Source organism: Rhinolophus sinicus, chromosome 13, assembly GCF_057876585.1.
Source record: "Rhinolophus sinicus isolate RSI-liver-muscle chromosome 13, RSI-T2T, whole genome shotgun sequence".
NCBI classification, from domain to species: Eukaryota; Metazoa; Chordata; class Mammalia; order Chiroptera; family Rhinolophidae; genus Rhinolophus; species Rhinolophus sinicus.
This window is the reverse complement of record NC_142513.1, coordinates 62,524,871-62,778,056: the sequence shown is the minus strand read 5'-3', so window position 1 is coordinate 62,778,056 and position 253,186 is coordinate 62,524,871. Positions and strand designations below refer to the sequence as shown.

The 253,186-nt window shown below is 55.0% G+C and overlaps 10 protein-coding genes, 1 long non-coding RNA gene and 1 other non-coding gene across 27 annotated transcripts; 7 read left to right on the top strand and 5 right to left on the bottom strand.

Annotated features, from left to right (window-relative positions):
• Window positions 1-20,758: 20,758 nt before the first annotated feature.
• Window positions 20,759-26,212, bottom strand: CRABP1 (cellular retinoic acid binding protein 1). Its single transcript, XM_019751199.3, has 4 exons — window positions 26,048-26,212; window positions 25,431-25,609; window positions 23,448-23,561; window positions 20,759-21,027 (listed from the first exon to the last, which is right to left on the bottom strand). Exons 1-4 carry the CDS (start codon window positions 26,115-26,117, stop codon window positions 20,977-20,979), a joined length of 414 nt encoding a protein of 137 aa, XP_019606758.1. The 5' UTR covers window positions 26,118-26,212; the 3' UTR covers window positions 20,759-20,976.
• A 10,786-nt stretch (window positions 26,213-36,998) lies between these two features.
• SKIC8 (SKI8 subunit of superkiller complex) lies at window positions 36,999-69,621 on the top strand. Of its 6 annotated transcripts, none has more exons than XM_019751204.3 (11): window positions 36,999-37,077; window positions 39,785-39,835; window positions 40,498-40,525; window positions 42,248-42,353; window positions 42,684-42,856; window positions 45,831-45,979; window positions 46,197-46,290; window positions 46,988-47,081; window positions 48,341-48,433; window positions 48,879-48,957; window positions 69,326-69,621. In XM_019751204.3, exons 2-11 carry the CDS (start codon window positions 39,824-39,826, stop codon window positions 69,503-69,505), a joined length of 1,008 nt encoding a protein of 335 aa, XP_019606763.3. In that variant the 5' UTR covers window positions 36,999-37,077; window positions 39,785-39,823; the 3' UTR covers window positions 69,506-69,621. The 6 variants fall into 6 exon arrangements, with proteins under 6 accessions (XP_019606763.3, XP_074173556.1, XP_074173558.1 ...); XM_074317455.2 differs by lacking the exon at window positions 69,326-69,621 and adding an exon at window positions 51,408-51,673; XM_074317457.2 differs by lacking the exon at window positions 69,326-69,621 and adding an exon at window positions 51,180-51,978 and having other exon boundaries at window positions 37,000-37,077.
• DNAJA4 (DnaJ heat shock protein family (Hsp40) member A4) lies at window positions 51,900-61,853 on the bottom strand. Its single transcript, XM_019751202.3, has 7 exons — window positions 61,264-61,853; window positions 57,633-57,813; window positions 56,039-56,143; window positions 55,072-55,299; window positions 54,719-54,949; window positions 53,806-53,906; window positions 51,900-53,715 (listed from the first exon to the last, which is right to left on the bottom strand). Exons 1-7 carry the CDS (start codon window positions 61,393-61,395, stop codon window positions 53,500-53,502), a joined length of 1,194 nt encoding a protein of 397 aa, XP_019606761.2. The 5' UTR covers window positions 61,396-61,853; the 3' UTR covers window positions 51,900-53,499.
• A 523-nt stretch (window positions 69,622-70,144) lies between the features above and the next one.
• On the top strand, window positions 70,145-103,602 carry ACSBG1 (acyl-CoA synthetase bubblegum family member 1). 5 transcript variants are annotated; one of them, XM_074317451.2, is made up of 16 exons: window positions 70,145-70,284; window positions 71,134-71,277; window positions 80,982-81,080; window positions 81,941-82,041; window positions 90,740-90,963; window positions 91,306-91,394; window positions 91,618-91,738; window positions 95,744-95,824; window positions 95,915-96,064; window positions 96,371-96,547; window positions 97,244-97,425; window positions 98,240-98,470; window positions 99,066-99,283; window positions 100,604-100,743; window positions 101,130-101,376; window positions 102,983-103,602. In XM_074317451.2, exons 2-16 carry the CDS (start codon window positions 71,147-71,149, stop codon window positions 103,066-103,068), a joined length of 2,277 nt encoding a protein of 758 aa, XP_074173552.1. In that variant the 5' UTR covers window positions 70,145-70,284; window positions 71,134-71,146; the 3' UTR covers window positions 103,069-103,602. The 5 variants fall into 5 exon arrangements, with proteins under 5 accessions (XP_074173552.1, XP_074173553.1, XP_019606760.2 ...); XM_074317452.2 differs by having other exon boundaries at window positions 70,182-70,310; XM_074317453.2 differs by lacking the exons at window positions 70,145-70,284; window positions 71,134-71,277 and adding an exon at window positions 77,886-78,054.
• A 266-nt stretch (window positions 103,603-103,868) lies between these two features.
• On the bottom strand, window positions 103,869-116,230 carry IDH3A (isocitrate dehydrogenase (NAD(+)) 3 catalytic subunit alpha). 2 transcript variants are annotated; one of them, XM_019751203.3, is made up of 11 exons: window positions 116,060-116,230; window positions 113,616-113,678; window positions 111,657-111,740; window positions 110,043-110,157; window positions 108,929-109,116; window positions 108,514-108,647; window positions 107,809-107,911; window positions 107,652-107,716; window positions 106,667-106,751; window positions 106,100-106,252; window positions 103,869-105,276 (listed from the first exon to the last, which is right to left on the bottom strand). In XM_019751203.3, exons 1-11 carry the CDS (start codon window positions 116,084-116,086, stop codon window positions 105,193-105,195), a joined length of 1,101 nt encoding a protein of 366 aa, XP_019606762.1. In that variant the 5' UTR covers window positions 116,087-116,230; the 3' UTR covers window positions 103,869-105,192. The 2 variants fall into 2 exon arrangements, with proteins under 2 accessions (XP_019606762.1, XP_074173555.1); XM_074317454.2 differs by having other exon boundaries at window positions 113,640-113,678; window positions 116,060-116,154.
• Window positions 116,231-118,485: 2,255 nt separating this feature from the next.
• On the top strand, window positions 118,486-130,053 carry CIB2 (calcium and integrin binding family member 2). 2 transcript variants are annotated; one of them, XM_019751249.3, is made up of 6 exons: window positions 118,486-118,641; window positions 121,375-121,409; window positions 125,187-125,298; window positions 126,476-126,623; window positions 128,850-129,045; window positions 129,447-130,053. In XM_019751249.3, the coding sequence occupies exons 1-6, from the start codon at window positions 118,591-118,593 to the stop codon at window positions 129,466-129,468; spliced, it is 564 nt and encodes a 187-aa protein (XP_019606808.1). In that variant the 5' UTR covers window positions 118,486-118,590; the 3' UTR covers window positions 129,469-130,053. The 2 variants fall into 2 exon arrangements, with proteins under 2 accessions (XP_019606808.1, XP_074173559.1); XM_074317458.2 differs by lacking the exon at window positions 118,486-118,641 and adding an exon at window positions 120,370-120,452 and having other exon boundaries at window positions 129,447-129,604.
• A 652-nt stretch (window positions 130,054-130,705) lies between these two features.
• Window positions 130,706-136,545, bottom strand: SH2D7 (SH2 domain containing 7). Its single transcript, XM_088789452.1, has 8 exons — window positions 136,184-136,545; window positions 134,867-134,956; window positions 133,955-134,120; window positions 133,494-133,706; window positions 132,244-132,950; window positions 132,016-132,076; window positions 130,998-131,035; window positions 130,706-130,874 (listed from the first exon to the last, which is right to left on the bottom strand). Exons 1-8 carry the CDS (start codon window positions 136,432-136,434, stop codon window positions 130,706-130,708), a joined length of 1,695 nt encoding a protein of 564 aa, XP_088645578.1. The 5' UTR covers window positions 136,435-136,545.
• Window positions 136,546-141,657: 5,112 nt separating this feature from the next.
• TBC1D2B (TBC1 domain family member 2B) lies at window positions 141,658-190,813 on the top strand. Of its 3 annotated transcripts, XM_074317274.2 has the most exons (14): window positions 141,658-142,017; window positions 157,937-158,090; window positions 167,046-167,211; window positions 169,642-169,802; window positions 171,698-171,930; window positions 172,595-172,996; window positions 173,562-173,672; window positions 175,153-175,346; window positions 178,075-178,569; window positions 180,742-180,859; window positions 183,160-183,345; window positions 184,348-184,469; window positions 187,821-187,981; window positions 190,735-190,813. In XM_074317274.2, the coding sequence occupies exons 1-14, from the start codon at window positions 141,706-141,708 to the stop codon at window positions 190,800-190,802; spliced, it is 2,883 nt and encodes a 960-aa protein (XP_074173375.2). In that variant the 5' UTR covers window positions 141,658-141,705; the 3' UTR covers window positions 190,803-190,813. The 3 variants fall into 3 exon arrangements, with proteins under 3 accessions (XP_074173375.2, XP_074173374.2, XP_019606794.3); XM_074317273.2 differs by having other exon boundaries at window positions 187,821-190,798; XM_019751235.3 differs by lacking the exon at window positions 141,658-142,017 and adding an exon at window positions 148,455-148,688 and having other exon boundaries at window positions 187,821-190,798.
• Window positions 190,814-193,043: 2,230 nt separating this feature from the next.
• On the bottom strand, window positions 193,044-220,655 carry ADAMTS7 (ADAM metallopeptidase with thrombospondin type 1 motif 7). Its single transcript, XM_019751242.3, has 24 exons — window positions 220,329-220,655; window positions 215,152-215,507; window positions 214,266-214,431; window positions 213,042-213,238; window positions 211,555-211,638; window positions 211,164-211,288; window positions 210,477-210,626; window positions 209,144-209,287; window positions 205,198-205,342; window positions 204,619-204,711; window positions 204,124-204,269; window positions 202,723-202,892; window positions 202,347-202,480; window positions 201,453-201,573; window positions 200,614-200,858; window positions 200,224-200,365; window positions 199,529-199,655; window positions 198,956-199,169; window positions 197,299-198,657; window positions 196,495-196,647; window positions 195,995-196,168; window positions 195,766-195,912; window positions 194,961-195,123; window positions 193,044-193,398 (listed from the first exon to the last, which is right to left on the bottom strand). The coding sequence occupies exons 1-24, from the start codon at window positions 220,429-220,431 to the stop codon at window positions 193,241-193,243; spliced, it is 5,016 nt and encodes a 1,671-aa protein (XP_019606801.3). The 5' UTR covers window positions 220,432-220,655; the 3' UTR covers window positions 193,044-193,240.
• LOC109457951 (uncharacterized) lies at window positions 215,504-220,322 on the top strand. The gene is made up of 3 exons (XR_016018298.1): window positions 215,504-216,400; window positions 218,105-218,272; window positions 218,378-220,322. It is a non-coding gene; the product is annotated as an uncharacterized LOC109457951 (long non-coding RNA).
• Window positions 220,656-225,740: 5,085 nt separating the features above from the next.
• On the top strand, window positions 225,741-225,813 carry TRNAK-CUU (transfer RNA lysine (anticodon CUU)). The gene has a single exon. It is a non-coding gene; the product is annotated as a tRNA-Lys (tRNA).
• A 3,236-nt stretch (window positions 225,814-229,049) lies between these two features.
• Window positions 229,050-250,847, top strand: MORF4L1 (mortality factor 4 like 1). 3 transcript variants are annotated; one of them, XM_019751232.3, is made up of 13 exons: window positions 229,092-229,260; window positions 234,368-234,414; window positions 236,023-236,090; window positions 238,493-238,609; window positions 239,680-239,766; window positions 240,573-240,653; window positions 244,168-244,193; window positions 244,676-244,764; window positions 246,263-246,364; window positions 247,500-247,588; window positions 248,086-248,258; window positions 248,535-248,619; window positions 250,097-250,847. In XM_019751232.3, the coding sequence occupies exons 1-13, from the start codon at window positions 229,221-229,223 to the stop codon at window positions 250,179-250,181; spliced, it is 1,089 nt and encodes a 362-aa protein (XP_019606791.1). In that variant the 5' UTR covers window positions 229,092-229,220; the 3' UTR covers window positions 250,182-250,847. The 3 variants fall into 3 exon arrangements, with proteins under 3 accessions (XP_019606792.1, XP_019606791.1, XP_074173477.1); XM_019751233.3 differs by lacking the exon at window positions 238,493-238,609 and having other exon boundaries at window positions 229,050-229,260; XM_074317376.2 differs by lacking the exons at window positions 229,092-229,260; window positions 238,493-238,609 and adding an exon at window positions 229,658-229,891.
• Window positions 250,848-253,186: the final 2,339 nt, after the last annotated feature.

Here is a 253,186-nt window from a genome sequence, read left to right as displayed (position 1 = left end):
TCGCTGGGACGGTGACAGCTGGGCAAAGACCTGATGGAGGTGAGGAGCCAGCCAAGTGGGCATCTGGGACACAGCTGTCTGCACAGAGGAACAGCAAGTGCAAAGGCCCTGGGGTGGATGCGAGCTTGGCGTGTTCAGGGCCCAGGAAGGGGCCCGTGTGCCTGAAATGGAGAGGCAAAGCAGTGGGTCTGCCCAGAAACCGGCTCTTAGGATGTATACGGCTGCCCTCTTTCTGCAAGGGCAAGTCCCATCGTGTAATCAGAAACAGCTTGAGGGAGCTGGCTCGCAGGAAGCACTGCGGAGGCCGGCACAGCGGCTGGCAGGGCGCCGGGGGCCTGGGGGCAATGGTTGGCCACACCGACTGGCTGTGCTGAGAACACCCTTCCTGACACACCGGCGGCAGGACTTTCGGGCGGCTCCCTCTGGGGTGTGTGGGGTCCAGTAGAGGGCTGCCCCCCACTGCAGCAGCTGGCCCCCAGCACCACTACCGCTGTTCCCACGGCCTGACACTGGCCCTGCTGTGACCTCAGTAAGGTGATGACACAGTGTGGGGGGAAAATGTCTGACACTAATTGGGCCGTTTCCCGTCGCCCACACTTCCTTCAGGCACTTGACCCTTCTTCCCCCATTTCACCAGGCAGAGCGTTCCTCCCTTGCTACTTGGTGAGGGAGATGACACAGCAGAGCCCAGGGGACAAGAGTCACAAATGCCAAGGCCCTGACATACTGAAGGGATGAGTGAGGGTGGGGCTCCAGCTCCCCGAAGGGGCAGACGGACCTGGAGACTGGATGCTGGGGCCGCTGGAAGGCATCTGCGCTCTGCCCTCCAGTGTGCAGGGGGCAGAGAGGCAGCGGTGGGTGTCCAGGCCCCGGGTCTGACAGCTTCCCCACGCGTCTGGGTCCAGCTGGATGCTGGCACTGCCCTGTGGCCCTGTGTGCTCAAGGGGCCTGGATATGACCCGGTGTCCTGGAAACCAGAGCAGCCAGGCCACTGGTAATGGGGGAGGGAGGCTGAGTGGCGTCAAGCCCCATTTAAGAGGTGTAAGTACGAGCCCCCCACAGCATTTGTGCTAAAGCACCTCCCGTGCGTGGGCTCACTCACAGCTCACCACACACGTAAGGCAGCACTGCTGCTGTCCCCACCTTCCGGACGAGGAAACGGAGGCTGTAAGGGTTAACTAGCTTACCTACGGGCCCAAGGCCGGTGAAGGCCTGGCTGGCTGGGACGTGCCCGGGCAGCCTGACTCCACACCTGTTCTCTTAACGGCCAACCGAGACCAGGCAGCCCTGGTGGGTGATGCCCGTGAGGGCCCTCGAGGGTCAGACTGAATGCCCTCCCTCCCGCCCCGTTTCCTCCATGAGCCTCCCAGAGCTTAGGCACAATCCCCATAGAACAGGGAGGGGACCCCAAAGGGACCGAGATTAAATTTCGACTACCTGCTAGAACGGGGCTCATCAGTGACATTTAGTCAGTTACAGTTTAGTGAAGAGTCTGCACTGAGATTGGTTCCTGTCACAACCACCACCCCCTACTACTGAAGGGTCAGGAAAGTAGCCACCACACCCAAAGTGAGAGCAAAGACACACCACTAGTGGGCGCTGGCACTCCTCTTCCCCTTCCATCCAGGGCTCCCAGGGGCGTGAGGGTGGGGCTGTGAGTCCGGTGGGCCAGGGCTCCTGGGGCCGGGTGGGGCTGGAGGCCCCAACCACCGAAGCTGGCCTGCAGCTCCACACTCATCTGGAAAGAATGGAGGCAGCAAAGCACTCTGGTCACTAATGCAAACCACTCGTGTAGTCAGAGGAAACGCGTGGGAGGCACGTGGACATTCCAGCTTCCCTTGCAAGCGGCCAGTGGTCAGTGTGGAGAGGGCAGGGCATTCTGCAGAAAAGGGACATTTCCAGTCAGGCTGGACTCATTCTCCCATAATCATCCGGGGACCTGTCTGGGAAGCGAGTCCGAGCCCTTCTTGCTTCCCTGCACATGGGCGATGTGTGTGTGTGTGAGAGGTCAGAGCCTTCAGAAATTCCAACTGGATGAGTGTGGCATCATCTTAACTTCTTACAGGGCATGGCAGTGAGATGCAGCAAGAGAGTTGACGCACAAAGAATATTGACAGGAAACATACACAGTTTTCCTGCTTCAGTAGAGCGTAAGCTCCTTGAAACAGAGGTGCTTATAACTGGTTGGAGCTCCACGCCCAACACAGGGCCCAAGAGGCAGAAGCACAGTTTTACCTCAGCTCCCTTCCCCCCTTCCTTCCCTGTGTCCCGATTCATAGCCGTTCAGCTATGAGTCCTTTGTCCTCCCTGTGGACTGCCGAGCACGCTCCCGCCCCAGGACCTTTGCACATGCTGGTCGCTGAGCCTAGAGTGTTCTTCCCTCCCTTATTTGCCTACTTCACCTCTACGACTTCTGAGCGCCCAGCTCAATCAGCACCTCCTCAGAGAAGTCTGCCTGCATCAGTACCCCAAACACAGACCCTCGTTACACTCTGTAGCTCCCCTCGTCACATCTCTCATTTGACTTTTTCATGTGATTCTGATTAGTATCTGTCTCCGTCTTCACACAGTCAACTCCATGAAGCTGCCTGGGTTCAGCTTCAGGCCAGCCCCTCATGCTTAGCTGGGGGCAACCATCTACCAGACAGAGAGGTGGCCCAGCCCTCTGAGGCCGAGCAGCTCTCCAGCTCTGCTGGGCCATGAACTCTGAGGGAAACGGGTTTCCGGGGCCCCGGGCCCTGCGCCTCCCGGGGCGACTGCTCCAGCAAGCTCAGTGTGCACCAACTGCCCTTTGGGGAACCGCCCCAGTCTTGGCTCACAAGCTTGCTGGGAATGCCACAGCTTTGGGTGCACATGAAAGGCATTCTTGGAAAGCGTCCCCATCCTTCTGCTGGGGAGCCGTGCGCTGTGAACTGGGACGGCACTGGCCCGCCAGGATCAGGCTGAGGAGGCTGTGGGTCCCCCAGCATGACTGCTCCAATGTGTGCGGGATCCACTCGGCTCTTTGGCAAGCTCCTTCTGTCCACCTCGTCATGGAAAGAAGACAGACGCTCAGAGAAGTGGACGCAGCAGACAAAGGGCCTCAGGTTCCCCACACCTTCCCCTGGAAACCTGCCTCTGCATTCTAGGCCCCTAACAAATAAAGAGAGTGAGGGGAGGGGACAGTGGGGTCCGGGCTGTAAACACCCCACCCCACCCGGCCTGAATCACTGGGCCACGGAACCTGCCCTTCCCAGCAACCACGGCCACACTCATTGCTGACCAAGCTGCACCCACGGTGGCAGGCCCAGCCCCGAGGAAGAGAAAGATGCAGAGTGGCCTCAGGACTTCACTGCACAGAACTCTGCATCGCGCTTACGCTTTGGCGCCCAAGGAGCCACTCCAGGGGGCAGGGAACAGTAACACCAGACGGGGTGACCGTTCCAACACCTTCAGTTCCATTCTCTGTCTGTGCTGCCCAGATGGTGGCCCCCACAACACTTGGCTGTGAGCACCTGAAACACGGCTGGTGCAGTAAGGAACTGAATTCTTTATTGCAATTCATTTTAAGTTGAACAAGCCCGTGTGGCTGTGGCTGTCACAGCGGACAGTGCGGCTCTAGAGCTCTGCCGCCTGCTCGCTGTGTGGTCTGGCAGCCTGTGTCAGCTTCACCTCAGAGCTCGTTAGAATGAAGCCCCACCCAGACCCACCGAGCCGCATTTTAACGAGATCCCAGGTGGTTCCTGCGCACGTGAACATTTGAGCAGCAGTTCTCTGGAGCACAGCCAAGAACAAAGGAGGACGTAAGAAAAAGGAAAAAGGCCAGCGGACAGGGAGAACAGCTATCGCAAGTCTGCATTTTCGCAGGGAATTTGCTCAGCAGCTTTGGGGTGCGTTGGTGCTCACTGTCAGGAGACAGTTCTAACAGCTCTGGCTGCAGGATCTGATTTTCCAGCCACAGCACACAGAAGCAGCTGGAGGCGTGCTTAGAGCCTCTCTGCCACCTCTGACGCCACCCGTTTAATCAGCACAAAGTGCCACGTGAACACGAACGTCAAGATCCCCAGTGCCACTTGGAGGGGGAGGCCGAGCACGTCGCCCAGACTGGATTGTGCAAGCCAGGGCAGCACTCCAGCGCCCCGCTGCTGAGGACACGGCAGCGGCTGGCATCAGGAAACACGTTCTGTGCCGATGAAATGTAACGTTCGAGCTAAATAATAAAGTATTTTATTTATGGACAAATTTTACACCTCCCTGTAGGGAGGTAGGTCAGTGTGAGTCCTTCCCACTTCTCCACGGCTTCCCCTGACATCTCAGGGGAAACATGGGGAGCGGGGCCAGGGAGGGCTGGGGAGAGGGCGGCTTCCATTCCTAGGCCTGTGGTAATAATGCAGCTGGATGACAATTCTGCTGCATTTGTGGGCTGAGGACACTGGAGGAAGGGGTTCAATAGCATCAACTTTCTGGCATCTGCCAAGTCTGTTAGCGGGGGGCTTGACGGGAGGGCTGCGTTTGGGCGTGGTTTTGAACTCTAAGGAGACCACCATGACTGCCTATGCTAGGAAGGGTGCCCAGCACTTACAGACCGTGACCTTCACTGATAAGCTGGCTCTTTCATTTCAGCAAACACTGATTGAGCTCCTTCTATGTGCCAGGCACTGTTCTAGGTGCTGGGGGGGTTCAAAAGTATGAAATAAATCAGAAACCTTGTCCTCAAGGGGCTCGCATTCCAGTGGGGCATAAACATGGACACAAGTAAAGGAGACATGAGGAGTTGAGTGGCGTGGTCACGGTCAAGGAGGGCTTCCTGGAGGAAGTAACATTTACATTGAGTCCTTAAAGATAGTGAGAAGGACAGAGGCCCTGAAGGTCTGGGGGAAGGGTATTCCAAGGGTGGGGGGGTCATGTGGACCCATGGTAAGGGGGTAAGGGGGTTTATTCTAAGCAAAGTAGGAAACCACTGGAAGGCTTGTGCCTCAGGCAGATGCTGTACTGTCACAGCTCACTCTGGGGGCCTATGGAGAAGGGCTGTGTCCTTTGGAGGAAGGGCGGAAGCAGGGAGACCAGGGAAGAGGCTGTCGTGCTCCAGGTGACAGGATGGAGGCGTGGGGAGGGTGGGGGAGGCACAGCGGAGTTGGACTCGGGGTACATCCTGGTAAGTGAGCAGGTTGGCTGAGCAGTGTGTCCTACATGAGGGGCCAGCCCCGCAGGGACCTGGCCCTGGCCCCCTGGCTGCGGCAGGTGGGGTTGAGAACAGGCAGCACTCTGACCCCAGGGAAAGAGGCCTCCTCTCCCCAAGTCCCTTCTGCACCCTGCTGCAGACTCTTCCAAGTCCCTGGCCTGCTGTTCTCAAAACCAGGGTGAACTTCAAGGGGGTGAACTTGAAGGACTTCCGTTTGGGTGCAGAAAAGATAGAGTCCAAATGAGAGCCAGGTCATACCCAGAGCTAACCCCAAAACTGTGACATTCAAAACACTCATCCTGGGGCATAGGGGTTCTTCCCTGCACACCCTGTTCTCCCTTCCAGTCCTTTCTCCACAGGCTAAACATGCCCCCTCTGTCCCCACACCAGCAATGCCGGGGGCTATCCACTGATAAGGCCCAGAGCCCTGAATCTGGCATTCAAGCTGCTCTGTGATCCCATCCCTGACTACCTGTCCTGCCTCATCTCTCTCACTGATCTAAACAAGCTCTTCACGTCAAGCATCAAACTAGACTGCTCACCATTCGTCTACACATCCCGCTGCTTTCCTGCCTCTGAGCCTGTGCCCATGTTACGCTGTTCCCTCTGCCCGGAATGCCTTTCATTCCCACCTTCTCTTACCCAGCCTTCAAAGCCCGGCTTCCTTCTACTTCCCTGTTACATCCCAGGCACTTTGTATAGACCTTCTTAAGGCCCTGACCTTGCTGCCTCGAGTATGGGCATCTGGGTGTGTGCCCTTTGTCTGGACAGTGTATGTGTGTGGGCAGCAACTGTGTCCTCCACACCCTCAGGGGCCACGCACACAGCAAGTGTTCAATGAATGCATATTGGACTAATAAAGGTAGGAATGGACTCCTAAAATCAATGGGAAGTTGTCCTGGTCCAGGGGCACTTGCCCTAAGGCAGAGATGTTACCCAAAACTTGAAAATAAGGCAAAAGGATTACTGTGCCCGTTACAAGTCCCCCAGAGCATTTCCTGAGGGTTGCCCAAGGGTGACGTCCTGACACCAGGGACGTCACTTTGGTTGACTTATTTACCACAAATTAGGGCCTAGACTTTGTAAAAATTGTTAACTGTAGAAAATTGGTACGTTGCAAATGATTTCTAGACATTCAAGAAAAGATCACACCACAGGTTCTGGATGGACTGTCCCACAGAACATCTGTGGGGACAGAGCCCCGAAGAGCAGTTTCCAGGCTCTCGGCCTCACATGGAGGGGTGCTGGCTCGGGTGGTAGATGGCCGTCAGCTGTAACCATTGAGCCATTGGCCACTAATATAACTGCTGCGGCTACGTAGGAGAGTCGAGGAGAGGAGAGGAGCAGAGTCGAGGAGAGTGGAGGACAGTCGTTGGTCGGTTGGCAGAAAAGCGGACAGCAGGTCGCACGTCCGGTGAACCCAGCCTCCAGTGAGACCATAGTGGTATGACTTCCCTACCTATGGCTCTGTGGGTGTTCCTTTTGGGCCTGGCCACATCCTGCGTTCTTATGTGGGGAGCGGGAGCAGAGACCCCGCATGACTCCCCACACGACAACATCACTGAGTTTCATACCTTGTTTAGCAATCTCACCCCGGCATTCTTTCCTCCCCTCACTACGTATCATTCAGCGCCCCGTACTCTCTCTTGAACCAGCTTTGCTAAACGAATCTTTGCCACGCGCTCACTATACGTTTGTATGAGAGCTCTGTGTTTTAAGCTTTTGAAACTTGTACCTTGATGCATTAGAATCAACTGTGGGGCCATGAAACCTTACAGGTACCCTGGCTCTACCTCTGCCATTCTGATTCACAAAGTCTTGGGGGGAAGCCCTGCTGCCCAGGGGTTTGTTTTTCTTAATATTCCAAGGGAATTCTAATTACCATTCCGCATGGAGGACCTCTCTGCTCAAGGGAGACAACCTTTCTGTTAAAGGCCTTAGCTGCAAGCCTGGCACATGGGAAGTGCTCCCTAAAGCCAGCCATTACTCCTATTAGCCTTGCAACTTCAGACACGGGAGCGGAGATTTGGCCAAGGGGTTCCTGAAATCAAACCAACTCCACACGGAGCCTCTTAGGTCACGAGGGGTTGCCGTGTACCAGACCCATCACTGCTGCCACAAATGACCACAAACCTAATGGCTTAAAACAACACAAATCTATTCTCTTACCATTCTGGCGTTCAGAAGTCCGAAATGAGTCCCACCAGCCTAAAATCAAGGTGTTAAGCAGGGTTGGTTCCTTCTGCAAGCACAGAGGAGAATCCTTTCCTAGCCTTGTGGGGACACAGACCCAGAGAGCAGTTTCCAGGCTCTCGGCAACACGTGGAAAGGTGCTGGCTCAGTTATTAGATGGCTGTGACTGGGTGGCCACCAGCTGTTACCGGTTAGCCATTAGCCACTGATATAACTGCCGTGGCTACACTACAAGGTTGGTTGGTTAGCAAGCGTGGATGGCAGATTGCAGATCGTGCAGCTCCTACTTCCTGTGTCTCACCCGGTGCCAGCGAGACCGGTGCAGGAAGACCCCCTGTTGAGGTACTGGAGGATGTTTGCTTTTGTGTCTCGACCAGCCGCCATTGAGAATATAGTGGTGACTCCCCTACCTATGGCTCCGTGGGTGTTCCTTTTGGGCCTCACCATATCCTGCGTTCTTATGTGGGGAGCGGGAGCTGAGACCCTGCATGATAGGCCTCTTCCAGCTTCCGGTGCTGCCAGCACCCCTTGGCTCAGGGCCTTGTAAACTAAAATTAACTTCAGACTGCCATGAAGAATAAAAAGCACGCATTTCAGCAAAAGGAGCTGCACCCCAGAAGACAGACTCTGGTGGCAACTGAAACTGGGTTCCGCCAACACAAAGAGGAGGCCGCCTTTCGTGGCGAAAAGTTCCCACCTAGGTTCCCAGGAAGGTCTACTTCACATAAACGAGGTGCCCAAACGACACGGTTCTGACCAGCCAAAGCGAGCAGTGTTGGTTGGCAGGCATCCCGGTTCTGGTCGGTTGTTACGGGGCAGCTCTGATTGGACCTGGCAGTTCTCAGGAGGAAAGAAGCGCGCAGGAACTCCCTTAGGGCCTGCAACTCGGTCCCTGTAAACCAGAGGACAGAGCGCTGGAAGTGAGGCACCGCGGAAAGGCGAGAGTTCAGTCAGAGGTTCTTCCCGGTACCCGGCGTATTCGCGATGAGCTCCTCTCACCAGATGACCGCTAGACTCTAATTATTTACAAAATTTGGGACCTCGGTTGACCGCGGGGAGTCCAGCTCAGCAGGTAAATTCCTTCTTGGGGTTCACGTCAAACGAATCTCTCTTCTCAGGGTGTCACAGCCTCATCAGCCAATTGCCGGCTTCTGTGATCCCATGGTCTCCTGCCACCCACTCTGATCTCCTGCCTCCGTTCCATAGAGACCTTGTGGTGACACGGGGCCCGTTTGGATAATCCAGGAGAATTTTCCTATCTCAGGCTCCTTAACGTAATCGCATCTTCAAACTCCCTTTTGCCGTGTGAGGTAAGATTCACAGGTTCCGAGTTTGAGGATATTTGGGGGGACGTCATTCAGCCTCCCGCAGTCACCATTCCCTCAGCCTCTGGGATCCAAGGCGCCCGCCTCGATGACCGGTGGCTGCTCTTAACCCCAACCTCCATATCCCTTGTGTCCTCAGTGTTGGGCACCAGAGAGAGCAAGGGGGTGTTTTACAAACCTCCAGAACGAGGACTTTTATACTGAAAATAGTAATATATTTGGGATTCAAGGAGTCAGGAGGGAGACTCGAAGGCAGCTCTGGATGACCCCGCCCCTATGGTCCTCGAGCAAGCGTGACATCTCCCTGCCACACAGCCAGGTCACAGCCAGCTCCCTTGAGCAGAGGATAGCCTGCTTTCTGGGCTGCGTCTGCATTTACTGTGGATTAAGCTGTTACAAAGGAGGAAAGACACCCTACATACTGTTTTTTAAAGGTTATCTTTATAGATAACAACAGAAACAAGATTGTTGAGATACTTCTCCATTAAATAATTACAGTCTAAGAGCTCTGCAAAAGCCCATTAGAGAACAGGCAGCAGGTTCAAGTCCCTCCTTCCACCGGATGTGACCTGGGTTTGCAAGGACAGGCAGGGATGGTACAACACAAAACGTCATGCCCCCCACAGCCCGGTGCCCGGGTGAATGGCGTGTAGCGTAGGAGCTGGATATCTGGCAAGCAGACTCCCTTGAACAGGGAACGGCGTGCACATCTGTGCACAGCAGCCCTTGTCTCCCAACAGCATCCGTGCCCTTCCCTCTACATGTGACCTTATTTCACAAGAGCTCAGAGCATTACACACCCTCAGAGCATTCCCCCACATGCTCCCTCTCAGTCCTACAATCCCCCTGTGAAGCTGGCCACATGGTATTACTGCCTCGTTTTAGGGCGGAGAAAACTGAAGCTAAAAGACATGAATGATTTGCCAGCGTCCTCTAACTAGTAGGACATAGAACTGCCCTTTTCCTGACACCACTCAGTGTGAGGTGGCCCTGGGGCAGGGAATGGGGCATGCATCTTAGTGGGGAAGCTCACCTGCTGTCATCTGGTCACCCGCTGGGAGAGACTCCTCGTTAGAAAGCTACTCACTCCCCACCCATGCCCTCCTCAGGAGTCTCACTTTCTTCTCTTTATCTGAGGCACCTCTAAGGCACTCAGCAAATGCCAGCCCCTCCCCACCGTATAATTCCATCAGCTGCCACAGTAAGGGCACATAAATCACAATTACTTATTCAGGGGAGTGAGGGAGTTAATATGCCCTCAGTGGATTTTGCCCTTAATTTAACAGGCCAGTGTGTTTGCTGTGAGTCTACACCGAGGGCTGTCCCACAGGACGGGAGCGTCAGGGTCAGAAGCAGGTGAAGCTCCAGCCCTGCCACCAGGAGGGACAGGCAGCCCATTGGAGGGCTTGACAGACATTAGGTGCCTTGTTTGGGGGTAACTGGAGACCTGCTCTGACAGAGGCGTGGGCTCCCTGCGCTGCTCAGCGAGCCTTGGGCTCAGCTTTCTCTGCTCCCACGAAAGGCAGAGGTCAGAGAGCCCCTGCCATCCTACCACCCTTTGTTTCAAAACCATCTGCCCTCCTGCCTGCAGCACAGGCCACCTGGAGACTTACGGCGGGAACACTCCCTCAAGGAAGGGATCCACTAGGGCAGGGTCTTGCTCGTAGAATTCAGGGGCCTGTGGGCATAGACAGGTGACAGCAAAAAGGACATCTTTATTTTCCCTAACCGGTAAATGAAAGTCGGCATTTTCTTCCATTGTGAGTGTGCAGGTACCGACCCCAGAGATGGGAGCAGCACTGGGGTCCTGCCCCAGCAGAAACCCCCCATCTCGTCCTGTCGCATCAGTGGCTGCAGGTATCTGGAGATGGGTTACGCTCCTGCTCGCTGCTTCAAAACGAGGGGAGTTGTTAGACACACTCCAGATCTTAATTGATGGGCCAGTAAAGAAACATCACTACAGCAGAGTTCAAACAATATTTTGGTAATCCTATTTCAGTATAATTGATTTCACTTGTAATCCAATGCGTTTTACTGTAGTAATTATTCTGAGAAAGGGGTCTGTGGCACCAAGAAAGTAAAAAGATGAAGATCTCATGCATCCAAAGTACCCTTCAGAGTAAGCAGAGCCCACAGGTCACCTCATGGTGGTGGGGGTGGGGGTGGGGGGGTGTTAAAATACAGACTCCAGGTTCTGTCACAGGCTGGGGTGTCTAAGAAGCCATGTCTGAGATGGAGTTTCAAGTTCAGAGAGTTTATTAGGAAATGCCTTTGGGATCCATACCTGTGGAAGGGAGAGGCTAGAAGTAGGATTGAACAGAGGAAGAAGACGTGGTCGCCGTCGCGCCTCAGTGGACTCTGTGCAGTTCTAAAGCTGGAATGACCCTCAGAGTTGTCCTGGGCTGGGGTAAGGGGCCTGGCCTTTGTATCCCCACATTGACCAGTTATGAGATGCATTAACCCTGGGGAAGGGATGTGATTGTGGGCAAGGCTGCTCTCTCCAGCCAAAGCATTTCCAAAAGAAGGCTGACAGCTGAGAGCCCCCTGCCAGCGGCACTCCCAGCCTGAGGGGGAGCTGGGTGGTGGCTCCGAGTCCACTGCGGACTCCACCCAGGCCGCTGCAGCTGTGTCCCTGGATGGAGTCCAGGATCTGTCATTTTTAAGACTCTCCCAATGATTCTGATGCTCTGCCAGATTTGGAGGCCGTTGGTCCTGTGCAAAAAGAGCTGGAGTGGGTTCTGAGACCATGGCGTGCACGGGGCTTGTTCAAGGCTATCAGCCAGCCAGCGGCAAGCCCGGAGGCAGCGGCCCTGGCCTTGTCCGTGGCACCTCTCTGTTTATTAATGTCACTCGGCAAATATTTATTGAGAGTCTTCTACCACGTCAGGCACTGGGGATGCCCTAGTGAGCAAAAGCGACCCAGCCCCTGCACTGGGGACAGTGACAGTCCCGGTTCCTGCAAGCCTCTCCACGTGCTGCCCAGCTTCTGTGCAGGGCAAGGTGGCGACATCCGTCACCATCGTGAATGTACTGACTCGGCACTGACCCTGCAGATAAACCTGCACACGGGCGAGGTGACCTGTGGACGAGGCTGTTCACCAAGAACTTACTTCTCGTGGCACAAATCTGGGAAAGGCCACAGTGGGCACTGATTGGATAGAGTGTAGCACATACAAAGTGTTCCCGTGTTGCCGCGAAAAAGCGAAAGGCAGCCTATAGATGGTGACATGAAAGAAGCCCACACCCTACAAGGCCTAGCAGTAAACAGACAAAAAGGAAGAAGACACAGCGCCACGTAGAACGTCACAGTTCACTGGAAAAGGGAAAATACGTAAGTGAATCCACTCAAGTTTTTAGCTAAGCAAGTGCTTTAAAAGAGGGAACCGGGCCATCCAGTTAGAACAACAGAGGCCACGGGAGATTTTTCAGACAGAATTTAACTCAGGAAATTGGTTGGATGAATGATGCAGGAGCTGAGCTGCCAAGCGGGGGGTGAAGCAGCACAGAAACCAACGAGGCAAGGAGGCCACCGGACATGTAAACCAGGACAAAACCATAGGCTGCTATGGGCGCTGAAGGGTTGGAGTCCCACGGGACCTGGAACCCTGGCAGACCTGTCCCCCGTCCACGGAGGAGGCGAAGATGCTGCTGGAGGGGCCACCGAGACAGGAGGGGAAGTGAGGGCCTTTCCCGCCCGCCCTTTACCTCCCGCGCGATGCCTCCACTCACCTGAGCCAGCTGACCCAGGACCTTAGGAAACAGTAGCCTGTGAGGGTCAGCGTCCTGGGCACAGAAGGGCATGGGGAGGGCAAGGACCAGGTCGCAGTGAGAGTGTTGGTGAAGCGCAGAGAAACCCCTGGGGCACATGAGGAGTCCTAACAGTCCCTCTTCCAGGAGTTGGGGGCGGGGAGGGAGACCTCGTCTGTGTCAGGCACCCCTTGGTACATTTGCATTGTGTACCATGAGCATATACTGCCCGTTTGACACAAGACGCTTGCCTGACATTCCTATTTAGTACAGCAGAAAGGGCAAAGCTGTTACATTTTTTCATTGCAAAACATCTTCCTGGAAAAAAATGCCAGCACAATGTCTCCCCCCAAGTCTCCATAATTACAGCCCCAGAGACAGCGCAGCATTTTCCCTGTGCATGTCTTTCACAAGTGTGCTCTTGAAACCCCTCCGTTCACTGCCCCCCCCTGCATGGAGGCGGATGGAGGAGCGAGTGGAAGGCGAGGATGTGTTCCTCTCGGCAGCAGCTGGCCTGCTGGATGGGCTCACACCACATCTGCAGCCACTTAGGAACTGCCGGGGACGGAAGGCCTCAGCTTGCAGCCCGAGCCGCCTGCTCCCTCTGGGGCTGTTCCCCCCCCCCCCCGCCCTCCCTCAGGAAGCAGCGCCTGCTGGTGGCACCCCCGATGCCCACGGAGAAGGAGGACCGTGAGTCCCTGGACCGACACCGTCTGTGTTCAGCATTTGTCCAGGGCCACCCCTGCTCCTTTGAACTCTGAGGAGGGAACCAAAGCACAGGAGGCTTTAAGTGACTTGCCCAAGGTCACACTGCAAGCAAGCAGCAAAGGTGGGATTCGACCCAGGGCTGGTGGGGCGTGAGCCAAGCCCTCACTGTGCAAACGGGAACACAGGCCACCAAGCGGACACAGGTGTGGGCCCAGGGCTCTGCCCCTCCGTGTTGCCTCCTTGTCCCTCAGGGGAGCCCAGGTCATGGCAGCAATTCCTTCCTGAAACTCGCAGGCTCAGATTTCTTGGCTGTGTGATGGGATCACGAACACGCATCAGAAGGTTGTGATGCCGATTAAATTTGTGAACGACTGAAGCTTCTGGCGCAGAACAGGTCTGCAGTCAGCCCCGCTTCCTCCTCGCTCGGTGTCCTCCTCCCAAGACCTCACAGCTGACAGAATGCTGAGCTCTCTACAGAAGCCTCGGGCCACGCCAGACCGTCCACCGGCCAGTCTGGCCTGGGGCCTGGGGCCTGGGCTCTGCCCTTAGGTCTTGCTGCCCGAAACCCAGGCCCAGATTTGTTTGGTGCGTTTCCCTCCCTCACTCAAGGCGGCGAGTGCAAGTTGGGATGACTTTCCCTTTTGTTAACGTTCCCGTGCCTGCTTTCCCAACCCAGTTCTGGACAATTTTCCTAAGAGGAGAAATGGAGCCGCCCGTTCTGCTTTAGCCCCCCCACCTCCAGGCAGGGCCATCGTGGTCGCTGGCAGATGAACTGCGCGCTGTTCTGCGGCTCTGCTCAGCTTTCCCTACCTGCCTGCACCCAGGTCAGGTTGACCAGTAAGCAACCAGGTCTGTTACCCAGCGGGGCGGTTGGGCCTCTGCTGCTAGGACGCATGTCCCAGTCCTGGCTCCTGGCCGCAGCGCTCACCTGTCTGGATGGCGGAGGCCTCTTCACCCTCGTGGCGGCCTCGGCCCCTCGCCAGTCTCCGTGGTTGGTACAGACGGAAGGAGCCTGAGGTTGTCATTCACCTCAGTGGCTTCATTTCGCGCCATCCTTGCTGTAGGCCTCACTGTGAGCTCAGCTGTCTTTTCAGCTCCCATAGCACCAGGTGGCTGCTTGCCAGGGTGGACGTGTCCTTGCCTGAAATAGCCATTCTCATCCTCTCTGTTTTATCTGCAAACATCTGCTCAGTACAGCTCCTGGGCCTGGAAATACGGGGAGGAAGGAGACAGCTCCTGATCCCCTGTCCCGTCAGGGCAGAAGAGACAGGCACATAATGGGACAGTTACAGCCCTGTGTGTCCAGGGTCCTGCTGGGCGATGCATGAAGAACTCTGGACAAAAACTAACAAGGGAAGGAGCACTGGAGCTTGCCCAGGAGTCAGGACCGTGCTCCAGCGTCTCTTGCTCCAGAACAGAGCACCCCAAACCTCAGTGGCATCAGACAACACTTGTAGCAGATTCGATGGGTCAGGAATTTGGACAGGGCTCTGCTCTCTGATGGCTGGGGCGTCAGCCGGGTGACTCATGGCTGGGGGTGGGGGGTTGAAGACTCGGGTGTGTGGGCCAGGCGGGCTGAAGATTGGGCTCAGCTGGGACCGGCGACCACGCTGCCTCCGTGTGGCTCTCCAGCGTGCGGGTCTCAATGTCGATGGACTTTTTACGTGGTGTCTCCGGGGTTCCAGAGTTGGGGTACCAAGTGAACAAGGCGGAGGCTGCCTGACCTTTTATGAGTCAGCCTCAGAAGAAACTCAGCAGACGAGATTTCCAGCGTACCCCACTGGCCAAACCAGTCGTAAGACCAAGCACGTGCGAGGGATGGTCATGGAGTCCACCTCTTGATTGGAGGAGAGGCAAAAACAGGCAGCCATACTTTAAACTGCCACAGAAGGTTTGCCAGAAGAGGTACCCCTTGAGCTCAATTGTGAAGGCAGATGGTCCAAGTGGGGAGGCCCTCCCGGCTGAGGGGCCAGCATGTGCAAAAGGCCAGGGCACAAGAGCAGATTGAGTTACATGAAGTAAGTCCCATCAGATCCCCTAGGAGCACCCCAAAGACATCCTTCGTACCAGCTCACCAGGCGGCCGTCCTCTGCTGGCCCCCCCAGACTGCCCTGCTGTGCCCGGAGCTCAGATACCAGCCCCTCCACGGAGGGTCACTCTGCTCAGGCCCCACCTGGCTCCTGGGGCATTAGTGAGCTCACTCGGGAGAGGTGGGAACAGGGTCCAGCCACTCCCCATGCCCGTGTTCTTTCTCTCCAGCTTTTGATTTAGAAACCCCTGTGGCCCGGCCAAAACTTTCTCAGTTTGGTTTTTCAGAAATGGCTCTGTGTCCGTTGGCTTGACTCCCAGCAATTCTTTCCGTGATGGTTAATTCTTTTGATTGTAGGCATTAAAAACTCAGACTACATTAAACACAAAAGGAAATTACTGGTTCTGGTAACTGGAATGGTCTAGGAGCACGTTCTGGAGTTTAAACAATATCAGAGTTTTATCTCTTTTTCTCAATTTCTCAGCTGTGCATTTTTGTGTTGGCTTCATTTTCAAGCAGAGTCTTCCCAAAAGTAACACCCGATGGCTTGAAAGTGCTAGGCTTACCTGATTCTAGAGCCAGCAAACCAGCCAAAAGAGGACACCTCTCCCATGCTGGCTGCAATCCCACAGAGGGTTCTGACTGGCCCAGCTTGGATCACGTGCCCTTCCCAGACCCAATCACCAGGGCTATGACTGAAACTGACCATGTAGGGAGGGGTTAAGGGTTCGCCCCACAGTAACCACAGAGAATCACTTCATTTTAAGGAATAGGAGTTCTGCACCCAGAAGGTGAAAGGAAAATATGAAGACAGACAAAAGTTAGCTTCCACAGTCCCAGGGCCACTAGAACAGTTGCACAGTTTGTGCACTGAACAAAGGGAGCATGGGGTACCTTCTGTGTTTGCCCGGGGTGGGGGGGGTTCCTTTTTGCGATTCACACTGGTTGGCCACGCTGGGCCTGGCGGAGTCTGCCACACTCTCCTCTCCCCAGCGCCTCAGTGCTACCTGGAAACTCCCTCTTCGTGCGCATGCCCTCGTTCAGGTGCCTACTCCTCCGTGAACTAGCTGAGATGCTCCACAGAGTTACGGTTCTGCCTCAGTCAGTCGTACAGTCCGGCGTGGTTCCTTGTCTGTCTCCTCACCTGGCCTAAGACAGGCTCCCCAAGGGAAGGGTTGTGTCCAAGCTCCCCTCCCTGGCTGGGCTGGGGAAAGGTGCACAGGTAGGCTCCGTCTGGTGGGAGGGAGGGGACAGAAGGGTCTTTTTGCTGCACAGCCTGTCTCCTTGCTGTGGCTGCAGAAGACGCGTACAGAGGGACTTGAGCAATGAGAGGTTGTTGGCCAGATCGGTGCGGTGCATCTCTATCTCCCTTCACCCAGTCTCTGGAGACACTGCCCAAAGGCGGGGCCTTGAGTGGCGCCCCCACAGGGCCACCTCTCCAGGCCTCAGGGAGAGAGAAGGTGCTGGGCTCCACCTGGGCCTCGCCGAGGACTCCAGCTCTTAGCTCCTGATGAAAACCAGACCCAGGAGCTTGGAGCCTTGTGTGAAACTGGATACCTATCAACGCAGGCAAAGGAAATGTACTGTGAGAGGGAGGCAGGCTGGCCAGCAGCCCTCCGCGCTGGGTGGGGCAGTGAGCTTGGGCTTTCCTTCTGAATGGCCCCCAGGAGCCCTTGGTATGTGGGGTGATGACAGCCCTGAGAAATGAGCCCCGAAGAGCCGCCCCCTTCTCTGTCACTTTCTTCCCGCTTTCCTCCCCTTTGTTTGCTTCTTTTCTTCAGATATAAGACTTGCATTCAATCCCTTTACCAACTTCCATTCATTTGGGGTAAGGTTCTTTAACCTCCCTGAGGCTCGGCTTTGTTATCTGTGAAGTGGGGGTGACAGCAGTACCTTCTTGGTTGGCTTATTGTAGGGTTCACAGTGATGTGTGTGAAAAGCACTTAGCACAGGACCTGGAGCACAGTAAGCCCTTATTAAATGTCATTATTATGCTTCCTCCCTCCTTGCTTTTCCATGAAAAGCTATTTGACACCATTAAACCATAAACACAATCCTTGATGATCAGAATGAAGGAAACATCTTATGTCCGTAATGGCTGAGGCAGCAGGAAAAGCTGTGGCTCTGGGGTCGGCCAGCCAGCATCGTAATCCCAGCTCTGTCATTTACAAACTCCAAGGTCTGAACGTCAGTGTCCCCATCTGTAAAATGGGGACATTGATAATACCTGCCCTGCCTGCCAGTGCCCAGGACTGCTGTGCGTCTCACAGGGGACATGCATGAAGGGGCACGAAGCTGCCCAGAGCCATGCACCTTGGTGACCAGGATTCATGCTTCCGATGCTGGGCCTTCCTTCTGGCTGCCTATGTTTCTCTTATTTGATCCTTTTCTTCTCTTCCAAAGTCAGAACTCAAACTTCGTGGGGTCATAGACTTGGAGCTGGGAGAGACCTTTGTAACCATTGGTTCAAAATTAAAATTTCCTGGGCTCCGAAGCAAACCTAGGTCATCAGAATCTCTTACTTGTTAAATGAAATTTTGTTCTAAATCACAAAAGTAATACATGCTCATTCTAAATGGATTCCAATACCGAAATAATGAGAGGAAAAACAGCCAGTTCTCAGAGGTAACGGCTATCAACAGCTTGGTGCGTGTCCTCTAGGGTTTGTTTTTCCTGGACAAAACTAACCATATAGTTTTTATTTTTCCCCATTAAACAAGATCATCACTCATTCAAAAAAAATTAATATAGTTTGGACATCTTTCCGTGTCAATATATGTGCCGTCACCTCTGTGACAGCTGCAGAGAATTCCAGGAGGTGCCTGACTGCGGTGACTTAACCATTTCCTGTGGACATGTTGGGTTTTCCCCAGCCATTCATACGCCCAGCCTCTGGCCACATCTGGCCACCTCTGCTCTGCACAGGTGGGCAGGGAAGGCTCAGGGAGGGGACGCAGCGGGGCACGGCCACAGAGCGAGGTAGTGGCAAAGCCGGGGTCACTCCTCTGGTCTCCTGGCGTGCCCTTTGCATCAAACAATACCACCACATTTATTTTACTGTCTTTAGAGAACTGAATGTTTTTCTGAACCTATTCCTGAGAGCAGGGAAGAGGAAAAAAAAAAGTTTTTTATTTTGTGTGTTTCTGAGAATTGGATTTTTCCCCCACAAACTTTCTCAGAGTTTTCACTTTTCATTATGCTCTTTGTAAGAATTCATGACTCAATATGTTTTTCCTAAACATTGTTTCTGAAGCCAACGTTTTTTTATGCTAGAATCCTGAAATCCCACTTGCCCTGAGTATGACTATTCTGAGAGACCTTGGTCAAATTCCACTTTAGAGACCCCAAAACCCTCCCCTTCACTCACTATAATTGATGAGTTTCCTCCCTTGTGGAAACCAATGGAATTATAAAATTGTGACTGTCGTCTATTTTTTTATTAAGTAAATTTCTCCAAGTTCTGTAGGAAACTTTCCCAGAAAGATAAATTACCCACTTGTAACATATAACGTGGAATGCTTACAGAATCCTTGTGAGGCTTGGCTCTTTGCCCAAGAATTATGCTTAATATCCCTCCCAAAGAATGAAACACTAAGCCCGCCTCCCATGAGGTAAGAGGTTTGATTGGAAGTGACCGTTGCCCATCATGTGACATCCTCTTTAAAGCAGTTGCCCTGAGAGCTTGGTGCTGAGCTGCAGACAATTCTCCCCGTTACTGCCTCTACCTCCATCCCCAGCCACAAAAGGGGCTGGTTAGAAACTGCTCAGATTTCTAAGTGACAAGGAAGAGATGTCATTCTCAGACAGCTGACCAGAGTGTTGGTAACTTTTGAATGTTATTTAGCATTGCTTTGGGCAAAAGAGAGGGAACAAAGGGCTACAGTGCAACTCTTGTCTGTGAGCTGCCTCTTGGGTGCTAACACGCTGGCTTCTATCTTCGCATCAAAACTAGACCCCTCTCCTGGCCCCAGATTGTAAATACCATGCCTCCGAAAAGGACTGGGCTCCTTGGAGAAATGTCTGGCCTCTGTCTGGAGCCGCAAATGTACAACATGAGCCTGGCGCATCATGTGCCAAATGGCAAGGAAGCTCTCAAAGACGACGAGGGCCCTCAGAAGACACAAGGGCCGCTCTGAAGAGGCCCCCAGCGGCCAAAGACGGGCGCCTTCTAACATCCACAGGGTAGTAACTGCAGTATGCTGAAGCACCTCAAATATGGTTCCATCCACACATTCGTAGTGACGTTCAAAGAAGAAAAAAGCGGAAAATAAACAAAAGCCCACAAAAATGCATTGTTCCTTTGTGAAGGGTGCCAGGAGAACCAGTTCATTACTCTAAAAACTCATAAATACAGGGCAAGAATCGAAGATGTATTCTGCCTTCCGTATATACACTATACCTCACGCTGACCACCTGGTGGATGAGGGGAGGTAGCTCCGAAGTCCCCCATGATTCAAGTGGGGCTCTGGGCTGCGGAGGTGTGAGAAGTCAGGTAAACGTGTCCTCCCTCCTTTCAGGTGCTGGTGCCTGGGCCTGAGGTGTCTGCTCCATCAGTGAGGACACAGTGTCACCTCCTGGCCCCATCCGTGCCCAACACTGCTGGTCAGCCGACTCCGGCTTTGCCAAGAACCCATGGGCCTGGGGTGACCAGGACAGATTCCCAAGAAGCAGGTAGGCAACCTGAATGGGGCAGGGGCAGTGGTGGGGGCCGCGGGGAAGCTGAGGGTAGTTCTGTTTAAAAGGGGGACCCTACCAGGCCAGTTGTTGCGCTGTGGGAATGTAGGCCCAGGGTTGCCAGATTCCCCAAGTTTCCTGTTAAACCCAGATTTTTCATGTGAAATCTGTTTTTCAAGAGTAAAAGTTGGCAACTGCAGGCTGTCCACTTGCATGTTTAGACCCGTTCGCCGCCTGGCTGTGTCCTGGAAAGGTGGCTCTTGTGGGCAGCACCCCTCTCCCGCCCCCACTCTCGTGCCGTCTAGATTCCACCTGGGTTTGGCCAATGGGCAGAATCGGTAGATCAGAGACTGAAAGGTGGCAGGTCAGCATCCTTCACCCCTAGTTCAAAGCCAAGCCGGAGAGCCCCCCACCCACCCACATACGCATCCACGGGGCCGTGTTTCAGTGGTGGCTGTGTGTCTGTGCTGCCACAGCTCCCACGGGGAGGACCCTCTCCCAGGCTGCAGCCTGTGGGCTGGTGACCCTGTCTTCAGGCCTGGGGGCTGACGGCTCTGCGGGCTAGTCCGAGTGCCTCCCACCCTTTCTTGCCTCTCGTCCTCCGTCCAGTCCATGGAAATGGTCCCTTCATTCTGAGCGCTCCCCAGCTGCGCCTGTGAACGTGCCCTCCCTTTCCTACTGGGAACCAATACGCCAACTAATTCAATTGAAAAGCCACACACTACGGTTCAGACACACGTGGACCTGCAGCCTCGGCCCAGATGGAGAGAGGCCTGCTGGCCGGCCCCGCTGGAGCGCCGAGCCTGGCACCTGGCAGTAGGCAGAGGCTGGACGCATGGCCCAGGCCAGCACAGTGCCCGGGACAGGACGGCAGGCACACAGAGACCCAGAGTGGAAGCAAGAGGCAAAGGGAGACGCCTGAGACGTCCAGCCAGTTTAATGACGAGTGAAAGCGAGCAGGTGCCAAGGCCTGCAGCGCCGGCCTGGGGCGGGGGAGGCACTACAGCACGGGCGGGGCTGGGGAAAGAAGTGGGATCACCTAATGTCGGCACGAGGGCGGGTCCACTGGCAGCCTGGACCTGTGACATTCCTGGGGGGACATGCATCGCACCCCCAGAGCAGGAGCAAGCCGGCTGCCTTCACTCCCGAACATAAATTCTTGTGCAGACCACGTCATCGGCGCCGAATGTCTGCAGAAAAGAAGGAAAACCAATCAGGGCAGATGCCTGTACAAATGTTTAAAGCATATCGCTAATAAGGCCACTTACTGGCCTGTTAAAAACGCTTTGAAACAGACATTCAATTTCCTGTGCCATGTGCTCATGCTAAGTGCTAAGGGTTTCCTTTCTTTTTTCCTCCCTTAAGCTCCATATTGGCACCCAGGGTATAGAATTATGTTATATGCAGTTTTCCTTCTGGAACCTGTGAATGCTGACATAAGAAATGCGAGTTTCCTGGCTTTGCTTTTGAAATTAAACTGAAAGGGAGAATGTCGTATTGGCCATTTGTGAAGCGGTTTTTGTTTCTTTTCAAATGACTTCAAGAGAGCAAGGGGTTGGGCAGCTGGAGTCCTGGGTTCCAGCACTGACCAGCCAGATGGAATCGTTTCAGAGGGGTGCAGAGGCTTTTCAGGGAGCAGCTGTCCAGCCTGGAGACCGTCTGAGATGCTGGAGAAGTAACACTCAGGTTACCCATAAGCTAGAAAACCAGTCTCAGCTACAAAGCCGCAGTAGGTGAGCGGGGGCTCGGCTCCTCTCCTGACAGTTTGTGGCTGGGGTGGGGGCCGGGAGGGCCCGGGTAGAATTGAACAGGATGAGCCCAAAGGCTCTTTGCAGCTGAGATCTGTGGCTTGTTGTTTATTTGCTGTGGGGAGGACATGAACCACTCCACAGATGGAGGAAGACGGATTTGTTCTGGCCCGTGAAATGGTGTTGCCCGTAAGTAAGCTGTCTCCACTCAGCAGTTCTCCACAGCCCTGCTCCCCGTGCTCTCAGGGAAAGCAAGATGCATGCTGAAAAGCAAACCCAAAAAGCAAGCAGTCCTGTCTGTGGGCCTGCCGTGGGTGTTCGTGTGCAGGCGGACACTTCCCCGCAGAGGGTCCCTGTCTTTCAGCTTCTCAGAAGGTAAGGGCCCTGGGCTGAGCTTGGAGTTGCCTGGCTCTTCTGATCCTTGCCGCGTCCCTCACGGGCTCATGGGATGCTGTCAGAGAATGTGAGCTAGGACGCCGTCCCAGGGAACACGAAGTCATTCGTGCTTACCCCTGCTGCCCTTCTAAGGAGGCACAGTGGCTGCCCCACACTGCAGAGCTAGATAAAGTCACACATTCTCACAGAGCAAACGCAGCCATGCTCAAGAACTCTAAAACCGCCTCTCTTTGCTAGCTGTGGTACCAGCGAACCATGTATGCATTTTGCCCCTAAATGTCCATGCCGCAGCCTCAACTTGCTCCCCAACCCCGTCAGGTATTCCCTCCTCGGAAACAACACTCTGCAGGTCACCAGCAAAGCCGGTCCTTTCTGTCCGAGAGGAGAAGCACGTGAGGACACTGCAGGGGAGGAGCAGGGGCAGCCTCGGCTACAGGAACAGGCAGCTCAGCTTAGGGTCTCCTCGCAGCACACGCGTGTTATTTCCGGACTGAGAGGGACCTCAGGGGGCAGACATCAGCCCAGCCCCTCATCTTACAGCTGGGGAAGGGACGGGCCATGCCAGGTCACACACGAGTCCTGCCTGGTACACCCACTGTCTCCTGTCCCAGCATTTCAAGGTGACATTGCAGGGATGGGTCAGGCTGGCAGTCCACGAGGGGAGATGATACAACACGCCTGACGACACAAAGGGTATTGTTTCCTGGTTACCCAGGACAGCTTTCCCCGCTTCTAGTTGGGGGAGAAGGGGGCTGCAGGGAAAGCATGGTCGGTTCTGAACACAGAGGGAGGGTGACATGGGGTGTCCTGCCCTCCCCATCTTCCTTTGCTCCCACACCTACAATAAAGGGAGGAGGTGTGTGATAAACTACAGGGGTTTCCAACTTGGCCTCTCCAGGTAAATGTGTGGCCAGGGCTGTTCAGAATGTTTTAATCTGAATATTTTTAAGGTAGAGCCCACTTTCCCCGTTCTAAAGGCCACACCTCCATGTTGCGTCACACTCAGACACTTCCCAAATTAGCACAACTCGCCCGGCTCCCAAAGGCCAATGGAGTTTCTAAGTGCAGAGGTAGAAATGCTCTCTAAGGCTCCCAGTGCTGATGTGCTAGAATTGCTGAAATCTTTCCCAGGCAGCAAAATGAACCCTGGGACCTCACGGAGCACAAGCATCCCAAGCCGGGGAGGGGAGGCTGGCTGAGAACAAGTCAGCAAGTCAGTGCAGGGACAATGGGTTGGTCTGGATGGTGGCAGCTGTGCAGCCTGCCTCTCACCCCTCCTCTGCCCTTGGAGCCACTGCTGTCTCCTGCCCACCAACGAGCAGCGATGTCCTCTGACCTAAGCTGTCATTGTGGGTTTTCTGCTCACATTTTAACCCAGGGCAGTGTCCCTCTCCAAATGGGCGAGGGAGGACATTTGTGTGGCCCACTGCGAGCGTCATCTAGGGAACTGGGTCCAGGGCCCTCACCAGGATGAGCTCGTCGTTGGCCAGCTCCCGGGTCCAGTAGGTTTTGGGGCCGTCCCCCTCGAGGAGAGTTTGTGTGCAGTGGATCTTGTTCTCGTTCTCCCAAGTGGGTAAACTCTGTGGGCAGGAAAACCATGGATTACGACCTTGGCAGCGGGGGCAGACACAACAGCCCCGAGGGAACAATGTATGCACCCTGTCGGCGCGCCCAGAGCCTCTCCGCTGCACCCTATGGCGTCCAAATTCAGAGAGCTGGTCACGGATTACATGGGCATCAATACACCTGTATTACACACGCCTGCACACACACTCAGCGAAGTGCCACAGCCTCTCGGCGCAGACCGTGCAGCTGCAGGAATAAAGCTGAGAGCGCGAAGACTCCTGCACGGCACAGTGGACCACCCATCACGCAACTGGGTTTTCGTGGCAAGAAGCTTCACATCAGAGCTACAAGATTTTACAGCGGCTAAAAGTAACCACGTCCTCGCCAGACCAGGAGCTCTGCTCCGTGCATGGATTTGGGGATAACACCTTCCCTTCTGTTTGCACTGATCAGCCCGCTCTGATAAAGCTGGGTGTCTGGTTCTGAGAGTAAAAAGTGCCACTTTCCAGGTTACATCCCTCTAGAAAAAGTTTTTAAAAACCAAACCATCCAATCTGAAGGGTCTTCATGCTGTTGGAGGTGGGAGGCAAAGGAGGGACTCCCGGCAGCATTCCCAGTGTCCACACCACGCAGAGCTGCAGGGGTGGGGTGGGGCTGGGGACCCAGGAGGATGTGTGCCTGCTCACTTAGCTCACGGGTGGAGCATCAGGCAGGGCGGGGACGAACCCCACTCTCTGGGCTGTCCTGCGAGCCTTGGATGTTTGATCAGAATTGCCGCCCGGCAGCAGCCACCATTGGACGTCCCCAGACTGAGCTCTGCCCGTTGCCAGGCTTCCCCCTGGGCCTCCCAGCCCTGCCTTCTAACGCTGCTGCTGTCTGCTCCTGCTTTAACTATGTGTTGTGACGGGCTCGATCCTGCCAGCTCCAAGCATGGCCATCACTTTCAGGCTGTGCCAACTCTGGGGCCCAAATACTGCCATGAGGGCCAGCGTGCTCCTGGGGGCTGCGTCACTGTGTCTTGTCCCAAACCCTATGCTCAGAGATCCCACTCTGTGCATCACACAGCCCCCACTGGGGAAAGGTGAAAACAGTTTCTCACTCTGGAATGTTGCTAGTTTTTGATTTTTTAAACATTGGCAAAAGCGAGAGACATTTTGTCACTTTTTAAATAATCGGTAGCAGCAGCGATTGTTCTTCCATCTGTCCTCAAAATACATGAGTAACCAGCCCTGCATTCCACTCCAGAGAGAGCAACCAAATGCTAACGTGCCCATCTGAAAAAGGAGTGCACAGCTCCCTGCTCAGTCCCCGCCTTCACCCTGGGCTGAGATACGGAGAAATACAAAACTCTTGCCCTTGAGGACTCAGAGAGAGCACCTCGTCCATTTCGCGGCCGGAATCTGCCTTGCTTTTTGAAAAGATCCCGCTTTGCCTGTAAGGAACCCGGCTGAAGGCCGGCGGGAGGGCGGGAGAGGTGCAGGGGCCCTCTAGACTGCTGAAACTGGACCCACAGCGTCCCCAGGAGCCCAGGGACCAGGGGCGGGACACCACAGCCGCCGATCTACCTGCGACAGGAAACGTGGCGGCTCTGCCACCTCCTGCGCCCGCGCCGCCCGCGCCCGGGTCACCGCAAAGCGCTGCAGAAGCCCCGCCAGGAACGCGGCGCGGCAGTTAGCAACTGGGGAGGCGGCTTAGGCAGGGGGTTGGGGGGTAAGAGGCAGGACTTTCTCCCGAGCCCAGGGCACCCAGCTGCACAAATCTCTGCAAACCGCCGGTGCACACACCCTGCCAGGAAAGCGCGCCACAGGCTGCACGGGGGGGAGACGGGTGCGCGTGGCTGCGCGGTTCGGGGCGGGGCGCTCGCTGCCCGGCTTTGGGCTCACCCTGCACTTGCGTCCGTCCACCGTCTCCTCCTCAAAGCCTTCTCCGACCTTGAAGTTGATCTCGGTGGTGCGCACAGTGGTGGATGTCTTGATGTAGAACTGGTCCCCGTCCTGGCGGATCTCCACGTGCGGCTTGGACGCAGCCGCCACGGCCACCTTCCGCAGCATGGCGTTCACACCTGCCGGGAAGCACGCGCGCGCCCCGCTCTGGTCCCAGGGCTGGGGGCACCTCCCACGCCTTCTGACCTCAGGTGGGGGCCTAAAAACCGAGCCGCTCCTCCCCCTGCCCTCGCCCCGATTTTCCAGATAAGAAACTCAGAAAGGGTGCGTGGCTTTCTCCGAGAAACCCAGAGAATTCGTGGCAGGGGCCGGTCTCAAACGGAGTCCTCAAATTTAAAGTCCCTGACCCTCCCCGGACCCCAGGAATCTCTCCTCGCGATGACCCAGCACGAGATAAAGGCGGAGCCGTCGGGGAAAGCGCCCAGCGTCCAGCCAACGTGCGCCGGACTCGGACTCGCGGGTCGCGCGCGGGCTCCACTCCCGCTCCTAGGTGGGGTGCGCCTCGGAATGCGCCGCGCTCGGTCCCCAAAGCCCACCCCCCACGGCCCGGGGCTTACCCAGGGCCTTCAGGAGCTCGTCGAAGTTCTCGCTGCTGCGCATCTTCCAGGTACCGGCGAAGTTGGGCATGCTGGCGGCGGCGGTTGCGGGGACGGCGGCGGGAAGGCGGCGGGCGCACTCGGAGCTGCACAGCGAGACTGCGCTCTGTGCCCAGCGCGCGCCCCGAGTCACCGAGAAAGCGCCCCCCACGCGGCGCGCTCCAGCCCCGCCCCCGGCCCCGCCTCCCTGGCCCCTGCCCGGCGGGAGCCCAGCCCCTGTCCCCCTACTGCGCGCTCGCCATCCGGGTCTCCAGGGTGCAGACCAGGCACCCGCTCTCCTCCAGTGGGGGGTGGCGGTGCTTCTGCCACCCCCAGGCCACCCTTCTTAAAGTGGATGGTGGGAGAGGGTTAGCGGAAACAAGATTGGCCCTGAGGGGTAATTGTGGAAGCTGGGCGGTGGGGATTTGGAGAAGCTTTATACCATTCTCTGCACTTCTGTGATGTTTGAGAATATCCAAAATATAAAGTAAGAATGGGTAGTGGGGCCACCAGGCAATGGGAGCCGCGCGCTCTCACTCCCAGCGGGCCCTTTCTGCTCCCAGTGGGGCATCCCACCCTACCTCTCACGCCTGCGCAGAACCAATGGGAGCGAGAAGTGGGAAAGCCCCATCCCCCCAACACCCTCCTGGCCGCCTCTGCAGGAACCCAGCATCGCGAGACTGTGGGTCCCCCTCGTTTGCAGGGCAGAGGAAGGAACAGCTTGTGCCAAGACAGAGCTGTGTGTTAGCGTGGCTGGAGTGCATCCTCTGAAGAGGGTGAGGCAGGAGGTGACAGGAGGTGACCGGAAGTCACCCGCTAAGCGCACAGGGGTGTGAAGGCATCTAGAAGGGTTTTAAGCAGAGGTGAGCCCTCGTCCTATGGCATTTTAGGATCCCTAGGTCCTGTGGTAAAGTTGGCACTGCTTCAGCGTGGAGAGTGGTGGGTAGGAGGGGCAAACAATGCCAGGGGCACAGGGAGGGGTCGTTGCCCTGCGTTGGCAATCCTGGTGCTCTTGGCAGTGGAGGCGGGAAGGGGACAGGTTAGAGAACCGTAGTCCCCCAACGCTTGAACCAGGCATCATGGCAACCTGGGCAAGTGTTCTCTAAATTCAGACTCCCAGGCCCTAGCCCTGGAGATTTCCAGTCAGTAAGTCAGGGGTAGGGCCCAGGAAGGTGTTTTGCAAGCTTTCCAGATGACTGTCCTTGTGCAGCCAGGTTGGCCCTACAATATTCCATGATGGGCTGTAGCGCCAGGGAAGGGGGACGTGGGAGCCAGAGGCCAGTTGGACTCCGGGTGTCTAGCTTCGTAGGTGTGGAGTAAACGGAGGGGCTTGAGGCCTGCACGTCCTGCGAGGTTGAAGGAAGCGTGTAGGTGGGGTGGAGGGGGGAGGCCGGCAGGAAGGTGGGCATGCTCAGAGATCAGGGCCCTGGAGCTCAGGGTAAGGAGGAAGCTGGTGTGCATTGAATCTTAGAGGGGGGTTGGGGGGCAGCTTTCCCGAACTTGTGAGTCTGTGTCTGGTGTATCCTGCAGGACCCACTGTGCTCATTTCCACTGAAAGGCGGTGGGAGCCGTGGACAACTTCTAAGGAAAACAGTGATTTGGTCAGATTGCACTTTAAACAGACCCCGCTGGTGGCCTGGGTAGAGGGTGCATTGAAGGACATGAGAGCTGCACTTAGTAGAGTCAGTAGGGCAGGTGCCCGATTGGACGTTGGCGCTGAAGGAGAAAGATATACTGTGCTGGGTTTCTAGCTTAGAGGTGGCCGGGAAGGTGAGACCTCCAGTCCATAGGTGCTGGGCGGTTTCCTGGGAGGGACGCCGGATCCCGTAGGTTTGAGCTTCACAGGGACATACATACGTAGCCATTCAGAGTGTGAAATTCAGTGGGACGAGGAGCGAGCAATCTAGGAGGCTCTAGGATGAGGGGAGTCAGTTTGCCCTCGTCTGGGGCTCCGGGGAGTAGAGAGAGCACCTGGAATGGGATGGAAATGTGGGTGTATGGACCACATTTGAATCGGGGGCACCTCAGGCTTCAGAGTGGAGCTCCGCTGGGGCAGCGGGGGGCCTAGTGACGGGCTTAGAGTTCCAAATGGAATTGTGGTGACATGTGGTCAGGGAGGTTGGCAGTGCCCTGCCTGGGTGGCCAAGAAGGGGAGTCACAGCCTGCTCCTTGGGCTGGCGCTGGCAGGCAGGCAGGCAAAGGTGGCCTCTTGGCTGGACGCAGCTGCACAGTGTCACTCAGTTCTCCGTCTATGGTTCTAGCACATTCCCAGGGTGCCCTGTGTGTGTGTTACCCTCCCACACATGTGCTTACGGTCAAGGTTCCCTTTAGGTTTGGGCTAGAACATAAGATCCATGAGTAGATTCACTCACTTGCTCAAGGTTTTTGGAGTGAATTCCCTGGGCCAGGCATGGGGTTCAGCGGTGAAGGGACGCGGCCCCGAAACTCACAGGCTGTACCAGCTCGTTTGGGACTCTGCGCAAGTGCTATTGAGGGGAGGCGCTTCGGGAGCCCAGGGGAGGGCCCTTAACTTTTGGGGTGTCTGAACTTCCCCCAGAAGGTGATGTCAAGCTTACGCAGGGCTCTGGATGGAGACTGGGACCTCAACAGGCAAAGAGGGAGGACCTTCTGGGCAGGAAACAAGCGCAGAGGACTGTAGCCGAGCAGGCCCCGGGCCCCTCACAGCTCCAGGACGGGCACCTTTGCAAGGAGCTCCCTGTAGAAGGGGCTCCCCTCAGCCTCAGGTACCTCCCCTGAGGACCGGGTGCTGGAGCGCAGGCCAGAGCGGCTGGCATCCGCTGACTGCAGTTGTCTATGGGGATGGGCAATTTCTGGTTACCCCCCACTCCCATGCGGATTTCTCAGAGGTGGGAGCTGGGTCTGGGCCCTCTCTCCAAGACCCCTTTGTTCTCTGGCTGGCAGCTCCCGCCTTGCGTTGCAGACCCCATGCTGCCAGCCCCTCCCAGGCCACTGACCTGCTTCCCCTCCGTCCCCCTGTCGGGGGCATTTCTGCTGAGGTTTGCTGCTTCTGCCTGGAGGCGCGCCAGGGCCTCAGCCTCCCAGGGCCTGCTGGCCTGGCCCCATGCCCTTAGGCAGGCCGAATTCATGTGGGAAGAATGGAGGTCAGAGTTCAGTCCCCAAAGCCGGGGGCTCTGAAGAGGGTCCCAGTGGGGGTCTTTAGGACACAGTAGTGGGGGCTGGGGCCACTGTGCTGGGGCCCTCTGGGAGTCAGCAGCACACGACAAAGAAGAGCTGGCGGCCTAGGCAAGATGGGGCATGGGGCCACTGGCCCTACGGGAGGGCTTCTAGGTTAATGCGACGGAAGGCGCGCTGCACTGGGAGTCAGAGGGCCGGCCACGCAGGGCCCTGTATCGGGCGCCCCTCAGTGTCAGGTCCCCTCGAGGCAGTCCCATGGTAGGGCGCATGCAAGTAGCTAACGTTACTGAACTTGTACTATGCCAGGCCGGCCGTAGTAAGTGCCTCACAAGTGTTCACTGGTCGGTCCGTCCGTCTATCCATCCATCCTTTACCACTGCCCTGGGAGTGGCCCTCATGACAGGTGAGGACACAGCCCAGGCTCAGTCAGCTTGGGGTGAACCCAAGTGGGGACCCCAGATCTTGGCTCTTACCCTCTCTGCTGGGGACCTAGAGTCCCAGAGAGTGGCCCCAGGTCACACTGCAGAGCAGGGTGGAGCCCTCATCCCCTGCCTGTCAGCCCCAGGGGTCCTGGGGTCTCTGACCACCTGGGTGCTAAGAGGACAACTCTGCTGAAAACCAGCACCAGAGAAAGGGGTGTGGCAGGTCCTTGTCTGTGGATGGGGCCAGTCCTGGGTTACCAGCTGCCCGGGGGTTTCCAGGACGTGGGACTCTGGTGAAATGGAAATGTCCTGGGCACACGGGACGATGGGCTCGCTGTTTCCAGGGTAGTGTGTTTGGATACGCGTGCTCCGCGATGGTGCTTTGTGTGTACGTGTCCTCCGTCTTCTCGTAGGAGACTGTGGCCTCGGTGTGCATGTCTGAGCCTCACTGCACCCGTCTGTGCCCGTCTCCATCTCTGCACGCGCGCATCCACACGCTCAGGGCTCGTTTCCAGTGTCTGAACCTCCCTGCCCGTGGCCTATGTCAGGCAGGTGTTGTCTGCGTGGCCCTGGCCAGTCACGTGTGGCCCTGCGGTGGGCTGGTTGCCAGGCTGGCCCTGCTGGCTCAGCTGACCTCTCCTCTCACACCACCGCCCACTCGTGCACGTTCTCAGTCCCGCGCCTCCACCCCCAGGCCTCCAAGCGGGAACCCTCACTGGCCGGCGGTCCTGCAGTCAGTGCCACCTCCAGACCGCGCTGTGACCGCGCTCCCTCGGCGCTCCAGGTGCCGGCGCACGTGTCCTCCCCTTCCCAGCTCTTCCCTCTCGTCAACCTCCATCCTGTGTGAGTTCTTTCTGTCTCTCCCCCACACCCCACGCCTCTGCACCCCCACTTGCCACCAACCCCTGTTCTCAAAGCCTCACCTCAACATCCCCTGCTCTGTGAATCCTTCCCGGTCTCCCAGGCGGAGTCGAGCATCTCGTCCTCGGTCCCCACAGCCCTGGGTGGGTTTCACCATAGACAGTAGGAGCGGAGGACAGAGAGGAAACTCACGATTCATCATGCCGCTGCCCCCACCCCCCATCAGGCACTAGGCTAGGCCCGGTGCACTGTCATTTAATTCTCACAACCATCCTGTGAGGTAGGTGTCCTCCTGGCTGCCTCTCAGATTGGGGCACTGCAGCTCAGAGAGGCTGAGGCGCTGGCTCAGGGCCACACAGCTAGGAGGTAGTGCTGCTTCCTTCCACCAGGCCGCCTGGTTGCTACTTTTGTGATGGCTGGTGTGTACGTCCGCCTGCACCCCCGGCCTGTGGGCCTTCTGCAGGCCGAGAGCACCTCCAGTTTGTCTCCATATCCCCAGCACTCGGCCCGGGCCCGGGCACCTAGCGGACGCTTCACAATGGTATCCTGAATGACGCCTGCTCTTGAAAATGACAACCTTAGCTTTCATTAGTCTGATTTATACAAGTGCTGGGATCCTCTGGGTGCAAGGCTGGGGAACGGGCGGCTGTAATTTATCAGAAAACAGGCAACTGCTCCAGCTGCCTTTTCAGTGCGAAAGGAGAAAGGTAAATTGATGGCCGACAGCCCTGCTCCGGGAAGCGCGTCTTGCCCACAGTGCAGAGCGCGTGATGGGGGCCCTCCAACCGACTGGCCCCCACGTGGGCCCATCCACCTGCTGCCTGGAGCTGGCCACGGGGGTCAGCTGCCTCTCATCGATCGCCTGCTCAGGATGCCACATGGTGCCTTTGAAAGTCCATAAAGAAAGAGACAGCACTGTGCCTGATCAATCACCTCTCGCCGCCCTGCGTGGCGCGTGCGCGTGCAGCACAATGCCCGCCGGTCACGGCACTCACCACCACTGCGGGATTAATGGGCTTCAGACGAGCATGCCACCTCCTCGCCCTCTTCCCCAGCAGCCCGGCTCCCTGCGGCCCCTCTAATCCAGGTTGACGGATGTGGGGCGTGGGCTGTATCGGAGTCCCTGGGCTCCTTCTGGGCAGTGAGCAGGACAGCTGCTCAGCCTCCCACATGTCCAGGGGAAGCCCCTGCAGTCTCCCCAGCAGTGAGGCAGCTGGGTGAGCCTTGTGAGCCCCACCTGAGGGGGCCCGGTCTCAGGCCTCCACCGGCAGGGTGGTCAGACCACATGCCCGGCTCAGCAGCCTTAGAGCGCCAGGGCTGGGGTGCTGTCTTGCTTCGCCCCCACTGGCAAGCTCAGTGCCAGTCCCTCCTGGGCTGTGAGTCATGAGGGTTTGTGGCCCTTGGTGGTTATTGCATTAATGCTGATAACCTGAAAATTAATCATCCTAATAAGACTTGCCCCGCATTCCGGCAGCACTGCACTTCCTGCTGTGCTGCAATCACCCCCCTCTTCACGGCTCCTGGAGGCCCTGCAGGACGTGAATATTAAATTAACGTCCCTCTCCTGCTCACTGGAGTGTTTGTAAATATGATTCATGGGCGTATTGTTACCTCAGCTGAGCACTCCAGGCCCCCTCCGCCTGCCAGCATCTCTTGGGCACAGCCAGCCGCCTGGCAGCTGACCCCCTCCGAGTCCCCAGAGCCGTCTGCACCCCAGTGACCCTACAGGACTCCACATCATCTTGGGGGCCACTGAGACTGGACAGCCCCACTTCCCTTCCACAGAGCCAGGGTGGAAATCAGAGGCCACACTTTACATCGTGTTTGGACTGCAGTTGGTTAATGGGCCTTTGAGGAGGGCCCCCCAGGGGCAGGGGCCTGACTCAGGCCAGTGGTTCTGGGGAGCAGGGAATGACCTCCTCGAAGGCATGACTCCACCCCAGCCCCCACCTAGTCAGTTGGTGTGTCCCGCTGTCCCCATGGTGGAGAGAAGCAAAAATGGGACCCCAGGAGGTTCTGTGGGGAAGCGCCTGGCTGTGTGAGGTGAGAGAGGCACTAAGTATGGGGTTCCCGCCTTCACCCAAACTGGAGGTTCTTCTGGGCCTCACACCTAAGTGAAGGAGGCCTTTACCTGCCTCCCGCCCTCCTTGAAAAGCCAGCATTACTGATTCTGCCTTTGGCTTGTTCCTGACCAAGCTGATGCCTCTGGCCTGGTTGCCTCAGAGATGGGGAGACTGCATCTTACGAGGGGAGGTGGGGTGTTCCCTGTCACTGTCATTTTGGGGGGCACAAATGACGGATAGCAGTGGGAGGCCAGACCCAGCGGTCATTAGAGCCATCTGCCCCCAGCCCACAAGGGGGATGTGACTCGCTAACTCATTAACCACGACCTATCCATCCCCCGACAGCTGACATGGCTGTCCTGGGGGCATCACCCTCCGTGTGGGGGTGGGGGCAGGGTTGTCAGGTGGGAGAGGGAAATTTTGTCATTGTTTCAGCCACTTCCAAACCGCAGGGCTGTGGGGCGGGGGGCGGACTTGGGCAGATGTGGTGCCGTGGCTGCATGGCCGTCCTGCCATGAGGCTTGGGCCAGCCACACCCCCTCTCATGGACCCGCAGTGTCCTCTGCTACACAGCTCGGACACCAGGCCCTCCTCCAGCAGGTGTGAAGTGAGGTAGGACGGGATGGGGACGCCACACTGCCTGCCGCCCTCTGTGGCGACGCAGGGTTGTTAACCTAGCACGGCCACCGCCCTGCTGTCCACACGCCGGCCTCACGCCACACCAGCCTGACCAGCGGGTCACGTGCTGGGCCGCTGGGCCTTGCGTGTGATCAGGAAGGGCCTTTGGAAACCCCATCCAGCCGTGGCCTCTCTGGACAGAAACGGGAGAGGTGGTGTCGGAGCTGTTTTCTGTCCCCAGTAGCTTGTGGCCCACCACTCGGTGGGCTCCGCCTGCTCCTGTGTACGTGTGGCTTTGGGCGTCGAGCTGTGTCCAGAGTTCACTCGGCCTGGACCCCGCCCCCCCCGTAGCCCTGCAGCCCTCAGCCTGCTCCCCGGAGGCCCCCGGTATTGGTGCTTAGCCACGTCTGTGCTAAATGCAGCAGGGTATCAGTGGGGGTGTCTTCACATCAGCTCTTCCAACCCGGCTCCTGATTCCTAAGGGGACCTCTAGCAAGTCCTTGGCTTTCTCAGGCCTCGGTTTCCCCAACTTGTCTGACTGTCAGCCTGGACTTAACGCAAGGCAAATGGAATCCCAGCTCCATAAGACCAAGTGCCAGCTTTCGTGGGGGAGGTCCCAGCACAGCACAGGCCGACTCCCACCTGACTCAGTTCTCTGGGCCTCCTCTCCCTGGCCTCGTGCAGCTCTCTCTGGTTCAGCCATGTGATCTGGTTCTGTCCACTTTCTACCCATCACTCAGCCCAGGTCTGTCCCAGGCCCCGGCTGTGCGCTGGGCAGCAGAGCCCTAGCGGCCATCCTCATTCATCTTCCTCACCAGCCCAGAGACAAAGGGCCTAATGTGTGTGCAGATGGGCCTGCCCCTCCATCATCCCTCACCGCTAGTGCCGATAATGGGCCTCCAACGAGTCCCCCGGGCCACCTGCTGACCAGGGGGTGGCCGGGCAATGACACATGCAAACACGGACCTGATGACAAAGCCAGCCTCTGGGGGAGGGGGACGAGCACAGGCATGAGCGCAGCCCCGCGGCGAATCCCATCACTCATTTTTGACGTGGATACATTATGCCTCAAAGACCACTTGCCCCTGGACACTGAGCTGCCAAATTAACTGACAGGGGATCTGCTGAGGCAGCAGCTACTGAGCAGGACCCCCACCCCCAGAGGCCTGGCCCAAGGAGCCTTCATTTTCTGTGAGGACAGGATTATCCCCTGCCAGGCCAGAGCTCAGTGCCCTCTGGGCTGGCAACTTGGCCACTGCCACGCACTGTGTGCACGTGTGTGTTTGGGCAAACTGGGTCCCAGGGACAGCACGATAGGCTCCAAATGACAGCAGGTCGGTGGTGTCGCTGAGGCTGGACCCAGGGCTCCCGAGCCCCTCACCTTTCCTTCTGAACAAGCGTGCTGTGTAGGGCTCTGAGGCACAGCTGGGCCTCCCCAGCCTCTGGACGGCAGAGCCCCTGCCTGCAGCCTGTCCTCGCACAGGCCTGGACCTTCCCTGAAGCCTGGGGCCTGCTCTCTTCCCTTGGTGAAGACCGGGAAGGCAAGTCCCTTTTGAAAGCAGATACAAAGTAAATGGGGGTGGGGGTGGGAGAAAGGGTGGAGGGAGTGCCAGCATCTCTGAAGTCATAGGTGGCCACTCCCCAAAAGCCCAAGCTACTAGGCAGTCGGGGGCATCAGGGACCTCAGCTCACACCTGCTCTGCCCCAGAGGGCACCCCTTCTAGCAGCCTCTGGAGTGGTCACTTCAGTGTGTGCACACCCCATGCACTCAGGAGTGACGTCCCCACTGATGTGTCAGAATCCCTAGGGGCGTCTGGAGTGGGTGCGTATCCCTTGCTATAGCACTGCTCAGCGACATCATGTCAGGAGCTGCATTTACACCACAGCCATCGGCACGTGCGGGGGACTGGGCTTAGCTGATACACATTTACCAGCACAGCCCTGGGGCCCTGCGCCTTTGAGACTCTTCGTCCAGGTAGGCCCTTCCTCCTTCCTCACACCCTCACCTCCCAGCCTCTCCTACCTCCTTCTCTGCAGACGGTGGCCCTGGCTCGCGGCTCCCCACCGAGTTCCTGCCACAGCCTCCTCCTGGCAGGCCCACCACCCTGGGCTCCTTAGCTCACCTGCCTACACTCGACGTCTTCGGCAGCCTGGCTTTGCTGCTTCCTATGTCAGCAGGTCAGTGCCAGTGAGGCTGGAAAGTCATGGCGGACCCAGCTATCGCAGCCGTCAGTGCACTGTTCCTGCCCTTCCCGCTGCACCTGGCCTGTTCCTTCAGCTGCACTTTGGCTCCCCTGGGCGCGTGACTCAGTCCCCGGATGTGGGGTGGCTCCTGCCCATTTTTGAGGGGTTATGGCTGTGGTGTTTTGGCTCCATTTTCTGGATGAGGAAATAGAGGCCTGAGAGGCCCTTGCTTGTGGTCCTGTAATGACTGAGCCGCAGGTAGTGCCTCTGGGACTGGAGGAGCTGAGGAGGGCAGCTAACCAGCTTTTCCATCCCGGTCAGCTGAGGACCGACCAAGCGGCCAAAAGCAGGCAGACACTGCCACCCTCTGGCCATCAGCGGTAAAGCCCCGGGCTAGTGGATCCGCTGCTCACGCTGTCCAGGGAGCCCAGCTGCAGGTTGGAAGCCACTCCCAGGAGCTTCTCTGGCTCAGCTTCCCAGGACCCGCTGGAGGAGCAGCGCAGGCACCCTGTGTGTTTGGATTGGGACCCAGACTCCTGCCCCTGGCTCCATAACAGTTCTGCCCTGACTCTCAGCCACCCGTTTCCTTCCTGTGACCAGTTCTCCACCTTCCCCGGTCCTAACACTGTGAAACTGGCAATGAAAAAAGAAAGAACCATCTCCTAATAGGGCCTGAGTTCCATCCTTAGTCTGCAATCTGCTGGCTGAGTGACTGTGGAGAAGTCACTGCCTCCCTCAGCGTCGGATTCCTTTTGTGTAAAATCTATTTTTTGTAATATATATATATATATATATATATATATATATATATATATGTATTAGCACAGTTGTCATGTACTAACACATGGTTTGTAAGTAACATGCACATGTGGGAGCACATGGTGAAAATTTTTAATGATTTGCGTATGTGTGGACACTGCTTTTGGGGGGATCCCATAACTTCTTTTTCACAAATGCAGATGTGAAACCAGTTTTTTAATAAAACATGACGTACCTTTACTATGTGTGATATACTCTTTCACCTATTTTTTCTTATTCTATTCTATTTATTGGGGGGGGAGACGGATTTTTATTTAGAACTGTACTGGCTGACAAAAAATGAGCTAAAACCCGAAACGATTTGCTGCCACTGGACATTAATACCAGCAGATTTGGAAGCAAGCGAAGAGAAGGGTGAACGTCTCAGTGTTCTGACAGCAGACAAAATTAACAGGCGTGGAAGTGACCAGTGCGCTTTTAGAATAATCTGGAGGTGGAGTATTTACAGTTGAATCGGTGCGTCACACCACCAGGCTGTGACTTGCAGTTTGAAAAACAAAGCTCTCTATTTCACTGAACACTTTTTTAACCAACAGAACCTTAGAATTCGTCAGGTTTAGGCGAATGACAGAGCAAAACATGGGAAACCGGACCCTGCACGCCCTCACCTGCAGCGGACAGACCCGGAACCCGCGCTTCCGGGGGCAGGTTTCCCACGGCCCCGCCCCACGGGGCAGGGCGACACGGGGCGTGGCCTCCCTCCTGCCCCGCCCACCCGCCTCGTCGGCTGCGCTCGGAGCGCTGTCGGCAGGGGGCGCTGCGTCGTGCGCCGGCGCCCTGAGGAGGGGGCGGGACGCCGCGCCCACTCGTGAGCTCATCACTGCGCGTCGCAGGCGCACCGAGCTGACGTCAGGCGTACGCCCGCAACGTGCGACGGGGCAGGGACGCGGTGAGTGGGTTTCCTTGGTCCGTGGGGATGGTGGTCGGGCCGCGGATAGCCCGGGCGGGAGTGCGGACGGTCGGGGGTGGGTCCGAGGCTGCCCGCAAGCCGGCCTGTTCAGGGGTGCCCGAGGCGCGTGACTCCGTTTACCCTGCGCCTCTCGGGGTGCGGGCCGCCCCTGGCATCCCGAGAACGCTCTGTGTAGCTCGCGGTGAGGGCTGGTGTGTCCGTGCGGGGAGGTCTCTGTGCCCGTAGATGGAAGGGCTGTGCTAACCGAGCTTTCCCGGAGGTGGGCCGGCTGCCGGCTTAGGCACGGAGCCTCCCATCACCGGCGGGTTCTGTCCACTTCGGGCACCGTGTGGTACTGAGCTGCCTGAGCGCTTTACTAGAGGTGCGTGCAGTGTTGTTTGGAAACTGCGGCGCGAGCACTGGGTTCTGCCTGGGAGATTGGCGGCAAGTCCCCTAGACAACAAAAGAGGTCTTCGGGGTCCTCTCAGCTCTGAAATTACTCGTTGTGAGACTGGTGTGACAGTGATGTAGCTCGGGAGCCCGTACCACGGCTCGTGCCCGCCTTCTCCTGCCGCACGAGCCTTGGGGAGCTTCCTGTCCCTAACCTCCGTGTCTCACTGTCCTTCTCAGGAAGGGGAGGTGCTGGTTAAGAATAGTACTAAATGGGTGTGAGGGCTCAGGGAGCTAATCCATGTGTAGTGCCCGAAACGGGGCCCGAAACGTGCCCTCCTTGATGGAAGCAGCGTTTGTGTTGAGGCTGGCGTCTTACACGTTGGCTTCCTGCAAGCTTGCCTACTCGTTTTTCTTTCTGTTGCTCCCTGTGAGGCTGAGGTTGGAGGGGCAGAGGGCTAGTGCCCGAGCACAGGCTGAGTGCCGTTTGCTGCAGCAAAACCGGCTTGAGCGCCTTCCTGTCGTCCTACCCTGGCCACGACCACGTCTTGGATCGCAAAGAATTGAACACTTGCCCGAGATCTCCACAGGCCAGGGTTACCTAGAAACGCTTTGGTTTTTGTTATCCTTGGAAGCCCTTTACAGTAGCCTTTTGGGGGTGGCAAATTTAAAGCAAATAACCGGAACCTGGATGCCTTAGCTGTCTGGTCTCTTTTGTAGATAAAATTGAGGGGACCATGAACATGGGTGAGAAGAAAAATTGCATCCTTATGTTCTCTAATCTCTAACTGAAATTGAGCATTTCCTGCAATGATAAATATAGGTGACAAACCACAGTGTTAACAGTGTGACTTTGTCACCAGCAGAAATCAAAGGTATTTTCATATCTTAGGATATTGTGTAAGCTCATCACCACTTTGAAATTATGGTAGTTACTAGACTTGCTGCTAAATATCGTTACGTAACGTGTTAAAAAAATCACAATGTTACACACGAATTTATATTTTGTATTTTGATACAATTATATTTCACTGTACAGTCCTCATTATTTTCAGATTCTGTATTTGCAAATTTGCCTACACGCTAAAATTTATTTGTAACCCCAAAATCAGTACTTGCAGTGCGTTGTAGTTTTTTGAGGACATGTGCAAGGTGGTGAAAAATTTGAGTCACCTGACTCACACGTGACAGTTGAACAAGGAGACGCTCTTCCTTCTTGTTTCATACTGTAAGTAAGTGTCCTTTTTCAGTCTATTTAGTGCTGTGATTTTTGCATTTTTGCGCTTTTGTTGGTGGATTCACTGTTTAAAATACCCCCGTAAGCACAGTGCTAAAATGCCGTGTTCCTAAGTGCAGGGAGGCTGTGATGTGTCTTACAGAGAAAGTACAGGTGTTAGGCAGGCTTCGTTTAGGCGTATAGGGGGCTGTTGGCCATGCGTTCAGTCTTCGTGAATTGTCAGTGTATAGTAAGATGTCTTTAAACAGAAGCACACATAAGGCAAAGATGTATTGATCAGTTGACAAAAATGTTGTTACCAGAAGCTTACAGGACCCTAACCCAGCATTTCCCCGGGAGCAATGGATCTGTGTTCATGGATCCATTGAATATATGGATGGAATATAACTGCCTCGAATAACAAAATCAACTGCTGGGTGTTTTTTTCTAATCCTATGTATTTTATTTTTATGTATTTAAAAATATGCTGAGAAGGGATTTATAGGCTTTACAAGGCTGCTGGAGGGGTCAGTGAACACATAAAATATGCATATTAAGAACCCTTACTGTAGCCTGAGAAATTAAATCTGTTCTGAAAGTAAGTTTGTGTTTAGCTGAGCTGAGTTCTTAAAGCCTCTGATGCCTTTTGACAGACACGTGTCTCCCCTCAGGTCTTGCCCTCATTTACATGCCTGTGGGCTCTTGTGGGCATTTTTGGCTAAGACCCCTGCATGGACTAAGAACTTTGCTTCCCCTGTATTTGCGTATTGAGTTTTGAATAAATAAAATTAGAAGGGCCTGGGGCTTTATCTCTCTGAAGAGCAGCAAGAGACAGAGACTAGTCCCTCTCTGTGGTCAGGGTTACAGAGAAGAAAACAGGGGATGGGGTGTGTGTTAGTTAAGTCCCTGGGTGACGAGGGAGAAAGAAGACCATACCACCTGGTAGGGCTCAGGAAGGGGACTCCTGGGACTGTCCCATAGAAAAGTGTCAGGGCAACTCTAGCAAAAGGTTGCCTTATTTTCTTGGTCAAGGGGAACCTCCTATAGCCCCCTCTGTCGTGATGACACCCCCTTACTGAAAACCTGGTGTTGTTTCCACAGAGCTGTCTGGCCTTCCGCCCTCCATCCTTGGCTAAGGAAATGACCAACCAGGTAAGGCGTATGGCGAGGAGAGGAACATCAGTTGGTCTGATTGGTAGGTTTGAGTCCGGTATGTTGTCTGGGTATATAGTCAAGAAACCAGCCTCCACTTCCTGCTCTGCTCCTGAAGAGCTGCGTGACCCTGGGCACCTGTCGCCAGAGGGTTAGGTGGCACTAGTGAAGTGCGCAGCGTAAGAGGATTTTGTTCTCTAAGTTTCACCACAGTTTATCGAGGGATTGAGGAAGCTTAAAAGAAAATGTGTACAGCAGAACAAGGAAGAAACAAAGATCCACAAAGGAGAAACATGTTTATAGTAAGATAGGAGACGAAGTTAACAGGTGATTATGTAGGCTGTGCGGTTTTATACAACTGCAGAAATTAAGCTGCAAAGAGCTGGTGATCAGAGCAGGAAAAACATAATGTATTTATTAGTCTGGCAGCGGGGAGTCATGGGTGCGAAGAGACTCCAGTTTCCTTAAGAACTAACTTGTGTCTGATATGAGTGCACAGGAGCTTGCAGGAGGTCAGGGCGACACAGGAAGTAGCTGACACTACAGCGGGCGCTGTGTTACTGGGGCGGGGTGGTGAGTTGGGTGCCGGGGTGTCTTAGGGAGGGCATGTGATACGTCTGAAATGTGACCATTGGTTTAATGTGGCGTCTGTTTTTTTCTAGTACAGTATTCTCTTCAAACAAGAGCAAGGTAAGCAGCCTGCCTGTTCAAGCAAATGTACCTGTGAAAAACTGTGTTGTCCCTGGTTTCTTTAAGACTTTTGTCATGCTGACCAGACATGCAATTCCCAAGTATACTCACTTTGCAGAAAAATTGGCAGAGGGTTGTGGAGACAAATACACTTACAAACAAATAACAACAACAAAACTGAACAAGTCACTGCCAAGAAAAGGCAGGAGTCAGATAAGGAGAAGCCCAGGCCGAGGAGAGCTTCCCGCCTGAGGAAGATGTAACGGCTTCCCAGCTGCCGGGTTAGAGAAGGAGAGGCTTTGAGCTGCAGAACTCTGTTCGTGCCTGCTCCCCTGGGGAGGTGAGCGGCAGCCTGGCCCTGACCTCACGACGCCTTGGCGTCCTTACTCGGCTCTTCCACTTCACGGACTCCCACGGAGGATCTCTGACCCTAACGACAGTGAGGATGTAACTGAGGGGAATTTCTGTCGAGGCTTCGAGTGTGTGGGGAGGCTGGGCAACCGTGTGGCAGCGGGAGTGGGGGCAGGAGGCAGGGCATCGTCCAGGCTGGGAATGTAGCTGCCTCGTAATACTGGGCGTGGGGCCTGAAAAGCACGTGTGTGTGGACTGTCCACACGCGTCTCCTTTCCTCACCACAGCCTGGGCGAGTTAGGATAAGCTGGAGGAACTTGCGGAGTGCCTAATAAAAGCTCTTCCCTCGGCGTGGGTAACGTCAGGTAGTCTGACATTGAGGCTAAAGCTTCATCCCAAGTTAGCTCAAGTGGGGAACTCGGGCCTGACCAGGCATCCAGTCACCTACCTTGCATGGAGCGGATGCCATCCGGGCAAGGCAGCCGGCTGGGGTTGGGTGGGCGTTACAGGTGGGGCCATGATGCTGTGTGAGACTCACAGTCGTCTAAGGCCAGGGCCTTACGTACACGTCTTAGAGAGGTGTTCCTGGAGAATTGCAGCCAGGCGTGAAGAAGGCGTCCATACACACTTGTCACATTTATACACCTGCACCAGGTGTGTGGACCGGGCAGTGTGGCCCACCGGCTGTGCAGCTTGCACACACAGAGTTCAAGGTGGGCTTAGTCAATAGAGAGACTGCGTTTGAGGCCTAGTCTGCCCCTTCATAGCTTTGGCTTTGGGTGAGCTGCTCGGATTCTCTAAACCTGATCCCCTGTCTACAATGAGGGTGATATTAACAGTGCCTGCTTTCTAGGGTTGTGGAGGTTAATTGAGCTAATAACTTACAAAAGGGTGATGTAGGAACTGACCTCTTAATCATACCAGACATTTGTGGTAAAAGGCATTACTTTCAGACCTATACTGTTTATAGTTGAACTGCCTACTGGTTTCCAGAGACCCTTAAGAGATCGCTATTACCAAGGTTAGGGCTATTTTTTGGGTGGTGGGCCGTGAGCAGAGGGCTCCCAGTCGAGTGGTGGCAGCCGTTCCAGCTGGATACGTGCTGGCTGGCGTGCCCAGGTGGGAGGGACACTGGCTACTCTGGGACTGCCTCCCCCTCTGGGCATGTGGCCTCTGCAGAGCCTCCAGTTCATAGGTGGCTCCAAGTTGTGATGCAGGCTCTCTGGGAAAGCATTTTGCAAAACAGTGACGCGGACATTGGTGGTTTGCTCAGAATTGTTGGAACAGTATTTCAGCTCCATTTTATTTAGTACATACAATTTAGAAGTTGCAGGAAGACTTTTTAAATGAAGGAAGGGCTTTCCATTCTAGCCCACGATGATGCCATTTGGTCAGTTGCCTGGGGGACAAACAAGAAGGAAAACTCCGAGACAGTGGTCACGGGATCCCTGGATGACCTGGTGAAGGTGTGGAAATGGTGAGTGCCCTCTCCCCTGACGTACAGCCTGGGAAATTGGGGATTATGGGTTTGCTTCTGGGCTCCCAAGTTGCAGATGGGGACATATTAACTATTTTCTAGGCAAGAACAGTATAACGGTGTGGTGGTGTGAAAAGGCAGCGTGTTTCCTCCCTTCTTTTCCTGTTAATTCAGTGTCGGAGCCCTCTGGTTGGAAAAAAGTGCCATGGTTATAACGTGGCCGTCACTGCTGTCTTGTGGCTCTTCCTCCCTCCGCTGGTAACTGGTCACAGGGGACGCGAGTTTCAGGCCAAGTATGTGAGGAAGTGTGTTTCTCTGTCCCCACCGCAGGTGCGACGAGAGGCTGGACCTACAGTGGAGTCTGGAGGGCCACCAGCTGGGCGTGGTGTCCGTGGACATCAGCCACAGCCTGCCCATCGCGGCGTCCAGCTCCCTGGACGCTCACATCCGTCTGTGGGACCTGGAGAACGGCAAACAGATCAAGTCTATAGATGCAGGCCCTGGTAAGTTCACTTCTGGGGGCGATGACAGGCTCACAATGGCTCTTCAGAGCCTGCAGGGAGGGGCTGTCACAGCTCAGAGTGTTTGGGATTTGCGAGTGGTAACGTGAGTGAACTGCAGGTACGTGACACCTTCAGCGGGTCCGGGCAACACTCTAATCACACACCAACATCAGCAACTAAACCTGAGCCGTTGTACTGAGAGAGGTAAATACAGGCTCTAAATAGCCTTACATCGGGCCAGCTCATGTTTTCCTGCCGAATGAATTTTGGTACTAAAGTCACTAGAAAACGGGCAGCTCTCAGAGCCTTTGGGTTTCAGAATTGCCGGTTTGGGATGTGGCCCTGTGTTTGGCTGGTCCGAGGTTCTCTTTGCCACGTTCTGAGTTGATACGTCCACTGCCCCGCAGAAGTACAGGATGTGAGACACCATGTCCTCATAGATCTGTAGCGTGGCACTTTCTACTAGTTGTGGTTAAAATGCCTGATTTACAATGTATGAAAGATAAGAAACGTCTAAGGAAACACTCACTGAGTTTCTTAGTTCCGTGGGGCAGCGGAGTCGACCAGTCCCGATAAATATCTGGAGTCATGGGGATCAGTGGTTTCCGTGGCACGAGCCACATGGCATTGCAGGCTTCCTGTGGCCCTGCGTTTACTTGTAAATGACTGCAGAGCCCTCGCGAGCGGAGCCTGTGCTGCCAGGATGAGTGGTGACCGCCAGAGAGTGTTGGGCAGCCTGGCACGGGCCGGCACATTCCTTTGTAGGTCGGTCGGTAACGGAAGAGCTGCCCTTAACATCGTGTCCTGGATCGCAGCCCTGGGGGTTCGCATCTCTCCACTTCTGCTCAGGAGTCACTCGGGCTGTCGTTATGTCGGTCAGAAGGGTGGCCCACAGTGTGTGAGGATCCTGAGTGCCTCCCTCAGAAGCAATGCCCCGTGTCTGATTCTCACTGCTGTGTCCTTACCCCGCTGATATCGTTCATGGACCACTCGGTCCCCAAACCAGCCTGGAGTGTTAACACTCTGCTCCGTAGTGATGGCAGCAAGCAGGGCTGCTGACAAGTAAAGAGCAGGTGAAACTGCTGTGAAAGCTACGTCTAATGATGGAGCGAAACGGATACCTACGTTTGGCTTGTCTTGGAACTATGCATGGAGGATGTGAGCCACCGCAGAAGAAAGAAAGGAAGAGACAATCTCAGGCCCTGGAGGAGACCCTGAGCCTGGCGGGAGGAGCCTGCGTGGCAGCTGGGCCAGGCGCGTGCTCTCCCGCCAAGTCATGATGCAGAAGAAAGGGGGTTCTCGGGGCCTTAGCGCCGCGTGGGACAGGGTGGCCAACAGCAAAGAACAGCTGCTCTCTCAGCCACGAGCTGGAACTTGGGCTTTAAAATCAATGTGTGTGATGTAAGCATTAAAATCGAAGACCTTACATGCAAGGCTTAATGGAGGAATAAAAACTCCATTTCGAGCATAAGGACACTTGATAGGAGAAGTTCTGTCCTGTAAAACAGTAGGGGAACGTAAAAATAACTTAGAGCTGTCATTGTATTAAACTTCAAGGGATAAAAGTCAGGTTTCCTACTAACCATGATTCCTGTAAACAGCTCATTATAACAGGCATGAGAAAGCATAATCCTGTTAGAATAAATGCCGTTGTCATTTAGGAATAAAGGTGGGTGTTCAGAAGCAGCTGTTTGAGCGATTGGTTGCAAAAGCCTTTTCAGATCTTTTCGGTTTAGTGAGCACTTTTGAAGTGAATTACCTTTTTAAAAGAAACATTTCATAAGGAAAAGGATAGAGCTAGATGATTTATTATTACTTTGAATGTGTGTGTTAAAATTTGCAAGAGATTTTTACTTTAAAACTCACCTTGGAGCAGGAGCCCCTTTGTGCCAGGAGACCACATTCTCTGCTCTCCCGAGGGCTGAGAATGCATGGCCTCCGAGCCCTGCCCCGGGAGTGAGGAGAGGGCCTTGGGGCGGAGCCTTTCTCTCCTTTCCCTTCCACCTGAGCAGGTGCAGGAGGGCCCGGACTGAGGGCCTGTCCCGTGTGAGAGTGGGCACGGACGGGCAGTGGGCAGCTAGGTTATCCCTGGGCCTCACGCTCCCAAAGCTCTCTGGGATTGCCTCTGAACAGCTGCCGTGTAGCCCAGAAAAGAAATGCTAAGATGCCGGCAGTGGTCCATCACTCCAGTTCAGTTGTAGAACACTCTGTACCCCAAAAGTCCCCTCATGCCCGTTTATAGTCCATCCGTGCTCCCACCCTCAGCCTCAGGCAGCCGCTGACCTACTTTTGTCTCTGCGTTTGCCTTTCTGAGCTTTCTGTGAATGGAATGGTGTTGCCTCGCACACGTTCGCTGTTTGCTGAGCATGCCGCGTTTGGCTCCTCCGTGTCACAGCCCGGGCCCGGGCGCGGCTCCTTCAGGGCTGGGCAGTACTCCCGTGAGCACTGCCGTGTTTTGTCTGTCCAGTCACCAGTTGATGGACTCTGCGTGCTTCCTGTTTGGGGCTCTGGCGAGTAAAGCTGCCTGAACATTTGTGGACAGATCTTTGCATGGACCTGTTTCCATTTCTCTTGGGTAGATACCTGGGAGTAGAATTGCCAGGTGTTACAGTAAGTTTGTTTTCGTTTAAGAAACTGTCAAACTGTTTTGCAAAGTGGCTATAACATTTTATGTTCCCACCAGTGTTTGTTTTGTTTTGTTTTAAACTTTTACTTGTTTTCAGTGTATTTTTCCAGGACCCATCAGCTCCAAGTCAAGTAGTTGTTTCAGTTTAGTTGTGGAGGGCGCAGCTCACAGTGGCCCAAGCGGGGATCGAACCGGCAACCTTGTTGTTAAGAGCACCGTGCTCTAACCAACTGAGCTAATCAGCCAGCCCCCCACCAGTGTTTCAGTGGCACAAGCCACTGAAAGTGTTTTAAATTAAGGTCACATCGTTTCTTCATTGTATTTTTCTCCCTTTTTTTTTCTGTTCAGTGGATGCCTGGACTTTGGCCTTTTCTCCCGATTCCCAGTATCTGGCCACAGGAACTCACGTGGGGAAAGTGAACATTTTTGGTGTGGAAAGCGGGAAAAAGGAATATTCTCTGGACACGCGAGGAAAATTCATTCTTAGTATTGCATATGTAAGGAAACATTGCTCTTCTCTCTCTGCCTCTCCGTCCCCTCTCCCAGCCTGTTGTAGTCCTTGGTGCACGTTCTGTCCGGGCCTTGTCAGGCAGCGGCTGTGGCGCCGGGGGGTTGCCAGCCAGCCAGGGCGACCTGCAGCCCACAGAGCCTGGCTTGTGTTTGCTGGAGCCGGCCGAACGGGGCCCACGCCTTCTCCACCTGTTCTCTGCACAGAGTCCTGATGGGAAGTATCTGGCCAGCGGAGCCATAGATGGAATCATCAATATTTTTGATATTGCGACTGGGAAGCTTCTGCACACACTGGAAGGTAGGGCTCCCCGCTCTGTCGAGTGTGCAAGCAGGTCACACAGGCGGAGTTACTTTCATTCAAGTGCTGCTGCGTGGCCAGTGAGCCTCAGGTTTGCAGGTTACCGGTCTCGGTGCCCTGAAGAGCCTCCGGGGGCACTTTCCTCACTGTGGCTGTGATCTGGACCTAGGAGTTCTCTTCCCATGGGAAGTGCTAGTGCCCTGGCTGGACGAGTGCCTCGTCTCCGTCGTGGGTGGTCCTGGCAAGCTCTCTGATCAGAAAGCTGCTCCTTGGTGGTGGGTGGGAAGCCGAGGGGGGTGGACGGGGCTGCAGTGTGTTCTCACGCTCTCACGAGAACACACAACCTCCTCGGCGTCCCCTCTACCTGCGCAGAGGGTTGGTAGCCGCCGTGTCTGGCTTGATTGGCCTTACAGGCAGAAGCAGCGTGCGTCTGCGTGCTGCCCAAGTCTCAGCAGAGGAATATTTTCTAAGTGGTGTGTGTTGAGGTCCAACTGGTGAGGGAAGGGAACCAAGGAAAAGTAGCTCCAGGAGGAGGGGCCTGCGTTATGTGGGTGTTTCTAGAACATCAGGACCCTGTGAGTGAAGCGCGTGGGCAGTGCGACTCAGCATCACTAAAAGGGACGTAGTCAGTGGGGAGCCAGGTGAGCGCACGGAGACAGCTCTTCTCCAGATTCACAAGGGCCTTTGTGCATTCCAGGCCACGCTATGCCCATTCGCTCCCTGACCTTTTCCCCGGATTCGCAGCTCCTCGTCACCGCTTCAGATGACGGCTACATCAAGATCTATGACGTGTAAGTTGCCGCTGAGGCTCAGCACCTGTGCCCGTTCTGTTAAAGGCGGCTCGGGGCCGCCAGGGACTCGTCTCCCGGTCCCGCCTCCGTCGTTGAGCACTGTCGTGCGGGGAGACGCACGGGGCCTGCCTGCTAGGGTCACGTCCGTGCTGCTCCTTCTCAGGCATCCTGTCTCGGGCCCCTGGCTCTGGCTGCCTTTGGGTGGTAAGTAGTGTGGAGAGGACATGAGCTCCTGCCCTGGTCGCTGCGTGTCGGGACGAGGAGCCCTTTTGTTGGTTGGGGCGCAGGTGTTGTTGCGAGGCAGTCATTCTCTTCACTGCGGTTCCCCTTGGTCATAGCCTGTGTCCCCATCTTCCCCAGTAAGGTGTTAGATGTATGTCCTCGATGCTTTGACTCAGCGCTGCAATCAGCTGCCCCTGCTCCCCAGCTTCCGAGCGTGGCCTTCTAGTCCATCAGGTGCAGGTGGCACAGCTGTGACCATTGTGTTCATGTCCTTTTGTGGGCCTGTGAGTTTTTCGGGAGTGTGAACTCAGGAGTCAGGACACTGCTCCTTCTAGCCGGCTTCTGGCGGGTTTTGGAGGACAGAGGGTTGTCCGGTTGGTGTGGCATTAGAACTGGAGTGAGAGCTGGACGAGGGTGTCCAGGCCCAGATGGGTGGCGCCTCTCAGGCCGTGCTTGTCGGGACGGAGCCGGCGGAACAGCGGCAGTTCCATCCATCCTCCCGCCGGCCCGCCACCTGGCACGTGGGTGAGCGTCCCCACAGTGCAGACGTGGGGTGCAGGCCCAGTTGGAGATGCCCAGGGAAGATCCTGGACTCACCGCCTCCTCGTGGCCCCACTGCTTCCCACGGAGGCTGCCGCCTACCTGCTGGGGTCTGTTTGCAGAGGGGACACTGCCGAGCACAGTCACGTCTCGGGTGCTCTCCTGCCAGAGGCGATTTGACTTTCAGAAAGTGCAAATAGACTTGTGCTCTTCTTGTTAGGTTAAAAACGCCTCCGAGGGCGGCTCCTGTCTGAGCCTCTAAGCTCTCTGCTTGTCTTGGACCTTATTCTTGGCTTTTCGTTAATGCCGCTGTGTGATTTTGTTTCTGCGGTGGGCAATACTCCCTCGTCGAAAGGGGATTTTTGATACACTAACACTGTCACCGTAAGCGCAGCGGATGTGGTCCAATTAAAGGGCAGAGTTAATAACATGCCTTCCACTTCTGTGACTTATCCCAAAAGTTGACATCCATTTTGTTTGACACTTTCCCCTTCCAGGCAACACGCCAACCTGGCTGGCACGCTGAGTGGCCACGCATCCTGGGTGCTGAACGTGGCATTTTGTCCTGACGACACTCACTTTGTTTCCAGGTACTTACGACTCTTAGCATTGTCTAAAATGTGTGCAGTGCCTTAAAATGTGGACATGCTGTCACCCTTTTTTATTCAGGTAGCCGTTGTTTTCTGCAGTGTTTGTTAAGTTGTGTAGTTAGTTGTCTTTAGCTGGAATAAAGGTGGTTTCTTTTGAACAGTTCAGCTCTTAGTTTTCCTTATAAACCTAGGCTTCCACGTACAGTTACTGAAGGTGTGTTGGACTCCTGGTGAGAAGACTTACTGTGACGGCCAGGCAGGTCACAGTTTGAGGGACATGGCTGCTCTGTGAGGAGGACACCACCCAGTGAGCCAGCACCCTGGCCACCTCCCACGTGCACACAGACAGAGTGTAGCTGAGGGAAGGAGTGGGATTTTTAGTCCGTCCAAATTCAGAGCAGTCTGAAAAACTGTTTTCTGGTACACATGTTCTCTTTTTTACTAGTTCGTCTGACAAAAGTGTAAAAGTCTGGGATGTTGGAACGAGGACGTGTGTTCACACCTTCTTTGATCACCAGGACCAGGTATGGTGTCACTAACACTTCAGCTCTTGCTCTGTGTGCTGCCAGCGCTGTCTGACCATGGGCCACACGTTCCTACTGCTCGGATGCAGGCGTCGGTGCAGTGGGTTCCTGCGCTGTCTGCGGTGCGGAGGCCAGAACCCCTGGGGCAGCCGCTCCTGAATGCCACGCCGGTGCCTGGGGCGCTTTTCTGGCTGCAGCCTGGCCACCCTGGCTTAGGCAGACCTTCCTCCTGAGGCGCTTCCGTTGCTTAAACAGTCATCCCTTGTCACCTTGTCACCTTGGGAGCTGGCCAGGGAAATTATGTGATTTTTTTTTTTTTTTTTTTAATCCTTGAAGACAGACATTCTTACAGCTTGTTTAGCTTTTGTGATCTTGGTAACGTTTGTTTGGGTCTTTAGGTTAGGAAAGGAGACTGTTGTCACAGGAGACCACCTTTGCCAACGTGACTGCACAGAGCCCCTGGGCGTCGGGAGGAAATGCAGGGGTCATTCAGTAGTCGGGGAGGGACAGCTCCTGCTGAAGCCGGTGCCACTGTGTCGGCCACTTGGAGTAGCAGCAAGGGTCTCGGGGACAAGTCACCATCAAAATGAGTACCCATGGCAGTCAGTGCAGAATTGGCTTTTACTGTATTTTAAGTGTTTTTATTTTTTTCCCCACTTCTTCCACCTCCACCCCCTCCCCACTCCGGTTCAAGCCGTTGTTTCTGTCTAGTTGTGTAGGACACAGCTCCCTGGCCCATGCTGGTATTAGGAGCCTTGTGCTCCCCCGGCTGAGGCAGTCGGTCGCCATTCATCGGTTGGCTGCTCACGGCAGCTCTCGCCGGCTGCCGGCCACTCACACTGGCTGCCGGCCACTCATGGCAGGACACGATAGCCAGCGGCAGCTCATGGCAGCCCACACCGACCTCTGGCTGCTCACCGCAGCCCATCTCCAGGGAGAGCTGTTGTTCACAGTCTTAGCTGTAGAGGGTGCAGCTCACTGGCCCATGGGGGACTCGAACCGGCGACCTCGGTGTTAGGAGCACGGGCTCCAACTACCTGAGCCAACGGGCTGGCCCTAAGTGTTTTTGTCCCACAGATTTCCCTTCAGAAAGCCGTTAAGGTTAACTGACATAATCATTCATGATTTTTACACTTCATCTCAAAGCATTGCCAGCAAAGCTGAGAGGATTTAATCTTGACGTTCTACTCCTTTGGAAGTCCTGGCTGGCTGTGTTGTCTCGTGTGTGGCGGTCAGTGCGCGGTGCTGTCTCAGGAAGGGATTTGGGTGGACATGAGGCCATCACCTGGCCCAGTCACAATGCTGAGGTCAGGGCGGTCAGGGTGACAGGCTGACCTCATGAAACGCCAGCCACATTAGTCTGTCTGGGGAGGTGTGAGTCTGCTCACTCAACTCACAGCCGATCAAGCCAGTGACCCACGATGCCAAGTCGTCTGGCTCCTGGGGCCAGGCCGGCTGCACAGCCCGTGGGGGTGGGCACAGGACTGAGGTGGGGAGCGCCTCGCGTGTGCAGGCACCCCTGTAGGACCGACCTCGGGTGCTGGGGGGCTTTTCTTCCTGGAGACACGACCACCCACGCCGGTCCCTGTGGGCTCCCTCTTCATGGCATTAGGTCAGCCCCTGGATTCTGAGTCCTTGACGGTGTGTGGGGATCTCAAGTTGTGTTTAGAAATGAAGTTTTGTGGGGCGTTTGGGAGGTGAGGGGAGTGATAATTGAGCAATAACGGAAGATGCCTGGTTAAAGAAAGGCCTCGTCACTGGTTCAGCAAGCATGAGGACACCCTCATCCACCGCGGTGGTTTTCTAGTCAGTGTAATGAGACTAGAGTAAGAATGTTTGTGCATAAGGAAGAAAGGCGTTAGTAGAACATTTTTTTTCTCTTTATAGGTGTGGGGAGTAAAATACAATGGAAATGGCTCAAAAATTGTGTCTGTCGGAGATGACCAGGAAATTCATATCTATGATTGTCCGGTTTAGACATCAGCCTCCCAGGCTAATGCTGCAGACAGAATGTATAGGCTGAATGTGACATTCCTTACTTTTCTAGTTTGTTTAAGAGAAATACAGCATTTATTGTAGCAAAAAGTTACATTTTGTAGATACAGTATAAATCTTTTCATGTTTTATTGGAAATGCTGTTCGCACTTTAACATAAAGTGTTCTTAACGCAAACACCAATTCTTGACCACACTTCTTTCCCATCTGCCCCGTTACGGGCACAGCAGTGAGAGGAAGTGGCGTCATTATGTGCGGTGTGGTCTGCCACCTATTGGACTTTCCAGCTCAGAAATACAGGCTCATCCTGGGATTCTGGGGCTGTCATGTGGAGCTGTGACACCGGAGGTCCGAGTGGGGTCCTAGAGGACACAGCATTTGACTGGCAGCAGCCTCCTGCCGCCCCTCCCGTCTGGGCAGCCTTCAGTGCCACACTCTGACCCTGTTGATTGTAGAGAAGCCGGCTGCTGGCGGACATAGTTCCTTGCCCGTGTGTGGGCTCGAGCCCGCTCTGGTCGACTGCAGCCCTGCCTGTCACCCCAGAGCGCCCGCTCCTCAACCGGGTCTGCATGTGGATGGGAAAGATGTAGCACGCTGAGCGCCTTCTTCCTGGTCACAGCTTCAGGGGCCTGCAGGTCAGGTGTGTGCCCTACTCACCCGCCTGTCCCCACACCGCCCTTGCCACTCCTTCTGCTGGAATGTGCCCCCTCCGACCTCAGGTCTCCTCCCTGCTGCCTGCCACCCTCCCGTCACTCGTTCTTCACAGCAGTCACCACTGCCTGCGGGGTTCATCTGTCCCCCAAGTGGGAACTTCCTCCCACTCACGGAGCTTCCACTCGGGGGATAAATGCACCCCGCATTTATCCCACAATTAAAACAACCGGTGCGAGGCAAGCTGGCACCCAGCACTGTTCACCTGAGCTCCAGAAAATGAAAACCCAAAGGCATTTGTGTAATACCAGCTCAACTTTAATTTTGAAGTGACAAGTGTACATACAGGTGGAATAAATTGAAAGCAACACCTTCCCCATTCCATCTCCATGACGAGGAGCTGGACAGCATTTTGCCCCGTCATCCACTAGCAGTTGTCCAGCAACAGTGTATTAGAAGCCACAGCACAGCAGCAGAACGCCCTGCGCTTGTGGTCCAGTTATAAACTGATGTGTACATAGCCTTCGCTGGAAGGACAGGTTTCATGTGTGTCCTGAGCAGTGGTCACAGCGGCACAGGGGGGCTCTTCTCGGCCTATGGTGAGCAAACTATGCTCCCCCCGCCTGTTGTGAGTCTCATGTGCCCTTTCACCTCCTAGGGGACGTCCCTGGTCTGAGTGGCCCTCGCAGGGGCTGTATAACCAAGTGGCCTTGCTTTAACCCTGCAGCTTAGAAGGTAGTTTTTCTTCATGCCTGTTGTGGGAAGGAAAGGAGCGGTGATGGCGGGAGGTTGGGGCAGCCCTAAGTTTAAGTAGTGGCCCACCTGCCAGGAGTAAGGTAGCGGCCAGCATCCCTCCGTCACTTCCACCCAGGCTGCAGCCCACAGTGGGGCTGGGTCAGTGCCGTCCTCAGTGGAACGTCACCATGACCAGGAAGCTCTTGTGTGTGGCTGTGTGCTGAGGGGACCTTTGCAAGGGAGCTGGGTCTGGGAGGTGGAAAATAGGCATCCTTTGCCTCTCGAGTCATCCAGGAGGCGGGCTGTGCTGCGGGGACAAGCTACCAGCGTTCTGCCATGGCTTCTGTTGCCACTGAGGCTGCTGGGAACACAGAAGGTGTAGTTTTCTTTACAAGTAAGCACTTTGGTGGGAAAGCACTGTGAAAGTTGTCAACAGCAAATCATTAAAACCACAAAGAACGAGGTGCAGGGGACACAGGCAAAGAGTTCTATCAGCGTTTCATTTAACACACGGGTCGGTCCTCACCACGAGGCGTGGAAGGTCCCGGAAGCTTCCATGAGAGGTGATCAGACACACTCGCTCCATTGCAGCCACTCGGACACAGAACAGTAAGAACCACATTGGCCCGGCAGCCCGGCAGCGCCGGCAGGCACTGGAGCCGAGTCCAGTCCACAGATGTGCTTTTATTCTGGAGGATAACGAGACTGTAGACTCCGAAATGCCCCAATGGCAGCCCTGAGACCGTGCCCTCAGTGTCTCTAGCGTAGACGGAGGTGGGGAGAAGGCCAGGCCCACGGATGGGCCAGCACTCCCATGCGGCGGCTGGAGGTTTGCCGGGGGCTGGTGTGCTTGACGGGTGGGACTGAGTTATGGCAAAGCCACTAAAGCGCAAAGCATCAGCGCGGTCACCCGCCCCTCCCCAGTATCTGGAGAATGTAAATACAGATTCCATATGCAGACTAGAGGTGATTTACACTTAAGACATTTAAATATAAATTAAACTATAACTTAAGTTACAACCAAAAGAAAAACCAAAAAGACGCTCAGCAATTAAAGGTGCTGACCACACACAGGACACCCAGACAGGCCATTAAAGCGATGCCACTTTCATTGTGCCAACGTTACATCCCTCGTGTGCCCGACCGGCCGGGCCGCCTGCCTCAGGCCGTCTGGCACTGCACCCCCGCCCGGGGCCCGTCGTCATCCTCCTCGTAGGCCTCCCTGTGCTGGCGCCAGCTCTGATCGCTGGGGCTGAACTCCGTCAGCTCTGCCTGCTCCATGTCGTCGGTGACCCTCACTTCTTGCCGAGGAGGGAGTAGCGCCTCCAGCTGAGGAAGCTTGTCTTGAGGAAGCCAGTGTTTTTCCGGAAAGACGACCTGTAGGGCGAAGTGGGAGAGAGCAGTTGTTTTCTCCCTCCCCAGTGCGGGCATGAGTCAGTCCCAGGAGGACGGAGCCCATGCACCTACCAAGAACTGGATGACCAGAACCCCTCTCTCCAGGGGTGCTTTGTAGATGGGCATTCCTTCGTTACGCACGCATTTCAGGTCCCCATGCTTGATCACCTCGCCTGCCGCAGAAAAGGTGTCATTACGAAACGGAAGATGGAGGGCGACCTGAAGGGGTCTGTCCCACCCCCTCCCCTAATCCTCAGGTGCCCACTGTGGCCAGTGAGGGGACCAGAGCAGCATTTCTCATAGCCAGCGAGGGGGTCGAGGGTCCCTGGTGGCTTGGCCCCACACCCGTCCAGACATTATTTGATGTGGACGATTGATCTTAAGTGCTGTTCTGAGGGCTTCCAGTCCAGGTCCTAGCCTGGGCCTCCGCCCTTTTCCCATGTGCCTGCCGTCCCTTCCGCCCCTTGTAGGCAGGCGCCCTGCTGGCCACATGGCTCACCCTCCTGGGCGCTGGGAGCCTGGCACGTGTACACGAGCCAGCAGGCTGAGTGCCTGCCCCTGTGGGTCACTCAGGCGGCTGCCCGCAGCCCGTGGCAGTTCTCTGCACGCCTCCCGGGAGGGGCTGGCCGCCAAGCTCTTTTTTCAGGAAAACGCTATTCTTAAAGCTCCCTTGCACGTCACCATAACAGAATCAGCACAGATGGCCACTTGATAGGAAAACACCACCTACTATTGGCTGTGTTTTCTCATCATTCAAAAATTAATTTGTTTAGAATTTAAGTTGGCAGTTTCCAGTTAGAATTTCAGACTCTTCCCCCGACTCTGGATTTTTTCCCTAGGAGAATGAAAACTTATTTTTCAAGTCATCAGTGATGACCTTAAACTTAGAGAAGACCGATTCGTCAGCCTTACATGTGGAAGCAGGCGGAGGGCCAGCCTTATGCCAAACACCGGCTACTCCAGCGGAGCGCACATTTGAAACTACCTGATTTGGACGTAATGACAAGGATTCGGTCGTCCAGGGTTTTTATCGTCTTTTTGAAGCCACACAGGGCTTCAGAAAGCTGGATTTTCATTTTCATGATGATGTCGTGGCCTCGTCTCTGGAAGACGCTGTGGTCCTTCTGGTCCAGCACGATGATGACGTCACCAGGCTCCAGCTCAGGCTCCTGGTCGCCTTCTCCATGGAACACGATCTTCTGTCCGTCTTTCATGCCTGCGGACCACCACCCATCCGTCTCATTAGCCATTTGTCCTAATGCCGCATTGCTACAAAGCCATCCAGAGGGCCCCGGGCACGGGGGCGTGGCCGCCGGGGGCGCCCGTGTGCAGCCTCACCTTTCTCTACGTGCACCTCCACAGTCTTCTTCTCGTGGATCACCTTGGCGCCACTGCACTCTTCGCAGCGGTCCCTGGGGTGGATGCGCTCGCCCTGGCCCTGGCACTCAATGCACACGGTCTGGATCTGCTGCACCATGCCTGGTCCGATGTGCTGCACGTGCAGCTGCGTCCCGCGCCCTTTGCACACCGGGCACTTCTCCACGGACCCCTTCTTCCCACCAACGCCTGCGGGGGAAGCAGTGGCTGCTGGGGTTTCGGTTCTGACATTACAGTGACAAGCAATGGGGCAGAGTCTGCATGACTCTAGCCAAGCAGACGACAGCCAGCTGTCACATGGGATCCCAAACGTCTGCTTTGGCTGTGCCAAGCCAAATTACCACAGTGTCATCACTGTTTTCTTCCACTCCAGGGTGGAAAACAGCCATGCCCACAGGTGGCCGAGGGCACAAGAGCACAGCCCCATCCTTGGGTGGCGCCCAGCTCAGCCAGCTCACTGTGGAACACGGTGGAGCTGACTCTCAAAAGATTACGTTAATTACATTTACAGCTAAGTCAAGGGTCAGTCAGTATGACCAACTGTCTGGCTTTGTGAATACAGTTTTATTGGAACACAGGCACGACCATTATTTGTTGTCTGTGGCTCCATTTGCACTGAGCTGAATAGTTGTGACAGAGACCACATGGCCTACAAGCCTAAACGTTCACTGTCTGACTTCCAGGTTGGCTGAACTGTCTTGATTTCTAAGTCTTTAAAATAACTGCCAACATATTAAATAAGTGTGCAGTCCAAATAAAAAACGTACAATAAAAAATGAAACAAGCTTGGCCCTCAGGTCACCTATGTGCAATCTCTGACCCGCACACTGGAAAAGATAAATTATTTTTCTCTGAATCACAAAACTCAGAATTGTTTCCAGATCAAAGAGATCAGAACTTTGAGATGCATTCAAAAGTTGATTTTTACCTTCACATTTCTCACAAATTACGTTTTTCTGGAGGACCAATTTCTTTGTGACTCCATTATATAAATCTTCAAGAGTTACGGATAACTGATGTACAACATTCTTGCCTTAGGGGAAGAATGGGGAGAAAAAAACATTAATAATACTGCATTCGATCTGCCCAGATGACACACTCTGCAGAGACTCAAAGCTGTGCCTGTGTCATTCGTTCCCTTCCCTGTGGGGACAGTGCTGCTGTCATTACACCTGGCCCATCCCTCTGGTTCTCTGCCAATGATGAGAACTAATACCCTTTCTAGCGATGAGCTAGTTACTCAATCATTTATAGATGTCAACACGAAGACTATCCATCTTCATTTCCAAAGGACAAATCTGACAGACCACTAAGCAAACCTAAAGCGGTGATACCCCTTTCCTCTCAGATGAGTGCCTGGCAGCCATTCTCTGGACCGTTCATTGAAACGCTTCCTCAAGCAGAATGCACTGTACTTGGGAACCCTTTATCTGCCTAAATCTTATCTGTGCATTTGGGACAGTAGGCCTTTCGTCTTTGGGGGGAGTCTGTGCTCGACGCTATGCCAGCCTATCAGGACCCGCGGCTTCAGGACGCTCACTGCTGCCCATAGGCAGAGATACCCAAGGTCTAATCACATCTACGTTGTCAACTATACGAGCAGGCACATACCTAGACGACAGGGTAAGGATTCTTCCCTAATAAACACTGGTTTTCAGCATACTGTTCACAGAATCGACAGCCGAGCTGTCTGAAGCTCAGAGTCCATTACAATGTGAGAACAATACAGCAGTATTCATCCAGGGGCCTCATGCTGACCCGCACTGCCTTTCTTAAACCCCGACGCAGAGCTGCTGCCTCTGATTTTATCCAGGACTGTAATAAGCTGTGTTAGCTATCTGGTTTTGAGGTCCAAACAGTTTCTCAACAGCAAACTGAACAGGAAAAGGGGGCTATTAGAGACCACTAGTGACAGTCAGAGGTGACAGCTCACAGCCTGGCAGGAGGTAAGAGGTAGAAAAATTAGGAAGAGCAAACCCAGAACAGCAGCCTGGGGCCATTCAGCTTGGGGTGAAGCCCCTCATTCACTTCCTGGGGAGACGCTGTTAATCTTAATGCATTCTGAAAAGAGGCAGGTGTGTTCTTTTCCAAAGATGTCAAACATAGAAGGGTAAATTGTGTCACCCAGAAAATCTGAGCAGGTGAGAAAAGGAGGCCATTCTGCACACAGCAGTACCAGCCGGAGACAGAGGTCCAGGGACCAGGGCCGGAGGCACGGGAAGGAGGGCATGCGGGAGGGGACAGCACCTCCTAGGTCCCTTAGGACACTCGGCTGACCCCAACAACAGAGAAAGGGTGAGGCAAGCACGACCTTCCTCCTCCCTCCTCACCACTCCCTCTGCTCCTTTCTGTGTGGTGTTTGCAGGGTGACAGGTAATTGCCAAGTGCATTAACGTCCCAGGCAGCCTGGACACTAGGCCGGTAGCTGACGCCAGTGATCACAAACACTGACAACTGGACCCTAGGAGCCATAACAGCCCTGGCAGCTGTGCCACCTGCTGGGGGTCCTGGGAAGCGCTCACCTCTCCTCTCTCTCGCCATCCGCCCTCCTCCACCAAAGAACATGTCAAAGATGTCCATGGGGGACGAGAAGCCGGGGCCACCCGAGCCGCCCTCCTTGATGGCCTGCTCACCGCCCTGGTCATAAATGTCCCTCTTCTTTGGATCTGAAAGCACTTCATATGCCTGCGATATGAGCTTAAACTTGAAAAGAAAAAGAGAGCGATTAAAAAGAAGCTTTGAGTTGTGCCATGAAGCAAATAATGACAGAATGTTAGAGGCAGGTAAAGCCCGTGGGGCAGTGCGTTTACGACGGTGAACGGGGACGCAAACGCACGTGCTCAAATCAGAACGCCCTGAAATACCCCAAATCCATCCCTTCTCCCCATCACCATCACGCCTACCCTGGCAGTGACCTCCTCAGAGGCCTCCTGTCTTCTGTCCTCACACCCCAGCTTTTAGCCTGGTCATCGTGCCAGACCCTCCAAGGTGGCCCGTTCCACTCGAGTAAAAGCCCAACCCGAAGCTGTCTGCCTCCATCTCCTGCACTTGAGCCACCGCCAGCCAGCCTCCTGCTGAGGTCGCACCCACTGCAGTGTCAGCTCTGGCGCTGCCCACCACTGTCTGCTCCAACCTACAACGGTGTCTGGCCCCTGGAAGACGCTTGGTAGTATCTGTTAGGTGAATGGCTCAATCCTGGGAATTTGGAACTGAACAGATGAAGTAGGGTCTTGACCCTCCAGAGGTGAGTCTGTGAGGCCCACAGCTTAGTCTGTGAGACAGATGTCCGTCCACATAAACACCTGTAACGCGGCTGGCTCCATAAAACACGGGAAAAGAAGTGCTATGAAAATGGAAACCGACAGAGATACTAGGTTTTCTCTGGCATCACAGATCCCTGATGGAGATCTAATAAGTTACTAATAAGTAATAAATGATAGCTAATAATAGCTAACAAATAACTGGGTAATTTTAAAAATTAAGTCTTAAAGAGGCATCAGAATCATGGTAATTCTCACAGCATTACTGCAAAGAAGCAGGTATCATTCACTTTCGCCGCAGGAAAATCGAGGTGTCGGGATTAGGTGCCTGGTATGGAAGACGAGAAAGCAACTAGGCCAGCTGCCCCCAGAGAGTTCCTGGGCCTGTGTGTAGGTCAGGGACTAGGCAGACATGCTTCATGACAAGGTCCACCAGAAACAATCACCAGATATTCTGAATACTTGAAAGACACTTGGACTTAAACTGAAAGTTACAATGAAATCAGCCAAGAGACCAAACTCATCTCAAAAGCTGGGTAGGGTGATAGCCAAGAATACACCCCTATCATTGCCTCTGAAAGGGACAAGCTTACTGACCCGCTGCCTGCGTATCTCACTGAAAACAGCCACAGATGAGAGAAGTACCGACTCCAGAAAGAGCACCTGATGACAAACACAGGCTGCCCAGTGCTTAGCAACACAGGACAACAACGTACAAAACAATGACCAACACACACTGAAAGCCGTCTCAGTTGTCCCAGAGCAAGGGGGAAAGGACTGGCTTAATATGTTTTTGAAGAGACAAATAATACAGTGACAAGCTTAGGAAAAAAATAAAAAGTTCCACCTGCCACAGATAAAGTGGGAAAGAACTACACACAGACTTTCACAAAAAAGAAAAGGTCTACAAAGTGTGCCTGGCACACAGTAAGACCAGATAGGAGGTACCTGGTGAATGAATCAATGAATGAATGAATCCTCTTTTAGGAATTTGACAGCAGTTTCTATCATCCCTTGATTTCCAGTCCAGTTTCCACTGATCTCCCAACCGCCCTTCACTGCAACAATTTGCCTCTAACTGTGCCTTTATAGGCTCGCTGCTCCTCCCACGGAATTCTTTATGGTGTACTTCTTCTCCTGACACCGCCTTTCATTCAGCTAGTGAACACACTGTAGCACCTGCACTGCACAGCTAGACACAGGCCCATAAGTGGGTATGGCAACGGGAAGTGCAGGTATCAAACAGGTAACACCCTTTAATTTCGTTCTCAGCTAAAACTTCCAGGAGGCTGCCTCCGAGCCACCTACAGAAATGTAGTACAGGTCAAAGCCAATTTTAAACAGCTCGGGACACCAAAAGCAGACTGCCCTCAACTGTCTGCACACAGCCAGGAGCTGACTCTTGGAAAGTGCTAGGAGACGACCTGAAAGCAGGGTCGGAAGGCTTTCCCCCGTGGCCTTTCGCCAGCCTTCTGAAACGTGACTTCTAAAGTCTGGATGCAGTCTCCTTGAAGGAGATTCCCAAATAGGCTACAGTGAATTTAGGAAGCACACCTATGACTCACCGACAGAACACACAAAGCCAGTGACTTTAAAAGCTACAGTAAGCCACATGAATAAAGATGAGCAAGAATGCCAGTGAGGAACAGACCAACTGGAAAGCATTTTAAACCTGTGACAGCCACAGTCAGTACATGTGGCTAAATATAAACCTTCCATCACCGTTGCCGCCCAGCCGCTTGAAGCTGCTAAGGCAGACAGGTATTTGGATCCTTGTGGCGTCCCCCCATCCGAATGTAAGTGGGTGACCTGTGACTTCAAAGGTGGCGGGGTAGCAGCTGCTCTACAAAAGCCCCGCCTTGCCCAAACCAAGCTTTGTGAGAAAAGGGCAAGAAATGGGAGGAGTTGTGGGAAGGCCCACGAGCTTTCACAAGGGGCAGTGCCCAGTCCTTCCAGCTATGGAACTGAACTACTCAGGTGGGTGTTGAGCCTCCTTGGGGGTCAAACGCTGGCTGTGAACAGGGCGGAAAGATTCACCGAGGTCTCTCACGCAGAGCATTTTTCAGTATCACTGGTAGTTAGGATGAGCGGTGGGTCATTTGTCACAGAAAGCCGCGTCCCCCGGCAGCCCCGCCCCCGCGCCCCCGGCAGCCCCGCCTCCTGCGACCCTCGCCAGTCCCGCCTCCTGCGACCCTCGCCAGTCCCGCCCCCTGCGACCCCCGCCAGCCCCGCCTCCTGCGACCTCCGCCAGCCCCGCCTCCTGCGACCTCCGCCAGCCCCGCCTCCTGCGACCCTCGCCAGCCCCGCCCCCGCGCCTCCCGCCAGCCCCTCCCCCGCGACCCTCGCCAGCCCCGCCTCCTGCGACCCCCGCCAGCCCCGCCTCCGCGCCTCCCAGCAGCCCCGCCCCCGCGACCCCCGCCAGCCCCGCCCCCCGCGACCCCCGCCAGCCCCTCCCCCGCGACCCCCGCCAGCCCCGCCTCCTGCGACCCGCGCCTCCCGCCAGCCCCGCCCCCTGCGACCCCCGCCAGCCCCTCCCCCGCGACCCTCGCCAGCCCCGCCCCCGCGACCCCCGCCAGCCCCGCCCCCGCGACCCTCGCCAGCCCCGCCCCCGCGCCTCCCGGCAGCCCCGCCTCCTGCGACCCTCGCCAGCCCCTCCCCCGCGACCCCCGCCAGCCCCGCCCCCGCGCCTCCCGCCAGCCCCGCCCCCGCGCCTCCCGCCAGCCCCGCCCCGCGACCCCCGCCAGCCCCGCCCCCTGCGACCCCCGCCAGCCCCTCCCCCGCGACCCCCGCCAGCCCCGCCCCCTGCGACCCCCGCCAGCCCCTCCCCCGCGACCCCCGCCAGCCCCGCCCCCGCGCCCCCAGCCCCCCGCCCAGCGGCGGCGGACGGCCGCACCTTCTCGCCCTCGTCAGGGTTCTTGTCCGGGTGGTACTTGAGCGCCAGCTTCCGGTAGGCCTTCTTAATCTCCTCGGGGGGCGCACTGGGCTTCACCCCCAGGATATCGTAGTACTGCGTCTCCTTCACCATCTTGCCCTGCGGCGCCGGCGGGCGACGCCGCTCAGGAGACCGCTCAGCGCTCCGCCGCCCGCCGCGCGCCGGGGCCGGTCACCTCACGTCCCGTCTCCGTCCCGTCAGGCCCGGGCCTGGGCGCGTCACGGTCACGTCACGCCGCGGGCGCGTCCCGGTGGCGTCACGTCACAATGGCGTCACGGCCCTGGCCCCTCAGTCCTGGTCCCCTAGGTCGCGGTCCCGTCCGTCCCGCCGGCTCGCCCGGCCCGCACTCAGGCGCCAGCGCCTCCACGGCGGTTTTTATTCGGCGCGGGCGGCCGCTTCCGCGGGGACGTGACGCCACAAAGGTCCAGAACCTTCGCGGGGGCTCGGGAACCGTCTCGGCCGCCGCCTCCCCGGAGCTCCCTCCCGGGCCGCCGCGGGCCTTGCGAGGTCGGTGGGGGCGCGGGCCCGGCGGGGGCGGCGGCTGTGCGGTCACGGGCGCCGGTGTGGACGCGCCCCGCCCGCCGCTCCCGGGCTCCTCGCTGCCCCCTCCGGGAGGACAGGGCTCGGCCCGCCCTGGGGACCCGGGGACGGGCCTCCACACCTGCCATGTCCTTACCATGGAATTACGGGAGCTGTTTATTTTCTTACTCTGCTTCGCTATGTGTTTCCATCTGTTTTTGCACGGACGTATATACACACACGTGTGTGATTAGAAAAAAGTCGTTAAAAATAAGCGGCCTTGGATTCTCTGCCACTGTCAGGGTTGGGGACCCCCTAGTCCCCACAAAGCCCCCCTGGATTAGTAAAACCGAGGCCCTAGTCGTCTCTGAGCTGCACTGCCTCCACCTCTGCGATTTCTCCAGTTGTCCCTTGGTGGCAGCATCCTGCCCTGTTCCCCAGGACCCCTCCTTTGTGTCCGCAGCCGGGGCCCAGAGCTGAGCACCGTGCACAAGGCGGGACCGCCTGGCACCTGCTGTCAGCACCCCCACAGGCACTGGGAGGGCCACACGCAGAGTGGAGACAGGCCCCCCAGGACACTGGCCTGCTCCTCCCTCCCCAAGCCCCAGCCTCCCCAGGGTCCTGGGCAGGAGGAGGCCCTCACCAGCCGTGCCTGCACCGCCTGTAAAGGATGGCTCTGCTCTTCTTTCTTTGTTTAGTTTGGGTCAGAATGACGTGGGCTTTGGCCTGGTCCCAGCGGGAGACCCACCTGCCTTAGGGACCTCACTGGGCACAGGGACAGCAGCCACACCTACCAGCAGCTGGGCACTTCTCACATCGTTTTCAGCGTTGCCCAGTAGAGTGGGCACAGTCATCCGCATTTTCCCAGTGAGGAAACTGAGGCTCAGAGAGGTGAAGTAGCCCACCCAGGTTCTCATGCTACTAAGTCGAGGATTGTTCCCAAAGTGGCACCCAGACTCTGCTCCCAGAGCCCACACGTTCTTTCCAGCCGTCAGGCAGCTGGGCCACTGGCAGTGGAGCCACTCGACGAGACAGGATGCATCTCCAGTTCCAGCGAAGTTCTGGATTCTTCCTTTTTTTATGTAAGGAGTCAGGTTAGCCACAATTCAGTCATTTTTCTGAGTTTCTGCAGAAATCATGTAATCCACATACACACCCTCCCAACTTTTCGGTGAGGAAACTGATACCCAAGCAGTGTCTCACCCCTCGCCCAGGGTCACACGGCGTCTTAGTCCAGGCAGGTAACGGCTAGAACCTGGGCCTTTTAACGCCCAGCTGATGTCCCTCACATCACATGGCCGCCAAAAGACCCCTATCACTGTAATATGCTCATTAATACTTTTTAAAAGAAGCTTCTCACTGCAATATAATGTACACGTACAAAGTACACCAATAACCACAAAGGGAACACTCCTCTTTACCCGCTGTCCAGGATCAGACTGCTGCCAGCCCCTGTGCCGTCTCCCAGCCACTCCGCCGTCTCCCAGCCACTCCGCACCCCTCCAGAACGCCTATTCTGACTTCTAAAATAGATTAGTTGTGCGTCTGTGAACATTATCTTAATGGAGTCATGTAATTGGTATTCTTTTGCGTCTGGCTTCTTTTGTTCAGCGTTAAGCTGGTGTGAATCATCAATGTTGCTGAATTTAACAATAGTTCATTCATGCTCATCGTTGAGTGCTCCATTGTGTGACTGTATCACAGTTTGGCATCCCTTGTCCTGTTGATGGGCATTTGGGTTGTTTCCAGGGGCTGTTGTAGTGCTGCCGTGAGTGTGTCTTTTGGCAGCTGTATGTTCACTTTCCTGTTGGATGTACTTGTGGGAGTGTAGTTACTGTGTGGGTTGGAGGTGACTTTCCCCTCTTGTCTTCCCCTAGCCCGCTGCCTCCACCACAGAGACACCTACTTGGTGCTTTGAGAAATCCCCTGGCGCCCCCCTTGTGCCCAGGAGACCCTCAGAGCAAGGGCAGTGGGTGCAGTGGGCCTGCTGGCTCGGGCTCATCTGCTAAGAAGCGCTGTCCTCAGAGCCGTTCAGATAAAGGCCCTGCGGCTGCCAGTTGGGAACTGGTTCTGTTCAGGCTTCTGGTTAGAGATAATCGGCTCATCTTGCGCCAGTTTGCAGCCCCGTGTGGAGTGGCATGCCCTCCGATGACACTGCAGCTCCACCCAGGGCAGAGGCTGCGTCTCTGTCTCCCCGTGGCCAGCGCATGGAAGGTGCTCGCTAAACGTGGGGCTGACTGCAGCTTTCTAAAATGCCGGTGACAGGAGGCTGCTGGCAGCCACAGCAGCCCACGCTACTGTAACAAAATGCCACGAACTTAGTGGTGTACACAACGCACACGTATTCCTTTCCAGTTCTGGGTCTGACGGGGCTCAAATCAAGGTATTGGCAAGGCTCGTTCCTCTGGAGGCTCTGGAAGGATCCATTTCTTTGCCTTTTCCAGCTTCTAAGCCGAGACTGCATTCCTTGACTCACAGCCTCTTCCTTCATCGTCAAAGCCAGCAGCTTTTCTCGGACTTTGCGTCCATCGTCACATCTTCTCTCATTCAGGCCCTCCTGCCTCCCTCTTCCAAGGACACTTGTGGTTACACTGAGCCCACCTGGATGACCCAGGATAATCTTTGCATCTCAAAGCCCTTAAGTGAATCACACCTGCGAAGTCCACCCTGACATGGAAGTGCATACATTGGCAGGTTTGGGGTCTGAGGAGACGGCCGTCGTCGGGGCCATGATGCTGCCGGGCAGTCAGGGCCTGAGACGTACAAAGTTGCACGTCCTTGCACTCAGGCCTCGTCTGCTGGCCCGCGTGCCCCTTCTTGGTCGCTCTACAGGTCTGGCACTTTTCTGCCCCCCCACCTTTGTTTCTAGAAGTCTTATCCCCCCAAACTCAGTGTCTTCAGCCCGGTCCCTCCTTCCCTGAAAAGTCACCTTCAGCAGGAAGCCACCTGTGACCTCCTGAGGAGAGAGGCTTCCTCGCCTGAGTGGCACTCATGGGATGGCCCTGGCAGGGTCACCGCTCCGGCCCGAAGCCTGGCTCTGTCATGTGCTGCCTGGGTGACATTTGGCAAGTTAACCTCTGTGTGTCTTCGTCCTCATCTACAAAATCATCATCGTAGCAGTAGTGACAGTAGTAACAGTAGTGGTGGTTTTATAAGGTCATATGCGGATTAAATGAGACAATGTGCACAAATTGCTTTAGCGCAGCGCCTGGTACACACAGCAAATGCTTGATTTACGAATGGTCTCATTTTGTCATGATGTCTGGGCCCCCCGTCCCCAGCTGGGCTGTAACTCCTGAGAAGGAGACCAATGTGCCCCCCGACGTCCACCGGGCACGGTCACAGGTGCTTGTTGATCTGCATGGGAGGGGTGCTGACAGGGCCACATTTACACACTCATCGGCCTGAGTGTGATCAGACCTCGGGTCCAGCAGGACTTGGCTCCTGTGGCCCCAGGCTGAGCAGAAGTGGCACTTTAGCTGACAGTCGCAGGGAGGAAGTCTCCATGGAATGTAGCAGAGAAAGATGGAGAATGCAGGGGTATCTGGGAGGGCTTCCTAGAGGAGGTGCATGTGGGAACCTGCAGTGGAGGGAGGCAGCAGATGTCCGGCCTCTCAGCCTGGACCCTCCACACCGCTCTGCCCCTTTCCATCAGCCACCCAGGCTGCAGTGTAATGTTCTCTACAGACTGTGACAAAGTCCTAAGAGAAGTCGGTCACAGATGCTGCGAAGGTCCCTGGGGATGAGATGGCTCTTGTGTGACTCGCATCCTCAGAAAGGATCAATCAGGGCTGACCCCATTCGTCCCCAATCAGCCAGGGTGGGGCTCACTCTGCCTTCTTGGGGGTGGGAGTGGGGGTCAAAATCTGTCCGAATTTGGCCTCAGGGAGACCCCCATAAAGAGTGGGGCTCCTGAAGTCCTATCAGGCAAGAGTGGTCTTTTGGGGTGATGAGAAAAGAAAAAAACTGGGTCTTTAGACTCTTGGGCAACATTAGAGAAAAGAAGGCCGATTCATTGATTCATTCAGCGGTGACCGCCAGCACTGGGAGTGCCACTGGCGCCGTGAGAGCCAGCAGGGAGAGCCTTTCCCCTCTGAGCGCCTGGCGCAGCTTGGCAGCCCTGGGCTTAGAGACCGAGGCCTGGTCGGATGTCAGACCACCTGGGTTCCAGCCCATGTGGAAGGGCTAGCTGGGGGCCTCTGCATGTCCAGCCCCCTCAGAGTGTCCCCCTGTACGAGGCACAGCGATGTGGATGCCTGGCATGGCTCTGGACACACGTGGCAGCAAGGTGTCCTGCCTGCCTGCCCTTGTCTTCAGAGGCCAGGCTCCCAGCACCTGCGGCCCAGGGAGCAGAGCCTCGCTCCTCAGTGTGGGCCTCTCTGGGCACTTGTTTCTCCCCAACCAGTGCCCTCTGGACCTCGGGGAGCCGGGGCTGGGAGAGGACAGGCTCAGCTGGAGCTTGACAGGCCCCAGCCTGGCTCGGCCGGAGGTGCTCCCTCCCCCACTGCCTGGCCCTCCAGGTTTGTCACTAAGTAGGACATGGGGTTTGAGCAGGAGCGGTTGTGCCATGCTTGGATGTGCCTCTTCCGTGGGAGCAGCGCGGACTTGCCCCGGCCTGCCGTGGCCCTGGCTCCTCCTGGGCCACCCGCCAGGACTCCGAGGCCTTGGCTGCTTGTCCACCCTCCCCTGGGGGCGTCACAGATGCAACTGGCCCCGTCAGGTAAGCTTGTGGAGCTCCCTTGGCCCCCCACCCAGCTGAGGCCCCTGAGACAGGTGTCCAAGTCAATGTCGTCACTTCACAGGTGAGGAAACCAAGGTTTTGGAACATGACCCACACCCAGGGTCATGCTGGCTGGAAGCACGTTATGCTGACCAAGTCCGGTGCCCTGTCCCCAGGTGTAACCCAGTCCCCAGCTGAGGGGCAGCCAGCCTGAGGGGGTGCAGCCTGGGCAGCAACAGCCCCTCAGCCCCCAGGCTCTCAGTGAGAGCCCTGGAGAGTCGTCCAAACGTCCATTCTTACGTGACCTGCCTCAGTCCCAATTTAGAGCTTTCTCGGCGTCATTAATAAAAATAACAAACACTAGCTCTTAGTAACTGTCCACACTGCTCTACGTGCTTTCTGTGTAGTTAACTCACTGCAAACCTGTGAGGTATGAATTACTGTAACTCCATTTTACAGATGAGAAAGTTGAAGCACAGAGAGGTTAAGTAATGTATCCGGAATCATACACCTTGTAAGCAGCTTTCTATCCCAGGTTTCCCTAAAAGAACAGAGCCCACAGCAAAGCTTATGCCCTAAGGCTTTGTTGGGAGTGGATCCTAGAGCACACAAGTGAGGGGGGAAAGAAAATGATGGGAAGGGGGGGAGTGAGGGGAGGGGAAAAAGTGAGTCAGAAAGGGGAGAAAAGCAAACAGAAGGTAGTGAGAGCATTTCCCAGCTGCCCACTGTTTCACAAGAAAACAGCTTTTGGCTGCGTCACACAGGACATCACGCAGGCCGGGGGCTCTGCACCTGGACCGTTCTGTTGAGGGAGAAAGGGAGGGAACTGACGGCTGTCTCCTCCCCATCTCCATGGAGGGTGAGGAGGTGCAGAGGCGTGAGACTGTCCGTCGTCCGGGTGGCAGACCAGATAAGGTCCCAGGCTGCCCCCTCACCCGCCTGTGTTTAGTTGTTAACCCCACCTTGGGTTTCTTGTTGTTGTCATTTTTATGAAGCTGATTTCAGTTAGGGTTTCTGCCTCTTGCAACCAAGAGTCCCCATGGTACAGATGAGGAAACAGTCGGGATGCTGAGGTGACTTCGCCTAGGTCACATAAGAACCGGTGTGCTCGACCTCTGCCCTGTACCTTCCTGGTCCGAGAGCACAGGTCACGTGGCCTTCCATCCGGGTCTCCCCAGGCGAGGGAAGGAGGTCCCATCTCTGCAGAGGGTGCTGCCTGCCTTCTCTTCTGCCCTAATTTCCTCCCTTAAGGCCCTGGTGCTAGGTGGGCACGTTGCCCATTCCCACTCTTTAGAATCCTCTGTGTACCCACATTCTTCTGCCCCTGCTTACGGGAAAGCACTGTCTTGGGGGCCTGAATCTCTGAGAATCAGAATCCCAGGGAGAAGGGGCTTAGAAATCTCTGGGCTCTATCTAAAACTGGAGGGCACTTAGTCTGATCGTGGGACCCACACCCACCCCTTCAGTGTAGAAAGGGACCTGAGAGGACACGATGCAGCCAGGGCCACAGCGGCCTCAGGTGCTTGGGGTCTCACAGCTGAGCCTGGAGCCCAGATCCGGGGCACACTGCGGTGGCCCGGAGGCGTCCTGGGGGCGGGGGCTGGGGGGGATTCCAAGATCTGTGGGGAGTTTCTTTGCAAACTTGTGCAGGTGGGAGGGAGGCAGTGCGGCCAGCAGGGGCCAGCAGAGGCCCACAGTCCTCCCCTCGCGGCCCTGGGCCTGGGCCGTGAGGCCTCAAGCCAGAGCCCCAGGCTGCAGCATTCCGGAATAAAAAATAATAAAAATTGTGTATTAGTAATACATGGTCACACAAAAGTAGCCCAGAAGCCCTGATGCTGAAACATATAGTAATACTCCGCCTGCCCCAGCCCCTGAGGAACCTTTTCTATTGTTTCTGTTCTTAATACCCGTTTCTTGAGAGGTTTCCACCGCTTTGAAGCATAACCTCATCTCTAGGTCTTGATTTATCCGCCAGAAACGAGACCTGTGCTTTCCTTAGCTCATCGCACTCTGCGATGACTGCAGTCTGACTTTTGGTTGTTTCTGCTCCTGTATTTAAGCAGCTTGGTTGCACACCTCTCTCCGTCCACCTTCGCCGTAGCTCAGAGCCCTCAGTGTAAGAGGAGGATCCAAGCCACCCGTTTACCTCCCACCCTGGCAGCTGTCCCTTCACTTCGAAGTTAACATGAATCACGTTTACGTTTTTGACAAAAACAAAATTAAAATTCTTCAGCTTTTTCTGTCAGATTCCAAAAGTGTCTTATGATCAACTGTTATAGGCACGTGGGCAAACATTTACGAGTAGTTTCGTATTAATTTTAATATGCGTTGGGAAGTATCTGCGTGTGTGTATATAGCACGAGCCCTTCAATTTGTGGCTTCACAAATCTGACTATTTCGAGTGAAGCTAGAATCAATTCTTAAATTTTGGAAGTGAGGTGTGAAGGGAACGGTTAGCCGATGTGCAGTCCCAGAAGCAGATGGTGCACGTCACGAGGGGGCTCGGAGAGCCACTGGAAGGCTTGTCATTGTCACAGTCGAAAGCCAGTGAGCGAGCGAGGACGTTGCTGTGACAGCACGTGCCACCCATGGGGAGCCAGGAGTCCGACGGTTTCCTTTCCTGTAGGCCGGGGCCACAGACGCACTGCCCAGCACTGGACACTTGGGGACTCTACTGTCTTCAGCCGAGAGTGTGCAGTCACACCGCATTCCTACCTGTACCAGGTGTATTTCTGCACGTTGTTTCCTTGGTGTCGCTAATCACCTTTTTTCTCTCATAACCAGGCGGCGTATCATCCATCAGGTCGAATCATCATCTCGGCCATGCCACCTGTTGCATGGAGCCCCTGTTTTGTCTGGAGACACCCAGGAACCGTTTCCAAAAGGAGCCGTTTATTATGCCACAGTGGTGGGGTCTGCGGCTGTGCCGCAGTTACTCTCCTACGTCTCAGGTCGCTCCTGTGACAGATGTTTACCGAGCACCTGTTCTACGCCAGGCGCTGTCGTGGAGCACGGTGGTGAGAGACGGGACTACAGACACGGACAGGAAGGCCTGCCTGCCAGGAGCATGCATTCTCGGGGACAGGCAGGATACAACACATGGGACACGAGGGCGACAATGGTGAGGGCATGGAGGAAGGAGACAAACTGCGGGAGTGCTGGGTGGGCTGTGGTCTCAGGGGTGGTCGGTGACGGCCTCACTGAGAAGGACATCGGCGTGAAGACCTGTGGAGGTGAAGGAGAGTCCTCCACTATGTGGGGACAGGGTGTCTCGGGCCGAGGGACAGCACACACACCACACACATGTTGCCTGTGGCTTCAGCGTCCCCAACCTCCAGTCCCATCCATGGGCTCTTTCTAGAGAGTGCTACCATGGGTGGGCCCCACCGTGCCACACTGTACCGGGCCCCAGAGCTCATCGGTTCCCAGCCAGCAACCCTGCCCCACTGCCCCCTGCCCTCCAAGCAGCCCAGCTGCACCCACTGACCCCTTAGGGGACACCATAGGACTCTCCACCAGTGCCTCCTGTGTATTATACTGGGTTGAATCTTGTCCCCCCAAAATTCCTGTCCAGAGCCTCAGAACGTAACCTCATTTGGAAATGGGGTCTTTACACGACGCCGTGGAGGAAGACGGCGGCAGTGAGAGCAGTGATGTGTTTGTAAGCCCCGGAGTGTGAGGATCGCCAGCCGCCACCAGAAGCTGGAAGAGAGCAGAAGGACTGTCCACTCGAGCCTTTGGAGGTAGCGCGGCCCTGCTGCCACCTTAGGTCAGACTTCTGGCCCCCAACACTGTGAGAGAACAAATTTCTGTTGTTCTGAGCCCCCCAGTTTGTGGTACTTTGTCCGGCCACCCGGGATCGTACAGAGAGTTAGTCTTAGAGGAGAGGTTTCTGGTGTCAGAGAAAGCCCTCTGTTCTCCCTGCCCAGCGTCTGTGTGTGGACACCTGCGCACCCACCCTTAACACTCGCCTTCCCTGTCGCTGCAGGACTGACCCGTACTTATAGCAGGTCCCTCTGTCACGTCTGCTTCAGTGCAATGCTGTGCCAACTACCTGCTGGTCCTCAGTCTTAGGCGTGTCTCCTGGACGGCAGGAGCCAAGGGCCCGGGGCAAGTGGGCTGAGTGGGGGACATCCCTTCCCCGGCCCTCGCCCATTACCGTGAGGCGGGGTTGCCAGTGTGGGCGGTGTGGGCCCCAGGGGCGAGCAGCACCCAAGGTCTGGGTGCAGCTGGCTGCTCAGGGCCTCCTGTTCTCCACCATGGCCTGTGAAAGCCAGCAAGGAGAGTTTCTGGGGGCCGCCAAAGCCCAGAGCCCATTGGCCAGGCTTCCTGGGAGAATGGGGCAGATTTGCATCAAAAAGAACACTGGCTTCATTGAAATTCTCCTCGTCTTGAGTGGAACAAAGCCACCAAGCAAAGGAAAGTTTTAATCCTGAGCAACTTCAGCTCTGAGGGGCGCTTTGAGCTTCTAAAAATAGAGAGGGAATGGCCTCTTTGGGCCACTCCAGTCGCTGCCTCCCCCGCCCCTTGCCCGCCCCCACTGCCCACTCAAGGCCACCCTGGGCAGTGGGGGACTGAGCGCTCTTCGGCAGATGCCCCTGGTAGATGCCACACAGTCCTGGAACTGGACGCAGCTGCTCCCCCAAGGACCCCAGCATGCCGGACAGCAGAGAGGCCGCACAGGACAGCCAGCAGGACACAAGCTTGAGGACCACCCAAGAAAACTTGGGGAGCAGGTAAGTAGGTGGTAAGGTCTATGTGCACTGAGGCCGGGGTCAGACTCTGGACTTGGCTCAGCTTTGTGAACCTGGGCAAGCAGCTTCACTCTCTGAGCCTCGGTTTCTCCATCTGGGGATGAAGGCAGAGTCTGCCTGCTCTCTGGTTGGAATAAGCACTGGCCCGGGACACATGTCGTGTGCAGCGGCTACTCAGTGTCAGCTCCCCTGTGTGGCCGAGAGGCTCAACCAAGAGGGGTGTGAGTCGGGGCTGCAGCTGGACGGAGGGGGCATTTTCTCGTCTCTAAGAACGTCCCCGTCTCCTCTGGCATGTGGCGTCAATGACAGACAAGGACAGGGAAAGCCAGAGGGTCCAGTTCCAGCTTACTGTGTGACGTTGGCAGGTCCCTGCCCCGCTGTGGGCTGCAGCCTCCCTGTTTGGACATGAGTGCGGGCTTGCACGTTCCCCACAGCCCTTCTGCTGTGTGTGTGATTCAGAGGAAGTGAATTCAGCTTGTCAGGCACTCACCAGTGCCCACTCTGGCCCAGGCGCCGACCGTCCACGCATGGGTCCTGAGAATGTGGGAGCCACTCCCGGCTGTGGAGCTCGCTGGCCATGAGCAGGGAGAGGGCAGACACGTCAGCCCTGGACAGTAAGAGTCTTGGTTCTCAGGGTCCCTGTCCACCATGAAGGCCGGGCCAGTGTTTGTGAGGTCCGTGCCTCAGACACGTGCTGATGAGGGGTGGCCGAGGGTCCTGTGCCCAGGAAGCGCCTGGCTACTCGGGAGGAGGCTGGGCAGCTCACGGCCTGGGCCTGCTTTGCAGACCCCACAAAAGGCAGAGCCCCTGCCTGGTGCACGGAGGAATAAGTAGATGAGGGCCTGTGGGGAGAAAGGGCTGGAAACCCCGAGTCGGATGGCCGGTCCTCTGCTGTCTTGCGTAGTGAGTGACTCCGGGTGAGTTGTTCGGCTTCTCTGAGTGTCAGTATCACCCTCCGTGCAAATGAAGGCGAAACGCCTGACCCCGACTGACCTTGTGGAAAAGTTGGGCAGACTCAGCTGGTGTGGAAAATGCTTCCAGAAGCCCTCGGGCTGCTCTCCATGCAGCGCGGGCCTCTCTTAACAGCAGACTGGGGCTCCACTGCGGACCTACTGTGTGAGCCTCTCGAGCCTGTTTCCCATCTGTCACATGGGGAAGATGATGCCTTCTCTGTGCACCTCACAGAGTAGCTGTGAGGAAAGGACTGTGAGCCCTTGTTTGATATTATTCTAAAGTCAGGGACAGTGACAGCTGCTGCAGTGCCCTCCGCTTCTCTGCCCCTGCAGGCAGACCCAGCATAAAGGGCACCATCTCAGGCCTGCTCGTCTGTCCTGGCCTCGTGGCCACGAGCACTGCGACTTGGGCAGCATGGACTTGCTGCCTCCAGTGGCCTCAGAGGGGCCTTATTTTCCCTTCCTCTTCCCCGTGTGGAGGGGAGGCTGAGAGCTGGGGAGGGTATGCGCGCCAGCCTGACGCACGACATTCCCTTTTGTGCTACAGCAGGCAGGGCTGCCCCGGGGCACTGTGGGCAGTTTGGGGGGTAAGGAGCCAGGCCAGGCAGGAGAGGCGGGACCAGCTGGCCAGAGCACCCATCTGGCAGCCTGTGTTCTGCACCCTCGGAGGCTGCGCTGTGGGCCACGCACCCATCAGGGGTGCCCATCGAGTGTGTCCAGAGCCTCTGTTAAGCCCTCCTTCCTGAAGAAGCCAGGCTGGAGGAAGGGCTCAGAAGGAACTGGACAAGGGGCAACTCATTCTAGGATTGCAAGGTGGATGCCTGAGTGGCAGCAGAGGCAGCGAGTGGCCAAGGTGTGGTGTAGAGGAGTGACAGGTGGCTGGAGGACAGAGGGTTGGGGCCAGGTAACTCAGGTCTGGATCGTCGGGTGTGGCCAGACGAGGGCAGCCAGGCCAGAGGGTGAGGCAGACGAGCCCAGGACACGTGGGAGCAGCAGGAGCCTGGGGAGAGCCTGGTTCTGGGCCGGTGAACCCGGCCGTGGTGAATGCGGCTGCAGCTGCGTGGGCCGGAGGCAGGAGGGCTCTGAACTGACCACGCTCCCCGGGTGCCCACCTGCCTCCCAGCACAGGCACCCAAAGACTGGGTGCAGAGAGGAGCCCCTCAGAGCACGACCCCTTCAGTAAGCGAGGTACTGACAGACAGATACTGTCCACTGGTGTTTTCGATCCTGGTGGACAGGGCGGTATGAAGCCTGGCATTGATGGCATTGCAGCCGAGGTGGCCGCCTGCGCACTCCTCAGCTGTACAGTACAGAGTCCTGCTCCTGTGCGGCGTGTTCCTGTCCCAAACAGCACGAGCTAAATCAGGCACAAGGGCCGTGGTGCCACCAGGAGACGCACTGAGCACGACACCTGTGAGCCGGCTGTTGGCGTCCCCGGGACGCCGCTTCACAGCAGACTTGTTGCTTTTCCAGGCAGAAAGGATACGCTCTAAAGTGTGATAGAAGGTACAGTGCGTCCAGAACCAGTAGCACAGCACCTGTTGTCATCAAGCGTCATGCGCTGGACGCAGCTGTGTTGTGTGCCCTGCTCTCACACAACGGGCAGCCCAGTGGGTGTGTTTGCACCAGCGTCGCCACACTCACGAGCAGTGCGTTGTGCCGCCACGTTAGGATGGCTGCAGCGTCACTAGGTCACAGAAAATTCTCAGCTCCACTGGAATCTTACGGGACTACCATCCTCTGGGTCCCGTAGCCAGAAATATCGTTACACATTCTGTACAACGGAGGAAATGGCTTTGTTGGGGTTTATTACTAAAAGGGCCTGGTGATGGGGGTAGCAGGTAGGGGTTCAGAGGACCATGGGATGCCCCCCGCTGTCCCTGCTCCCCCCGCCATCACCCAGTAGCCCTGAGACCATCGGGTATAGCCTGTTGGTTAAGAGCATAAACTCTGAAGCCCCCCGGTCTGAATTTGTGTCCTGACTTGGCTGACGGAGGACCGTGGGCAAGTCAGCTAATGTCTCTGCGGCTCAGTGTCCTCGTCCGTAAGGTGGGGACAGTGACAGGAAGGGCCTCGTTGGGCTGTTGGGGGATTGAGTATGTGGGTGTGCGGGTGCGCGGGTGTGCAGGTGGGGGTGTGGGTGCGGGTGTGCGGGTGTGGGGATGTAGGGGTGTGGGTGCGGGTGTGTGGGTGTGTGGGCCGTCGCCGTCCAGTCAGCGCTGTGCACACGGCACCACCAGCTGTTACTGTTGCAGCCTTGCTGTTGTCTAACCCCGGCCACTCAGGCCTGAGCCTGGCAGCACCTCGATTGCAGCCCTGTCCTTGCCCAATGCAGCGGGATGCCCGCCCAGGCACCCAATCACAGGCACGGATAGGAATCGGAAAGCCCTTTGTCGGGGACGTACCTGAGGAGACTGAGGCTCAGGTACTTGCACAAGGGCACCCAGTGGGACAGCGCCTGGGCTGGAATCCACAGAGCTTCGTAGTGGGCACGGCCAGGCTGCCTGCTGCTCCTTCCAGGAAGCTTGATGACAGACACTCGGGCTTCTGACTTGCCTTAACAGGGTTGTTGGACACTGTGGGCGCTGCCAGCTGGGTGAGAAGTGAGCAGGGAGGCTAGACTGCCCCTGCCCATCATGGCAAGAGCCAAGGGGAAGCCTTTGGGGCCTCGGAACGGGGCTCAGTCACAGCCGTGGGCCCATGGTGGCTTCTCCAGATACGCTCCTCTGGTGGGTCTGCGGGCTGGGTCTTAGACTGGCCCCGTCCTCCCTTTCCAGGGGACCATGGTCCCCAGAAGATGTCTGCCTTGGCCATGCCCCCCTGGCGGGGGCAGGTCCACAGCCTGGGTCTGTCACCAGGGCCTTGGATCCATTTCGCTCTGCGTCGGCCTTCCCCGCAGACCACTGCCTGCAACGCTTGTGCTCTGCCTCACATAAAATAATCAGACCTTCACCCCTTGCTATCTTTCTCCCTTTAATTTCATTTTACCGCCCACCCCAGCCTGGGTCTGGTGGCTCCACAGTGACCTTGAGTCCTTCTTTGTTTATTGACTGTCAGTCCCATTGTCTCTGAGCCTTCGAGGCCAGGTCCAGGCTCCCTTTGCTGACCTGTGTCCCCATGTTCCCTGCAGTGTCTGCACAGAGGAGGGCCTGAATCAATAATCACGGTCGGGGGGCAGGGAGGGGTCATCCGACCCTGGGCACGTGGACTTAATTAAGATTTTATTGCATGGTAGACAATTCTGTTTTAAAAAGCAGCAGCCAGCCTCTAAATGCTAAGTGCTCTGGGAGGGACTCAGCCAGAGCAGCGCCAGGAAGAAGCATGAGAGCCGGCTGTCCCTCCCAGAGGGCTTCCTGGAGGAGGTGGCATCTGGAGAACCATAGGAGGCTTCTGCCAGGGCACTTAGCTTGTGGGTTTTGCCAGGGGATGGAAAGGGAAGATTACATATTTCCCAAGCCCTCCTGATTCTGGAATAATCCCATTTGCCCAGGCTCCTCATCAGCTTGGAAACTGCATCCAGTGTGGTCATCGAGCTGCCAGGAGGGGCTGAGCAATCTGAGTACAGGGTTCCTGCCCACCCTCAAGTGAGGTCATTGCTACTGCATCCCACACACACACGTCACCCCGGTGCCAACTGCCATGTTAACATCACTGCTCAGCGTAAACCAGGAGCAGGAGGAAGGGGACCATTGTGTCCTCTCTAGGACAGAGGGGTTGGCATTCCTTTATGGGGTTCACCCCACGAACCCGAAACAGCAGGAGAGCATCTGGGCACCAGTGGGGGTGAGGGTCCCCCAGCAGGTCCTCGGAGAGGCTCATAACCCTTGGGAGGCTCAGGCCAGCACCCCAGACCTGAGTTGTCAGGGTGTCCCAAGGCAGCGGTGGGCAAGTTTTGGTGGGAAAAGAGTCCTTTCCAGGTCCAGAGGAACTGGAAGCTGGTGAAGGGCAGAGTTTTCTAGAAGTTGGTGTACTGGCATTGTGTAGCTAGTTGGTGTACTGGCATTGACCTGCCAGCTTGGTGTAGCAATCTGGCAGTTGTCTGCCATCTGCCCAGGTGGAGGGCCTTGGAACAACCCTGTCCCATTGCTGCCTGCCACTGCCCTGCCCCTTGGCCATCAAATGAGGGCTTAAAATGTCCCTCAAACACCCCGTGTGGCTGCCTCCATTCCGTCACTCACCCAGCCCCCACTCACTGCAAAGGCAGCATGGGGCTTTGGCGTCATAGCGTGCAGGTGATGGCAAGGTGATCTCGGGTGGTGGGAGGGGGCGGCGTGCCAGTGTGGTCGCAGGAGGGGGTTTCCAGGGAGCAGGGGTCCTGGTTCTAGAAGACTCCATAAACCTGCGAGTCTCTGGAATGAGGGAGGAGGTGGAGGGGACACTGGAGGGCAGAGGGCCAGGTGCAGGGACGCTTGTCACCGTGGCGTAGGAGCCCTCCAGGCGCGTGGGTGACATGGAGCGGTCGGCTGAGTTTTCTAATGCAGGTAATGGGTCCACCAGCGCACAGTGTGTCCTGGTTTCACAGCCAGTCCTGGACACCTGGCCTCAAATGCCAGGTGCTGCCTCTGGCTGGGCGTGTGACACGGAACAAGTCAGGTTCTCTGGGCCTCTGTGACCTCATCTGGAAAACGAGACCACGACTCAACCCACACTCGGGCTGTTGAGAGGAGGCCAGGGCAGCACAGGTGACGCACCTGCACAGGTGGTGTGTTGAGAGAAGGAAAGGAAGAGGCAGGCTTCCTGCCCACCAGCTCTGCAGCCCGGGCGGCGCCAGGGAAAGGGCCCACGGGCAGGATCAGGGTCACCAAGGGTGACAGCCAACTCACTGCTCCCCGGCAGGTCCCTGTCCTGCCTCCCACCCGTGTTATGTAAGTCTCGCAAGTGGGCAGTCGGGGCCTGTGCCAGGTGGGTCAGAGGTACTGGGCCACACCTCGCGCAGCCCCAGGCAGGCTGGGTGTGTCCCCACGCACGCCCAGCTCCACTGCCTCATCACCTGGGAGCCGGGACGCGGGCAGGGCTGGTCCCACACTCACGCCGCCAGAGTGAGGTGCACGGGGTGCGGAGCCCAGCGCCTGCCGCAGCGCTCGGGGAAGGTGAGCGCCCGGGCAGCCAGCCCTTCCTGGCACCGCCTCGTGAGTCCTCTGTGGGGTCTCAGGCCAGGAACAGGAACCCCACCAGAGCTGTCTGGGGCTGATGTTTGGGGTGACACAGGCGTGTAGACTAAGGAGAAGTGAGGGGCCCTGGAGAGCCCAGTGTGGAAAGAGCATTGCAACCGGGGCCACTGGAGGGACTGGCCTGTGTGGCCGTGAGCTGGGAGGAGGCACTGCTTCTCCTGCTCGGGGTTCTCAGGACCTGGGCGGTATTTGGGCGACACCCTCCAGTGGAAACATTCTCCAGCATTCTGGGAGTCAAGCAGAGAGAGGCGGGAACTAGACCCAGTGGCAGGGACGGTAGCTCGTGGTGATCAGGAGTCCTGGTAGGTGATGTGTCCCGGGGACTAGAGCCCCGAGCCCGAAGGCAGCCACCTCCTGGGAGGCCTTGTGGGCTCAGCCAGGTGCCAGCCCAGTGAGTCACGGCCAGGGAGCAGGGCGACTGCCCCCTCACCCAGCCGCGCGCTCTGACTCATGCTGTCTCTTGCAGGGCGGTTTGGTGGTGCGGGGTCCCTCTGAGGCTGACAACGCTCCCTGGTGACTCCGGGACACGTTCTCTGAGGCCCTGTCCCGGGGTAGCTCGCGGGGTGTGGCCACCCCTCGGGGACCATGCCGGAGGTACTCCTGCTCAGGTCTGCCAGCTCCATCCTGAGGACCGTGTAAGGAACCAGGGTCCCCCTCCTCTCCCCTCCCTGACCCCTTGCTGACTCTCAGGGGTACACCTGGGCCTGGCGTGGCACCGGGACCCCCAGACTTGGGTTTGGGGCTTTTCACCCCACTCAGTCACCCTCCTAATCTTACCAGTGTCCCAGGTTCCAGAATTTTCTTCTCCTTACTCCCCAAAGTATCCATGAGGGTCCACCAGTAATAATGATGAGAGCTGACTATGCACTGAGCATTTTTCACGTATCACATCATCCTCATGATAGCCACAGGATTTAGGCAGAAAACTGGCCCGAGAGGTACAGTGTCACACAGCTGTACCACTGTCACACAGCTGGTAAAGCCAGTTGAGCCCAGGCAGGCTGACTCTGGTGAACCTCAATGCTATGTTGTTTCAAGAAAGCACACAGAGCAGTGGCATGGCTGCTGAGGGCTGAATGGGAAGAAAGGGCGACAGAAATAAATCGGAGATGGTTCCCCATCCATGAGAGGTTCACATGGAGAAACAGGGCTCCCCTCAACTTATGTGTCTGCACAGTGACAACTTGAGCAGGATTAGCTCCAACCAGTGTGCACGGAGGTCCACTGCACCGCAGCGAGGACTTGGGACCAGAGGACAGAGCTGACTGAGGCGTCACCCTGCTCTTGAGGAGCTCGCCAAGCCACTTGTACCCTTTAAAGGCAAAGCCTGAGAGTCCGAGGGCCACGAGAGTGAGAGAGTGTTGGGAGTAATCCGGGGGGCTTCCTGAAGGAGGAGCTGCAGGAGGCTTGGCAGTTGGCAGGCTCTGTGTTCAAACGGTTCCCATCAGCTCCTCTGGCAAGACAGTTGGAGAAAGGAGACCGTGGACCAGAAACAGTTAAGAGAAAGGGGAGTGCAGGCTCTCCCAGACTCCTGCCTCCCACACACCTCACCATGTATTTGCTCAAACATGCCTTTCGAGTGTTCCCCTGTTCCCCGTGCTACTGGGCAGGTGCTAGAGAAGTTTTGGTTTCTGTGGACAGAGGGTAAGTAAGACAAGGTGCTTCTCGTGTGTGTGGGGGTAGCCGGGGGCGAGGACAGGCCGTCCTCAGCAAGGGGATCCTTTTCGGAAGCAGACTGGAGGCAAATCAGCCTCTTGGGGTCATCCTCCCACCCTGGCTGTCATTGTGACATGAGCAGCTCCTGCCCCGGGGCTGCAGCCAGCCTCTGGGGGACGGTGCTCCAGGAGGAGCCTAATTCTCCACAGGGCCAGGGATACAGAGTTCCTCAGCTCTGACAGGCTCGTGTGATCAGTGACAGTAGTCGTACCCCAGCTGTCAGGACAATCTGTCGGCCACGTGTGCCTTCCGGGACAGCAGCAAGAATCAGAACGGCCCCAATACGCTTGAGGACTCAAAACCACAGGGACTGCACCCCAAATCACACGTTTTCTTTGAGGAAAACATTGTAAATTGCACTGCGGAAGCCATCTCCTCCCCTTTAACCTACAATTCTAGCAAGCTTGGTTATCTAATTCCTAGTTTGCTACAAAGAACCTGCAAAGTAGGAGGGAGATGTGTTGCTGGAGGCCAGCACACTGGCATGGCAAGAAGCGACCCCGCGTAGTGCAAGAGAGGCTTTAAAAACTGCAAAGCCGCCCCAGCAGCAGCAGCTAGGTTGGGGAGGGGCGGACGGCCCGAGACGTGATGCGAATTGGCTCACTTGGTGTTACGAGCCCGGACAGTAAGGTCTGTTACGAGTTATGACCCTGAGTGAGCAGGGAAAGCTACAGGGAGGTTTGGTGAATTCTGTGTCAGGTGATGAGCAAGGCTGACAGTCCCTTACAGGGACGCAATCTCCAAGGTCCTAGCAAGGGGAAGGCTACGCTTCACTCATCTGGAAAATTAGGTTTTGACCTTCTCTTAACCGGACATCCAATATTCTTCAGGCACAGGCCGTAGAGGGTTGGACAAGCCCCTCCGTGGGCCGTCCACAAGGTTAAGTGAGTGGTCCTGTCACACCAGGTGCAGGCAGGGGGCCAGAGCCCGCCTGTCATCGAGGGAGGAAAGGAGAGACGGGGAAGTGGACAGCAGCGGTGTCTGAGCCACAGGAGGCTTGCTGCTGCCGTGGTCCCCCACAGGGAGGTCCCCACAGGGAGAAGGTGCTGCCAACAGCCTCTCCTCCCCGTAAACACAAGTCCTGATCGTGGTGGGGACGCTTGGCCTCAGCTTCCTTAGCTGCCTTTCTTTTCATTTAGTCTTTGTTTAGCTGTTTTAAGATCAGAACCAGTGTACACAAATGTTATGAGGTGGAGAAGTGTTGCCTGGACCTTTTGATGGCAAGGATTTAAAACCAGACTTGTTTGTGAGGAAGCACATGGGGGCAGGTTGCAGACAATGGCGGCCTGGTCTCCTTGGGGGGTCGCTGCCCAGCGGGTGATGTCAAAGGCCCAGCAGCTTTAAGCTGAGGACAGAGGCCGAGACAGCACGGCCATCACCAAGTACACAGTCCTCCCCGGGCGCTCGCAGCGGGGACCCTCTGCCGAGTCGTGTGTGTGTCCCCTCACTCACCCTGTGATTGTCTGAGCCCGTAGCTCAGGGGCTGTTGGTATCATTACAGTCTCTGTTGTTCCAAAGTGGAGGCAGCTTCTGCTTGATGACCCGAGAGTAACGGTGGTACTGACGGCCGGAGCTCAGCAGGACAAGCCCACGGCTTCAGGCCTCTCTTTGTCCCGCCTGGCACCGTAGGCCTCGCCCCAGCGGCGAGCGCTGTCATCTTTCCAGTCCTTCCGGCAGCATCCCTGGAGAGGTCACCATAGTAACAGAAGGGCTGCTCCAGCCCTGCAGCCAGGGCTTGCTCACAAAGTTCTCAAGAAGGGACTAGCTCAGTCCCTCAGTCACCCCCTGTCTCTATCCCCCTCCCTTCATAACCTCCTAATGTCTTTTGCTTTGAAACTTACCTCAGGTTCTTAAGCAGACTGCCACCAGGTGGGCCCAGGTGTGTTCGCAAACTTAGTGTGAACCTGTGCTACCTACAAGGAGTAAGGCCGAATGTGAGAAGCAGGTAATGGCCCAGCTACGTGGGAACTGGGCCCCAGTCTGACAGACAGACAGGACTTTCTGGGGCCAGGGTCCTGCGCTCAGCTGACATGAGCAGCTGCACGGGTTGCACACTGCACAACTCCAGTGGGCTCTGTTGGCACAGCTGGCGATGGTGAGCTGTGCCCTGCACTTGTGTAATGTGCAGCCCGAGGTGTGTGTCCAACCCACGCCTGTCCGCCTAGAGGCAGGACCGTGAGAGGCAGTGAGGCAGAGCTCACAGTGGAGGCCCAGTAACCCCCGGGCTGTTATGGCGGAAGAGGAGACCCGTGGGGCAGTGCCGCCAAGCCTGGGAGGCAGGGGTCTGCTCCGGGCACAAGGGCGCATGGAGTGAGCCCCAGGCGTCCTGGGTCCCATGCTGTGCCCTGCGTGGGTGACTAGACAGGGCCCACCCACGGGCCCCACTGGGAGCAGAGGTCCTCACTGGGGACGTGCTCAGGCTCCAAGAGTTTCTAAGCACAACCACTCTCACTAGCTGAGGACTGCTGGGGGTGGGGACCCCCCCCCCCCGACCCTGAAAGCCTGCACTCCACAGAGTGGTGTCCTCCAGGGCTGGACCCCAATTTTCCTTTCCGGATGGGGGCACTGAGCCCTGAGAGAAGCATGCGCTTGCCCAGAGTCACAGCAAAGTAGAGCAGAGCACAGCCTGGTTTCTCTTTCTCCTGAGCCCTCAGAACCTGTAGGGAGCGGTGGGTGGGGTGGGGTTAATGCTGCAAGGACCGAGGTCTGGTCCCCTGACCCTGGCGGGAGGCCCAGGTGCCAGGGCCAGCCCCGGGCTGAGATGCCTGTGTGCCGTGTTCTCACAATTGTTGCCTCTCCCACCAGCTCCCTGACTGATGGACACACACTCTCCAAAGAGTCCCCAGGCCATGTGCTCGCCCTGTCGTCCCCAGAGAAGGCAAAGGATGCCCAGCCAAATTCTGCAGGTGAGTCAGCTGGGGAGCCACAGGACAGAACTTGGGGGACGGGGCAGGTGGAACCCTGCTGATCTCCAGGCCCCGGGGACCTCACCACGCCCCTTCCATCATGACCGCCATTAGGGCCAAGCGTGAGGGAAGGTAGTGGGGGGAAGGTTTCTTCTTCAGGAAGCTGGAGAGGGAGAGAGGCCAGAGATAGGGGGCAGCTGGGGCCTCAGCTTTCAGCTCGGGGTGGGGACGCTGAGGGACGGGAAGGCCTCAGCATTGCCACCTGCTGTCCTGGGACAAGGGGCAGGCCTGCAACGGCTGGCAGTTTGTTTTGGAGGCCTGAACAGTCACATGCTCTCTTCATGACCTTCACCGTCAAATGATTGTACCTCAAGGGAGGCAGAGTTGTTACTTACCCTGAGGAGTCACGGAAACGACAATAACGAGACAGTTTTGTTCATTTTTATTGGCTGTATAATATTGTAGCAACGGCAGAAGTTTAGAAAAGTGGACACAGTAGGTGCCGTGCTGTCCTTGGGACAGAACGTGGTTGCTGTCGTTCGCTGGCCTGTGTGACCTCTCGGGGATGAGGAGCTTCCCCAGCTGCCGGTTCTCGGGCTCCTCAGAGCAGCTGGGCAGGGACCCTACGCTGCCCCCACTTGTGGGAGTGACTGACTGGTGGTCGTGCTTGAACTGGTCGTGTAGCTGGTAGAAGGTCCTGAGTTTGGCGACCTGGCACCTTCCTCGGGGCTACACGGGGTTCTTTGGGGAGTGGGAGCAGCTGGGAGGCCGGTTCCGAGGGCCTCCGATGGCGTACGATGAGGCCGAACCAGGGACAGGACGCGGGCACAGAGGCCTGGGGCCTCGCTCTGAGGCTTCCTCCCTCTGCCTCACAGTGCCCTGAACTGGCTCTGCTGGTCAGAGGGCAGCCTGGTGTGAGGGCAGGGACAGAGTCAGCACCTGTGAGCTTTGTCACAGCCTGGTCACAGTGTGCAGGGCGGGAGCCAGGCACACGTCGGCCTGCCCATTGTCCATGAGGAAGCTGGGCGTGAAAAGGCACAGGAGGGGAGACACCCGCCCAGGGCTCCGGGTGCCCTGCTCCCCAGGCCACCTGGCTTCCTGGAGACCAGCTGCCAACCCCTCACCCTGGCGGGGCTTGCCACCGCCCTCAGACAAGCTGAGGGTCTCAGGGTGGCCTTGGCAGGGATCTGGCCTAAAGGGTGGGGGGTGCACTTTCAGGAGTGGACACTGTCTCTCCTGCCCCTCCCCAGAGATAAAGAAGGAGCTGGGCTGAGGACAGGACCAACCGGTTTCTGAGGGGCAGGGTTTGAAAGGCCCTGAGAGGCCAGGAGGGGCCTCCCACGTTCCCCTTCCTGGAACCCTGGCACCGCAGGACTTGCTCTGTTGCTAGGTCACCTTTGGCAAGTCCATCAGCTTGCGGGCTTCGTCCCCTAAGGTCACAGGAATCCTCTGCAGCAGAGTGGCCGTCCGTCTGCATGGGCGTCTGTGGTACTCGGAGTCCTGGCCTGGGTGGGGGCAACTTGAGGGGCAGGGAGGGAGCCAGCATGGGGAAAGTGTTTCTAGTGACCCCTGAACCCCAGAAGAGCATCTGGTGTCCCCAGGGAGGGGCAGGTGATCCCAGCCCGGTGGCTTCCGTTGCTTAGTCTGAAGGCTTCACCTGGCCCCCTGCAGCAGAGGGGCCTATGGAAGAGGCAGGTTTTAAACAAGTGGGTAGAGAATCCTTGAGCAGGTCCAATCGGGCCAGAATGGGACCAGGCGGGGGCAGCGGCACTGCATTCAGTGCAGGGGTAGGAGCGGGAGGGTGTCTGCAGGGGAGGTCAGGCAGGCCTTTGGGGACAGCCTGCCGGGTGTGCACGTAAACCCTCCGTCCTCTGCAGAGCCGGGCTGCTGGGACACTGACGCGGACAAGCTCCTGCCCTCAGAGAACTCCCCGTCGGAGGGAAGACAGGCTGAGTGAGGGGCGCACAGAGGCGGAGGGAGGAAGGCAGGCCTGCTGCCTGGGGGCTGGGCAGTCAGGGTAGGCTTCCTGGTGAGGGAGACCCTAGCTAGCCTGAGACCCGGGAGCCCGCTTCTGGGCCTGGTCTCAGCTCAGTGGTCTGCCCCTGAGAGTGCAGCGTCTAGGGCTGGTGATGAGGGGGCAGGGACAGTCTGGGAGGGCCAGGGGGGCTTCTTGGCACCATTGCTGTCAGCAGGCCCCCAGAGCAGGGACCCCAGGCACTGCCCAGGGCAGTGCCAAGTAGCCTCATGGCTCCCACAGGCCTGGCATGTGGCTGCACTTGACCCAGACCCTCCCTCACGCAGCCTCTGGTGTTCCTGGGGGAAGAAGGGGTCTCTGGGGAGCGTCTTGTGTGAGACCCAGACTGAACACGGACTGAGTGCCCGCCTGTGCCCCCTGCCCCCCGCTCAGAGTCGTTACCTCCAGGGGCCCCTGGCTGCAGGCTGTGTGGGGGTGAGCCTGGAGCGGCCGCACGGGGCAGGGTCTTGAAGCTGCCCTTTCACAGAGCGCTTTCCATAGGAGTGCGGAAAGGGAACTGTTGGTGGGGGTTTGGGGGTTGTGAGAGGGGTTCCGTCCTCCTTCCCCTTCATAACAAGAGTGTTTCCCGTGTGCCAGGCTCTGTGCTAGGGGCTGACTCGCGTTCCTTCGTCTTCCCTTTGTAGCAGCAGTGGGGTGGCACTTTCAGTGTTCTCATTTGACTGGGGAAACCGAGCTCAGAGGACTTCAGTGCTTTTCTGAGAGACACACAGCTAGTACGAGGGGGAACTTTTAACTGCACAGTGGGTTTCCCTCCAGGCCCTGCCTCCTGACTGCTGAGCCAGCAGCCCCCCTGGGGAGCTCCTGGAGGCTTGCATTCAGGAAGCAGAATTCACCTAGGTCTCCCTGAGTTCCCAAGAAGCTTGAGGGTCCTTGAGGTCTGGCCCCCCAGATGGCTGCAGCCCCGGGGACAGTCCTCCTGGGTTGGGCCACAGAGCTGCCAGAATCTGACCTCCACATAAAGGCAGCCTTGAGGTGGTTCTGGCTGCTCAGACCTTTCTAGGCTGAGCATGAACTCCAGCTGGAGCAGGGGAGGGGAGGGGACCCAGGGAGAGCAGCTGTGGGGGATGCGGTTGGTGAAGGTCTTGCCAGGATCTTTCTGCACCCCCACTTTTCTAGGAAACTCCCACACCCCCTGGTTGCTTTAGAGCTGCAGGTTGGGAGGCTGGGAGCTCAGCCCAGCTTGGTCTCCAGCCCAGTGAGGGTAAGGGATGCACCGGGCCTGCCTCTCCCCGACTCCTACCCTTCAAGGACATGGGTGATGTTTGGCTGAAGGAAACGGATCTCGGATACTCCCGTTGTCCTCGGGGAGGCAGAGGGCCGCTGTCACTTGAGCCTCGGGGGAGAGTGGGGATGGGTGAAGGTAGGAAAGCCTTCCCAGCAGCCAGAGGAAATCAGTATAGATGACTCCGCTTCTGAGAAAGGTGGTCATCCAGGCCCCACCAACCCAAACAGTGGAGCCTCTGGGGATCCTCGCACAAACCTTTTCTCATGGAAATGCCCAGTTCTGTCAAGTCACAAGTGTGTATCAGGTGCTTTTCCAGGCCCAGGGTTGCCCATGTGTGTCCCAAGATGCTGACCCCAAGGGAAGGGTCAGGAGGCTGGATTCATGCCCAGAGTGACGTAGGAACGCCTCTGGCAGCTGGGGTGCAGCCCAGGGCGGGGGCCTGAGGAAGTGCAGGCAGCAGGAAGCAGAGCTCAGCGGAGTCTCGGGCTTCCTGGGGGAAGGGCACCCCATCCAGGCAGGTGGTGACTGCAGGCATCACTGGGTCTCGGGCAGAGGCCACAGTGGCCAAGGCAGACCCTGGATGTTCTGCGGACTTTGCGGGGTCCCCTGCGGCTGTCCCCTGCCTGTTAAGGACAGGTCTGGAGCACCACGACCCTCGCGCTCCAGGCTGGGATGCTTACCTGCCCTCCCACATCTCTGTGCCCTCCCGCAGGTGGAGCCCCAGTGTGGGGTCCACAGGGGCGGGTAGAGCCCACTCAGTTGCCCACCCTAGTGCTCAGGCCTGGACAAAAAGCTAAAACAGTGACCTGGCAGGGGCTCGTGGAGACCATCTCGTCCATCCCAGTTGAATTCAAATGGGAAAACTGAGGACCAGGGAAGACGGGTCGGCCCAGGGTTACCCTGCATATTGTCCAGAACTCAGAGCTCCTGAGCCTCGGGTGAGAAGGCTGGTGAGTGGCCCGCAGCTGGAGGGGCTCTCTCCCCTGGAATGCCAGGAAGCCTCAGGCCCAGGGGCCAGAATCACCTGCCTTTCAGCTGGTCCGTTCGGTGCCACTTTGCCAAGTGGACAGACTGTCCTGGCCCCGGCAGCCTGTCATCGTCTCTCGTGTGCTGAGGCCCCCGTGGCCTCGTCCTCGCACACATGCCCAGGAGTGCCCGGCCTGGGGCCCGCAGCCGAGGGCCCTGTAAGGAGAGGGACCCTCCTGGCTCTAGGCCCAGACTGGCCTTTGCAGCAGGGGTCCGGTGCCCTGAGGGAGCATTCTTGGAGATGTCTGTCCCAGGCCTGAAAGCCACCTTTACCCAGGGCCAGTGTCTGCTGCTCCTGTGTAATGAGCTGGGCTGGACCATTCCCACAGCTTGTTTCCCGCAGCAAGCGCCTGGGGCTTCTCCTGTCGCTGCTCTCCAGCTAATTGAGAGTGACTTCCTCTGCTGGTTAGGCGCCTTTATTCCAGAGCCCCAGAGAACACAGCGCCCTGCCTGCCCGGGTACCCCAGCATAATGGGCCATTGATAAGACACAGGCCAAGGTCAGGCCAAGACCGCTGGCAACATGAGAGAGAGAAGGAGGGGACGGTGAGGGGCAGAAAGTGCGCACCGGGCCTTGGGAAAGCCCCCAGCCCACGTCCCTTCTTCCAGCTCCCACGGCCTGGAGTGGGCTCAGCCGCTGGCACCAGAAGCTGAGGCCGCTGAGCTGTGGTGGCTCAGGCCAGAAGGACACTGAGCAGGGCAGCCCTCGCCAGGGCTCCCTGGGGCCCTCGGGCAGCGGGGTGAGGTTGAGCCTGGCCTGGCCTGGCCCGCTTGGGTAGAACTCTCCTGTGTGGGCCTGTCCCTCTCTGTGTGGGGGCCACTGTGCGCCCCACTTCATCAAGCCACCTGGGGAAGGATGGCGGGAGGCGAAGGCCTGGGTCCCCTCAGCACGGTCCTTGGGGGCAGCCCTCCTGGGGTTGGGATGGGACAGCCTGACTCATCCTTCCCGCAGGCCCCTGACCTCTGCTCTGGGCCACACTTGGCACTCAGGACCCAGGGAACCTCTGCTCCTGGCTTCCAGGGCCTCCAGCCTGGTGGGAGTTGGTAATGGGAGGGAGGAAAGTAGGCGGAGGAACTCTCTAAAATGTCCTGCAAAACCGGGAATGACTTTTTCTTCTGAGATCTATGCTTTGGAAAAGCTGGGACAAGGGATGAAAGTTGGAATCATCTGAGTGTCTTCCAAAGGGAAAGTGTCAGAGTAAATTATGCTGTGACCAAACAGTGGGGTATTTATTATGCAGCCACACACACGCATGCACACGCTCTCACACACACACACACACATATACTCACACACACTCGCTCTCAAACACACTCATTCTCACACACAGTTAAACACACACATACACACACACACACGCTCTCACACTCCCACATAGAGGAGAGACGTTAACGTCACACCAGTTAAAGATGGATGGTTTGGCTAATGACTGTTTGATTAGGTCCACATAATATTTTTTTGTAAGTGTGAGCTAACAATGAAAAATCAGGGAATTACACATGAACACTCACATTTCAGGCCCCTCTTGGTTTCTGTTCTGACGGCACCAAATCTTGGGGCCGTGGCCGTACCCTAGACAAGGTGTGTGCTTTCCCAGCTCCACAGCCCTCACCTCCCTGTTGCCTGCCTGGGGCGGGGACATTTATTGCCCCCCCTTGATGGTGGCTTATCCTTGTCGTATGGAGGCAGAGAAGCAAATGGGGGACTGCAGGAGCAGCACGTCCAGAGGAAAACGGGAGGGGATGTGTCTCCTTGTGGGAATGAAGCCTGTCTGCTGGGCTTCCGTGCACGTACTGGGTCCTTTACTCATTCATTATTCATTGTTGTACATTATTCATATGATGAGGCTACGTGACCCACCTGGCCCCCATGGGCACTTGGGTTGCGAGCCTCCATTAATGCAATAGAAATGTGATCCCTTTTTCCCCCTTTGGATAAAAAGCAACAGCAGCAAAATAAAACTCCCTGTAGCTGTATTTGTATCAGCGTGATGCCCACACACCAGTGTCAGCGTGGTGACCTGGAGACGTAGGATTCAGATTCAGGAGGGCCTATCACTATATTTTATCACGTACTTCTAAAGTGCTTGGGATTTCTTAGAACAAGTAGGTACTGTTTTGTGATTAAAAAAAAAAAAAGATTGTCAGTGTTGAAGTTAAAACTTTTGACTGAGAAAAGCTTTAGTAACGGGTCATAGAACGTAATTACCTCTGATCTTGGCAACCTGTGATCTCGGTGAACAGGAGCCTGTGGTGACAACAGAGAAAGGCTCCTGTTCTGGCCCAAAGGGCCCAGAGGAACCTGTGCCAGGCTTGGGCCGCCAGCCGTCATGTCACGGAACCTTCGACAGTGTGGGAGCTCAGCGCGCCTCCTCCCGTTTCTTTAAGCACTTGTATGTTGAGGTATAACTCAGATGCCATCAGCTTTGCCCACGTGAAGGGTATGGTGCGATGATTTTTAGCAAGTTTACAGTTGCACAGACGTCACCGCAACCAGTGTTAGCACACGTCCATCACCCCCAGAAGGTCCTGCGTGCCGTTTGTGCCCCGTTTCCACCCCAGCCCACCCCGAGTCTGCTTTGTGTCGCTCTGGACACTTCACCGACACGGAGCCAGACAGTATGTGGCCCTTTGCTTTGGCGTCTGTCGCTGAGCGTGCTTCTGAGTTTCACGGTGGAGCCTGTGTCGGCGCTTTCCTCCTCCTCCGAGCTGAGTGACAATTGCATGTGTGGGCGCATGGCCTGCCGTTCCTCCTCATCCCCAGCTGATGGGCTTTGGGCGGGTTCCACTTCTGGGCAGTGATAGGCCAGCTGCTGTGCAGTGTCACGGACAGGTCGTTGTGGGACGTGTGCTATCATTTCTCTTGGCCGGGCTGTACGGTATTATGTCGAACTTTTTAAGAAATTGCTAAAGTGTCTTCCAGTCTTACCATGTTACGTGCCCACCACCACTGTGCAAGGGCTCCAGTGTCTGCACACCTCCCAGCCCCTCGCACTTGAGATGACTCCGTGGAGCTGGGACGAGGCCCTGCCAAGGTCGCACGGGGGGAGGGGAGGAGCAGACGGGTTTGCCTCGCCTGCATTCCCACAAGCTGGCGTGCCCCTGCTCGTAGATGCCCTTCTCCTGTTTGTGTCCCTCGTCCCCCACCCCTGGCCTCCACAGGACAAAGAACAGGCTCACCTATCCCAGCCCCAGGACCTTTACCTCTTTCTGCTAACCTCAGAGTCCACATGCCACATAAGAGTGTCAGAGGGGAGGGACACGGTCATCTAGTCCGTCTGCCCACTGTCACAGGGCACCCTGTTGGTGCCACCTCAAGGCAGACATCTGACAAGGTGGGACCTCTCCCTGTCAGCGTGGGTCCGGCCAGCAGGAGGCAGAGCAGCCCCTGTTATCCTGCCTCCCACCCACAGGTCATCTCAGAATGCCCACTCTGTCCACAGGGAGAGGAGGCCCCATGGACAAAAGGCTCCACACCTCCTGTCCAAGCCTCCTTTGCAAACAGTCCGGAGAACTTGGAAAAGGGGGGAAGGACAAACATGTGCACCTGTTGAGCACAACTGTACCCAGGGCTCTTTTATGTGCACCATTGCTTTTGACCTGCGTGTCATCCCTGAGAGCCGAATCCCCCCCCCTCAGCTGAGGAAACAGACTCAGGTTAAATGGTTTCCCCAGAAGCTCACCTGCAAATGGTGATGCTCTGTCCCCACCTGATCCTTCAAGGTTGGGTGGTGCCCAGAATAGTGTCCCACGTGTGAGCTGTGGCATCACCTTCCTGGCTGTGTGACCTTGGGAAGGTGTCTGAGCCTCTCTGAGCTGCAACTGCCCATCTGTAAATTGAATGAGACCCCTGTGGGAGGGGCTCAGCGTGTGCCTTGCACTCGGCAAGAGTGAGCGAGGACTGTCTGCTTCCCTCCTGAGAAGGGAGACTTCTCGGCTGGATCAGACTCTCTGGTGCAGCCTCCTCTAGCCCCCTGGCAGGGTTGCTATGTTGATGCTTTGACCTTCTGTCCAATTGGGTCTGTCCCCAACGCACTCAGGAGGCAGAGGAAGGGTGGAGCCCCTGAAGGCACCTGGAGATCTGACAGTCCTGCTCTTCTGAGGCAGCCCAAACCCCCCACTGACTGCCCTGCCTGGGGGTAAATTCCACCTGGGACAAAGACAGGCAAAGGCCTAGGGGCGTCAGTGTCCCCAAGGCTCTCCCTGCCCTCCCGCTGTCCTCTCCTCTTCCTTGCTCCTCTGTCACGGCTGTCAGACTTGCTCTTGGAGGCAGCGCCTTCCTGTCCCAGCCCCTGGCATGTCTGCCAGCCCCTGTGGCAGGTGTCCAAGCATTGATGGGACCAGGGGAGGACCACGGTGCCTGGGGACAGTCCTGGGCTGGCATGACTGCAGCTGTGGTCTCCCCCCCTGCAGAGGAGGCGCTGTGGACGACTCGGGCCGACGGACGCGTCCGCCTGCGCATAGAGCCCAGCTGCCCACAGCAGCCCCCCTACACCGTGCATCAGATGTTCTGCCAGACCCTGGAGAAGTACGGGGACCTCCGCGCCCTGGGCTTCAAGCGCCAGGGCTCGTGGGAGCACATCTGCTACTCCCAGTACTACCTGCTGGCCCGCAAGGCTGCCAAGGGCTTCCTGAAGGTGAGGAGCCCCCAGGCTGGCCTTTCCCTCCGGGGCCTGCTCCCGACTCCCCACTGGGCCAGCCCTTAGACATGACTAAACCGCGGGCGGCACGGAGGGCTTCACATTGCCTGGGCCCTCACCGGGTGCCAGGTACCTGATAGGTGCTTTCCATTGGGATCCCATTCCAGGCGGGTCGGAGGCCGGGTACTGGGCTGAGGGTCCAAGGCCCTGGGGGGGCAGCAGGGGCTGCTGAGTGACTGACCCCCGGGGCCTTCTCTAACTGGGTGGGCCCTGGGGTCTCCCTGGGGCCCGGAGGCCCCTCCCCTGCCGGCTGACCTGGCCTGTCTTCTCGGGCTGGAGCTCGGTCTGGAGCCTGCGCACAGTGTGGCCATCCTCGGCTTCAACTCCCCGGAGTGGTTCTTCTCGGCAGTGGGCACAGTGTTTGCAGGGTGAGTGACTGGGGCAGGGGCAGAACCTCCGGGAGTTGGAGGTGGGCAGAGTGGAGAGAGGGTCGTTCCCTGTCCTTAGAGACCCCACCCCCTCCCCAACACCCCATCTCTTCCCTGTGGGAGCCCTGCCTCTCCAAGCCATGGGACCTCCAGGGGCCCGGGGGCTGGGCCGAGGGGTGGCCGTCTGCACCTGCGCAGACACAGAGCCTCTGGTCCCCTGCAGTGGCATTGTCACCGGCATCTACACAACCAGCACCCCGGAGGCCTGCCAGTACATTGCCTACGACTGCCGTGCCAACGTCATCGTGGTTGACACGCAGAAGCAGCTGGAGAAGATCCTGAAGGTTTGGGGCAAAGGGACGGCGGGCATGGGGGTTAAGGCTGGGTGTTCTCATGGACCTCCAACTTGCAGAGGACTTTCCACTGTCCCCCTCCCCGCCCCCTTGCAGAGTTCCCTTCCCCTCAGCAGCAACCCCCATGCACTCACACAGAGCAAGGCAGGGCAGTGGCTGCCGACCCGTTTACCAGGTCAGAAAACTGAGGCCCACAAAGTCTGAGGGACAATACCCTCTTCACCCAAGAAGTGGGTGATAGGGCCTGGGCTAGACTCCCAGCCAGCCTGCTGCCTCCCGTGGCTTTCCCTTCAGGGTAGGGTCCCCACTGTGGGGCTGGGGTCCTCTGTCGGGAGGAGGGTTGTGTGCACTGGGGTGGCTCTGGGCCCTGACTCCTTGAGCCCTCAAGTCTGACTCCCGGTGGGGAGGGAGGGAGGGGCCACAGGGCAGGGTCAGAACACCCCAGGTCAAATGCTGCAGCATCTTCTGCAGACATAACGGCACAGCAGGAGCTCCAAGTGCCTCCTGAGCCAGCTGGGTCTTTCGGGGGGTTGGTGCCTCCTGATTCAGGAAAGGCTCTTCCTGACTGGTTCTGTCGCCATATGCTCCAGTGCACCACGCTGGTGTGTGGTGGCCTGGGGACACCTGTGTGCCTGGCTGCGCCCAGCAGGCTGCAAGGTCTCCGAAGCAGGTCGCCGGTACTTCCCGCGGGTTCCCACCCCTCAGGTCGGCTGATCCGTGGGTGTGTGCCCTCGTCTACACCACTGGCGATTATTCTGAAAAGCCCCTTTTCACAGGCACTAGGCACCTGCTTTGTTTTACTGCTAAGGGCGTATAAATGGGCTCACTTGTACCAGTGAGGGTGACGTCCTCCTTGGGGGTCCTATTTCATGTCTTCCCCTCTGAACCCTGTGTTTTCAGGATCTCTCACTCTGAGTGTCTCCATCTGTGCAATTTAGATAAGTAGCTGAGATTGGGAGAGGAGGTAGGGGTGTAGATTGTGGGGACCCCAGTGAATGGCTCTGGGAGGCCCCCTTCTCACCCTCCCTACCCCAAGCACCAGGCCCTTCACTAGACAGAAAGGGGATGAATATTTAGAGGGTAGTGGCAAGTACTTGGCCTGCCGGGCACCCTGGCGCTCAGGGACACTGATTTCCTCAGGAGTGGTGGCTTCATGGGCCCCAGCCCCAGGCAAGTGCTGACGCACCCCTCAACATGTTACTCCTGTCAGAACCTCGGTGGGAGTCTGAAGCTGTAGACCAAAATCTCCCTGTAGATCTTGTCCTGTCCCCAGGGAGACAGCCCCTCGACACAGAGGGGGTTCATCTAATTCGCATGAACCCCCAGCCCCATTTGCAACTAAAGAAACTGAGGCCGAGAGTTGGGTAGTTACACAGATTAAATTTGTGTTATGAAAGTTCCCCAGCAAACAAAACCAGAGACGCGAGCAGCGGACCCTGATACAGCCTTCCTCTGAATTTAGTCGTCAGTCATCTCCACATACTCATGTCAGCGATGCACCTTTTTGTGAAGGCAGAGCTCTGGCGTCGTCCCTTCCGTCCCCAAAGATTCCCATATACGCCTCTAAGAAACAGGACGTTTTTCTGAAATAGTCACAGGAACTTGGTCACATCTAACACAAGTAAAACGTTTCTTGCGTGCCATCTGCTACCCACAGTGTCCCAACAGCCGGATTGTTTGAATCAGGATCTAAAGCCAGCCCAGTCTGCCTGTGCCAGTGTCACAGCCCCATGTGGCCCTGACCTGCAGCCTCAGTGTCACCAGGGAGCCAACTAGAAATGCAGATGCTCAGGCCCCAGCCCAGACCCACTGCATCCGAAACTCGGTGTGCACCCAGCACACTGGTCTGCACGTCCCTGGGGAATCTGACACAGGCACGAGTGTGAGAACTTCTAGAAAGTAGGTCAGCCCTCCCGAACAGCCTCCTACGCTCGCTTTGTCTGACAGCTTCCTCTGGCTGTTGCGGTCCAGCTTGTTCCTCCAACCTCTGCAGCTCCTGTTACGTCATGGGCTTCATGCATTTCACATTAAACATTTGGGGGCAAGAACACCCTCCGGGTGGCGCTGGTGGCTTCATATCATGGCTCTTGGGCAGGTGATGTCAGGTGGGACCACCAGTAGAGATGCGGAAATTCATCGGTGGTCTTAGGTGGGCACATGCTCATCGCCTGTGACACTCCCCATCAACCTTTCTCCACTGACAACCTTTGCCTGACTTAATTATTTCCTGAACGACGACAAAATGTTGGTTTTCTAATCATCAGCTAGGATTCTTCTTCCAAAGGAAGAACTTGCTCTCATCACCGGGGGCTCTTTGCTACCTGAAACACCCTTTGGTACAGAGGAGGTGTGGTGCTCAGAATAATGGTCTACAAGCATACCCGGGGTAGGTGTTCTGTAAATGTTAACAGTGTCAGGTTGGTCGCTAGTGTTACAAGGTTCAAATCATCTGCAGCCCCGTTGATTTTCCGTCAGATGCTCAGAAGCGGAGTGTTGGAATCTCTAGTTATTGTCGTGGGTTCATCTATTTCTCCTTTCAGTCTGTCAGTGTTTGCTTCGTGTGTTCGGAAGCTGTTCCGTACGTAAAGGTTTAGAGTATGTCCTCTGGGTGAATTCACCCTCAGTCATGAAGGAGTGATCGTCTCTATCCCCGGTAGCAGTTCCTGTTCCAAAGCCCCTTTGTCTGAAATTAGGATTGCCCCTGCAGGTTGCTCATGAGCAGTGTGTGCATGGTGTGTATTTTTGCATTGTTTTACTTCTAACCTATCTGTATCTTTGTTTAAAGCAAGTTTCATGTAGACAGCATATAGTTGAGTCTTGCCTTTTTATCCAACCTGACAAAATTGTTTATAAATCTACCAGTCGGCTGTTTGCTATTTGTTCCATCTGTTGTTTTGATTCTTTTATTTTCTGATTTCTTTTGGATTGAGTTTTTTATTTTGTTTTGTTTTTTTGGTATTCCGTTCTATCTCCACTGGCTAATTAGCTACTCCTCTAGTATTTGCTCTTAAACCAGCTGTCAAGAGACACTGTGGGTAGTAGGTGATGTGAAAGGATCGTTTTACCGTGTTTCCCCGGAAATAAGACCTCACCGGAAAATAAGCCCTAGCAGGACTTTCCAGGATGATATCCCCTGAACATAGGCCCTAATGTATTTTTTGGAGCAAAAATTAATAGAAGATCCGGTTTTATTTCGGGGAAACATGGTCCTTGGGTTAGACGTGACCAAGTTCCTGTGATCATTTCAGAAAAACGTCCTGCTTCTTAGAGATGCATGTGGCAATTCAGGGAAGGGAATGGCTCAGACACAGGCTCTCTGGGCAGGTCGAGCCAGTTCTCGCCAAGGCTAGTTCAGGCCACACTCAGACCTGGCCCTCTGGGGCCTCTGCCTGGTGCCTGGTGAGGTCCCTCCATCCGGCTGCCGGACACGGGAATGGCTCTGGCCGCACGTGAACCCCTGTTTGTCTCCAGCCTAGTCACTGTTCTGCCTCCAGCTTCGTGGACTTTCCCCTGTGCTTGTGCAGATTCGCTCTGCAGCCAAAGCCCCAAGAGGACCCCTGAAGAGATTTCTAGAACGCCTTCTCTACATAGTTCCCTCCTTTCTTGTGTCTGTCCCGCAGACTCTAGCCGCCTCGGTGTTCCTGAACTCTCATCTCTGTCACCTCCACTGAGTTCTGTCTTCTCCCTGTGCCGCCTCTTCTCTCCCTCTCAGCCCCTCTTCACACAACATCCTGCTCCGTTGGGGGCTGGATCAGTTTGTTCACCAGGCCCCAGCTGGTTTGGTTGTCGTCTAGTAGAGAGTCGTTCTCGTGATGGGATGGGAAAGCTCTGCATGAAGCTCCCTGGCCTGCTGGGTCAAAGGTCAGAGCTGGGAGCCCAGCCGACTTTTGCCACAAAGCGCCTGCAGGGCAGGCTGACACCTGGAGACGGGCTCTTCTTGTGACTTTGTTTATTTGGGGTTTTATAAAACCCCATTTCTTCTTCCTGTCAACACAGATCTGGAAAAACCTGCCCCATCTGAAGGCAGTAGTGACGTATGGAGAGCCTCCTCCAGAGCGGATGGCCAGCGTGCACACGGTATGGGCAGAGGGCCCTGGGCACCAACCGGGGGGCCTCTCTGGGCCCGCCCAGCTGACTGGGCCGCCCACTCTCTCCCTTTGGCCGCAGATGGAGGAGTTCATGGCGCTGGGGGACCAGGTGCCCGAGGCAGACCTGGACACTATCATCAACGCCCAGCAGCCCAACCAGTGCTGTGTGCTTGTCTATACATCCGGCACCACCGGGAGCCCCAAGGGCGTGATGCTGAGTCAGGACAACGTAAGGCCAGTGCCCACATGTGGGAGGGGTGGGCTGCGAGCGGGGCGGGCAGTGGCCCCAGCAGCCCCTGGGGAGGCTCCTCGGGCCCTTAGCTCAGGGGGCTGGGAAAAGTAGGACAGCCCATCAGTCTGTGGTTCAGACAGAGCCCAGCAAGAGACAGGAGGCCTCTCCATGGGGGTTTCCTGCAGAGATGCCCAGGAGGCTGAACACCCTGGGGGTCCCCCAAAGAAATAGCCCACGCCCCCAGGTGGCCACAGATGTGAGCTGGCTCGCAGACACTGCCGGCTCCACCCACCCACCCTCCAGATCACGTGGACAGCACGGTACGGCAGCCAGGCCGGCGACATCCAGCCCGCAGAAGTCCAGCAGGAGGTGGTGGTCAGCTACCTGCCCCTCAGCCATGTCGCCGCCCAGATCTACGACCTGTGGACGGGCCTGCAGTGGGGGGCCCAGGTCTGCTTTGCCGATCCTGACGCCCTGAAGGTCGGTGTGCGGTCTGCCCACGTGGGCGTGTGGGGATGTGTGCCAGGGCCACCCACGTGTGTGCTTGAGGGCCCTCGGGTGCACGTGGGAGTGTGCATATTAGAATCTTTTCAGCTGCGGTGAGCTCAGCCATAAGTGACTGGACAGGAAGGGAAACTGATGCCATCACCTAAAGGAAATCGAGTCAGAGTAGTCCCTTGGGGCCACCACCATCGAGGTCGGGCATCCTCAGAGTAAGGTCACAGATGGGCGCAGGTGGCCTGCCCTGCCCTGCACCCCATCTCATCAGCTACACCTATTCTTTGGGTCCTTGTTTTAACCATGAGAACTTTCCCAGAAGCCTCCCTAGCAGACTCCCCCCCTACCTGGCATCTTGTTGGCCCAAGTTGGGTGACATGTCCCCACTAAACCAGTCACTGCTTGGCGGGACAGGATATCACCGGTGAGTTACATGTGAGAACTCACTGGGAGGAGGCCCCACCCAGGACAGGGGGCCGAGGTACTTCCGAAGCATCTGAGCAGCATCAGGGTTCTGTTGGCAAAGAAGCAGTGAGTTGCAGCCACAGTACGTGCCCCAGGCTGTGTGCACCTGTCCGCACACCTGTGCAGGATGCCTGTGTGGTGCGCTGCTGACGAGGCAGGGCCCCTGCTCCGGGCCGGGCCTGACCGGCAGCTGCCTGTCTCTGGCGGGAGCAGGGGAGCCTGGTGGACACGCTGCGGGAGGTGCAGCCCACGTCGCACATGGGCGTGCCTCGCGTGTGGGAGAAGATCATGGAGCGCATCCAGCAGGCGGCAGCCCAGTCCGGCTTCATCCGGCGCAAGATGCTGCTGTGGGCCATGTCGGTGACGCTGGAGCAGAACCTCACCTGCCTGGGCAGGTACAGCGAGCAGGAGGCCTTGGGGGGCAGCGGGGCTGGGTCACAACCCCAGGACACAACCCAGGGTCTGCTGGGCCAGGCCTGTCCCAGCCCCACTGGCCTCAGCTATGCGCCCCCTGTGCACAGGCCCCAACAGTGGCTGGGCTGGAGCCACTGTCCTCTTCCCAGGCCCCACAGGAGTCACCCCAGCTTTGGGTTCTGACTTGAGGACTGACTTGCTCCTTCCGGGATGCATTCAGCTCCCTGGGGGGCGGTTCCTGACCTCAGTGGTGGCTCGAGAAGGGCCCCGGTGAGCATGCAGATCGCTCCTGCAGGAGGGCCGGTGGTATAAATGGCCTGTTCTAATTTAGTGTTTTCCACGACTCGCGTCTGTGAAACTGCATTGTGTCTCACGAGACTCACGAGCACGTGTCTGCGCTCATATCTCCTCCTCATAGATGTGAAGAGTGAATGTGCGTGAGTGACCCAGTCAAGGGCTTCAAATGGGCCCGCACACGTATGTGTGTGTGTATGCTTCCCTGCATGCATGCATTACTGTGTGTGCAAACTTGTGTGCATCTGTTGCTGCCTGAGTGCTTGTACACAGCTGAGTCTGTGGGTCTGGCTTCCTGGCTCAGGACATGTCTGCACACACCTGCACACACACACACACACCGCGTGTGCCTACATGTTCACGGGGCTCTTAAAACTCCGTAGTCACAGTGGGGTGGGCATGGGCACCAATTAGTGAGGACAGGTAAGTGGCCGGCCAGTGTGCACCCACTGGCAGCACCCTTGGAATGCAGTGTGTGACGTAGTCTCCTTGCCCCGCCAGCGACCTGAAGCCCTTTACCGCCAGACTGGCTGACTACCTGGTGCTGGCCAAGGTCCGCCAGGCGCTGGGCTTCGCCAGGTGTCAGAAGAGCTTCTACGGAGCCGCCCCCATGACCGCGGACACACAGCACTTCTTCCTGGGCCTCAACATTCGCTTGTACTCGGGCTACGGCCTCAGTGAGACCTCGGGCCCCCACTTCATGTCCAGCCCCCGCAACTACCGGCTCTACAGGTGCGGCGTGCTGTGGCACCCTCGGTCCCACAGCCTGGGCTACTGGACCTTGGGGTCCCCGAGTGCCGACCGTTCCATCCTGGGCCACATCCCCCGCCAGGCCTGTCTCTGGAGGTGGTGTGTGCCACTGTGTCACCCGGGGCTGTGGTTGAAAGCAGCCATACGGCCCTCGACCCCTGAACAAAGGGATTCCCCTTTGTCCCTGTCCAGGGGGAGGGCTGAGGGTGTCCCAGCACCGCTGATGGACCAGACTCCACGTGGAGTGGCGGCCCAGGGCCAGCCCTCAGCGGGGCAGGGAGGGCCGGCAGGTCTGGGAGTGAGTTGAAGGACCCCGTCCCTGCCACCTACCACAGTGCCTCCAGTTTTCCCGGCAGCATTTCATTCATTCATGCATTCATGCATCCATCCACCTAAAAACCTTTCAGTGGTCCTCCCTCTTGGCTCTGGGTCCCGTGGTAAAATACAAAAAGCCTGGGTGGGGACACCTGACCACTGGTGAAGACTGAGAGGTTGGGGACCCCTGGCTCATGGTGGGGGCTGACGGCTTGGAGGAATCTGCTCCCTCTGACCAGACCTCTGGGCCCCCCACCCCCAGCTCTGGCAAGGTGGTGCCCGGCTGCCGGGCGAAGCTGGTAAACCAGGATGCAGAGGGCAGCGGCGAGGTCTGCCTGTGGGGCCGCACTGTCTTCATGGGCTATCTGAACATGGAGGACAAGACACGCGAGGCCATCGACGCTGACGGCTGGCTGCACACCGGCGACATCGGCCGCCTGGACGCCGACGGGTTCCTCTACATCACCGGGCGTCTCAAAGGTGCGAGGGTGCGGTGGGTGTGGGGTGAGAGGCACTGCCACCCCATTTATGCTGCTATGAGTCCTGGGCCCCGAAGTGCCACCACCTCAATAGACATCACTTTACTTACTCTTGTCTCCTGGGGGGCAGTTTCTGTTCTTGTCCCGACTTCCAATGAAGACGCCCAGAGAGGTTATGTAACTTGTCCAAGGTCACGCAGCTGGTAAATGGTGGGGCTGGGATTCAAGTTCCCCAGAGAAACAAGGCAAGTCTGCCCAGAGGATCCGAGGGCAGAGATGTTACGTATTTTATGTGCAAACATGAATGTGGTGTAGAGTAGTACACAAATTGGATGTTAAATTTAAAGTGAAACTTTGAGACTTCAAAGAAATTTTCCATGGAGAACTTGGTTCTCCCAGGGAAATAAGTTGGGAGAGGGCTTTGCTGCCTTTGTCCAGTGGCTGTCACACCCCGTTGTCCACTGTCCACTGCCCTGTGGGCTCCTTGCTGCAGTGACAGCCTCGCCTGGTGTCAGCATGGGGCCTGTGCACAGAAGAGGCCAAGTCCTCGCTGTTGAATTAGCTAGAATTGGGGGCAGGAGTGCAATCCAGCCGAGGTCAGTCCAGGTGTATTTGGTAAATACACGAGGTCTTGCCATCCAGCCTGGACGTAAGCCATCGTTCAGGGGACAGAGCACTGCACTGAGGGCCCAGACACACCCAGTACATAACTGGATGGAAGAAGGACGCTGTGAGCAAAGCTCAGAGGAGGCATCTGGTGTGGACGGTAGGCGTCCAAGCTTCTTGAAGGGACAGCTGAGCTGGTCTGTGAAATAGGCAAGAAGGGGAGAGGGCGTCCCCGTGGGAAGGTGTAAGCAAGGTGAGAGGTCCCAGTCGGTGGGGAGGGGCTCGGACTCTGGAATGGCATTGCACTCAAATCGGTTCTGCCACGTGACCTTGGGCAAGGTACGTAACCTCTGTGCCTGTGTCATCGTCGGCTTCTCCATAGGCCTGTGGTGAGGGTTAAGGGGTCACTGCACGCGCAGCACTTAGCACGGTGCCTGCACGTGATGGGTGTGGTGACCAGGCCACGGCAGGGAGGGGGAAACATGGGAGTTCAGGGTGAGCTAGGAGGCCCACTAGAGAACCGGGTCTGGTAGGTGAGGTTTTGAGCAGCCAGTCCTGGGAGAGGAGGAGCATCTGTCCCCTGGGCACTGCCACCGTCCCCCAGCAGGTGTGAGGGCTCCCCCAGTATCCAGCAGTGCCGCCTGCAGCTCCTGCCTCCGGGGCTGGGGCCGAGGCTTGCGTCCTGGCTTAGCGGGGCCCGGCCTTGCCTCCCCAGAGCTCATCATCACAGCCGGCGGGGAGAACGTGCCCCCCATGCCCATCGAGGAGGCTGTGAAGACGGAGCTGCCCATCGTCAGCTGTGCCATGCTGATTGGGGACCAGAGGAAGTTCCTGTCCATGCTGCTGACCTTGAAGGTGTGTTGGGGGTTCAGCCAGGACACGTCTGGGTCTCAGGACTTGGTTCTGAAATAGCCAGTGAGCGCTGGCCGCCCTCGGGGGCAGCCGTCGCTCGGGGAAGTCCCTTCCGCGCTGAGGTACAGTTAACACGCTGCTGGGACGTGTTCCGGCATTGGCCAGTCAGAGTGCTGCTGCCCTGTGCCCCCAGCAGGTGCTCGGGCCCCAGCTGGTGGGTGCGGCAGGGTTATGCTCCCCGTCCCAGTTGGTGGTTTCACTGAGCTGCTCTGAGTCTCGGACCACAGGGGTGCACAGCCCGGAGCCAGAGCTCAGTCACCCGCCTCCTCCAAGACCAGGCTGCGCCCTGCACAGCGAGGCTCAGTCCTGACGCCATGTCTGTCCGTCAGTGCACGCTGGACCCGGACACCTCTGACCCCACCGATAACCTGACCGAGCAGGCCGTGGAGTTCTGCCAGCGGGTGGGCAGCAAAGCCAGCACAGTGTCCGACATCGTGGGGAAGAAGGACCAGGCCGTGTACCAGGCCATTGAAGAGGGCATCCAGAGGGTCAACCGGAACGCAGCTGCCCGACCCTACCACATCCAGAAGTGGGCCATTCTCCAGAGGGACTTCTCCATCTCGGGCGGAGAGTTGGGTAGGTTTGGTCTGGTTTCACTCCCCACTGTTCGTGGCGCTGTGTGGGAGGGCAGAGGCCAAGGCAGAGCCTGGGAGGTGCCCATTGGGAAGCAGTCATGGCCAGCAGAGGGTCCCTGGTGGCACATTGGGTGACCGACCCTCACCTCCTTCCCGTGGGAGGACACTTGACGGCTCAGTGCGTGGGCTGGGGTTGGGAAAGCCTGTTGGCAGGTACAAGGTATGTGCTGAACTCGTTAATTTGAACATACACGTGACTTTGCTTTGCCTCAGGGACCACCAGGTAGACACAACGGCCCTTTTAGTGTCTGGGCTGGAGACACCTGGCTCTAGAGAGTGACCACCATAATGTGTCAGGTCAGCTGCTGTGACAGGTGAGGGCGTGAAGCCCTCTGGACCATATCCACAGAACCGCAAAGTTCTCTGGTGCAGCACCAGCTGGATGGATGCAGTTGCTCTTGGCTGTCACACCTTGGGGTGGGGAGGGGAGAGTTATGGTCCAGGGACATGGACGGCTTCTTTAGGAGAGTCCCCTGGTCCAGATGCTGAACCTAGACGTACTGCCCAGTAAGGCTGGAGCATGTCTGGCCGTCCGGTCTAACACCACACACACCGTCAGCTGGACAGTTATCCTCTCAGCACTTTATGTAAGTGACGCTGAAAAAAATTTAAAAATAAATAAAATGCACATACTTCATGGGGTAAAAATGACGCTGAAGTCTCCGGTTCCACAGCTAAAAGTGAGTTCTCACAAAGGGGACTTTCAGCTGCCCGGGACCTCGAATCAGAGCCCTTTGTGCTTTGCGGGGAGCTGCTCGTAAAGATCGTGGCAGAGCCCTCCCCGGCCAGGCGTCCCCCATCCCCTCCCAGGAGGTCAAAGTCCAACACCATGTGAACTTCCGCTGAAATGCAGACATGATCTGTTAGCTATCGTGTGTAACAAGTTACCCCAGAATTTAGCAGCTTAAAGCAGTAAGCGCTCATCTTAATTTCTGTGGGTCAGAAGTCCAGGCAGCTTAGCTGGGTGGTTGTGGCAGGGGTCTCATGAGGTTACAGCAAACAGCGGCGGGAGCTGGATGGGCCGCTTCCACGCTTCTTTCCTGGCTATTGGCCAGAGGCCAGGGGACCTCTCCATACGCTGCCTTCGTGCCCTCACCACACAGCAGCTGGCTTGTCCCAGAAACAATGACCTGAGAGAAAGCCCAGGCCAGAAACTGTAGTCTTTTGTGGTTTGGGTTGATTCCTTTATTTGTTGAAAGGACAGAACAGAAAATGCACTGAGCATCAGAAGTGGGTGCAGGTCAAGGATTGGGTGGGTGTGGCTCACACTTGACTCCGTATGTGAGACACTGCAGGCCTGCTAACCGTCCTCAGAAGCAACAGACCATCATTTCCTGGGTTCTGTTGGCCACTTAGACTGACGTTGGTGTGACGTGGAAGGGGCGACCACCAGAAGCAGGACTGAGGGCCATCTCGAAGGCTGGCCACTCGATTCTCTGGCTTAATCCAGTTACAGCACTCGCAGCGGGCCTCTGGGTCTTTACCTCACACCTTCTCGGGTTTCTAGGAGCCTAGGCCTCATTCATTTCTTCCCATTTCTCTTTGAGGTCCCACGATGAAACTGAAACGGCTCACAGTTCTAGAGAAGTACAAAGACATCATCGATTCCTTTTACCAAGAGCAACAAAAGTGACCCGAGGCCGTCCTTCCAGTGTCCCCTGAAGATGGCAGGCCTCCCGGAGCGTTTGAGTCCGGTCTTCAATCTGGGCGCATGGACCTCTGGCAAGTCTGTTAGGTCTCGGGTCAGGTATGGCACCAGCATTCCATTTGCCAGGACTTGTGCCAACAATAGCTGACAATTCCGAGAAGCTTCGCATGTGCATAGTTTTAAGTGTTGCTTTTTGTTCAGGTGACATGAGACCAGCTCTCATTCCAGAAGGAAAGGGCTGACAGAATTTGGCCTTAGTTCCAGGTAGATTTTATGGGCTGCTGGCTCACTCAGCTGGCCAGCCAGTGGCAGGGAAGTCGGCTCGTATTACTGCGTGCAAACGGCTGTAACTCACTCACTCACTCACTCTGGAATCTTGTTGACGCTGCCGACGCTGTCACTGCAGTACCAGGCGCCCCTCCACGCACACACCGGCTGATGTGCTGCTTCGTAATGCCGCTGCTGCCTACTGGTAGTTAATGTGTGATACGGATATTAAACGCTTTAACAGAACTGTCAGCAGGTACCTGATTTCCTTTGTCACTTGAGCAGGTGGGACATCAGAGTGGTGGGTACTTAACCCGCAGTACTGCCTGCGTGGGCATGAGTAACCCCTGGCGCCTGGAATCAGCAGAGGTGCCAGAGGGTCAAGTGCAGCGTTCCAGCGAAAGCAGTCAGCTCTGCAGGTGTCACCACCTGGCCACCCAGCTGCTCTGACACCTGCAGCAGCTATCCTTAGCGCAAGGCATGTAACGGGAAACAGGTAGACAAAGCAGACATCTCCGTCAGTTTGGGAATTCTTTATTAGTGTAAACCCAAGAGCAGTTAGCATAATCCAGTAAAACAGAAGCGGCAGCTGAATCAGAGTAAAATACATGTAAGATTGTAAGTCTGGTTACAAGCCTTAAAAAGCACCCAGACAGGGATACTGGTTGTTAAGAAATCCCCCTGTGACCTGGGTACATTATGCAAAGCCACAGGTTTGCAACGTTACACAAGGGGCAACGGAAGACATGAGTTGCCTTTGGTTTGTGGCCAAAGGATAACTGTTCATGAAAATAGTGATTTGGCGTCAAAGAAATCATGCTGGGGGCCAGGGAGGAGCGGGGGGCGGGCGAGGGGGGGAGTGCCTGAAGGTTTAAAGCTGAGCCCAAGTCCCAGTGCTGAGTCTGTTGGGTCTTTGCAACCTGGTCTCCTACCCCTGGTGCTGAGGGCAGTGGGAGGGGGCAGCCACTGAAACCTACAATGAAGAGCCATGTGGCCAGGCCTCTTAGCGATGTCAGCTGGAGTGTAACAGGTGTGCTGCAGGAGTGGTCAGCTCCCACGTACGGCTCAGCCAGTCCAGGGGCTCAAATGCTGTCACGTATGATGCTTCACGTGTCCATGAAAAGGAAGTACCACCCTCCACTTCGTTAAAAGATCTCGCCAAGCAAAGGAAATCGCAAGGTAACAAAATAATCAAACAATACATTTGTCTTTGTAGCCAATATATTACCTATGTCTTATTAACAAAAATTATAGCTCTCTTATATTTCTTCAATCTGAAGTCTATTCATACTCAGTAATTCATATAATGGACAAATCTCTCTCAATTTTTCCGTATAACTAAGAAGTACACCATATTAACTGTTGTTGATGTGAACTTTCCTAGGAAATGTCTCTTGTGCCCGTTCATTTGATAAGAATGTCATCTTGTGCTATTATGTCAATATTCTGTTTTATTTCTATTATATTTTTCATAAACCAAGGAAAACTTTTTCTTTAAAAAGTTAGATGTTTTCTCATATTAATTCTGTATCATATTTACAGCTGAGGAAAAACTGTTTTAACGTAAGTGTAAAATGGTTGATAATGGCAATGATAGTCTGCTTAGAGTTTACAAAAAAATGTATACCAAATAGACATTTAATAAATAAAAGAAGCACTTGGAAAGTCCTTTAAAGCAGGCCGAGGGACGTCACCTGCATCGTTTGCACATATTTTGTTAAGAAAAGCCGGATCTAACAAGAGGAAACAGGAAACCAAGCGCACACAGAACGGGACGTGTCCTAACACAGGCTTACGCGGCGTCCGTTACGAGTGACTGATCAAGTACCATCTGCAGAAGCGCTAATCTAAATCTTTCACTCGGCGACAGATCTCTTCTGTGAAGTCTGAGCATTTTGCGTTGCCTCCCAAGTCTTTTGTTAAGCTCTGAGAAAAGGAAAAAACAAAAGTGAAAGTGTATTCAGCAAGGATATTTCTGTTTAAAGCCCCAGTGAGATACCAGCTGAGCAAGGTACCTGGCTGTGCCCATAGCCACGTGCTACCCCAGGAATACTGGGACAGTCCCTCTGTCCACTGAGAAAATGTCGCATTATGGACATCTGATGAGAACAAATCTAAATGAGGTTTCAGAAATCCCTTGGGGTATTTTTAAAATTGAAAAACCTTAAGACACATTTCAGTATGTTTTTGGAGGCTGGGAAACATACTACGGTAATATTTAAATCACCAACTCTTAAACTCCTCTTTAGGCAAGAACGCCTCCCATGCAGCCCGTGTTTGCTGCCAGCCTGTGCTCTCTTCACTGCCAGACAGGCCTCAGCGTCTGCAGGTCCCTCGCATCCACAACTGCAGGTCCTACTGTGTAACCGTGGCACCTGCTGGGCTGTACGGTGTCGCGTCACAAATAGTGTCAGTGACAACGAACAAAATCACATGCCCTTCAATATGACTGTCAGACCTGAAAAACAAGCCTGGATTTCTTATATTTGGGCTGTAAGAAGAAATTTCAAATTACATAATTTTTTTTAAAAGGAGCCAACCTTGAAAACCTTATGGTCAGTGAAATAAGCCAGTCACAAAATGACAAATAACACGATTCCACTGGACTGGCTGAGTCCCGGCCCTGCTGGTCCCGCTGTACACCGAGGCTTCGGTGCTGCTCTGCCCTGGCGGCCATGCTCGGTCCTGGGCTTACGTGGGAGCCCACGGGCAGCGCCCTCAGACAGCACGTGCGACGAGGGGAGCGTACCTTCCCGTCCTTGATGGTGGCGAAGCAGGCGGCCTCGATCCTGGCGCCGTGCGCCTGCAGCCCCATGTGGCGCAGCATCATCACGGCGCTGAGCAGCAGGGCTGTGGGATTGGCCATGTCTTTGCCCGCGATGTCAGGGGCGGTGCCGTGAACCTGCCCGGGAAGCGCAGCCGTCAGGGGCAGGGCAAGCACAGCGCCACCCCCGGAAGGGGCCCTCACTACCTGTCCTCACAGGGCAGGACGGTTACTGAACAGCGGCCGTGCCCAGCTCCTCAGACAAGGGCCTAGAAATAAGGCCGCAGAGAAACAAAGGGCCAAAGTAATTTTTAAAAACTGCAAACTATGGACTAACCCTCTTTTCCTGTCAACCTTTGGTCAAGTATTTTAACTGAGGAAGGACAGGTAACAAGGATACAAAGTGAACAAGGAAATGAATGAATAAACCAAACACGTAAAAACCTAACCAAGGCATCATTTCCTTTCAACAACTGGAGAAACTCAAAAGGTCAGGCACATTTATGCAGATCACCACTCGGGTTCCCACGTCATCCTGACGGGAATCCTTACCGACTCGAAGATCGCAACCCCATTGGCGCCAATGTTCCCACTGGGTGTCACACCGAGACCTCCAATCAGTCCTGCACACAGGTCACTGGGGGCAGAAAGCATGTCAGGGGTGTTGGTGTGAAAAGTAAAACATCTCACCCAGCACCCAGACTTCAGTGTTTCAATACCATCCTCCACTAAAAGGAGCCAGGGCTCCTTGGAGAAAGGGCTGAGTCCGCGACTGAGGTTAGGAAGATACAAGATGAGCCTAAAGCATCTGGCTGTGACAGCTCAAAGGGACGATCCCTGGCCAACTTGGGACAACCTAAGCATCAATATGAACGACAGTGCTGGATGTAATCACTGAATAAAGAGAAAACTTGAGTCCTAATTGATAAATAAGTAAACAGATACACACGAGACAAGGAAAAGCTTATCCTTACAGTAGAACACCCACTAATGAATGTAATGAATGTAAGAAGGAAATGATGGACTCAGAAAATTACCATTTGGCCAACAGTGTGTGTGAGAGAGAGAGAGAGAGAGAGAGAGGGAAGGAGAGAGGGAGTAATACCGTGAAAGTGATAAAATGGTAACATTTGGGTAACTTGGGTGCTGAATACACAGGAATTCTCTGTACTGTTCTTGCAACTTTTCTGTAAGTTCTGAAATTATGTCAAAAGTTACAAAAAATCTGTAAAAATGACCACCCACCTACCTAGCTCTGCATAAAACATTGAAGTCAATCACCCACCCAACCAACAACACACCTGAAAAATGTGAAGCAATGAGCGACCAGGGAGCACCAGCCCCGAGCCGACGGAACGTGGCGGAGCGAGTGACGCGCCGCCTGTGCCCACTGGTCCCACTGCCCGCCTCCTCAGGGCCCGAGGCCTAGCTCACAGAAAATGCCATCATTTCTAACACTTGGTTGCAATTTTTAAATCAGTTTCCTTCCGGATGTTTATAAATAAGCTGTAGGCCAAAAGGGCACAGCGCGACTCACCTCAGGATGTCTCCATACAAATTTGGCATAACAAGGACATCGAACTGGGACGGGTCTTGTACCATCTACGAGAAGCACAGGTGCGTTTAGCAGTCAGAGCACACAGCACACGGACACACTGCGCTCGACGGGCAGGTCAGTATGAAAACGTACTTACGTTCAAACACACTGTATCAAGGTACATCTCATTGAATTTGATATCTTTACAGTTTTCTGCAACTTCCCTGCATTTTTGCAGAAAAAGCCCATCGGACATCCGCCTGTATTTAACCAAATAAAAAGTGTTGAAAGCAAAAACTTGTAGAAAGAAAAGCATCAAATCAGAGAAGTTCAGGAAATTGAAGTTCCGGAAGCCAAGACGTCTGACTTCAGTTACAGTCAACTTGTTTCCCAGCCAGTAGTGTCATCCAGCTCCATTAAGAAGGCGAACTTACTCGATTATTTATTAATACATAGCTTCACTACCTTCCACACTCAACACCCTCCTTAGGTCAGGGACCCGTTTCTTTATACGTCAGAGACGGCCTGCAGACTGGCTCTGAGGACTAAAGCCGCCTGGGACACAGGTGTCACTGCTCCGTCGGGTGTCACTCTGTCAGCACGGGCTGCCGTAGGCCCTGAGCACGTGGCCACAGCGGAACCACGCCCACTGCTCTCCTTCTGAAACCTACTGGCCTCAGCACCCGGGGCCCGAGTCCACAGCTTCTTTCTCTGCTTCTTCCGGGATCTGGATTCATTCCTCCCAAATCGGCCCCCGTCTCTCCCCCAATGAGGCGCCTCCCACAGGAGGTGACGACAGCACCTGACCGAGACCCCCGGGTTCAGAGAGCGAGCTGGAGCGGACAGCGCCCCAGGGACTCACATGATGTTTGCCTTGTGCACGGCCGTGACGTTGCTCCGGTGGTTGTTCCGTGCGTATTCAAAGGCGAACTCCGCAATGCGCCTGCTCGCCTCCTCGGTGATGAGCTTGATGCTCTGCACGACTCCGTCCACAATCTGCAACACACAAGTCCTGCTCCTGGGAAGGGCCCGGGACATCTGCAGTGGCGTCATGTGGTGCCCACGACCATCCGTGAAGTCAGGATGCAAAATTCAAACAGGGCACGTTCCCAGGCCCCATGCACTGGTCGTCCTGGCACCCGTGTGGCCAGACGCAGGAGCAAGACAAATGCCCCACCTCACAGCCGTCAGCGTGAACTGCCCCTGGGAATCTGAGCAACTGCCACGTGCATGGGAAGCAACCCAGCCAAGAATAAGAAGAGCCTCCACAAACATACCACATGCTCGATTCCACTGTACTCCCCTTCAGTGTTCTCGCGAATGGTGACAATATTTACGTCGTTGTAAGGGGTTTTATAGCCTTCGATTGAGACACATGGTCGGACATTTGCATAAAGGTCGAACGTTTTACGCAGCAATAAATTCATGGATGGGTGGCCAGCTGCAATTGGGGTCTTTAAAGGGCCTGTAATAAAGAAGAATCCCCAGATGACAAGGATCTTTCCTTCTCCTTTATAAACACAAGTGCATAACATTTACTTGAGATTCCTTTTTTCTTCACTTTTCCATCAGGGTTGTATTTAGGGTCCTTTCTTTGGACATGAAGTAGCTGTGTGACACGTCTAACGGACGCTTCACGAACCAGGGACACTTGCACAACAGAATAGGAGTTGTTTGGAAGGACACATGGGTACCCTGTCTCTAAGTCTGATGTTCTCTTCGTCGGGAATGAGTCCGTCGTGGCTGGTCACCCTGAGGCACCCACTCCCAAGTCGCCCACTGACCCGCTTAGGCTGCCTTGTGACATGTGTCTGCCTCTCTTCACGCGACCTCAGAATCAAATGGAGGAAGAAAAGCTCCTTGTGGCAGCTTCCTGGGACGCCAGTGCATGCCTCAGTCACACTGAGCACCTGCTGACAGGCCCAGCACCTGCCAGCTGCCGGGCACGATCTCACCCTCACCACCCTCCTGTGCGGCGCCAGCTCTATCAGCCATTTAAATGCAACGGAAAAATCAAACAAAACCAAGAGTAAGACATCTGTGGAGGCTTCCCAGCCAGTAAGTGGCAGAGATGAGATTCCAACCTGATCTGTCCGGATTCAAATCTGTCACCTCATGTCCTTAGACTTGTATTAATTAAGATAAAATGTAAAAGGTATCCAAAAGATAAATGTCGGTGAAGATAAATGTATAATGTCATTTGACATTGGCCAGTAATACTTAATGTTTTTACTGGGGAAAAATATGTCCCCAAATAAAAAGCAAAGCATCTTACTATGAGTAAGTTGCTTCCTAAAAGGCTGGCTTCATTTAGCTTAAATGCATGAACGTTCCAAAATGTAAGAGTGGCAGCAGAAATCGGCGATGACATCACACCCACTGCAGGGCTACCTTTCAGGCCCATCTTGTTCTTATCCATGGACTCTTTGGCTTCTGGAGGGATCATCCACTTTCCTCCCGGTCCTTGAATGGCAGTGACATTCCGCTCCTCCCACTGGACGGGCACCTATAGCAGAGCACAGCACAGGGCGCTGGAAAGGCCGAACAGACTGGCATTCATACCACAATTACAAAGAAACTTCTTCACCTCTGGATGCGACTGGTGAAGACACATAATAAAGCTCCAGAAGGTTCCTAACATGTAGCAAGAGATGTTGTTCTCTATATGCCCAGAAGGACCCTCCACAGTTTCCCATCCAGTCATACTCCTAGCTGCCACCTGTCCACTTCTTGTTTGCACAACTCAACATGGCTATAATTAGAATATTATCAGAAGGGGAGAAATGGTTCACAGAAGTGATATGTGGATGAACTTGAAAACCTTATGCTAAGTGAAAGAAGCCAGTCATGAAAGACCATAGATTCTAAGATTCTATTCATATGAAATGTCCAGAATAGGCAAATCTATGGAGACAGAAAGCAGGTTAGTGGTTGCCAGGGGCTGGTGATGGGAGGGACAGGGTGAGCGGTATGTAGGGGGGATGGGTAGTGCTTGCTAACAAGTGTGGGGTTTCTTTCTGGGTGATGAAAGTGTTCTAAAATTAGATTGTGGCGATGGCTGCACAGCTCTGAATGTATGAAAAACCACTGAATTGAACTATACACTCTACATGGGTGAACTGTACAGTGTGTGAATTATGAAGGGAACAGTTTTAAGGTATAAACCAGTGTCATCCTGTCTTTCCACATACACCCTGCAACGTGTACACACACATCTGGCAGCCAGCACACAGCGTGCACTAGGAATGACAGAGGAAGACGTGGTCCCTGTCCACCGCTTACCACTCAGTGAGCGACCATATTTCAGTCCACTGGGAGAATGTGCTAGTGTAGAAGCATCATTTCCTCTGCAGGAGTTTTAACAAGGAACTCATATAGGAAAAACAACGTACGTGTCGTTTCAATAAGTTGCTTTCCTTGATTTATAGCTGTTGGTATCATGACAAACACTAATTTAATCTTACACATTATGTCACCTAACAGCTATAAATAGTAATAATAAATCATCATATCAAACAAAATCCAAATTTCCTAAATGCCCAAAACAAAAGGATTATAAGATCTCTACCTGCATTGAAGACTGGGCTGTAAGAGTAATAAAACCTTACACTTGATGATACCACATCAGAAATTTTTAAAAAAATCTTTCAAAACCTCCTATGTAGTGTTTTGAAATACCAGTTGCATTCTCCTGTTTGGCAGGGAGGCAGAAAGAGGCAGACAGTGACTTGGCAGGGCTGGGAGACCTTGAACCCAGGCAGGGTGCAGAGCCCCTCGAACACTGTGGCACTGCTCTGCTCACTCGCCAGAGCCGGTGCCATGTGGTGGCTGGAACCTCCCAGGTGACAGCAGCCAACACCCCGGTGCAGAATCGTGAAGACTAACAGCAGACCTTACCAGCTTCATACAAACGGGGACAATTCATCCTAAAAGTCACAGACTCCAACTGGTAAGGGAACTTTTCTACACGTTCTTATTAAGGGTATGTTTTTTAAGCCCACTTACTTTAGCAGCATCAAAAATCTTCATAACTGCAGCTGAAATTTCTGGGCCAATACCATCTCCAGGAATTAAAGTTACTGTCTGAACCTGAATATAAGAAATCAAAGAAGACAGTAAGAATTGACTTTTGAAGGTCTAAAACAGAATGTCATTGACAAGGAAATCCAGCTTATGGGGGAGAGGAGGTGTCAAGAAGACCCAAATGCCGTTAAGAAAACAGACTTACCTCCCAAGGGTTCGTCCAAGTGGAGGTAAAACTCAAGACTCCACAAGTCTACTCTTTACCCGAGTTCAGAGGTAGTAAAAAGAACTCCAGTGATGTTCTTTAGGTAAAAATATAAACTACTAAGTAGACTTCCCCATTGATACTACTTTTCACACCAGCTACAAAGGGACTCATTAATTCAAGTGCGTAAAACCAAAGAGAGCAAAAAATTTCAACAATCATTCTCTCTAAAATTTAGACGGCTTCTCATGGAGGCAAGTGCTTTCCTCGCCACTGGAGTCCTGGAAAGTCTAGTTTCTCACGCAGCTTGTTCAGTCTCACAGAACGCTTTCCGACACACTCCCAGAATACCACTGAGGTCTGCTTTGGCACTCAGAGAAGACGAGACTTCACATCAAGAGAGGGTCTCCATTTTTCTGAGTTCCTCTATGAAACTGGCTCCTTAATGGCCAATGTCATTAAAATGAGCTCAGTAAAGTTTACATGGAACCAATAAGAACAGCACATGTGCTCATACATGCAGAATCTGAGTCATACTGTATTTATAATGTAGCATCAATGATTTATTTCAAAGGCTTCAAGCAAAATGAAGCCAGGCGTTTCAAACACAGATATAAAAATGTGTAAAGGGAAATGAGAGGTTTTAAATGACCTAAGATAATATTTAGACCCTCTCCCTCCAGTTGGAAACCACACATCCTTATTTGGAGACTTCTCCACCTGGACAGTGGTCCCTGGCCTTACTCATTTGCAGCTGCCTGAGCTACTCTTTAAATCCCAGAGTCAAGTTTCCCAGGTCTGTTGCCTTCCAGTGATACTCCCTGAGCAGATGGACTAATTGTTTCTGAATGTTTCTGTACAGCTGAAGAAATCTTTGTAAACATTAGTTTCTCTTCTATCTTTCAAATATAACACCCTTCCCACCAGGCTAATACTTGTTTTTTAATGGATAGCGTAAAAATTAAATAATAGAGTGTAATGGTCATATCATTAGCTTTCGGAACATGTTTGAAACGCTCGGTTCACTGTTCTTGGGCTTGGAGAGGAACCGCATTCTGTATCTTTGCATTGCTCATGGGCTCTGCTGCGTCCAGGACCTCCTGGCTGCTGCTTCCTGTTCTCCCAACATGTCATGACAAATATCATCAGGCCACCAGAAAAATCTTCTTTATTCCACAGTATAGACAGTAAATGGGGGAAGATGCAGTATGGCCTTGCAGATCCCTCCTGGAATAAGATGTGATGTGGGAGTCCAGGAATAGTGAAATCCTATCAGATTCTATAACAAGGGGTAAAATAGAAACAGATAGGAAGTCACTGACCCAGTGTTAGAATGTTCTAAAGATGTGGCAGTCACGCTACTGTGTTTAGGGAAGCTCGCAAAATAAAAATGCAAAGCAGGCTTTGAAGCTTCTCAACAATTTTTTCTCATGTTGTACTACTTTTGAAAAACACTGCCTTCCCAAAATGAGATTGGGAAATAACAGGCTCAAGGGAAATTTCTATTTTTAACAAGTCTCCTTCAAGATACTAACGTGACAGGCTTACATAGCCAGCTGTAATATAAGTCTTTTAAATGTGACCTAATGGATCTGTGCATGTTAGCCAATAATTTTTACAGTATAAATATGGCCAATTTTCCCTGCTTTTAAATAAAATGGAGATAAAGGGCTAGATAATAAATCTTTCTTGAGAAACTTCTAAAAGGAGAAAATAAAAGACATAATTATACTCACACCACCAGCAAAACCTCTGGTCACCTGTTTTGGGTTGTGGAATGCCCCCAGCAGCCGAGAGACCTATATTAATATCAACAAAGAAATGTCATTAACAGAATTAAACCACATGCGGTGAGAGGCAGAAACAAAGCCACTGCTGACGGCTGCTAATGCTGCAAGTTTGCAGAGATATTTGGGAACTTCCGAGGGATATTTTCTCATATATTAGCTCAATGTGGCTACCTAGTTCAGATCTGAAAACCTAAATATTCATTTACCTTTGTTTGGAGAACTTAAGTACCATATGCTTTTAAAGTCCATTTTATGAATAATTTGTTAAAAGATGTTGAAGGTAGATTGAAACTATACATTTTTCAGCTCACACATTGGGTTTTCCTCAGAGGATCTGCCCCTGAGGCAACTTCTACTCCAGTCCCTAAAGGGAGAAACTGGCCCAGCAGAACCACAGAAGTCACATGAATGTCAAAGGTCACACAGGGAATCCGTGTCAGAGGAGAACCTGGTCTTGTGATTCCACAACCCAACACTATCTCAACATCTATGGGTTTTTCCTTATAGACACTAAAGGCAAAACACACTGATAACGCACTGATTGTCAACTGTGCTGCCTTCGTCCCTCATTCCGAAGGCTGCCCGTCCCTGCCACAGGTGAGTCTGGTGTTATGCGTAAGCTCAGTGGTTAAGGGATGACTTCTGTTTAGGCAGTGACACACAAGTTGCTTCACCTTCAGAAGCAACTGTGACCTAACAGTTACTGTCACACAAATCCAGGTCCGAAGAGGTAACAAGCAGAACCCAGTTCCTGAATAAATCCCACTGATGCCCAGGAACCACGGTCTGTTTCATGACTGTGAGATACGAGCAAACACGAGGTCTGATCAAAAACTACGGTGAGTGTTTAAAAGAAAAAACACGTTGCCATTAATCCCCCGTGCTTTGAACACATCCCATCGTTCTTGCCACTTCCTTTCACGAGTGTCTTTAGTTGCGCTGTCGTGACTGCCTCAATGCCCTGAATCGATGCAAAATGTTTACCTTTCATGGTCATTCTGATTTTGAGCAAGAGCCAGAAATCGCATGGTGAACAAGGTGGATGAGGACACACCATAATGTTTTGACAGAAATTGTCCTATACCAGAAGCGATGTGTGGCACGGAGCGTTGTCATGATGGAGGATGATTTACGGCCACTTTAAAACACACCTTCTCTCAACTGTAGCTCACACCCGACTGACCGACTGACCGCACCAAACAAGTTGAAACTCGTCACACTGTTACTAAGGTTTGCGGTGCCGCTTCCCATATCGAAGATCCTGCCTTTCCATTGGACAGCAGGTGACAGCAGCATTCCCGTAGTTTCTGATCACACCTCCTATGTTGACAGCTAAGAACGCTTCAGGTGCACATTCCTTCTGCAGGTACTAGCTGCTTTCACATTATTTTATGTAATCATTAAACAACTCTGTGAAGTAAGGGTATGTTACAGATGGACATACTGAGGCTCAGAAATGTAAAGCAATTTGCTCGGGATCACATAGCCAACCAGTGGCACTGCCGGGATTCCAACCTAAGACTCCTACATTCCTGTGCAGAGCTTTTTCACTAAATAACAGTGCATGTGGACCTCACTTTAAACTCAAAACAAAAGACAAAGTATAAAATTCTATAGGAAAAAAATGACGTTACTTATGGTAGATTTCTAGGGAGCTGCTCGTTACCAGCACCAGGAGACTCACAAGAGCCTGTTTTTCCCTGTACCTATAATCTGGAGTGTGACCTTGGCCCCAGAGCAGGCAGAATGGAACTAAGAACTAGGAACACCCAAGACGCCTGGGTTCCTTGTCGGGTCTGACACCGACTTCCTGCGTGACCTTGAGAATGACCTCTTCAGGCGCGTCTTGAGCGCCACCGAGAAGTCAAGGAGCCGCAGAGATGGTCTTAGCCCTGAGCTGTGGTGGGGGCGGAAGCCCTCCAGATCGTAGATTCTCACCAAGAAGGTAAAGGAGGCGCCACTGCTCTCCCTCTCCGAGGGTGCAGGTGGTAATAGGGTGTCCGTGCCCTTCGAAGGGGACACGGTCGCAGGAGCAGCCCGGGGAGAGCCGGGGTGGGGGGCCTAGCAGGAAGCGGACTGGGATCTCACGCGGGACCTCGCCTGCCCGGCACCCGCGGCCCGCGAGGTGAGCCGGCTCCGCCGAGCGGACCGCGGGAGACCCGGCCGTCAGCAAGGGGCGGGCCCAGCCTCAGGCCGGCAGCTCAGCGCGGGGCCTGGGCTCCGGCCCGGGGTACCGGGAGCAGGGCCGCGCCCCTCCTCGACCTTGACGCCGTCCCCTTCGGGCGCGGCCGTCCGGGTGCGGGGTGCGCACACCCGCGCGCTGGCCACGGAGCCGCCTCCCCACCTGGCCCGCCGACCCACGCGGCCGCCGCCCGCCCCCGGGCGCTTACCTTGGACATCCACGCGGGCCCTGCCATCGCGTCTCCTCTCACCGCGGCGACAGCGCGTCCTCAGTGCGCAGCCGCGCAGCCCGCGCCGGGCCCCGCCTCCAAAGCCCCGCCCCGGGGATTCTCCGCGCGGCTCAGCGCCGTTGGGACGCGCACCGCCTCCGCGGGCCAGTCGCGGCGCGTTTCCACGTGACGTACGCAGCCGCGACCGACCCGGAAGCTGCTCGGCTCCGCGCTCCCGGCCGACCCCTGCGGCTCCTGCGCTCGTTGAGTCACCGTTTAGCTGGGAGCGTGGCTCCCCGCTTCCGAGGTTCTGGTCGCGTGTTTCCTGCCTTTGCTATTACAGCCACCCTGGAGTGGGCGAAGCGGTCTGCTTGCAGTTTTGATTTTCGTTTTCCAGAAGGCTGACTGTAAATAAAGCCTTTCTTGTGCACTAGATTCTAAATGGCCACCCCTCCTCCCTACTATTACCGGTCTCCCCTTCCCTGCTTTGTTTTCTGTAGTGCTGATCCCACACCTGACGTCCCATGTCTATTTCACTTGTTTATTTACAATTTGTCTTCTCCGCCAGGGGTAAATTCCAGGAGAGCAGCATTTTTGTTTCGGGGCGATGCTGTATTCTCAATGCCTATAGAAGCAGTAACCACATGCCCTAGACAGGGCCCGGATTTAAATCCATGCATTACCAGCTGTGTGACCTTGGCAAGTCACCTTCTCTAAGACTATTTCTTTACCTGCGAAAGGGCATGATGAGACGAAACTACAGACTCAAGGGCGTTCGTGGAATCATCCTACTCAGTAAATGGGCACAGGACAGGTCATCAATGATTCTTTCCTCTCCCTCCGTTCACCCTCACGTCAAACACACTTTGTCCTTCTCAGGGACCACGGCCAACTGCTGGGAGCCTCAGAAGCATGTGCTTTGGAATCAGAGAATGACGTTGAGACTTGCTTTGCCACTTCCTAGCTGGGTGGCACTGCGCAAATCACTTTGCCTCTCTGAGCCCAGGGTTTCTCATCTGTAACATGGGAACTGTACCCCTTGACCTTCCTCACAGCATTGTTGTAATAGTTCAAGAGAGGGCCTCATTCAGGTCACCGACAACAGCGATCAAACAGGATGTGTTACAGGAATATTTTAGTCAGGTTGCTGCTTCCATTCTGTAGGAGGAGGGGCGGGGGGCTCCCAGAGCGGAAAACGCAGTGCTCTGTAGAGGTCCTGGTGCTGCTACCTGGATTGGCTGGACTGCAAGTCAACAGAGATTAGCAACTGTAAGAGAAGATGCCAGAAGGTCTGAACACAGAGTACTGGCCTGTTTGTGACCATGTGAAATCTGAGATGGGAAGAACTTTTCTAAGTGATTGTGCGGTTTGGAGCAGTTTCAGTTTTCCCAACTCTAATATAAAAGAGAAGTGCAGATGGGGCGAGTCTTACAAAGGCCTCTCTGCCCGAAAATTCCACATTCTCTGAATTCTGGGCACATATCCTGACTTCTTTCCAAGGCTGAGGCCCCTATCCCTCTTATCCTATACAAATGAAGGATGACGAGGCGGCCCCTGAGACTGAGGGTTCTCAGTGATTCCCAACTCCACCTGGGAACTTGTGGATGCCCGCGTTCTTGGCCACCCCAGACCTACTAACTCAGAAACTCGGGGTGACCACCTGTTTTAAGCATAAAGTCCTGGCCTTATCATCAAAGCGCCGCGTGGAATAGGGGCTGCTGACCAGCGTCTGCCTCCCTCAGATTCTGCCGCTCCCCGCTGTGGACCCCGGGGCAAGTCACTGCACCACTGACGCCTCAGCGTCCTCCTCTGCGAGATGGAGGTAATGCCTGTGGAATCAGCTGTGCTGGGGTTAGAACTAACACGTGTGCTGGACCCCTGAAAGGCACTTGACAGCGATGACATTTGCTTAAAAGCCCCAGAAATGTCCTGGCCTTTGTCGCGGTCTCCGGACACAGTAGCCCTTTAAATCCTCTCAAGTCTCACATCTGTGTCCAAGGACTCAAAAATAGGCGAGCAAATCCTGTCCTCCTCCCCAAGAGGCCCAGGGGCCTGAGGTGCCCTGCCCAGGCCCGGCCCGGCCCGGGACGAGTCTCAGGAGTCGGCTGGAGTGACCCCTCCTTCTCCGCGAAGGACGGGTGGGAGAACGACCTGCAATGCAGGGCTCCCCCGCCCCAGGGCCAGGGCGCCAGGTCCCTGCACTTGTGCCCCCACACCCCTCGAATATGTGCGCACAGGCGCCGCAGCCAGCCGCCCGCCGCCCAGAAGCGCCGGGTTCGCCCCGCCCACACCGCGCGCATGGGCACGAGACCTGACAGCAGCGCCCGCTGTCTGGGGCCGGGCGCCCCCTCGCGGCCCTACGGCGCGCTTCAGCCGGGACCGGCGCGCTCCTGGCGCCCCGCCCACAGGCCCCGTCCCGCCTCGTGGGCCCGGCCCCGCCCCCGACCACGCCCCTCCCGTGGGCTGCGCGGCGGGATGCGCGTGGGGCTGAGCGGCCGTGAGTGGGAGGCGGCGCCCGGCTTGCGCGCACCATGGGGAACAAGCAGACCATCTTCACTGAGGAGCAGCTGGACAACTACCAGGTGAGCCCGCGCCCCTCCGCTCGTCTTCCCGCCGCTGCCAGGCCCCCAAAAGCCGGTTCCCCGAGTCACACCCGGCCTCTGCCCTCACTCCAAGCTTGACCTTGGGCCGCAGCTCCTCAGAGCCTTCACGTGGGCTGCAGGCGGGACCCCCTCGTCCCGGGAAGCGGCCCAGGAGAGCGAACCTCTGTGAGGCAGGACCCAGCTGGGGTCCTACCTCGCTTGGGGTTGAGGTCCGTCATCCTCCAAATGCGGTTTTAAGTTGGGGGTGATGTCGTTTGTCCGTGGGGGGCTCTCGCTGTGGCGCCAGCATGGGAATCATTGGGGCAAGGAGGCCAGCCAAGCGCGTGTTCCATGGTCACCTCTCCAAGCTCCCTCATGTCCCCAGCAGCCACCCCTTGGACCCCTGGAGGTCCCCTGCCTCAGGAGCCAGGGAGCTGCCCAGATAGGAGACCCAGTGCCCTGCCGCCCTGTGCGACCTCCCTGTGGTGGCACCTGAGCCCAGCCCCCGACTTGCCCAGCCTGGCCAGCCTGCCCGGGGCTGCAGCCACCGCTCAGCTGTCTGCGGCTCCCTCCTCCCTCCCCACCCGCTCCAGAGGCTCTCTCCTTCAAGGCCCCCCTGGGGTGCTCCCTGCTCACCTCCCTCAGGCAGAGGGCCAGACCGTGTTGTCGCCTTGTGGAGAGTGTGGTGGGAGAGATGACAGCAGCCGGGGCTTGGAAGCCACGTGAATGTTTATTTTGGTGTCGGGCTTGAAGTGGGGGGCCTCTGACGTGGCCCCTTCTCCTCCTGGAAGCCTGGTTGTCAACACAGATTTCTCAGCTGCACTTGAGGCCCTGAGAAGGAATGGGACCACATTCGTGGGGCGCCTGGGGTGGACCAGGTGCTGGACTTTGCCCTGATACTCACAGGGAGGCCGACTGTTGGCCCCAGTTTACAGAAGGGTAAACAAAGGCCGAGATGCTAGTTGGGGCCCACAGAGGAATATGAATCTCGAATCCTGGGGGACAGGGGGTCCCAGCTGTGCTCCTTGCCTCCAGTATGGCTTCCTGAGAGGCAGGCAGTGAGGTGTGTGCTAGGGGAGGGCACTCATGGCAGTGGGAGAGCCGGACGGGAGGGAGCTTTTGCTTTGACTGCAAGTTTCACAAATAACGCAGCTCTGGAGTAGGCCCAGCAGGGCCGGCAAGAGGCGGTCTAGGTGGGGGGCACAGTGTGAGAAAGGCTCCAAGGTGCGTGCAGCTGAGCAGGTAGACCTGCTGAGAAGTGAAGAGTAGCCCGTGGGGGCAGGGAGCCTGGGTCCCCACTCAGAGCAGCCTGGTGTCAGGTTACCCTCTGGAGCCAGTCCCAGCGTTGGGTTCTAATCCTTGGCCAGAGCCTGGAAGGACCCGCCAGCACAGCGCAGCCCGGTGGGTGGGAGAAATGAGAGCTGTGAAACCTGAGAGCCTCACCTCCCTCCCTCTGACTCTCCAGCCAGCCTCAGGCCAGCCGGGCCAGCTGTGGGTGACTCCTCCCTCCCCCACCTGCAGGGTCTCCTGTCCTCCTCCCCATCCTCAGGTGCCCATGATCCTGAAGGTTCGGTTTCCTCCCAGACCCCTTCTCTGCCTTCCGGATCCATGCCCCACAGCCCTGAAACGCCAAAACATTCCTGCTGCCTTCCCCAGACCCCAGGCCTGCGCCTCCAGCTGCTCCAACTCTGCTGTCCCACAGCCACGTGTTCAGTGGAGGGCAAGTCCTGTAACTCAGCGTCCCCTGGAGGTCCCTTCTTCTATCGCCACAGCCAGGGCCCAGGCAGATGTCAGGCTCCTGCCAACTGAAGGTCTGACTGCTTCGTTGTCGCCTGCCCCACCTTAGGCCACAGTCCCTTAGTTTTCTCACTCCACTCTTTCCTTCCTCCCCCTTCCCTCCTCCCCTCCTTCCTTTCTCTTTTTTTCGAGAGACACAGTATGCATCACCGTTGTCACACGACTTTTTCCATGGACAAAGAGTTGCAGTTTGCTGAACCTCAGCTTTCCCATCTGTAAACTGGGCAGACGCTGCCTGCCCCCATAGGCTAGTGAGAGGATGAAACAAAACGGGGTTCAGAGCCTTCCCCCGCCCCCCTCCAGGCCTGTGGCCATCGCGCACAGTGCTGTGGCTCAGCTTGGGCTGCACCCAGCAAGCACCGGAATGGCTTTGCGAAGGGCTGGTGCCCTTCCCCCCGTCCAGGTGCCCCCTCAGCCTGGCACCTTCCTCCGCCCCTCAGCCTGTCCACTGCCTTCCCAGTGTGACCTCATCAATTCCTGTGGCTTCAGGCATCAGGTAGACGCCGCCCTTCCCCCCATCTGTGTGCCTAAAATTCTCCATTTCTGAGCACAAGGCTGCTGCCCACGGCCACTCACACCGCCCAACTCCACAAGGCTCCCTTCTCAGGGGCTGCACTGTGACAGTGGCCCTCTTCATCCTCAGCTGCCCCCCAGCCACTGCCCTGGGGTTGCACACGGTACCCCACTAGCCCCCACCTCTGCCCGCTCGTTGCTTCCCCAGGTGCCCCACAGCTCCCACACCTGCACTCGGTCCCCTGGGTCAGGCCCAGGGCTTCAGGAGGTGGTTTCTGGCCCCACGGACTGCTGTCCCCTGTGGGCTGGGCTGGGAGGGTGGCAGTGACTCTTTCCCCCAGCACTGCCCGGGGCCATCCCTGTGCGGCGCTGAGGAAGGAGCATGGGGGTCCACACAACCCACTGCATGTGTTTTCTCTACAGGACTGCTCGTTCTTCAATAAGAAAGACATCCTTAAGTAAGTGTGGCTTCTTCACCCCTGGCAGCTGGGATGGGGCGGGGTGGGGCCCCCCGCTGTACTAGCGCAGGAGCCAAGTACAGGAGCATGTGAAGTCAGTGCCCCTCCCAGACCCCAGCGTCTGCCGGGCACTGCGCTTCTGCTGACCGGGCTCCGGCTCTGTGGTGGGCGGTCTCAGGCACATTCTCATTTGCTTCTCGCTGTCACCTTGTAATGGAGAAGCCGGTTTTATCCCCACTCTACAGATGGGACTTAGCAATTGGGCCGCTGTCACACAGCCCAGGACTGAAGACCTGGCCTCCCACTCCTCAAGGCCCCTTGCTGATTCCCTGTATGCTGGGGCCTGTCACACCAGGGGTCCCTGTCAGTCACACCAGGGGTCCCTGTCGGTTATACCAGGGGTCCCTATGGGTCAGACTAGGGGTCCCTGTTGGTCAGACCAGGGGTCCCTGTCAGTTATACCGGGGTCCCTGTGGGTCAGACTAGGGTTCCCTGTTGGTTACACCAGGGGTCCCTGTTGGTTACACCAGGGGTCCCTGTCGCTCAGACCAGGAGTCCCTATTAGTCAGACTAGGGGTCCCTGTCAGTTACACCAGGGGTCCCTGTTGGTCAACCAGGGTCCCTGTCAGTCAGACCAGGGGTCCCTAAGGGCCCTCTGGCCCCAGCTCTGATGTCTTCCCACTTCTGGGAGGTCCAGAAGACAGGGGCATGGCTGCAGTGCCCCTGCTGCTCTGAGCTGTCCAACAGGCGTCTCTTCCCTTCCCAGGACGACCCCTTTCTTTGGGAGTGTGGGGTGGCCCAGACAGGAGCGATGAGATGCCAGGGGATGACAGCCTCAGAGCCCCTGGAGCAGATGTTGAGCAGGACTCATGCCCAGGAGCCTGGCCCCCTGCCTGGCTATCAGGTGGCACTAAAAGCCACTAGGTCTCAGCAGCACTTTCCCTGGAGGTCCCCGGCGGCGGGGACACAGCCTGATACAGCTCCTCGCGAGGGCTGTGCTGGCCGCTGCTTGGACCGGCGGTGTCTCTCGGCCTTTCCTCTCTGCCCAGGCTGCTATTCTTCCCTGTCCCCTGGGTGGGCAGGGGCACCCCAGTTCCACCACTGGAGGGGCACGGTGGGGGACAAAGGCCCAGGCTTCGGTGTCAGCAGACCTGGGCTCTGCCCCTACTTCCCAGCTCTGTGGCCCTGGGCAGGGTCTGAACCTCGCCCTGAATGAGCCCGAGCTTCTGTGACGAGGGTGGGCACGGTGGTCCCCCGTCAGCGTCCCTGAGAGGCCACAGCGCCAGGGTGTGGGGGGATAAACGGGCCTCAGACACAGGGCCCTGCTCCCAAGGGCCTCTCATACTGCTGCCCCACTAGATGGCTTTCTGGGTGCGCTGCTCCCTGAGCACCAGCAGCCTGGTGAGGAGGAAAGATGAGCAGTAGCTCCTTTGCAGCTTGGGGGCCAGCTCAGTGAAACCGAGTCAGTCACAGATAAGCGGGGATGTCCCCTCTGCCCCCTGCCCTCCCCCCAGGTGGATCCAATTGCTCCCCGGGGCACAGCATTTCCACCCCACGCTGACCCTGAGTGGGCAGCCCCCCCACTCCCTTCCTATGGGTAAGAGCTCAGCGCCCGACGCCCCCTGCCCCCCGCCCCACCTTAGGTTGTGCTCCTCAGTAAATGTCCCTTCCCACAGCAGGAAGCAGTCTCTTTATTGTCTCTTATCTTCTCAACCTTTTAAAAACTTTGTAGCTGTTTCACTCTTAATTTTTTTATTCCACATGTGATACATGATGACTGTAAAAAAAATTAGAAAATAAAGCCAATCAAGAGAGGACAAAAAATCACCTCTAATCCTCCCCTCCCCGTAAATGATGACTAATAACCTTTTGATATATAGATGGTGCCACTATTTTTCTGTTGTGTATATTTGTAAAAAAAAATTTGGATCATGTTGTTTTTTAATTTCCTTAAAATTTCTTTTCCTTAGGCAAACTGTAAAAATAGATAAGAAAAGGATTTCACCACCTCCCTAACTCATTTAGTTGGACATTTCGGTTTTCTACAGTCCACCATAATATTACCACAGTGGTGAATATCCTTGTGACCTCATGACATACGACCCCCACCTATGGGATTATCTCTTGCAATAAATTTCTAACAGAGACTTCTGGATCTAACGTATAGACTTTTTTTAAGGCTTTTGATTTTTATTGCTAAATCGCCCTCTAGTGGTGTCGAACCAGCTTACACCCAGCCTTTTAAAATCTTTTCATTTAAGTGTTGGCGACTGCATGTTAAGTTATAATTTTAAGTATTTTTACATGAAAGGGAGGCATGCATGAGAACGGACTGACCAGTCTGCGGCTTCCAGAAGAGTCCATCGCACCGCGTTCACTTAGGTGCTGGTGGTCGTGGGCTGATTCTCGCTCATGTTGGGGTTCTTCCTGGTCTATGCCAACGTCTGCTCCATATGGTTTCCCTTTTTATCGGCTGAAACTCTATTTGTTTCCCCAGATGCTTTTTCAGGGTTTCTCCCCTCACGCCCCTGCATTTATTCTTCCAAACAAACGTTTGAGTCAGGTTGGCAAGTTCTCCAATAAATCTTTGGCAGATTTCAATTAGGGTTTTATTCATTTTACAAAAAAAATGAAGAGAGTATCATTATCATCACAGCATTCGTCCTTTCTTATCAGGAATATTGTCATCTAACTCCCTGAATACTTTCTACCCTTCGTCACAGTTTCCTGGTTTTCTATGTGCACATTTCTTACCTATTTTATATTTAGTTGTTTGGGGTTTTTTTGGGTTGTTCTTTTTTTTGTTTGTTTTTTGTATCGTGAACTAGATCTCTTTTTTAATGTTATATTTTTTAATAAGCTAATGCTGACATGTACAAAAACTATTGTGTAGAAGAGCCACTGAGCTCTTTCTCGTTCAAATACTTTTAGAACTGACTATTTTCGGTTTTCCAGCAAATAATAGTTTGCCTCCTCCTTTCCAATATTCAAACACACCCTTTTATTTTCCTGACTAGTTACGTTGACTTTCCCTCCTGGGTGAAATGTTATATAATGATGGTACTAGCAGGCGTCTCGCTTTTATGGGAAGGTCTCTAGTACTTTAGCATTTAAGTGTGATGTTGGAGGTAAAGAATATCCTCTTGTTTCTGTTTTACTAAGGCGTTTGTCTTTTTATTGACAAAGTGATACTTTATTTTTGTTAATGAATGCTCTAAGAATTCGAACAGTAAGGAAGTAGGTCAAGTAGTAAGTGGCGTCAGCTTCTCCTGACCCCTGTCCACCCTGCCTCCCAGGGCCCATCGTGGTGAATGTGTGGTGCATACTTGTTGTACACTTTTCACATGTCTTCTGTGTCCATATAGCCAGCTAGTCATAAGTGCAGCTAACACGATGACCGGAAAAGGTTTATTGGCCTATTGATATGATTTATAGTCACAGATTTTCAAGCGCCCTTTGGTGGGGGAAGAGGCCACAGGGATACAGTTGGACGATTTTAGGAATTTCTTCAGCAGTGGTTCAGCTTTCCAAATTCTCCTCGAGTTGGAAAAACAAAAAATCCAAGTGTCCCTTTAGTCATAGAGTCAGCACAGATCTGTGTCCCAGGGCAGAAGTTGGCTTTCCGACCTAGAAGTAACCTCCTCGGCCCTGCCAGCACCCAGCGCCCCTCACTCGGCTCCTGGCCAGGGCGGGAGGCCAGGGGCAGGCAGGGCGGTGCCGGCCGCTGGGGCCGGGGTTGCGATGGTCCCTGCAGTGCTTTCCCTCTGCTTCCCGCAGGCTCCACGCACGGTTCTACGAGCTGGCCCCCAACCTCGTCCCCATGGACTACAGGAAGAGCCCCATCGTCCACGTGCCCATGAGCCTCATCATCCAGATGCCGGAGCTCCGGGTAGGTGAGAGGCAGGTGGGTGGGTCAGGCCCGCAGAGGCTCCAGCCTTGAAGGCTGCATGGCCCTGAGGGGTCACTGCACCTCACTGCGCCTCCGTTTCCTCGTGGGAGCCACGTCAGTGTTCCCGCCAGTGTTCAGGCCTCTGGCCGCTCCCACCGCTCGGCCCTCCATTACACGGCCAGTCTTTGGTCCTTGGCAGCCCGTGTCTGCTTTTTCAGATCACTTTTCTGTCCCTGCCTGGTCTGACTGCGGCCTCTCGCGAACGGTCACCTGCACCGTCACTGCTCGACCAGTGTGCACAGCAATCACCTGGGGGTCTTATCAAAATGCGACTCGGGCTCAGGAGGGCCGGGCGCCCAAGACTCTGCTTTTCTAACAAGCTCCCTGGGGCGGGTTGGGGCGGGGGCGGGGGGTGATGCCGCTGCTCAGACCACGTAGATACTTGACATAAGGTTTCATTCATGAGTTCCTCAGCCACGATGCATGCAAAGCCCTCTGCCACTGAGAAAGCATGCAGGGCCCGCCTCCGCAGTGCTGTGGGAGTTTGCAAACAGCCCTCGCCAGGCCTGGGTCACCACCTGGCGTCCCCTGGGGCCTGTGTCCCGGCTCTGACCTCACTCCTGGGGTCACTGCAGTGCAGGGCGCTCGGGCCCAGAATGGGCTGGAGGACAGCAGGGGAGATGGCCCTGAGTGACCTGGGGTCAGAGGAGGGAGTCGGTGGCCTCTGGGCTGCTCCGGGAGAATTCTCAGGAGCTGGGTGATCGCTGGCCTGGGGCTGGTGCGCTCTCTGCTTCTCGCCGCTTGTCCCGACCGGTGTCCTGGCCTTTGGGGCCCACTTCTGCCTCCCACTGTCCCGGCCTGACCCGGCTGAGGGCTGTTGTCCCCTCTCACTCCTGCTCACCAAGGTCATCTTCCCGTGAGCGGACCTTGGCCTGTACTCGTCTGGCCGTTACAGTGTGATGCAGCCTAATGCTGAGCTCTTACACGCGCTGTCCTCGCACACCTTCCCTGCTGTAACGCACTCAGTCCGCTCACACTCCAGTTAAGTGGGTGCGATGATTATTTCCAGTCTACAGATGGGGAAACCGAGGCCCTGGGGCCTTAGTCACTTGTCCAGGATCACAGAGGCTGTCTGCTTACCCTGCCCCCCAGGTGATCGCTGTGGTTCTCTCTGCAGGAGAATCCCTTCAAGGAGAGGATCGTGGAGTCTTTTTCCGAGGACGGTGAGGGGAACCTGACCTTTAACGACTTTGTGGACATGTTCTCCGTGCTCTGCGAGTCAGCTCCCCGAGATCTCAAGGCCAACTATGCCTTCAAGGTCTACGGTAACAGGGCCTGGGGGGCCGTGACACTGCAGGGGTGGCACTCGGGCCATCCGGTTCCTGCCAGTGCCTGCCCTGGAGGACGTTGGAAACACCAGGGACACATAGCAGAGAGCCTGTCCAGTGTGGTGGCTGGTGGTGACAGGGCACGAGAGGCATCGTGGGGTCTTGAGAACAGAGGAGGCACCGGCCCCACCGAGGGGCGAGGAGAGTTCCCGTGCAGTGACATTTCCATGGGGCCTGGGGTACAGGAGAGGTGGGCGGGCACCAGGCAGAGGGAGCAGCCTGTGAGGGCTCAGGAAGCAGAACATGCTGACGAGGAGGTGGGACGAGGGGCGGGAAGGTCACGGGGGCCGAGCTGCTGGGAGCCAACTGAGGCGTTTGGACCTGCTGCCCAGGGCATGGGAGCCCCTGCAGGGCTTCAGATGGGGCAGGGCAGCTCTGGGTTCTAGATGGTCCCACAGCACCCTGACGTGTGAACTGGAGGAGCTGGGCTGAGGCCTGACCAGGTAGTGAGGCTCCCATAGGACCCCACGCTGCTCGAGTACAGGCCCCTCACTTCTCCCCAGCCCGGCCACCAGGGGGCGCTGGGCACCGCGAAGCCCTGGTCCTGCAGTGATGAGAGACTTCACACGACTGGTGTCCCATCCTGGGCAGTCCTCAGACAGGGACACCGAGGCCCAGGGAGTGGTGGGACTCGAGGCCCAGGGAGGGATGGGACTCATGGTGGACCAGAGGGGCCACGGACACACCTCCTGTCCCCACCAGGCACCAGGGCCTCTCGGGCTGTTGTTCGTGTCGCAGTTGTCACATGCGTTTCAGAGGACTATGTGCATCCTGCACCCACTCGTGTTTGCACATAGGAAGCACAGACCCTGTGTATCCACCCACCACACGCCATGCGCGCTGCTTCATGGAAAGCTCCTCGAGCTCCACCCATCACCCCTCTCGTCCTGGACCCTGTGGCCTTGCTGCTGCTGGGCAGGGCTGTTGTCTGCAGAGAGGGGGCAGGCAGAGCGTGGCATGGGGACACGGGCTGGGAGGACTGAGGCGCCCTTGCTCGCCCGTCTGGGGGTGGAGTGGGGAGAGGCAGCTGGGGGTCTGGGGAGACGGGTCTGACCTCCAGCAGGGATCACCCTCCCTGGATCCCTCATATAAAAGGGGCACAGGAATCCCTACGTCACCCACCCTGCAGGAGTCCAGCCAGCTTGTCAGCCAGCAAACCCCTCCTGAGAGCATATCGGTGCCCACTTCGTGCTGCCCCTGGGGTGTCCACAGGCCAGTGTGCACGTGGCAGGGTACCTGTCGGGAGCTCGGCTTTGGGACCCAACACAGACAGGGATGTGACCTCAGGCAGGTCACTTGTGCTTTCTGAGCCGCTGTTTCTTCATCTGTGGAGCAGGGGGATTCTGGTTGTAACTGCAGAGTAGGCTTGGTTTGGAAAGTAAATGGGCCGGAGCCTGCAGTACTGACCTTAGCAGTTAAGCCCTTTGTCACTACCGTCATGCCAGGGTTTGACCGGTGGGTAGGGAGCTCAGTGGTGGGGACTCCTTATGTCTAGGAAGCACCCCACCAGTAGGTGATGTTTGAGCCAAACTTGAGGGATGATGGGGCGTTGGCTGGGCAGATATGTGAGAAGGGCCTCCTGTGCGGACGTCTGGTCGTCGGGGTGAAAAGGTCAGGAAGGATGGCAGGTGACGGGCAAGCCTGTGCTGTGGGGCAGAGCAGTGCCTCTGCCAAGTAGTCAAGTCACATCCCTGCCCCGTGTGCACAGAGCCCAGCCACGGGCAGGCCCTCCCCTGAGCGGCCTCTGCATCTCCTGACCCGCAGGTTGGCTGGGGCCAGAGGCAGGGTGCACTGGAGAAAACGTGGCCTCATGTCACATGGAGGCCTCTGACCTTGATTCAGTCACTCGGCCTCTCGGGCCTGGGTTCCCTTAGGTCTACACGGGCCTCAGGGTCACTGCAGGGTGAGGCCCCACGTCCCCAGGAGACCTCAGATTTGGACATTTGAAGTGTCGCAGTCATCGTGGGGTTCGTGGGCTGTGACTGTTGAATGTGCTGTGTACAGGTGCCCAGTGGGTGAGCCCTCTGGGTCCCTGCCAGCTGGGCGCAAGGGTCCCATGTCCCCAGAGAGTGTGAGGACGTGCACGGCGTGAGCACTCAGAGGAGGTGACGCAGCCAGGCCCTGGCTGGGTCTGAGTGCCCTGCCCCCGCGCTCACCCCGCAGATTTCAACACCGACAACTTCATCTGCAAGGAGGACCTGGAGATGACGCTGGCCAAGCTCACCAAGTCGGAGCTGGAGGAGGAGGAGGTGGTGTACGTGTGCAACAAGGTCATCGAGGAGGCCGACCTGGACGGCGACGGCAAGCTGGGCTTCTCCGACTTCGAGGACATGATTGCCAAGGCCCCCGACTTCCTCAGGTGCCGCCCAGGGCTGGCGGGGGGGTGGGGGGGACAGGCGGAGTGTGGGGCACAGCCAGGGTCTGGCGCCTGGGACCCGGGGGTGGGGCGAGGCCCTGTCACTGCTCACGACAGCAGTGGTGCCTGCAGCCCCTGGCGGCGCAGAGGCAGGAAGGAGGGCACGTCCAGGCCCAGCTCCCTCAGTGTGTGACTGGGAAGTTCCCTGTCCCCTGCAGGGCCAGCTCTCAGGTGAAGCATCAAGTCCTGGGGCTTTCGGTGACATTGGCATGCGTCCCAGTGCATGGCCGGTCCTCCAAGCCGTCCTTCCCTAGGCGTTAACTGGGTCCCCCACACCCCCTAAGGGAGTGTCAGGGCTGGGTGGGGAGGCGCCCTTACCCACCCAGCCCCTTTCTCTCTTCCAGCACCTTCCATGTCCGGATCTGAGGGCACTGCCCAGGTCGCAGGGGCCCGGAAACCCACTGTCCGGCTCTGCTGTCTACACGCAAGTGACCTCCAAGCTCCCAGGACAGGAGCTATGGCCTCTGGGGTCCACCCACGAACATTTCCTTGGCCCTTTCAGCAAAAAATCCTTAACCAGGGAAGGGGGGTGTGAGGAGCAGGCCCTTCCCAGGCCCCCTGGGGTCCAGCCCCGGGACCCACAGCCCCTCCATGGCCTTCCCTCTGTCCTGTACCCAGTCGTGTCCCCGTTAGAGCGGCCCCCTGAGAGGGGAAGGAGGAACAGCTAATGGGCGGGGGTTACTGACTTGTCCATGTGCCGGAAACACACCCTGGCCAGCCAAGGCAAAGTGGGGGGAAAAGAGGATGAGATTTTAAGGAGCTGTGCAATCTTTCTCCAAACCCACGGCTGGGGCACAGCCCGCCCACCCGCCCTCCCCAACATGAAGCTGTGTGAACAGTGGGTCTGAGGGCTCCAGCCCTCTGTCTGCCCTCCCCAGCCACGTGGAACCCTCCCTGCTGTGTGCTGTCTACTGATGTGTGAACTGGTAGTAAAGCACTTTCCGGTCCCCACACTGTCCGTGTCTGCCAGCGGCGCGCACGTTCCCCGGTTCTTCTCCTCCTGGGCCTTGGTGCTCACCTCTGTGTCAGGCACCACCCTCCAGCTTCAGGCACTAACTTTTATTTCAGTGCTTGTGCCTTTGGGAGGAAGACACATCTGTGCCCCGAATCGTGATGCGAGCCCCACGTGGGATGGACGCCGGGTGTGAGTTGTGTCTGTTTCTCTCAGACAGCAGTGGTTCCAGTGAATGTTTACGGGGTGCTAACAGGTGTCGGGGCAGGCTGCTTGCCATGCTCAATCCTGGCAACGCCCCTGGGAGGTGGGGGCACTTTGCCCCATTCCTCAGAGGGAAGCCGCATGGCCCAGAGGCCATTGAGGGGAGATTTCCCCAGCAGTGTGAACTGAGCCAGTTCTGCCCAGGATGGTGGGGAGGGGCTGTGGTGTCACCTGGGGATGGTCAGTGTGTCTTCCTATGCCTGGGGCAGTGGGCGGGAAGCATCGAGCTGATTGTCACCCCTAGGGAGGTGGGGACACTGGCTGAGGGGAAGTGGGACAGAGCAAAGGATCTGAGTGGGGGGGTCCAGACAGAGCACCCTGACCTGAGTGATGGCGGTACTGAGAGGCCGAATGCCCTGCGTCCAGAGCTGGCACTGGGCAAGGCCCTCAGGGCACCATGGAGGGCACGGTCTGGGTCTGGGTCTCCTGGGAGGAGTGAGTGCCTCCTCTCAGGCCTTGATTTCTTCCCTCGGTGGGTGGGAGGCCCAGGGGACAGCTGGAAGGCCCCTCCCGCTGTGTCTCCAGGTGGGCACACAGGCTGTGGCTCCGTCGCAGGCTGGGGGGGGGGGGTCTGAGGGTGCCAACGGCGCCTTCAGGAGCTGAGGGTTTCCTGGCGTGGCTCTGGTACCGGGAAACCCACGGTATGGGCCGCGGGAAGCCGGGCCCTCAGGATCTGTACTTCTTGTCCGTGAAGAAGAGCCTCCGAAGCTTGTCCGGCTACAAGGAGGGAGAACACGCTGGAGCGGGGGGTCCCTGCCATGATGGGAGACCCAGGCTCAGCGTCCCTCCATATTGGCTGGGGGCTGGGGCCAAGCCCCGCAGAAGGCGCGGTTGCTGCTCCACAAGCTGTCAGCCCTCCACTTAGGGTGAAGGGTTCACCTCTCCTGGTTCGGGAGGCAAAGGGGAGGACGGGGTTTGGGAAGGGGTGGAGAGGAAAGGCCAGGTCCCCCTTCCCCGCTGGAGCTCTCTGCCCAGCTGGGCCCTGGGACACACTGGTGTCCGAGGTAGAATGGTGCCAGCAGGGACCAGGGCACGTGTGTCTGCAGCCAGAGCCAGAGCTGATGGCTGTGGCTTCTGTGGTTCTGAGGACTGTCTACAGGCAGGATCGGTGGGCCCGGCAGAGTCAGCCGTGGGAGGGTCCTGTCCCGGGTAGGTGGGCACACACAGCCCAGCCCCAAGGGAGGAGCTGGCAGAGCGTCCCTGACAGCCTTTCAGCTGGAGCGGGAGAGGTCTGCACGTGCTGAGGTGTGGGGCTGGGGCCTCGGGAGGGCTCCCCTGCCTCTTAGCCCGGCCACCTCCCTCCACGCTCTCGACCCGCCTCCCCTTTCCTCCTTTCTTATCAGAATCCTCAGAATAGCAGCTCCAGGCTGTGCCCTGAGCACAGGCAGACAGACACCAGCGGTAACGCCTGGGCAGCTGGCCCTGGCCCGCCCCTCGTACAGCGACGGGATGAAGGCTTAGGCCTGCTAAGTAAGAACAGGACGCCCAGTTAAAGCTGAATGCAGACAAGTACGCAATAACTGCAGTATTTGGGACATAGTCACACTTAAAAAAAATACTGGTTGTTTATCTGGAATTCAAATTAACTGGGTGTCCTGTGTTTTAGCTCGCTAACTCTGCCAAACCTCAGTTGCCTGGGAAACTGTCTTGCCCAAAGCCACGTGGCTGGGGAGTGGCTGAGGTGTGACAAGTCAGACCTGGACCCAGGGCCCCTTCTCCACCTCTCGGAGCTCTGAGACCCCTATTGTGGCCGATCTGCTGCAGAGAAAGACCTCAAAAGGGCCTGGAAGCCTCCATCTTACATCCAAATCTAATGGCTACATCTCCCGCCACCCTGAGCAGATGCGATGGCTATAAAGTTCTGGGCAGCTCTGGGCAGGGGCAGTGGCCTGCCCTTCCCGCCCGAGGGTCGCAGGTACCTCTACCACCAGGTGCTCCCCAGGGCTGGCACCCCCCCCACACAGCTCCCCATGGAGCCCACCTTGTGTGTCCGTCCAGCAGCCTTGCTCTTGGCTGCAGTGACTTGTTCATAAGTGTTCCTTGGCTCCGGGGCCCCCGAGCTCCTCTCACAGCCACAGTCTGTGGGCCCCAAGAGCTTGCTGTATGTGGGACTGGCCTCGGGATTGGGGGGCCTGGCTGGGCCACCACAGCAGACTGGGATCTGCTCGTAGGTACTGCCTTCTTGGTCTGGTGCATCCCCCGCCTCCTGCCCGATGAGCTCATAGGTGTCTGCAGAGTTGCCGTGGGCGCAGGGCTGAGCCCCAGGGCTCAGCTTCGGAGACCCCTGGCTCCAGGTAGCAGCTGAGGCTCCTGGAGTCTCAGAACTGGGGCCCCAGGAAGCAGGAGATGCTGCAGAGCCCTGGTCTGGGCTCCCCCCAGAGAGGGCAGGCCCTGGGCCGCCAGGCCTGCTCTGGCTTCCGTCAGGGAGCCTCTTTGGGGCCTCCTTGCCTGGGGAGCAGGCCTGGCTGCCCGCTGGGACTGGCCCGAGCCTGCCGGACACCTCTGTGCCCCGACCTAGCCGTGCCTGGTTCATCTTCCTCAGGTCTGTGTAGATGACGTCGTTAGTGCTTCCAAAAGACTCTTCCAGAAGAGAGGCACTCCTCTCGGGAAGGGGGGGTGCTCTGGTGGGGACCTGGGAGGAGAGACACAGAGCACCTCGTGAAGGTCAGCCATCACTAAGAGGCCGTCAGGTAAACTGAAGCTCTCTCAGATAAGCTGAGGGCCCCCCGCCGCCGTGCTGGCCTGTTTACCTGACTGTTACGTGGGTCGGTTACATGCATTGGGCTCAGCCAGTGACCATGCAGGACTCTGAGGGGGGCCTTTGGCTTGGCACTCAAAGTCTGGGTCACCAGCTCTCCCTCCCGCCAAGCTCATCCTGCCCCCAGCGTGGCCCACTGGTCCCTCAGAGCCCCCTGGGCCCACCCACTCCCTGTCCCTCCCCCTTCAGAGCAGCCCACCCCCAAGTTAATCATCCGTGTATATTCATTCAGCAGATGCTTAGTGAGCACAGACTGTGCAGACACTGTACTAGGTGCCGACTCAACAGTGAGTAAGCCCGGCCCTTGGGCGTTCGTTTCCATGCTGACCGGGCAGATGGCACGTACCGCTCCGCATATAGTCTGACCTGCTGCTATAACACTCGGTACAATGATGCCACCCGTCACACCTCCCTCACCTCCATGCACTCCTCCTGGGACAGGTTCCAGGGACTCACGTCCTGACTCTTCTTCAAGTGGAGGAAGGAGACCTGGGACTTTGGAGGGGGGCAGGGGCTGGCCGCCTTTCCCGGGCCGCCCGTGGGTGATGCAGTGGCAGGTGGGTTTTCATGGCCCGGGTTGGTCTGGTGGGGGCCCCGGGTGATGGCGTCGTACAGGTCATTGTCCTCTGGCTGGAGACGGTGGGGGCATAGAAGGTATGTGGTCACACTGCCCTGGCTGGCGAGGCCGCCGGCCAGAGCCTGAAATATGCCCACCGGGTCCCCGAGCTCGGGGAAGACACTGCCTTTCAAATAGGGACCGTGACCCCGAGCCGAGTGCCCCTGGACGGCAGGCAGTAAAGAGGGAAGAAATAGCATGTGGCCCCGGTGATGGACATCCCAGCCCTGGGCCCCTTGCCCTCGACAAGGGGGGTGCCTACCCGGGGGCAGGCAGCGGCCAGGGTCTCCCCAAAGGGCTCAAAGTGCACCTCCTGGTAATGGTGCACCAGCTCCGCCAGGCTGCCGTGGCTGTGGGTGTCCCCTGAGACGAGGTAGCGCCGGTCTTGGAGCTGGGTGATGACGAAATGTCGGCAGCGGTCGCCCCCCCTGTAACACAGACACCTGTGGCCTGAGACCGCTGACAGCCGTGGCCCCGGCTCAGGGCTTGGAGCTGCGTGAAGGGAGGGCCCTGGGCTGGCTGGGGCCCTGCCCACTGGGGCCTCGGTGTGTCCCTCTGGAGAGTGGGACAGGTGAGGAGCAAGCTTCCCAGGAAGTCCCTGAGCCGCTGGGATGGGAGGTGCAGGGAGGGCGGGGCCGGGATGGGATGGGGCGAGGGAGCCCAGGCGCGGGCTTGCTGCAAAATTTCAAGGGCGCCACAAAACTCAGTAATCAAGACAGCAGATAAGCCAATATTTTAGAAAATCAAAATTAGTACCAAAACCCATGACAAACAAAATATCAAAGTCTTAAAGACGCGGTCTGAGCCTCCACGTGCAGGTGGCAGCCTCATCGTCCCCCCAAATCCCGCCTCACAGGAGCCCCCCAGCACCCTGTGTCCCAGCAGCACCTGGGTCTCCCACACCCCCTCTGCCCGGCAAGTTGCTGTTCTTCTGTGCTGGGCTCAGAGGTCACCTCTGTGAAGCCTTCCCCACCCCCTAGTCACCCCCTTTGCCGGCTGGGGCTACATCCTCATGTATGTCTGATAAGCACGGGATGGATGAGCGAGGCAGCGAGGGAGCCGGGGTCCAGGGACAGCCCTGCGGGGCGGGCCGGCGGGGTCTCCGTGCTTGTCTGCCAGGCGGGGTTACTGGAGCCGAGCCCGCCAGCCCCCTGCAGGTGGCTTCCCCTCTTACCTGTAGGACAGGATGTAGCCAGTGGCCCGGTCACTGAGGCGGATGAGGAAGGAGCCAAGGGCTTTGTCCCTGAGCAGCTGCTCCGTCTGCCTGGGCAGAGGACATGCCGTTAGCTGGTGCCGGCTCCATACGGGAGCAGCCTGGCTTAGTCCTGTCTCGGGGTCCCTGCTGGCCTTGCTCTCGGGTGCCAGACCCGGTGCACAGACCTCCAACCCTCTGTAGGGACCGCCTCGGGCTTCGGCCGGGTGTGTGGGCCGTCTGGGCTCCACTGAGCAGCTCAAGACTTCATGTGGGGCTGGGTTGGAGTCCTGAGGCCCCCTGTCCCACCCCCAGTGCAGCCTTAGCAGCAGGCACAATGGCCCCTGACCCTGGCCACCCATTCTCCCCCTGAATGGCTCTGTAGCAGGAATGAATGCATATGGCTGGAGAGTCTTAGGTCTGTGGGGTTCTTGCTCAGGACCACTTGCTCAGTTGTGTAGGGTGTGCACTACACAGGAGTTTGTCTGGAGCCTGGTCACAGCGGCAACTCAGAGCTTCTCACACCCCTGCATGTCCCCTTAGCCCCCGGCAGCTATGGCTATTGCTAAATGGTGCCAAGTATTTTGCAGGTACGGTGGGAAATCCCCGCTATCGTCTGGTTTGGCAGCACACAGAGCAGATAGTCTGTCACCCGTTACTCACCAAATACTTACTGAGAGCCTGCTCTGTGCAAGGGCAGCTATAAAATGTGCGGGGCCCAGTAAATGCAAATGTGGAGCCCATTGCTCCAAAAAGATGAATTTCCAGATAGTGACAGGCAAGCATGAAACCAAGAATGGGCCCTTCCGTGCGCCTGCACAAACTGGTGCCCATGTCGTGCTGTGCCAGGAGCCCCTGGTGACTGGCTGGGTTTGTCGCTCCTTCCTCTAGTGGATGAGCAGCTTGGAGATCCAGCCAATCGGAAGGCCAGCCCCCACATGTTCGCCTTTATTTCTGGGGTAACTGTACGCCCAGATTTGCCTGGGACAGTCCCCTCTTAAAACAGGTGTAGCCCAGGAACTAACAGTGCTCGGTCTGGATAAGTGTAGGGTCCCCTAGGTGTTCAGAGCTGGTCGGAAGGCACCCTGCTCCCGCAGCTCTGCTGTATCTATACACAGAGTGGGGCTGGTGCCCTAGACAAAGGGACGCTCCTCAGTCTGTTCCCCCGCCCATCTCCTCCCAGGGTCCCTGCCTGGCCCAGCATGAGGACAGGAACCAGCCCTGCCCTGAAGCCCCAGCCCATGTTCTCAGCCCCGGGTCCATGGACCATGCTGGCCTTGCGTACAGGGGCAGCCTTACTTGCGGGTGACGAATCCGTGAAACCAGGGGGGCAGGGCTCCGTCCTGCAGAATGAGGGGGGCCTGCGTCTCCATGAACCACCTCAGGGCCAGCTCCTGCAGCTCGGCCAGCCCCTGGCTGTCCCCTGCCCTCTCAGGCCCCTGCCCCTGCCCCAGGCTGAGCTGCTTTAGGCTGCCCTCCATTCTGCTGAGCTGAAGTGGAAGCGCAGCCCAGACCCTGCACCCTCTATATCTGTGTGTGTGCTGGCTCATTTGCCTGAGTCTGTGCCGCCCCAACTGCCAGCAGCACACAGGAGCCCTATTGTCACCTCTGGGCTGGTGGCTGGCGGGAGACGCAGGTGGAGGGGACCTCTGCAGCCAGAAGCAGGGGCGGAGATCCCGAACTTCCAGCCCGCAGATGAGCTGTCCCCTTGGGTGTGACCTCTTTCCCCAACCTCCAGTCCTTTTCACACTGACGCCTGCAGCCCTGCCACTGTTAGCAAAGCGATGGGTTTAAATTCTACGCAAGCTTCCTTCCTTCGCCACTTATGTTTTGGTGAACTTTGGTGCTGACTGAGTCCTCCTGCCACTTGGGATTCGTTTTCTAGATGCTAAGGTCATCATGAGGACGAGATGCGATAGTGTAATGGTTAAGAATGAAGGAACATCGACATAAAATCTGAAATAGGCAGGACTGATGGGTGGGGATACAAGTCAGGACGCGGTGATGTCCGGCAGGGCCGAGGAGCTGCAGGAGCTGGTGGCCAGCGTTCTGTTTCTCGATTTGAGTGGTGGGTGAGACGGGTCTGTTCACTTTGTGAAAACCCATGGGCTCTCGCTCGCGACTTATGCACTCCTCCAGGCGTGTGTTCTGCTTCAACAGAGCAGTTCACCTGAAAAAAAGAAAAGAGATGCGATAGCCGTCTTGCCTGCTTCCAATGCCGGCTGACTGGTTATGTGACCTGGTGCAAATGACAAGTGTCCTGGGCTCTGTGTCTTCATTTCTGAAACAGGGACAAGGCTACGACCTGCCGTGAGGAAGGTTAAGTGGGTTAAGTTCTTAGTGTCAGGAATGACAGGCGATTAGGAGGAGCCGTAAGCTGGACGGTGATGGTGACGGTGTAACAGCTGATACGTGGTCGGTGCTCCCTGTCGGTGACTGTTTCCATTATTGCTGTTGCTACAACTTTATCACCATCCAAAGGGTGGCGGCAGGTGTGTGATGCATGTGATTTAGAGGAAAGGCGAGGGCCTGAGGCCCGCCTGCACTGTTCTGAGAAGTCCCTGGCTTCGCGGGGCACCAAAGCAACCCACGGCCCCAACAGGCTGAGGAAGCTGCGGACTCACCCAGTCGGGTGCTGCCAATGTGAAGTCCTGGAAATATTCAAATACAAAGAAATGTATTTCTATAATTTTCCATGAGCTGTTCTCTCTCCGGCTACTTTTATGAGTGGAGCCTGGGTATTTGCATAAGAAGATAAGGACTTTGGGTAAGAGAGGGGCAGAACCCAGGCCCGGCTCCAATCAGGCAAATAAACGGGGTCTATTTTTACGCTCAGGAGAAATGTGGGCGGGGAGGGCGAGCCCAGGTCTGGGGCATCAGGTGAGCCCGTGAGACAGATGAGGTGTCTCTGACAGCACTCGATCTCACTGTTTAACTCATCACCGGGTCACCTACTGGGGACCAGGCCCTGGGGCCTAGAACCCTGGAGCAGCCCTGCCCTCCTTCTCGTCCATGGGTGTCCCGAGGTGCAGACAGAGCAGGTGGGAGGCTTCAGGCTCTGGAGTCTGACGAATGAACTTAGAATCCCAGCTCCCCTGTTTCCTGGCTCTGTGACTTTAGGTGAGGTGTCAGCCTCACTGTGTCTGTTTCTTCATCTATGAAGAAGGAGGGGAGAGATAGGACCCACAGGTAGGGTTTGGGGAGTCAGGGAGCTGGTCCCTGCAGCCCTGGCGAGGAGCCACCGGGCATGTGCAGCAAACTGTCACCTCAGCTGCAAGTCATCCCTGGGCTGGGAAGTCCCCAGAGTCCCAAGTCTCTATCTGTCCCATCACACTTCCTTGTCCTGGGTTCTCTCTCTAGATCATGCTTCTCTTGTAGGACCAACAGCTGGGAATGGAGTATCCAAAAGTTACTGTAACCTGAGGGTACTCAGCCAGGTGCCAGCTCGGGAGGAAACCTGAGGTTTCTCCAGAAGGATGCACGCAGGCCGGTCTCCAGCCGCCTCACTGCGGCCAGAACCCCAGCACTAACCCTCTTCGTTTCCTGAGCCTGTGCGGTGGGAACCGAGCACATGCCAAGTACTCTGGCACCCAGCCCCCGGGTAGAAAGCCAAAGTGGACTTTTCAGTAAATTCGAGTCCTTTCCGTTACCCCGTTAGGGAGCATGAATGCGTTCCGCAATACTAAGGAGTGGAGCACAAGCGACCCTCTTTCTTTTCTCTCATATTGTTGGCCTCATTCTCCACTGTATTCGGTGCCTAGAACAGTGCTCGGCGCCGTTACACGCTCAATCAGTATATTTTAAAATGTAATTCAAAGGTGTGATACACATACATGGCTTTTAAAAATAAAAACATATGAAGAGGTATCCGTACAAATACTCTCCCTCCAAGCATTAAACCCCATCCAGCCAGTTCCCATCTCGCTCCTGCAGTAACCACTGTTCCTCGTTTCATGAATGTCCTTCCTGGGTTATGCGTATCCAAGTAAATATGTATATTCTTCTTGTCCTCCCTTTCAAATATAAAAGGTAGGCTACTCGATGGTGTTTGCACCTTGCTTTATTAAACGATGTAATACTACGTCTTGGAGCCCCTTCCGTCAGGGCACAGAGAAGGGATACCACTTTTTGTTACAGCTGCACAGCTTTCTATCGTATGGCCACACTGTAGTTTTTGTAGCTGGTCCGCTATTGATGACCATTTAGGTTTCCAGTGCATTTTTATTTCCAATACTGCAGCACTGGGTAACCTTGTACAGCTTTTATGAAGCATGAGAGTCACTCCCTCCATGGAATACAGACCCAGAAGTGGCATTGCATGATCAGAAGGGTATTTGCATTGGGAATTTTGATAGAAAATGTCACATTATCTCCTTTGGGGGCTTGGATTCATTTGTGCTCAGTAAATATTGAATGAATGAATCATGAATAGACAAAGGGATATTTTCAAGCCTAGTTATTTTGCAAGAAAAACTGGGTCAGGTGGCTGACACGGGTCCAGAGAGTCACCAATTCTGTGACTCTTTTGGTCCCTCAATGCCGCTGAGCGAGTGAGCTTGTCTCGTTATCTTTAGAGTGTGTGGGGTGGGAGGGTGATACCCAGAGATGCCCCTTCCAGCCACCCTCTCCACCAAAACATAGCCTGTCTTTGTTTTACCCACAGTGCAATGGGCAGGTACTGGGAATGTGACAAGGGCCTATGAAAATGTCTAAGACCTAAAAACAAACTAAAACCCAAAACCCAAAGCCCACTCCGGTATTGGCTCCAAAATCTAAAATGAGAAAAGTGCAAAATCACAAAGAATAAATGTGCACATAAATGTCTACACAAGGTAATAGTGTGTCAGCTTCACTTAGTGAAGAGAACCACACAGTGTGTAGATTTGCCTGCTGGTTTGGTAGGGAAATGAGGCCTTCTGGAAGCCGGCTCCACAAATCCGGGACGGGAGGGGCCCCTGGCGGGGCTCGTCTCTCTGAAGCTCCCCCACTTGCCTAGGCTGAGAGCTTCCTGCAGCAGGAGTCAGGTCCAGCCCCTTTCTGAGTTTAGGCAGCACCAATGGCAGGCAGGCGGAGGCAAAGGGCAGGGTTGGGGCCGTTTGTTGAATGAATCAGGTTCCAGATTGAGGACTGAACACATGCACCTCAGGGACTGTGCTGAGCACTTTGTGCTGATTGTCTCGTTTAAGCCTCACAACAGCTCTAGGAGGTAACTGCTATTTTTATGCCCATTCTACACATGAAGAAGCTGAGGCACAAGGAGGCTGGGTGATCCACCCAATGTCACACAGCCCCTCCCTTATTTTGGAACCCTCCCCTGTCCTCCAGAGCCCACTGCATTCCTCCTGACTTCCTATCAGGGCAGGAAGCTTGGAAAGCAAGTTCAACTGCCCAAATTTCCCCTTTTCGGTAAACAGCAGCCACTTCCTCCTGTGTTGGCCACTTCCTTCTGGTGACTGGGTTCCTGAGAGGCTTGAGGGGGCAGGGACGCACAGGGGCACGCAGGGCAGACCCTCCAGCACCAAGTGTGCCCGCACTAGACACAGGGGAGGCACCCAGGTGGGCTGTGTAAAGCCGGCCCCTGCCTACAGGACACTGCCATTTAACCTAAGGGACCTTTGGAACTGCAAATGTCAATGAGCCATCTAAGAAGGGTTGCAAGGAATTTGGAGCCAGAAGAGACAGCCCCCAAATTTCCATGGAGAAGAGCCTTTGGGTGGGGGTGATCTAGTTAGAAAAAGGGGGAAACTGAAGCCACAATTTGTTTAGAATTTTACATGAACTATATATAAAAATTGTCCAAATTGAAGATGGGAGTAGGTGCTAAGGAGACAAGAGAAAGCCCGGTCATGGAGCCCCCTCCAGCTCATGGCTCCAGGAGTGAGGGGTGAGACGATGTAGAGTTTGTTCATGAACAGGCTTTGAAAGAGCTGGCAGGGCAGGGGGCCTGGGAGAGGTCTGGGGGTGGAGTGGGCGCTAGGGTTGGTCCTGGAGGCTCCATGGAGCCTTGGAAGGCTTGGGCCACTTCTACTTGGCTCTGCCCAGTAGGCACAAACTCATCCTCTTTACTTTCTTGGGAAACCATCCTAATTGCCTCTTGAAGTTGTGCAAGTTCACGTGAGTTAACATAAAACCTTGGTAAATACTAAGGTCTATTTAAATGGTAATTGTCATTCAAATGTCATCACAGCTTTTATACAACACAGTCTGTATTTGTGTGTGTGTGTAAATTTTCTCTCCCTTCCTAGAATACAGTCTCTGTGAGGGCAGGGCCACCAGTGTGTCCCCAGCGTCTGGACCTGCACGTGGCACACAAAAGGCACACAGGGACTATTTATTTGTTAAAGTCAAAGCACAACTGAGGTCTGCAGAGGCGGGACGTGCGTTGGCTTTCATTCATGCATTCTGCAAATATTTACCGAGCACCCACTCGGCGCCGCGCCGGGCGGCAGGCTCTCCCTCGTGCAGCATGAGCCTGTGAATCCGGTGTGGCAGACTTAAACATACAGTGTGTACCGAGGTGTAACTTATGTAAAGGGCCACCCAGGGTGTTGAGGGGACACCCCGCACTCCCGGATACCCACACCCCTATAACGAAGTACAACAGTGCCGCACACGAAAGCAGCCAGGGTGGAGTGCTTTGCCGGGACCTCGCCTGCGGGGATGCGGGGATGCCGGGCAGCTGGGTGGGGCGGAGGCGGACTACAAGTCCCAGCAGGCTTTGCGTACGCCGTGGGCGTGGCGGGGGCGAGACTACAAGTCCCAGGCTGTCTTGCGCGCGCGGGTGGGGGCCGGGCTGGGCGGTGGTGGGCGCGCGGCGGGAGATGCCGGGGCCCGGGGCCGGCGCGGACGAGGGCGCCGGGCCGGGGCGGGAGCCGGCGCGGCTGTGTGGCTACCTGCAGAAGCTGTCGGGCAAGGGCCCGCTGCGGGGCTACCGCAGCCGCTGGTTCGTGTTCGACGCGCGACGCTGCTACCTCTACTACTTCAAGAGCCCGCAGGACGCGCTGCCGCTCGGCCACCTGGACATAGCCGACGCCTGCTTCAGCTACCAGGGCCCCGACGAGGCGGCCGAGCCCGGCGCCGAGCCGCCCGCGCACTTCCAGGTGCACAGCGCGGGCGCCGTCACGGTCCTCAAGGTGAGAGCCCCGCACCTCGGTCCGCATCCCAGAACCCGCGCCTCAGCCCGCAGCTCAGAGCCCGCCCGCGCCCCTCAGCCCGCGCCCAGAGCCCGCCCCTCAGCCCGCACCCCAGAGCCCGCCCCGCGCCCCTCAGCCCGCACGCAGAGCCCGCCCCGCGCCCCTCAGCCCGCAGCTCAGAGCCCGCCCCGCGCCCCTCAGCCCGCACCCAGAACGCGCCCCTCAGCCCGCACCCCAGAGCCCGCCCCGCGCCCCTCAGCCCGCACGCAGAGCCCGCCCCGCGCCCCTCAGCCCGCACGCAGAGCCCGCCCCTCAGCCCGCACCCAGAACGCGCCCCTCAGCCCGCACGCAGAGCCCGCCCCGCGCCCCTCAGCCCGCGCCCAGAACGCGCCCCTCAGCCCGCACCCCAGAGCCCGCCCCGCGCCCCTCAGCCCGCACGCAGAGCCCGCCCCTCAGCCCGCGCCCAGAGCCCGCCCCGCGCCCCTCAGCCCGCGCCCAGAGCCCGCCCCGCGCCCCTCAGCCCGCACGCAGAGCCCGCCCCGCGCCCAGAGCCCGCCCCGCGCCCCTCAGCCCGCGCCCAGAGCCCGCCCCGCGCCCAGAGCCCGCCCCGCGCCCCTCAGCCCGCACGCAGAGCCCGCCCCGCGCCCAGAGCCCGCCCCGCGCCCCTCAGCCCGCGCCCAGAGCCCGCCCCGCGCCCCTCAGCCCGCACGCAGAGCCCGCCCCGCGCCCAGAGCCCGCCCCGCGCCCCTCAGCCCGCGCCCAGAGCCCGCCCCGCGCCCCTCAGCCCGCACGCAGAGCCCGCCCCGCGCCCAGAGCCCGCCCCGCGCCCCTCAGCCCGCACGCAGAGCCCGCCCCGCGCCCAGAGCCCGCCCCGCGCCCCTCAGCCCGCGCCCAGAGCCCGCCCCGCGCCCCTCAGCCCGCACGCAGAGCCCGCCCCGCGCCCAGAGCCCGCCCCGCGCCCCTCAGCCCGCGCCCAGAGCCCGCCCCGCGCCCCTCAGCCCGCGCCCAGAGCCCGCCCCGCGCCCCTCAGCCCGCGCCCAGAGCCCGCCCCGCGCCCCTCAGCCCGCACCCAGAACGCGCCCCTCAGCCCGCACCCCAGGACCCACCCCGCGCCCCTCAGCGGATCAGGCCAGGTCTCCCCATTGGACCCTCGCCTTCCAGCCTCCCTTCTCTGAGACCCACGCTGCCCTCCTGTCCCCTATTCTTCCCCAGACTCTGTCCACATGTCCCCGTCTTGTGCCCTTTGCCTGGGCTTAGGTCGGAGTGGCTGGGGAGCAGTCGGTCCCCTGACCCCTTATCTCCCTCCTCCCCTCTGTGCTTCCCCCCATCCTGGGGGTGCCCTGTGCAGCCCTCCCGTGGCCGTGGGCTTGTTGACTTTGGCCAAGTTACATAACCTCTCTGCTCCAGCTGCCTCCTCTGTGAAATGGGGACAGCAGTCCTTTCTGCCTGGAGGGGGTGTTGGGATTAAGTGAATTATCCTGTAAATTGCCTGGTGAGTGTTGTTACTGTGCCACAGACAGAGTCAGAGATGCCAGGCCCCTTACAGAGAAGCCAGCAGTCCCCTCCCCAGTGGGCAGGGGCGCCCGGCCGAGGACCCACAGCCAGTAAGTGGCAGAGCCTTTCTCGCTCCTTATTTTGGCTGAAGAAGGGAAAGATTTGCTTCCACTGGCTCTGCCTGGCGCACATGGAGCCTTCCTGAGTCTCGAGAAGGAACAGTGTGGGAGACAGAGAGAAGGAGCAGGGGCTAACGTCAGCAGGCCTGGTCCCAGTGCCAAGAGGCCTCTCCTGGCCCCGGGGCCTCCGTCTTCTCCTGGGCCCTCCTGCTTTGAGCACGGGCGTCTGGGCCCTGGCCTGGAGTGGGCTCCTGCCTCCCGGCCCTGCTGCCTGCCTGGTGCCTCCACCCTCACTCTTTCTCACTTCTCTTCTGTGTTGCAAGCTAGGCTTTTTCCAGAGCGGCAGGGCTGGGCTGGGGTGGATGACAGATCTCTGGAAGGCAGGCCAAGTGGAGCACGGAGTGGGCTGTGCCTCGCTCCCTTGGCCTTGTGAGCACAGGACGGTTCCCAGGACCCCCGGAGCCACAGCAGCTGGAGCTGCTCCCCCAGGTCTTTCTTCGAGCTTTGTCGACTCAGCTCTTGCGTTTCAAGCCGAATCTGAGATCCCCACTTCCTTTCGGGCCCCCCTCCCCATCTCTCAGTGGGTAGGACAGCCTGTTTCTGCGGAGGCAGCCAGCAGGGCTTACTTAGAAAGCGTTTGTGTAAACTTGGGCCCGACCCACTGAGTACACGGGAACTTTTGCCAAAGAAAGGCTTGTCTCATGTATGTGGATCACCCCTGTTTAACAAGTTCCTATGGAATTGTTCGTTAAAAAAGAACACAGCATCCTGTTTCAGATTTTTCTCAGATGACTTGGGAGCCCTCGCTCCGTTTTCTGAATAATGGAGAGAGCTACGTAAGTGGGCGCGTGGCCTGCAGTGTCAGGAGTGTGCGTTAGAGCTGGACGGACTCGAACCTGCCGCCTGAGTCTGACTCTCATGCGTCGGGCACGTTACACCACCTTCCTGTCCCAGTTTCCTTTCTGCTCTAGTGAAAAATCTTACCTTCCTCTTTAGGTGGTTGTGAGGGTTCTGGGAAATGTTATGGGACGTGGCTGGCCCAGAGCACACAATACACAGCAACCGTAGGAAATAACAGTAGCGTCTTGGCCAAATACGTGGTATGTTCATATCATGGAATGAGAGCTGTAGATGTTAACGTGAATGAGCCATAAACAGTACATTGAGCAAGAAAAACCAAGGTACAGAGCGACTGCACACCGCACGATACCGTTTCTGGGAAGATGAAGGAGCTCACGAACGTGTCTGCCCAGTCGTGAGGGGCAGAGCTGCCTCAACTTAGGGGCAGTGAGAGGGGGTGTGAGTGGGGATAGCTGGGAGCCCAGGGGCTTCCCGGGGCTTTGCAGTGTTTTCTTTCTAGGACGGGGTGGTAGGTACCCCAGTGTTTGTCCTAATAGCCTATTCATGTGTGTATGTCCAGAATATTTCTTTTAGAAAAGAATTGATTTTCAGTAGGTTATTGACTAGGACTATTTTAACATGTAAAATTGAATTAGTCACAGTGCCCACGGCCCGGGGTCAGCTTGTAAAAACTATAGAAATGGAAACACAGGAAGGCTCCGAAAGAGGGGAACACCCAGATGTGGGGGTTCAGAGTAGGACTGGGCTTTAGCAAGGGTGACATTTAGTGTACGGTGGTGCCTTCTGAGTTCTGAGTGAAAAGTTTGTGGTGGTAAAAGTGGAAATTAGCAATTTATCTGCCTTTTCATCTTTCATATCCAGGGACTGAGTTTCATCAGCTTTTTTTTAATTACTATTTTTATGAGTTTGAACCAAAGTGACGACATACGCTGGGGAGCAAGATCTCAAACACTCCCTGGAATAAGCTTTATTGCTTCACTTTAGGGCTGCTTGGCCACAGGGGGAGCCTGGTTTCCGAGGGGCACCGTGGGGTGGTGGGGACAAGCCCGCCCGAACTAGCTCTATATCATTTTACAGATACCGTCTCTTTTGAGAGATGAATTAAAGGAGGAGAAAGGAAAATCAGCAATTTGCTTATTGTATTAGCATGTGTTTCTTATTTTAAAGCGTCTTTCCGCCTTCTCTGGAGAAGCTGTGGTTTTGTTGGGTTTCTACAAAATGTTTTACTGCTTGAGTCTTAATGAAAGCTGATACTGGAATTTCTTGGTGAGCTTTTCTGTTCCTAAATGTGGGGGTCTGGTCCAGCGTCCTGTGTTACAGCTGAGGGAGTGGAGGCCAGAGTGGGGACGCGACGGGCCTGCGATCCTGCAAGCAGAGGCTCTGGACACAGTGAGTGTCCAATCGTATTATGTGTTCTGACAAGCCTGCCTTCGGTGACTCTGCCATCGGTGGTTTCTGTTACTGCGTTGGCTTTCTGTCCTTTTCATGCATTGGGACCGTTTTACAGACCAACTCTTCCCAGGATGTGGAGAACCTATTGCTAGACACGTAGGAACTGCTACAAGGGTCAGGCAGAGGCGATGCTTACCGGGGGGGGGGGGGGGGGTGCTGAGGCTTCTCACTGAGCCTGACTAGGCTCTGACGCAGGGGAGAGGTTGTGGCTGAGCTGGCGCTCAGGGAGGCAGTGCAGACGGCCGGCTGGGTGCAGCCGACTGAGCCTGCCCTGCCAGATGTCTGCAGTGTCTGCAGCGAGGACACCACCCTCAGCAGGACGGCCCCGCGCCCTCGCTCCCTTCTGGAAGGCGTTCGGTGCCCCAGGGAGCGTGTGTGGGTTTCCGAGTCGCACCTCACTAACAGGCACGCACCCTGTTCCTATCCCCCTTTTGCTGGAAGGATGTGCACTTCTGATGTGGAGCCGCTTTCTCTCAGCGTGATGACAAGCGTTTGTTACTCGGGATCGTGGTGTGTTCAGCACCAGAGAGACGTGGCGAGCCAGCCCTCTGGGCCCAGGGGGGCGGCGGAGCCTTCCGGCTGGACGTCGCTCGCTCGTGGACTGGAAGTAGTCAGGCTTTCATGGAGGCGTGACTCTTCTGGGTGTCACGGCTCCCCAGTCAGTGCGTCCCCTAAAGGCCCATACAGGGTCAGGGGTGCGATGTCACAGCAGCTTTGCCACCACCTGTCACACACTCCTCACTACAGTGGTCTCCGCCCGCTGCTGCTCCCTGAGGACCGCTGTTTGTGCCCTCACCTCCCAGAGCAGGGCCTGGCACAACGTAGGCACCCTGGTAGCGTTTGTGGAGCGAACGAACAGAGGGTGGTCACCCAGCAGGCGGTGGGTTAGGTGTGAGCGCTGACCTTTTAGTCAGAGTGATCAGAATTGTCACATATGTCAGATGACAGTCTCACCTCACGTCGTGGAGGTGGCCGCTGTTCAGTGAATGGCAGCCACAGGTCACGGCATCCAGGATCCAAGAAGGCCGGCTCGCCCAGGTTACAGAGACCTGGGTTTTCAGGTCTCGCGTATCTCCTGCCCCAGTCTGGACTCTGAGGGCACTTCCCGCTGTGGGCAGACGTTTATGGAAAGGCCACACTGTGTATTTGGGTCTTGGGACCATGTCTGACTGCTCTGCTGTGTGACAGAGAGACAGCCATAGAGCGAGTGCCGCTGTGTTCCCATAGCTCTGAAATGTCAGGTCAGAAAATGTTCTTCTTTGGATTTGTTTCCATTCGTTTAAAAATGTAAAAACCATTCTTGGCGTCTATGTATACAACAATAGGCGGTGCGCTAGACGTGGCCTCAGTGGGGCTTCTGAGGGGTGGACAGGTCTCCTTGGATGGCGGTCTTTACCCACGAGCCACTGGGTGACAGTCTTCAGGTCCGAACAAAATACATGCGAGTACAGTAAGCTTCCCCCAAAGAGAAGCGCCTTGTCCTTGAAGAAATGACTGTCAGGAATTTTCTTCTCTTAGATTTTATGTAGTTGGGTCTTCATGACACTGGAGTGAGTGTTGACCTACGTGCCGTCGCACGCGGTTCTCAGCTGGGTTTTGTTTGCTTTCCCAGAGCGACTGCAGCTTGGAAATGGTGACAAGCGGTGGCGATGCTAAGTGGCTGGCATCTGCTGAATGTGCTCCCCGGAGAACTGTGACGGGGACATGCTGGGCACGCGTAGGTGCCAGGCCCTCTGAGAGGCACAGGCTGAGATGACCCCCGGGGAGGCTGCCGGTTTCCTGATGGCCCAGTAAATAGCAGCTCGCCAGGCAGCACAGGAAATCCTGAATTGGCTGGAGACGCAGGATGGGGTTGTTCCCAGAAGTGGGTCTAGTCCTGACCCTGAGCTTGAGCAGCTGGTGCTGTGTCCCCGGTGGCAGAGGTGTGTGTGGGCTCAGCACTGCACCCCCTAATGCTGAGAGCAGCGTCAGGCGCGTCTTAGAGGACCCAATGAGTGCCTCAGGCCTCGGGGGTGCTGCTTGGGGGGGTGCCGAGTTCCTGCTGCGTGGTGAAAGGGAGGCCTGCAGTGTCCGTTTATTCCTTTAGCAGATATTTTTCAGCGTCTGCCATGTTGGAAGCATTATGCTTTTGCTGCAGCGACAGCAGTGAAAATTTTCCATTCGTTTAAGTAACTACAGTGTTAAGACTTTAAAAATAGATTAGCACTTGATATAATCAAAGAATCGCAAGAGTTTTGAGAAAAAAAAGAAACTTTGAGAGAAACCACATTTGTCTGTAGTATTCAGCGTTGGGAGTACATATCAAATGTCTGCCAGTTTCTGGTTCTGAGGGAGGTCTGGCATCTTTCCATGGTAAATGCAGAGGAGGGCAAATCCTGACTGGGATCGGGCCCGAGCCAGGAATCTGTGCTTCTTCGCGTCAGAGTTTCTGTGGGCATGCGGACGGGGAGAGAGCTGTGTGACTGATTTTCCAGAAGTGCTTCCTGGGGAAGACGGCCGGGCGGTTGGTCAGGACCGGAGATAACTGTAGCTGTCCAGAGCTGTGCTTCCCATCCGATGGCATCAGCGTCTTTTCCCGCATGCGTGCTTGGCCGTTTGCTTTTTCAGAGTGCTTGTGGGGGAGAAGTGGACTCTGCTGGAGGAGGGCGGAGTCGGGAGCTGAGAGCTTGGGGCTTCTCACCTTCTGGAGGTTTGCAGGGCCAGTCCTACCAGAAGGAACAGACCTTCCCTGAACTCTGCCCTCAGGTGAGAAGCTGTCTGCATGTGGGAGGCAGACTGGCCTTCCACAGGAGGTGGGCAGGCCCGCGTTACCAGAGATGTTGATCTTGGATTATAAGAGTTATTTCTTGGCAGCAAAGCCACGTTTCATTTCCCTTTCTGGCCCTCTAATGTCCAGGCGAAGCTGGGCTTATCGAGGAGGTGGCCTGAATTTAGAAATGTGATACAGCCGGCAGCCTTTCACCTAACGGATTTGTCGAGCAGACCCCACGGGCATGTAGTGGGGTCAGGCTTTGCTGGTGGCCTCGGGGAGCTGGCCCTGCTTGGGGATGTGATTAGGACGTTGTCATTAAGTGGTGTGTGAGCTGCAATAAGCCTTCTGTGGTTTTGCTCCAAGGGTCATTGTCCCCGAGTCAGCCATCTCTGCCCCCACCTGACACAGTGGGGAAACCAAGTCCCACGGCTAGGGAGTGGCAGCTCCAGCACCGAAACCTTTCCCAGACACAAGGACAATATTTTACTATAAACCGAGCAGTATTTCCATCTTAACCATGGAAATGAGGCTTATTCTGTTTTTGGTTGTTGCTTACAGGTACTTAAATTGTATATTTACCTAGTTTGTGCGGTGGCATAGATTTAAGACGTTTAGACACCTGAAGGTTGGAAATGAACTGCATAAGTAATGAACTTCCAGGGGCCACCTTGACCTTCAGCGTGACCCCGTTCCGGGGCCTTCTCTGGCGGTGTTCGCAGCGTGGCTGGCTGCGTTTCTCATGCTACTCTGTGAGCCGTGCCCTCTGGCCTCAGAAGTGAACCAGTGTTTTAAACTTTCCACTTTGCACGTCTTGCTCACGTCTACTATCCCGTAGTGACATGCTGATAAGGCTGTTTTCATTTCTGTCCCTTAAAGTACAGTATCTCCTTCAGCATGCGCTTCTCAGACTTGCTGTGGGGAAGAAGTGGCCCGGGATCCAGCTGATGTGCAGATGGCGGGTCCCTCCCCCGCAGGTTCGGATCCGGTGGAACGCCGGGGGGGCCATGGGCAGCTGCATTTCTGTCTACGTCCCCACCCTGTCCTCTGCAGACCTCGGTGACTCCCCCTTTGAGAAACACTGTTCTCCTCCAGATTGTGAGTGACGGTTCTCTCTGGCTCTGAACGCAAGTGGAGCAGACAGAACGGGGCTGCGTGCTAGCGATGGGAGGCCGGGCCCTCACCCTCAGGTCGTGCCCTGTGGTTCGTTCACAGCTGCACATCTGTACACCCTGAGTTCCTACGCTCCCAGGGAATGGTTTGGGGGTGGTCCCCCTCCCCACAGTTCCTCAATGGCCCTGAGGTTTCTTGTCCCCTAGGCCAGTCGCTTGGTCACTGGCACACCATCACATGCCTGGGTCCCTGCAGGGCCTTTCAGAGGGAGCAGCTGGAGGGCGCTGGTATATCTGGGAGAGTGAGTTTTAGTGACTGCCACCACCGAGTAGCTGGTGGGACTTTTAGAGCCCCGACTTTCCACCCAGAGGGGTAACGCAAGGAGGTAGGAGAATTACCTGACGCTTTCCTGAGACAGCAGCTCTACCTTAAAAGACAGTTAGAAGCCAGCACGCTTCCCAAACACTCCTGTACATCCACTGGCAGGCCAGGCAGATTTCTGGTACCCGACTCCCCTGCACCCCAAATCTCTGCTGGGTGGAGCCTAGGAATCTGCGCCTCCCAAAGGCCGATCATGATAAGTCAGTCATTGCTGGGTCCTACTTTGAGTTAAAAAACACGAAGCCAGAGCAGTGCAGTGCAGTGCCATCTCGGGCTCAGGTGGCGCGGCTGGCCCCACAGGCTGCGGCTGTGGCTGCAGGATCGTTATCCTGAGCTCACGAACCCTGGCTCCCTCTTATTGTGCAACGGCTGCGCCGATGGGGAGCCGTCGGAATGCAGCCTGTGGTCACTCGGGGGCCACGTGCTCCCTTTCCTGTGAAACAGAAAGCGTTGCAACAGGCGTCCACATTTCCTGCAGAAGAGCAGGCCCAGAGAGGGGTCTCGTCCTTGCCCTTGTCTTGGCGACCTCTGTCCCCCAGGTGGCTTCGCTGAGGCCGGCCCCTCCCCAACCCAGCTCTCTTCCTGCCCCTTTTCCTAGAACAAGCATTGGCTTGTCTCTGTTCTTGCTGTAGGCTCCCTGCCCCCAGCCTGTTCCCCTGAGCTGCTAATCTCTAGGACTTGTGAAAGCTAAAAAACAGGTGTTAGCTGAAGATGCGGCCAAGAAACGCCTTTTCTTTCGAGGTGTTGGCTTTTTAAAAGAGGGTGCTGTCTGTCAGATGTGGAAAAACTCCTCAGAACACCACCTCCCAGCACAGGTGAGGAGTGGACGGCTGCCGGGGAATTGCCACCCCCTCCGACTCAGACCCTTCTGCAAAATGATCGTGGGGTCTAGGTTCTCGTTCAGCCTTTGAAAGGACTTAGCTTAGAGTTCACGTGATTATTGTAATAAGATACATGAAAATGCTGATGTTAAGACAGCAGTTTAAACAGACAGCAAATGAGAATTTTCCGTGTACACTGGAGGAGTGAAAGCGCATTCCAGCCTCTGAGGAGCCCCGAGATCCAGTGTTACTTCCCTTCTCAGCATTGGTTGCTGGCCTGCAACAGATTTCAAAACTTTCCCAGGGGAAAAATCACATTTTCTTTCATTGGTACCGGGCCAGATCCCTTAAGATTGTTTCCAGGCTCGTGATTTTGAAACATTGAAAAGAAAATTTGGAACCTGAGGTTATTTATCAGTTTGGGGTTGTAGTCTGTTTTCCATCCGAGTTTGGTGTCAGCAGACTGCTTACACTGTTCTTGTGCTTTTGATGGCTTGTGGAAGAACGGCTTTGGACACAGCTTGGAAATCCAGGTAGCCCTCCGTAGGTGTCAGAAACAAGTGTGGGTGAGGCAGACTGGCACGCAGTGTAAACAGCTTTCCACTGGGTGTCAAACGTCCCCATCTGCACGTCTGTTCTCTTTTCTGTGGCTCCCTACGGCCATCAGTTAGGCCGTCCTGGCTTATAAACGTGGCAGGCGCTGGCCCTTTGGGAACAGCCCAGACCTCACAGCCTCGTGGTCCTGAGGGGCTGTGTCATCACACGTAACATCCTGGAGGGATGAGTGAGCGGGACCTCAGGTGGCCTCGTAGGGGGGATGTGTGAAAGGTCGCGGGGAGCGCCTAGAGTTTGCAGGTGGCGTAAGTGAGCAGGAGCAGGGGTCCGGGGTTCTGTGCGCCTGTCGTGTGGGACGAGGCTGTAGTCCCGTGGGGTGTGTGGCAGGGTGGGCCGGAGCACCACACCAGGTCGCTTGGCACTTGGAAGCCATCGGAGAGTTCTAAGCGTGGGACTTGATGGCGAGGTGTGAGAAGAGTGTCTGGAAGGGATACAGGACAGCAAGACCCGATAGAGACAGTTGAACAGGAGGCCGTCCGGGATCTTTGCACTTGAGAGCCGGTGGTTTTCGGACGCTGCAGTGGTTTCTCTTCTCCGTATTTGTTACACGTTGTCTCATCCCTGTCACTGCATCTGCTGTCAGGAGAGTCCTTAGAGCAGAGCTGTGGCTTGGAGCTCCTGGTGGATGCACTTCAGGCCGTGCTGTCCCCGTTGACGTGCAGAGTAGCTGGCCAGACGGCCTCGGGAGTGGGAGTCGTCCTCGCCCAGTGACTCAGCCACGTGCAGGGATTTCAGTTGAACTTGGCTGAGGTTGGGGTCACGGAGATTTCAGTATTTGAGAAAAACCACGCAGTAACTTCTGATTGCTGCTGAAATGCTGAGAGGATGGATTTTGTCCCGGACCTGCACTTCTGCCTGTCCCCGGAGAGCAGGGGCACAGGCCGGCTGAGGCGTGACCACGTGGCTGCCTGTGCCACCTCGGGCGGTGGTGATCACGTGGGGGGCCGGTACCTCGCGGGGTTGCCGAGTGCCGGGCACTGTTCCGAGTGAGCGCCCGTTCACGCACGCACTCTCACAGCAACACGATGCGGCGGGTCCCCTGAGTCAGCTGTTTCCAGCGGGACCCGAGCCCAGACCTGCGCAGCCATGGCAGAGCCGGGTTTGAACCCAGACACTTGGGCTCCACACCCTCGGCCGGGGGAGCACCCCGTCTTCCGACATGGGCGAACCCAGTTTGAATTTATTTCCTTTTATAGTATGACCTAGGTTAAAATTCATAATACTTCCCTTTCTCTCCAAAATTTTAGCCAGTTGTCCTAATGCCGTTGTTTAATAATTAATACTTTTCCCACCGATCTGATTTGCAGTATTTCCGTACGCGTGGCTCTGTATTTTGAGCCCCTGAGAGGATAGTGCTGCTGTGATTCCCGTGGCTTTATAATGCGCTCGTGTATGTGGTAGAGCAAAGCCTCAGGCCTTACTCATTTGTTTCAGAATTCTCAAAGGTTACACTTTCGATGAATTTTATAATCTCTTCGCCGTGCTTTCAAAAACTCCTTTTAGATTTTTGACTGGACGTTTTTCAAGCTTCCATATGATGAGGATTTCTTAAATATACACCTACCTCGGCACTTATGCCCTGATGGGAATTGCGAGCATGTTTCTAACGGTCTGTCGTTGGCGTGAAGGACACCGTTTGCTCCCGGGAGCGAGCGTCTCAGAGGCCAGTCTGGGTCCCTGCTGTTCCCTGTCTCACTGGCCTCAGCCTCCTGGTGAGGACCGGCCCAGTGAACGGGGGGTTTCCGTTTTCCTCCGTTTGGATGCCGTTAGATAGACTCCCAGGAATGGAGTTGTGGGTCAGAAGGCATGAATGTTGTTACAGCTTCTAAACGGTGCTCAGTTTTGATAGATGACCCTTTACCAAAGGGCCGGAGACCCAGGGAGCGAGAGAACTTGGAGCTGGTGTTGTGTCGTGAGGGGTGGTGAGGGACGAGGCTGGGCCTGTGTGCTCCAGCCCGTCCCCCAGGATGCGCTCGCCTGTGCCACTGGGCCCTGGATACATGAATGAACTGGGATCAAATGACCTTATGGTGGGACTTTTCTGAGCACCGAGGAGAGAGCTGAGCTTGGAAGGAGGAGAGTTCCTCGGGCCCAAGAGAAGAGATAGGTGCCTGGGGCCTGTCTCCCAAGAGTGGGCTTCTGGGTTTGGGGGACAGCGGCTTGTGGAAGCAGCTGTGATGTCACGTGGTTCTCAGCCAGCTGTCAGGGACTGAGTTCCACCTCAGGCCTCGTGAGTGTGACCTGGTTTTCATTCTCTGAACGGGCACCTCACATCAGGGCCCCTAAGCAGCAGACGTCCGTCCTGTCAGGGCTGTGCCCACCCAGCCGGTGTCTGCCCCTCACCCCCCAGGACATGGTTGCAGTAGTGAAGGGGGACAGCCAAGGGGGTGTCCCCTGTGGGCACCGGTGCCAGTCGGACGGTGACGTTAGCCGCATGAGGCAGCAGCAATACCACACACGAGGGCAGTGCGGTCAGACGTCTGAGTGCTCCACTGTGCAAGGCGCCGTGCCAGGCGTCTGGGCCACGGGATGGGCACGGAGACTAGTGAATAGCAGCGGGGAAGCGGCCCCGGCCGGCTCGGTGCTGGGACCTCCCGGAGAGCGTGCAGCGGGCTTGCAGGCTCGGGGCAGGGAGACCTCCTCTGAGGTGGCGTCTGCCTTGGGCTTTGAAGGGTGAGTAGGAGTTGGAGACGAGTGTTACGGGAGACTCAGCCCCTGGAGCCTGCACACAGACATGCTCACACCGGCCTCCTGCCAGCTGCCTGCCCGGCTTCGGCTCTCATCTACTGGGCTCTGGAGCTTGGCCCGGCCCCGCTGCTTCCAGCACGACCGAATGTCTGTCCTCTAGGATTCGGGGGGCAGGCATTTTAGATGGTCACGTGGGGTGGGGCAGGGACGGTCTCTCCATCCTGCTCCTACTCCCTCTGCGGGTGGTGTGGGTGACAACTTCAGCACTGCTGCGTCACCTGTCACCAGCTGCGTGGTCAGTCAGTGTGGGGAGCAGCCAGATCGTTCGGTGGGAGGGGCCAGTAAAGGTCCTGAAACAGGCCCATTGCCGCATGTCCCTAGAGGACGGTGGCATCTCTGTGGATGTGACGGGCAGGGGCTGGGTGCAGAAGGGAGGTTGAGTTGAGTCATGGCGTCCTGTGGGCGGGAGTCATGTGGACTGGCCCGCACCCCGAGAACCCCCGCCTGTGTTTGAACCCCCAGGCCGTTTCCCACCCTCTGGCTTTCCCACCAGCTTAGCTCTCGGAATGGGACGTACTCGCTCACGTTAGACCAGCGCTGTCCCAGACAAACACAGTCTGAGCCGTAACACATGCCTTTCAGTTTTCAGACACCACATACACAGATGACATGAATTTCAATAAGTGTATCTTACTCAACCCCGTGCACCCAACACACGTCACCATGTGGTCCCAGCTGTGTCACATGCGCAGTAGCCCCGGAGGCTGTGGCGACTATGGCACGGGGCGAATCGAGACTGACTTTACCTGTCGTCGCGAGCCTGGGGCTGCACACACGAGTTTCTGCTTCTGCATCTCCTAGGACCGAGTGAGGCCGCACAGCACCTCCATCTGTTTGCGAGACAGTGAGGGCAACACGCAGAGACTGACGGGATTTCTGCGGATTTCGCCGTGTTGTCCTTTTGGTGCCACCTGCCCTGTAAGCCGCGTGTGTTTCTGTGTTTGGGTCTCGGCTTCCTGAGGGAAGGGCCTCCCTGCCTCCCTGATGCTGCCACGCGCCCTAAAGCCACGGGCATGCAGTGCCGCAGCCTTCCACGGTGCTCGCAGCGATTTCTAGATGTTTTTAAAGGAAACGAACCCGTTAATCTTTGTCTCGAGGTAGTTTTGCCCGCCTTATTGACCCAACTTCTGTAATATGAATAATGTGTCAGACGTTGGAAGCATGTGATCTAAAAGTTTTTTTGCCCCCGGAATTTAGAGATGACTAAGACGTTACTAATTGTTCCCAGTTAGATGTAAACCTCAGAGATTTAAAGGGAGAAGGTTTTCTTGTAAAAAGCAGATTTTTCATGGTGCGTGCATTGCAGGAGACAGCTGGGGAGGTCAGTGAGGGGCCTGACCCGGTGAGTGTGTGCCTGGTTTTCTGAGCACAGAGGAGCGCGTCTGGGCAACCCCTGGTGGTCTTCTTCCTGGGGTGGGCGTGGGGGCCAGGTAGGGGCGCTGGTGGGAGGACGAGAGCACACATGCACGCATGCACCATCCACACACGCTGTCCTCCACCGGGGAGGGGGGAGCTCCGTGGAAGGAGGAGGGGGCGAGGTGGGCGTTGGGCTCTGATGTGGGCTGCGCTGTGTCTCACAGCCGCTCCCCCCCTCCGCTGGCGCTGGCGGTGCCGGGTTCTCCTCTCCCTGCCCCAGAGCCAGGCCGGGTCTCCCAGGTGGGCTAATCCCCTCCCCACCCTTCACTAGCAGTGACACTGAGTGGTCGCCTCGTTGCCCTGCTAAGAATGAGGAAGGCTCCTGCCCTTCCCGCCCTGGGCCCCCCTCGGCCTCCCTCCCTGCTCTCCTGCTCTGGGCCTTTGCACAGCTTTTCTCTGCCTTGTAACACCAAGCTCCTGCATCCTTCATGATTATTCGCTCATTCCTTTCTTGTTGATTCAGCAGATCCTGACCTCCTGTGTGTGGCACCGAGCTAGATGCTAGAGCAATGGGGACATCCTGGGGGTTTGTTTATTGAGTCTGCAGCTGGCAGGTTTCCTGTCCCACCTCCTCGGGTACATCCTCAGTGCTCTGCAGTCACAGCAGCCCACCACCCCTCTGACCTCTGTCACAGCGCTTGACACTCCCTCAGGACTACTCGTTTGTTTTCCTGCGTCTCCCCGTCTCCCCGGGGCCAAGTCCTGCACCAGGTGGCTATTATTCCAGGTAGAAAATGTGGATAGTACATGTTGGTTGGCTGATAGTTGGAAGAACTTTCTTTAAAGTACCCAGACGTCCTGTGGTGGCTGGTTTTCCCTACCTGGGACTCTGTAGGTGTTACTAGAGACAGCCCGTGCTGTGGACAGCAGCAGACGGGTGTCCAGGCCTGTTACTTGCTGCTGTGAGGCCTGGGAAGCAGTTTCCTGGATTATCCCGCCCCAGGACCAGTGTACCTGACAGACGTGTGCCTGCCTCACTGATGCCCATGTGTTTGCGGAGCTGTGACCTGTCATGGCTTCCTTCCTGGGCGCCAGCTCGTTCGTTTGCAGCTGGGTTTACTGTGTGCATTTCCCTCTGGTTGATTTTCTTTCATGTCCACATGGTGAAACTCACCCTCTGTGGCATGTAGTCTGTGAGTTTGTACAAATGCAGACGCATGGCTCTGTCACCAGTCAGGATGCAGACACTCCATCACCTCCAAGTTCCCTGCCATCGGCCACCCCTTCACCCCAAGCCCTGGCAACCACAGATCTGTTTCCTGTCCTTGTAATTTCGCCTTTTTCAGAACGTCGCATGCGTGGAACCAGGTAGTGTGTAGTCTTTTGGGGTCTGTGTCGCACGAGTCTGGTTGGCTTTTTGTGGCTGAGTAGTATCCTGTCACATGGGTGAGTCACAGTTTATCTGCTCACCAGGTGGACGACGTTTGGCTTTCTTTCAATTTGGGGTGGTGGCGAATAAAGCCTGTGAACACACGTGCAGGTTTCTGTGTGTTTCCTCCTCTCGGGGGAGTGTCTCAGAGTGGGCTGCCTGGTCACATGGTAAGTGATGGACCAGGCGCTGCCAAGCCATTTTCCCAAACGACTGCAGCTTCTACATTCCCACCAGCGGTGAGTGAGGGCGTGTCCTCCCTGCTCTGTACCCTGTCCTTTAAAAATGTCAATTAAAAAAATGAGCCCCTGTAATAGCTGCTCCATTTAGTCTGTGACCTGCGGTTTTCTGTGGGCGCTCTCCCAGGTGCTGGCAGAGTTTAAGTGCCATGATTTGACTGGTTATTTGGCAAGCATGTCACCCATCTCTGTGTGAGGTTTGGTTTCTTGAGGTAGAATTTAGAGGCGCCCCAAGTGAAAGGGCAGCAGGAATATCAAGCCTTCCTTAACTTTGAGGGAAGTGTTAAGTTTTACCATTCTGTAATTTTATACTAGAATTTAGACAGATTTATTATGAGGGTTAAATTCTTTATGTTAAAATTGCTATTTGCTTGAATAACGTGTTATGAGCAAAAGCTGCTAAGTTTTGAGATTGAAATTCCTTTGACCTGTTCTTAATGCTCCCTTTCAGGTGGGAAGGTGTAGTCTGTCCTCACAAAACGTCGTTTCTTTAGGCCCTTCATCGTCTTGGTGGCCATAACACTTTCCCTCCCTCTTTCCAGGCTCCTAATCGTCAGCTCATGACTTACTGGTTGCAGGAGCTTCAGCAGAAGAGGTGGGAATACTGCAATGGTCTGGACATGGTCAAGTGGGACAGCGGGACGTCCCCGACTCCGGGGGACTTCTCTAAGGGCCTCGTGGCCAGAGACACCACAGGTGAGTCACAAGTGGAGGGACCTGTGTCACTTCTCTGTGTGTCGCCGTGTCACACAGCAAGTCCGCCTGGCAGGGCGATTCAGAATGCCACCCGTGGTGACGGCCCCTTCTGGATGGGTAGCATGCCACCGTGGCCGAGGGTTTCCAGGTCCAGAATGGTATCCAAGCCTAGCGACGACCCAGGGGAGTCAGGCAGGGCCAGCGCCCTGCCCCCTGAAAAGACCCTACGGCCGCGGTCGGCAGGTAGCACGTGTGCTGGGGTGACGCCGTGCGACTCCAGGGCCAGCGCCCTGCCCCCTGAAAAGACCCTACGGCCGCGGTCGGCAGGTAATACGTGTGCTGGGGTGACGCCGTGCGACTCCAGGGCCAGCGCCCTGCCCCCTGAAAAGACCCTACGGCCGTGGTCGGCAGGTAATACGTGTGCTGGGGTGACGCCGTGCGACTCCAGGGCCAGCGCCCTGCCCCCTGAAAAGACCCTACGGCCGCGGTCGGCAGGTAGCACGTGTGCTGGGGTGACGCCGTGCGACTCCAGGGCCAGCGCCCTGCCCCCTGAAAAGACCCTACGGCCGTGGTCGGCAGGTAATACGTGTGCTGGGGTGACGCCGTGCGACTCCAGGGCCAGCGCCCTGCCCCCTGAAAAGACCCTACGGCCGCGGTCGGCAGGTAGCACGTGTGCTGGGGTGACGCCGTGCGACTCCAGGGCCAGCGCCCTGCCCCCTGAAAAGACCCTACGGCCGTGGTCGGCAGGTAATACGTGTGCTGGGGTGACGCCGTGCGACTCCAGGGCCAGCGCCCTGCCCCCTGAAAAGACCCTACGGCTGTGGTCGGCAGGTAATACGTGTGCTGGGGTGACACCGTGCGACTCCAGGGCCAGCGCCCTGCCCCCTGAAAAGACCCTACGGCCGCGGTCGGCAGGTAATACGTGTGCTGGGGTGACGCCGTGTGACTCCAGGGCCAGCGCCCTGCCCCCTGAAAAGACCCTACGGCTGTGGTCGGCAGGTAATACGTGTGCTGGGGTGACGCCGTGCGACTCCAGGGCCAGCGCCCTGCCCCCTGAAAAGACCCTACGGCCGTGGTCGGCAGGTAATACGTGTGCTGGGGTGACGCCGTGCGACTCCAGGGCCAGCACCCTGCCCCCTGAAAAGACCCTACGGCCGTGGTCGGCAGGTAGTACATGTGCTGGGGTGACGCCGTGCGACTCCAGGGCCAGCCTGCCTCCTGCGACCTTCGGGGCCCACGCCCACACCTTCATGCTTGGGCAGAGCTGCTTCTACACTGGGGAGGATTCTCAACGCACTCGTGGGACCCAGTGATGGTCCTTAGGAAGCCTTTAACTGTCAAACAGCGGTTCCATGTCTTTCCGCACTTGTGGCCTTTCCACAATGCATGGCCATCCCTGGCCAACTGCAGTGTAGACGTAATGTGGTTTTATATTTGAATGTCAACACTTAACACCCGTGATCTTCTCATGACTTTGGGTTGTGGTGAGCCCTGTTAAACAAGAGAGCAGGACAACAGCCCCCATCTTCCTACAGGGAGAAGTCAGGCCTCAAGGAACACAGACCTCTAAGTCCTGGGAAGGCGTGAGAGGGCCTGGCCATTCCGCTGGCTTTTATGAAGGATCAAAGGCATACACGCTGAAATTTAAGCCAGTAAGGGCTGCTTCTGCCCTGACAGCGAGCCGTGGCCTGAGCTTCATAACACCCGTGGGCTCTGCTCAGGGAGCACGGGCTCCATTCGAGTTCCCTGTAAACCAGCGATGATGTTGGCACATGTGCAACCGGCTTGTTTCGGCAACAAATGTCTTGCTGGACTATGAATGATCTTTTTCCTGCAAATCCCTGTTTTGCCGCCAACTGTGCTTTAGCCTGTCCTCGTAATCCAGCAGGTCAGCCCTCTGGTCAGTGAGAGTCACTGGGCTTCAGACTCGGTACGTTGTCCTGGGAGAGCGCTCAGGTCATTTTCACGAACGTCTTAACCAACAGTGTCGAGTGCCGAGGTGATGCCTTTATTTTTAAGCCTGAGCCCTCTGTGTTTAGTTCACAATTCTGCTCATTGTTCAGCGAGATTTTTGAAAAGCCACTGTGGTAGCGCTTTTGATCAGAAGCTCAGTGACTCAGGATCGAAACCACTCGGAACATGTGGGAACCGTAGGGGAACCAGCAGGGGTCACGATGGCAGCTGCCGCCCGGGCACACAGGGCCTGCTTTGTCGGTCCCTTTATTCTGAGGACACAGTGCTTGTCTAGCAGAGGCTCGGCATGTTACACCGCCAGGGCAGAGCGGTTGCACCCAGCCCTGCAGTCACTAGCGCACTGTCCTTCCCTCTTTTAAGGCGAAATGCCGTGGCTGGGGAGCCAGAAAAACCCCCGAAGCCCATAGTTGGTCCTCTTCACTTGGCTTGGGGACCCCTAAGTGTGGGGATTTGAGCTCGTCCCCTGACATCTGCTTATCATGCAGCAGAGCAGGCATCGGGATGGGCGTGGCCCCTCCACTCAGAATCTCTGGTTGAGCAGGTGTGAAGAAAAAATGAGGTGGGTGTGAGAGGGCATATGGGGTACAGAGGCCCCGGAGTGGGTGCTTGGGGGCCTCTCTGAGGGGCTGACAGCTGCCCTGAGACCTGCAGGGTGAGCAGGAGTTCGCCAGGGAAAGACAGAGGCGTTTCAGGCGAGAGCTGGAGCCTGGTGCCTTCGGGAGCTGTGAGGAGGCAGGTGGCCCCAGACGGGAAGCAGTGGCTGAGCCCAGCCCGCTGCAGGCACACACGGGCCGGGGGCGGAGTCCTGACGTCGGGCTTTGGGGCTTTGGACTTTGTCGTCAGAGCAGCACAACGTCTGAAGATTTATGTGTAGAAACGACTACTTTTACACTTCCACCAACTTTTAGATAGCTTCTAAGAGCTCATGATGAAACTTTGGACCGCTGGCCCATTTGTGAGACTGTAATCACTCAGGGAGTCCAAAAGTCTAAAGGAGGAAGTCTAGAAGAAGGGCCCCTTCTGTTTTATCGTCAGAGATAAAAATTGGTTAAAAGATAAAATGTGCTCTGTGATGTTTCTGAAGCCATGTTGGCAGTTTGTCCTAACCGTGCTGCCTGCAGCTAGAATCAAAGAAGAATGTTTTTTGGAGTTTTTTTTAAAGAATATTTTAATAGCTCTGCTTTGCACTAGAAAATAAAACTTTCCTGCTGTTCTGTCCTCGTTACCCAGTTTGGTAACGTTTCCATTAGTTGTGTGAAGGGTGTCACCATCTGTGCCCTCCTAGCGCCTGCAGCCGGCGTGCGGAAGGATGCAGGGAGCTGTGTTTTCCGTCGCCTCTCGGAAGAGCTCCATGTGGTGAAGGAGCCGTGCGGGCCGGGCTCAGATGTGTATTTACTGTTTGTCAGACTCTGAGTCAGTCATTTTCCCTCTAATACAGGCTATGGCCTGTGGAATGAAGTTTTGTTGGAATAAAGCATCACACTTTCATTGGCGTCTTGTCTGGGTGACACAGTCCGGTAAGCACGGGGCAGAGGTGAGAGCAGGAGCCTTCCCTGCGCTTGGGCTCTGCAGGATTTCCTGGGCTTGGAGACAGCTAGACTGAGCCCCTAAGGTCTAGTAGGCCGCCCTGGGGAGCAAGGAAGGAAAGGCCTGGAGGCCTAGAGACCGAGCACCTGGCTGGAAGGGAGAGTGGGCGGGCAGGAGTGACCAAGAGAAAGCTGGGTAGCTGGTCCGGGGAGACGTGGGAGGCTGTCTGAGACGGGCGAGGGGGTGCGAGGTCACCCGCTGAATGGCCGGGAGCGGATACCTTCACTGGCAGTTAGAAGGCCCTGGAACAGTAACAGTGACCGCTGTGTAGTGATGTCACACAGGAAACTGCACTGTTCAGGGTAAAGATATGTACGTGTGTGTGCACGTGTGCGTGTGTGCCTATGTGTCTGTTACCGTTTCAAATCAGGCTGGTGTCCAGCTGCCATTAACAGGAAACCTGACAAACGGGGACTTACAGGGACTTATCTCCTGACAGGCAGCGCAGCTCACCAGTGTCCTGCGGGACCCACTGTGTGGATTAGCGTCTCTCCTCATGCGAGCCGCCTCTGGGAGTGGCACCGGTATCCAAAAGGAGAAAGCTTTCCCAGAAGCCCTTGCTGTGCCCCCCAGCTGGAACTGGGTCCCATGGCTAGCCTTGGCTGCAAGGGAGTTTGGGGAGGCGAGTGTCGTAGCTGAGCACGGGGCCACCATGAAAACCAGGGCTTGTGGGAGGCTCAGCTAGAATGAGTGCCTGCCGGGCGGCGGACACTGGCCCGTGATGGCTACGTTCATGTGTTTTCTAGAGCTCTTGTCGTCAGAGTAGGCGTCTACTACCACCTGTGTGGTTGGGATTTCGGCCTAATATTGAATTGGGTATTGGAAAGTGGGAGACGTTTTTCTCGTTGTCTGCTCTGTCTGCCTTCCTTTCCCCGGCCAGGCCGTGAAAGTGCCCCGCCAGCACCACTCTGCGCGTCTTCTGTGTCTGGATAGGTGAAGACCTAGTTTCGGGACAAAGGAATAGTTTGCAAAGAGAAAGCCGAGGGCCCCAGACTTTCCCAGCTGCTGGCTGTGAGGTAGCCAAAACCCAAAGGAGGCGCCCGTAAATGGCTAGTGGCCGCATGACAGGAAGTGTGTCTAGCACGTCTGACTACTCACTTCCCACGTACACTCATGAGCACACAAGCGTGGGGTAGCCAGACTTGGTGTTTTTTAAGACGTGGGAGTTCAGGGGGCCAGAAGCAGTCAGGCCCCAGGAGGCGTGCGTGCCAAAGGGCCTGTTGGAGTCCAGACGGTATTTCTCACAGAAAATGGCGTCGTGAAGACGGTTGGGGACGACCACACGTTTCCTCCCAAAGCAGCCACGTCACACAGTGTGGCCACTGTGCGCCAGCAGCTTGCGTGGGAGGGCGGGAGGGGATGTGGCTGATGGCCGCAGCCCCGAGTGTGTGGTGCTGTCCGTGCAGAACGCAGGCCCAGCCCTGGCGAAGCCGCAGGAATTGCACGTGATCGTTTCACGTCACTCGGTAAAGCGATCACAGACGCTGGGATCTTGTGATCCCGTTTGTAAGACTCTGCATGATGCCAGCTGTTGTAACCTACAGAGTCACGGGAACCGCCAGCAGTGTCCGAGAGGCAGCCTGTCCCAGGGGAGAAAGTATGGCACCTTGGTCACACTCTTCCCCGTGTGTGGGCTCGATGCTCTCTGAGCTCCCTTCTGTGATGCGAACATGCTCTGAGCTCCCTTCTGTGGGCTCGATGCTCTCTGAGCTCCCTTCTGTGACGCGAACGTCATGCCCAGCCGCGGGGCTCCGCTCCAGCCTCCTGGAGGAGACCGGAAAGGAGCCTGCACGCCGGGCGGGCAGGGAGGCGAGCTGGGCGGGGTCAGTGCAGGTGGCAGAGGGAGGTGTGAGGGGAGAGGGGGCCACGTGGAGCCAGCGGTGCACCCCACCCTAATTCAGGGGCCTCTCAGAGGGACAATGAGCCTGTGCCCGTTGGACACCACAGCGCCTCCTGAGCCCGGACAAGGCCCTGCCTGCCAGGCCACGTTCGTGGGTCTTCTGTTTATTCACTGAGCCTGTACCCGTGTTTACCGGGTCCTTCTCTGCTTGGCGTTGGCTACGCAGCTGCTAGCAAATCCGACTGGGGCCCCGTTCTCACAGGACTTACGCCCTTGGTGGGGGTTGTGGAGGAGCAAATGGACAAGTAAGCTACTGGGCAGGTGGCCTGGCCCTCCTGGGGCTCTCAGAACCCGTGACTTGCCACCTCTCCTTCTGGTGCCCGGATCTCAGAGACCTCACTTGGAACGCACATCTGCTGCTCCTGGCCGCTCCTTCACAATCCAGATCAAAGCCACACGGATAAAAGCAGATAGCGTGTTCAGGGCAACCCCACTGTCCTCCCCCTCCCAGCGGTGACCTCCAGGCTCTCTGTGGCGGGTTCTGTGACACACGTGGGAGCAGCCTCTCCCAGGGCTCTTTGCTCCTTTCTCGGGCAACATTGGGCTCTGCGTCCTGGGAATTCTCCTGCAGCACACAGCTCTGCTCTGTGCGGGGGTTGCTGGTGCAGGGCCTGGCCTGATGGAGGCATCAGGCTTGGAGCAGGAGGGGGGACGACCACTGAGGCTGCCTCCGCGTGTGGGCCCCTGTGCCGTCTGTGGGAACGGCTCCTGGACATCTGGGAAGCCGAGACTGTCCTGGCCATGCTGGAGTTAAGAGGTTGTGCTGGAATCAACCTAGAAATGTAAAAGCTGTCGCCCAGAGCTGGCTCAGGCTTGTCACCTAAGTGTTTGCAAATGTTGGACAAGAACAGGGACGGTCTAACAGCAAAGCCTTCAGGCACAGACTTCCTCTCCCGCTGACTGCTAGCGCTGACCGTGATGCCACGCGGAGATAAATGCCATGTTCGGGAATCCAGTCCGTCCTCTTAGAGGCTTCAAGGGAATTCTGCCCCGTCCTAGTTGAGTCCCTCTGAGGCAGTTCCCTGAATGCTAATGTTCGGGCAAGCGCTGAGGAGAAGCCCGCAGCTCTACTTTTAATTAAGTACATCACACGTGGTCTTCGAAAAACCGAAAACCAGAAAAAATAGCAATAGTAGCCCAAACTGGGAAATAGCTATTTTCACAGCAGATAAGTCACTACTGGTCTTTTTGGTCACCATCCTCCGTGGCCTCCAGTTCCCTTTCCCCACCCACCCCCAGGGCCTTGACTTCCCCAGGAAGCACTTCCGGTGTGGCTGAGGGTTGTTGCAAGTGCTGGGTTTTCTTGGTAGTCTTGGGGTTTTCTGTGTCACACAGAGCATTTGACAGTCTGCCTCCGCAAGGGACTGCCCTCACCTTGCTGCCAGCCCTCACCTTGCTGCCAGCCCTCACCTTGCTGCCAGCCCTCACCTTGCTGCCAGCCCACACAGGAACCAGAGGCTGGACTCGGCTGTTACAGTTCCTTGTGTTTATTTCCTGGGGTGGCTTAGAATTGTAATGCTTTGCCCGTGAGGGATCTGGGGAGACCAACATTCAGAAGCCCGTGTGCCAGCCTTGCCCGTTTGCTGGCACACGCACACGCCAGGCCTGGGGACCACCTCTAGTAGGCGCCCTCACTACCTGCTGGGAGGTTGGCCCGCCGTAGGGCAGGTGGCTGTCCTAGGCCCAGCCCTGGGCTTTCGTGTCCTGACACGTGAAGCAGGTACAGCAGACGGCCCCTCTTAGCCGTGTTTGGACTTGTTTTTCGTTTGTTTATTGGAACTCCTTTTCCAAATGAAATCTGATGGGGAACTCCAATATATAAAGGAGTGAAAGAGGAACCTCTGCGGGCTGCGCTGGCCTCCCTCCCTCCCTGGAGCAGCCCCCGTGGCCTCGCTGGGGCCCAGCGGCTCGGAGGAAGGGTCTGGACGCCAGGGAGGCGGTGCGTCCGGGCGTTGCAGCTTGACATTTTGTTACGCTGTGTCTCTCAGATGTGCCCTCCTTAGGGCCACGACTCTCACCGTGTACCCTCCAGCGAGTGCTTACTGCACGACAGTCATTTGAACCGAGAATTGGGACTCTGGTGCTTGTGACTTCTGGCCTTGCGTTGTGCTTGTCCTCCAGTCCCCAGCCTGTAGCCCTGTCTCCCAACACACCCTCTCGCTGGACCCCCTGTCAGCCGGTGCCGGCCCTCCTGGCTGCAGCACAGCAGTCACTTCTTCATGCCACACCCGGGACACTTTCCCAGCCACACTGACCATCGTCAGGTGAGGGACCTGCCTGCAAAGTGGGAACCATCAGAAGGTGTTCTCATTTGGGACATCGATTTCCAGGGGTCCTGCAGCCCAGGCGCCCCTGTGTTCTTTCTGTACACAGACACCTGTCCTAAGTGACATGAATTGTGTCATCTTATTAAAAAGTCATTTTTTTCTTGGATATCAGTGTTCAGCAGTTCCATTCTGATTCTGTTTTCACAGAAGGGGTGATGGTTGAGATTGCCAGCGTAGACATGCTTTACTAGAGGGAAGTCTACAGCAATCGGTTGTTGTGAAACAATGTTATATTTTGCTTACAAACGTGCCTGTCCTCAGAGATCAGATCATTTGGAAGAATACATAGTATTTGTACTTGGATACATTGTTGTCAAAACTGGTAAAAAGCAAGGTTTTGTTATGGGAAATTTTAAAGACATGCAGAGAGAGAATGGACATAATATTACCCTCCTATTTATTGGGTAGTTTCAGCTATTATTTCATGATCCATCTTGTTTCATTGATCCCCTTGTCCACTTAATTTTGTTATTTTGGAGCAAATATTATGATTTATTTGTTACATAACAAAATATTTTGAAACAAATCTTGGGCCTTATATCATTTCCACCCTAAATATTTCGGAAGCTTGCATTTTAGAGCTGTAATCTGAAACGTGATCATGCTTTAGCACGAATGCGTCTGCCCAGGAACTTACTGAACGACTTCTGCCACTGCAGACTTATTTTGTCAGGGTCACTATTTGCACCTATTAGCTAATATGTACATACTCGCAGCCCCCCACTTTCTAGGAGAAAAGGGTGTGTCCTATCGATAACCTGATCTGCACTTTGCTGTCTGTACCTAACAGTTTATCGTGGAAGTTGTTCCTTGCCAGTGAGGTGAGTGGGCGTGGGTCACCGCCAATGTCAGGCTTCCTGCTCCAAGGCAGCAGAGGAGAACCCAGTCTCCTCCCTCCCTGGGCCGAGGCCGTTAACACGTGGTGGTTGGAAGCATATCGCAAGCTTCCTGTGAGGAATGTGGATGGACTTTCGATCCGAGTGGCTGCAGAGCACTGAAGCCATCACAGAGAATGTTTGTATGTAGTACACATTAAAACATGCCGTGGTGTCTGGAGTAGAGAGTCTTATGTTTGCTACATAAGAATCTTGTTACTGTGTTTTGTGGAGGATATCAACCTTTGGGTGGAAGCTTTGACTAACTGCCTTCCTCTGCCTCTCTTTTCAGAGTTCATTTACCCACACCCAAATGCTTCTGCAGAAAAAGCCAGAAATGTCTTAGCTGTGGAAACAGCCCCCGGAGAGCTGGTGGGAGAGCAAGCTGCAAGTCAGCCGGCCCCAGGGCACCCGAATTCCATCAATTTCTCTCTGAAGCAGTGGGGCACTGAGCTCAAGTAAGTCCTTGCAAAGCCACATGTGACACTGGAAATTGGGCTTCTGATACGACGTTATCATTGGTGCATGAAATCATAAAACTGCCTGTGTTAGTGATGGTCTTTGTCATCACACGGTGCTTGTGTGCAGTGCCTGTTACAGGCCTGACGTTGGCGACACTTGCACACTTGTGGTTTCATTTAGCCATGACTCTGGCAGGTAGGTCCTGTGCTTGGCATTTTGTGGAGAGAAACTAGCCCAGCAAGGGCCCTTGTCTAAGGTCACGAGGCTCTCCGGGTACAGAGCAGGCCTCTGGTCCCCAGGGGCCAGCCGCCTTTCCAGGACCCCAGGCTGTCCCAGATCTCTGCTCTGTGTTTCCACGCTCGGCCTGTAATAGAAGAGAGGGGGGGTTTGTTCTCGTTTTTGTTGGTAAGGAACACTTTATTGAGGTGGAATTCACATCCCATACAATTCACCCATTGGAAATGTACAGTTCAGTAGTTGTTAGTATATACGCAGAGCTATCACCCATCACCACAATCAGTTTTAAAAGAAACCCCAGTACCCGTTAGCAGTCACTTCCCGTTCCCCCCAACCTTCCCCCTCCGCCCTCCGCACCCACCAGGCTACTTTCTGTCTGTATGGATTTGCTAATTCTGGACATTTCATATAAATGGCATCATAGCATACAGATAGTTTCTCTTGCAATGTCGTCAAGTTCCCTAATCTTTCCTTCTACAATGTCTATAATCTAATGCTAATCTCATCAGTGAATTTTTACATAAACATTGTGGTTTTCTTCTAGCTTCTTAGATGTGGGGAAATAGTTATAATAACTTTTAAAGTCCTTTTGTACTAATTTTATTCTTTGACATTTCTGGGTCTGTTTCTATTTACTGATTTTTCTCCTTATAATGAGTCGTATTTTCCTACTTCTTTGCCTGGTAATTTTTTTACTGGATGCCTGAAATTGTGCATTTTACCTTTCTAGATGCAGGATTTTTTTGGTATTCCTGTAAGTATTCTTGAACTTGGTTCCGGAGTGTAGTTTAATTACTCAGAAACAGTTTGATACTTTTCAAGTTCCCTTTGCAGCATTGGTAGGTGGGATGAGAGCAGCCTTTGGGGATAATGTCAGCCACGTTTGTCTGAGTACGTCTGAGGCCCTATGACGTCGGAGGCTTCCCACTCTGGCTGCTGGCGCATCACACTGTCCCCACCCTGTGTCCCCTCAGAGACTGTCCCCTCTTCTTAGGCGGTTCTCTCCCGGTCCTTGGATAGCTTTCTTACACACAGCCTGACGTCCTTCTCTGGGGTCTTGGCAGCCCTCTGAGATCTCTGCTGTCTGTCTGTACAGGTCTTCTCCAGCTCTGTGTCTGATGAACTCCACCCGGGGTCCCCTGCCTGCACTGGCTGTAAGCTGGGCAGAGGTGGGCGCCCCTCATTCATGTCACCCTCTCAGGATCAGGTCGGGTGCTGCCTGAGGCCTGATAGCTGATAGTCGTTTCCCCTTATTTTGTTCAGTTTTTTGGTTGTTTCTGGGGACGGTAAGTTCAGTCCCTGTAATTCCGTCTTCACTGGAAGCAGAAATCCCAGCCTAGTTTTTAAGTTTTATTGAAATAGTTTTAGCACATGGGCAAGTATGGAGAGTAGCAGGTTGGTTACAGAGGTAGCCAGTACCCAGCTGTACAATTTTGTCCTTTAAAAAAAAAACAAATTGCAACTTTATGGACACAGTTCAGATCCTCGCCTCCGTGATCCCGTTCCTGTCTCGCCCTTCACGGAGGTAACCAGAATCTGTGTCTGTCTGTAAATACCTACTAACAGTATTATTTCGCGCATTTAAAATGCGATCCTGTTGTACGTGTCACTCTTCAATTTTCTTTCCTTTTTCATTCAACATTTAAAAAATATGTATCCACGAATATGTATCCATGATAGTGTAGCTTTAGCGAGACAGTATATTCCATGAAGACAAAGGTCTTTGTTTTGTCCCCTGGCTTATTCCAAACACCTAGCGTAGTGCCTGCCACATAGTAGGTACGCAGTAAATGTCTGTCGAGTGAATTCATTCATTTTAAGTGATGGATGACATTTGATGGCATGGATGTGCTCAGTGTATCTGTTTTCCTGCTGGTGGATGTTTGAGTTGTGTCTTTATGGCGACTGTGGACGTTCCTGTCTCTGTCTCCTGTGCGCGTGTGCAGGACTCAGTTCAGGAAATGCTGGGTCTCAGGGCCGGCGCTCTTCACCTGCCTCCATTGCTGAACTCTTCTCCGTGGTCACAGCACCAGGTTAGACCCCACAGCGCGCTGTGAGTCCCCGTCTCTCCACCCCCTCACCAGTGTCGGATACTGTCCGATCTTTTCATTTGTGCCACCCCTACAGATGTGAAATTCCATTTTGTTTTACAAATGTTAAAAAATAACACATCTCATTTTTCCCACTAGAAATTCAATGTCTTCTCTGCGTCCTGGGAGAGGGCATGACAGTCGGAAGAGTGTGTTTTATACCAGTGAGGAGTGGGAGCTTCTAGACCCGAGCCCCAAAGACCTGGAAGAGTCCATGGTACTCGAGGAGAGGAAGAGGCAGGTCCCCGAAGGAAGCAGAGGTATCACGAGGCGCCTGCTCTGTCATTCTCGCCACTGCCGTCTAGAGCTCGGGGACTCTTCAGGAGCAGATGTTTCTGGAAGCATGAGTCCCAGTGAGGGTTACCAAGGAGACATTCTCTGTGCCCTGGGAAAGGACCACCAGGACGGGCTTTGAGGGGGAGCTGGTGTGCGTCCCACAGGACCGTGCAGTGTCCCCACTGGCGCAGGGCGACAAGACGTTCAATGAGTGTGCTTGGTTACCTGCTGCGTGGCAGGGCTGGGGGGCACCCAGGAGTGCTTCCTGGAGGAAGCGCATTGGGGTCAGTGGAGAGCAGTGTGGGCTCCGAGTCCCCGGAGAGACTTTGGCAATGAGATGGGAAGGAATGAGAGTGAGCAGGACCGGAAAGGGCACCCAGAGGGCTCAGGGATGTGGGAGGGAGGGACGAGGGCCTCCAGCTGCGCTGGAACAGCTGCCCCGCAGAGAGGGCGCCTGCACGGAAGACACACAGGGACAGAGGTGTCTCGGGGCTTTGGTCCTGCTTCCTTCGTGGGTATTTCCTGTAATGGCTCCAAGAATCAGCCCACCAGCCTGGTGTCCATGTTATTGATGGAAAGCGAACTACCCTTCCTTGTATTTCCCGTTTTTATGTCAACTTTTTCATCGAAGTATAATGTGCAGAAAAGTCCCCAAATCAAAACCACATGACTTGGGCCGGCCGATTAGCTCAGTTGGTTAGAGTGTGGTGCTCTTAACCCGGTTTGATCCCCACATGGGCCACTGTGAGCTGCGCCCTCCACAACTAGATTGAAACAACTACCTGACTTGGAGCCCATGGGTCTTGGAAAACCACACTTAAAAACAAAACAAAACAGAAAAAAAACACATCGCTCACTGGATTGTTGCCCAGTGACAACACCCATGTAGTCAGCACTCAGGTTAGAAACGGGACTCCCCCCAGTCCTTTAGTGCCCCCCCCCAGCCAGCCCCGCCCCCTGGAGCCAGCCCCGCCCCCAGCCCTCCCAGTCACCACCCCCAGGAGTAAGGACTGTGCCCACTCCTCAAAGCATAGATTCTTTTTCCTGTTTTCCAACTTTATGGAAATGGAATCTGTATGGTATGTACTCTTTAGTCTCCCCCCTTCATATTTTGAGTATGTAGATTTGAATCCATCCACACTAAATTTTATTTAGATCCCTCAATATTCTTAAATATCCGGGCACCCCACTGGCTCTGTCATGCTTTAAATGTGTATTTATGATGTTTAAAACATATATTGGGGGGGTTGTTTGTGTTTTTGACTAAAGACAAATTAGCAAAGATAAGAGGCCAAGCATCCCAGTAGGTCTGAGTCTTGCCCTGGGAACCTGCCATCCAACTTAACAGAGGGGCTCACCCTTGCAGGGTGTTCCCAGGATGCCACGGGCGCTGAAGCAGCCACATCCTTCCCCGGCTTATGTCTCTGTTCTCTCTGTTCCTGAAAGTACCTGAAATGCGAAAACGGTGATGTGAGCATAGACATTTAGCCCTGAGCTTCTGAAAATAGATTTTGGCAAATAAACTTAGCATTGCCAGAGAACCTCAGGAAAGCAATAGTGCAATTTTTGTCATTAGTTCCTCATTAGTTGCCAGTGTACAGCCTGCGTTTTTTCCATCTGTCTTAAGGCAGAGATTGAGCAATCAGATGAGACTGTGTTCTTTTGAAGTGGTTGTGTGGTGAGTCTTGTAAGGAAGGATCCAGTGGGGACCAGGTCTGATTCAGGCTTGGTTATTATCAAGAATGTGGCGGGGACAGATGCATCTCTAGGGGGTGAATCAGGCTGCTTGCAGAGTGACAGGTGAGAGGCTGTGTTTTATTGGAGTTTCCAAACCGGGGATTTTGCCTACACTTAAAAAGCAAGTTTTGTTTTTACGCAGGAGTGACTGGCTCAGGATTTCCCTTTGATTTTGGACGTGTTCCTTACAAAGGGAAGCGCCCTTTGAAAGACATGATTGGATCGTACAAAAATCGTCACAGTAGTGGTGACCCTTCAACCGAGGGGACATGGGGCAGTGGCAGCGCCAGCAAGATGGCCTGTGAAATGCAGCTGCAGGTCCAGAGTCAGCAGGAAGAGCTGGAGCAGTTAAAGAAAGACCTGTGCGGTCAGAAGGTAGCTTCTCCTTCGGCTTCTCTCTCATCCCACCAGAGGGCGGGGGTCCGGGGGCCAAGCCTGGCTGCTTTCAGGTTTCTCTCTTTTCTTTCCCAGAAGGTGCTTTCCCCTCAAAGTGCCATGTTGCCATGGCCACTGTCCTAGGCACTGCCACTCTGCTGGGTCATTTGTTGAGAGGCTTTGGAATTTCCCAGGAGGGTGAAGACCCCTCAAGGGGCCAGAGGAGTGTGTTGTCTGCACCGCGCAATCCCACTGACGCTGGATGTCTCTGAGCTTCGGCCCAGTGTCCAGGAACAACAGTTGTTAAAAGGCTTTCCAGATCCTGTTAAACATTTCCTCCTGAGCTGATCAGACCCAACTACTCTTAACTGCTCAGCAGGCCGGTGACTTTTAGAGCCCAGGGTTTTGAATACGGATGAGTGTTTACCAGGAAACATTGCAAACGGCAGTGTGCATGCGCATGATTTCCTGTTTCCTACGATTGTTCTCTGCAGGCAGTCTGTATGGAGTACGTGGTTTTTCCTCTTTATCTCTGAGATTCTTCAAGAGGGAACTTGCTATTAAAATGTTTCCAGTAAAGTCCGCATCTGCTCACATTCCAGCGGGCGCCCCTTGCCGAGTTGTCACCTTCTGCTTCCCCCTTGCCCCCCACCCTTGACTCCAGGAGCTCGTGCGGCTGCTGCAGCAGACGGTGCGGTCGTCGCAATATGACAAGTACTTCACGAGCAGCCGGCTCTGCGAGGGGGCCCCAGAGGACACGCTTGAGCTCCTCCACCAGAAGGACGAGCAGATCCTGGGCCTCGCCAGCCACCTGGAGCGCTTCAGCCTGGAGAAGGAGAGCCTGCAGCAGGAAGTGAGGACCCTGAAGAGCAAGGTGGGCGAGCTCAACGAGCAGCTGGGGATGCTGATGGAGACCATCCAGGCCAAGGACGAGGTCATCATCAAGCTGTCCCGCCAGCTCAGCCAGTGTGAGGGCGGCGCGTCCTCCCCCACCTGGGTGCCCGGCTCTCCCGTGCCCGCGCCCGCGCCCGCCGCCAGGGACCAGCTGGAGCTGGACAGGCTGAAGGTAAGAGCAGGCCGTGGGCTCTGATGACCGGGACGAGGTCCCAGACCCCTGCACAGTCCTGTCCGTTGGTGTCACTCCAAGGCTGCTGGCCTCAGTGAGCTCATGGCGTGACAGCAGAGCAGCTGTGCCTGACAGGCCGTGTGCTCTGCTGAGAGCTGCCTCGGACAGTGGGAGGTGGTCAGCGTGCTGCCATCGCTCCGACAGCCTCAGCTCACTCCCGTCTCGCTTCCGGGCTGCTGGGACGCCTCTCTGTTTACACCCTGAGAGCGTCACTGTTCCACGTAACCTCTGGAGGCCGTGCCCTGCCCCTCAGTGCTCAGTTGAGGAAAATCACCACCGTTAAACCAATTCATTTCCCCGTCCTTTGTCACACAGTACTCCCTGGCTGCCTGTCCTGCCACGGGCGGCCCCGAAGGTTGATCAGAAAGTGTCTGATAATCAGCTTTCAGTTCCTCAGCGCTCGCTCTAACTTAGCAGGGCTGTTTGATGAGGTAGCAAAATCTTCATTATGTCAAATAATTAGTCAACATTCAACCAATGTGAACTGATGAATTTTTTTCAACAGGATAATCTACAGGGGTACAAAACCCAGAATAAATTTCTAAATAAGGAAATTTTGGAACTCTCAGCTCTACGGAGAAATGCAGAAAGGAGAGAGAGGGATCTGATGGCCAAGGTGGGTCAGGACAGATGTATTCTGTTATTTGGTGGGAGGCATGATTCAAAACCATTTAAAAATGACCATGCTTGACTAATTTGAAAAGCTATCTGTACCCCCATGTTCACTGCAACGCTATTTACAATAGCCAAGCTATGGAAGCAACCCAAGTGTCCATCAATGGACGGTTGGATAAAGAAACGGTGGTACATACATACAGAGGAGTATTACTCTGCCATAGAAAGTGTGAAATCTTGCTACTTGCGACAACTTGGATGGATCTAAAGGATGTTATGCTGAGTGAAACAAGTCAAAGACAAATACCGTATGATCTCACTTGTGTGTGGAATCTAAAGAACAAAATAAACGAACAGAAACAGACTCAGCGAGAACAGACTGATGGTTGCCAGAGGGGACAGGGGTTGGAGAGCTGGGTGAGAAAGGTGAAGGGGTGAAGAAGTACAAACTAGTAGTCACAAAACAGTCACGGGGATGTAAAGTACAGCACAGGGAATATTGTCAATAAAAATACATACATACATACATACATACATACATACATAAAATGACTGTGCTTGAAAACCAGTTCAACACCCGTGCTGGGAAGGATGTGGTCGCTGCCACCACTTAGAACAATACACTTAGAACAATTACAATGGCAGCACTTTCTGCTCAGCTTGCTGACGGAGCAGATGGAAATGCCCTGTGATGTGGCTTCCCTTTGCACATGCAGTGGGGTTTATAGGAAAACAATAAACACAGTTCTGAGTCCCCAAATTAAGGTTATTTGGATTTTGATTTATGCCGTTGGACTGTGGGAGTCCATTTCTTAGGTATAAACGCGGGGTGAGGATAATGGCCCCCCCTGAGCCCTGCAGGGTTGGTTGATGGTCAGACGTGACTGTGGCTGCAGAGGGCCTTGCAAAATGAACAGACGTCGCAAGCGCTGCCGTTACCCCCTGGGGGGCTCACTGACACTGGCAGCAGCTGTGCTGGGCTTTTGCTACCTTTTGAACAGTCCCCAAAGCATCTTCCCACACCTCGTTCCTATGTGTTTCCCAGGGCTGTATTTGGTTTGTTTGATAAGGTGGCAGATGGCCGCTGGTCCTGGGTCACTGTCCTAAGAAGGTGTTGATGTCACATGGGCTGGCTGCTCATGCCCAAGTGCCAAGTGGCACTGAGCTTGACCTCAGTGATTGGCATGTGGCCTGGTTTCTGCTGCTCACCTCACCCCTGTCCAGGACTGATGCATGTGTTGGCATCTAGACGTCGTATTACCAGCACCTCTTCCGTGCCAGACCCCCTAGAAGGAAGGGGGGCCCGCGGCAGGCTATCTGAAACGTGACAGACAGGTGGCCTGTGGCAGAAATTAATCTCTTGCCTCTGGCTCACATCCTTTTGTGCTTGTCGTTCGTTGCTTGCCCGCCTGTGGTACCTGAGGCTGGCTTTTCCTGCGTCTTTTCCTGCTGGATGTAGGTAACCGCCGCTTTCTCTGCAGTATTCCAGCCTGGAAGCCAAGCTCTGCCAGATAGAAAGTAAATACTTGATCTTGCTGCAAGAAATGAAGAGCCCAGTGTGCTCAGAAGAGCAGGGGCCTGCCCGTGATGTCATAGCCCAGCTGCTGGAGGACGCGCTGCAGGTGGAGGGCTCGGAGCAGCCGGAGCAGGCGTTCGTGAAACCTCACCTTGTCAGGTAAAGGCACCGGCTACCGCAGGTGCGGGGACCCCTTTCCAGCAGCAGCAGCTGTTCACAGAGCCCTGCATAACTCTGCACCTCACCTAATGCTCCCGACTCATGCTGTCCCGTCACCTGCATGGGTGATGTCATCGTTTCTGCCATAACACCAAGGTGGGGTGTGGCTCCACTGGGCCTTTTCGTGCTGAGATCTTTCTCCTGTGTCCATGCTGAGGATGGCGGCCTTGGTTCTGGTCCGGCCTCTGCAAGAGGGGCCAGTCTTCCAGGCAAGGACCCTCTCCTGAGACACAGCCACACACCAGGGGGCCTGGGTGGGGACCAAAACACCTGGGTCACCTGACTCAGCACTTGAGCTCACTGAGGGTCGCCGACCAGCCGAGGACACACCTGCCCCCCAGTGCACTGGGACATACACACGCAGTATTACGTGCATTTTCCAGAGAATCGCAGTCTCTAAGCCTGTGATGATGGATCTTGCGTTAAGAACCTGCATTTCTGAGTTTCTGAAAAATGAAATTCATGAATAATTGGAGCGAGGAGAAATCTGTGGATTCACTCGGTCCAACTCCTCCTCCATTTCTGGCCCCTTGCCATTCAGGGGCTGACCCTGCCCCGTGCGGGGCCCTGCCTGCTGCAGTTGCCCCATTTCTCCTGTCGCACCCTGGCCCCAGGCGAGGCCTTGCTTCAGAGTGACACAGTCTTTCTCTTCTCTCTTCTTACAGCACCGGCCTGCATTGCCTGGGCCACTCAGATGACACTTAAAAATATGCTGTCCGAATGGCAAACACCATTGTTCCAACTCTTACTGGAGTCTGTGTACCAGAAGCTGTGCAAGGGGTCGTCATACGGGACTTGTATTTAATGTTCAGTGAGGTTTTTGTCCTCAGTTTGCAAATGAGGAAGCTGAGGTTGGGGAGGTGACATAACTTCCCCAGGGTCACACAGCCCCTAAGTGGCAAGGATGGGACCCCACCCTCGGCAGCCGTCCCCGCACTGCATTTCTCACTCCTGCTGTTTGCAGTGGTGACATGACCCCCGCGAGGGCGTCCCAGCCAGCCGCTCTGAGGGCGCTGTGGCTTCTTCCCACGTGTGTTTTGGGGTCTTAATGTTTATGTTTCCAAACTTCATGTGGAAGTAGAACAATGACTCTGCATGTTGATTTAGTTTAACTTTTTATTATGGGAAATTTCAAACATACAAAGTAGTGGACAGACTCGTACAACTGTTACCCAGCATTAGCCGTTATTGTTTGCCAATCCTGTTTCATCTTATCTCCCCGGCCCACATTTTTTTTTTCCTGGAATATTTTCAAGGAAATGCTAGATATCTCATTTCTCCTTTTACCCTCAATATGTATTTCTAATTGATGGCACTTTTTAGTACACTGATCTCACCATATTCTTCTCTTTTTGCTGCTTTTCTTCCATTCTTTTCTGCGATAGCCCAGGTGACGCATGTATCTCCTGCTTGTCCTAACCTGCTCACACGCCTTCACTGAGCACACCACACGTGTGACCTGCTCCCTCGTGGTGGCATATAGGCTCCGTCCATTTCCCTTGTTGCAGAGTGTGGTGCAGCGAACCTCGTGGCCCGCGTGTCTGTGTCCACGTGAGGGCGTGTTTCAGGGCTGAGCTGCCAAAGAGAATGGACTCCCTGACCTCTGGGGAATGCATAGCTCCACTAGATCCGATTTCCAGAGTGTGCTCGCATGCAGAGTGCCAGAGCTCTCTGTACTGGTTTGTTGTGGCTGCTGGGACAAATTATCACACACTTAGTGGCTTCAAACAACATGTTTGTCACCTTCCAGTTCTGAAGGTCAGCAGTCTCGTGGAATAAAAATCAAGGTGCTGGGGGACAGTTTGTGTCTTTGGTCATCCAGGTTGGCAGTTCCTTGGGGTTGTGGTACCAGGTCTCCGTTTCCTTGCTGACTGTCAGCTGTGGCCACTGCCAGCTCCCAGCCCCCTCTGCATTCTTGGCTCGTGGCCCCTTCTTCCGTCTTCAAAGCCAGCAGCAGTCGGCCAGTCCCTGGCTTCACACCTCTCCTGCCTCATCTCCCATTGTCGCATTTCTCTGGATGGCTCTTCTGCCTTCCCCTTCCACTTTGGAGGGCTCCTGTCATGGCGTTGGGCCTACCAGGCAACACAGGATCATCTCTGTGCTTTAGGTTCTGTAACCGTTATTCCATCTGCAACGTTCCTTTTGCCATGTAAGGTCACATGTTCACGGGTCCCAGGGATTAGGGCACGGACAGCCCTGCGGGGCATGACTCTGCCACCATTGCTTCATTGCTCTTCATCAGTAATATCTTACAGATATTTCCCCTCGTCTTCTCACCTTTAAAGTGATATTCTTCAAGCACAAAAGTTATGCACATATGTGTGTGATATGTAACCGCACAGACACATGTTCACGCGGCCACATTCCTCAGCCTGTTGGGCCGCTGCTGCCTGTGTTTTCTTCTGCGCTTTTCACTTTTAGGGCTTTCAACCATCTAGATTATTTTTCCTGGATCGCAGCAAGAAGAGGCCTAATGTTCTTGTTTTTCTGTGCACATAGCCCGCTGTCCTCACCCTGCTGGTGGAGAAGTGTGTTTCCCCACCGAAGTGCCTGCTCGTGTGTCAAAGTGCCGCCTACACACGGTGTCACTTCCAGGACCTCTTTTCTGGTTTTGCAGTCTTTTTCCGAGACCATGTCATTCAATGTTCTTCCTTGTTTCTCTCCACAGTGAGTATGACATTTACGGGTTCAGGACTGTCCCAGAGGATGATGAGGAAGAGAGGTTGGTGGCCAAGGTCCGGGCGTTGGACCTGAAGACCCTCTACCTGACGGAGAACCAGGAGGTCTCCACCGGGGTCAAGTGGGAAAACTACTTTGCAAGCACGATGAACCGGGAGATGATGTGCTCCCCGGAGCTGAAGAACCTGATCCGGGCCGGCATTCCGCACGAGCACCGCTCCAAGGTGTGGAAGTGGTGCGTGGACCTCCACACCAGGAAGTTCAGAGACACCACCGAGCCAGGCTATTTCCAGAACTTGCTCCAGAAGGCCCTGGAGAAGCAGAACCCGGCCTCGAAGCAGATCGAGCTGGACCTGCTGCGGACGCTGCCCAACAACAAGCATTACTCCTGCCCCACCTCCGAGGGCATCCAGAAGCTACGCAACGTCCTGCTCGCCTTCTCCTGGCGGAACCCAGACATCGGCTATTGCCAGGGTCTCAACAGGTGGGTGCTGGGCCCGCAGGCACTCAGGTAGCTTGTGGGCACCAGGTGCTGCCTCACAGCCCCCGCCCCTCCTGCTTAGCCAAGAAGAGCCGGTGTGTTAGGGGAAGGGAGTGGGTGCAGCAAGCTGGTTTCAGTCATGCAGTGAATGGTCGAGAGCAGCCAGCATGCCTTCAACTGGTAACAACAAAGTCGTGCTCCTCCCGACGTGTAGCTGTCTCATGTTTCCTCCTCGTGCTTCTTACCACTTCTGGGTTCTCGTCACCCAGTGACAAAGGACAGTTTGGCGTCCTTAGTTTCCAGTGCGTGAGATGAGGCCTGAGCCCCCCGTGTACGCAGCTTTGTGTGGGAAGAAGTTGCCCAAGCAGTTCTGCAGCGGGTTAGCGTTAGCCCTGAAGGCCCACACTTGTTTCCCGGCAGAGCAGCGTCTTCCTGCGGCCTGCACCCTGGGCCCTGGGCCCCGAAAGCCTCCGGCCCCTCCTGCCCCACATAGGAGCCCTGACCAAGCCGGTCCTGCGGTCTGCTCCCCTGGTGGCTGTCCCCACCCGGACACTGACTGCTGTGGCGCTGTGTGCCCTGTGTCTGTCCCTCGTCTGTTCCTGTCACTGCTGTCATCGTAGATGTCCATTTATATCCTTCTGTGCCGTAACAGTAGGTGGCCCAGTTTGTGAGAAGTGCGGCTCCAGGAAGAATGTGGCAGCTCTGTGTGTGTTCTCGGGAATTCCCCTGCACGGCTGCGTTTTGGGCGCTGACGTGTGTGTGGCTGCTCACGGGCCTTTTAACCCTCACCCGAGCCCACACTGGCCTCCACACGACGGCTGGCTTTTTGCAGCTGCGACGAGTGTTGCTGGGAGCAGGGTTAGACCTGACAGCAGACACTTCCCAAGAAGTCCTCGCCTCTGTGGTGGGGAGGACAGGGTGGCCTGTCTGTGTCCTGAAAGGAGAAGGGCCTCGGGCTGCCCCTTGTGGTCCCCATTAAAGGGAAAGCCTGTAACAGAACACTGCCTACGGAAGCAGCCATTTGCTTTATTCACGTCGTACACTCGTTCTGCAAGTTCCTGGAAGCTGGAAAGCCCTGACACAGGGATCGGCGAGGGCAGGAGCCTGCCTGTTTGGGGCACAGTCACGGCCTCCTGCCCAGCGCTGTCTCTGCTCCGCCACCCCCGTCACCATGAGGGCCTCTAAGTTTTAACTCTTTTACTGGACTTTTTTTCTTTGACGTATTTTGTACACGCTTGTAAGAACCCACACTTTTGTGGGAGAACATGAGCCTTTTGTGGTGACTCACGCCTGTCATCTTGACTGTCTGTCCACAAAGGCTCTGCTGACTTTGGACCTTGTCCCTTTCGTGGTGTCCCCGGGCTGTGGCTTTGGCTTCTGGGCCTGTGTGTGCTGTTTTTCTCTCCTCGTCCATCTCTTCCCGTAGTCACTTTTCTAGTCTCTGTCTCACTCACACCTTCATTCCACTTATCCCGGGTCTTTTATTTTTTTCCCCCTAGCCTTTTAATTTTAGATAAGCTCATTATAATTTTATCTAAGGAAGGGAAAAAAAAGATTCTGAGGGGTGGCTTCGGGGGCTTTCCCGTGAGTGATACACAGAAACTTCTGGTCAGAGGTTCTGGATTTCAGATGTGGAGAGGGGCGCTTTCTTCTGCCTCTTTCTCCCCTTCCTCCTGCCCTGAGTGCCCTCTCGCTCGGAGCCACACCAGGGACGACTGGAGAAGGAGCCTCCTGACTAGTGACAGTGCAATAGCCACACCCAAGTTTCCCTCGTGATGTGTCAGGCCCCTCTCCACTGCAGAGGGTCGGTTTGCCTGAAGCCCTGTTTCAAACAATGGCATCAGGAAAGTTGTTTTGTCTCTTACATCACCCCTGGATTATTTTGTGCATAGAAGGATTAGTTGGAACTTCTTGAACAATGAACTCAAAGGTTAGCTGCATTAGCAAAAATCTTACAATGAAAACATTTTTAATGAGGCTGGTTGATCATTGGGAAACAATTTCATCATCTTTAAACGAAAACCAAATAGAAGGAGTGGGGGCGGAAGTGTAGCTTTGCTTCTCAAAGTTTAGGAACACGCACGAACTAGACAGAGCCGTGGCCCGGAGAGAAAGCTGCAGGCGGCAGGCGCCTCGTCATGAAGACAGCTCACCTTGTTCTCTGTTCGCTTGTAGGTTGGTGGCGGTGGCTCTCCTGTACCTGGAACAAGAAGACGCCTTCTGGTGTCTAGTTACCATCGTGGAAGTCTTCATGCCTCGAGACTATTACACAAAGACTCTTTTAGGATCCCAGGTACTTCTAAAAACATTGTGCTTCCGTCACAACTATAGAGTTAGAGCTGGAATGTGCCCTGAACTGAGCCTCACCTCGGCTTCCCATGCGTGGTTTCAGTCCTGGCGGCCTCGGAGACGCGTGTCCATGAGCACGTGGTGTGACCGGCGCACGCAGCGCTCCTTCTGGCAGACTGGCTGTTAGAACCCCGTGAGAAGTAGAGCGCTGCGCAGCTGCTGCCCATGCTCAGGGCTCAGCACCCTCCCCGGGCACAGCCTGCTGGTACCGTAGGGGCCCGTCCCCGCTTCCCGGCTGGCAGCCTTAGGTCATGTCCCTCCTGGGAGCTTGTCTGTGTTGACTGTAGCTCTGCCTATGTCTGTCCGCCTTGTCTCCCCAAGCTTGTGCCCTGCCTGGTCTGCTCACAGCCCCGCCTCGCCCCCCAGCTCCTGAGCCAACCAGCGGAAACCCTGGTGGGAGACCAGGAGGGCAGGAGGGAGCTGAAGCCATTTCTCCCCTCTGTCTCTCCTGGGCACTGCCTGTCAGTGGCTGCATCTCCTCCACGGTGCCAGCTCCTGTCTGGTGGGTCCCCCATCCCAGCGGGGATCTCTCTGCTCCGGCCTGGGGGTGGCTTCCCGCCCTTGCCTCTCAGCTGCCTCCCCTTCTCAGCTGTTGTCACCAGGGTGACCCTCCCTGGGTAAAGTCCCTCTTGTAAATATCTAGTGGCCTCTGAGTTTTACTTTCTGTTCATATCTGCCACTGATGAGGACCTGGGCTGAGGCTCACACGGTCGGCGGAAGCCAGGCCCTCCCTCCTGCAACCGTGGAGCTTGGGCACCTGCCTGACCATCTCTGTGCCTCAGTTTCCCTATCTGTAAGATGCACGTCATATACCCCTCATAAGAGTGGTTGAGGTTGAATTCAGTGATATGTTAAAAGAGTTTAAGTAATGCTGAGAATATTGTCAGAATTCCATAAAATTATTAACAGTTACAGGCAGCAGGGGAAGGCCTATTTTAAGTATGTGGATTTAAGACAAAATCTGCCTCACACTGTTGTCACATAAACACAAATGTAAACGCTGAGGAGACTTCCCTCGCCTATAAAAGTAATAGGTGATCAGTAAAGAGAAATTACTTAATGTCACCTGTTACCCCCCCAGCTAGAGAACCACAGTTAGCATTTGACGTATTTCCTGTTTCCTTTTCTTGCCTGCTACATTCAGGCGTCCAAACTGAGAGCGTGCTATATGCCGGCCGGTTCCCACGCTGCCCGTGTGTTTTCACTGTTGTGTTTGGTGGCTGTAGTGCTCCGTCAGCTGAGCGCGTATATTGCAGTTGACCACTGTCCTATGATGGACGGTGCATTAGGCCGCTTCTAAAATGGGGTCAGCCCAGCGCGTGCTGTGCACATCTGTCACCCAGCCCCTGCCTGGGTGAGTGCCGAGCCCCCAGCCACGCTCTGCAGCCCCCAAACTCGGCAGCTCTTCCATGCGCTCATGGTAGACCAGGGCCTCGCTCAGCTCTGAGGACCCGGGTGGGGGTGCTGCAGTCGCTCCATGGCCCCCAGGCCCAGAGCGAGGCCCGGGCAAGCGCTCCCTGCCCGCGGCTGCATAGCCACGCCCCTGCCATGCAGCGGCTGCTCAGGGGACAGGGAGCACCTGCCACCTGACCGAGGGGACACACGTGCCTGGGGTCTCTCCCCCTTTGAGGCCCTATTGCAGGTCCCTCCCTCCCAGGTGTCATCATCCCAGACCCTGCAGGCGGCTGTCACTTGGCCCTGTGGTCAGCTGCCCTCTCCCTTGCCAGTTTACAATCCCTTAAAGGCAGGCAGCCCCGGGGCCCTCTCACCGGTCATGACGCGTGTGCAGACATAGCTGTCATTCTAATGTTGAGGGATGGAAAAGAGGCACTGTCACTAGTCAGTCGTGCTGACCCTGCCCAGTGCCAAACAGGACGTGATTTGCCCAAGGCCACCAGCTAGTAAGTGAAAGAGCTGAGATGCCAACTCACGTCCGCCTGACTTTGGAGCCCTACACACAACCCAGTAATATTTATTGAGGGGACATGGTGATGTGTCACTTCCTCTCTGGCCCACATCGGGTGGCTGGCCCTTTGAAGCCGCGCTCCTGTGTTCGCACGTGGCCTGCGAGGCCGACTGTTCCGCTGGCCCTTGGCTCTCCCTGGCCTGTTGAGTGCAGCAGTGGGGTCAGGCCCTAGACCCCTCCTCCCAGTGCCCTGTGGAAGGGTGACCGTCCTCGGGCACTCGATGAGCACCTGCCATGTCCTACTGTGCACAGTGGGCCTTACCGCCTGCTCCCCCCAGGTGGACCAACGCGTGTTTCGAGACCTCATGAGTGAGAAGCTGCCGCGACTGCACGCGCACCTGGAGCAGCACAACGTGGACTACACCCTCATCACCTTCAACTGGTTTCTCGTGTTGTTTGTGGACAGCGTCGTCAGTGACATCCTCTTCAAAATATGGGACTCCTTCCTGTACGAGGGGCCAAAGGTGGGTGTGCCCGCGGGGCGCTGTGGGCAGCGGCAGTGGTGGCAGGGTGGCCGGCTCACCTGGGACGCGAGGGGTGCCCCGGGACCGGAATGGCCTTGCACGCTGTGCCCCTGCAGGGGGCCTGGGGCCACAGGACACATGCTCGTTCACCAAAAACACTGAGCAGAAGTCCCGGGCCAGGCACAGGGCTTTGATGGTGTCCTGCTGGAGCCTCGCCCCGCCTAATGGTGGTGGTGGTGTCCCCACTGTATGGGTGGGAAGGCGGAGGCCCAGACAGGCCCAGAGAGTAGCACGCAGGGGATCAGGGACACACTCGGGGGCCATCCCCCCACAGACCACCCCACTGCCCAACATAGGACTTGAATACAGTCTGTCAGTGACAGAGTTCTCCTCCGGGGCCCACACAGTGCCTCCTGCCGGGCCCTCGGTGGGAACGTTAAGTGAAAGGTGACGTATTTAAATGCTATAAACACTGCTTTCCACTCAGAGAAAGTGCAGGTCGGCGCAGGCCCGCCACAGCCTGCGACGTGGGCAGTTCCCTCTGGAGCTGGTGGCACTTGCGGGACCGCCAGGCGTCCAGTCCCTCTGTCCCCAAAGACCAAGAGTGAAGTAAATTATTCTTCGTTTTCTCTCACTCTGTCCCAAAGCCATTGGCTCAGACCCTGGTGTCACTAGTTCAGACAAAACTATCTGGAGGTGCAACTTTCTGAGAGTTTAGACTCGACCCTGGTTTTCATTTTACTTATAAGTGACGTCCGGTTCTGGGTGCCCTCTTGCCTAGAAGTGTTTGCTGAATGTGGGAGGGTTGCAGACGTTCCGCTCTGTAGGGACAGTTTGGGTTGGGCTGGAGCATTGCTGCAAACCATCAGAGTCCGCTTTTCTGCAAGAAAAGGCCCTGCTCTTGCCAGTGGGAGCGCGTCTCAGGTCTCGTGGCCCCAGGGCCCCGGAGGCCTGCCTACCCCCTGGCGCTTCCCTCCTTACAGAGCCCTGTCCGTTTCACAGGTCATTTTCCGTTTTGCCCTGGCACTTTTTAAATACAAGGAAGAGGAGATCCTGAGATTGCAGGATTCGATGTCTATATTCAAGTACCTCCGATACTTCTCTCGCACGATCCTGGACGCCCGGTGAGTCCTGGGGGGCAGCCAGACCCCAGGAAAGTGGGGTCCTGGACACTCGCTGAGTCCTGGGGGGCTGCCAGATGCCCAGGAGAGTGGGCGTCCTGCCCTCGGCTACCCTGTGAGCAGCCCATCCTTCCACGTGAGGCTCAGCCTCCCCAGGGCTGCAGTGACAGCAGGAGGAGGACTGGGAAAGGAGCGTGCACTCCAGGTGTCTCCAGAGACCAGAGCGGAGCTAAGCAGAAAGGCGTTTTATCCTTTAGCCAACAAACCCAAGTGCCAACAACCAGAGCAGCAGGTGTACGTGTGTAGCGTAGCGGGCATTTCCTGAGTGTCCGTGACACAGCAGGTCTCTGCCAGGCATGGAGCATGACCAGTGAGGAACAGCCCCGTCCTTGCAGGCCTCGTGGGGGACGTGACAGCTTCGTGTGCTCAGTGCTGTGATGGGACATGCCAGGTGGCCTGGGCCAGGCAGAGGGAGCTCAGGAGCTGGCACAGAGCTGCAGGAGCAGAGTGTGGGGCCCTGTGATGTGGTTTGGCCTGGCATTGACCATGCAGGCTCTGCCCACCCCTTGTGCTTCTTCCTGAGTACTGGTGTTCGAGAGGGCAGACGCGAAGGCATCAGGTTGGCGCAGGCTGGGCTGCTGGGAGACCATGGGTCCAGGTGGGAGGTGGTGGCCTGGCTCAAGGTGTCACCAGAGGCTGCTCTTCTCAGCAGCAGGGATGTACAAACCCCAGGGAGGGGAGGCCCCTGGCTTTCCGGCCCGAGAGCCGACTGTTCGGAGATCGTCTCGCCCCTGCCTCCCAGCCACACAGTGGTTGCCTGTTCTGGGCCACCCCGTCCATATGTCCCCTGGACCACAGTTGGCGTCTCCGCCCTGGCAGCCGACACCCCATCCCGCAGGGTCCTGTACCTGGTTGGGCAGGTGAGGGTGGCAGCTCCCTGCAGCATGAGGTCGTGGTTACACCCACTGTTGCCTGAGTGTGAGGGGTAGGTTCCTGCTTCAGACGTGTGAACCCATGTGAAACCACACAAGTCCTTTCACAGAGAAATATTTGGGGCTTATTAATGGTTTTCAAAATTTTTCGACTGCAACCCATCATAAGAGCCACATTTTATGTCCCAGTCTGGGACACACACAGAAGCACGTGTAGCTGGCACACAGGAATTTGTTGAAATGTTTGTGGTGTGTGGCCCAGATCTGTGCACACTGACATTTTCTACCACCTGCTGTGTCATGTACCTAAAATGCTCGTCATGACTCACTGACTCGATTCCTCGATCCACTAATGGGTGCAGCCACTTCAGAAACGCCATTTGTCCCTGTTAAGCTCACTACTCAGCCAGGAGGGGCGCAGGGCCTTGGGGGTGGAGGGGGGCTAGGACCCCACTCGGCCCAGGGCTCTCCTGAGCGCAGCCCCCGGCCCGGGAGGTGACGTTGGGAGACGCGCTGGCTGAGGCCATCCCTGGCTTCCTGGCAGTCATGACTGTTTTTAGGATCTTTTACTTGGGAAGTGGATTTTTAAGATGTTTTTGGGCTTATTGGTATATAAACAACTGTGACCTAAGTTTTGCCAAATGAAACGGGCCATCTGAGAATAACGTTTGCCAATGAAAGGTAGATTCTGCATCCTGGGTGCACCTCAGATGTTCGCCAGTGTCACTCACATTAGGTCAGGATTATGGGATGGTGTGAAATGAGCGTCACTGCAGCAGCTGATGTGCACGCAGAGCATTTTGGTCCCAAAGTCCCCCTCCCCCGGGCCCCTGACAGTCAGGTGCAGATTGTGGGTTCTGCCAGGCCAGGGCGTGTAGGGAGCCCCTGCCCACCCAGCCAGCCCCTCCACAGCCATCCCGCGTGTTCCCACAGCGCCACCTTGTGAGGAGCTAGGGGGCAGCTTCCCCACCAGTTGGCTTCCGGAAGTCAAGGTTACTGGACCAGGAGTCAAGTGCATCACCGAGCCAGGCCAGCAGCAGAGGACCACCTAGGGTCATTAAGACTGGGGTGTCGTGGTCCCACCTCTAGACTGGGCCCCAGTGGGACACCGGTTCTGCAAAACAGAGGGCGGGAATTCTGAGCCACATGTGTCTAGGGGATTTGGGTTAACCAAGGCCAACCCGTCTCTGTGGCAGGACTTCCAGAGCCTCTTAATACGCCAAACCCCGCCTCCTGACTCAGGTGACCACGGGTTACTTTCTTTTCTCTGGACAGAGGCGTGTGTGACGTCCTGTTGTGCCTCAGCCGGCAACAAGTGACCCTTCAAAGGCGTCAGTGAGAAACGTGAATTTAATTTAGTGTTTTCTGTAGCAAAGACAGGCCACACCCCGAGGTGTAGGTGTGGGGAGCCTGTTACTGACAGCTGCGGGGAGAGAGGCTGGTCGTGGAGCCTGGTTCCTGGTCCCCAGCCCTGTCAGCCTTGCTGAGCAGGAAGCACTGAGGGTAGCTGTGTCCAGGCCTCTCTGTCTCACATGGTCTAGAACATACTCTGGAACTCAGCATGAGAGCACCTCACAGGAGGACCCTCTGGGTGGGAGTTCGGCGAATCTACGGAGCAGGAAAGGGAGAGATGCTAAAGGCCTGTGAGTTCTGACTGACGTGCATCTTACATTCAAGTGGCCCAAGCGGCACGAAGAAGCAGGAGCAAGTGACTTGTTTCCTGACAGACGAGGGCATGGTGACATTTCTGTTCCATCACAGCCTTTCCTGGGGTGTACATGTATCGGGCCTACAGAGTGGGGGGAACCAGCTTCTGTTGTGACCCCAGAGACGGCCGTGGCTGGTCAGTGCTGGAAATCCAGCCAGGCCTCGGCTCCTTTCGGGTCTGTTTCTCTGGAACCACTGGCCGTGGCTAGGGGCAAGTTACCGTGGTTTTCAAATGTGTGCTGTAAATCTGTGTCTGACCTGGGGATAGTGTGACAGTCTTCATAGGCTGTGTCTCAGGACTTGTCACTTGGTGCCAGTTCTGACGGTTATCACCAGGTTTGCTTGGGCATCTGTTCGACCCCTCCCGTGTGGCCTGTGACAGTCTTCCTGACGTGCCCTGTGCCAGGCCTCGTGCTGGTGCCCAGGACTCAGGTGTGACCACTGAGCAAGCGCCAGGCGCTGTCCTAGTGCTCGTGGGTGACAGCTCTAGTGACCCCACGCCCAGCTCTTGCCTCTGTGCACAGTGGGGAATTGGAGGCCGGGAGGGGCTGGCGTCTGACCCGGCCACTGTCCTGGGCCTGCCCTGCAGCCTCTGCATGAGGAGGCCGGCCTCCGGGTGACGTCCCTGCGTCAGGCCCGGCGCGTCCGGGGCCCGGGCCTGCATGAGCCTCGCTTGCGCCCTCTGACCTCTGACCTGTGACCTGTGTCCTGGCAGGAAGCTGATCAGTATCTCCTTCGGGGACCTGAACCCGTTCCCCCTGCGTCAGATCCGGAACCGGCGTGCCTGCCACTTGGAGAAGGTCCGGCTGGAGCTGTCGGAGCTGGAGGCCATCCGCGAGGACTTCCTGCGTGAGCGGGACGCCAGTCCTGACAAGGGCGAGCTGGTCAGCGATGAAGAGGACACCTGAGTGGCCCCTGCCCCAAGACGCTGCTCTTCTTGCCTCACAACCAAAGCGTGCCAAAGGGTGAGCTGCAGGGCCGTCGGTGTCGTGACACCCAGAATGTAACCCCCGTGGTCTCCGGAAATCTGCTGGGCAGCTGTCCAGAGCCACACTGCCTTCTCAGTTCCACTTGGGCGGGGTCTCGCCTTTTATAGCGTCTTCCTGCTGTGCGTTTGGCCACACGTGTCCCGTCACACGTTGCGATTGATGGGCACACGGCCAGGCTTACCCATCGGCTGCGCCCAAGAGCCCGTTTACAGTGTCCGTCAGCCGTGGCGGTGTCTTGGCCCTGAGAAAACCCCCCACGGCCACCTCCCACAGTGTCTCCTGTGTACTCAGGCAGTGTGGGCGTCTTCTGAATGGTCGCACTGCCCTCAGACCCTCCTCGCCCAGAGGGGCTGCCTCGGTCGCAGAAGGTTGGTGTGAAAAAAGGGACTTCCTTAGAAAAGCAGGTACATCCCTTGTTCAGAAATGGCTTATGGAAACCCCCCCCCTCACACTGGTGGCCTCACGCTGCCAGCCGTGCCCCGATTCTGGAATAGCTTTGCCCTTTCGGCCTTTCAAACAGTGGCTCATAGCCTGCTGCGGGACGGCCTGGCTCTCCGGACACCACACTCCCTCCTCGTCGGCCGCTGTTGGCAGATGGGTGGCTCTCGGGCCCTGGCGGGAAGCTCTGCTCCTCTGAGCGATGGCTCGCAGAATCCTCACACGCAGATGGGGAGGGATTCTGGAAAACTGGCTCGTTGTCCTGCAAGGCAGGCCCACCCCTGGACGGCCTTGGTCAGGGGGACGAAGGAAGCTTTCCTGGGGGCTCTGCAGGGCCAGGGTGCAGCTGCTGAGAACACTGGGCACCCGGAGCCTGGCTCCCTCGGGAGCAGCCAGGCATCTGGTATGCCCTCCGCACGAGCGCCCGGAAGCCCTCTCCCCTTCCCCAGGCCAGCACGGGCCTCCCTGGGGGTCACCGCAGCCTACAGCACATCAGGCCCCGGCAGTTCTGGGGACTCAGAGCATCACCTGGCTGAAGCCCTGGAAGGAGGCTTTGCACGCGGAAGGCTGTTGGGCTTCTCTGTGACGCCTCCCTAATGTGCAGCTGTGACAGGATGTTTTCTGGCACGGTATTACTCAACCAGGAAAGAGGCCATTTTAAATGGAGTTTTTACACTACCCGGAAGACATAGGAAATGACAGTTGACCTACATTAAACATACTCCGACTGAACGCTGAAGCAGTGTAATTTGAAGACGTGCTTATTTGTGAGTACGGTTTCTGTGTCTGTGACTCTCAGCCTCCCAGCAGCGTCGTGGCCGGTGGCCATCTCAACGTACCAGACTGAGCTCAGCTCCTGTCTTTGGTGGAGTTGCTTCGTTTGATTTTCCACCATGTACAGGGAGCCGGTCTCTATATTTAGCCAAAAGCCTTTGTCTCTTTTCAGGTATCAGAATTATCTTTCATGTCTCGGGAGCAGCTGTTAGAGGCCCAGCTTCTTTTTTCAGGAAGTTGCCTTGTGGGTCCTACGAGGAGCATTGTGTGGCCTCACTGCTCTTTGGAGCCCCCTGCCCCCTGCAGGACACTGGGGCTGCTGGAGACGCCGCCCCCACCTCCCACGGGGCTGTCAGCCTGGACGGTGCAGTGGGACCAGGGTCGGGGCTCCACAAGCACACCGGCTTCCCTCAGACTTCGGTTTCCAAGTTGATTTAGCCCTGGAACTGCCTTCCTGGGGCGAAAACACAGCCGTTAGGAACAGGCTTGTTTTCCCCACGTTAAAAGCACCTGAATTGGGCCCTGGTGCTCCGAGTGGCTGGGCAGTGGGCGTGGGAGCAGAGCTGCTGGAGGAAGTGAACTGGGAACAGTTTTGGGGGTCCCATCTGTGGGATAGAGCCCCCAGTGTGCAGAGGGCAGAGACGGGTGCTGGCCCGGTTCCAGACGGGGGACACAACGGGCCCATGTTCCCTCCAGAACCGTAGGGTCCAGTCCCACTCTTTCCAGCCAACACTCCCTCTTGTGCCCGACACAGGCTGGGCAGCCTCGGGCCAGCCTGCCCACAGGCACCTGCCATGCCCACCGGGAGCCCCCGCGTCACACAGGTGGCACCTGCCAGCTTCATATCGGTGGGTTTTTGTTTTTTGTGGGTTGAGCGTCTGTTAATACTTTTGTATGCTTCACTACAGTTTATATTTTTATAGGCTATTTTTATCAAGCTTTTTCTAGGTCCCTTACTTTTATTTTATACGACGAGTCCCTGTGTGCACAGCTCCCTGTGTGTGTCTATCAACCTGGACCGCCCCAGCTGCTGTCCACTTTGGGCCACCGTTGGCCCCTGGCCTTGACCACCTCGGACCTTGACGTGTGCGTGGCCCCTTCTCACCCCAGGGGGCATCCGCTGCCGCTGTGGTCATGCTGACTGACCGCTGTTCAACAGCAGCTGAGACCGTGCTCACTGGGGACGATTCTGGTTTCAAGTACATTATATAGGAAGTGTCCTAGGCAAATAGCCACTCCACTTTTTTTAACTAAATGTTTGTATTATTGCACAATTCCCTCCCCCTCACGTGTGCGGCGTCATCTTCCTGCACGTGTTCTGGGCGGCGGGGCCTGCCAGGGTCCGTTCTTGCCAGTGGGAGGCTGGATGCCAGCCCTGGAGGGCTGGGGTGGGCGACTGCCAAGTGACGCTTGCCTTTTATGTCACAGCAGCTTCCATGCTTATCTTCAAGTTACATTTGGGGATTATCATATTAAAAGATGAAATAAACCACTAATTTGTATAATGTTCTGACATAAAACGCAGTTATAGTCACTTGTGAGGGGCTCAGCCCCAAGGGCAGGGAGGGGGGCAGGGTTATGGGGGCTGCTCCGACCTGCCAGCTGCGTGTTTCCGGGTCCCTACCCTGGGTTTGCTCTGGGGCGGGTGAGACAGGGTGCCCCTGTCCACAGTGGCAGTGCTGGGAGGCCCGAAGGCACGGCCATGCTGCAGGTGAGGGTTGGAGGCACGGGGCGGGAAGGGGGGGGCGCTGTAGGGGCCTGGGCCTCAGCCTGCAGTGGGAGCTAGAGCAGCCCCCAGCCAAGGTGGTAGGCACCCCTCCTCCCACCAGCTGTGACATGCCCTGCCTGAGTCACGGGTTGTTTGCCTCCTGCCTGGGATGACAGCTCAGGCCCAGCTGCCACTAGGGACACCACCCGCCACCATCGGAAAAACACAGGAGAGTGATTAAGACCGAATGTCCTTCCATGGGGTGGGGGAGGAGGGCTCCAGGAGGTTCCCCAACGGCCGAGCAGCCAGGGCCTGGGGATGGGCTCCTCCAGGACGAGACGCGGCCAGGCTGAGGCTTCCCAAGGCCACCCAGCACCATGGCAGTGGCAGAGCTGGGGCTGGACCCCCAGGGCTCGCGTGTGGGTCGGGAGCCCAGCAGAGGCTGGCTCTCTGTCCCTGTGAGAGGCTGTGACAGTGGACAGCCCTGGAAGCCATTACTCAGCATGGTCCCCAGGGCCTCCTGGGCCGGCCGGGCGTCTGCACACAGACAGGAAGCAGGCCTGACGCCCCTCCACCCTCGGATGGTGAGGTGATGCTTGGACTCAGGCAGGCTCCCCAGTGACTTGCTTTCCTGAGTGGCCTCGGACAGACTGCCCTCTGTCCGGCCACCGTGGGGCCTGCTCAGGGCCTTTTTCCTGCCTGGTCTGGGGGCGCAGAGCTTGGCGGGGGGTGGGGCTCGGGGCCTGTGGGCCAGTCACCTCCCTCTCAGAGCCTTGTGCTCCTCGTCTGAAATGGGGTGACGTGTGGTCAGAGAGCAGTGGGCGCAGCAGCACCCTGTTACCACGGGGGATGCCACTGCCCTGCCTTCCATGTGGGGCCAGTCCTGGGACAGACACGCTGATGCTTCAGCCTGTGGTGCTGCCCTGGTCTCAAGCCCCAAGGAGTGATTTTCAGTGTCCCTCACATATGCAGCCATGAGTGGCCACGTGGCCCAGGGCCAGTGCCCTCCAGGACCAGCACTCACATCAGTCTGAGTGGCACACACCGTAGAATGGGGTGCGAGTGGTGTCCCCGGACGGTGTGCATGGTGGGGGTCTGGACCTCGTGACGGTCAGTGCCCGCCAGGGAGAAGGCGGGTGACACCTTCCAGGTGTAGGACTGAGGAGCAGGTTATAAAAGGGTCAAGTCCAAGGCTCCGGCCAAAGGTGAGGACTGGGGCCTGCACAGGCCGCTTCCCGGACCCCGGAGGACAGACGAGCCCCGGCCGCAGCCTCCCCCGAGGCCACTTCCCAGCACAAGGCCTGTCTGCTCCCTGGCGTGTGCACCAGTCTCGCCCCATGGAAGAGGGTTTGGCAGGAGGCATAGGGGGCAGGTCTAGGGTCTGGGCCCCAGGTCCGTGCAGCAGGGGCCGAGCACCTGGGGCTGGCAGGTGGAGGCGCGCCTGAGGCAGACCTGTGTCTGGCTGGCCCCTTCCCGGGCACCGAGGAGATGAAGGGAAGGGACAAGTGAGCTGGCCAGTGTTCTCCCTCCACCCTGGGGGGGGGGGGGGGCAGCGGCAACAGCCCCAGGGGTATCAGCCCAGGTGATGCCCCTGCCCCTTGGGTGCAGAGGGAGCAGAGCGCCAGGGACGCGCCCATGGGGCTCCCCCACCACCCCAGGGCAGGTCCTGCTGCTGACAAGATGGGCCTTGCTGGTGTGTGTGGGGCGGGGGGGCTTTCCCTGTGAAACATGGGTCCGAGGACCTCAGAGGGGACATGGTGGGCTGGGGGGGGGGGGGTCTGAGCAGGGACCAGCACCCACGGGCCTTTGCCAGTCTGCACCCACCCCCTGTTACGCAGCCTTCGGGGGCCCTGCGTACGCCTCCTCCAGCCCCCTGCCCACCTGGGCCCCGTCTGCTTCTTCGTCCGCTCCTCCCTGTTGGCCTCTCAGAGGAGCCCGTGACAAGGTGGCATGTCAGGCAGAGGACGGGGGGGGGGGCATGGGGTTTCAGACCTGACCCCCCCATCCAGGAGGAAGCCAGGCTGCGCTCTGACACGGTAGGTGCTTGTTTATGTATAATAATAAGTGTTACACAAACTGTGAGAATAAAAAAATACCTTTCTGAGGGGTTCCCCGCCTGCTGCAGGCAGGGGCCCGGGTAGCACCATTGGGGCGCGAGGGGTGGTGGGCACTGAGGTCCGTGCGGCTTTCGGTAGACGTCTGTCTGTCCATGCTCCCGGCCAGGGGTCAGCGGCGGGTGGCCCGCTGGTGGCCGCGGGAGGGGGCACTGTGGCCGGGCAAGGGGCATGAGCGGCAGCACTGGGCACGCACGGTGGGCAGCTGGCAGCGGCCAAGGAGGCGCAGCGTCTCGCAGAAGCCGAAGGACAGGCGGTCCCGCTCACAGCCTGCGGGCGGCACGGGGGCGGCTGCTTTGGCCCAGGCGCGGCCTCCCGCTCTGCTCCCTGCGCCTATTCTTGGAAGCGGCTTGCTTCCAGCCCAACCTTGCCCACACTGCCGGTGACAGCCCTCAGCTGCCGCCCCGGCCTGCTTGCTCCCGCAGAGGTCCCCGGGGAGCAGGAAGGCAGCACCCGCCCTGGGCCTGGGCGTCCCCCGGGCCCAGCAGACGGCATGAGGCAGCCCGAGGGCTCTCCCACCCCAGCCTCGAGCAGTAGCTCCAAGCTACACATCTGCAGGCGTGTGTGCTGTTCCCACGGTGACCTCAGGCAAGCTTCTGAACCTCTTGGGAGGGGGGCCCAGGCCCCTCCTTTGTCAGTAACCCCCCTCCATGGGCAGACGGATGTGGTCAGGCCCTCAGCTGCTTCGCACCCTGGAGTTTCCAGACCTTCCAATGTCCTGCCACACAAGCCCACAAACCATCAAAACATCCTGGGGACTCCAGGGTCTCAGCAGCCTCTTAGTCACCCCCTGGCTGGCTCCAGCCCTAAACTCCTCATGTGGTGGTCACGGCTCCTGACTCCACCACCTGACCACCCCCCACCCCAGCAAGCCCAGAGCCTCCCTTGGTTCCCACCTTCCCCCTCATCTGGCCCTCGCCACCTGGCACCATAGGTGCCCAGCTCCCCAGAGGCCCTAGCCCAGCATGAGGAGCTGAGAGGGGCAGTGACCCAGCAGTGCCCCAAAGGCAAGTACTATGGCACCAGCAGCCACTCGGGGCGCGTGCAGGAGGCACCGAGACGCTGCCAGGTGAACGCTGAGGACACAGCACACGTGCGGGCGGAGCCTGAGGTAATGGGAGTCGAGGTAGGAAGGCACGGCAGGGGCCATGAGGCCTGGATGAGGGCGGGCCCAGGAGCCCGCTGCTGGTCCACAAGGCAGAGTGGGGCAGCTCCCCGGAGGCCCTGAGGGCCACCGCCTGTCCTAGGGGCCGGGGTGCAGGCCTGCTTCCTGACCCCGTCTTCCCTGAACGCCTCTGGGCCCTTCACCCCAAGTCCTCATTGTCGCTTCCACCAAGGACGGGGGTTGTCAGCCCTTTGGTTCACAAGGGCGCGGAGCCCAAGGCCACACAGCTGGTGAGGGGAGCCCAGGTGGACGGCAGGGCCAGTTTCCTGTGCTCAGCACTGCTGGGGGCTGGGCTGCAGGAAGTGAGTGTGTGACCAGGCCACCGCTCGCTCAGGCCCTTCCTCCAGGAGGACCCAGCTGGCCCAGAAGCCAGCAGCTGCTGGGAGCAAGCAGGGCCCTGGGAGGGAGGCACTGCTCACTCCGGGCTGGCCTGCGCGGGCCAGAGCTGGGGCTGGGGGCTCAGCCAGGCCTGGGCTCACTCACACCCAGACGGGAAAAGAGCTTTCCCGAGGCCATACAGGCTGCTGCCCGGAGCCCTCTCCTGAGCTGGACTCCCCGGCCCAGTCCCAGCTTCCCCTCGCCTGTTGTAGGGGCCACGGTCTGACGAGTCCCCATTTCCCCACCATGCTCCCAGCTCCCCACCCCTGCGTGGGGTTGGGGCACTCACGTGGGGGCTCAGTGAGGTCGCAGTCCTGGGTGCCACACGGCCGGGAGCTCTCAGGCCAGGCCTCGTGGCCACACTGGTCGTGGTCCTCCTCACGCAGCCCCGTCTGGGTGTTGACACACTTGACCAGGCGCCGCTGGACGCCACCACCGCAGGGGGCCGAGCACTGTGGGAGGAGGGGAAGGGAGGGGTGAGGGCCACCCTGGGGCCTGACAGCCTTTCTCCCAGCCCTGCCCCTCGTGCCTCCCAGGAGGGTCCGGGCCCCATGTTCACCTGCAGGAACTGCACCTGGGGGAGGGGAGAGGGGGGGCAGAGCTGCAGCCTGAGGGGCCAGGAGCAGCTTTGTTCTCAGCTGGGCTCTGATGTTTTTAAAAAGCCCTAAAGATAAGTTTAATCTGTGCCAGGTCCCTGCTAAGCGCCTCCCTGCTGCTTCACATTTTACAGATGAGGAAACAGCCTGCCAAGTGCCCTGAGTCACTCAGCAGCCAGGGGGACAAGGACGGAGATTCCTGAACCTGCGAGCTCCAAGCAGGCCTGGCCGGCAGGCGTCCTGCCCATGTGAAGCCTCGCTGCCCTCCTGCCACTCTGGCCTTAGGTAGTTCCCTGAACACCCTGAGCTGTCATCCCGCCCAGTGCCTCCTCCAGGTCTCCACTCCGCCGCCCCTTGTCAGGAGGCCTCCCCTGACGTCACAGCACACATCCACTCTTTTACTCCATTTTAGCGGCCATCACTGTGTCTACCGTGACCACAGGAGCCTGGCGCACGGTGGGCACTCAGCCCCCTCCCAGCGCTGTGCCGCCGGCTTACCTGGCCCCAGGGCCCCACCACCCACTGTGTGCAGGGCTGCGTGTTGCAGGACCGAGTGCTGTTGGGTCTCAGTGCCTCCTCGCACAGGCCCGGCTCCGGGCAGGTCACCAGACGCTGCTGTTCCCCGCCGCCACAGGCCTCAGAGCACTGGGGGGGCAGGATGGTCAGGGCGAGGGGTCAGGGCACGGCCAGGGCTGGCCACCCCCCACCCCAGAGCCCCAGGCCTCACCTCCCTCCAGGAGGAGGTGTACCAGCTGAGGCAGGGCTGGGCCCCGCAGGGCCGCCGGGCGGGCGGCTGGGCAGGCCCGGGTTGGCAGTGGAAGGGCCGCAGCGGCCGGAGGTGCCTTGTGTCCACACACTGCACGTCCCGCACGGAGGTACCTCCACCACAGCTGCGGGAGCACTGCGGGCCGAGGACACGTGTGTGCACACATCGCCTCGTGCACACACATGTCCAGCGGGGGGTCAGGGCAGGCATCTGACCTCCCCGCAGCCAGGGCTCATCCCTGAAAGTCTCCGGGGCTGCCTCAAGATGGGACAGAGGGAGAAAGTGAGGTCCCAAGGGGGTGGCAAGTACAGAGAACAGGAGCCAGCCAGCAAGAGACGGGGCTGGGGCAGGTGACACAACACAGATGCGAAGATCAGACAGACCAGCAGTTAACTGAGAGTGTGAGGCTGCCCCCCACCCCAGGATCACACCCATGGGCCCCTCTGGCCGTCCACACGCACCTTACTCCAGTTGCCTGCGTGCCAGGTGGCACAGGGCCGCAGGTGACAACGACGGGCGGGCTGGGGCCGGCCAGCTGGGGCACAGTCGTCTTCGCGGCCGGAGCTGCAGCGCACAGGCCTCCAGACAGCACCCAGGCCACAGGTGGTGGAGCACTGTGGACAGAGCAGAGGCCATGAAGCAGGCGGGGTCGTGCCCCCCAAGCCCTCACAGCCAGGGGACCACCATCAAGGTGGGTGGAGCCTCAGCACAGCCAGGGCCTCCCAAGGAGACAGTGAGGACGAGCAGGCCAGTCCCCCAGCACCTGCTCACTGGGGAGGCAGCTGTCCTGACAAGGCTTCCCAGAACCCCCTGGGAAGTCTGGGATCCTCACTGGGCCTCAGCCTGTCCCTCCCACCCCAGGATTAGGGATCTGAACAGAAGCTCACTTCTCCTGCAGTGACCTGAGATCCAGGTGGGGGTGGGGGGCAGCTTCGTTCCAGGCCGCTCAGACCCAGCAGAGCAGGGTACAGCCGGGAGGGGAGAGCCAGGTGAGCCGTGGGGACCCTGCTGGGCCCCGTGTGGCAGCGAGGGGCCTGGGGCCGCGGGAGGAGGCTGCCCCACCACATGGCTGCCTGCGGTGAGTTCCCTGTCCCTGGGGGTGTGCAAACCAGAGTGAGGGACACTCCTGGCTGCATCTCATTTGTGCCCCCTGCCTTCCCAGGCTCCTGTGCTGCTTGGGGAGGGGCCCCTTGCCCCACCCCCACTGCTCAAATGGGAAACTGAGGCAGCGGGGTCCTGCCGACCCTGGCCCTGGCACCACTTGCCTCACTCCAGTTTCCCACTTCCCAGCTGGCATTGCTGGCTGGTGGCAGGTCCTCAGGTGGCCCCTCTTTGGCCAGGCTGGGGTCCAGAGTCTGGGTCTCAGGGACTCTGCTGTTGTTGGCTAGACTGTCACCAGCTGGTGTGGACAACAGCACTGAGCTCGGGGGCGCTTCTGGGCTGGGGAGCTCAGGAGGGCCCAAGGGTCCTGGACTCAGCGTGGTCACCCAAGGCGTGTGCCCTGGGCCAGCGGGGGCCGTCAGGAGGAAGGTCCCCGGCACTGCCAGTCCTGGGGGTGGAGGGGTGGGTGCCCCTGGCTGCAGCAGGCTGTCCCTGCCCTGGGCCTCTGACGGGGAGGCCGTGGGAGGAGCCCCCCCCACGGTGGGCCACAGCTCATGGTCCACAGGCCCCAGGTCCCCTTGCAGAGCTGGTTCCCAGGCCATGGTCCCGCTCGTCCACAGCTTGACCGTGTCAGGACTAGGAGAGGAGTGGGTGGTGCTCGTGGACACGGGGGACAGTGGGCTCTGGGGCACGTGGGGCTCTGGGCGGCCTACGGCCTCCTCGTCCTCAGAAACCTCATTGGTCCACTCCCACTGAGGACGGGGTGGCGGGCTCAGGCCGTACTCTTCGCCCAGGAACTCGTCTTGGTCTCCAGGAGCTATAGGCGTCGCTATGCCACCAACTGAAGCAGGAGTCCAGGGCAGGCTGGGGAGCCCAAGGTCTGGGGCCCCCACGGGGGAGTCTTCCTCAGACAAGAAGTTGACCAAGGGGTTCCTCGGGGTCTGCTCTGAAGGTGGGGGCAGGGAGCGTCCGGCCTGGCTGGGCCAAGGGGCAGGGGACCCATCTTGTGGCGCCCCCTCCTTCTCGGCCCCAGGAGGCTCTGTGGCCAGTGCGGGGGTGCCCGTGGGGGGCTCTGCAGGACTGCTCAGGGGTGGGGGTGTCCAGTCCCCTGTGCCCGTCGGGTCTGGGCTGGGCTCCTCGAAGGGCCAGTAGGACAGGTCCTCATGGAAGGTGATGAAATTGTAGTCGTAGTAAAAGTCGTCCACGAACACGGGCCCCGGCGGGCCCAGCTCGGGGCCCTCCTCCTCGATGGCGTTGCCCCCGCCGGCTGACTCAGGTGACGACGGGGGCAGAAGACGGGGGGCCAGGTGGGGCGGGAGGAAGTCCACCTCGTTGTACAGCTCGTGGCTGAAGGAGCCGCTGCCCGAGCCTTCAGGACCCAGCACGTCCAGGGCCCCCGGGCAGGGAGGCAGACGGCAGGCGGCCTCACTTGCCGGCCGCTGGGCCTCATCGCAGGGGACACCAGTGTCATTGGTGCAGAGGACAGTGCGGTACTGAGCTCCCGGGCCACATGTCGCCGAGCACTGCAGGGGAAGCCAAGGTGAGGGGCCCAGGCCAGAAGCTGGGCCAGGCGGGTACCCTGCCCCCTTGCCTTGTCAGAGCTGCCAGCCCTCTCGGACCCCACCCGGCTCAAGACCACGGCATGCCAAGACGTCCTAGTCCCTGAGGTTTGGGGACAGGGGTTGGTCCTGGAATGCCCCAGCCTCCCTCCCACCTTCATGGTGCCTGGCAGTCAGGGCTCACTGAAGGTTGCCTCTGCCTCCCTGCCGCCCGAGACCGATGGTGGAGCTGGGGGCGGGCGTCTCCCATCCTGATGCTTACCTGAGACCAGTTCCCCATGGCCCAGGTGGCTGGACAGGCCACCTCGCGGTTGCAAGGAGTTTCGGCAGGGGGCCGGGGCAGGTGTTCGCAGGCAGGCGGCTCCAGGGCGCTCTGCTCGTCCAGCCCGATGCTTCGGATACAGAGCACAGCCCGGCGGGAGAGGCCTCCGGGCCCACAGGAGCTGGAGCACAGCTGCCACTCACCTGCCCACCACCTATGGGACACAGGTGGCATCAGTGTGGGGCTGGCTGGACTCCCAGGCATCAGGTTCAGGTCTAAGCCCAGGGGATATGTCCCCAGAGCTCCAAGCCTAGGTCGGCCCCCAGAGCCCTTTGCTCCTGCCACCCTCACCCCAGGGTATCTGGGAAAGACCTGAGGCCTGTGTCCACACAGAAACCCAAACACGAGTGACCAGGGACATCCCAGGCTGGGGTGGGAGGCAACCAAGGGCTGGGGCTTCAGCACTGGGAAGAGAGGCCCAGAGCCCATTCCCTCTTCTCTCCCAGGGGTCCCCTGTTCTGGGGCCAGCAACAGCACCAGGGCTCCTGGGGGTTGGGGTCAGGGTGGGCTCACCGGGCTGGGCAGGGCTCCTCACTGCACTTCCTGTGGCGGTCATCGGGCCGGCCCAGAGGGTCACAGTGTCTCTCATCCACGGGCCCTACCAGCCGCTCAGTGCAGGACACGCTCTGCCTCTGCATACCTGGGGGGTCAGGGGGCTCAACCTGGGCCGGGCACCCAAGGCCCCTGCCCAAGCCACCCTGCTCCCAGAGACACAGCCACACCCACCCTGCTCAGAGCCCTCCCAGAGCAGGCCCCCAGCCCCACCCCGGGGCAGGGGCAGAGTATGCAGCTTCCTAGCTGGAAGTGGGGCTTCCTAGCTGGGAGACCTTGGGCAGCTCACTTGGCCTCTCTGAACCTCAGTGTTTTCATCTGTAAGTGGGAGTGAAAATAACAGCTGCCTGGAAGCTCAGGTGTGAGGGTGACATGTGTGTGCAAGCTCAGTGCACAGTGCCTGGCGCCTGGCCAAAGCTCACAAGTGCCAGCTGCTGCTCACGTACAAATCCAAACGTGGCTGGGCTCTGTGCCTGCTTCGTCCCATTTACTCTCCCAAGGGACCTACGAGACGGACTATTGCTAGCCCCATTTTACAGATGGGGAAACTGAGGCTCAGAGAAGCAAACTTCCAGGCTCACGATGGCCCCACAAATAAGCAGTGCGCAGGAGGCTGAAGCCGGCATCCCTTCCCAGAGACTAAGACCCCCCCTCACCTGTGCCACAGGTCACTGTGCACTTGGTCCACGGCCCATAGTGCCAGGAAAACTCGGGCGGCGGGCCCAGGCCGTGGTCGTCAGACTCCCGGTGGATGGTGTACTCATAGCGCACCCCGGGGTTGCTTTCCTGAAACAGCAGCTGCGAGGCAGGTGGGGGCCCGTGAGCATGAGGCGTCCTCTCCACCCGCCCAGAGCGACCATCCTCAACGAGCCGAGCCAGCCACCCCTGGGACCTGGGGCCACACCCTGGGCCGCCTTAGAGACGGGGGAATCGAGGCAGAGGCCCAGCAGTGGGGCCAGGTGACCGCCCCAGGCCTTCTCCTGCCGTGGGCCTGGGTCACACAGAGCGCCCCCTGCTCCCCTGCCCAGGCCTCGGGACGCAGCTACCTGGATCCAGACAGGCTCGTGGGTGGGCCCCGGGGACGTGAGGTTCTCCCAGTTGCCTGTGCGAGCGTACGTGAAGGTGGTTCCTGCCACCTCGTACTCTCCGTTCCACTGGATGGTCCAGCCACCGTTGAGGAAGTACTTTTCTGGGTCCTCGCTCCGCAGGGCCAGGAAGTTGGCAGCCTCGGCCACCTCCTCGATGCGGATCTCACGGGCACCGGCCGGGATCAGCCCCACGTCCACGTACCCTGGTGGCCGGCGGTGAGCAGAGGTAAGCGGGTCGGCTGCCCGCACCTCCTCCCTGACCTCTCTTCCCGATGGCCCCGCCGGCTGACCCCGAGGGTTCCACCACCAGCTTGATTCTGAGCGGCCCCAGAGGCAGAGGTTTACCCCTGCCCAAGTCACCGGCACCTCCGACGGGCTCCTCTGATCCGGTCCCAGCCCCCTGTTCCAGAGACCTTAGCTGGTCTGTCACACGGCTGGTCCATCCCCGACACTCGGGGCCAGTGTGACCGTGCTGAAAACTCGTGTGGACGGGGCCTGTCTGTGTGACACCTCCTCCCTCCTGCCCAGCCATGTCCTCTCACTTCAGAAGTGTCTGTCACATGCCTGGCATTGCTCTAAGCACTTTACACAGGTAACACACCTGTGCATAAGCACTGTCATCACGTGTTACCGATGGGGAACCTGAGGCATAGGGCAGTGAAGCCCCGTGCCTGAGGGTTCTGCTGGCTTCAGCATCTGGCTGGGGGGCTGAACCAGAACCACCGAGGGCCAAGGACAGGGGATCGGGGGAGAGGAAGAAGGGCCACCCTGCCTCCCACCGCTGGTGCCGCCCATACCCAGGCCCTCTGCCTCCTGGAAGGTCCCGCTCACGGTGTGACAGGTGGAGCCGTTGCCCTGGCACACGCCGCAGCGGTCCTCAGTGGCGCCCGAGTCAATCTCGAAGTCACAGCCCACGTTCTGTAACACACGGCGGGGGGGCGGGAGGACAGCTCGGGGCCCTGCCCCACCACAGCTGTGCCCTCTGACCCCAGGTACACCCCTCCGCCTCTCCAAGCCTCAGTTTCCTCAGGTGTGAGCTGGGGAGATGAAGCTGTGCCATAAAGGTGTGTCGTGAGAGCCCCCGCGGCGAGAGGTGGGAGTTCTAGGAAGGAGACACCGGGCCACCCCGCCCGCTGCTCCTGCGCTGAGTCTCCAACCCAGTGGCTTCACCGCCCAGAAGCAGTGGAGAGAAAGTGGCTGGGACATGGGCACAGATGAAGCCACTGCTGTTGCTGGAAGGATGACGGTCGCCAGCAAATGCTGACGCTCGCTCTGCCGGGCTGAGCCCTGCCGCCCCGGGAGTGGCCTGTGACACGACCTCATTGAATCTGCTGTGTGGATACAGTCCCCTTGCTATCTTGCAGGAAACCACTGCCTGGGGTCCTCCAGCCGGAAGGCGGGCGAGCCACCCACCGCCTGGGCTTGTTTCCGGCAGGAGCTGTGCTGAGCTGGCACGTGAGGGGGGAGCCGCAGGCAGCCCGTGCGGACGAGGAAGTCGGGGTGCAGAAGCAGAGGTGGGGTGTGCGGCCCGATCGTGAGGGGGCTGTGCTGAGACGTGACAGGGGATAATCAAAGGGCCTCACCGGCAGAGCTGGTACAGCCTGGGGAGGGTGTGAGGGGACCAGGAGGGCCCCAGAAGAGGCCACCAGGGGTGGAGACGTGGTGTTAGAGACCCTCCCCATGGGGCACACCTTGCAGATGCCATTGACGCAGAGGTCGCGGCTGGCCTGGCCCTGGTAGCAGGGGGTGCCGTCGACCACGGCGTCCCGCAGCTTCTCAGCAAAGTACTCATTCGACGGCCGGCAGTGCAGCTCACAGGGGTTTACTGGGGGCCCAAGTGAAGAAACCATGAGGGACAATAGGGCAGGAGTCAGGGAGGCCACCAAGAAGATGGCCTGCACTACCCGTATCACGGCAACCGAGAGGCTGTGTGGGCCGGTAGCTCTCTGCACGGCAGCAGACGGGCAGTGAGGACAGTTGGGAGCAGCCCAGGGCTGTGTCACAGATAACTCGGGCCCTCCAACCCCTGCCCGCTGGACCTGTGTCCCTGTGGGCAGCAGGACTCACCATCGTTGACCACGGGCACCCATGTGTGCAGCTGGCCTTTGTACAACATGGCATCAAAGTGGCTGCACTGCACGTGGCGGAAGGAGGGGCGGCCGGGCGGGCAGCGCTGCAGGTTGCAGAGGCGGACACGCTTCCTCTCGCCCACGCAGTACTTGCCCTTGTATTTGGGCCTGAGGGGAGGGCCAGGCGGGCTGAGCCAGTACACAGGGAGTCCTACTACGCACCTGACCCAGGAGCTGAGCCCCACTGTGCGCCTGACCTGGGAGCGGGCCCTCAAAGTGGGCAGCTCCATCCGCATCCCTGACCCCTGACACCCCCCTCTGCTCACACCGCGCTCCCTTCGCCCACCCTCGGGCTCTGTTTGTAAGGATGTAAGGGAAGGTGGCAGCAGGAAGCCCGGGCTCTCTGCGTGCCCACGTCCCCAATCTGCTGTGTGACCTTGGGCAAATCTTCGGCTTTCTCTGGGCCCATTTCCTCATCTATACAATGGGGGTGGGGCCCTCTGCACAGGGCTGTTGAGTCTGGGACAAGCTGTGGGCGTCTCCCGCCCATGAGACCAGTGTCCTGATGAGCCCGTCTGTTGGCACCCTGTTAGCAGCCCCACGTCTGCCCCTGAGCACCACCCCATCTGGGCCAGACTATCTGTCCCCAACCCTGCTCAGGCCTGGAGGCTGGGACGTGGCAGGGGTCCAGGCCAGTCTCTGCCCAGTGCAGGGCGTTGGATGGGGCTGGCTCTGAACACCACGCCCCCGGGGATGTCTAGTGAAGAGGCCCCCACATCTCCCCGAATCTTCACATCACCTGCTTAGATGGGGAAACTGAGGCCCAGGGAGAGGCAGCCACTCGCCCCAGGTCACACAGCACCCCTCTCTGCTGATCACTTCTTCCAGCTGTCCCTGCTGTCATCTCATACCCACGTGTACCTCTGATGCCACCAAGTGGCTCCTAGTCACTGAGTGTTGCACCTGACGGGCTGCGCTTACCCCTGACCACAGCTGCACCACGTGGGCCCTGCTGTGCCCCCATCACGTAGGTTCTCTGGGACCTGAGGCCCAGGGAAGGCGTGGAGGGGAGATTTAACCCTGACCCACCTAAGGTCCAGGGTCTAAGCTCTTGGCCACTGCCCCCTCCTGTCTCCCTCCAGCCAGCTGCTGCTTTGTCTTGTGGTCTCAAAAGTCCCTCCAGCCTTTGGGCCTCGGGGTCCCCCTCTCTGCAATGGGGTCAGCATGGGGACTCTGTCCTCCTCTGATACACCTACAGGTGACCCGAGGTGGCTGTGAACACTCTGGCCTCTGTGGAGACACTTCTGACAGTGGGAGGCTGGGGCAGCACCAGGCTCCCACAACGGCTGCTTGTTCAGTGCCCTCGGCCCCACCTGCCCGGCCCCCGCCCCACACTCACACAGGCTGCGTGCACTGCCGCTCGGCGTTCTGCACGCCCACGCCGCAGCTCCGCGAGCAGACGGACCAGGCGCTCCAGCCCGACCAGCTGCCATCCACGGCCTCAGGCCTGAAGCCCACAGGGACACACTCCCCATTCAGACACCACTGTCGAGACACACAGGTAAGTGGCCACCCCAGTCCTCTCGTCCTCCTCACCCTAGTGACAACGAGGGGCGTGGGAGGCCTGGAAAGGCACACAGGAAAGGGTCAGAGGGGTGAGGGAGGTCCCTTTCTACCCAGGGAGCAGCGGAGCAGAGAATAAAACTGCCCATGTGCTGGCTCCCTGGGCTGAAGACACCTGGGAGAACCGCTGACTGCAGCCCCCACGCCTCCATCTGCACGGGGGACTCGGGCCGGAGAGCACTGGGGGTCCGTGAGCAGGCTGGGCCCGAGCACGGACAGTGGGACATCTGCCTGTCACCCCCACCTGCACAGCTGGGCCAGGGCACCCTACCTTGCTCTCCCCACACCTGGTACCGTCCACAGCCGCATCCAGCTTGGAGTGACAGGTAGTCCCCACGGAGCACCAGAGTGTGTGGCACACATTCTGCAGGAGGAGGCACGAGCCACACTCTCACCCCCTCCCAGGGCCACCACCTGCCCTGCCCCCTCACTACCCTGAAAGTCTCCTGGGGACCCCTGCACAGGGCTGGCACATGCTGGGGCTCTTCAGATGAGACCCCAGGGCCCCCTCGTCTTCTGTGGGCCACGTGGTGCTGCGGGGACCTGACCCTGGGTCGCTGCTCAGAGCAGTCTGCAGCCCACCCACACCTCTCGTCTAGAAAGACCCCGCTGGAAGCTGTGGGTCTTGGTGACATGCCCATGGCCATCACTTCGGTGACCTTCCTCAGGACCCCTCAGGGTAGGTTTCGTTTTACCTCCTAGAATCCAGCTCTGGGAGAGGGGGGCTTGCCCACAGTCCCACAGTGGGTGACAGTCCCCCTAGAGCCCAGCCCTGGGCCTGTGGCCTCCCACTGTGTGTGACGGGCAGGCCCGCGGGGTGTGCAGGCTGTGCCCACAGGGCCCCACTCACGTCCATGCCGTCGCAGAAGGCAGAGTAGGCTCCGTACTGGAGGCGGCACTGGTGGCTGACGTCATACAGGACGCCGGGCGGCACCGATGGGGCGTCCATAGCGTCTGTGGCGGGAGCGTCGTCCAGGCACACACCCCAGCCACGGCTGCACAGATGGGACAGGAGGGTGGGGTGATGATCACCTGTCCCCGGGGCGAGCGGGCAGCCTAGAGGCCCATCAGGAATGCCTCGGCAGGCTGGGACGACAGAGGAGGGAAGGGGCGTAACACCTCAATCTGCAGGCGATCTGCGGCCTCCTTGCCCCCAAAACCATCCTGTGACCCCATCTCACCTCCCGGTCACTCCCAGTGCTGGGCCTTTGCACGAACCTTCCCCTCCCTACAATGCTCTTCTCACTTCTCCGCAGTAACCAAAGGCCCTTCTCCCTCAGAAGCCTCCTGGACCTCCAAGCCCTCCTGTGGCTTGGCTCTGAATTCTTGGGTCCTCCAGCCCTCAGCCTGGGGCCTGGCCGCCAGACAGGGACCTGAAGAGCATCACGTCACAGCTGACACAGCAGCATGCCCCTGACTGCCCCACTGCGGGCCGAGACCTAGAGTCACCTGTGCGAGGACCCAGGCCTAGGAGGCCTGGGACAGCCTCTCCTTACAGGACCCCTGCGTCCCCTGCCCTAGGTCACACGGCAGGGTGACGATGCTTAGGACCTGATGCCAGGCCCCGGCTGCTGGTGCCCACAGGTGTCCACTCACTGGCCTGGCCTCCAACACTTCACTCCAAATGTAAGTTCAAAAGTCTGGCACGGAGGCTGGGTGGGACAAAGGAGTGTTCCAGCTGCTGGCCTCAACCTAGGGGCAGGTGCCAGCTGGCCTGGGGACCCCCGCGTTGGGTGGGACAGGACTCAGCCCCACACCGGCAGCTCCCCGGACACATGTAGCCTGTTTCCTGCCTCAGACCCAGTGGTGTCAGCTCCTGTGAGCCTGCCAGTGGGCAGCCGCAGCAATGACAACCTATCAGGTCCATCCCATACGAGCGTGACAGGGTGGGGAGCACGAGGGGCGCTCGTAGGACCCACTGCCAGAATCAGGGCCACATTCCGGCGCACGTGCTGGCTGACTGGGGAGTCGGAACAATTGTTCCAGTCTCTCCCTGGCTAGGGATGCTGTGTGGCCTTGGGCCATCCCGCACCCTCTCTGGGCCTTCACAGCCTCACCCACAAGAGGCTGATGCTGCCTGTGTGATCCCACGCTAAAGAGGTATAAATAGCAGCATCTACTTGGGGAAAGTCACACGGCGGCGGCCGGCCGCCAGCCCTTCCTTCCTCTGCTCGGCTCACTGCCAGGCTGCGCGCGGGGCCGACACCAAGCCCGTCAGCGCTTCCCCTCGGGGCCCCTCCTCGCTCTAATTATAGGGGTGCTGGGCGGCCCCACGTGGGGACAGGGCAGAGGATGGCACCTCGAGGCCAGCACGGAGCCGCTCACCTGAGACGTCCCCTCGCCAGCCCTGGCCCTGGTTGTGGTGTCGCCAGACGGCGGCACCGTGGATGCCGGGAGGACACACCATCGGGCCAGCCTCTCGCCAGCAAAAGCCATGGCTTCCAGGGCACAAGTGAGCGGCCTCCCCGCCCGCCCCCAGCCGTGACATCACGTAGAGCACCGTCCTCCTGATGCCCCGTGGGTCTTTCGAGGGCCACTGCAGGACGTCTTCAGATTCCTACACACCCCACAGGGCTGTCTGCCACAGCACTAATCTCCTGAGCTGTCACATATCTGTCCCCCCAGGTGGTGAGGCCTTGAGGACAGGTGCCTCCTCTGTCTCCTTTACTGTACACGGAGCACAGGGCAGGTGAGTGTTTGTTGGCACAGCAGGAGTGTGACTCTGAGTCACGTGGGGTTCACTTACCCTGAGTCTACGTGGCCCAGGGCCGAGGTGGTCCGAGCACCTCTGAGCCTCCCCCAACATGAGGGAACGCTGCCTGACCCCACCTGGCAACTTCTAGGAATCTGTCCCCCACCCTGTTTGGGTGGGGTGGGTCCTGTCTCCCATCCCACCCCCAGCAAGGACCCGGGGCTAGAGGACAGGCTGGCATCACGGTCCCCGTGCGAGCCCCCCTCCTGGCACCTGTCCTGGGCCCTGTGACCCCACTCCTGCCTGGCCTTCCAGGATGGGCAGGTGAGCGTGTGGGCCAACCTTGGGGAAGTGAAGTCGCCTCCCAAACATCTCTCCACTGGCTGCACGTGTCTGCTTTCTGCCCCCACCCAGCTCTTCTGGGTGCTGAGGCTCCGGGCGGCCTGGGTGGCTCGGCTGTCACCCTCTCCTCCCACCCTCCACCCAGGCCCTGAGCCAAGTCCTGCATGCATTCCAGCAGCTGAAGGAACACAGAGACTCATCTGTCTGTCTGTCCTGGAGCCAGGGTGCTGGGCGGCTCCCTGGGTGGGGGCAGCTGGGAAGAGGCCCTGGGGTGCTGTGGGAGCAGCTACTGTTCTGATTTTCCAGCTCGTTCCCTGCCCCCATCTGGGGCAGGAGACACACACCCTGGGGTTTTTCTTAAGCCTGCTCTCCAGGGCCAGGCCCCTTCCGTGGTTCAGGCCCCTATCCTGTGTCTTCAGTCCTGACAACCAGGAGCGAGTCCTGAAGACTAAGCGTGTGGTCAGTACCGGGCTGCACACGTCACATGCTTGCCCACTGAACGCTGTTAGCCCACGATGCTGCCTGTCCTTATCCCCGGTTTCTGAGGCTTAAGGGCGAATGTAACTCATGTGCCTGCATGGGTGGGTAGAAGCCTGGGCCAGAGTCCAGCTCTCAGCTCTCCTCGCTTCCAGTCCCCACCCCAGCCACCCGCTGCTATCTGCGGCCGGAGTCCTAGCTCTCATGTCCATAATGGACGTGGTCACATCCCTGCTTCTACCCCACAGGGAGTGGACTTCTAGGAAAACATGGCACATCGAGGGGACAGCTTTATCTCCACTGCCTTCCAGAACCCCACAGGGTGTAAATCCACAAGAACAAAGAGCAAGGGAGAGGTGACGATGGCAGAGGAAAGATGTCAGCAAAATTCTGGAAGCTGGAGAACAGATGGCCTAGTGATAGCGACGTGGTGGCCCCGTGAGAGCTGAGAGCCCAGACCTCCAGGGAGAAACCACCCAGAAGCAGAGCCCTAGACGTCTGGGCGCCCCAGAGGCTGAGGCCCCGAGCCGGCTCAAGGTCTGTAAGAACCCGTCAGACCCCAGATCTCTTCCCCACCCTGCCTGGCCGAGGGGGAGCTAGGAGATCTGGCCCAGGAACGTTACACACAGTTGAAAGCCCAAGGCGGAAGGACTTACAGAGAAAGGGGGATCAGCGAAAGTGTCCACGAGGACGCTGAGACACCCACCAAGCCTCTTCCCCATTTGGAAGCCAGAATGCTGTTGCCAGCCTCACCCTCTCCCAGGAAAGAACTAGAGAATTCCTCTCCAGGGAACCGAGTCACTCAGAAAAAGGACCCTGGACACTGACATTTGAAGAGCTCCTGAAGAAGCAGCCTCGTCCTGACCAGTCCCCTCGGCAGTGGCTCGTGAAGGTCCTCCCAGTCCCCAGACCTCCCCCCCCCCCCCCCCCCCCCCGGCACCCCAGCACCTCCCGCCAGGTCGGAAATACAGCCTAACCATTTAAAGGAAACCTTAAGCACCAAAGAAATAGTCTTTGAAAATAACTCAAAGGAAGGAAAGACATTGCAGGGAGCAGAAGAATAAATTTCCGCGTAAGTAATAACGTCAGAAAGACGAGAGAAGGTCCTGGTTCCATGAAGAAAGACAATGAAAAGCAGAATTTGGTGGAGAAGGAAGTTAAAAGTACAAAGGACGGCACTGGGGAGCCGGACCCCATCGGCGTCTGTTGCCCCACAGCCCCCTCTCCCTGGCACCCTAGTGCCCTGACTGCGCCCCTCAGACCCTGCCCCCAGGGGAAGGCTTACTCCAGGAACCTGGTGATGTACTCGCGGCTGCAGTGGGACCAGGTGAGCGGCGCCGCGTCGTACAGGAGCTGTGGAGACATGATGAAGGGCCGTTTCCCAACAGGCTCGCAGTCGTTGCCGCTTCCATCATGCTGAATGCCAAAGCTGCGTGAGAGCACAGGCCCCGGGGGCCGGTGAGCCGGCGGGAAGCCAGCCCGCCCTGCCCCCTGCGGCCTGCAAGGGGCCCCTTCCCGCTCCCAGCTGTGTGGCCTTGGGAAAGTCACTGCCCCTCTCTGAGCCTGTTTCCGTACTCCAGGATGGGGGTGTGGTGGCTGGTATCCCACAGAGCTCCCTGCAGGTGCCCCAGCCTGAGCCTGAATGGGCGCCAGGGACCCGGGCAGGCCGCCTCAGGTGGCACAGTGGGGGCCTCACTGGCACCAAGGAGAGTTCGGCAGAGGTCCCTCCCACCCAGGTCTCTGTCCCAGGCTCCTGTCCCAGGCTGTGCACTCGAGTTAAGGGAGCCTGGGTTGCCACATCTTGTGACCTTGGGAAGGACACAAGAAAAGCTGGATTTCCCGAGCACCCACTATGTGCGGGGCACCATGCTATGCATGCGAGAAATGCCACCTCACTCAGTCCCCAGAGCTGCCCAGTGAGGCATCACTACTCCTGCGGAGGCTGAGAGGCTAAGGCACTGGCCGAGGTGACACAGCGGGAAAGGGCAGACTTGGGAACAGTGTTCCTTCCCCGACCACAGGCAGCTTTCCAAGGCCCTGCGTATGTGGCTGTCACCAGGGATACAGGGCGTCTGAACGACAGACAGCCCGCACAGCTTGACCAACAGGACTCTGGAGCCTGCCCCACGGCCTCCGGACTGTGTAAGTTGCTGCCACGTTCGCCATCTTAGCTGCCCGGCTCGGGGCTGAGGGCACGGGCCACGTTTAGACATGAGTCTGGTACAGACACATAGATGGAGTAGCCTGGCCATCATTGACTCCAACCCCTCCATCCACAGGGAGCACACAGGCCCAGAGAGGGCAGGGCTCTTGCCTAGGGCCACAGAGCACTTAGGAACAAGGGTATGGTGGGAACCGAGTGACAAATGCAAGCACTGAGAGCAAGGGGGAGGGACGGCTAAAGTACTGTGGTGACATTTGGCCCTTCCCAACCCACTAGAAACAGGACCCGCTCTGGGCCAGCCCCAGCCCCAGGCACCCGGTGGGTCACCTGGTTGTGGGTGGGGACGTGAAGGGACAGAGAATGGCCAGGGCTCCCTTCCCTGGCATTTTGAGGCCCATTGACCTGGCTGCCTGGTGCCTCTGGGTTGGGAGGGGGCAGTGGGGCAGGCGGGTACCTGTGCCCGAGCTCGTGGGCCACAGTGAAGGCCAGGGGCAGGCCCGTGTCCTCGTTGATACTGCAGCTGCGGTGTGGCTGGCACATGCCCGCCACGTGGGACAGGCCCAGGGTCTCGCAGGGCTGGTTCATGGACGAACACAGGTCCTTCCTACACACGGAGAGAAGTGGCCAGTGTCAGGCCCACCTGGGTGAAGGGAGCCAGGGACCCTGAGGGCGGGGCGGAGGGAAGGAGCAAGAAGGATGCCCGCCCATCACCCCGAGACGTCAGGCCAGCACAGCGGCCCTCTGGGAAGCAGGTGCCCTCGGTCACACAGGCCCCACCAGACACTGTGAGCCTGGGGGCGGACCCTGCATGGGTCTGCGGGGCCCAGCAGACAGAAAAGGACTCCACGTGGAGTCTGAACAGCCTCAGAACAGACTGGCAGCTGTGCTGTGCCCCAAAGCTGCACAGAACTGGGCGCACACGTGCGTGGGGAGCTGTGATGTCTGAGCGCGGCCTGTGCACGCGTCGGTGCCCATCCCAGGGTGTGACGTCGCACTACGGTGTCACCCTGGGGAACTGGATGAGGGTACAGCGTATCTGCAGGATTTCTGACAACCCCGAGAACCCTGTCATTTCATAGTACAGAGACCTCTGGGCGCCGAGGGACCCGTCAGGGGCGCAGGGCCTCCCCGCCGGTGGCACCTGGTCAGCAGGATGGCTGTGTCGTGGTGCAGTGGGTGGCTGTCCCCCTTCATGTTGATACTTTTCTGCCACTTGCAGAAGCTCCTCAGGGTGTTGTCCGCGTGGTGTGTGATCTTGAGGTCCTCCTGGGGCGCGAGCGCAGCCGTCAGGCCTGCCCGAGCTCAGGCAGGAGACGCCCCCCTCCTGACCTGACCACCCCTTCCTCCCACAGGCGCCTCCTGGGAGGACCAGCGAGGCAGGCAGCAGGGACTGTGGGTGACAGGTGGAACCGCCTGGGCTACGGAGGCCCTCGCTGTGCCTTCCACACAGGGCAGCTCAGGTAACGGGGCACGTGCTCTGGCAGCCGACACCGTCCCCACCCCGGGGGCAGGGTGGGCACGTGACCGCTCACCTCCTCGTCTTCCAGCAGGATCAGGCGCACAATGGTTATGTGGATGGGGTTCCCGATGCTGGGGTCATGGAAAAGGCCGGCCACCTGCGGGAGGGGCGCCGGCTGTCAGCCTGGGCCTGGGACACGGGCAGCCGCCGCCCAACCCCAACCCCAACCCGCACCTGCCTTCCCACGCAGGGGAGCTCCCAACGCACTCAGGCTGCACACACGGCAGTGCACGCGTGTGCGCCCACCTGTGAAGGTGCCCACACCCCTCCCCCACCTACACGAGGGGCTCCCCACTCAGCCCCAGGAGAGAAGACCGTGCAGTGCACAGAACCGGGCGGGGAAGCCATCTGCTCTTGTAAAGCTCTCTCAGCACAAGGCCAGCCCACACATGGGGCAAGTGTCAGGTTCTGGGGGGCAGAGATGGCGGGACAGGCCAGTTGTGAGTTGGCTTCTAGCAATTCCATCAAGAAAAACAATATTCAAATAGGAATGGACAAAGCATTCACTATTAGGAGTTAAGAGGGCAAAAAAGCCCCTGGTAATGGGGACCCATCAGTCGGGACCAGTGAGGACAGGGACGCGCGTGACTCCGTCCATCTCCACACACAGCCGGGAGCCTGGAGCCCCTGCTCCACCTCTGTCCTCCTGCATTTGGCCTAAACCTGTCTCTTTTCTCCATCTCAACTGCCACCATCTGGCTGGCTGGCTGTTGGCCTCCTAATAGGTGTCCCCACTTCTCCATGGCCCTCCGGCCCACCTGCTTCTCTCCTTGAAATGCAAACCCGATCACAGCGAGTCTTTGCTCAAGCAGTCGTGGCTGTCCACAGGTAAGGACGGAGGTCCTGGCTTGGCCCAGGCCTGTGGGGTCCAGCCCTGCCCGCCTCTCTGGCCTGCCCCCGCCGTCACTCCCTGGCTGCCACCACTCCCGCCTTCTCTGAGTCCCATGATTTTTCCTACCACAGACGCCTTCGCACATGCTGTGCCCTCAGCCTGGAACACTTCTCTCTCCTCTTTCCTAATTTATTTCCTCCCCTTTCTAGGTCCCAACCTCCCATCCTGTTTTTTTTTTGGGGGGGCTTTATTCCCCCCAAAACTCCCAAGCACCATGACGCCTCCTTCCTAGCACCCCATCCATTGCACCTTCACATTCATCGAGGTGATGGTTTCATTAATGTCTCCCCCAACTCCCACTGCCAGACCATAACTCCATGGGGACCGGGCCTGTTTGCGTGGGCTCTCCTGCAGCCCAGGGGTCTGTCCGCTACTGGACGTGATGGGAATTCAAGAAATTTTCGTTGATGGAATGAATGGATCTCGAATACTTGTTAAGTATTTCCTGAAGGGCCCCCCACACCCTCCTGGACTTAAGAGCTTGGAGACTGTTCCTCCTGCTGGGGGCCCGGGGGGGGCCTGCCAGCCCTCTGCCCCGCTCCCACTTCTGCCCTGGCCAGAGCCACCTCCGGTCCTCCCCGCACCGGCCCCGCCCACAGCAGCCCCACCATGTTCATGATGGTGAGCACGTAGCTCTCAACATGCGGCTGCCCGTGGTACTCCACCATCTTCGCATCGGCCACCACCAGGGTCTCAACCCACTTCTCTTTGCTGACTGAGCGCTGGTGTAGACGCCTTGGACGCTGCTGCCGCCACTGCTGCCGCTGCTCCCAGCGCTCCCGCCGGGAGTCCTGCTCCAGGGACGCTGTGGGCCCCAGACGGGTGGGGTGAGCCACCCGCACACGGCCCAGGGCACGTCTCCAGGGCCTCGCCTCCGCGAGCCAGCTCTGGGGCAGTGGGAATAGCGCTGGGATCAGAAGCAAGAGGCCTGGACGCCCACCGTGGCTCTGCCCCTGACCCTGACTTTGTCACTTCCCTTCTGTGACCCTGGGGATCCCCGACTATATATAGGAATAAGCTGATCAGCCTCAGAGGGTGACCTGGGGTGGGGGGGCAATGGAATGGGAATATGAACACAGTAAAGCACTGCACCCACATTTGACGGGAGCTCCTGGCCCTGTCTCCCTGCGTGGCTCCCCCACTGGGGTCAGTGCATCCCAGCACATGTGGTCCCCGGGCCTGAGCCCCAGCTTGGGAGGCTGGCCCAGCCCAGCCGACCCCCTGGAGGCTGACAACCAGAGCGGAAGCACATCTGTGCAGCTGCAGAAACCGAGGCCTGTTCTAGCAGAGTCCTGCGCGGTGGCAGCTTACGAGGCTGGAGTGCCGGTGAGCGGCCCCAAACCCCAGGAGCCTTCAGCAGACAGCTCCTTCCCTGGACCGGCCGGCACTGTGGCCACTCTGCAGAAGAGGTGCTGCTGCCACGCTCTAGGTCCCTAACACTAGAGGTGAGTCATTCCGGGGTGGGACTGGGGGGCGGGGGAGAGGCTCCTGGCTAGCGGCCCTGCTGGGGGTGGCGGGGGGCATGGCCTGGCCTTGCCGGGACACTTGAGGAACAATGGCTGACAGAGCTGGAGGTACAAGGTGGTGAGTGGCGAGGTGGCAGGGAGGGACCAAGCCCGGAGGTGGGGAGGCCGGTGAGGGGTGAGCAAGCGCAGGCAGAGCCGCAGGCCCGCGGCACTTGGAGGGCACAGGGCATGAGGTGTCTGTCAGTCTGTCTGTGTCCCTTTGGTCCACGGGGAGCTGGGCACGGGGATGTTAAGGGAGGCTTCTAGACAGGCCCTCCATGCCCTGGGCCCACCCCCCGTCTCACAGCCAGCAGCAGAGGGGCGTACCTTGCACCCCACAGGTGCCGGGAGCCCTGGAGTGGCCCTGCTCAGCCCGCCTCCTGGGGGCTTGGCGCTTGTACACCACATGGGGCTGGGCGCGGTCGGGCCGGGCCGGGACACCTTCCAGCGGCTCGATGAAGTAGTCCTCGTCAGAGAGCTGGAACACACCTTTCTGGGAAGAAGGTCCAGGTCACCACGGCTCTTCCCGTCCTGCCCAGCGGAGCCCACGCTGCTCCCACCCCCCGGGCTGAGTCTGGATGCACAGAGCCTTTGTGTAGGCTGTGCCCTCTGCCTGGGACGCCCTTCCTGCCACTTCACACAGCCAGGCCTCAGGGCTGACACTGCTGCACCCCGTCAGGAGCAAGTAATGGGTCTACATCCAAATCGGAAATGGTGTCTTCCACGTAGTCCCAGACAGCCACGCTGAGCTGGGCAGCCCGTGCCCTGGCCTCCAGGCCCTTCCACATCTCCTGTGGAGATGCCCACGGCCACCAAGACGTCCCGTTGCCTGACCCCAGGCTCTGCCAGAGAAGGGAAACTGACACCCCAAAGGAAGAGGGGATCAGCTGCTTTCTGAGCTCCTTAGTCTGCACACACCACAAACACTGGTTCTCAAAGTGGGTGTCTGGACCCGCAGCTCCACCATGAACTGTCAGAATGCAAGTTTGGGGCCCCACCGGGACCTACCCTCTGGGACCTACGCCCTGGGACACTGTTTTTGCCATGGCCTGCGAATGATTCAGGCTCACACTCAAGTTTGGGAAGCCCGCCCTACAGGACAAGGAGACCTGCATTGTCACTCGCGTTTTACAGCCATGAGTGCTGAGGCTCCCGGATTAGATGCAAATCGGCGGCAGCCACCAGACAGGTCCGCGCAAGGCTGGGCACTCACCAGGCCGTCGCAGGCGCTGATGGCAGCCATGCCACCCTCCAGCTCAGGGTCCTGCACCTCGCCCAGCAGGTGGCAGGCGGGCGCGTGCGTGCGGATGTGCGCGCGCCCCAGGCCGCCTCGCCGGCGCGTCTCGCTCACGAAGCCCGGCGCCAGCAGGTGCGCGTTGGCTGCCAGGTGGAAGCGCAGTGCGCGCCCGCGGAACTGCAGCTCGTAGAAGGCGCGCGCGGCCCGGCGCGCGGTCACGGCCCTCTTGCGCAGTGCGCGCGGCCACAGCTCGTAGGACAGGAAGGCGCCCCCCGCGTCCACGCGCACCGGGTGCACGATGTCCAGCGCTGTCCGGCCCTCGGCCGCTGGCCCTGCAGGGAGAAAACCGTGCAGTGGCCGGGAATCAGAGTGTGGAGCGGCCAAGGTCAGAGTGCGGGCACTCACATCTTCACTGCGCCTCCCACTAGCTCTGCTGTTTCACCTCTCCGTGCCTCGGTTTCTCCACCTCGGTTATGGCAGTAACATCCCTAACAGGTCTCCCAGCTGCCACTACTGCCCTCCTCGGGGGTCCCGCCCTGAAAGCCATCAGATCATGAGCCTCCTCTGCCCCGAACCCCACAGCGCTCCCACCTCACTCGGAGCTCAGCCTGAAGCTCCACACGGCCAGGCTGCAGAAACCCAGCTCTGCATGCGGAGTGCCCTGCACACACCAGTGCGGTGCCCCCCCGCTGAGGGCACCCCCCATTGTCCACGATGACCCCTCAGGACGTTCCTCCAAGAGAATGGTGGGAGAGTCAGGAGGCAGGGCAAGCTGGGGAGACTTTCTGTGTGGCTCTGGGCAAATCTTCCTGGATGGCACCAGTGCAAGCATTTTCCAGACTTCTCAGATAAGAATTTGTAACAAACAAATTGCCAGGCCGGGTCCCAGAAGCACTGAATCAGCATCTCCAGGAAACGGACTCGGAAGCTGCGTTTTGACCCAGAGCCTCCGGGAAGTTGGGAAATTCCCCACTGGCAGTGAACCTGGCTGAACTTCCGACAGCACCTGGAGAGCGGTGAAAAGCTGCCGGTGCCCAGGACCAGTCCAGAGAGCTGACCCTGCACAGGCGGTGTTTTCCGTATTTTTCTAAATGTCTTGGGGATTCTGATGTAGCCACTTCAGGAGTGCCATCTGGAAGGGACAGGGCTGGATAATTGAAGGAGACTTCTTGCTCTGACACCCTAAGGGCATTTGGGATTGCAACCCCACAACTACAGCTGGCAGGTTTGTTTTTTGTTTGTTAGTTCATTGACTTTTTTTTTGGGGGGGGTGTATTTATTTTGTCTAGCACAAATATTGAAAACCATTTAATCAGTCATTAATATTTAAAAATTACATGGTCTTGTACAGAAATCTCAATTTTCAGCTTTCCTTGAAAAGTCTTATCCACCCACGTCAGGCCTGGATTCCCAGTCGTCAGAAGTGGTCCTTCCCAGGGCCTGGGCCCCGCCCGCCTGTCTCCACTCCTGCCCTGTTCCCGGTGCTGCCGTTCACTATAGGCTGCCTTCTGGCTTCACGCTTATATTTCAGTCAGTGAAGAACCACAGAAATGGGAAAACAAGAGGCCCCATGGTTCCAGAAAAATGCCTCCCACCAGCCTTGTTTGTTCATTTCCATCCCCTGCCTGTGAGGGACGGTGAGGTGCCCCAAAGTCCAGGGCTCCTCACGAGGTGCATAAGACACCATCCTTGCCCTCACAATAGAGAAATGGGTTCAGGGCCCTCGTGATCCTCAGGCCGAGCCCCATGTGAGGAGAGGGGCCCCCACAGATAAACTACGATGAAGAAGAGCTCCATCAAAGGGGCCACATGTGAGATGTCCCTCGTCATAAGGTCCATGTTTAACCATGAAGATGAGGGAGACATCTTGGTGGTAGACCCCCAGGGAAGTAGGAAAAAGCCAGGAGTGGGGACAAACAGCAGAAAGGTAAGCCTGGCCCACGCATGTGTTTTATGAAATGAGAGACAATGAACTGACGGGGCATTGTCAAGGTATGGATGGGCTTTGAACGTAGGAAGACAGGGTTCGGGTCACTACTGGGCCCCTTAATGGTGTAAGGCCCGGAGGGTGTGGGCCGTCACAGCCAGGGCTGCCAAGGCCAGGCTGACGTGGACGGGCGCACCGTGTGCTGGAGGAGCCAGAGCGACGTGGCACACTCCAGGCAACAGCAGTGAGGGTCCCCAGACTCGTGTGAGGGCTTCAGGGAGGTCCATATGTGACTGGGGAATCTGAACCGCTGAGGAGAAATGCACCCCAGAGCTCAAAAAAGTGTCCTTGGGGAGAGACCCATGTCCATGTCCCTGGGACATGCAGTCCTGTTGAGACCCCCTGCTCTAGACCTTGGGCCAACACTACAAGACAAAAATTCAAGGTGAGTTGTAAAGAAGCAGCCTAATAACCTCAAGAATGTGGCAGAGGCCAGTAGAGATGTGCTGCAGGTAAAAGCCAGCCTGCCTGGGTAACGAATGTCAGCTCTGCCACCCACAACTATCCAACGGTGGTTAGATGCCCCCACCACTTAGAGCCTGTTTCCCCATCTGTAAAATGGGTATGATAGTCGTACCTACTCTTGTAGGTTGCGTGAAAATTAAATGAGTTACTATGTAAGTGCTTAGAACAGGAGATGGCACATAGGAAGAGTGAGGTAAGTATAACTGAAAATTAGCAAGAGAAGTTCTACAGTATACTTAGCTATTTCCTTAAAACCCTGTTTTATCTCTTTGCCTAATGGCTTAATGAAATGTTTTTTAAATCAAAAAGGGGAAAATTAAGACTAACAGGATGTTACCACTCTTATTGCAGTCATTTTTATGTTGTTTTGTCTGCATTAATTTTTTAAAACAATCAACGTGTATATCGTTTTAAAGTATTTTTAAAGGGGGGCAGAGTGAATTAGAAGGTAAACCACTCTTTTGGTGTCTCCTACAGCTGACCCCTGGTGGGGACCTTGGTGGCTGAAACCAGCACCACCCAGTGCCAGCAGCGAGTATTGCAGGTTCCAGTCTAGAATGGCGCCCGGTGGATCTGGGTGGGGCAGCGCCGATCCTGCAGTGGGCGGGGAGGCAGCAGGGGTCATGGCCCTATCTGTGCTGCTTGGTGAGTGTTAAATACTCTGGGTATCACCTTGGAGTAACAGAACACCCACTTTGTAGCTTCTACCAGAGAAATGCTAGCATGGTGTACCCTCACCTCCCTTTTAAGAACCCGCGTTATGATCCAGCCCTTCAAACGACGCAACCCCCAGCTCATGCCAAAGAGAAAACAACAACCAGGTGAGTGAGTGTATGTGTGTGTGTGTGTGTGTGTGTGTGACACACGCCCTCTTCCTCGAGTCTGTCTGCACGTGCCTGATATGCACGTATGTGCACTCACAGAGAGTTCACATGTGCAATTCAGCATTTTAGTGGGGACATTGCTGGGCCGCAGTCTCAGCAACCGCAAGTCCCTTGGTTTGTCACGTTTTCCTAAAAGTGAGTCCAAGTTGTGCTCTTTGGTCCCAAAGCAGGTCCCATTCAGTGGGCAGAGCCCCCGGGCCGGTCTCCCAGGCAGCGCAAAAGGAAATGACAGAGAGCTCAGGGCCTTGAGTTAGGGCGCAGTATCTATGGGGTTACATATCTATGGGGACACCCACTACAGACACTGGGGCCCAGATGAGATGGGAGGTGCCTACCCAGGGAGGTGCCTACCCTGCCTCCACCCCCAAATGGCAGATTCCAGTGACAGGACTCACCAAGAACTCCTTAATCTTACTGGGTCTGCCTGTCAGATTCATAAAAATAACGGCCACCAAGTGGAGGTCACTGCCCAGGGGGCTGAGCAACTGACATTCAGCATGTCCCTTATCCTCACATGCACCTTCCAGGGCAGATGCCTTGATCTCCGTTTGGCAAATGGGCAAACTCGAGCCCTGTGGGGCAGGAGGGTGGCCAAGCTCATGGGTCTGGCTTACAATGGAAGTGGGGAGAGCCCTGAGCACTGGGGATGCCGCCATTCCTTCCACAGCTGCCAGGAGACCTGCACCCAAGTGCAGGCTCCTAGGCAGCCCCCTGGGAAAGCACTTCCTGCTCGCGCACCCCCATCACCTGGCTGTGAGCCGCCCCGGAGGGACTCCTTGAATACTGCCTCGCCTGGTTGTTGTGGGGCTGATGAAAACTAGGGCGGCCGGCGCGTACTAAATGCTCATTAAATGCACGCTCCTTCTCGGCGTCCTACACACCGCTGCTCACAAAACTCCCTGCAACACCGCTCATCAGCTACTCCCCTCACCAGCTCCCCGCAAACCTCTGACATCTGGCTTCAGTGTCCCCTGCATTCTGACCCAGACACGTTTCTAGTCTCACAACCACAATCTCTCTAGTGGGGAGCAGGTCTCCCCCATTCCCAGCACGCCGGCCTAATCCAGCCCCCACCCCCTGCACACCCAAAGTTCATCGTCCTCCGGTCCCCGCAAGCTCCGGCCCTCCTCCCCGACTGCTTCGCCTGCACGCTTGTCCCCGCTGTCCCTCCGGCCTCCCTCAGACCAGGAGCTCCCTGAGCGCAGAACCGGGGGTCCCCTACACCCCCGGCTCCTAAATCCCCATGCCCGCTGCTCGAGACGAGCCAGGAGCTCCGCCGCCAGAGGCTCGTCGGAGGCCGGCCGGGCGGGGCGGGGAAGACACTCCGGCTTCTCGCTCCGCTCCCGCGCCTTCGCACTCGGGGGAGGGGGAGGCAGGAAGTGCAGGGCCGCGCGAGACCGGACCCCGCGCCCAGGGCCCGCCGGCAGTTCCGAGGCGGTGGGCTGGCGGCTGGCGGCGCGGTTGGGGGGTCGAGCGGAACTGCGACCCGGGTTCTCGCCGGCAGCGCCCTGCGGCCAGCTTTCCAGACCAGGCGCACGGAGGAGGGTGAGAACCGACGCTTTTGCATATAGACCGCGCTCCGTCCCGCCTCTCGGACGAGAGACCCCGGGAGGGACGCGCGCTGCTGCGCCCGAGGTGGGGACACTGGAGCTCAAAGAGCAGAGGGACTTCCTCCCGGCCACAGGCAGAACCTATGGCGGAGTGGGGTTCTGGGGGGTCCCAGACCCCACTCCGGTCCTTACACCCGGGGAGCGGCGGGCACGGGGTCCGCAGAGAGAGGGGCCGAGCCGAGGCTAGGGATCGGGGCGGCCACCCACCTGGTGCGAATCCGGGGGCGCCGGGCGCCAGCGCGCAGAGCAGCAGAAGCAGGGGGCGCAGCGGCGCGGGGCTACAGGAGTCGCGGGGGCCCGGGCCGGGCATGCCGGCCACTCCGCGCGCTCGTCCGCGCGTCCACTCCTGCCGGGTCCTGGATCTGGCTCAGGACATGCCCGGCCGCGCGCGTGCTGTTCCCGGTCCCGGCTGGACTCGGCCCGCGCGCAACAAAGGCTGCAGGGCCCGCCCCCCAGCCGCCGCGGAGGCGAAGAAAAGACCGGGGAGCGAGAAGGGGCGAAAGAAAGAAAGGAGGGAGGTGGGAGGGAGAGGAGGGGCGCGTCCGCCGGCCCCCGCCCCGCCCCAGGCTCCTGCTCCCGCCCCGGCCGGCCGCGCCCCTCCCGCCGGCCTCTCCGGGCCCTCCGGCCTCTCCCTCCCGGCCTCACCACAGCTCCCTGGGCAGCGCGCGGGCAGCACCAGGACTGATACCCGACCCCACGCTGGGCCAAAGGGCGCCCTCTGCCGGTGGAGCCGAGCGGGCTTTCCCGGCCTGGGACCTCCGAAACACCCCCAAAGAATCTGGAATTTCTGGAATTCCTGCCTCGACCCCGAACTGTGCTCCAGGAGACGCCCCTCGGTGTGCGCCCTGGCCCGGCAGGCCTGCCCCTTCTAGGAAAGGGACGCGGAGGCCTCCCGAGGGTCCGGGATTTCACAGCCGGGCAGTAGGGACTCCAGGGTCCCAAGGTGGGAGAGAGGCCTGGCCCTGCCCCAGTGGGCAGCCATTTCCCACACAAGGCGGGTCCGCAGTTCTTCGTCCGCAAGCGTCTGTCTGCGTGGAGCGAGGCTGGCGCCCACAGACTCTCAGCAGGGCCCCCTGGGAGCCTGGAGGCTGGCCATCACCATCCTCACATCCCAGGCCAGCCTCAGCCTCAAACCCTGGCCATCTGTCCTGTCCTTCCCCGGCCCAGCCCTGCCTCTGGCTTCCTGCTCCCTTCCCCCATGCTCTCAGGAGCGCCTCCAAGGAACACTCACCCTCCACCTCCTGCCTTCACAAAACCTGGCCCTGCCTGGGGGACCCCTCTGTTGCTCCTCAGGACTGCCGGACCGCACTGACGCTTGGCAGGCCTCGGCAGCCCCTGCCCTCTGACGCCCACAGACATTCTCGTTGTCCAAGCTCCCATGCATTTGCCCTGGTTCCTGGAAGCCCCACCCCGAGCCCTGCTGCCCTCCTGGGGACCCATGGAGTACACGGCCACTCAGTTCCTTGGCCTCCGCCTCTCCAGTGGCCTTTCAGTCCACCTCAGCCACCAACTCTCGGGCCCAGCCTAGGCAGTGGTGTCACCAGTCGCCCCACCTCTGAAATCTGAAAATCAGATGCCCCGCTCTCAGACCCGACCCTGCTGTCTTTCCTGCGTGCACTCTGCAAACCCTTACAATCACACCATGTGTTTTTCTTCCTCCAGTTCCTTGTCAGCTTCTTCTCACCACCTCCCAGCCCCTCCAGGCTTCACCTGCTCCCCTCCCTGGCCCCTCCCGAGCCACCTTCCATTTCTCCCTGCTCCTAGCAGCAGCTGGCCTTCCAGCCCAGTGACGGACAATTCAGACCCCCACATCCTGCCACACACACCTCCACCTGTTCACCAGGCATCTGGAAGTGGCAGCCACGAATTTCCCTCCCTCTGGATACAATGAAGCAGCACCCACCCGCCAGCAATCAGAGATTGATGCTTTCACCAGGGCTCTGCCCACCCCCCCACCACCTCCCCAAGGACTCTGCTGTAGGTGCCCCCCTCTTTCTTGCCTTGGTCTCTCCTGGCTCCTGACCCTCAGTCTAAAAGCATCCTGGTCTCCCTCCTGTGAAAAGTACTGACAATACCCCTCCATGGACAGGTGGTCCCTCTACTTCCCACCGCACACGGACACAGGCAGCCAGCCTCGAACCCACTAACGTGCACACTGTGCGTTCCCACAAAAACAGGCCAAACTAAGGAGTGCTGTTGGAAGTGAAGATAGTGGTTCCCCTGGGGGTGGGGGTGGGGCTCATGGGGCCTGAGGGGCTTCTGCGGATGTGGCGTCTTGATGTGGGTGCCGGTTACTTGGGTGTGTTCACCAAGCTCTGCACTCATGATACGTGGGCATGTGTATGTGGAGATCACATTGCACATCCAAGTTCTGTTCTGTTTTGAAAACCTAGGGTGATGCGAGGGAGACAGGAGTAGAAGGGCTTGGTGACATAGACAGGACGGTCGGGAGGACTTCTCTGAGGAAGTGACATTCCACCTGGGACCCTGGGTGAGAGTCCCTCTCGGGACATGCTGGGGGAAAGCACTCCAGCAGAGAGCCTGGCAAGTGCTACGTCCTCGAGGGAGGACAAAGCTTGGTGTCCCAGAGGGACAGCAGAGGCCCGTGCGGGTGGAGCCCGGCCAGAGTGGGGTGGGGGTTAGTGGGCTACTAGATGAGGTCAGAGAGGGGAGCAGGCGTCAGGTGAGGCAAGGCCTCATGGTCAGGTAAGGAGAGAGGACTTTATTCTAAATGGGATAGGATGGCATGGAGGGTTTTAATCAGGGGTACGCTGTGCTCTGACTCCCCTTCTGACTGCTGAGGGGACAAGAGGTCCTGGGCTGAAGTGTCCCACAAGTCACTCATGAATGAATGAAGACAGGACACACACAGAGAACTCTCAGTGTGAGAACTGCAGGGACGTTTCAGGCCCTTTTACAGGGGAGAACACGGAGACCAGAGAGGGCAAGTCACTTGCCCAAAATCACACAGCAAGTCAGTGGCCAGGGGACTGAGACTAGAATTCAGTTCCACCTGATACTCACCAACTATTAGTGGAGTTGTTTAACCAGTTGAAAGTCCTCACTTGTAAGGGTATGGCAAATTATGCTTTTTCTAATCCTACATGTTTTTGTTTTTGTTTTTCCTATAAAGTAGAGAAAACTGGGAACTATAGTTCCTGTTGGAAAAGCTATAATTAGAAAAACTATAATTAGAAAATTATAGTTCCTATTAATAAATCTCTACTTTTTCGTTTTCGTGGGGACAGGCTTGAAATAACGTCCCTTCCCACACCGAGGTGCTATCAGTCTATAGGACAAATGTCTTCCCCTTTCAGTGTTGTGTGTGAGCAAACGCTATGCCATATTTTCTCTCTTTTTTTTTTAATTGAAGTTCATAAACTTTACAATTGTTAGTAAAGTTACATAGATTTCAGGTGTACAATTCTGTATTACATCATCTATATCTTACATGTGTGTTCACCACCCAGAGTCAGTTCTCTTTCCACCACCATGTATTAGACCCCATTTACCCTCTTCAAAAGCCCCCCCCTCTTACCCTCTGGTAACCCCTAAACTATTGTCTGTGTCTATGAGTTTTTGTTTCTCACTTGTTTGTCTTGTTCTTTTGTTGCTTTTGGTTTATATACCACATATCAGTGAAATCATATGGTTCTCTGCTTTTTCTGTCTGACTTATTTCACTTAGCATTATCTCAAGATCCTTCCATGTTGTCACAAATGGTACTATTTCATCTCTTACCGCCGAATAGTATTCTATTGTGTACATATACCACACTTTACCCGTTCATCTATGGAAGGGCATTTTGGTTGTTTCCATGTCTTGGCCACTATAAATAAAGCTGCAATGAACACTGCAGCACATATGTCTTTATGGATAAATGTTTTCAGATTTTTTGGGTAGATTCCCAGGAGAGGGATTGCTGGGTCATATGGCAATTCTATTCGTAATTTTTTGAGGAACCTCCACACCGCCTTCCATAACGGCTGCACCAGTCTGCATTCCCACCAACAGTGTATAAGAGTTCCTTTTTCTCCACAGCCTCTCCAACACTTGTTACTATTTGTCTTGTTGATGATAGCCATCCTGACTGGGGTGAGGTGATATCTCATTGTGGTTTTCATTTGCATTTCTCTGATGATTAGTGATGTTGAGCATTTTTTTCATATGTCTATTTGCCATTTGTATGTCCCCTTTGGAGAAATGTCTCTTCAAGTCCTCTGCCCATTTTTCAATTGGGTTGTTTGTTTTTTTGTTGTTCAGTTTCATGAGTTCCTTGTAAATTTTGGATATTAGCCCCTTATCAGAGGCACTGTTTGCAAAAAACTTCTCCCATTCAGTTGGTTGCCTCTTTATTTTGTCCATGGTTTCTTTTGCTGTGCAGAAGCTTTTAAGTTTGATATAGTCCCATTCGTTTATTTTAGCTTTTACTTCCCTTGCCTTTGGAGTCAAATTCATAAAATGCTCTTTGAACCCAAGGTCCATAAGTTTAGTACCGATGTTTTCTTCTATGCAGTTTATTGTTTCAGGTCTTATGCTTAGGTCTTTGATCCATTTTGAATTAATTTTGGTACATGGTGACAAATAGCAGTCCAGTTTCATTCTTTTGCACGTAGGTTTCCAATTCTCCCAGAACCATTTATTGAAGAGGCTTTCTTTTCTCCATTGTATGTTTTTTTTCTTCTTTGTCAAAAATTATCTGTCCATATTTATGTGGTTTTATTTCTGTGTTCTCACTTCTATTCCATTGGCTTGTGTGTCTCTTTTAACGCCAATACCATGCTGTTTTGATTATTGTAGCCCTGTAGTACAAGCTAAAGTCAGGAAGTGTGATACCTCCAGCATTGTTCTTTTTTCTTAAGATTGCTTTGGCTATTCGGGGTCTTTTTGTGGTTCCATAAAATCTGATGATTTTTTGTTCTATTTCTTTAAAAAATGCCATTGGGATTTTGATGGGGATTGCGTTAAATCTGTATATTGCTTTGGGTAATACAGTGAATTTAACTACGTTGATTCTTCCAATCCATGAGCACGGAATGTCTTTGCATTGCTTTGTGCTATATGGTATTTTCAATTGATCTCAGAGCCTCCTTTAGCTTTTGAATCATATTCTATTGTGTGAACAGTGGGGCATGGCTGCGTAGAACCACCGTCCGGCCCTAGAAAAACGCCAGGAACCTCAAAGCCACACAGGGCCGAGAAGCCCCCTTTTCAGCCGTGCTCTGGTCTCCAGTCTTCTCTGAATGGACGCAGGACATTCCTGCGTGTGCGTCGGGCACGCGGGTGTCGGGACAGCCTAGGTCCGCGCCACAGGCGTGTGCTTCGCCCGGGATCTGTGGGTGAACGGGCTGTTCCCGCTGGCGTCCGGCCTCGGCGGGGTCTGGGACCTCCTGCGCCCGCCGCTGCCCCGCTGACCGCTAGAGGGCCGTTTGTGCTTTCACCGAACAGTACGTTTGTGCGCACAGAACCAGGCATGGAACGCGCATTTGGAAGCAGTGAAAAACTTTACTCAAAGCAATTATGAAAAAAAAAAAAAAGTGATGCAAAAAGTCAGTTTCAGTGCAGGTTAAAATAATCTTACCCCTTTGAAGTGAGCTAGGAGCGGCGCGTTTCCTGACTGCCCGGCTAGCTCAGTCGGTAGAGCATGGGACTCTTAATCCCAGGGTCGTGGGTTCGAGCCCCACGTTGGGCGGGTCGTTCACTTTTGTTTTTCCAGTCGCATCTTCGGTCTCGTCAGCGGTAACCATTTTTTACCAGCTTCGGTTCTCGTCAATGGTAATAACGGACTTCAATCTGCAGTCTATTTTCAAACAACACAGGACAGAAAAACTACTAAAATTGAACAGATTAAAAGAGGGAACCATGCAACTATAAGGCGATTTCATCTTATAAATACACAGTTAAAGGCTATGTGGTATAGAGAAATATTTGTCACCGAGTGGTCTATTGAAGGGCAGTGGAGTGCCAAAGGTCAGGGAATAAGAAGACAGGAAAAATAGTGAAATCGTGGCGTTCGTAAATATTGCTGAAGTGATCTCTGTCAAAACGTTTGAAATGTGTTTTTAACTTAATCCTGTGCGGTATTGAAGGTTAGTTTGGAGGTCAGCTCTACTTCACAGGATTCACTGTGCATATTAATTTCACATTTGTAAATGCCTTTAAGTAAAGGCTAGTGATTCTTATGGGCTGTTTAAACCACTGTAATATTGTGTTAGTTAGCTTGTCAGGTGGCTCTTGTGAACAGAACCTTAGGACTTTTTTATCCTTTGTTTTCCCTGAGTTAGTAATTCAAACGGAAGAATTTTCCCTTGGCCATTTTTGTCTTAAAACATATCTCAAAACAAGTAATTATATTTTCCTAAAAGAACTCAATTTCTTAGGGCAAAACTTTGCTTTTATGTTAACACCTGCAAATTCTTTCCTTGTCTTATTTTCCATCATTCTCAGTAATTGTCAAGCATGCTCTACAATTACCATATGTTATTATCATCAATTCAAACACAATTTTAGACTTTGGAAGAAAGACATGGAAATTTTCAGCATCAAAAATGAAGATCCCTAAATACCCTTATTACAGAGCAGTACTTCATCGCTAGGTAGATGGGAGGTGAAGTAGGAACTTTCTGAAGGCAACCCATGGCAGAGAGACGCCAGCTGGTGAGAAGTCAGTGAAGATATCACATATCCATTTCACGTTGAAGAGCAGCATTCTGGGTTGAATCGTGTCCTCTTAAAATTCATATGTAGGATTCCTAACCTCTAGGGCTTCAGAATGTGACCTTATTTGGAAATAAGGTTGTTGCAAATGTAATTAGGTAGATGTGGTCATAGTGGCGTAGAATGTGCTCTGAATCCAGTTTGACTGTTGTCTTTATATAAAGGGGAAATTTGGAGACAGACACACAGGAGAGAGCCATGTGAAGATGAAGGCAGTGATTGGGGTGATGCTTCTACAAGCCAAGGAAACCGGAGATTGCCAGCAACCACCGGAAGTGGGGAGAGGCCAGAACAGCTTCTGCCTCACAGTGGTCAGATGGAACCAACCCTGCCAACACCTTGACTTTGGACTTCTAGTTTCCAGAATTGTGAGGCAATACATTTGTTGTGTAAGCCACTCAGTTTGTGGAACTCTGTTATGATAGCCCCAGAAAACGGATCTTGTCACCGGTGCTGGGTTCCTTGCCCCTCTCAGGATAGAAATCAAGAGAGTGGGTGAAATAGTTTTGCAGAGAGAAAGGTTTATTAAAGCGAAAGCTTGATGCACCAAGGGAGCGGACTCCAAAAGAGAATGGATGTGGCTCTTGGGGTTGGGAGCCACCCCTTCCTCTCTCTCCCTCCCCCCCAAAGTTTGTTGAGGTAGGTCCTTTCCTGCGCCTCTGCAGTATTACCTACATGCACTACTTCATCGCGTGTTTCATCTTAAATCTCCGCCTAAGGGTTTTTTTTTTAATGTGCTAATGCGGAAAAGTTAACTATACACAGCTCTTTTAATTAATGTGCATGTGCTACTTGAGAAACTTTCCCTGGGCCGCTCATCTCTCCTGTGATTTTGGTTTTGTCCTCTCCTTGTTTCTTGTTAGCTGTCCCTGTGGCTCAAGGATTTTCTCTTCAGCTGCAGGCTGGGCCATGTGACCACCCTACATGATCACCAACTGCAATATAATCAGTGTTCTATTGGGTGGCAATTTTGATTGTATTGTAATGTTCTTATACCTTACATTAAGTAACTGTTATCTCCATTTCATTGAATTTCAAAACCCTTGGGAAAAGCTCTGGTTTTGTTTCAATGTTGGGGGAATGGGTGGGTAAGGGACTGAGGTGGGAAAGAAACTTTTCACTGTCTTCATTTTTATATTTTTAAAATTATGGATTATTGAATTTGAATTATTTTGAAGTATTTTGTGTTCAAAAGAAGAAGCGTACGGGGCAGTTTTGGTGCGGCGGGTGGGGTCACAGAGGCCCTTGCCTCTTCCGTTGATACTCTGCGGACTAGGACAGACAAGATGGTGTGTAGACAACTGGAATGAGGGTTCTTTGTGGGTGTTCAAAGAAGGGCTTGTGTTAGGAGGAAGACTGAAGGAGAAATAGGAGTCGGAGAAATGGAGAGAGGTCTGCAAGTAGTGGCGTGCACAGCAGTTTGGGGAGTTTAGGAAAGCCACGGAGACAAGCTGAAGGCCTGGGGGGATGTTGAGGGCCTTTGGTGGAATGACTTTGAGGCTTGTCCTCCTTCACGTTTGTCGAGCGAGGAATTCACTGTTAGGCACGCAGCCTTTTTGTGCAATTCTCACAGTAAGTCGAGTCGGCGGCTGAGCAAACTAAGGCCTTTTGAACAGGAGGACGACGTGAAGACAGTCGTTCACGATGTGTGTACATTCAGTAATAGCTCTCAGAAACTTGACAAAAGTTTCTGCGCAAGTGGGGCGGCGGGCGCCCGCCTCGCAGGACGTTATGCAGCTGGGCCCACCGAGAGGGCAGGTAGCGCGCCGTCGTCTCCTGCCTCCCGCCGGGTGGGCTCCTCAAGCCACGCGGGCCGGCAGTAAGCGCGCAGATTGTGGCCGGACCGCGGGCCCCAACGCTGCCACACGCACGCGGATACCCCTAGAGATGCCGTCGGAAGTATTGCAAGTGTTCAGACGCATCTTTCCTCGTAGGCCTTGCATGCCACATCCTGGTGGCCCGTGTCGCCCGTGGGGCTGCACACTGGGTCTTTCCAGCTCTTTATCGCTGGCGAGGGACCGCCTCCAGCACCGCGCCCCAACACTGCCCCCAATCAATCGGGGTTTCACCAACCCCGGTTGCGGGGCCGGGGGATAAGGGCTGGGGGATGGGAGGACCCCTCCCCGCCCGCGCACCGGCTGGAACTACTACTCCCAGCGTGCCCCGGGCGGCGCGGCGCAGGGCGCGTGCGCGGTGGGCGGCGGTTGGCAGGCGCGGCTGCGCAGTCGCGGCTCTGTGAGGTGTGCAGGCGCCGGCAAATCGCGCCCGGGATCTAGAGCTGGCGCTGCCCACGGCGTCTGACGCGGAGCTGGGTGGGCTGGAGAGTGGGGGGCGGTAGTGCGAGTGGTGGGAGAAGGAGGAGGCGGCGGCGAATCCCTATAAATGGCGCCGAAGCAGGACCCGAAGCCTAAATTCCAGGAGGGTGAGTCTGGGCCTCGGGAGAGGCACCTAACGGCGGCGGGCGGGCGCGGCGGGGCGGCGGGGCGGCGGCGCCGAGCGCGGCTTTGTGCAGAAGCGCATTGCGGCGCGGCTCTGGGCGCGGCCGGGCGGAGCGCTTTGTGCGGCGGAGGCGCTCGGCGGGCGCCGGCGGAGCCGAGGGGGCGCGGGCGCGGCGGGGCCTCCCTCAGCCCGTGTTGTTTGTGGGCGGCGGCGCCGAGGAAGGAGCGGCGGTGGGAGGGCCGGGCGCCATGGCGGCGCTGAGGCGGCGAGGCGGCGGGGAGGGGCGCGGGCGCGCCGCGGGCGGACAACGGCAGGCGCGCGGGGCCGCCTGGAGCCGGGGCGGCGGGGCGGGCGGGGCGGCGGGCCGGGAGCCGCGCCGCGAAATGGCCGCCGCAAGATGGCCGCCGGCGTCTCCCTGCGCCCCCTCGGCGGGCGGCGGCGGCGGCTTTGTGCTGCCGGAGGCCGCGCTGGGCGCCCGGCGGCCGTGTCGCTCGCCGTGCGGCTGCTCGCGGTGGGGCGAGGCTGTGTTGATAAACCCTGGAGCCCTCGCGTCATCCTCTCGACCCGCAGTTGGCTGAGCAGTGGCGTTTGACCGGCAGTGATGAGGAGGCCGAGTGAGTTTTTGTTAATTGGCTTTTGAGCGACGAGGTTTCGGGCTGACGGCGGAACGTGCCCTCCGGGGGAAGGCAGCCCTTTAATGTCACAGGCAGCGCACCCGTCAGCGCGTGCTCCCCTGGAGGCGTCGCAGTGACGCTGACATGGAAGCAGGGACCTGGGAGCCAGCAGGGACGCTGTGCCATTTGCCGCGTTGTTGGGGACGCACGAGCTGCTGAGCCGCAGACGTGGCGACGGCCGCAGAGCAGTTTCTCTCGTTGTAGGGATCTTCAAACTTGAATGTGTTTTAGGGTTACGTTTAGAGTCATGTGTCCAGAGCCCAAGTAGGGTGTGACTTGATGGATATTTAAGAGGCTTTGAAGGGTATTTTTGATAATGATGGGCTTTTAGTAATTAATACCCGCTTTCTCCAGCCTTGAGAAGCTGTGACTACCTCCTGTGGATGCATTTTTTTACTTGGTGTTTTAGAGCAGGATTCTTACTCTAGTGGGTGTAATTCAGAAGGTTCGGGAACTTGGACGGGAACATTTTTTTTATTGTCTAACTGAAATTTATTTCAATTAGGAATGTAGGCCCCCCCCCCCCCCCCAAAACAACAACCACCGTGCGGTAGGACTGTGACGATTCCTGTCTCCAGCCGTCTGCCTCAGTCTTAGCAGAATGTTTTCCTATCGCAGCGTTACCGTTGCAGGAGATACATTCAGTGTCATTCGTGCTCCTCATTACTTCAGAATTATGGTAGTTACTGGATCAGTAGCTAAATGTTTACTATGTCAATTGAGTTCACGTAATACAGACAATGATATTTAAAATGTTTTGCTGACTATTTCAATATAGTTGGTTTCCTGTCATACTCTGTGTTTATGTATTTATAATAACATTCTAGAAAAAAGGCCCATAGGCTTCACCAGACCGTCAAGGGTCGATGATACAAAAAGTTAATCCCTAGTTTAGGACATCAAAGGAGGAAAATCACTGAGGATAGGAATTGTCGGATACATTTCTGGAGGAAGTGCTTTAGTTCTGAAGTAGAGGGATGGTAGGGTGAGGGAATAACAGCAAATGTGAGTCCCTGCGCTGCAATAGCGGTGAATTAGAGAAGAGTGGGAACCAGGGTTCCCTTAGGTTTTTGAAAGCTACCTGAGAGTCTGCCTTTACCATCACTTTACAAATGTGTTTCCTTCTCATGTCAAAGCTGAGTTGTATAATAAGCATTGTTAAGAAATTATCATTATTTATATGACATGTTCAGAGAATATGTTGTAAGGAAAAAGGAATGTTATGTTAGTGCTAACAATTGTAATAAAACACTGCAGAAGAATTGAGATTATGTAATGGCGGAAATATGAGTTATTAGAAGTATGTTTTTCATGATTCCTTTATTTTTTTCCTATGATTCCTTTAAATTCATTTTTCTCATTTAACAATGGTACAACGTACGTTATAGAAGCAATTTTAAAGCACATTTTTTTGCACTTGGTCTTCCACTTGAAATTCTGTTAAAGCATATGGTAAAGAAAACTCGAGCACTTAGCCCATTGTCAGAGCGAAGGCCCTTTGCCTTGTGTCAGGAATTTAGACACTGGCTAACGCTGGCCTTTGAGTTCCTAGTAAGCACAAACCAGTGGGCGAATGGGGGATTGGAATCTTAACCTTGAATTTGAGCGCATTGGGCAGAATTACCTTTGTAGTTGGATACTAAAAAGGATTAAGAGTGGAGAAAGGTTTTTTTTTTTTTTTAACTTCTAATACAGTGGTTTTCTCTTTCCACAATTACCAGTCTTTCTCTTTACTTCATGAAAATTAGGCAGATGTTGTCCTGGATCGTAACTCTTTAGCCAGCCTTATATTTTCCAACAGAAGATTTAGGGCCGTGTAACTAGAATGGAGGCCAAAGGGCTCAAGCCTCAGTGCATTTGGTGGCGGCAGCCAAAAGGGTGGTGAGGAGGAAGGCCATTTTCAGGGTGCTTTTGAAGTGTTCCTGGGGAGAAACTAAGAGCCACAGATCTGAGCTTTGGTGCTGCTGTTTATTAGCTTAATTACATCCCCACGGTCTCCTTGTTCACAATAGTCAACGGTGGCTCTAGCCCAGCTCTCTCCTGAGCCCCAGATGCCTACGCAAGTGCTTACTAGTTGGCTCCCCTTTGGATGTACTGTAGCCACTGTAACATAATCCAAAATTGATCTGGAACCCCTCTTTCCTCCATTTTCTGTTCCGGTGATGCTCCCACCAGCCTGGAAGTCGTTCTAAACTCTTTGTACTTTTGCTTCGCTGTGCTTTACCTTTTGGTAAGTTGTCCTAATTGCTTTTGGTTCAGGCCTGTTTAGCCCTAGCTGTTGGGAGAAGTCTTTGACTGGCCTCCCTGTTTCCTTCCAGTCTTCGCTTTAAGCTCTGCATAGTCCCTCTAGAACTAGCTACCTCTAGGTCTTCAGGGTGGACCACTGCACAAGAATTATCACATAGAGAAATTTGATGCAAGTAAAGTTACTGGGTCTATTTGGGGAGATTCTAATACAGTTGTCTGGTGAAGCTTGAAAATCTGTAGTTTTAACAAATACATGGTGATGGAAGGAGAATCGACTGGGTGGTGAGCACACAATGTAATATATAGATGATGTAATACAGAATTGTACACTTGAAACCTATGTAATTTTACTATTGTCATTCCAATAAACTTAAAAAAAGGAAAATCTGTAGTTTTAAAAACTGCTCCAAGAGATTCTTGGTCAGATTTGGGAATCCTGTACAGAATAAAGTTCAGATTTTGTAACATGACATGTAAGGCATTCCATGATCTGCGTAACTTTCATTTCTGCTGTTACACGTTTATCCTATGCTCCAGTGATGGTGAACTATTTGTACTTATTGGGTTGGTGCAAAAGTAATTGTGGTCTTTGCAATTTTTTAACCTTTTAAACCGTAATTACTTTTGCACCAACCTAATAGTAATCCAGTAGTGTCACCTTAACATGTTTCCGTGCTTTTGTACCAGTTGTTTCCCTCCACTTGGACCTTTCCCTGTGACCTTTACAGTAGCTTATCAATCACTTTTACTGTTTATGAAGATACTTAAAATATGAAATCCAGGAAATTGCGCAAAGCTATTTGCTCACACATCAGTCCTCCATTAATCCGACAGTATTTAACACAGGCAGGTACCCTAAAGACACTGGGCAAATATGTTGAAAATGAATATAGATTTGCTGTGGGATAACAGTATTTCAGGTTGAAGGTTTGTAAGTTGTGGTTAGTTTTGAAAACTATGTTTTAAAAGCAGTAATTTTTAAAAATGATCAAACCCAAATTGCCCTGTAGTTTCTTTGGAATTGAGCTGCTAGGCTATTTTCATTGAATTTAGAGCTAAGAGCTGACTGTGTTGGAGTACTTCTGTTAACCGTGTGTGGGTCTGTTGAAACCAAGTGGACTGAAAATAATGTGTGAGAAATCTGTTTCTACTCCAATGAAATGTAATCTTGACGTACTGCCAGGAATTGCGTGCTTGATTCATCTGGTGAGCAGGGGTGGCTTCTAGGTCTTACTCCAGTCCCTTCCATTTTATTTAATTTAGTCTTGCGAGTCTTAATGGTAGGTTCGACATAGAGTGTAATAAGTTCCAAACATCAGACTTCTTGTCTATTGCTTTTCAGTTCTCTCTATATACTTTTTAAATTATTTTTTTTCAATTGCAGTTGACATTTAGTATTATTTTACACTAGTTTCAGGTGTACAGCATAGTGGTCAGACACTTACATAAATTATGCAGCGATCCCCAGATTAGTCTAGTACATCCCTGGCACTCGACATAGTTGTTGCAGTGTTATTGATTATATTCTCTACGCCGTACTTTACATCCCCGTGACTGTTTTGTAACCACCAATTAGTATTTCTCAATCCCTGCACCTTTTTCACCCGGCTCCCTAACTTCACTCCCCTCTTGGCTATTGTTTTGTTCTTTGAAGCAGCCCAGTGCCCGGAACATGATTGAACACACTGAAGGCATGAACACGAACTTTTTTGTTGTTGTTAAAGGCCAGCCATTTCTAATGTACATTGAAATTTTACTGTGTAGACCATTTTAATTAGTAAAAGGTTTAGAAGCAGAGATATACTCGTAGGTAGAGCATAAGGTCATAAACTTGGATCACGTTTTAAAACTGGTATTCGCAGATCCACATTTGAAAACGACCAATGCTGCCAGAAGGTAGCTACAGATTTTATTTGCTTAGCAGGTGATAGATGGTTTGATGATTTAAATGATTACCATTCTGATTGGTTTTTTATTTACACGGATACTAAGTTGTTTTTGTTGTGGGGTACTATTAAAGTTTGATCCGAAGTGCTGCTCCGTGTAGCCTGTCCCCCTTTCCTAATTTTGTGAGGAATGCAGTACTACAGGTGTGATGGCTCCCAGATGTGAATCTTCTTCCATACGAAGAGAAATTACAATTAACCCATTACTGTTTTACTTTTACAGGTGAGCGAGTGCTGTGCTTTCATGGGCCTCTTCTTTATGAAGCAAAGGTATGAAAATCCATTTCCTTTAAGACGTTACCTGAAGCTACTGGTTAGGTCTGACTTTAATACTTACCTTTTTCATAGGTTGTGAAGTTCCTCATCTTCTCTCTCTGGGCATCTTCCTGCTTGCGTAGTGGGTCAAATAAAGCATCTCTGCCTTGCCCCATTCATCCAGTAGTTGGAAGGAGCATTTGAGGAGAAAGATAGAAGGTTGATTATTCATGGGAGCAAATAGTATTAGGTAGTTAATGACTTGTAAGAAAATAGTGCCACGGTCGATTTTATATGAAGATGTAGTCTGCTGAGTAAGCACTGAGCTAATTATTAATATATTGCATTAAAGGTAAAAGCTAACATTAAAAATGAGTATGTTTTTTATTAGTTGGGTTGTCTGGCAAAGTTTGAATCCTGGGGGGGGGGGGGGTTCCTGTCCTCTGAATCAGTGTTGTGCTCAGGTTATAAAAATTCATTTTACATTTAGCCAAAGATAAATCGGATAATGCATTCCAAAGTCAAAAATGTTTCTAGTATTTTGTTTCTCAACTTTTTTAGGACAAATATTTACGACATGACTATTTTTAACAGTTGTAGTTTTTTCTTAAACCAGAACCACAGTATACAGAACAGCACATTTTGTTAACGGCAATTTCTACATACATTCTCGGTGAATAGTTTGTGTCCATGAAAATAGTCTTAAAATTGTAAAGTGTCAGTGTGATTAAATGACCAGTTTTACTACTTTTTACTTGTTTTAAGGACATAGATATGTGTTTTTAAAGTTCTAAAATGGCTGAATTTGGATTTGTGGAGATGGTCAGAAGCTTCGTACATATATCTTAGTAATAGAAAGCTAATACAGTTTATAAGTAAGTTATGAGTCCCATCGATCATTTGTGTCCTTGAATGTTATTTCTGTTGTTATCAACTTCTGGCAAACTACTAAACGGACAGGTTTTTCTCTGGCAGCAAAAACACTCCAGTGAAAAATTTTTAAATGGCGATCGAAATAGCTTAAATTACCTTGGTTCTCTTGGTTTGCCTCTGGGAAGGACTTTTAAATCAAAAAGCAGATGGTCATCACTTGTCAGAGGTAACGGCCTCCTCTGATAATTCATTCGCATTTGTTTCGCTGCTTTTAAGAAAACGTTTTTAATCTGTCACTTTGCTAATTGCTGATAGTCGGCAGCAAAAGTTTATTGCCTTTCATAAGCTGATAACACTATGTTGTAAATATTTTTTTAACTGAATTTGTTTTTGAAATTATAGTTCTGACTAGGTAGACTTTGAGAAAGCACAGGCAGTGTTCATTAGCTTATCTAGCCTCCTGCTTTAAGGTTCAGGGGGACCCCTTGTGCTTAACGTGCTTCAGCTGTGTTGGACTGACTCGAACAAACGGTGACAATTTGGCAATTTTATAACTTAATACTTAGGTAGCCTAAAAGGTTAAATAGTCTTTTAGAGAGTCAGATTTGGGGCGGGGGGCGGGGGGTATTTTGACCACCAAAGAGTTTAAGTGTAGAGAGTGTTTCTGAAAGATTGGGTACTTTAAAATCATCCAGGTAGTCTCTTTCTTTAATAATTCTAAGTGAAATTTTTTTCTTTTTTTAATTTCAGTGTGTAAAGGTTGCCATAAAGGACAAACAAGTGAAATACTTTATACATTACAGTGGTTGGAATAAAAAGTGAGTATTAGATCTTTAGAAGCAATGTTTTATTTATAATATACAAGATAGCTGGTGTCTTAGACTGGCACAAGCGTATGCTTAGTCCTTGTACAGTTTTAATGTTACACATTTTGAAGAAGGATGAACCATATGAGTATGATGAAAATACAATAGAAATTAGGTATGCATCCATTTTATTTTACGTTTTGTGAGGTATTTCTTGTATTCTAATATAATGTCTGATAATCATTAATCAACCACCTGCTTTTTGTTTTGTTTTGTTTTAGTACGTTGTAGGACAGCTTGAGTTTCTTCGCCTTAGCACAAACTCAGTAACTATGTACATTACGTCAAAGAGTTATATTCAAAGCTAGTTGAATTTTTTTGCCTAGAAAAGGGAAAAAGATAAAGACTGCCTGATTTGGAACTGATGACCAATTTATGTTCTAAACTTCGGAAACGTAATTAAACGTTGACAAAGTGATTTCATATGGTTTAATGCAGATACAGGATTTTAATTACAGAACCTAATTTTCCACCCTGAAGAGTTAGACTTTTTTTTTCTTTTTTAAGCAGTGGTGTATTGCTCTGATACCGGGAGTGGGCAGTGGTTATAGGTTGAACACATTCTAGAATATCCAGCTAGTGGAGCTCTTTATCAGTGACAGGTCTTTTATCTTGGGGCCCACAAATACCACATCTAATAATTTACTCATTTTTCGTGCTTGTAATTGAATGGCCTGTAAGTTTTACTATGAGAGGTTTTAAATTACTTTTATTAATGGTGTTTTAGCCCTCAAAGATAGCACTGACAGAAAGTGGAGTGTGTTTTTTTAGAAGTTGTTTTCTAGCAACTTTTAATGCTTTGTGTCACCTGAGCTGTGCTCTGATACCTTGTTCTCCATGTGAGTGGTGTCATCTGATTTGTTGAGTACAGTAGAGATTGCTACGGAAGGAGGTTTTCTCTACGATGTTTACTGGCCCTGTGACTTGGGTCTATTTTCAGACAGTTTCCTACCCATTTGACCAACCCAGTTTTATCTGTTAGAAAAATTTTTCACAAATGCTTTTAGCTGAGAAGAAATACCAGACCCTTTCCTTTTCTTCCATTAGTATAGCTGTAGAAAGGTGGAAATCTAAATGTGTAAAAGCACATTCTGACAATTTGTGATTCCCCCCACAAACTTAATGATTGCTGAAACATTTCTAATAATGATAGGTAGGTAATACTAGTAAGTCAGTACCAGTAGCTGTCAACATAGCTTTTGGGCTTCATGCTTTCATACGTAATAGATGTTTTGTATTAAATTACATGTAGATGTGTGCAGCTTAAAGACTGGGTTTTTAGTGGCATTTGTAGTTTATAAATTGTGAAAATACCAAATTCTTGTATTTGCTCATCTCACTGCTTCAAAATAAATTAATAACGTTTTTCGTTATATTATTGTCCAGTAACACAAGTAAGTAACAGGGTGCGTAGATTTTGTTTTGTTTTTAGCTAATTTTGTATATTCATTACTTACTCCTTGGACAAAGAACTAAGAAAAAAAGGCACTGAATATTAGAGCTCTTTATTAGTATCTATAGATATATTGAGGAATATTAATATATCAAGATGTATTTTTTGTAGTTGACTTAGTATGTAGATAAACATGTAATTTGTAAAGTTTGATCTTTAGTATTTAGAGAAGCCTTAAAATATACTCATTTTGCAAAGGGGAGGAGTTACTCAAATGCCCAGCACGTTAGTTTTATTTTGTGCTGTGTAAGTAGTGCCATGGATCCATGTGACTTTGAGAATTAGTTACATGCCAGCTACCTTTAGAAAATTTTGGAATTTTTTTATGCTTAGTCTTATATATAAAGATTTCTGAATGTTTGGCTTTCAGTTATTAACCCTACTGATGTTCCTCAGAGCAGAGACGCCATTTCATTTCCCTGTGATTCAACAAGCTCCTGACATATAAAGGAGACTCTTGGATTGACTTGGTTTTTAGATCCAGATGCTTATTTAGAAGCATTTTATACCAGGGGGAAGGGATTTGCAAGGTTCTAAAATGGAACTTTATTGATAAGTAAGAATCGGCTAGATGCATTTAATTCAGAGAGAATTGGAATAGATATAAGTAGATATATAAATAAAAATAAAATCCTCATTTCGAAAATGGTTTGTAGAATACCTTACTTACAGAAAATTATACTACAAAAGCCCAATCTCCAGATTGGAATTTTCTTAAATGTCAGTAAATATTACTATTTTCAAAAGCACAATAGATGAGATACTTCTAAATTTTCAAAAACCTTATTGAAATTTGTTGACACAGACATTTAAATAATCCATTTGTAAATAAATCTTAAAGCTTAAGCTAAATTCTGCACGTAGTTACTGAGATTACTTTGTACTATGCTGTCTGTATCAGAAGTGCTGTGAGGCCCAGGCGCTCTGAAAACACTTTGAAGACACGTGAGGATATTGTAGCCCTTTTTCCTGTTCCTGAAGGAGCTCCCTCAGTACACCACCCCCTCCTGACCTCTAGGTAAATGCATGTTTTAAAGTTTTCTCTAGGAAGTCATGTTGAGGATTGCTTTTTATTTATTCTCCTTTTGGCTATCTTATATAAGAGGTCAGAGGTGGGAAATCATTAAATAAAAGACTTTGCTTTGAGGATACACCTGATGTGTCACTAAAGGAGCTCCATCAGCAGGAGAAAAGAGTCACTTCGCACGAAAAGTTAAATACGCCCTAAGAATATGTTGGTTTTGTTTTCCCCTTTGGAAATAACCATGTGAGAAATCATGTTTTGAAGGAGCTTTTCTAAGTGCCAGAATGTCTTAGCAATTAGATTAAAAGAGTGGTTGGTTCTACCTTTTGATGTTTAGAAAGCCATCTTTCTGGTTGTGCCTTGGAACTGGGTGTTTTCATGTGTGAGTGAGGAAAGGTTAAGAATGGTGTAGTTTGATAAACCATTGTACTACTTTAATTTACAGTCTTAGCTGAGTCAATCTAAATGGTGTTTGAGTATTATAAACCTCTTAATATGTTTCTGACATACCTTGAGTGTTTATTTTTTATGTTGTCAAACTCTCAGGTATTTTACATGTGTTATGTAGTTCTCACAACAATTCTGTGACATTGGTACCATTATCCCCACTTTACAGGTGATGAAACAGGCACGGAGACTTCTGTGTCTGCTATTACACAGCCAAGTAGCCAATGAGTTTTAATTCTTTAAAAAGTCAGCTTATTGTGGACTCCTGTCCTTGTTGTTTTGAAATTAAAAATTTTAAGGTATCTTTATTCTCTAAGGCTAATTGGTTAGGGACTCTTATGTTAAATGCAATACTCATGCTATTTTGAAAAATGATTTGAATAATTTGCTTTAGATTCTGGTAGTTTAGATTTGGAATGCTGCTTTTGAGAATATGAAGGTTCTTTACAGAACAGAGATTTTCATTTTAGTTAAGAATGGCTTTGTAGTCCCAGTTGAGCAAATTCAGAGAAAGCCAAAGTCTTGCCTCTTGGATCTCTAAAATAATAATTGGAGGACAGAGACTGAATAAACATGAAAATGTTTTTGAATGACATTTTAACTTGTCTCTTTTGCAGCTGGGATGAATGGGTCCCAGAAAGCAGAGTGCTCAAGTACGTGGACACCAATCTGCAGAAGCAGCGAGAACTTCAAAAGGCAAATCAGTAAGTTAATTTTGCAACATGAATATAAGGAGAAATGCCTGTAAATTAATTTTTGGAGATGGACTGAACACTAGAAAACCTGTTGGCTGCCTGCCTATAAATGATTCATGGTACTCGTCTGCTGCTGTGTTGTGGTTTTGACTCAGGGAACCAGAGCAGTCTTACGTAGGAAAAGGAAGTAGCATGCACGTTATTTCTTGAGTCCTTCGAGGAAGGTAGAAAGCAGAGCAGGCTGTTACTGGAAATTCTGTAGCTGTAAACTCATTGTTACCTTCTTTTCTCCTGGGCTCTGGAAGGTACACTGGGGAAGGGGGAAACAAAAAAACCAGGAAAAGGGACATCCCCATTATCCTTCATCTCTGAACGCACTTTAAGAAAAAGAACCTTGAAAGACTAGGTGTTCTATTGGGTAATTGTTTTCTTTTCATTTCAAAGCTGAAATATATACCAAGGAAATTGAAATGAAGAAAGTTGAAATAAAACATTTGGGAGTAGTGAGTTCCAAAACAGAAATGGAATTTTCAGTTATATGAGACACGTCTACTGTAGTCACCTTTCCTACATTTATTTTAATTTTGGTAGGCAGAAGAGCACAATCTTAAGCCTTTTAATCCTTTTCTTGAATTGTTTGATTTTTATAAATATGTCATCTAATTGTCCAACTCCTTAAAAACTTTATACCGGAATCACTAGAGGCTTGGAGCCTCAATTTGCATATAAATTTCAAAATGGAATCAAGCTAGCACAATTTATTTTTCTATGTAAGTACTCATTTTATGATGACTTGACTGAAATTATTTTTGAAGGGAGCAGTATGCAGAGGGGAAGATGAGAGGGGCTGCTCCAGGAAAGAAGACGTCTGGTCTGCAACAGAAAAATGTTGAAGTGTAAGAAGCTCTATCTTTAATATTGCATACTGTTTTATAAGTGAGATTCAGACTTGGTACCCATTATTATGTATTAGGGTTTATTGAAAATGGAAACTGCAACATTGTTGTAATTTGAAAAATGCCATTGAGAATTCCATTCTCTGGTGTTGGGTTGTTAAAATACATTTGAAGATACGTATTTCTTAATTTTGCTTAGCAGTGTTTTTTTATCCCCGCCCTTTTTATTATGGTAAAATATGCCTAACATAACGTTTACCACTTAACTCATTGTGTATACAATTAGCGGCATCAGGTACATTCATATCCCTATCTTTTAAGTTGTACGTGTAAATACATATGTTTGTGTAATGTGTCTTTTAAAAACAGTATTGAATTATCAGTAGGACACAAGTTTTAAGATTTTGGGGGTAGATTTGCTTTTATAGTAGCGCTAAAGATATATCTTAGTTTAATTCCCCTCTTGAAACCCATGGTAACAAACAATATGTGAGATGTTAAGTTTTCTAGTCCCTGTCCCTCCGAAAGGGAAAACCATCCCTTGTTGTTAAATTTGTGAAGATCTTGGTGTCAAGTCTGTGTGTGCAAGTCATACACAGTCGCACGTTGGTATATGTTTAAAGTTTATGTACTTGAAAGCCAGGGTAGGAATGGTAACTTAGAAAAGAAAAAGAGAATCAAAACTTAAGGAAAGATCACTTTAATTCTCGCCATTTGAATATTTTCATTGAAGAACAGGTAGTTTTAATGAGTGGTTATATGCTTCTTGTTAAAGGATCAAAAGTAACACGCTTTAAACTATGATTTAGTATTTTTTTCCTTGAAATTGCATTCTATTGCTTTTAGAGTTACTGGTCCGATTTTACTACTTAAAAGTTAGGTGTTAGTAATGACGGCAATGATGCACTTTGAAATATTTGAAGTTTTACCTTTTGTAGTAAAAACATAATTAGTTGATTTGGCAAGGAGTAGGTGTGTTGCCACTTGAGGTTGGCTCATAGCTTTTGTTGTAAGTGGGCACGGCACGCATTTCCATGATCTGGTTCTTTGGAAGACTGCTGTGTAGTAGTAGTCATTAGGACTTCATAACATTCAAGTCCCGGAACCTGGGTAGAAAACAGTGGATTTTCATCAATAAAATAAAATTTGGTCTATTGCTAAGTCATTATTATCACTGTGCTAAAAGTTGGTATAGAAATTTAATCTAGGTAGTAGGCCTGAAATTATTTGTATTTGAATGTAAGGTGTTGCACAGTTTTGATTACAAAAATAGTAGCTGAACAAGCCTGTGAAGTAAAACTCAGATTCTCCATCCTTGCGCAGTGGGGGGGGGGGGGGGGCTCTTCAAAGTAATTGGCTCCTGAGTCTTTTTCAGGATTGTGAGTGTTAGGCCCAGGCCCTCCTTTTCACAACATAGACGAGACTGTTCAAACTCACCTTGTATGTTTCCTGCTCCCAGACATGTAACCACATATTAATTATTCCAGAAGCCGCTGTTTTAGTTGAAAAAGGGTGTTTTGATGAGACCTAATCTGAGAGCTTCAAAGGTGTCATATAATTTTAAGAACTGCTTAATCCTTTCATTTTGATAGGTTTTGATACAGTTTTTAAGTCCTGTTTTACCCTACTCCATCTTTAGTGTTTGATAATTGGTCTGTAGCTTTCTCTGAATATGTATAAATGCTACTGGTTAGAAAATACAGTTGACTTCAAACAACATGGTTTGCACTGCGGGGTCCACCTGTATGCGGGTTTTTTTACAATAAATACATCCCCAGGTTTTGCATCTTTGGATTCAACCAACTGCGGGTCAGAAACAGTATTTTCACTTCACAGTTGGGAATGTGGATGCGGAAAGCAGGCTGTCTGCACGCTTCCATGCCGCATTACATGAGGGACTTGAGCGTTTGAATTTTGGTCCATATGAGGGGTCCTGGAAGCAGCCCTACTCGCACACTGAGAGACGGCTGTAGTGAAGTTTTGGGGAGTCAGAACTTACATGGATTTTCCACTGTGCTCAGGAGTTGGTTCCTCCCCCCGTCCCATTGTTCAGGGGTCACCTGTATTCTAAAAACCTGAATTTACTTGTACTTTGTTGATATTTAGGTCCTTAAGCTTGGGCGCTTATTCTTTCTAAACTAATAGTGATGAATACATGTGAATTTTGTTAGCACTTCGGCGTCAGAGGCAGTTCTTTGGCTGTTAATTATTTAGAGGAAAGACTTTTGTTAAGAATGACTTAGGACTGAGGCTATTCTTTAAAGTAAATTGAATCTAAGAGCTGACTTCTTGACTTACATACTGTTTAGTCACAGGGCTTAAAAATAGGAATAAAACAGGACAGTGGTTTATCGTAGGACTTCTGTTGTGCAGTTTGAGAAACTAGTTTGTATGTTTAATTAATACAAGCAAGAAGGCTGAAGCAAGAATGTCCAGGAGTCCTTACTACCGGGATTCATTGAAGTATAGTTTAGATTTTTTTCTTCAGAGTTGGATCAGTTGTCAATATTTTTTCTTTAATTTTTATGGTAAGGGATGAGTGTAAAGATGCTTGGTTTCTCTTGGTCTTCATGTGATTTTGACATGTACAAGTGAAAGTTCATGGTTTACTCTGACCCAGAAATAGCGTCTAGAAAATATTTGTGTTACAGAAGTTAACCATAGAGAGTAGAGAAAACCTTGTACTTGCAGATGGCCAGATTTTTTGTGTTTCTAATCAGACAGAAGCTGAGTTGTAAAATGAACCCCAAACTAAATTAAATGAATACAGTTAATAACATTTACAAATATGATTTAAAACTATACAAAAGTAAGAATATTCAGGTGCTCTGGTATGGTCCCACCAGAAGTGATCCAAAATCATAGCCTTTGCAAACTTTTTTTTTGTATTCTTGAAATAATTACGAAGAAAATCAAAATTAATAATTTACTGTGTGACAGTCAGATGTGAGCTACTATTAGAGATGATAACCAAGAGGAAGACGACATTAGCTTTGTTCTGCATGTGGGAGAGTATATAGAGTATTTGGTGTGGAAAAGGAGGGAACACAGCTTATGAGAAAAAAGTTACGAGAAAAACTTTATTAAGTGAAACAGTTTGGAACAATGAGAGAGGAGTAACAGATTAGTATTAAAACAAATCTAAAATCAGATTATGCTAGTACAAAAGTAATCGGGGAAAGTATTTTAATGATTGCAACTTTATTTTTGGTGGAACTAATACAATACTTTATAAACTCTGTATTTATAGCTTAATGCTATAAAACTTACAAATTAATAATATAACCCTGGAAGGAAGTCCCCCGATATGTTCTTGGTTTATTTTTCTGTTTAAAGTAACTTAGCCAGCCATTAATAAAAATCCTTGTGTCTGAACAGGAAACTATGTTCATTCCCTGATCTTACTCAAGGCCATATTTCTCTATGAACTTAACCTGGTAAAAGGGATTTGAAACAGAGGTAGTTTTACTAGCCACAATTACTTACCTTTGTTTTTCTTCTCCCCTCCTTTCAGGAAAACAAAGAAGAACAAACAGAAAAGTAAGGATATTTTGTTAAAATTATTTTACCTTTATAATATTTTGAGTTTTGAATTGACTTAAAATTGAAGTTATGGCTTTTTTTAGAGTAAGGTTATCATATTTATCGATGGTCTGAAATATGAATCGCAGTGTTATTATAGAGTTAGGTACATAGTAATAGAAACCTAACTCTGATACTCTTTTCACCGTGGAGAGACCTGTAAGCATTTACTATTTTCATGTTTTTTTATACTTGATGCCTAACCCTGAAAGTAAATTTTAAATATGTAAGATGGCAGTAGTAAATTTTGTCTTATACTAAATGTTTGGTAGAGTTGTTCATAAAAGTTATATTTTTAGTGAGAATGTTATTCCTTAATGTAGATTACGGTAACACCAGTGTTACGGAAAAATGAAGAGGGTGTGTCATGAGACTTGCTTTCCTTAAGAGTGTCTCATTTACTAAGCTAAAAATCTCTCCTCACCCTTACATTTTCATAGCACCCGGAAATGGAGATGGTGGCAGTACCAGTGAGACACCTCAGCCACCTCGCAAGAAAAGAGCCCGAGTAGATCCTACTGTTGAAAATGTGAGTTTTTCCCTAAGTTTATGATAGAATTTTTATCTCAGTCATGTTACAACACAATAAAATAGTCATAGAACTTTGAGTCTCAAAAGCATTGCTAACGGTTAACTAGTGAAATGAAAACATTCTCCTTTCTATATAAAAAGTATATATTTGTATGTAATTTTTTTCACTTGTGACTCTGGGTGTGTCCTGCTAGACGCGCCGCCCCACTTACCATCAGATGTTTGTAAGCTCTGTGGTCATGACGGGAGCAAATGTTTCTTTGATGCTGGACTGTGCACCAGCTGCTCAAGTAACGTCTTTTTGTTCAGCGTCAGTTTGTTGTGTTATTGATGAGCTGCCGTAGGAACTTAGTTCTTGTTTATCCCAATTAGTCAAGTTGGTTTGATTATATGTTGCTTAAAGTCAGAACCTATTGACTTTGTGGACTTCCTGTGTAGACTTCTAGGTCACATTAAATGGCTTAGGACATCTTAGTATGTCCCAAGATGACTTAATAAACCCGTACAAAATTCCTCGAAAACCTGTTAATTCCACGTATGTGTGTGGGGGTTATAACAACTTTGAATTTGTATTAAGTGATAAACAGTCCTATTTCTAATTTATTACACTTATAACTTCCAAAATTATGAATTTGAAAACGGTAATTTTAACTGACATATTTTATATTTCTGAAGCTGAGGTTATAAAGCAGTGGTATACTTATAAAGTGTTATGTTCTGAAAATCAGGTACCTTTGGGCAGTTATTTAAGACTTCATTAGAAGTCACTACTTTTTTCTTTTTTTTTTTTTTAAGATTTTATTGGGGAAGGGGAACAGGACTTTATTGGGGAACAGTGTATATACTTCCAGGACTTTTTTCCATGTCAAGTTGTTGTCCTTTCAATCTTAGTTGTGGAGGGCACAGCTCAGCTCCAGGTCCAGTTGCCGTTGCTAGTTGCAGGAGGCACAGCCCACCATCCCTTGTGGGACTCGAGGAATTGAACTGACAACCTTGTGGTTGAGAGCCCACTGGCCCATGTGGGAATCGAACCGGCAGCCTTCGGAGTTAGGAGCATGGAGCTCTAACCGCCTGAGCCACCAGGCTGTCCCTAGAAGTCACTACTTTTTAATTTTATGTAAGATAGTTGTATTTGGGATAGTTATTGGATATCAACAATAAATATGCGAATACTAAAAGTGTACAGCAATTGAACGCTAAAAAAGTGTTCATTTACAGAACAAAAGGAAATTTGCTAAACAATTTTTGCTTTTTCCACATGAAAAACACTGAATAGACCAATTTTCTATTAAGATAAAACTCTTCCCTCCCAGCAGCTAGCTTTGTGTACGGTCTTTGCATTTATGATTTTTAAAACGACAGTTCGGCAGCTCGTATGAGTACTTCAAAGAATTTATACCCAGTGCCTCTGAAGGACAAGAAAAGCCTTGGTTTTTAGAGCTGCTATTCAGCAAGAAAAGACAGATTTTTCAGATACCTTTCATTTTTCCATTTAGGAGGAGACATTCATGAACAGAGTTGAAGTTAAAGTGAAGATTCCTGAAGAACTAAAACCATGGCTTGTTGATGACTGGGACTTAATCACTCGGCAGAAACAGGTAACTTGAAAGCTACACAGATTGTATATGTGTGTGTTTTTCTAGTCAGAAAAATTTTTTTTAAGGAAAATGTTGTGTAGACTAGAATATTAGAGGTGACTGATGAATACCTTCAGCGACTACACAGTTTGGTCATCACAGGGAACGACGTGGAGAAGAATGAAACAAAGTGCGTATATAAAAGTCTGCAACTTTATAGTAGAGAAAAAAGGAGAGAACTCATTTTTGGAGGTATCTAGAGCAGGAATCATTACTCTGAAAATTGATAGAGAAGCATGTTTCCTCTCTTACTGTCGTTGAAAGTGGGACATCCTCACAGAATGTCCCTGCTAATGGAGTGTAACAGGAAGCACCCAGTGTCACCTGCAAGGCATTTGTGGCTCCAACAGAACTGGAGGCCGGTCCCGCTGCTGGTCTCATTACTGGTGCACAGGAAATGGGGACATTGTGAGGTACCTGGTGCACAGGAAATTGGGACATGGTGAGGTACCTGTGCACACCCCGTGGGCACAGGCATCAAAAGCCAGGATGAGCAACTGTCGGACAGATGAATCTGTTTCTTACAACACCTGGCGCGGGTGGGGGCGGGGCGAGGAGGGACTGCCTGAGGTCACGAGCCTGGCGGCATCAGACGTGCACATGTGCACTTGTTTGATTCGGGTCTAGAGCTAAACTGCTAGGTCGGAAACCTGGGCTCTCCCAGTGACCATCTGAGTTGGGACTAGTCAGTCAGCCTTTGTGTTTGTTTTAGTCTCCACATTGAGTGGGGTAAGGGCCCCCACCTCCTAGCTAATGCGAAGATGAGAAGAGCATGTAAGGGCTGCGGCACGTACTGCGCGTACAGTGAGTGAGTGAGACCCCGGAGGCCGTTTGTGCGGCCTGTTCCCTGCGCAGTGGTGCTTAGGTGTGTCTAGTAGGTCGCAGGCTGCGTGTGGCGCGTGCTGTCCGACAGCAGTCGCCAGCCACATTGGCCTGTGTACTGGAAAGTAAGTACAACGACATTTCTACCCCTTGGCCACATTAGCCATGTTTCAGGCCTCTTCCCGTTTCGTGTCATTGCGGTAAAGCTTTCCCAGTGTAATTTTTCCTTAAAAAGAAGAATTAATAGTATTAAAGTGTATTTTTGTTTTTATAGCTCTTTTATCTTCCTGCCAAGAAGAATGTGGATTCCATTCTGGAGGATTATGCAAATTACAAGAAATCTCGAGGAAACACAGATAACAAGTAAGAATATACACATCTTGGATGTATACTCAGACATGTTTCTTTCAAATATTTCTTATTTCCAAATACGTTATTTAAACATATACTTAACTTTCAAACAGTACCATCAACAGCTAGCAAGATAGAATTTCATTGGCTTGTCACAGGGGTTTGGCTGGCAAACTTTTTCTTACAGGGCCAGATAGTAAATACTTTAGGTAAAATTGAAGTTATGTGTAAGTACATATATAATCCTTTAAAATACAATTATTTTAAAATGTAAAAACTATTCTTAGCCTGAGATTTGTAGTCTGCTCACTACTGGTTTATTTTTGAAGTTGATTTCTTTGCTCTTGTTAAATCCTTTAAAATCTGTTCAGTAAAAATTCATCCTCTTTACTTGTTAGTTCAACCTTTAACTTAATTCCTTACCCTCACATTGGGTGAATTAATTAATCCCTGTGTCTCAGTTCTTTTCAGTGACTTGTATTCAAAGTAAGTGTTGTGCTCGTTTTCAGGGAGTACGCAGTGAACGAGGTGGTGGCGGGGATAAAGGAATACTTCAACGTGATGCTGGGCACTCAGCTGCTCTACAAATTCGAGAGACCGCAGTACGCGGAGATCCTCGCAGACCACCCTGACGCCCCCATGTCCCAGGTGTATGGGGCACCACACCTGCTGAGATTATTCGGTAACGTGCCGTTCGGAGAATAGCATTGTACTTGTTTTCCTTTGTGTCTCCTCAGTTGGCATGAAGGAGTAACATAAAATAACGTTCTAAGCACGATTCTATGCCAGTATGAACTTTTATCTGAAATGATAAATATCAAATTTGTTTTAAAGTCAAGAGTTTCTAAAATTGTGTCTTTTAAAGGAATAGGTGATGGTTTCATTTCCTCACATAATTAAAATATGCTCACAGTGCTACCTTGGATGTAACTTTGACTAAATTCTTTTATTTAAATAGTACGAATTGGAGCGATGTTGGCCTATACCCCTTTGGATGAGAAGAGCCTTGCTTTGTTACTGAATTATCTTCACGATTTCCTAAAGTAAGTCTAAGGGTGTACTTGAAATTCAAAAATATGAATTTAGTGCAGTATACTCAAAGCTACTCTGATAGATTGACACTTAACAGATACTCAAGTATAATAAAACCAAAGTAAACAATGGTATCAGTACAGGAGTAGATGGCGTTAATGGAACAACGTAAGTGCAAACGTACGGGAATAATCACATGCTACTGGCATATCAGCACGAGGGGAAACGGAGTCCCTTAGTAGGTGGTGATGGGAACAACTGGCTGGTCTTCGGAAGGAAGCACAGTTAGATCCACTCTACTGTCACGCGTGTAACACAAGAACTGATGGATAAATTTGAGTATACAATTAAAATTCTGTGTGATAAGTAGATGCTCTTCAAGATGAAGGGAACATACGTTGCACATCTGACAAAAGGCTGGTATCTTTCATACACAGAGAAGAGTTCTTAGTAAGAAAAAGATGAACTAACCAGTGAAGGACATTGGAAGCTCAAAGAAATGGAAGTACAAAAAAAGTGTGGAACATGACGATAATTAAAATATCTCTTGTCAGAGTGGCTAAGAGTAAAGAGATTGAAGAAACGGGCGGAGAGGCTATCCTGGTTTATTCAGGTTTTTGTAGGGCCTTTTAGCAATGCGTGTTGTAACATTTCACATGTGCTCACCCTTTGACCAGAAAGTTACACTTCTGGGAACTTACCCTATAGAAATACTTAAATGCACAAAGGTCTTCAAGCAACTTGCAGTGGAGAGTACGGTGTCATCCCTCCTGTTTGTCGAGAAACAGTTTCAATCTTTAGAAAAGATCTGGAGAAGTATGGCTCATACCTAACAGTGGGTGATTTCTTGGGTGTAGCGTTGGGAGGAAATGTGGGAGTTTTTCATTTCTACTCGATGCATTTTTGTATTTGAATTTTCTTAAAATGACATCGTATATTTTATAATAAAGAGTTAAAAACTGAAACATGAGCTCAGGTATCTAAACAGCTCTGTCTTCACTCTACCAATGATAAATATCCTCTTTACCTCCATTTCCTTATAAAATGAAAGTGCCCTACTACTTGACATTTCAGGTCACTTTGACTTTTATGGTGTTCATTTCAAGTTAAACTGGACATTTACTTGTCAGTTTGAATATATTTAATGTAACGAGTTTCAAAGAGCTACAGAAAACATCTAGATGTCACCCTTTTAGGATAATACCACTTGTTTCTTAAAAGATAGTCCGAGCTCTCAAGTTGGTGTTCTGATAGCTGCTTTGCTGTTTCGAAATAAGGGGAGTAACTCTGGATTTCATTCCTTTATGTGTTGTTGTCTGGTATAGAACCCTGTTGTCTGAGTTGTAATTATATGGTTTTACGGTGAGGTTGTGATGAGTATATTTTAAGAAAGTGTTTTGTGTGGCTTCTGTATATGGTAAGTGAGAAGTGATTTGGATCGAGTTAACGATTCTTTTTCATTTGTAATGAATAACATTTTCTTCTTAGATACCTGGCGAAGAATTCTGCAACTTTGTTCAGTGCCAGCGACTACGAAGTGGCCCCTCCTGAGTACCACCGGAAAGCTGTGTGAGGCGCTTACTTACCCTTGTGTTTGGATCTCTGTAAACATTCTGTTCTTAGTCCTTCTCTTGTACAAATGCTGTACTTTGAAAATGTTTGTGTATAACAGAATTGATGTTTGTTTTCTGTTTGATTTTAAACAGAGAAAATAAAAGGGGTCACAGCTCCTTTTTTCTTTTCTTTCTTTTTTTTTTTTCCTTCATTTCAAAGTTGCTGCCAGTGTATTCAGTGATGGACATCGGAGAGACGTACTGTAGAATGTTCTATCGCCTAGTTGACAAAGCTGCTTTTGAATGCTGGTGGTTCTATTCCTTTGACACTACGCACTTTTATAATACGTGTTACTGCTATATGACAAAATGCTCTGATTCCTAGTGCCAAAGGTTCAATTCAGTGTATATAACTGAACACACATCCATTTTGTGCTTTTTTTTTTTAATGGTGCTTAAAGTAGAGAGCCCATCCTTTGCAAGTCATCCACGTTGTTCCTTAGGCATTTTATCTCTGCTCAGATTGTTGAAGAGTGGTGGCTTGTTTCATGGTTTTTGTATTTGTGTCTAATGCACGTTTTAACATGATAGACGCAACGCATTGTGTAGCTACAGTTTTCTGGAAAAGTCAATCTTTTAGGAATTGTTTTTCAGATCTTCAATAAATTTTTTCTTTAAATTTCAAAGATCAGTGTGCTTGTGTGGATGCATTATAAATTAAAGCCTTTGTATATTGTGTGTTCCTTCTTGGATTTAGACTGGATTTTCAGGTGGGTGTGTAATTTTTTGTCTGGCCTTTATGGACCTAGAAGCTTGGCTTCAGTACCTACCTCTAATACACAGCAGCTTTGGCAGTTTGCTCTCTTGAGTTCTGGCTAAGAAGTTTGAGGTTCATATAGCTATTACTCTATTTTTCTTAAGCTGTTAATTTTGAACATTAAGGGAATTTTTGCCTGTGTGACAGCTTGCTTTCTGTTAAGAATTGTTTGTTAGAGGTGTCGATCAACATTCACAGTGCCTAAATTTAGGATTTTTCTTAACTATTCACTAAGATCCCCCGGCCCCTCCATTTAAATATAGCATCGGAATAGAACATGGATGGCTAAGCAGTTATAATTGGAGGTATAACTGACACACAGGTATTTCCAGTGTACAACATAATCATTTGATATTTGTATATATCACAAAATGATCCCCACAGTAAATCTGGTTAACACCCATCACCCTAATAGTGAATTACAAATTTTTAAAACCATTTTGTTTTAATCGTTTTTTTAAAAAAACTAGGTGTTGATTTCTAAGTGTTTGTACTTCCCAATATTTATCAAACTAACCAGTGCAGTTTGAGTCACAGCGTGTTTGAGACTCTCCGTTAGCTGCCTCATGGGCTGTGGTCTAGAATTTTTCATCTGAAGTTTATTCCTGAACTAGTGATTCAACCAAAATAAAGGAATGGACTTTCAGGACGGGAAGATGCATGGCGGTGAGGAGGCTGCATTTAAATTGGCTTCTTGCCTCCATCTTGTTTCCTCGTTACCACTTCAGTCATAGGTTCAGGGCAGTTTGGCAGTTTAGAAATACTATATAATTGTTTGTTAGTTTTATTGAGGTATAATTGACATACAGAATGTTCTAGGTATACAGCAGAATGATTTGCTATTAGGCAGTTTTTTTAAGTTAACTATTTCCAAATCGGTAAAATGGCAAACTAACGCCTTAGTAGAACTTGATGTACGTGTGTGTGGAGAAATAGAGATTGTCGTCGTAGGCTCTAGTTTTGTTAGTAGGGGTAGGATATACTTGTGAAATAGTTTGTTCTTGAGCTTTGACGCCTCTGTGGATTTGTGTATCAGTGTATTGGTACCTTGTTTACATATTAGGCACTTACAATTTTGTCCTGTTTAATCAGTTGTGATAGTTCAAAGGTTTTTAAACTTTCCTCCAAGTTGAGAAACTTTGCTCCTGCTTATCCCTTTCCCTCCTTTTTTGGCTTTTGCTGAATGTGCTTTTGTGCAGCCCTGTAACTGCCGTCTTTCTTACAGGCATTTGATACGGAAGTCAGGGTTACATAGGTTAGGGTACTTGCCCGTGGTCATTTAGCTAAACACACCACTAAACACCCATTCCCCAGCACACAGACATCCATCCGTTTTCAGTGACTGAGTCTTATCAATTCTTAAATATGTTCTGCCTTTCTCATCTGCCTTTTGTGTCTGTCATGATGTGTGTAGTGTTCTAGTTTTCACATTTCCCTGCCCCCACCCCCACATTCATCTATTTTCCCACTGCCAGCAGCATTTATTTAAAACAATCATACCGCTTCCCTCCTTAAAACTATTGGTTTCCTGTTTGATAGTGTTTGAATTAAGGAAGTGAAGTTAGGTTAAGGTCCAGACTCTTAAGTAACAGGCTTTTCCTGTGTTCACTTTACCGTGCTGTGTTTCAGGCAGGGGTTTTTTATTGCTGTTTGTTGTTGTTTGATCTTTGTTTTTTGTTTGTTTGCCTCTAGGCTTGCTTTCATGTGCTGTTGAATGGAAAAAGCAAGTGGAGAACAATATTACAGTATATTAATACCACATTTCAGGGATTATGTACTTTTTCTTTTTTTAAGATCTAGAGACTTGTTTCAGGACAGTACAGTATTTTCAAATATGTTATTTGAGACTGCTCCCACTACAGAATGCCTAGAAATGCAAGATAAAATATAACTTTTTCTGTAACTACATAGATGAGCACAAAAAGAAGAGACTAAAAATGCTTAAAACCCCCAGAGTTTATCCTAAATCTACATAACAGGGATACTGCATATGAAGTATTTAAAAAATACTTAAAAAGAGGAAAAATATTGTAAACATGAGAAAAGGAACAAGATAGACTTCAAAGACACCAGTGTAACGTCATGGCACACTTGGTATTTCAGACCAACCTCCTGTTGAGGACTCTTGGCAAATAAGCAGAATTATAAACAGGTGCCTGAGGCCCGAGCTCAGCAGCTGGGGAAGACTTAACGGGCCAGGATCTGAGG

Bases quoted from the DNA above. Each gene is read 5' to 3' on its own strand.
- SKIC8 (XM_019751204.3), top strand. The intron at 40,526-42,247 runs GTAAGCAGCCTG...TTTCCATTCTAG, and splicing joins TCTCTTCAAACAAGAGCAAG to CCCACGATGATGCCATTTGG. The intron at 42,857-45,830 runs GTAAGTTCACTT...TTTTCTGTTCAG, and splicing joins GTCTATAGATGCAGGCCCTG to TGGATGCCTGGACTTTGGCC.
- ACSBG1 (XM_074317451.2), top strand. From the start codon at position 71,147: ATGCCACACAGTCCTGGAACTGGACGCAGCTGCTCCCCCAAGGACCCC. The intron at 91,395-91,617 runs GTGAGTGACTGG...GGTCCCCTGCAG, and splicing joins GTGGGCACAGTGTTTGCAGG to TGGCATTGTCACCGGCATCT. The intron at 98,471-99,065 runs GTGCGGCGTGCT...CCCCACCCCCAG, and splicing joins CGCAACTACCGGCTCTACAG to CTCTGGCAAGGTGGTGCCCG.
- CIB2 (XM_019751249.3), top strand. From the start codon at position 118,591: ATGGGGAACAAGCAGACCATCTTCACTGAGGAGCAGCTGGACAACTAC. The intron at 121,410-125,186 runs GTAAGTGTGGCT...TGCTTCCCGCAG, and splicing joins AATAAGAAAGACATCCTTAA to GCTCCACGCACGGTTCTACG. The intron at 125,299-126,475 runs GTAGGTGAGAGG...TTCTCTCTGCAG, and splicing joins TCCAGATGCCGGAGCTCCGG to GAGAATCCCTTCAAGGAGAG.
- CRABP1 (XM_019751199.3), bottom strand. From the start codon at position 26,117: ATGCCCAACTTCGCCGGTACCTGGAAGATGCGCAGCAGCGAGAACTTC. The intron at 25,610-26,047 runs GTAAGCCCCGGG...GCTTCCCGGCAG, and splicing joins CGAGCTCCTGAAGGCCCTGG to GTGTGAACGCCATGCTGCGG. The intron at 23,562-25,430 runs GTGAGCCCAAAG...TCCTGCCCACAG, and splicing joins TGGACGGACGCAAGTGCAGG to AGTTTACCCACTTGGGAGAA.
- SH2D7 (XM_088789452.1), bottom strand. From the start codon at position 136,434: ATGAGCCAGCACACACACAGATATAGAGGGTGCAGGGTCTGGGCTGCG. The intron at 134,121-134,866 runs GTAAGAGGGGAA...TCTGTGTTACAG, and splicing joins GGCTACATCCTGTCCTACAG to GGGGGGCGACCGCTGCCGAC. The intron at 130,875-130,997 runs GTACAGATCCTG...CCCCCCCCCCAG, and splicing joins CTCTTCTTCACGGACAAGAA to CCTGCGACGGAGCCACAGCC.
- IDH3A (XM_019751203.3), bottom strand. From the start codon at position 116,086: ATGGCAGGGCCCGCGTGGATGTCCAAG. The intron at 110,158-111,656 runs GTAAGTGGGCTT...GCTCTGCTATAG, and splicing joins AGATTTTTGATGCTGCTAAA to GTGCCCGTCCAGTGGGAGGA. The intron at 107,717-107,808 runs GTAAGTACGTTT...TGCTTCTCGTAG, and splicing joins TTGATACAGTGTGTTTGAAC to ATGGTACAAGACCCGTCCCA.
- DNAJA4 (XM_019751202.3), bottom strand. From the start codon at position 61,395: ATGGTGAAGGAGACGCAGTACTACGATATCCTGGGGGTGAAGCCCAGT. The intron at 56,144-57,632 runs GTGAGCGCTTCC...TCTTCCCCTAAG, and splicing joins GATGGCGAGAGAGAGGAGAG to GCAAGAATGTTGTACATCAG. The intron at 55,300-56,038 runs GTAAAAATCAAC...CTTCCCCCGCAG, and splicing joins AATTTGTGAGAAATGTGAAG to GCGTTGGTGGGAAGAAGGGG.
- MORF4L1 (XM_019751232.3), top strand. From the start codon at position 229,221: ATGGCGCCGAAGCAGGACCCGAAGCCTAAATTCCAGGAGG. The intron at 247,589-248,085 runs GTAAGAATATAC...GCTCGTTTTCAG, and splicing joins CGAGGAAACACAGATAACAA to GGAGTACGCAGTGAACGAGG. The intron at 248,620-250,096 runs GTAAGTCTAAGG...TTTTCTTCTTAG, and splicing joins TATCTTCACGATTTCCTAAA to ATACCTGGCGAAGAATTCTG.
- TBC1D2B (XM_074317274.2), top strand. From the start codon at position 141,706: ATGCCGGGGCCCGGGGCCGGCGCGGACGAGGGCGCCGGGCCGGGGCGG. The intron at 173,673-175,152 runs GTGGGTCAGGAC...CTTTCTCTGCAG, and splicing joins AGAGGGATCTGATGGCCAAG to TATTCCAGCCTGGAAGCCAA. The intron at 184,470-187,820 runs GTGAGTCCTGGG...GTGTCCTGGCAG, and splicing joins CGCACGATCCTGGACGCCCG to GAAGCTGATCAGTATCTCCT.
- ADAMTS7 (XM_019751242.3), bottom strand. From the start codon at position 220,431: ATGCCCGGCCCGGGCCCCCGCGACTCCTGTAGCCCCGCGCCGCTGCGC. The intron at 200,859-201,452 runs GTATGGGCGGCA...GCCGGCCACCAG, and splicing joins CCAGGAGGCAGAGGGCCTGG to GGTACGTGGACGTGGGGCTG. The intron at 193,399-194,960 runs GTGAGTGCCCCA...TGCCGCCCGCAG, and splicing joins CGACCTCACTGAGCCCCCAC to GCTGTGAGCGGGACCGCCTG.